The following is a 288,358-nucleotide window of genomic DNA, read 5'->3' as shown; positions in this document are numbered from 1 at the left end:
CCGTACCAGGTCGGGTTGACAGAGGATATAGAGAATATCCAAAGAAGAGCGCTGCGTTTCGTCATAGGGATATTTGGTAAGCGTGATAGCGTTACGAAGATGTTTAGCAAGCTCAAGTGGCAGACTCTGCAAGACAGGCGCTGTGCATCACGGTGTAGCTTGCTGTCCAGGTTTCGAGAGGGTGCGTTTCTGGTTGAGGTATCGAATATATTGCTTCCCCCTACTTATACCTCCCAAAGAGATCACGAATGTAAAATTAGAGAGATTCGAGCGCGCACGGAGGCTTTCCGGCAGTCGTTCTTCCAGCGTACGTGATGTCCTTAGGTTAGTTAGGTTTAAGTAGTTCCAAGTTTCTAAATTCTAGGGGACTGATGACCTCAGAAGTTAAGTTCCATAGTGCTCAGAGCCATTTGAACCAACTCACCCTGTATATAGGATGAACATTAATAAATCCGACAAACTGCAGAGACGGATTGCTGACTGAAAATGGGGGAAAAAAGGTCATGTGGTTGCCACGGTAGATGGCACTGACGAATGAAAGTTCCTCTGACCGCTTTCCGTGTATTCTTTGTGTGTTGCAAGCGGCATGATTGACGCAGCGTAATGTAAGCAGAAAAATGGTCCGTTTCATGTGGGGAACAATCCGAGATAGTGTTTGTGTATAACGAAGCAGATGGAAATGGTCGAGAGGCAGGACGTCTGTTCCAAAACAAGTACCCTGACAGACACCAACCACATCACACAACATTTCAAGCCCTTTTTGGACGTTTGTGTGATTGTGAATCATTTCAGACAGACGAACGTGCAGATAGGGGCGGACTGTACACCAAATTTGGAGGACAGGGTTCGACAGGACATTGAGACGAACCCTACTAAAATCTCCAGGCAAGTGGCCGACCAACATGTTGTAAGCCAAAGATCGATTATGTGTATCCTGTCTGACAGCCTCTACTATCCATATCATTTGCAGTGAGTGCAAGGATTATAAGCAGTAGATTTCCCTCTACGGGAACGATTTTGTCTATGGTTTTTGCACTAGTCCATCAAAACTATGGCATTTTTTCTCATCAGTCTTCTATACCGACGAAGCAACCTTTATTAGGTCATCATCAGTCTGCGTTATCGTCATCAGTGGGCTGCAGACACGGCGCGTGGTCCGAGGAACTTTGATTCTTCAGCGCCATCTACCGTGCCGGACGCATTACAGCAGATTATTTCATTTCTGCCGATTTTCAGCTTCCCATTGCCAGTTCAATCCGGCTACCTTCTTCAAATCGCTGTCCCATACGTCCGGTCGTCTTCTCGTTGATCTTTTTTGGTAAATTGGGCTCCAGCCTAGAACTTGTTTTGAGCATCAGCCATCTTTTCTTCGAGCTAGATGACCAGTGCACTGCCATTTCAAGGTATTCCATTGTGTCACTGACCTTTGTTGTCTGTCTGATACCAACCACTTTCTTTCTACGTTTATTTGTGTAGCCCAGCATTGGTCTTTGCATTCCTCTCTGGACTACTATTAGTTTCCTTACAATGAAATCTTTTAAAGTCCATGTCTCACAACCATATGTTATTACTGGCAGTATACATTGGTGAAAGACTGTTTTCTTCAGCTCGGTCGACACTTTGGACTTCAAAATTGAGGAGAATCTTCCACAAGCTTGCCATGCTAGAATATATGTTCATATGGAGACTAATGCCTATGCTGATCAAGCACCAGCTACAGCAACCTTGGCTGACCCGGAGTACAGCCTTGGCACACGACCTGCAGCTGCACCCGCTAACTCAGACCACCGCTTATAAGTCCTCTCAGAACAGTGCAGCTCCCTGGCTCTCGGCATACTGTCAATTCTTTCCACTCCAGACACACCTTAACAGAATGTGCTATAGGTAACGTCACTACCCTGAGCCAAAGATGCCCATGGTAACTCAAATGTGTCGACAATAGACAATAATAACTCAGTAATTCAACTATAGGTAGATGTTAGTTTGATTAACACGTAAATGCAAATTTTACAATATAACCGCCATAAATGGAACTCCAAGATCACCATCGAATGTTGGTTTTAAAGGTACTCCAATTTTTCCTATTGTTGCTCCTATTTAGTTACTTTAAGAAAAGTTGCAGGAAAGTGATGAAGACTTATTGTTATTTCTTTCTGGTTAGGTGGTGTATATATTTTATTGACTGCTGGTGATGACCAATCAGTTTTCCAGACAGGTGCCGTCCACTCGTCAATCATCTGATCGAGGGTGCTCCTGGAACGCCAGTTCCTCGCGCCATTAGAAGACTTCGCTGCACGCCACCGAGGCAACCTCAACCACTACCCACAACATCTGTCACCGTCTAGCATCAGCGCTGACAAGGTCGTCTGCACAGTACCGTGAGTAGCTATTTTTCATACTTTTGTTATATAAAATGATGAGTCATGTGCAGTTCATTTATTTAGTGATGAAATATACATGAATTCGTCACAATTAAGTATTCTTATAAGTACACTCCTGGAAACGGAAAAAAGAACACATTGACACCGGTGTGTCAGACCCACCATACTTGCTCCGGACACTGCGAGAGGGCTGTACAAGCAATGATCACACGCACGGCACAGCGGACACACCAGGAACCGCGGTGTTGGCCGTCGAATGGCGCTAGCTGCGCAGCATTTGTGCACCGCCGCCGTCAGTGTCAGCCAGTTTGCCGTGGCATACGGAGCTCCATCGCAGTCTTTAACACTGGTAGCATGCCGCGACAGCGTGGACGTGAACCGTATGTGCAGTTGATGCGTATAGTGGGCATGCGGGAGGCCGGGTGGACGTACCGCCGAATTGCTCAACACGTGGGGCGTGAGGTCTCCACAGTACATCGATGTTGTCGCCAGTGGTCGGCGGAAGGTGCACGTGCCCGTCGACCTGGGACCGGACCGCAGCGACGCACGAATGCACGCCAAGACCGTAGGATCCTACGCAGTGCCGTAGGGGACCTCACCGCTACTTCCCAGCAAATTAGGGACACTGTTGCTCCTGGGGTATCGGCGAGGACTATTCGCAACCGTCTCCATGAAGCTGGCCTACGGTCCCGCACACCGTTAGGCCGTCTTCCGCTCACGCCCCAAAATCGTGCAGCCCGCCTCCAGTGGTGTCGCGACAGGCGTGAATGGAGGGACGAATGGAGACGTGTCGTCTTCAGCGATGAGAGTCGCTTCTACGTTGGCGCCAATGATGGTCGTATGCGTGTTTGTCGCCGTGCAGGTGAGCGCCACAATCAGGACTGCATACGACCGAGGCACACAGGGCCAACACCCGGCATCATGGTGTGGGGAGCGATCTCCTACACTGGCCGTACACCTCTGGTGATCGTCGAGAGGACACTGAACAGTGCACGGTACATCTAAACCGTCATCGAACCCATCGTTCTACCATTCCTAGACCGGCAAGGGAACTTGCTGTTCCAACAGGACAATGCACGTCCGCATGTATCCTGTGCCACCCAACGTGCTCTAGAAGGTGTAAGTCAACTATCCTTGCCAGCAAGATCTCCGGATCTGTCCGCCATTGAGCATGTTTGGGACTGGATGAAGCGTCGTCTCACGCGGTCTGCAGGTCCAGCACGAACGCTGGTCCAACTGAGGCGCCAGGTGGAAATGGCATGGCAAGCCGTTCCACAGGACTACATCCAGCATCTCTACGATCGTCTCCATGGGAGAATAGCAGCCTGCATTGCTGCGAAAGGTGGATATACACTGTACTAGTGCCGACATTGTGCATGCTCTGTTGCCTGTGTCTATGTGCCTGTGGTTCTGTCAGTGTGATCATGTGATGTATCTGACCCCAGGAATGTGTCAATAAAATTTCCCCCTCCTGGGACAATGAATTCACGGTGTTCTTATTTCAATTTCCAGGAGTGTATATCTGATCTGTTTACAGACATTTCTGTCGGTGCTGTATGTTATGATTCAAAACAACATACCTCTGGAAACACAAAAACCACAATGTTTTGTAGAATCAGGTGTTAATTTTACACCGCGACGTTTCGAAGAAAATTACGCCATAAATTAGGTTTTTGAGAACGTGCTGAATGTTAATAAACAATACGAAGTAATTGTTTGTTCTAATTAAAATTATACGCAGACACACAGAACTATGCACTTGCATGATGAAATACCTACTTAGATGTCTTATGCAAACAATTAGTTGAACACAAAAGCCATTAAATGATAATTTCATAAAAGCAAGTTCAATGAGGATGTCAGTGCCTTACATAGATGATTATTTTACGAACACTGATTCTTTAACGAATACATGCCGCCCCTCTTCGATGAGTTTTCTCTTTCTAGTTCACCCTCGTGAACTTCCATGGATTAACAAAGGTTGGACGTCATATTTATACGTGTATGTTTTAAACTACCTTCCACGGGCAGTGCTTTATAGGTCATATACAATTCAGAAGAGACATCTTATAAGCGACAAATATTGTTATGTTAAGAATTTCTTTTACTCTCAGTTAGCATTAATCTCAAATCATCGTCATCTCAACAATTCATTCGCATAAAATATACTGATACAATTGTATGAATCAGCTTTGTTTCACCTGATGTCATCAAACTGAACTACGTTACTGCAAAATACGATGTCTCCATGGTTCTGCCTATACAGGGTTATTACAAATGATTGAAGCGATTTCACAGCTCTACAATAACTTTATTATTTGAGATATTTTCAGAATGCTTTGCACACAAATACAAAAACTGAAAGTTTTTTTAGGCATTCACAAATGTTCGATATGTGCCCCTTTAGTGATTTGGAAAACATCAAGCCGATAATCAAGTTACCCACACTCGGCGCAGCATGTCCCCATCAATGAGTTCGAAAGCATCGTTGATGCGCGCTCGCAGTTCTGGCACGTTTCTTGGTAGAGGAGGTTTAACCACTGAATCTTTCATATAACCCCACAAAAAGAAATCGCATGGGGTTAAGTTGGGAGAGCGTGGAGGCCATGACATGAATTGCTGATCATGATCTCCACCACGACCGATCCATCGGTTTTCCAATATCCTGTTTAAGAAATGCGGTGGAGCACCATCCTGTTGAAAGATGAAGTCGGCGCTGTCGGTCTCCAGTTGTGCCATGAGCCAATTTTCCAGCATGTCCAGATACACGTATCCTGTAACGTTTTTTTTCGCAGAAGAAAAAGGGGCCGTAAACTTTAAACCGTGAGATTGCACAAAACACATTAACTTTTGGTGAATTGAGAATTTGCTGCACGAATGCGTGAGGGTTCTCTACCACCCAGATTCACACATTGTGTCTGTTCACTTCACCATTAAGAAAAAATGTTGCTTCATCACTGAAAACAAGTTTCGCACTGAACGCATCCTCTTCCATGAGCTGTTGCAACCGCGCCGAAATTTCAAAGCGTTTGACTTTGTCATCGGGTATCAGGGCTTGCAGCAATTGTAAACGGTAAGGTTTCTGCTCTAGCCTTTTCCGTAAGATTTTCCAAACCGTCGGCTGTGGCACGTTTAGCTCCCTACTTGCTTTATTCGTCGATTTCCGCAGGCTAAGCGTGAAACTTGCCCGCACGCGTTCAACCGTTTCTTCGCTCACTGCAGGCCGACCCGTTGATTTCCCCTTACAGAGGCATCCAGAAGCTGTAAACTGCGCATACCATCGCCGAATGGAGTTAGCAGTTGGTGGATCTTTGTTGAACTTCGTCCTGAAGTGTCGTTGCACTGTTATGACTGACTGGTGTGAGTGCATTTCAAGCACGACATACGCTTTCTCGCCTCCTGTCGCCATTTTGTCTCACTGCGCTCTCGAGCGCTCTGGCGTCAGAAACCTGAAGTGCGGCTTCAGCCGAACAAAACTTTATGAGTTTTTCTACGTATCTGTAGTGTGTCGTGACCATATGTCAATGAATGGAGCTATAGTGAATTTATGAAATCGCTTCAATCATTTGTAATAGCACTGTACTTTTAATGTTAACAAACATCGCTCCAATTTTGTGGTCATAGTGTTTATCGATGTGATGATCATATTTTTTTCCCGAATGAAGATATTATTTATTGCTACCCATGTAATGTTTATGAAAATTTCGTCCTCGACCAAGTACACTGATTAACCACGACTAATGTTGGTCATTGACATGAATTTTGTAATGGGTACACTTGCACTCTGAGTTCACGGAATATCTTTTGGGACAGTATTCTGTAAAAAACATTTATCTTAACCTATATCCAATCAACAACACTTGCGTCCGTATATGAGATGTGGTTGAGATAACGCTTTCCTATTGCAACGATGAACAGAATAGCTCGGCGTGTTTCGTGTCTGATATCCCACCACTCCACCGTTATGGAGCCTCGAAGTGTGACACCGATAATATTTGTGCGATACATGAGTACATCGGGCAAACAATTAGTAGCAGCCCAGGAGACATGTAGTCACTGCTGTGTACCACCACCGCTAGTCTTGGTAATGGCCTCAATTCAGAGGGGAAGAGAGTCCAGAAGGTTTCTTCAGATAACCTATTTCCAGCTGCAGTCACTCATTGATGATTAGATCGCATAGAACTAACAAATTACGGGTATGTTGACTGTTACGGTTCACTGTTGTTCCGCATGGTCTGAGACATTTTGCTATAGAATTAGGATCGAGCAGTTTAGCGGGCCAAACGAGTTGTGATAGTGTGCCTGAGTATTCATCTGAGCAGGAAGGTATGAACGAAGCACATATCTTGTTGGAAGACAGGGTTGAACATGTTGAAGAAAAGGCAACACTTGGTCATCGGGACTGTTGAAATAAACATCCTGATTCATGTTCGCGGTTATATAAATGAGTGGTCTCCAGTCATTGTTCGAAAAACACCCCCCCCCCCCCCCCCCCCCCGTAGCTTTACAGAACCATCACAGCCTAAACTACTTTCTCCGTAATATGGGGCCGGGCCGCTGAAGAAGTGCAGCTTGACTTGGAACTGTGAGCAATGGCCTGCTTTGAGGTACTCCCTAGTTAATATCCATAGCATGGAGTTCCCTTCACAATACTCGCTCGGAAACTGATCGAGATGGATCTGTGTACACTGTCGGCAGCGTTTCCTGGCGGATGTGAAACGGATTGTCATGGACAAGGCGTGTCACTCGTCTCTGGTCTTTGTTTCGTAGGGCCTCAATATAATCACACAATGTTACATGTCTGTGAATGGTACCCCTGTCTTTCTTTGCAGACACACGGAACACAACACATTGATATACCAAGTCTGACAACTTCATTCACGGATGTTCATAGCTACATCCATACACAACTGTTCCTATGTGAATTTATTTCGCATCTCAATCTCGACCCATCTGAACAAACGACTGACACGCACACACCTCTTCAAGGTGAGCTCAGTAGAGCCTTGGACAGCCGCAACACCAGTGATGGCGTCAAACACGTAGATTTCAACTTTTCCTTGAGTAGTTGAAACGAAAAATGCCATGGACTTACACCACGTAAAATTTTTTTCTTTAACGTGTGCCAACAGACTCGCTTCGTCTTATTTACAATGCAAATTCAGTGTGTGTCCTGAAATATTACACTATTTTTTTGTTTTGGTTAGAAGTATAAGTTATCGTCTGCACATAAAAATGGTTCAAATGGCTCTGAGCACTATGGGACTCGACTGCTGTGGTCATCAGTCCCCTAGAACTTAGAACTACTTAAACCTAACTAACCTAAGGACATCACACACATTCATGCCCGAGGCAGGATTCGAACCTGCGACCGTAGCGATCGCACGGTTCCGGACTGCGCGCCTAGAACAGCGAGACTACCGCGGCCGGTGTCTGCACATATAAGTTACAGATTCAAAACAGTTCATTGCAGTTCTTATAATAAAATGAAAAGGCACTTACAGACCAACTTCTAATTCACTGTTTGTAAGATAAACAGTTTTCAACCATAATTAAATTTTGCTAGGAACATTTGAGTCTTATATGATTCTTGAGTTTCTCCCGTCGTATTTGATAATCAAAATATCCACAGGTGTACTACCGGTCTACAGTGTCCAACGGGCACAATATTTCGGCGATCATACATGTCGCCATCATCAGGTGAACTGACGGACTGAGCTCCTGTGAACGTGCCGGCAAATACGGCGGGAGAAACTCAAGAATCATATAAGACTCAAATGTTCCTAGCAAAATTTAATTATGGTTGAAAACTGTTTATCTTACAAACAGTGAATTAGAAGTTGGTCTGTAAGTGCCTTTTCATTTTATTATAAGAACTTCAATGAACGGCACGTTCACAGGAACTCAGTCCGTCAGTTCACCTGATGATGGCGACATGTATGATCGCCGAAATATTGTGCCCGTTGGACACTGTAGACCGGCAGTACACCAGTGGATATTTTGATTATTTGAATCTTATCTTTATCTACAACAATAATGGAAGCCAAAGAAATAGATTAAAATTTGTGTCATGGTGGGGACTTGAAACTATGTCTCTTTACTTACTTGTTAGGAATACTACCCATTACACCACTAGAGCAGTATAGTAACAGTGCTGCATGGACTACTTAAGTCGAATGCCCTCCCAAAAACAAGGTGAAATTCAGTTCAAGAAGGGGAAAATAAGTTGAAAGTGTGAATTATAGTTTGTGTTGGGAAGGGTACTGGTGTGTCTGTGTACTGTGCGATTGAACCGGGGACCTAGAAACGATGGAGAGGACTCGTCCCGCCGTAGCCCTCAGTGGTTCACAACCCCACAGCAGTCCACCTGCCTCACACCGAACCCAGGGGTATTGTGCCGTTAGGCCCCCAGCGGACCCCCTCGAGAACGTCTCATACCAGACGACTGTAACCCCAAATGTTTGCGTGGTAGAGTAATTATGGTGTACACGTTCGTGGAGACAGTGTGAGCGCAGCAATCGCCGACATAGTGTAACTGAGGCGGAATCAGAGGAACCAGCCCGCACTCGCCGAGGCAGAAGCCACCTTAAAAACCATCCACAGGCTGGCCGGCACACCGAACCTCGACACTAATCTGCCGGGCGGATTCGCGACGTCGACCGGCACGCCTTTCCGCTCGGGAAGCAGCGCGTTACACCGCGCGGCTAGCCAGTCGGGCTGAGGGTCCTGGACTTGGTGAGTCCACGTAGCACTGTGACCTATAGTGCTGTGATGGTATGATGGCGAGCATTCCTGCCCAGTACACAAGGAGATCTATGTTGAAGTCCTGGCTGTGGCACAAATTTTCATAATTTATTCAGCTTCCATCATTAGCATAGTTTTCAACCAGTTTGCCACATGAGAGAAAGGTGCCTGGCTACCCAACGACGAATTAGACGTTGCTTGCAGTGTGCAAATGTGGAAATGGTAACTAATACACTCCTGGAAATGGGAAAAAGAACACATTGACACCGGTGTGTCAGACCCACCATACTTGCTCCGGACACTGCGAGAGGCTGTACAAGCAATGATAACACGTACGGCACAGCGGACACTCCAGGAACCGCGGTGTTGGCCGTCGAATGGCGCTAGCTGCGCAGCATTTTTGCACCGCCGCCGTCAGTGTCAGCCAGTTTGCCGTGGCATACGGAGCTCCATCGCAGTCTTTAACACTGGTAGCATGCCGCGACAGCGTGGACGTGAACCCGTATGTGCAGTTGACGGACTTTGAGCGAGGGCGTATAGTGGGCATGCGGGAGGCCGGGTGGACGTACCGCCGAATTGCTCAACACGTGGGGCGTGAGGTCTCCACAGTACATCGATGTTGTCGCCAGTGGTCGGCGGAAGGTGCACGTGCCCGTCGACCTGGGACCGGACCGCAGCGACGCACGGATGCACGCCAAGACCGTAGGATTCTACGCAGTGCCGTAGGGGACCGCACCGCCACTTCCCAGCAAATTAGGGACACTGTTGCTCCTGGGGTATCGGCGAGGACCATTCGCAACCGTCTCCATGAAGCTGGGCTACGGTCCCGCACACCGTTAGGCCGTCTTCCGCTCACGCCCCAACATCGTACAGCCGGCCTCCAGTGGTGTCGCGACAGGCGTGAATGGAGGGACGAATGGAGACGTGTCGTCTTCAGCGATGAGAGTCGCTTCTGCCTTGGTGCCAGTGATGGTCGTATGCGTGTTTGGCGCCGTGCAGGTGAGCGCCACAATCAGGACTGCATACGACCGAGGCAGACAGGGCCAACACCCGGCAGCATGGTGTGGGGAGCGATCTCCTACACTGGCCGTACACCTCTGGTGATCGTCGAGGGGACACTGAATAGTGCACGGTACATCCAAACCGTCATCGAACCCATCGTTCTACCATTCCTAGACCGGCAAGGGAACTTGCTGTTCCAACAGGACAATGCACGTCCTCATGTATCCCGTGCCACCCAACGTGCTCTAGAAGGTGTAAGCGAACTACCCTGGCCAGCAAGATCTCCGGATCTGTCCCCCATTGAACATGTTTGGGACTGGATGAAGCGTCGTCTCACGCGGTCTGCACGTCCAGCACGAACGCTGGTCCAACTGAGGCGCCAGGTGGAAATGGCATGGCAAGCCGTTCCACAGGACTACATCCAGCATCTCTACGATCGTCTCCATGGGAGAATAGCAGCCTGCATTGCTGCGAAAGGTGGATATACACTGTACTAGTGCCGACATTGTGCATGCTCTGTTGCCTGTGTCTATGTGCCTGTGATTCTGTCAGTGTGATCATGTGATGTATCTGACCCCAAGAATGTGTCAATAAAGTTTCCCCTTCCTGGGACAATGAATTCACGGTGTTATTACTTCAATTTCCAGGAGTGTATATAGAAACAAAAAAATCGTGTAATATTTCAGGACACCCACTGAAGATCCTTTGTAAGTTCATCAAAAATCTTAACGTTTAGGAAGCATAAGGCGTTGTTCTCATAACTACTGCAATTTGAGTACAGCTGCTGAAAAAGCGGCCACCATAAGGAACGTGTTTTCCTTCTGTATTCATGAAATTTTGAAAAACAATTATTTATGCTCTGAAATTACCTTCAATCAGTAAATACAAAAATATGGCTCTGAGCACTATGGGACTTAACATCTGAGGTCATTAGTCCCCTAGAACTCAGAACTACTTAAACCTAACTAACCTAAGGACATCACACACATTCATGCCGGAGGCAGGATTCGAACCTGCGACCGTAGCGGTCGCGTGGTTCCAGACTGAAGCGACTAGAACCGCTCGGCACAACGGCCGGCAATCAGAAAGTACAGTTTTACATGATAACGCCATATGATTTGAATAGCGGTAGGGAGAGTAAACATAGATAAAATCTCAACAACGCCTACCAGATACGACAAACGGGAGATAATGAACGGATGCAAGGAAGGGCAGCTCGTAAGAGAATCATGAAAAACCCGAACTGACAGACCATTGAGGACAGACGTCAGCTAAACCGTGATAGCCTACTTTCAAAGTTTGAAGAACCAGTATTAAGTTGGACTCGCATTTGGGAGGACGACGGTTCAATCCCGCGTCCGGCCATCCTGATTCAGGTTTCCCGTGATTTCCCTATATCGCTCCAGGCAAATGCCTGGATGCTTCCTTTAAAAGGGCACGGCCGCCTTCCTTCCCCGTCCTTCCCTAATCCGATGAGACCGATGACCTCGCTGTCTGTTCTCCTTCCCCAAAACAACCCAACCCAGTATTAAGTGAAGAATGTAGTGAGATTCTTCAGACCGCTCGTCATTGCTTCCGTAGATACCAAGAAGAGAAGATTGGGCTAATTATAATATTCACCGAGGTGTTAATTTTATCGCGCTTCATATGGGCTTCGAAAGTGAGGAAACCGTAAGTACCCTCCACCGTGTATCCATGTACTTCACATCGCTTTTCTGAGTACGTGTGTGGATCTTAGCAGACACGCCCAGTGCTGTGTGTACGAGGAGTACATCGCCTAGGTTATGTACTTCGTAAACGCGATATGGTGTCTTTTCACGAGAACAGAATGGGAACGGTATTGTGTGTAGATTCCCAGACGATCGAGACGTCGGCTACGAACTGGATCCCTCGTCGACCGCAAGGCGCGTTCCATTGTGACTGGGTGGGCGTGTGAGCCGCGGTCAGTACAGTGAACGGAGAACCCTGCACGGCGCGTTCCAGTCGCGGCGTGCGACTCGAGTAGCAGGTGCCCGGCCGCCAAGGCCCCCTGCGGTCTGGCGTCGAGAAAGTGAGAGGCTGCCACCGCATCGTCTTGAGACAGCCGCGGCGCAGACCCTCCAGCCAATCCGGTCGAACACAGCTCAACAGATATTCAGGATCGTGGTTTTAGAGGTTTCTACGTTTATACCTCGTGGTCGCTAACCGCTTTTCGCGGAGAAAGTTGCAGAAATTTTAGACACTCTTAAAACGGTCCATAATGAGGTTCCACGCAGCAGTGGAGAGCGCACTGCAGACAGATTAAAATATGTGCGCTACCGGGACTCGAACCTGGGGCTTTTGCCTAGCGTAGGCAAGTGCTGTACCAACTGAGCTATCCATGTACGATCCATCCTCACACCTTCATTTCTCCTACCTTCCACAGTTCACAGACGTTCTCCTAGCACTCATCGGAGAAAGTACACTACTGGCCATTAAAATGCAGGTGATACTCGGGTATTCATTGGACAAATATATTATACTGGAACTGAACTGTGATAACATTTTCACGCAATTTGGGTGCGTAGATCCTGAGAAACCAGTACCCAGAACAACCACATCTAGCCGTAATAACGGCCTTGATACGCCTGGGCATTGAGTCAAACAGACTTTGGATGTACAGGTACAGCTGCCCATACAGCTTCAACACGATACCACAGTTCATCAAGAGTAGTGACTGGCGTATTGTGATGAGCCAGTTGCTCGCCCACCATTGACCAGACGTTTCCAGTTGGTAAGAGATCTGGAGAATGTGCTAGCCAGTGCAACAGTCGAAAATTTTCTGTATCCAGAAAGGCCCGTACAGGACCTGCTACATGCCGTCGTCCATTATCCTGCAGAATTGTAGCGTTTCGCCGGAAGGGGTGACCATGCGGTTCTAGGCGCTACCGCTACGGTCGCAGGTTCGAATCCTGCGCCCGCATCTCGTGGTCGTGCGGTAGCGTTCTCGCTTCCCACGCCCGGTTTCCCGGGTTCGATTCCCGGCGGGGTCAGAGATTTTCTCTGCCTTGTGATGGCTGGGTGTTGTGTGACGTCCTTAGGTTAATTAGGTTTAAGTAGCTCTAAGTTCTAGGGGACTGATGACCATAGATGTTAAGTCACATAGTGCTCAGAGCCATTTCAACTTTTTCGAATCCTGCCTCGGGCATGGCTGTCTGTGATGTCCTTAGTTAGGTTCTAGGTGACTGATGACCTCATAAGGTAAGTCACATAGTGCTGAGAGCCATTTGAACCATTTTTTGAAACGTTTTGCAGGAATCGAATGAAGGGTAGGGCCACGGGTCGTAACATATCTGAAATGTAACGTCCACTGTCCAAAGTGTCGTCAGTGCGAACAAGAGGTGACCGAGACGTGTGACCAGTGGCACCCCATACCATCACGCCGGCTTATACTCCAGTATGGCGATAACGAATACACGCTTCCAATGTGTGTTTACCGCCAGGTCGCCGAACACGGATGCGATCATCGTGATGCTGTAAACAGAAAATGGATTCATCCCAAAAAATGACGTTTTGCCATTTGTGCACCCAGGTTCGTCGTTGAGTACACCATCGCAGGCGTTCCTGTCTGTGATGCAGTATCAAGGGTAACCGCAGCTGTGATCTCCGAGCTGATAGTCCATGCTCCTGCAAACGTCGTCGAACTGTTCGTGGTTGTTGTCTTGCCAACATCCTCATCTGCTGACTGAGGGATCGAGACGTGGCTGTACGATCTGTGACAGCCATGCGGATAAGATGGCTGTCATCTCGACTTACAGCGATAAGAGGCCGTTGGGATCCAGCACGGCGTTCCATATTACCCTCCTGAACCCACCGATTCAATATTCTGCTAACAGTCATTGGATCCCGACCAACGCGAGCAGCAGTGTCACGATACTATAAATCGGAGTCGCTATAGGCTCCAATCCGACCTTCATCAAAGTCGGAAACGTGATGGTACGCATTTCTTCTCCTTGCACGAGGCATCAAAACAACGTTTCACCAGGCAACGCGGGTCAACTGCTGTTTGTGTATGAGAAATCGTTTTGAAACTCTCCTTATGTCAGCAGGTTGAAGGTGTCGCCACCGGCGCCAACGTTGTGTGAATGTTTTGAAAAGCTAGTCATTTGCGTATCACAGCATCTTCTGCCTGTCGGTTAAGTTTCGCGTCTGCTGCACGTCATCTTCGTGGTGTAGTAATTTTAATGGCCTGTAGTGTATAATCCGGATACAGGGCTAAGCAGTGCTTCTGGAATACGAGCGCTAGCCTGCAAGGTATGCAAGTGAGTGTCTGTGAACTTTGGAAGCTTGGAGAAGTGATGCTGTGGGAGGGGGTCGTGAGTCATGCTTGGAGACTTCAGTCTGTAGTGCACTTTTCCACACTAGGCAATAAAGCTGGTTCGTGTCCCCATTTGGCACACAGTTTTAATCTGCCAAGAAATGACACTCATAAAATAGTGTTTGAGGCACACGTCAAATTATTATTGCGGCAAAATACTAATGCATAAAAGCGGTAAGAAAACAAACAGACTTCTATCACTGTTTTATATAAGGCACGGTGCTTTTGGAATTTTGGTTCCCCACCTCCAGATTATTACACATCCGTTCTACATCTACATCTGCATACACACTCCGCAATCCACCATACGGTGCACGGTGGAGGGTACCTTGTACCATAACTAGCATCTTCTCTCCCTGTTCCACTCCAAAACAGAACGAGGGAAAAATGATTTCCTATATGCCTCTGTACTAGCCCTAATCTCTCTTATCTTATCTTTGTGGTCTTTCCGCGAAATGTAAGTTGGCGTCAGTAAAATTGTACTGCAGTCAGCCTCAAATGCTGGTTCTCAAAATGTCCTCAGTAGCGATTCAAGAAAAGAACGCCTCCTTTCCTCTAGAGACTCCCACCGAAGTTCCTGAAGCATTTCCGTAACACTCGCGTCATCATCAAACCTACCTGTAACAAATCTAGCAGCCCGCCTTTGAATTGCTTCTGTGTCCTCCCTCAATCCGACCTGAGAGGGATCCCAAACGCTCGAGCAGTACTCAAGAATAGGTCGTATTAGTGTTTTATAAGCAGTCTCCTTTACAGATGAACCACATCTTCCCAAAATTCTACCAATGAACCGAAGACGACTATCCGCCTTCCCCACAACTGCCATTACATGCTTGTCCCACTTCATATCGCTCTGCAATGTTACGCCCAATTATTTAATCTACTTGAGTGTGTCAAGCGCTACACTACTAATGGAGTATTCAAACATTACAGGATTCTTTTTCCTATTCATCTGCATTAATTTACATTTATGCATATTTAGAGTTAACTGCCATTCTGTACACCTATCACAAATCCTGTCCAAGTCATGTTGTATCCTCCTACAGTCACTCAACGACGAAACCTTCCCATACACCACAGCATCATCAGCAAACAGCTGCACATTGCTATCCACCCTATCCAAAAGATCATTTACGTAGATAGAAAACAACAGCGGACCTACCACACTTCCCTGGGGCACTCCAGTTGATACCCTCACCTCCGATGAACACTCACCATCGAGGACAACGTACTGTTTTCGATTACTTAAGAAGTCTTCGAGCCACTCACATACTTGGGAACAATCCCATATGCTCTCACCCTAGTTAGGAGTCTGCAGTGGGGCACCCAGACAAACGCTTTCCGGAAGTCAAAGAATATGGCATCCGTCTGATACCCTTCATCCATGGTTCGCAAGATATCATGTGACTGTTTGAAAAAAATTACCACTGTTCCTGTTACATGAAAATGGGCGTTTGACAAGGAGAATTACTGTTTGCAGTACACGTTGCACAGTTCTTAGGTACAATTTGTGTACCCATATTCAGAATACATACGTACACGCTTACTTTCTCAGTACAAGTGGAGATAAAATATTAAAACAATGTATTATATTGGAAGTAATATCTCTGTGTATATAAAAATGTAATGTCTCTCACAAAAAACTACAGATACACCACAGCACAGTACATACTTTGTACACTTGTCTACACTTAACAGCATCAGTGTTACCCTGTTTCAAGCAATGATGTAAGACTGCTATCAAGCACCTGAAGATGACACCGCCGTACTTGAAATGCACCCTGCAATTGCAAAACAATCAAGATTATTGTGTTTTTACGATGGTAAAAGGAACAAGAATCAACTGATTCTTACTGTCGTCTGTTTATCAATACATGTTTCAGTGGTATGCCACCATAATCAATGGATTTCTCTTTACTCCACTGTAAAACGTAAGTAAATGTCGGAAGAAAGTAAATGCAAGTTGATATTACGGTCATGATACTAAAAAAATGTTTTTAACAGCAATATGTATCTCAACAGCACATTTGTTAGTTCCTATTTCTGTCTGTGTGCGTAGTACAGCTCGTACTTTTACACAGTTTGTGATACGCAAATAATGAAATTTTAACAATGTTGTTCTTGCTACGAATCGAACATTTGATGCTAAGATGATTTTACTGGAGTTTCGGACAATTTTCTTGTTATTTTATGGTTATTTAACTTTCAGCTCCTATTAAGCTGTTACCCGTGATCCTGCCACGTTTATTACATTACTCATTTGTACTAAGGTTCTTACGGCTGCTTACTAAAAGTTTACAGAAATTCCTGCATTTCTCAGTGCCTAAATATTTTTCGCTCTTGCTTTCATTTACTTCTATTTTTGGAGAACAAACTTTTTCACGTTATTACTGATCTATAAAGTGTATTCAAAATAATCCCGCAGAAAACTTGCTGCAGCTTCATTTCTTATTCCACGGTATGTTTTCTTATGTTTCACAGTAGAATAATAGCATCCCTTTTAATGATAAACTTCGTCAGGACATTCCTCATGCTGTTTGAAAGCTGCTTTCCATTACAATATTTCAAACAGGGTACTGGCACCAACAGAAAACGTGGTTGGCTAACTAATGGGACAAGGATATCATGTAGAACTGAGAATTATATCAAAGCATTACGAATATTAATATTCGAGCTGCAGTAATTCACTACAAAGAGTACTGTGAAGTGTAGAAAAATGTCATTATCATGTGATATACAAATGAAACAGCGAATATTCTGAATTAAATGGAAACCATATGGTCGTGGTGAAGGAAGTGTCTGGTCAACAGTACAAGCTATAATGCCAGTACGTAGTGAAGACCTTTTTGTTAGCTGTAAGTTATATATATATATATATATATATATATATATATATATATATATATATATATATACAAGATCTAAAAATAACTTTTGGTGAGTGAATTAAATAAAAACTTAGTTTCTACAGTGATTCAAATAATTCTCTTCGAAATTAGCTTTCCAATACTTCTGTCCGAAATACACCTCTACGATACTGATAAGGGAGCGACTAAGTGAATAATTAAATCGATGAAGACTAAGGATTCTCATGAATATGATGAGATATGTAGCAAGATACTTAGGTACTGTGTTGCGTACGTCAGCCCAGTACTTAGCCACATATGTAATTTTTCCTTAGGAATGGTCAGTTTCCTCAACAATTAAAGTACTCAATTATAAAAAAGTAGAAAAGATTAATGTAGACAATTTTAGACCTATTATTACCCCCATCGGTGTTTGTAGAACTTGCTGGAAAGATTATTTATATAAGGGTAAGTGATAATTTCATTTCATACAATTTGCCGTTAAACACACAGGGAGAAAGGAAGAACAATTAGGGCTTAAAGTCCTATCGAGATGGAGATCATCAGAGGTGGAGTACAAGCTCGGAATGTTCCAAAGACGTGGAAGGAAATCGGTTGTGCCCTTTCAAAGGAACCATGCTGGCATTTGTCTGGAGCGACTTAGGGACATCGCAGGAAACCTGCATCTGGACTCCAGGAAGCGTATTTCAGCCGTCGTCCTCCGGAACGTGAGTCCAGTAGGTTAGCCACAGCGCCATCTTTCTTGGTGCTGTCAAACGTACAGTTCGGTATTAGAAGTGGTATCTCCGTGAGGCAGTCCACGGATTAAACAAATAACTGCGAACAGTAGGTGTCGTTTTTAGTTTAACTGAAGTTCGGGATTGTAGTGGTCACGAAATATTACTATACACGTTGGACAATTACGGAATAAGATCAGTAGCTGACGAATGGTTTCTGTCATGCTTCAACAATATGCAGATAATCGTCATTCTCAACAGTAATGAACCGAGCGAGGTGGCGTAGTGGTTAGACACTGGACTCGCATTCGGAAGAACGACGTCCGGCCATCCTGCTTTAGGTTTTCCTTGATTTCACTATATCACTCCAGGCAAATGCCGGGATGGTTCCTCTAAAAGGGCACGGCCGACTTCCTTCCCCATCCTCCCCTAATCCGATGAGACCGATGACCACGCTGTCTGGTCTCCTTCCCCAAGCAACCAACCAACATATCAACAGTAATGAAAACAACTATGAGGTGACATCTGACTGGAGCACAGTTGAGACAGAGAGGCCTCAGGGGTCCACTACTGTTCTTTATATAGAGACAGGTGACATGCCTTATAATATAATCGGTGTTTCTTAAATATTTCTATTTGCCGATGGCACAAGCTTGGTAGTGAAGGATGTTGAGTGCAACATAGGCAATGCATCAAGTAGTGCAGTTCAAGACATGACTTGTAGAAAATAAACTAATGCCAAATCACAATAAGACAAAGATTTACAGTTTCTAATACACAATTCAACTAAAACTGACGTTTTTATTACACAGAATGACTATATGATTAGTGAGTCTGAGCAGTACAAATTACTAGGTGTTCAAATACACGTTAAGCTGTGATGGAAAGCCCATGTTCACGAACTTTTCCAAAAACTGAATGCTGCTATAATTACCATTAGAACTGTATCTCCAGAAAGTTATAGTTCAACATGAAAATTAGTCCATATTGCTTATCTTCATTCCCTTTGAAACATGGCACGCCGGCCGAAGTGGCCCAGTGGTTCTAGGCACGCGACCGCTACTGTCGCATGTTCGAATCCTGCCTCGGGCATGGATGTGTGTGATGTCCTTTGGTTAATTAGGTTTAAGTAGTTGTACGTTCTAGGGGACTGGTGACATAAATGAAGTCCCATAGTGCTCAGAGCCATTTTTTGACAAATGGCACTTTATTCTGGAGTAACGCCTCGCATTCTTGCAGGGTATTTTTGGCTCAAAGTCTGGCAGTTCAGGCTATTTATTGTGTAAGTTCGCAAACCTCTTGTTGGTCCCGGTTCAGGAGTTTGGGAATTTAGAAAATTGCTCCCTCAAAATGTATTTTGTTCAATATCGTTTGTTACTAACAATGTGAAATTATTAACAAGAATTCACAGTCAATAAATACAAGGCAGATTCCAGTATGCACCTGTATGATAAGTGCACAAAGGAGTACAATAATCAGCACCAACCATTTTCAGTAAGCTACCACGAGAGTTAAAAGATCTTAGCAATAATCCTAGACTTTCAAGTCTATATTGAAGAATTTCATCATGGATGTATCCTATTCTGGCGGGAAGTTGGTGGAAAATAATTAAGCAAATTCCTGTGTTAAATTTTTTACAAGTAAGAACACCTGTCTTCAGCTAGTATCGCGATTTTATTAAAATGTACGATGCATTAGGATCCCTGGGGGCTCATCTTCAGGTGCTTTGACTGTCTACATCAACTTATGTTTCGTTTAATCCTGAGCACAGCAGAATAACATTCTTATATTACAAAATGCCGCATTAGGTAATATAAGTTTATAAAACCATGGTAAGTCGAAAAATAGCTTACTGTTTCTAGTAGTTGTGTGGTTCTGGACAAAGTTTATGTACAAACACTTATTTTCAATTAAACAGAACATTTGCAGCACTATTTTGACACAGAACATTTTCGAACACAATTCAAAATAAGTCCAAGAATTTCAACCATGAATATGCTGCATTTTTACAAATACACAAATATTATTTATAAGGTGTTACATTATTATTTACATAGAATACAAATAATTATGAATTTGGTAAAATTGACTGTAGTTTATCAACTGGCTCGATTATTGAATACTTGTTTCTGTAGGAAAAATAAGCCTTTAAGTATTGAAAGCTTTGCTGTTACAGATGTCATTTAGTCTGTGTCTGTTAAGGTACATGTGGTTAGCTATTGCATATTTCTCAAAGAGGTTAAGTGTAAAGGCACCACCGTGTTCCTTGTAATGTGTATGGAAAGTTCTTCCCGTTTTGCCTTCTTAAATGCAGGGCATCTGTTACACTGTAGTATATGTACTCCGCTTTGTTCTCTTATTGGAGTGTTTATGTTAACTATGCGACGTTAGTCGTGTCCTAGTTTGTTGTTTGTGCAGAATTAAATTTCAATATTGGTTTTTCTAAATATGTTAGCAAATTTTTGTGATGCCATGCCTAAATAGTTAATGCTTGTGCATATATGTGAGCTGTGCCCGATGTTTTTCCTGTAGGCCTTCTATAATTGATGTTGGGCTGTATTTTGTTTGATAGTTTGTCAATTGATATTTCAGAATATCGTTTATTTCCTGAAATTGTTTTAATGGTATAAACTTATTATCTTAGTGCTTTGACTTTTAATGGGAATGTATATGCCCTGTTCAGCATAGATCTAAATGAAGCATACTTGTGTGTGTTTGGATGGTGTAATGATTTATGTGTTGAGATATCAGTTTAATTTGGTTACCTGTTAATGTAAAAATTGCATAAAATGAAACAACAAGTTTGCTGTTATCAGTCACCGTTTTATTTATTTCCAAGACGCGTTTCAAAGGTTTAAACCTCCATCTTTGGGTGGATTTACATTAGTTAGTATGGCATTTGTGTGTGTGTTGTGTTACGATTTTTTGGAGGAACTTGTGGTACTGCCTAGTGGAGAAACAAGACACTATTTCAGAACATGGTATTGGATTTCTTCTGGCAAAAATTTAACTGATATCTAATGGTAAAAATAAAATAAGTAAAATAGAGTACCTCCAGTGGTCCGAGGTTTCTTTCGCTATCGTAACACTTCACATGTATACTGTCACATTTTTAAACAAATATGGCGTCTGGAATATGCTCGGTACAAGGTTCATATAGCAGAAGAGAATACATAATCGCAAAGTACAAACAATATACATCGTAACAATATTATTACAGAATAAATATTTAAAGGATTTGGAGGTGTTTTGAGGTGTCGAATATATGTGTATGTACCTCATGTGACATATAAATCCGATTTTGACAAGTTAAAACGGCTTAGCATTCATACTCCATAATACAGTCAGGTGAAATTGTAAAATGGCTTGAACTTCATACTTGTTAATAACAATCAGGTGAAATGTTACAGACTTTAAGTGCAATAATCATATTGGCTACTGCGGTAAAATTATACATAGATGAAAATATTTGATTGGGATTAATAGACAGATGTGAGAGGCTGGAGCAGAAGGAGCTGCCATGTTTTCTTTGAATCTAATCTCAAATTATCTGCCTGTCTGGCCTATGTAGAAGCAGTCACAGTCCAAAAATTTAATGTTGTACACATCTATGTGATGAGGTGGGTTTGGTGCACCGATGTTGTTGAGTAACATCTGTCCAATCTTGTTGTCCATTATAAAGGATATGCTTATGCCTTTTCTTTTGAAGACATTGGCTACCTGGTATGAAATGTAACGGTGACTGTTAACAGTAAACTTGTTGTTTCATTTTATGTCAACATTAATCACGGTAAAGCCTAACCTAAAATGTTCGCATTTAAAGTAAAAATTGCTTTCTTGTTGCTCATTAACAACTGGAGGTCAAAGAAATTTATGGAATGTTCTGACTATTTACGTTATTTTACTGTAGAGGGAATTGAATAATATGAGAAGTTCATCAACTTCACCTTTTGTGCCATCAAATAGGAGTAGAGTGTCATCCAAATATTTTTTGTAATAAACAATTCCTTCAGCAAGTTTACTTTTCCCTTAATTTTTTTCTAAGTGGTTGATGAATATGTCAGTCAAGAGGCTTGATTTGTTGTTACCAATAGCTAAGCCTAGTTTCTGCTGATAAACTGTATAGTTAAATGAGAAGTAGTTGTGGTACACATCGACCAATTCTGTATCTCTGATACGGTGGGTTTCTAGAGTTTGATAAGTTTTTTTATAATTACAAGTATCTTTGACGGGTAAATCGGTAAATAGCGTAATAATATCAAATGCAGCAATATAGATTCTCTCGGGATTTTTACATCTTTGATAAGTGTTGTTACCTCGTGTGAGTTTTTAATGAATAAGTGTTTTCAAAACAGTGAAATTCTTTGAGAATATTATATAATAGTTGGGAAACTCTGAATGCTGGCATATTTTTATAGGTAAAAATTGGTCTCAGTGGAGAAACACGATTGTGGACCTTCGCCTGTGGTCTGAGTTTAGTGGCAGTGAGGATCATTAATGCACAACTTTCGATTTGCTTATTAGACAATAGGAATTTACATTGGATAAGCATTTTCTCTAATTTTTACTGGAATCTGATCTATGGATCATGGTTCAATTCAGTAATGTTGTTTCCTGAGAAAAAATTAAGAGTTCTAGCAATGTAATCATTTTTGTAAAGAACACCAGTGGATGATAGGTTCCCGGAAATTGCGCCCGATAATATTGCAGAAACCGCACAATATTTCGGCGAGAGAACTGCCCGTCATCTTCAGGTGCTACTGTCGCGTCGTTGAGAAGCTCACCAATTTATATGTCGGCTTTCTAGAACAGCGCAAGCACCAGCGGGGCATAACGTCATCGAAGACCAATTGTAAACAGCGTCGAATACCAGAGCCCTCTGCAGGAGAAACGGGTCGCGGTCTGCGGAAGAGCGCCGCAGAAGAAACACTGCAATCAATGGATAAAATTGAAACTTGTGTTATATTGTTGAAAATGCTCAGGAGTTTTCCATCTTCATAGGATTCACGTAAATTTTATATCTGTTATTACTTTTTTTGATGTAATTTGATGTACTGACTCGTTCTATTGTGAGGGAGATTTGCTCTTCCGGTTGGTGCTATGGAGTTAGACGTGGAAAATGAAAGAAGTAAAACATCATAGAAATATCTATGGGTAGGGACAGAGAACAAGAAATACTGCATTGATCAATGAAGAATCAATAAAGAACATTTATTATTCAACCAAAAAGAACCACTATTAGATGTCAATGGCCCCACAATATTACCGTGTGATAAGGCGGACTTATTCTTCGCTCTGGCATGCAGGATCGTACAGCTTCGTAATATATCTTTAGTCAGTAATTGGGCCCACCTGCAGCAAGAGGAGAAGCCACATAGGCAGTCTGACGACCTCCAAAGAACCACAGTCCGTCTGCACTACAGTGATCGCAGCAGCTTCTCTTGAGTCAGCGGCAGAGAGAAACGGTCGACGGTGGTGATCGCAACTACAGCGCAGGACACAGAAGTTGTTCGACATTCTTGTAAGACGAGCCTCGCTTCTTCGTCCAGCATCTCAATGGACGGGTCTTTGTGTGGAGACTCCAAGGAGAATGAACGGTGTCTGATCGTTTTCAACATCACTTCACCTATTAAAAAATGTGCAGTGTTGCATGTCAAGTGGAGGCAAACAAAAAGGGCTAGGGGCCCATTTATAATCACCAGTTCAACTGTACGGCAAATAACGGCACCCATTGTGGAAGAGGCAACAAGGGATACGAAGAAATATTAGATGCACTTAGTGTGTATGTCTGTGGGCCTCATTCAGCATGCTGAATAGGGTATTCCAGCAATAACTGAGAGAAGATGGTGCAATTAGTTGCATGTTGTGGTGGACATTGCTACAAATGATGTCTGTCATCTGGGCTCCAAGGTCATACTTGGATCATTCCAGCGACTGGGGGAGGAAGTTGAGAATACAAGCCTTGATACGGAGTTGCAAGGAAGCTCATCGTCTGCAGCATTGTCCCAATAGCAGGTCGTGGGCCACTGGTACCGTGTCGAGTGAAAGGCTTGAACCTCAGACTTCGATGGTTGTGTGACAAGCTATTCTGTGACTTCCTAGACTTGCTCGATAATGTTGAGAAATGCAGGGCCCCTTAACTGGATCAGGTGTGCACTACTCAGCAGAGATTGCTACCTAGGTAGCTGTCTCCTTGTAGGGTGCACACAATGTGTTTTTTGTAGATTAGATGACTCTCCATCCCATTCATATAAGGATAGCTGTAAGGAACCAAGAAGAATCAGTTAAGAACCAAAGAAATGCGTTCCACAGTTTATTAAAATTCTGGTGGTTAACTGCCGAAGCATTCGGAACAAAGAGCCAGAGTTTCAATCGTTTCTGAACACCTATGACATATAACACATGGTTTGATACAGAAAGCTAGATAAAAGGTGAAGTTCATAGCAGTGAGAATTTCGCGTATGTCTCTGTGGGAAATAAAGATGGTGTCTTTGTCGCTGTAGACGAAAAACTCAAATCCACTGAAATAAACACTGAAGTTTGTTTGGACAAGACTGATTTCAGGGCTGGGCAGGAACCTGTAACTGGATCCTCCTGTCGACCACCAGACTCACGTCCTGGCTCTTTTAAGGTCGTTCACATCAAAAGGACCATCAGATGCTGGTTTTGACTGTGTCTATCAAACTATAAAGACAACGAAAACAAAGGAAATATTTGTTTGTTCAGAAAACCTAAACAAGCATTGCAAAAGCCTTAAATCTCAATGAGGAAGCAGGAAATTTTAATACATGACCTAACATGTAGAGGAACTGTGGCTCAAGTTAAAAAAATGATTTATCATTCTCTGGATAGATACGTGGCCAGTAGAACAGTTTGTGATGGGAGGGAGCCTCCGTGGTGGAACAGACGACTGTATAATATGTGTAGGTGTAAAACAAAACCTCGGTCTCCAGATAGAGAGATTATGTATAAACGCATTTGGCTGCCATGAGAGCGAGCAATGCGTAATGCCTTCCATTATTACCATATTATCAAATCATCTTTCACGAAACCCACAGAAATTCTGGCCATGTGTGAAGACTGTCAGTGACACCGAAGTTAGCATCCGGTTACTTGTGGATGAGACAAGAACTAGAATCGATGGTTACAGAGCAAAAGCTGAAGCTGTAAACTGTTTTTAGATGTTCTTCTACAAAGGAAAAAAAAGAGTATTGCATCAGTTTTATTCTAGTACCACTGAAAAGATGAGTGAGATGTTAGTCTCAGTGGCGTTGACAAACTTCTGACATCGCTAAAGCTGAACAAAGCTCCCAGATCCCATGCAATCCCTGTCAGATTCTATACTGTATTTGAGGCTACGATAACCCCCTTTTAACTGTAATGTGTCACAGATCCCTCAAACAGATAACTGTGCCCAGCAGTTGGAAGGAAGCACAGGTGACACCCCTCTACAAGGAGGATAGTGAAAGAGATCCAGAAAACTACCGTCTAAGATTCTTGACATTGACTTATTGTACATTCTTAGAACATATTCTGAACTCACACTGATACGTGTTACAAACCGGACACAATAGGAAGGACCAGGCCCCTTTCTTTTTTCTTTTATCACTCGTTTATTACATCAGAGAAATACGCACTTTATGACAAAATTTAATTACATGAAATATCACTCACAGTAAAGGTTAACATAAGCAGTGACAAAACTTAGTTCTCTTAAGGGTTGCTGCTGGCTACAAATTTTAAGGAGGCAATGTAAGGTTTACATCTATTTAGCTCAAACACGTAGCTAGTGATTGAATCACGACACAGACACCTTAAGAATTTCGGCAACAAATAAATAGCGTCAATGGTACTTACAGTAACCAACGAATCAACAGCCTTGCCATTGAATAAGTAGCAGGCCATTTGGAACGAATTAGCAACACCCAGCAGCTAGGGGAGTTAATACCAACAATCTTTAAATGTCTTGCTTCCCATTAAATAAACAAATGTACAGTAATTAAATGAATAACAAATCAAAAACACTACACTCTACTCAAACTCTTGAGTGGAAGCCAAGCCAAAATGAAGATTCCATTAAGTGGCTAACACTGAAGTCACACTAAAGCTCATCTCTGTGTTTCCAGACACACATGGGGCAAACTTATACAAGACAAGATTTTGAAGGGAGCACATCAGTAAAACCGGTAGTGGAGCTAACTCGTGCCACTGAAACTTAAGGTGCTAGACCGGGGCGCAAGGTGGTATACAATGAGGTTGCCTAAGTGCTATACTGCACTCCAAAATATTAATTCAAATGGCCAATTCAAAATTAAGTACACATAAACCAGCATTAATTAACGAGGAGTGACACCAGGTCGCTCGAAGGGATGACAACACTTAATTGGAAAGACAAATGCCGGAGGCGGCAGTAAGATCAAACACCTTCTCCGAGTTTTAACCAGGACTCACTTGCCGCTATACAAGTAAACATTTAACCAAGTACAAGGAAGGAACCCCAAAGAGAAAATTCAAATAAAACCCCCAAAAGATTATAAAGGACATGGGACCCCAACTATTTAAATTTAAAAGGATTAGCTCACCGCAAAGGCAGTGTAAACGCTAAGGCCACACTTAAGAGGCCACCAAAATTGCTCACAAAAGTCTTATACATTTGCTCCTTTTCTTTAAAACAAACACAAGGCTGCTTCTTAACTTCTGCTGGACGTCCAGTATAGCTCGGGTAGCATACACCATGCATCAACCAAAGCTAGGCTGTCGCAAGGCATGGCGAGCAAAATCAGAAGAGCCGACAGGCAGGCAGCCAAAACATATCCTCCATGCTGAACCGGCAGACCGCGTACAACCAACTCCACGTATACGTGGTTGCTTCCCAACTCGTACCTCGCGGCGTCTCAGCAGGTAGCCCCAGCAAACGTCAACTGCCACTCGCCCCGCGAATGCGGAACACAACAAGGCAAGCAAAGATAAAAAACATCGAAGGATCGATAATGGACATCCAAGAGACCGGCGCGCCAGTAACGAGAGCCACGGCTCACACACATTATGCGGTTTCTCGAACAGGATGACCTCCTCCATGTCAGCCAACATGGATTTGGAAAATATCAATCATGTGAAACCCCACACACATTTTTCTCACATAACATACTGAAAGCCTTGAATCGAGGCAGTCAGGTAGATGTAGTATTTCTCAGTTTACGAAAAGAATTTTACCCAGTGCCAAATTGACACTTATTATCAAAAGTACCATCGTATTGGATATCAGGCCAGCTGCGATAGCTTTGTCATTTCCTTCGTAAACGTCTTGTATTATGCACGGGTTGTCCAGGACGGGGCATACAAGTAGATGGCTCGGATCTTCTTCAGCCCCGCAGTAGCAAGAGGTGTCTGCGCTCGCTGGAATGATTCCCCATTTCTTCAGGTAGGTCTTGCATCGGGGACGCCCACTCTTATGCGGTTGAGGAAATTGGAAATTTGTGTTAAGATCTTATTGGAGACCAAACTGCTGTGGTCATCGGTCCTTAAGCTTACACACTACTTAATGTAACTTAAACTGACTTATGCTAAGGACAAAACACACACTCAGGCCAGAGGGAGGACTCGAACCTCCTACGGAGGGAGCCTCGCGAACCGCGACAAGGAGCCCAAGACTGCGCCGCTACCACGTGTGGCAGACGGTTGAGGGACCTCCATGCTGGGTACTGTAGGTCTGCGCCAGGAGCTGGTTCTTCTTTTGGTGAGACGTCTGCGGGCAGCGAGCTCTATCATGTTGCAAGACGAATTGCCTCTGGTGCTCCCTCCAGTGGCGCAATCCTAGCAAGGATACTCTTGTGGGATTTAAGGCGGGATCTTGCTGCATGATGACCATACAGATGCTGGCAGCGGCCATCCATCTGCTTTGTTCTCTCATTGTCTGCAGCAGTGGCCCATCGGATGTTGGGCGGGGCTATTCCAACAATGGGATACAATTCCCGCACTGGTGTTGGCGTCGTGCATCCTGAAATGATCCTTGCAGTATCTAAGACAGCAATATCGACTTGCTTAGTATGGGCTGAAGCGTTCCACGCAGGAGCAGCATTCTCAGCGGCTGATACGCAAAGCGCAACTGCAGAACTCCTTAGGAGGTGCGGGTTGGCTCCCCAGCTGCTGCCTGAGCCGTGGTAAAAATTGCTGTTTTGCAGAGCGCGCCACAGAACGTAGTGTGAAGCAGTCGCCCTCCGTTTCTGTCGGTGGCGCCGCTGTGGCAGTCGCAGAATTGGTGTCTCCCTCTGGTGGGATAGTGGAAAGGTTGCCTGTTCACGTGCATTTAAGCGGCGCTATGAGCTCGCCATTCGGTCAGTCTCTCGTCCCCAGCTTGCTAGTATGTCTCTCGTCCTTATTTGTTAGGCAGTTAGTGTCTGTTGTCGTTCGTAGTGCTAGCATGTCTCTCGTTCTGATCAACCTTTAAGGCTGGCACAATGAGTCTTTTCACTCCGCCAGTAAGAGAACTCAGCGAGTGGTCGCCCGGCCGGGGCTTAGTTCCTGCAGTTGCGTCTGCGCGTTAGGCCGCCAGTCTGCTCGAGTTTGTCAGGCAATGGTCATTGGCAGTTGGGTCGATCGGTTGGTCGGTCGTGCACTAAGACACAAGATGACTGGTCCGTCTTGAGCGTCGACGCATGTGAGGTCGCACGCCTTCCTGCGTCCGTTGAAGCGGCTGGCAGCGGACGGTTCGGGAGAGCGATTTGGGGGTGCTGCGCCAAGTCTTCTCGAGAAATCGCAGTTTATTAGAAGTTAAGTGATTCGTCATATGTTGTTTGATATACTCTTGTTAAATTCTACTTGTTTTCTTGGTGAGGTCACCAGCCGTTTTGCTTTGGGGTCGTCCCACCATTCTTCTCCGTTTGCACACCCGAGGGAAGGTGGTTGTTTATAAACTGTGTGGTCTGTTTTTCCCTTAAGCAGTAGGGGTGGGTTAGAGCAACCTGCGGTTCAGGTTGTTCGGTAATCTCCCTATCAATCTACCGTACGTTATTAGCTGCCTCTGTCATGTCTGTCGGATTTGGTGTGTTAACAAATTTATTGCTTGTAGTGTAACGGCCTAATACCTGAAATATGTTTTGATCTTTGGCAACTTTGATATTATTGCCTATGATCTTGAGTGCCGGTATCTGTGTACTGTAGAGCATCGTAACTATTGTTTGGCCAACCTTGTAGAATTTTATATAAGATTGCATTTCATGGGCTTTTATTTAAATGATCATTTTAGTACCTAAAGTTGCCACCCTTTCACCATATGACTTTTCTTAGAAGTTCAAATCAAGTTTCACCTTCGGTGGCAAGGTTAATATTTTAATTGTTAGTGTTTTGTACCATTTCCATGCTTCCTATGGGGAGGGGGGCAATGCATAGTTTGTGTGCTTGTGTAAATTGTTAAAACTCTTAGTTTAAAGTTATCTGGTGTGTTGCAGATTTGCACCAGTGTAGTCCTTCAGAAGCTGTTGTGAGCGGTCGTAACTACGGCCGTGTCGAAAGGGAGCTGCAAGGTTCTATGGCCGATAGCTCATACAGTCAAAACTTGTTTGTTTCTGCCTCTGAATAAATTATAACGTTCATATTTAGAGGACGCTTTCTTTTACAAAATGCTTTTAGGCTCTACTAAAGTGAATAAAATTCCTATTTGTTAAAAGAAATTTGGTTATGATTTCATCAATTACTTCCTGGCAACTACTTCCATGCTTATATAGTGTGATTAAATGTGTTAATGTTCTCGATAAATCGGTAGTAAATAAAATAAATTCTTAAGAATATTCCTTGAAAATAATTCACGGTTCACTGCCAATCAGTTTCTTAAGCATTCCATTGCGAGAAATGACTGTTTCGTTTAGACAGTGCTGCCTGTACGTTAGAGCCCTGTCCAGTGTGACACCTAGCTAAACTGGTGATGGGCCATGTTTCAGTTGCTATCTTCGCCATGTAATGTCCAGCTTTTGCTGCGCTTCCCTGTTTCGTAAGTGGAAGGCGCTCACTTGCAGGTGTGCCACAGGGAAGTGGGATGGGAGTTTCCTTTAACGCTGGAGGTAACTCAGGAAATGCGGAATGCAGATCAGATGGTGTAGGAAGTTAATTTTTGGGAGTTAAAGGCAAAGTAGATAAACTGCTAATAGACCTTTACACTCACGTTATCTGTATCTCTGAGCATCATTTACACAGTGAAGAAATACTAAAGCTTCCTTTGGAAGTGCGTACACCATCTCCGATTTCTATACAACGGTTTCATTGGAGATGGAAAGACTGACCATCTATATCACGTAATATCTCATTCAAGGGAGCTGACGTATCAAAACATTGTACAGAAAAGTATTTGTAGGTTGCGCAGTTTGTTTGTATATTAAAGGGAAAATCTTTTCGTTACAGGCCTCTGCACATCTTCCACTTCAGATTACTGGGTGTTCCTCTCCAGACGTAATGCTGTGCTACGATCGGTTCTTAAGGAAAAAGTGTCAGTTGACACTAAATAACGAAAAGTGTGAGGTCATCCACATCAGTGCTAAAAGAAACTCGTTAAACTTCGGTCACACGATAAATCAGTCTAATCTAAAAGCCGTAAACCCAACTAAATACCTACGTATTACAACTACGAACAACTTAAATTGCAAGGAACACATAGAAAATGTTGTGGGGAAGGCTACCCAAAGATTGCGTTTTATTGGCAGGACACTTACAAAATGTGTAGACTGCCTACACTACACTTGTCCATCCTCTTTTAGAATACTGCTGGACGGTGTGGGATCCTTACCAGATAGGACTGACGGAGTAAACCGAAAAAGTTCAAAGAAAGGCAGCACATTTTGTATTATCGCGAAATATGGGGGAGAGTGTCACAGAAAGGATACAGGATTTGGGATGGACATCATGAAGAGAAAGGCGTTTTTCGTTGCGACGGAATCTTCTAACGAAATTCCAATCACCAACATTCTCCTCCGAATGCGAAAATATTTTGTTGACACCGACTTACATAGGGAGGAACGATCACCAAGATAAAATAAGGGAAATCAGAGCTCGTACGGGAAGATATAGGTGTTCATTCTTTCCGCGCCCTATTCGAGATTGGAATAATAGAGACTTGTGAAGGTGGTTCGATGAACCCACTGCCAGGCACTTAAATATGATTTGCAGATTATCCATGTAGATTTAGATGTAAGGAAGTCATAAGGTTGATTTTCGAGATAAACTTCTGATACTTCCTTCACTTAAAACTTCCGGGCTGATAGGCCGTGGTCGATGTATAAAACTCTATCATGTCTTTTCGTCTTGGCAGTTCGCCGCTTTACCTCCGAGGAAGTCTCCTGCAGTCGGAGACGTAACGCCAGGGGAGAGTTTTATACTTCGACCACGGCCTATCAGCCCGGAAGTTTTAAGTGAAGACAATACCGGCTGTGAAAGCTTGCATTGTATGATTCTGATACTTCCTTCAGGGAAAAGAACGTTAATGCACTTTAAAAAAGTTGTTCGAATGGCTCTGAGCACTATGGGATTTAACTTCTGAGATCATCAGTCCCCTAGAGCTTAGAACTACTTAAACCTAACTAACCTAAGGACAGCACACACACCCATGCCCGAGGCAGGATTCGAGCCTGCTTCCGTAGCGGTCACGAGGTTCCAGACTCTAGCGCTTAGAACCGCTCGGCCACCTCGCCCGGCGTTAATGCACTTACTTCAGTCCTGGTACAAGAAGTCCAGTTTTCAACTAGAGATCGTGGAAACAGTAAAACGATCATAGACAATATTTTCGTAGACTGTGTTGCAGTTTATTTGCACAGTGTGAGAAAAATTAGTAACGGCCCGGCAGGACGTGTTGCATAAACAGTAATGCTGACAGAAATCAAGACACAGTCATATTCCCAAGTAGAAAACAAAATATTTAGAGATAAGGGTCCACTTGCAATGCAAACATTTAAAGTCAGCATCGAAGGGGTAACTTGGCTAAAAGGTTACGATACAGGCGTCTAAAGCCTCTACCACTTTCTTTAATTGGACTTTCCCATTAAAAATCACAGGCACGTATTCAGTAGTAATAAGCATCGACCTTGGATAACCAATGACATTAGAATACCATGTACAACGAAAATGGAGTTGTCATAATATTTGTGGTTATGAAGTTGTTGTTCTAACAGCGTCATTTAATAATTTAGTAATCACTTCTTACGAATAGTTGACAAGATAAATCAAAATTTTATTGTTACAGACACATGTGCAGATGTCTAAAGATTGTATTCCACGACAACTATTCACGTGCTGCTACAGGAAACGAGAAAATACGAAACTGGATCATTTATTATGTCATTAAAAATAAAGACTACCACGAGTATGATGAAATATGATGCACGATTATGAAGGACTGTGCATTATACATTAGATCCGTACATCGTCTGTAATGAACCTTTCGTGTGTCGTCAGTTACTTGACAGATTAAACAACTTCATAAAAGGGATGGAAGAGATAATGTAGGCAATTTCCGAAAAATATCTTCGCTTCCAGTGTCTTAAAAAGTATTTGAGAAAGCAATGTATAGGGGAATAGGGAGGCATTTTAATACACATAGTTTACTGTCAGTCTTCTACCTTGGGTCTAGAGAGAGAAAAGGCACAGAAAACGCTATTTATTCTTTTGTGTGTGGCACTAATAGGGCAAGACGATAGGTTGAGGACAATAGGTACGTTTTTCGACTTGTGTAGGCCATAATTTATCTTTCGCTGCTTGAGACAATTTACACGGAAAACTGTTTATCCTGTACGTACCCAACTTTTATAGAAATGGTGCTCAGGCTGTGCGTTGTAGGAACTGCGTTATTAGTAGGGTAAGTATCTTGAATGCATCAATCTGCAATACAGTTGCAGACAGTCAGCTTGAGTGTGGACAAGGTGAGCTGGGCTTTATTCGTACAGCTGTTTTAGCAATGAAACAGTGCTACTCGTCTTAGCCTGTATCGACGCATTAAAGGAATACGGAGAGGTCACCTTTCTGCAGCGCGATTGAAGAACACGAGTCGGAAGTTTGAATTGACTGGCGAATTAGGAATTTCTCCTGGGAGTGACTGACAGTCAATGGAGCCACAAATTGTTGGAGTTATACTTGCCGTCGCTGATAACGCTCGAAGCAATGTGCGGTCATCAAACAGAGCACGAGATGTGTCGTGACAGCTGAACGTTCCGTGGTCCACCTTTCGGAAAGTGCAGCGAACGGTGTTGTGAAACAGCATCCCTTGTACAGTTCCAGGCTGTCATAGATGCAGGTGGTCGTCACATTGAGCAACGTTTGTAGGCTGGAAAATAAACATGTTACGCAATTAACAAATGTTGCCCTGCCATGTAGTAATTATACTTTATTTGTGTCAGTGGCTTATGCATTATTTCTCTTCATTAAATCCCTACAAATGTTTACACAAAGTTTCACTGTCCGATCACTCGTTTTTCATACGGGGGGAGGGGACGACGACTCTGAAGTTTAATTACAACCAACCCGTACTTTTGCATGAGTGGGAATCTTATGGAATTTGGGATAAAGCTCAACAATGGTGTACCTCATATGTGGGAAACAGGTAGCAGAAGGTGGTCCTCCAATACTCACAAGTAAGGGAGAGCTTTGGATCTGACTGCGGTCACGCAATGCGTTGGAGGCCACAAAGCTATATTCTGGGTCCACTGCTTTCCTTGATATATATCAATGATCTGCCACTGACCATGACAGATGACACAAAAAATTTTCTCTTTACAGATGACACAAGAATTATTGTGCAGATTGTGGAACGTAATGCAAATGATCCGGCTAATAGGGTAGTCAGAGGGATCTGTTTGTGGCTTTCACAGAATAGGTTAATGCTTAAATGTACCAATACGCAGTTCAAAGAGTTTCCGCCAGAGAAATCGGGTAAAAGCGAAATTTTGTCCGTGGTCAGTCAGTCAGTCAGCAAAGGCGATCATTTTAAATTCTCAGAACAGAGGATAGCTCTAAGACTTTCGTGAAAGCATCACGTTCAAAACCATGTGCTATCTTCACTATATGAATGATCTTCACTCTCCCTGACACTGAAACAAAAAATTCTTGGCCAGTTTACCTTAACTCTGCTATCTCGTATGCTGGTACACTTTGGGGCAAATCGCTGCACTCACCACGGATATTACTATCCCAGAATTCGCGGTCTCACTGATCTGCGCTGTTGGTTGATGAAATTCGTGAAGGCGGATCTTCAGTTGTCTCAGAATTCTAACTCTGCGACCCCTGTGCGTGTATCTTCCATCATATTGTATATTGTTAACAATAACGTCTTTTTTGAGAAGAAACTGAAACCTTGTTGTGCAACTTCATATTTTCGCGGCACAAAGAATGATCCATAAAATTTCGGGCGTGCAGCCGCATAAATTCGACTTCTAATATTTCGGTCCACGGATTTAAAAGGACGGTGCAAGTGCTGGAGCGTCAGTCACTTGGCTCACTCTGAAGATGGCTGGACGGTATTCAGCCGAAATATTAGAAGAAGAACCCAAATTTATGCACGCCCGAAATTTTATGGATCAACTGAAACCTTAATTCAGTGGACACCAGGCGGAAAAACAATGTACTCTTGGATAACTCTTCTTTAAGTACTGTACATGAAGTGAAATGATCGAATGTCATAGTTGGCCGGGAGGCCCCATTCGGAGGTGTTCGGCCGCCGTATTGCAAGTCCTTTTTAGGTGACGCCACAACGGCGACTTCCGAGTCAATGATGATGAAAGACACACAACAGTCAGTCCCCTGCAGGTAATCGAACCCGGACCCCCTGCCTGGTAGGCGGTAACGATACCGCTACGCTATGGAGGCGGGCAATACTGAAAAGTATACACTATTCAGGAGATTTCATTTTCAACAGGCTTCCAGCAGAACGGAAAAAACGAGTGACAAACTCCAAGTATTTTAACACTAGTTGAAGGTTTCCTCGCGGCACACTTGTACTGTTGTATACGCGGTTGCCTGCTGTAGGTGATACCTTTTCTCTGTAATGTGCTATTTATTCCTGTACTCTCTTTTTTCGTGATTTATTAATTAATTAGGTTAGCGCCCTCTGCTTTGGTCTCGTAGGCTGTGTGATCTGCAGCGATTTTTTTTTTGTTTTTCTTTAGTGAAAGTTTTATGTTGTTCACAACGCCTTAAACTTTTCACACTGATTACGACAATAGAAGCATGGTCTTTCCCTAAAGCGCTTCTGACCAGAAGCGATTCTGGTTGCTAGAGTCCGAGGTTCTGTTAATTCTGCTTTCTGAGTTTTTGTGGTGATATTTCCATATAAACTTTCATCCACTAACACGTATTTCTTTATTTCCAACCGAGGAATCTAATACTAATGTTCATAGCTGTAGCTTTAAAACCCTGTAGTAGTTCTTTAATAACGATTTATTTAAAATACTTTCACCTACTATTTTACTCCTTTAGTGGTAGAATTTCCAAAGATGCTGAAAGACGTTTCATCCTTTTTTTTTTATTTCTGACTGAGGAACCAAATACCAGTTTTCGCAGTTCTAGCTTCAAAACTGTATGGTGCGAAAAGTGGCAATTGGCAGTAAACAAAGAAAATTGCGAGGTCATCCACATGGGTTCTAAAAGAAATCCCATAAATTTTGGGTATACGATAAATCGCACAAATCTAAGGGCTGTCAATTCTACTAAATACTTACGAATTACAATTACGAGCAACTTAAATTGGAAAGACCACATGGATAATATTGTGGGGAAGGCAAAACAAAGACTGCGCTCTGTTGGCAGACCACATAGAAGATGCGACAAACCCACTTAAGAGACCACCTACATTAAACTTGCCGTCCTCTGCTGCAATATTGCTGCGCGGTATGGGATCCTTACTAGGTAGGATTGACGGAGGACATCAAAAAAGTGCAAATAAGGGCAGCTCGTTTCGTTTTTTCGCGCAATAGGGGTGAGAGTGTCACTGATATGATACGCGAATTGGGGTGGCAGTCACTGAAACAAAGGCGGTTTTCTTTCCGGTGAGATATATTTACGAAATTTCAATGGCCAGCTTTCTCTTCTGAATGCCAAAATATTTTGTCGACAACCACCTACGTAGGGAGAATTGATCATCATAATAAAATAAGAGAAATCAGAGCTCGAAGGGAAAGATTTACGTGTTCCTTTTCCCCACGCGACATTCGAGAGTGGAATGGTAGAGAAGTAGTATGAAAATGGTCCGATGAACCCTCTGCCAGGAACTTAAGTGTGAATTGCAGAGCAACTATGTAAATATAGATAAATGTAGATTTGCCGTGTCTTAGCTCTGTTAACTGTAGTTGTTATGGAAAATACTGCGATCTGAGGTCCTACAAAATAAGTTTTCAATACTCATGGAAGACGTGCTGCAGTCAGGCCACCAATTCAAACGACAACTCAAGAACAGGAACTCGAACTGTCTAATGAACAGCTTGATTTTTCTGACGCCTCCAGCAGCTTTACAGTACCCGCAATAAGCAATGGTGGTCGTTTACCGTATTCAGTGGCTCTGCTCTGACTTACCATATCGATGTTGAAACCTCCTCCTCACGAATCATGTAAACAAGTCACATCCGCTCTGGCAGAAATTGAAACTATTAAGGCATGAAAATCTTGACCGAACGCTCCGAGCTGATAACGTAGACTCCTTCCACAGGACTTGCCGGACCCATGAGTACCGACAGACCGCCGTGTAGGAACCGATGTGAGGACGCCATCCTCCCGGCCCTTGTCAGTCTTCAAGGCCTGGAGCAGCTACTGCACAGTCGCGTCCCTCCTCAGTTGGTATCAGGAGGCTGACCACCCACGGAGATTACATTCCTGACAGTACCGGGAACTAAACCCGGGTCCTCCGTATGGCAGTCACTCGTGTTTACCACTTAGCTGTGGGATGTGGGCACGAAACTGATGCTCCAGTATTTATGTGCTTGTTGGATTCGTTGATTGAAATTTCAGCTTTTCTGTTTTATTTCTTGTTTTTCCTTTCACCAGTCTTACAACTGCCTTGATACTGGCCACGAAATCTTTTCCTATGCCAACCTCTTCATCTCAGAGTAGCACTTGCAAACTACGTCTCCAACTGTTTACTCGATGCATTCTAATCTCTGTCTACCTAGACAATTTTTAGCCTCTACAGCTCCCTCTAGTACCACGGAAGTTATTTCCTGATATCTTAACGGGTGTCCTGTCATCGTGTCCCTTCTTCTAGTCAGTGGTTCCCATGTACTCTTCTCCTCTCCGATTCTGCGGAGAACCTCCTCATTCCTTACCTTATCAGTCCACCTGATTTTCAACGTTCTTCTGTAGCACCACATCTCAAATGCTTCGATTCTCTTCTGTTCCTGTTTTCCCACAGTCAGTGTTTGACTACCATACAATGCTGTCCTCCAAACGTGCATTCGCAGAAATTTCTTCCTCAAATTAAGGTCTATTTTTGATACTAGTAGACTTGTCTTCTCCATGGATGCCCTTCTTGCAAGTGCTGGTCTGCTTTTTATGCCCTCCTTCCTCCGACCACCATGGGCTATACTTCTTCTACTTCGCGATCCTCAGTTCTGCTAACTTTTTCGCGAGTCTCATTTCTTCTACTGATCATTACTTCCTTCTTTCTTCAATTAACTTTCAATACGTATTCTGTACTCATTAGGATGGTCATTCCATTCAATAACTCCAGTAATTTTGGTCCAACTGCCTAGTGAGATATTCAGTACCGCAGTATCTATAGCCTCAGAGAACTTCAAGCGTACTTCTTCATTCCTTAGTCCGTATCCCACTTCTTTGAGCATTGATTCTTCCTGACCAGTTTCTTAAACTTCAGCCTTCTTTTTATCATTACTAAATTGTGGTCTGAGCCTTTAATCTATTCCTGGGTATCTGATTTCAGAGTCTTTTACTGACCATGATGTTATCTAAATGGAATTTTCCAGCATCTCTCGGCCTCCTGCTGTGATTCTTGAACACAGTATTCGCTATTACTAACTGATATTTAATGCAGAATTAAATTAGTCTTTGATCTCTCTCATTGCTAGTACGAAGCCCATATTCTCGCACAACTCTTTCTACTACTTCCTCCTCTATAATCGCATTCCAGTCTCCCCATGCTATTATAGATTTTCGTCTCCCTTTAAGTACTGAATTACGAATGCAGTATTGTCATATACTTTCTCTATCTCTTCATCTTCGACTTGCAACGTCGGCATGTATTCCTGAAATATTGTTGTTGGTGTTGGTTTGCTGTTGATTACGATGAGAACAACACCATCATTGAACTGTTCACAGTAATTCACTGTCTGCCTTACCTTCCTATACATAACGAATCCTATTCCCATTTTAACATTTTATGACTGTTGTTAATATTACTCTACACTTGTCTGACCAGAAATCACTCACTTCTTTCCATTTTACTTCATTGAACTCGAATATATCTGAATTGAGCTTCTGCATTTTACAGTTCAGATTTTTTAGTTTCCCTAGCAAATTCTAAATTCTGAAATTCTAATCCTGTAGAACGTTATCCTTTAGTTGGTTATTCAATCTTTTTCTCATGGTTCCGTAGCACTTGGCAGTTACCTCCCGGTAATCCTAATGGGAAACGACAGCGGAATATTTTTCCAGTGATGAAACTAACATGACACTTTTCCAATTATAGGCCATACGTCCTGTGGACACACAGCATGTGTCTTTAATGCAGTGGTTTCCTTGGTCTTCTGCATCCTCATGACGTTGATCATTGCTGATTCTTCCGCCTTTAAGGGCCAGTTTCTCAACCCAAGTACAAGAGAGTGTCCTGAATTTCTGCCCGCTCCTACGTCCTTCCTCACAAGAGCGTTAGCAGGAGACCGGGGACTTATTATACCGGAAGTCTTCGGCCACGATTACTTATGATTTTTACTCAAAATGTAAGCAGTGCCGAGGTTCGAACCTGAGACCAAGTACCGGTGGCGGATCGTGAGCATACATTCTGGGTGTTCACAAATTTTTAGATTCAGATAAACCTGAGAGTGAGAAATTAATAGCGTCTGCTGTATAACATGCGTACTACAAAGTTTATACAATACACCCACTGCCAATAATAATAGCGCCAGCAATAATAATAAGACGTATAACTTAACTGACAAAAGAAAGAATTGTTTTTCCAGAAAATGGGTTGTTTTGCACATAATGAAGTACAGTTTCGGGCAATAACCAAATAATGGGTAAGCTGTCGTAGCTCTCCATTTCACATTTTTGTGTAAGTGGGAGGTTTCGCGTTTCTCCATTTTTAGGACAAATGTACAAGATCCCTAACAGATGTATTAGTTCACGAATTTGCTTATGGGCTGAAAATCGGATATTCTTACGCAGAACCCACACAACAGCTTGCGCTAACTGTACACTTCCTCGTTAACTGTTCGCTTGTAGGCTTGTAGTCAAGCTTAATTGATTTCGTCACTCTCCCAAGCAAAGGATCTGAAGGCCCTAGTTCTTTTGCGGCTAACTTTTACTGGTAATTTACTTTTCTATTCCCAGAATGAGTTTTCACTCTGCAGCGGAGTGTGCGCTGACATGAAACTTCCTGGCAGAATAAAGCTGTGTGCCGGACCGACACTCGAACTCGGGACCGTTTCATTTCCTGGGAAAGTGCTCTACTGACTGAGCTACCCAAGCACCACTCACGACCCGACCTTACAGCTTTACTTTTCTGTTAGCATTAAAAACAGATTCAACATAGTTCATGTTCACACTGCACATGAAAGCCGGTTCCCGAACAGTAAACAATCAACTTCAACCACACAGTGCCAATGGTGAAAATGATCATGATGATGTGGTAACCAACATGGTCACTAGAGTACAAATGAAGCGCTGAAATCCATAAGGCCTAAAGCACACCGCCATTGATGGCACATTTAAATGCATATCTAAGAAACAGCCCAGATAAACCTGATTCAGCATAAGATCAACAGATTTTAGAAGCATGAATAAATGCTACAATCTCACAATCGACAGTGCTCTGCTTTAGGCCCTTATGCTTCTCAGCGACTCAAATGGATTACTGCATCATGAAATTGGTAACTCAATACACTATAACTCATTTGGAAATCCACAAACAGGTTTAGTGTCAGTACAACATTAACATATATTGACGTCCGATCTAATTTTACTGTAGTATATAGTGAGTAGATTAGAGTATCTAAGGAATTGCTATCGTCTAGCAGGATTTTTGCTGAGTGAGCGGGGATAGAAGATGGCCGCAGTGTGCTACCATCTGGTGGCAGTGACGTTAACTTCAGGAGCTAACTGTGCACATTGTGAACTGCGCAAATTGTGTATCATGTACTTATGTATTTGGCCCATAAAGCAATTACGTCACGAGAGTTGCGCATGCACAAAAGCTCCTTAAAGCGGGCGCTGCTGATGATCTGCTCGTTACCCTGATGCCAAGATTCACATAGTCTAGAGCAGCAGTAGTGTGATAGCTTTAAGTTCCATACATTTCAGATTGTAGCATCCATGTTACGCGTAACAGCACTAAAGATAAATAAACAATCCTCCAATCCTCTGTTATGCCAGTCCCACCTGGATATCCGCCCCTCCTCCCCCCTCCAGATCCTCTAGAATGCACTCCACCTCACCTTCTGTATATGCCTCCTGTTCCCCACGTGGATCCTCAATGAGCTGATTCCTTTACCCCATCCGCTCCTTTTCCTTGAATGTATCCGTCTCCTCTACACCTCCTGGCTGCCCTCATCCCTGGTTGCTCCTCTCAACCCCTGCCCTCTGTCGCGCCTTCACTGTTTTCTCTCCCCTATCCTCCACCTCACCCCCTCCCATCCTGTTTCTTCCCGGCCTACCCTCTCTCTGATTCCCTTCTCTCCCCCGAGTGCTTTTGCTATCCCCTCCACTGCCTTCCCCACTCCTTTCTGCGTCCGCCCTGCCCCCTTATTTCTATGTCATCTCCCTCCATCGGCTCCCTCTCCCCTTTTCTCACCTCCCCCCTTTATTCCCCTCAACAGTCCGGGTTCTCCCCCTCTTCCCCACCCCTATCAACCACCATGTCGCCTATATAGTGCTGTTTAAAGTGAATGCTCCGTTTTGTGCGTCCCCTGTCAGCGTTGCAAACAGCCGCCGTTCTGTTGCTAGTTGTTTATCTCGTGTGAACGGAAAGCAGACTTTCCCCTTGTTTTCTAATTGTGCCTATCTACTTAATGTGTGGCTTCATCGCCGGTCGTGGTGGCGATCGGTTCTAGGTGCTTCAGTCTGGAGCCGCGTGACCGCTACGGTCGCAGGATCGAATCCTGCCGAGGGCATGGGTGTGTGTGGTATCCTTAGGTTAGTTAGGTTTATGTAGTTCTAAGTTCTAGGGGACTCATGACCACAGATGTTAAGTCCCATAGTGCTCAGAGCCATTTGAACCATTTGTGGCTTCAACTGCATCGTCAACGTCTTCTTTTTATATTTTAAATTCCACAACTTCCCGCCATTTTACAGTTTTTTACAATGCCACCATTTTATCATCTGTTTTTATTGTTTGTTTATATTCTGATCATGTTTTTTAAACCTTTCTGTAGGCTGTAGAGCGGCCTATTACGATCCTGACATCCCGCCTCCCGTCCTCTCGGCGGGTGGGATCGAAAGGCAACAAAGAAAAAAAAACATAATAAATCCGCAGGGTGTTGAAAGTTACAGTGGTCACGTGTTCTTGTCCTCTTACACAGCAGCCGTCACTGCCGAGGACGTTCTGATTACTAGTGAAAGGCGCTACATCTACTTTATGACAGCTGATTTTTGGTATTTTCAGGACAGGAAAAAGCCATTTCCACAAATGAGAGTGGGAGAGTTCATGAAGACTGTTTGATGCATTTACGTGCTCAGCTGGAGAACACAACATAGCATGCCCATAGAATGTGCAGCTTATTGTCACCTTTTAGACTTTGGAAATGTCGAACCGTTGGCATGAGAGAGATGATGTTAAAATACAGAGGGGCCGCACTTACAACTACTTTAAGTACGGTGGCCACAGCACACTGGCGACGTGATGGACTCTGGACATTAGTGTGGCGTGGGAGTAACAGTAGGTTTGGGTCCGTCCACAAGAATTACTCCACGGGGAGATCGTGCGATTTTTCGACTAGCTCTGACGAATGGGTGGATTACAATATATGAAGTCAGAGTGGCACCACGAACCGCCGATAACACACTACTTCACGATGTCTCTAGTTGCCATTGCTATTTACCGTTGATACCACATCGCATAGAAGAGAGACCAGAGACTTTCGTTGTCTGTCAACTAAGCTTTTGGGGGGGGGGGGGGAGGGGAGGCGTTATATACTGTTACTGACTAATGAATCTCGCTTGCAGGCCGGAGTGGCCGAGCGGCTCTAGGCGCTACAGTCTGGAAGCGCACGACCGCTACGGTCGCAGTTTCGAATCCGGCCTCGGGCATGGATGTGTTTGATGTCCTTTGGTTAGTTAGGTTGAAGTAGTTTTACGTTCTAGGGCACTGATGACCTCAGCAGTTAAGTCCCATAATGCTGAGAGCCATTTGAAACATTTGAATCTCGCTTCTGTTTGAAATGGTCAGATCGACGTCATCATGTGTGTAGACGTCATGGGGAAAGATAACAGCAAACAGCGACTCTATGATACTTGAAATACTAGGCTACTACTGGATGTGACAACTGATTTGGCAATTGTTGAACGGATGACGAATGCTCAACGTAACAAGAATAGTAAAGCCTGTTGTCACAACCTTCATGAGCGGTTTACCAAACAGTATATTCCTACAAGATGATGCGAGACCCTGCACTGCTGTTGCTACCAGAAACGCCTTGAGCAAATTACAAATCCTTGACTGATTTGCCCAGTCCCTTGATCCATCAGCCATAGAGCATGTCTGCGGTGGCATGAGAAGACATATAGACTATTGGCTATTAAAATTGCTACACCGAGAACAAATGCGGATGATAAACGGGTATTCATTGGACAAATATATTATACTAGAACTGACATGTGATTACATTTTCACGCAATTTGGGTGCGTAGATCCTGAGAAATCAGTACCCAGAACAACCATCTCTCGCCGTAATAACGGCATTCATACGCCTGGGCATTGAGTCAAAGAGAGCTTGGATGGCGTGTACAGGTACAGCTGCCCATGCAGCTTCAACACGATACCACAGTTCATCGAGAGTAGTGACTGGCGTATTGTGACGAGCCAGTTTCTCAGCCACCATTGACCAGACGTTTTCAATTGGTGAGAGATCTGGAGAATGTGCTGGCCAGAGCAGCAGTCGAACATTTTCTGTATCCAAAAAGGCCCGTACAGGACCTGCAATATGCGGTCGTGCATCATCGTGCTGAAATGTAGGGTTTCGCAGGGATCGAATGAAGGGTAGAGCCACGGGTCGTAACACATCTGAAATGTAACGTCCACTCTTCAAAGTGCCGTCATTGCGAACAAGAGGTGACCGAGACGTGTTACCAATGGCACCCCATACCATCATGTTGAGTGATACGCAAGTATGGCGATGACGAATACACACTTCCAATGTTCGTTCACCGCGGTGTCGCCAAACATGGATGCGACCATCATGATGCTGTAAACAGAACCTGGACAAAATGACGTTTTACCATTCGTGCACCCAGGTTCGTCGTTGAGTATACCATCGCAGGCCCTTCTGTCTCTGATGCAGCGTCAAGGGTAACCGCAGCCATGGTCTCCGATCTGATAGTCCATGCAGCTGCAAACGTCGTCGAACCGTTCGTGCAGATGGTTGTTGTCTTGCAAACGTCCCCATCTGTAGAGACAGGGATCGAGACGTGGCTGCACAGTCCGTTACAGCCATGTGGATAAGATGCCTGTCATCTCGAGTGCTAGTGATACGAGGCCGTTGGGATCCAGCACGGCGTTCCGTATTACCCTCCTGAACCCACCGATTCCATATCCTGCTAACAATCATTGGATCGCGACCAACGCAAGCAGCAATGTCGCGATACGATAAGCCGCAATCACGATAAGCTACAAACGTGATGGTACGCATTTCTCCTCCTTACAAGAGGCAACGCCGGGCAACTGCTGTTGACAGATCCAGGGGAGGCGTAAAGAATTGCGTCGTGCAGTCATTAAGGGTACACGAGTGGGCCTTCACCTCCAAAGGCCGTATCGATGATGTTTCGTTGAATGGTTCGCACGCTGACACTTGCTGATGGCCCAGCATTGAAAAATGCAGCAATTTTCGGAAAGGTTGCACTTCTGTCACGTTGAACAATTCTCTTCAGTCGTTGCTGGTCCCGTTCTTGCATGATTTTTTCCGGCCGCAGCGATGCCGTAGATTTGATGTTTTACCGGATTCCTGATATTCACGGCACATTTGTGAAATAGTCGTAAAGGAAAATCCCCACATCATCACTACCTCGGAGATGCTGTCCCATAGGTCGTGCGCTGACTGTAACAGTACGTTCAAACTCACTTAGCCGGCCGCGGTGGTCTAGAGGTTCTGGGCGCTCAGTCCGGAACCGCGCGGCCGCTACGGTCGCAGGTTCGAATCCTGCCTCGGGCATGGATGTGTGTGATGTCCTTAGGTTAGTTAGGCTTAAGTAGTTCTAAGTTCTAAGGGACTGATGACCACAGATGTTAAGTCCCATGGTATTCAGAGCCATTTCAACTCACTTAAATATTGTGAACTGCGCCAGATACTTCTTGTCTTATACAGGATGTTACAAAAAGGTACGACCAACCTTTCAGGAAACATTCCTCACACACAAGGAAAGAAAATATGTTTTGTGGACATGTGTCCGGAAATGCTTACTTTCCATGTTAGAGCTCATTTGATTACTTCTCTTCAAATCACGTTAATCATGGAATGGAAACACACAGCAACATAACGTACCAGCGTGACTTCAAACACTTTGTTACAGGAAATGTTGAAAATGTCCTCCTTTAACGAGGATACATGCATCCACCCTCCGTCGCATGGAATCCATGATCCGCTGATGCAGCCCTGGTAAATGGCGTATCACAGCCGTCCACAATACGAGCACGAAGAGTCTCTACATTTGGTACCGGGGTTGCGTAGACAAGAGCTTTCAAATGCCCCCATAAGTGAAAGTCAAGAGGGTTGAGGTCAGAAGAGCGTGGAGGCCATGGAATTGGTCCGCCTCTACCAATCCATCGGTCACCGAGTCTGTTGTTGAGAAGCGTACGGACACTTCGACTGAAATGTGCAGCAGCTCCATTGTGCATGAACCACATGTTGTGTCGTACTTGTAAAGGCACATGTTCTTGCAGCACAGGTAGAGTATCCCGTATGAAATCATGATAACATGCCCCATTGAGCATAGCTGGAAGAACATGGGGCCCAATCAAGATATCACCAACAATGCCTGCCCAAACGTTCACAGAAAACCTGTGTTGATGACGTGATTGCACAATTGCGTGCTGATTCTCGTCAGCCCACACATGTAGATTGTGAAAATTTACAATTTGATCACGTTGGAATGAAGCCTCGTCCGTAAAGAGAACATTTGCACTGAAATGAGGATTGACACATTGTTGGATAAACCATTCGCCGAACTGTACCAGTGGAGGTCTATCAGCTGCTGATCTGCACACGCTGTACATGGCACGGAAACAACTGCTTCTCCCGTAGCACTCTCCATATAGTGACGTGGTCAACGTCACCTTGTACAGCAGCGACTTCTCTGACGCTAACATTAGGGTTATCGTCAACTGCACGAAGAATTGCGTCGTCCATTGCAGGTGTCCTCGTCATTCTGAGGGTTCCCCAGTCGCCAGTCATAGGTTGGAATGTCCTGTGCTCCCTAAGACGCCGATCAATTGCTTCGAACGTCTTCCTGTCGGGACACCTTCGCTCTGCAAATCTGTCTCGATACAAACGTACCGCGCCACGGCTGTTGCCCCGTGCTAATCCATACATCAAATGGGCAGCCGGACGCGGTGGTCTCGCGGTTCTAGGCGCGCAGTCCGGAGCCGTGCGACTGCTACGGTCGCAGGTTCGAATCCTGCCTCGGGCATGGATGTGTGTGATGTCCTTAAGTTAGTTAGGTTTAAGTAGTTTTAAGTTCTAGGGTACTAATGACCACAGCAGTTGAGTTCCATACTGCTCAGAACCATTTGAATCATTTGATTTTTCAAATGGGCATCTGCCAACTCCTCATTTGTAAACATTGCACTGACTGCAAAACCACGTTCGTGATTAACACTAACCTGTTGATGCTAAGCACTGATGTGCTTGATGCTAGTACCGTAGAACAATGAGTCGCATGTCAACACAAGCACCGAAGTCAACATTACCTTCCTTCAATTGGGCCAACTGGCTGTGAATCGAGGAAGTACAGTACATACTGACGAAACTAAAATACCTCTAACATGTCCACATAACATATTTTCTTTATTTGTGTGTGAGGAATGTTTCCTGAATGTTTGGCCGTATCTTTTTGTAACACCCTGTATATTCATATCGCCGCGACTTATTCTGCCTGTTTTCGTATCTCTGTATTTGAATAAGCATGCCTATACCGGTATATTTGGCGCTTCAGTGTAGAAAGATAGTTTAATGTTGAGCTGACAGAATATTCAGAAATTAGAAATGCTTATTATCTTCTGTATGACTGCTTCTCAGTTGTTGATTATTCAATTACAGCATGGTCTACTAACATGCTATAGTGTGCCCCGTTACCCTGATCTGTATTCTGCTTTCGAGTCTTCGAATTACTGTTGTACCCCCCCAAGGCACAACAAGATATACAAAATAATAAATATTTATCTGCGAAAGACGTTATAAGATCAAGGTTTCTACTAAACCAACAGAAAAACTGGATATTTTAAACTGAATAATAAATCTGATTTGGTAATGACGGTTGTGTATGAGTAGCTTATCTGAAGAAATGATGTTGTGGCAACGTACGCTTGTATACCGACTACGGCATGCCACACAGCCCAAAAGAAAATGTTTTATATCTGCTTGCTAAGCAGGTCAAAGTATTTCCTTCCACAGTATGTATTCTACCATGAACACGGCAGCGTCGTATTACCAATAAGTCGGGTTACATCAGCCTTGTTGCGTAAACTGAGCATGGCTGTATCCTAGAACACTAGCGGTTAGCTAACACAGAAATTTTACCTAGAAGTAGCCTCGTACCTACAAGCGCACGTAGCCTCTAGACGTCACATCCACCAGGCTCCACTAGCCGAGAGTAGTACTTCAGCATCTACGTCTATACTCTACCAATCACTGTCAAGTGCGTGGTGGAGTGTGCTTACCACTGTACTGCTTATTTTGGGTTCTTCCATTCTATTCGTGTACGGAGTGCAACAAGAATAATTGCTTAAAAGGTGGTGTCGTAGTACGGCACTAGATTATTCACTTGATGCTGGTTCTCGAATCCTGGCAAGCAGGCTTTCGCGGGGTAGACTCCAACCGTCTCTGCCATTTAAGCTATTTCAGCAATTTCTTGACGCTTTCCCGCCGTCAAACAAACTTGTAACCATTTGTTGTGCCCTTTTCGTAAATACATCCTTGGTAGTCCTACTTAGTATGTGTCCCATTTACTTGAACAATATTCATGGATGGGTCCCATGAGTGTTTTGCAACCAGTATCCTTCGTAGATTGGTTGCATTTCCTGAATAACCTACCAGTGAACCGAAGTCTGAAACCCGCTTTATCTACAGGTGAGTGTAACTGATACTGCCATTTAATTTCCCTAGAATTCGTTACACTCGTGTATCTGTATGACTTGACCAGTTCTATTCGCGAATGACTGATTCTATTCCCACAGGATATCAATTTTTTTGGGAAGTGTGCTGTTTTTCATTTATGTTCATTATAACGAAGTTGCCAATCGATGCAACACTTCCAAATCTGATCACGTTCCGACGGTCTTACATGTGCAGGAATTCAGCATAATTCCCGGAGAGACGCCAGGCATAACTTCTACATCTTTTGATGACTGTCCATCAAATACAAAATCCTGCATCTATTATACAAAGAAATTCTCATGCACTATACAAATTTCCTTAGATTCTCCGTATGATATCTTCTTCGTTAAGAAATGTTGGTGGGCTACTAAGCCAAGACATACCGTAGCTAACTGAATTCATCGATCCATAAACAGCATATTGAATTTCACATGACCAGCGATTCCGTAATCCATGCTCGATGGCCTGGAGGACGTCATTGTGTTTGACATACCTCACCATGTTTCGGATCAGAATGTTTTCCAAGAACTAATGAATGTCAAATATATCGGATATCAGTTTTGTGAATCACTTATTATACTTACCTTATAGAAGAAGGTGATACGTGTTTTCATCCATCTACTGCGCACTGTTTTTCGTTCGAGTCATCTCTTGTATATTAATGGTCCAGACGCATTAATGCGACCACCCCCCATGTTAGACATCAACGTGCAATAACCACTGACAGATAGCACGTGGCAGCACTAACAATGGAAGGTATATAAACTGTGTTTGGGGGGAGGGGGGGATGCAGCAAAACAGTGCAGAGTGATCTAGTCATCCTGGAAGGGACAATGGATCAACAAAAGTATGCATTATCCTTAGTGACCCACCCCTACATGCAATCTGTTTTGTCCATCGCCACGATGGCATCCACGAGCAGGACAGACCAAGATGTCAAACAGCTCACAGCGCATGTGCGTGGTTCGAAGAGCACCAGTACGAAAATAGTTCAAATGGCTTTAAGCACTATGGGACTCAGCATCTGAGGTCATCAGTCCCCTAGACTGAAACTACACTCCTGGAAATGGAAAAAAGAACACATTGACACCGGTGTGTCAGACCCATCATACTTGCTCCGGACACTGCGAGAGGGCTGTACAAGCAATGATCACACGAACGGCACAGCGGACACACCAGGAACCGCGGTGTTGGCCGTCGAATGGCGCTAGCTGCGCAGCATTTGTGCACCGCTGCCGTCAGTGTCAGCCAGTTTGCCGCGACAGCGTGGACGTGAACCGTATGTGCAGTTGACGGACTTTGAGCGAGGGCGTATAGTGGGCATGCGGGAGGCCGGGTGGACGTACCGCCGAATTGCTCAACACGTGGGGCGTGAGGTCTCCACAGTACATCGATGTTGTCGCCAGTGGTCGGCGGAAGGTGCATGTGCCCGTCGACCTGGGACCGGACCGCAGCGACGCACGGATGCACGCCAAGACCGTAGGATCCTACGCAGTGCCGTAGGGGACCGCACCGCCACTTCCCAGAAAATTAGGGACACTGTTGCTCCTGGGGTATCGGCGAGGACCATTCGCAACCGTCTCCATGAAGCTGGGCTACGGTCCCGCACACCGTTAGGCCGTCTTCCGCTCACGCCCCAACATCGTGCAGCCCGCCTCCAGTGGTGTCGCGACAGGCGTAAATGGAGGGACGAATGGAGACGTGTCGTCTTCAGCGATGAGAGTCGCTTCTGCCTTGGTGCCAATGATGGTCGTATGCGTGTTTGGCGCCGTGCAGGTGAGCGCCACAATCAGGACTGCATACGACCGAGGCAGACAGGGCCAACACCCGGCATCATGGTGTGGGGAGCGATCTCCTACACTGGCTGTACACGTCTGGTGATCGTCGAGGGGACACTGAATAGTGCACGGTACATCCAAACCGTCATCGAACCCATCGTTCTACCATTCCTAGACCGGCAAGGGAACTTGCTGTTCCAACAGGACAATGCACGTCCGCATGTATCCCGTGCCACCCAACGTGCTCTAGAAGGTGTAAGTCAACTACCCTGTCCAGCAAGATCTCCGGATCTGTCCCCCTTTGAGCATGTTTGGGACTGGATGAAGCGTCGTCTCACGCGGTCTGCACGTCCAGGACGAACGCTGGTCCAACTGAGGCGCCAGGTGGAAGTGGCATGGCTAGCCGTTCCACAGGACTACATCCAGCATCTCTACGATCGTCTCCATGGGAGAATAGCAGCCTGCATTGCTGCGAAAGGTGGATATACAGTGTACTAGTGCCGACATTGTGCATGCTCTCTTGCCTGTGTCTATGTGCCTATGGTTCTGTCAGTGTGATCATGTGATGTATCTGACCCCAGGAATGTGTCAATAAAGTTTCCTCTTCCTAGGACAATGAATTCACGGTGTTCTTTTTTCAATTTCCAGGAGTGTACTTAAACATAACTAACCTAAGGACATCACACACATCCATGCTCGAGGCAGGATTCGAATCTGCGACCGTAGCAGCCGGGTGGTTCCGGACTGAAGCGCCGGCACTCCAGGACGAGTTTACCGTACGCCCCTGGCCACAGAGTTCCCTGGATTGAAACCCAATCTATAATATTTAGTGCTACCTCAAAAATGGTTCAAATGGCTCTGAGCACTATGGGACTTAACAGGTCACCAGTGCCCTAGAACTCAGAACTAGTTAAGCCTAACTAACCTAAGGATATCACACACATCCATGCCCCAGGCAGGATTCGAACCTGCGACCGTAGCGGGTGCCACCTCGTTCTAACTGTTCTCACCATGGATCCTCAATCAAGAACCTGGCGCAGCTGGCCATGGTTCAACATCCCTGCCGGCACTTTCCAGAACGTCGCTAACCATTCCCGCAGTTCTGTTGTGCAGAGGCGCGCAGGGTAGCCGTGCGGTCTAAGGGCGCCTTGTCATGATTCGCGCGGCTGCCCCCGTCGGAGGTTCGAGTCCTTCCTCGAGCATGGGTGTGTGTGTTGTCCTTAACGAAAGTTAGTTTAATTAGTGTGTAAACCTAGGGACTGATGACCTCAGCAGCTTGGTCTCATAGAACCTTACCAATTTCCTGTTCTGCAGAAAGTGATTATTCATGCTTTTGACATAGGGTCACATTAATGTGACTGGACCGAGTATTAAGGGGACCACACCGTGGTTTAGGTCGAAAAAATCGATTTTCGGTTTTCATCTTATTTCAGTAGATTAAGTTTTTATTCAAGTACTCTGAAAAGGATTTTGCTGAAAAATTTTTTTTGCTGCATTTCGCATTACCAAAGATTCCGTAATCATGCTTTTCTGTCACCCACTTTTCTGCATATATTTTAAATCTTTATATCCCCTACATTGCACGTTAGGGACTTTTTTTTTTACTCCCGAGTGTGTTGGCTGAATGCAATAGACGGTACTCTTTTGTTTCTGCTGTTTGTAAACAACACGCTTTCAAACTCACGGTTAATTTTGTTCAAGTGTGGTTGCGAGTAGATGTTATAGAAAACTTGCAGTTATACTATAGGCAGGCAATTAGGAGAAATAAAGAAAATCTGTTGGCAATGAAGAGAGATGTTTGGGCCATATTCTTCCATTAAGTCCTCTACTAATAATAAGCCATGTCATGGATTGTGTCCATCAAGAGAAAATTCGTGGCGGAAATACAATAGGGCTCAGGCAACTGGAGAACGTTATTCTCAACAGCATTCTCTTCCTGCTGCTGTTATTACAGCAATTAAACCTATTTTCAGAGACTTGGCTCATATTGACCTGCGTGGGCAGACAAAGAACCCAAATGAATGTTACAACAACACAATTTGGAACCGCCTTTCTAAAACTGTATTTGTAGGCATGCATACTATGAGACTAGGAGTTCATGATACTGTTATTAGATTCAGTTGTGGTAATATTGGAAAGTGTTGGGTACTGAAATAGCTGGGAATTAATCCTGGTGAAAATATCATCACTGGGATGCAACATTGCGATAAAATGAGGATAGCTGATAGAGACATGTCTGCATCTAATATGGCCAAGAAAGCAAGACAAACATCCAGAAAGATGAAAATGAAGCTGGAAGACCTGCTTGAGGCCAAAGAAGGCTATGCGATTCTTCTTGTCTCCAGCTGTTGTGGCAAATTACATGTTTTCAATAGTTTTGTAGACTGTCTGTTTAGAACGGCGACGGTATCTTCTGTATGGCAGATGCCATACAGATGCCATACAGAAGATACCGTCGCTGTTCTAAACAAACAGTCTACAAAACTATTGAAAACATCGAATTTGCCACAACAGCTGGAGACAAGAAGAATCGCATACCAGTGAAGTCTGTCGCCGCTCAAGCATTGCTGGACGGTCCTTCTGTTTTTTGTGGTTTTCGTCTTAATTTTGGTCTAGATATTAATGATTCTTTTGGTCATGGTAACGGTTGGTTAACCGTAGCTATTGTACGTGGAGGTACAGGAGTACCAAATGATCCAGGACTTGAAAGTTTCGTAGACAGAGACATTATTGCCTTTCGCACCTACCATATGTCTGAAATGCTAATAAAGACTTTGGTAAATCTGCTTATATGTCCACTTCTGCCTTGTCGTTTTATACTCGTAACAGGAGAAAAATGTCTGTAAATGAGTCTGTATTCATTTGGGTAAAAGGTATGCAGCAGGACGGTTTTAATTAACTGTAAATAACAAATTACAAAATGTTTTTCTTTAAAGACAATTTCCTGCAAACTAAAATTTTCAGCACATATGTCCCATTATATCAGAAACTACCATATATAAATGAATGATATTTTCAGAGATTGTGCATAACATAAAAAGCCACCTCTGGTACTACATTCATTAATATTTCCACATTAGGAAGTTCACAAAAATATTATCTCCAAAAAAAACTTAATAGTTTTTGTTAATAAATTTAAAAATCTATTTCTTAAAAACTATATAAGGGATAAAATAGGTTTTAGTACAGTTGACTCTATCAGCATCATGTAACACGCAGTAAAAATATTAAGGTCCGGCATCAAATAGCTTTTTTCAGAAATAGGTCAAATATTTGTCTAAATTAGCATGGGTCAGATAGACAGGGTGTGGTCCCCTCAACACGCCTGGATGGCAGTGCGCATTAGTTAGTTGCTTCTGGGATTCAGGGAAGCGCTTGGGCCCCGGATCGAATCACCCTACAGATTTACGAGGACCCATAAACCTGCCAGCATGAATGTGATGGTACCCACGTTCCGCCTGTGTGGCACGCTCCAGAAACATTTCAGAAACATTCTCCGACTTTTGCATGTAAGAACATCACACATAGAGATTTGGGGCTCACAAACTGCATACAGTTTCAGGTACCTAAATTCGTCTTTTCCTGCGCCATCTTCCCTCCTTCATGAAAAATACACTGAGGTGACAAAAGCCATGAGATACCTTACAATATCGTGTCGGACCACATTTTCCCCGGTGTCGTGCAGCAGTTCGACGTAGAGTGGATTCAACAAGTCGTTGGATGTCCCCTGCAGGAATATTGAGCCATGCTGCCTCTACACCCATCAATACTGGCTGAAAGTGTTGCCGGTGCAGGATTTTGTGCAAGAACTGACCTCTCGACAGGATTAACGTCAGGCGATTCGCTCGAACTGTCCAAAACGTTCTTCAAACCAACCGCAAACAATTGTGGCCTCGTGACGTAGCACATTGTCATCCACAAAAATTCCATTATTGTGTTGAGAACATGATGTCCATGAACGACTATAATGGTGTGTGAGTAGCCGAACATAACCAGCACGCAGCCGATTCCGTATAACTCAGCTCAAAGCATTATTGAGCCACTAGCCGCTCGCACAGTGCCTTGCTGACCATTTGGTTCTATGGCTTCGTGGGACCTGCGCCACATCCGAGCCGTACCATCAGCTATTTTCGACTGAAATCTGGACTCATCGAGGCAGACCATTGTTTTCCAGTCGCCTAGGGACCAACCGATATGGCGGTGAGCCCGGGAGAGTAGCTGCAGGCGTAGTCGTGCTGTTAACTAGGACCCTCGCTTCGGTGGTCTGCTGCCATAGCACATTAACGCCAAATTTTGCAACAATGTCCTAACAGATACATTCGTCATACATCCCACATTGATATCTCTTATCAATGTTGCTTATCTAACAGCACTGACAACTCTACGCAAACGTGCTGTTAACTAGGACCCTCGCTTCGGTGGTCTGCTGCCATAGCACATTAACGCCAAATTTTGCAACAATGTCCTAACAGATACATTCGTCATACATCCCACATTGATATCTCTTATCAATGTTGCTTATCTAACAGCACTGACAACTCTACGCAAACGTGCTGTTAACTAGGACCCTCGCTTCGGTGGTCTGCTGCCATAGCACATTAACGCCAAATTTTGCAACAATGTCCTAACAGATACATTCGTCATACATCCCACATTGATATCTCTTATCAATGTTGCTTATCTAACAGCACTGACAACTCTACGCAAACGTGCTGTTAACTAGGACCCTCGCTTCGGTGGTCTGCTGCCATAGCACATTAACGCCAAATTTTGCAACAATGTCCTAACAGATACATTCGTCATACATCCCACATTGATATCTCTTATCAATGTTGCTTATCTAACAGCACTGACAACTCTACGCAAACGTGCTGTTAACTAGGACCCTCGCTTCGGTGGTCTGCTGCCATAGCACATTAACGCCAAATTTTGCAACAATGTCCTAACAGATACATTCGTCATACATCCCACATTGATATCTCTTATCAATGTTGCTTATCTAACAGCACTGACAACTCTACGCAAACGTGCTGTTAACTAGGACCCTCGCTTCGGTGGTCTGCTGCCATAGCACATTAACGCCAAATTTTGCAACAATGTCCTAACAGATACATTCGTCATACATCCCACATTGATATCTCTTATCAATGTTGCTTATCTAACAGCACTGACAACTCTACGCAAACGTGCTGTTAACTAGGACCCTCGCTTCGGTGGTCTGCTGCCATAGCACATTAACGCCAAATTTTGCAACAATGTCCTAACAGATACATTCGTCATACATCCCACATTGATATCTCTTATCAATGTTGCTTATCTAACAGCACTGACAACTCTACGCAAACGTGCTGTTAACTAGGACCCTCGCTTCGGTGGTCTGCTGCCATAGCACATTAACGCCAAATTTTGCAACAATGTCCTAACAGATACATTCGTCATACATCCCACATTGATATCTCTTATCAATGTTGCTTATCTAACAGCACTGACAACTCTACGCAAACGTGCTGTTAACTAGGACCCTCGCTTCGGTGGTCTGCTGCCATAGCACATTAACGCCAAATTTTGCAACAATGTCCTAACAGATACATTCGTCATACATCCCACATTGATATCTCTTATCAATGTTGCTTATCTAACAGCACTGACAACTCTACGCAAACGTGCTGTTAACTAGGACCCTCGCTTCGGTGGTCTGCTGCCATAGCACATTAACGCCAAATTTTGCAACAATGTCCTAACAGATACATTCGTCATACATCCCACATTGATATCTCTTATCAATGTTGCTTATCTAACAGCACTGACAACTCTACGCAAACGTGCTGTTAACTAGGACCCTCGCTTCGGTGGTCTGCTGCCATAGCACATTAACGCCAAATTTTGCAACAATGTCCTAACAGATACATTCGTCATACATCCCACATTGATATCTCTTATCAATGTTGCTTATCTAACAGCACTGACAACTCTACGCAAACGTGCTGTTAACTAGGACCCTCGCTTCGGTGGTCTGCTGCCATAGCACATTAACGCCAAATTTTGCAACAATGTCCTAACAGATACATTCGTCATACATCCCACATTGATATCTCTTATCAATGTTGCTTATCTAACAGCACTGACAACTCTACGCAAACGTGCTGTTAACTAGGACCCTCGCTTCGGTGGTCTGCTGCCATAGCACATTAACGCCAAATTTTGCAACAATGTCCTAACAGATACATTCGTCATACATCCCACATTGATACCTCTTATCAATGTTGCTTATCTAACAGCACTGACAACTCTACGCAAACGTGCTGTTAACTAGGACCCTCGCTTCGGTGGTCTGCTGCCATAGCACATTAACGCCAAATTTTGCTACAATGTCGTAACAGATACATTCGTCATACATCCCACATTGATATCTCTTATCAATGTTGCTTATCTAACATCACTGACAACTCTACGCAAACGTGCTGTTAACTAGGACCCTCGCTTCGGTGGTCTGCTGCCATAGCACATTAACGCCAAATTTTGCAACAATGTCCTAACAGATACATTCGTCATACATCCCACATTGATATCTCTTATCAATGTTGCTTATCTAACAGCACTGACAACTCTACGCAAACGTGCTGTTAACTAGGACCCTCGCTTCGGTAGTCTGCTGCCATAGCACATTAACGCCAAATTTTGCAACAATGTCCTAACAGATACATTCGTCATACATCCCACATTGATATCTCTTATCAATGTTGCTTATCTAACAGCACTGACAACTCTACGCAAACGTGCTGTTAACTAGGACCCTCGCTTCGGTGGTCTGCTGCCATAGCACATTAACGCCAAATTTTGCAACAATGTCCTAACAGATACATTCGTCATACATCCCACATTGATATCTCTTACCAATGTTGCTTATCTAACAGCACTGACAACTCTACGCAAACGTGCTGTTAACTAGGACCCTCGCTTCGGTGGTCTGCTGCCATAGCACATTAACGCCAAATTTTGCAACAATGTCCTAACAGATACATTCGTCATACATCCCACATTGATATCTCTTATCAATGTTGCTTATCTAACAGCACTGACAACTCTACGCAAACGTGCTGTTAACTAGGACCCTCGCTTCGGTGGTCTGCTGCCATAGCACATTAACGCCAAATTTTGCAACAATGTCCTAACAGATACATTCGTCATACATCCCACATTGATATCTCTTATCAATGTTGCTTATCTAACAGCACTGACAACTCTACGCAAACGTGCTGTTAACTAGGACCCTCGCTTCGGTGGTCTGCTGCCATAGCACATTAACGCCAAATTTTGCAACAATGTCCTAACAGATACATTCGTCATACATCCCACATTGATATCTCTTATCAATGTTGCTTATCTAACAGCACTGACAACTCTACGCAAACGTGCTGTTAACTAGGACCCTCGCTTCGGTGGTCTGCTGCCATAGCACATTAACGCCAAATTTTGCAACAATGTCCTAACAGATACATTCGTCATACATCCCACATTGATATCTCTTATCAATGTTGCTTATCTAACAGCACTGACAACTCTACGCAAACGTGCTGTTAACTAGGACCCTCGCTTCGGTGGTCTGCTGCCATAGCACATTAACGCCAAATTTTGCAACAATGTCCTAACAGATACATTCGTCATACATCCCACATTGATATCTCTTATCAATGTTGCATATCTAACAGCACTGACAACTCTACGCAAACGTGCTGTTAACTAGGACCCTCGCTTCGGTGGTCTGCTGCCATAGCGCATTAACGCCAAATTTTGCAACAATGTCCTAACAGATACATTCGTCATACATCCCACATTGATATCTCTTATCAATGACGCTTATCTAACAGCACTGACAACTCTACGCAAACGTGCTGTTAACTAGGACCCTCGCATCGGTGGTCTGCTGCCATAGCACATTAACGCCAAATTTTGCTACAATGTCCTAACAGATACATTCGTCATACACCCCACATTGATATCTCTTATCAATGTTGCTTATCTAACAGCACTGACAACTCTACGCAAACGTGCTGTTAACTAGGACCCTCACTTAGGTGGTCTGCTGCCATAGCACATTAACGCCAAATCTTGCAACAATGTCCTAACAGATACATTCGTCATACATCCCACATTGATATCTCTTATCAATGTTGCTTATCTAACAGCACTGACAACTCTACGCAAACGTGCTGTTAACTAGGACCCTCGCTTCGGTGGTCTGCTGCCATAGCACATTAACGCCAAATTTTGCAACAATGTCCTAACAGATACATTCGTCATACATCCCACATTGATATCTCTTATCAATGTTGCTTATCTAACAGCACTGACAACTCTACGCAAACGTGCTGTTAACTAGGACCCTCACTTCGGTGGTCTGCTGCCATAGCACATTAACGCTAAATTTTGCAACAATGTCCTAACAGATACATTTGTCATACATCCCACATTGATATCTCTTATCAATGTTGCTTATCTAACAGCACTGACAACTCTACGCAAACGTGCTGTTAACTAGGACCCTCGCTTCGGTGGTCTGCTGCCATAGCACATTAACGCCAAATTTTGCAACAATGTCCTAACAGATACATTCGTCATACATCCCACATTGATATCTCTTATCAATGTTGCTTATCTAACAGCACTGACAACTCTACGCAAACGTGCTGTTAACTAGGACCCTCGCTTCGGTGGTCTGCTGCCATAGCACATTAACGCCAAATTTTGCAACAATGTCCTAACAGATACATTCGTCATACATCCCACATTGATATCTCTTATCAATGTTGCTTATCTAACAGCACTGACAACTCTACGCAAACGTGCTGTTAACTAGGACCCTCGCTTCGGTGGTCTGCTGCCATACCACATTAACGCCAAATTTTGCAACAATGTCCTAACAGATACATTCGTCATACATCCTACATTGATATCTCGTATCAATGTTGCTTATCTAACAGCACTGACAACTCTACGCAAACGTGCTGTTAACTAGGACCCTCGTTTCGGTGGTCTGCTGCCATAGCACATTAACGCCAAATTTTGCAACAATGTCCTAACAGATACATTCGTCATACATCCCACATTGATATCTCTTATCAATGTTGCTTATCTAACAGCACTGACAACTCTACGCAAACGTGCTGTTAACTAGGACCCTCGCTTCGGTGGTCTGCTGCCATAGCACATTAACGCCAAATTTTGCAACAATGTCCTAACAGATACATTCGTCATACATCCCACATTGATATCTCTTATCAATGTTGCTTATCTAACAGCACTGACAACTCTACGCAAACGTGCTGTTAACTAGGACCCTCGCTTCGGTGGTCTGCTGCCATAGCACATTAACGCCAAATTTTGCAACAATGTCCTAACAGATACATTCGTCATACATCCCACATTGATATCTCTTATCAATGTTGCTTATCTAACAGCACTGACAACTCTACGCAAACGTGCTGTTAACTAGGACCCTCGCTTCGGTGGTCTGCTGCCATAGCACATTAACGCCAAATTTTGCAACAATGTCCTAACAGATACATTCGTCATACATCCCACATTGATATCTCTTATCAATGTTGCTTATCTAACAGCACTGACAACTCTACGCAAACGTGCTGTTAACTAGGACCCTCGCTTCGGTGGTCTGCTGCCATAGCACATTAACGCCAAATTTTGCAACAATGTCCTAACAGATACATTCGTCATACATCCTACATTGATATCTCGTATCAATGTTGCTTATCTAACAGCACTGACAACTCTACGCAAACGTGCTGTTAACTAGGACCCTCACTTCGGTGGTCTGCTGCCATAGCACATTAACGCCAAATTTTGCAACAATGTCCTAACAGATACATTCGTCATACATCCCACATTGATATCTCTTATCAATGTTGCTTATCTAACAGCACTGACAACTCTACGCAAACGTGCTGTTAACTAGGACCCTCGCTTCGGTGGTCTGCTGCCATAGCACATTAACGCCAAATTTTGCAACAATGTCCTAACAGATACATTCGTCATACAGCCCACATTGATATCTCTTATCAATGTTGCTTATCTAACAGCACTGACAACTCTACGCAAACGTGCTGTTAACTAGGACCCTCACTTCGGTGGTCTGCTGCCATAGCACATTAACGCCAAATTTTGCAACAATGTCCTAACAGATACATTCGTCATACATCCCACATTGATATCTCTTATCAATGTTGCTTATCTAACAGCACTGACAACTCTACGCAAACGTGCTGTTAACTAGGACCCTCGCTTCGGTGGTCTGCTGCCATAGCACATTAACGCCAAATTTTGCAACAATGTCCTAACAGATACATTCGTCATACATCCCACATTGATATCTCTTATCAATGTTGCTTATCTAACAGCACTGACAACTCTACGCAAACGTGCTGTTAACTAGGACCCTCGCTTCGGTGGTCTGCTGCCATAGCACATTAACGCCAAATTTTGCAACAATGTCCTAACAGATACATTCGTCATACATCCCACATTGATATCTCTTATCAATGTTGCTTATCTAACAGCACTGACAACTCTACGCAAACGTGCTGTTAACTAGGACCCTCGCTTCGGTGGTCTGCTGCCATAGCACATTAACGCCAAATTTTGCAACAATGTCCTAACAGATACATTCGTCATACATCCCACATTGATATCTCTTATCAATGTTGCTTATCTAACAGCACTGACAACTCTACGCAAACGTGCTGTTAACTAGGACCCTCGCTTCGGTGGTCTGCTGCCATAGCACATTAACGCCAAATTTTGCAACAATGTCCTAACAGATACATTCGTCATACATCCCACATTGATATCTCTTATCAATGTTGCTTATCTAACAGCACTGACAACTCTACGCAAACGCCACTGCCCTCGGCCGTTAAGTGAAGGCCGTCGGCCGTTGTGTAGTGCGTGTTCAGATGTAATTCCACAAATTTTGTATTTTCGGCACACTACTCAAGCTGTGTCTTTCGGAGTATTGAATTATCTAACAATTTCCGACATGGAATGTTCTATGCGTCAGCTCCAACCACCATTCCGCGTTCAAAACCTGTTAATGACCGTCGCTCAGCGGCGCAGGAAACCCTTTCACACGGATCGCCTGAGTGAAAAGGACAGCTCCGCCAATGCACTGTCCTTTCATACCTATACGCTGTACTACTGCCATATGTACACTACTGGCCATTAAAATTGCTACACCAAGAAGAAATACAGATGATAAACGGGTATTCATTGGACAAATATATTATACTGGAACTGACATGTGATTACATTTTCACGCAATTTGGGTGAATGGATCCTGAGAAATCAGTACCCAGAACAACCACCTCTGGCCGTAATAACGGCCTTGATACGCCTGGGCATTGAGTCAAACACAGCTTGGATGGCGTGTACAGGTACAGCTGCCCATGTAGCTTCAACACGATACCACAGTTCATCAAGAGTAGTGACTGCCGTACTGGGACGAGCCAGTTGCTCGGGAACCACTGACCAGACGTTTTTAATTGGTGAGAGATCTGGAGAATGTGATGGCCAGGGCAGCAGTCGGACATTATCTTTATCCAGAAAGGCCCGTACAGGACCTGCTGCATGCCGTCGTGCATCATCATGCTGAAATGTAAGTTTTCGCAGGGATCGAGTGAAGGGTAGAGCCACGGGTCGTAAAGATCTGAAACGTAAAGTGCACTCTTCAAAGTGCCGTCATTGCGAACAGGAGGTGACAGAGACGTGTAACCAATGGCACCCCATACCGTCACGTTGGGTGATACGCCAGTATGGCGATGACGAATACACACTTCGAATTCGCGAGTTCACCGCGATGTCGCCAAAAATGGATGCGACCATCATGATGCTGTAAACAGAACCTGGATTCATCCGAAAAAATGACGTTTTGCCATTCGTGCACCCAGGTTCGCCGCTGAGTACACCATCGCAGGCGCTCCTGTCTGTGATGCAGCGTCAAGGGTAACCGCAACCATGGTCTCCGAGCTGATAGTCCCTGCTGCTGCAAACGTCGTCTAACTGTTCGTGCAGATGGTTGTTGTCTTGCAAACGTCCCCATCTGTTGAGTCAGGGATCGAGACGTGGCAGCACGATCGGTTACAGCCATGTGGATAAGATGCCTGTCATCTCGACTGCTAGTGATACGAGGCCGTTGGAATCGAGCACGGCGTTCCGTGTTATCCTCCTGAACCCACCGATTCCATATTCTGCTAACAATTGTTGGATCTCGACCAACACGAGCAGCAATGTAGCGATAGGCTACAATCCGACCTTTATCAAAGTCTGAAGCCTGATGGTACGCATTTTACCTCCTTAGACGAGGCATCACAACAATGTTTCACCACGCAACGCCGGTCAACTGCTGTTTATGTATGAGAAATCGCTTGGAAAGTTTCCTCATGTAGCACGTTGTAGGTGTCGCCACCGGCGCCAACCTTGTGTGAATGAAAAGCTAATCGTTTGCATATCACAGCATCTTCTTCCTGTCGGTTAAATTTCGCGTCTGTAGCACGTCATCTTCGTGGTGTAGCAATTATAATGGCCAGTGGTGCATATGTGCATGTCACCATTACATGGCTTTTGCCACATCATTTTAGTGCGCTTGTCACGCAAAGTAATCGCCTCTGAATATCAAACTTCAGCGACGTGGCTCCAACTGTGTAGAGATGTATCCTGTTTGTCCATTATTTGGCACAGACTATCTGGTATTCTCTTCCGTTTCCTCTGATAGAACGGTTTTTCTGAGGTGCAAGCGAATGATAGTGAACAGCGGTGACTTGTCTGCTGTGGGTTGAATGCTCGTCCGCCTGCCTGCGCTCCCATTCGCCCCGGTGTAAAGCAGGCCCGAGGAGAGCGCGGGCGTACGCCGTGAAGGCTGCGGCACGCTTGTGCGGCCTCGTCGAAGCCCTAGAGCAGCGGGCTAGGGCAGCAGCGGCAGTCTGCCAGTCGGCGCTGTACACTCCAGCCATGGCGAAGCCGCGTCCGTCCGGGCGCCGCGCAGCCTTCCTGCTGGACTCCCAGGTAGGCACCCACACACGAAGACACCGCCTGGTAGTGGACAGCGGACTTCATTGCTTTGTTGCTGCTTAGTGCGTCGACAGGGGAGGGTTTCCACTAGACATGCAAGTGCGAGACGGCGTCCGAAACGTAAGTTAATGAGGACATCTGCCACTGTGTGTGTGTGTGTGTGTGTGTGTGTGTGTGTGTGTGTGTGTGCGCGCGTTGTAAGTAGGCTGTTTAGGTTTTCTTATTGGTAACGCCACATAGCGCTCTGTATGAAAAATCACTGGCTGTGCCGTGTGCAGTCTGTGGCTGGTTTGCATTGTTGTCTGCCATTGTAGTGTTGGGCAGCGGCAGCTGGATGCTAACAGCGGGTAGCGTTGCGCAGTTGGAGGTGAGCCGCCAGCAATGGTGGACGTGGGGAGAGAGATGGCGGAGTTTTGAAATTTGTAAGAATTGGTGTCATGAACTGCTATATATATTATGACTAGTGAGGTAAATACATTGTTTGTTCTCTATTAAAATCTTTCATTTGCTAACTATGCCTATCAGTAGTTAGTGCCTTCAGTAGTTTGAATCTTTTATTTAGCTGGCAGTAGTGGCGCTCGCTGTATTGCAGTAGCTTGAGTAACGAAGATTTTTGTGAGGTAAGTGATTTGTGAAACGTATAGCTTAATGCTAGTCAGGGCCATTCTTTCGTAGGGACTTTTGGAAGTCAGATTGCGTTGCGCTAAAAACTATTGTGTGTCAGTTTAAGACCAGTCGTGTAAAATTTTTCTAAGGGGACGTTTCATAGTGTGTGTGTGTGTGTGTGTGTGTGTTTGTGTTTGTTTGTGTGCATCAGGATGTGTTGTTGCTTTGGTCAGCCACAACAGGAATATAGCTGCCTTCCATATGCACTATGTGATCAAAAGTACCCGGACACCTGGCTCATAATGACTTACAACTTCGTGGCGCCCTCCGTCGGTAATGCTGGAATTCAGTACGGTGTTGGCCCAGCCTTAGCCTTGAAGACAGCTTCCATTCCTGCAGGCATACGTTCGATCAGGTGCTGGAAGGTTTCTTGGGGAATGGCAGCCCATTCTTCACAGATTGCTGCACTGAGGAGAGATATTGATGTCGGTCGCTTATGCCTGCCACGATGTCGCCGTTTAAAAACATACCAAAGGTATATATACTAAGAGCCGGCCGCGGTGGTCTCGCGGTTCTAGGCGCGCAGTCCGGAACCGTGGGACTGCTACGGTCGCAGGTTCGAATCCTGCCTCGGGCATGGATGTGTGTGATGTCCTTAGGTTAGTTAGGTTTAAGTAGTTCTAAGTTCTAGGGGACTAATGACCACAGCAGTTGAGTCCCATAGTGCTCAGAGCCATATATACTAAGATGGTATCTGTTCTTTCGGACAGGTTCGAAAGAACAGGTACCAAAAAAATGGTTCAAATGGCTCTGAGTACTATGGGACTCAACTGCTGTGGTCATCAGTCCACTAGAACTTAGAACTACTTAAACCTAACTAACCTAAGGACATCACACACATCCATGCCCGAGGCAGGATTCGAACCTGCGACCGTAGCAGTCGCACGGTTCCGGACTGCGCGCCTAGAAACGCGAGACCACCGCGGCCGGCAACAGATACCATCTTAGTATATATATTTATATATATATATATATATATATATATATATATATATATATATATATAGATATATAAGGCTCACCGGCCACTTGACCATCTTCTTCTTCTCTGCGAATGCACAAACAGTGGCCGAGCTCTTACGGGAATCGGCAACGCGCCGCGAGTAATGAGTATAATGGACGGGGGCACTACGAATGTAGTGCGGGACAATACGTTGAGAATGTGGGTTTCACGGGAGGCGTGCCAGAGATAAATCCCTGCAGTCGAGCTATCCTCTGTGTCCTCGGTGGCTCAGATGTATAGAGCGTCTGCCATGTAAGCAGGAGATCCCGGTTTCGAGTCCCGGTCGGGGCACACATTTTCATCTGTCCCCGTTGACGTATGCCACCGCCTGTAAGCAGGTAAGGGTGTTCATTTCATTGTAATTACACACCAAAGGTGTTCTATGGGATTCAGGTCAGGACTCTGTGCAGGCCAGTCCATTACAGGGATGTTATTGTCGTGTAACCACCCCGCCACAGGCCATGCATTACGAACAGGTTCTCGATCGTGTTCAAAGGTCGAATCGCCATCCCCGAATTGCTCGTCAACAGTGGGAAGCAAGAGGGAGCTTAGAACACCAAGGTAGGCCTGTGCTGTGGTAGTACCACGCAAACCAACAAGGGGTGCAAGCCCACTCCACGAAAAATACGTCCACACCATAACACCACCGCCTCCGAATTTTACTGTTAACACTACACACGCTGCCAGATGACGTTCATCGAGCATTCGCCAACCCACACCCTCCCATCGAATACCCAAATTGTGTACTGCGATTCGTCACTCCACACAACTTTTTGCTACTGTTCAATCGTCCAGTGTTTACGCGAAGCGTCGTTTGGCATTTACCGGCGTGATGTGTGGCTTATGAGCAGCCGCTCGAACATGAGATCAAAGTTTTCTCACCTCCCGCCTGTCATAGTACGTAGATCCTGAAGCAGTTTGGAATTCCCGTGTGGTGGTCTGGATAAATGTCTGCCTGTTACACATTACGACCCTCTTCAGCTGTCGGAGGTCTCTGTCAGTCAACAGACGAGGTTCGCCTGCACTCTTTTGTGCTATACATGTCCCTTCACGTTTCCACTTCACTATCACATCGGAAACAGTGGCCCTAGGGATGCTTAGCAGTGTGGAAATTTCACACACACAAGTGACCCGACCACATTCGAAGTCCGTGAGTTCCGGAGAGCGCCCCATTCTGCTCTCTCACGATGTCTAATGACTGCTGAGGTTTTTAGGAATGACGCAAGCAAGTACGAGTTTTCTACCCATAATGACACTTCACCGCCGACATATGGGGACAGCATAGCTACATCGGAAAGTTGTAAAACACCCATGCTATTCCAGTAGGATTTTATTTCCTTGCCGGCCGCGGTGGTCTCGCGGTTCTAGGTGCGCAGTCCGGAAACGTGCGACTGCTACGGTCGCAGGTTCGAATCCTGCCTCGGGCATGGATGTGTGTGATGTCCTTAGGTTAGTTAGGTTTAAGTAGTTCTAAGTTCTAGGTGACTGATGACCACAGCAGTTGAGTCCCGTAGTGCTCAGAGCCATTTGAACCATAATTTTTTTTATTTCCTTATTTTCCATTTTTACAATTTTGTATCGCATCTGCAGATTAACATGTAGCATTTATCGAATAAAGCTGTATTGTAGTACGCACAGAGTCGGGAGTAAAGTTTCAGTTCACACGCTGGCTGAAAGAGCCGATGGACCATATGACGTTGCCAGTGGACGGTTGTGTCAGGCGCTGTGGCTCGATACGAGAACGCCCATTACGTCAGCAGCGAGTTACGTAGGGGAAAGCACGGTTATTCTGGCGTGAAGCAGGTAATCTGCTAGCAAAAGTCCCTTTTTTCCAATATAGATATTCGGAGAAGTCTACATCTCATAATTATATTCTTACAACAATATTAAAACGCCATAAATCGATCATCGTAATAAACAAATGTTTAAGCTACCGAAAATGTGCGAACGGCTACGAAATACCACGAGTGTAAGTACAAGGTAGAGACTGCGCGCCACAGTAGCCAGTCGCCGATTGATGCTTTCTGATAAAGTTCCGTTACAATACCATTCTCTCAGGAAACTGTTAGTTTTCAGTCTATCATTATTAATCCTGTCGAGAATATCAGTGTGTGCTGTTTAGTAAACAAGTACATCATAGTGGCATCCTTTTTGAACGTTATTCCGAATAATATAGTCCCGTTTCGTCCCTTAGAATTACAGAAAGTAGAACTGAACTTTACAGAGAACTTGAGGGCGCTGATATTGTTTTTACGAGCGACTTAACCTTGCAGTAGTGGCGTGAATTTCTGCCCCGTTATTGATCGCATGCGTGTCACTTCTCACGCATCATTGTTTTGAATGTTATTTTAACAACTGTGAAACAAAACAAGATGTACACATCAATAATGATGTCGAATTCGGTTTATTACTCAACGTAACAGTGTACGCGCTATATGTGTTATAGTATCGTCACTTAACTCTAAAAAAACAAATGAAAGTTAACTTACTCTGCACTAAAAATGAATAATAAGAATAGTTTGGGAACCATACGCTGCAATACCTTTATATGAGCAGCAGTTATTCCAATATTTTCACAATTACTTTTTGACACTTATGTTATTTCTGTAGGCACTGTAGAAACCATTGGCAAAAACTTCCTTGAAATGATAAGAGCATGTCTACTTACCGTGCCTAACACAGAACTTCCTGGCTGGTACGCCCCGTGCTCTACCACACTTGAAAAACCTTCCTACTTTTCCGTTTTCTCTCTTGCGGCCTGTTTACTGTCTCCTGCGTGGAAGTCCACTCCTCATAATCTCCTTACGTAACTGTCGTGCTTAACATCTCTATTCTGTATAGAGCTTGATAAGTTTCCATATAATATTGGTTAGAAGAGTTGTTCGTTTATATTGAATTGATACCTAAAAACGAAATAACTTACCTATCGAAATAGAAACGGAATGGTAGCACCAGTGCTCGCATGGATGACAACTGTCAACCAGACCATAAAATGTCGATTAATTTTTTTTAAACTTCCTAACAATAGCCACTTTCAAACAACAATGTGAAATACTCCCCATGAAAGTGGGACTCGAAGGCATACAAATTCACGCCTGTTGAAAAGCCGTACGGGCGACAACATGACAACAAGAAAATCGCTGTGTGACACATTTCACCCGCGCGACTACTTAAGCGTTAAACTTGGAGTGCTTCTCCGCAAAACAGGTAGGAAGAATCTTACACGACGACTCACTTAGATAGTGTAAGGACACATTGTCTTAATCTCTGCCAAACTCGGATGTAAAACCACGCCAAGTTATACTGTACGCTTCTTATACCATCCTCTACGGACTCACTGTCTAAACGAAGACACTTCCGGAGCTTTAGTGCAAGTGGAGGATTCTTGCAAGGTGGATGAGAGGCCACGGCCAAGATCATGCGTTTAAAACGTCTAATTACCGTGTGTGTTGTGTGTAGTGGTACTAATGGGTACAGGTATATGAAATGGCACAAATGAAGAATAAGAAAATCTGTTGTCGCTACATATAATATTCGTCATTATCATCACCATTTAACAACTACTCCTCGATAAAGGGTCTTCCAGACTTTTGCAGGTATTGCTGTCTTTAGGGATATTCATCCACGACGTGTTTACTTGTTTCCTAACGCTATCTATTCATCCGCCAATATGTACTGTTTTCGAACTTTTTATCTTCTGCATCACAGTCCACCTAACCGCCACTCCTCTGCCTGCTTTTCCCACCTACCTTAGTTTCGATTTCATTGCACTCATAATTACGTCTTCCACATCAGTCTGTTCCTTAATCATTTTATTCACGCATGTGTCCAAGTAACTCCCAACATGCATCATTCACAACAGTCATTGTTACCAGTTGTGTCTTTTTGTAGCGAGACGTAGATAACTAATACGAGATAAGTTTCTCCTGTGTTTCAAAAGGAAAGTTTACAGTCAGTTATTGTTAGCAGTTGTGCCTTTTTGCAGGGAGGTGTATATGACTAATACTAAATCAGAAAGGATTTTGTATTAGTCGTCTACGCTTCGCTACAAAAAGGCATAACTGGTAATTTTGACTGTCTGTAAACTTTCCTTTTATAACAAATCAGAAACTTATCTTAAAACGCTACTTATCTCATCAAAAGCAATTCAGGTCATTTTTATTCCGTTTATTTATTTTTCTGTCCATCCAGTTATTCTCTTCAACCGTTACATCACTTGATTATTAACTTGTTTGACTTTATTTTGGAAAATTTACATTCGCAAGGTATTATTTTAGTCGTATTTTAAATGATTTTCAGCATTCACTATTACGTTTTCTTGTAGTCTAGCTGCAGTGGAGGTGAGTGAACTTTGAGATTCTAGACACCCTGACTGAGTCTAAAGGTATCTGCACTTTGACGTACATAGTGCAGTAACAGAACTCCAACTCAAACCTCGCTCGTAAGAACTGTTGGTACAGATTTAGTCGATGTCTAGCCAGAAGTTATGTCGAACTCCACGAATCCAAGACAAAGTTGTAACTCATGCTCACTGCTCTGTTCCGTAACTTCGTTCTGTATCTGTAACAGGCCCACTGTGGTGTATCAGCTTCTTAAGGCAGCTAGTTGATTTCCTTCATTACAAGCTGGTGTCTGGTGAAAACATTCGCCAGTTTCCTGTACATTACTAAAATCATCACCACAAAAATGTAAAAGATTTTAATCTGCAATGAAACAATCTAGCCTTACCGGTGAGTACAGAACTGTTCCATTTGCAATCACAGGACGATGCCAGTTTTAAAAAAGTACAAAATATATGACAATCATAATAATGTAGACTGAGATGTGCGTTCAATGTGGCTGAGAAAATGATGCAATGAGATTATGTAGGTCTTTACATATCACGACGACGGGAACTCCGTATCCCTTTCTGGCTATTCCACGTACAATCCCACGCAATAAATCGTTGTCATCAAACTTTTACTGTGCTGTCTACATCTTGCCTCACACTACAATTAATCTCTCTACTATGGAGGCCAGAAGACGTGTTTAAAAGGAGGAAAGTTATGGACTATATGTCCTTTCGCACCGACCAGTGTGGCCGAGCGGTTCTAGGCGCTCCAGTCTGAAACCGCGCGACCGCTACGGTCGCAGGTTCGAATCTTGCCTCGGGCATGGATGTGTGTGACGTCCTTAGGTTAGTTAGGTTTAGGTAGTTCTAAGTTCTAGGGGACTGATGACCTCAGAAGTTAAGTCCCATAGTGCTCAGAGCCATTTTTTTTGTCCTTTCACGCACAATAAACACCGCAGTTATCATCTCTGTGTTCTTTTTGCAATGAATTGAAAGTTACTTTTTGATTATGATTACACATGGACAAGAAAGTAGTTGCGTTGATACAAATCATGAGCTCTTGTGTACGAAATGCGATACAATACGGTACGTCATTTGAGATTCAAAGCAAATGTTGACTGCTAAGTATTTCAGAACTATGATCAGCATCTTGAGTATATCATCCAGATTTGTACTCGAACCATACACAGTTCAGTTAGGTAACTTTAATTCTCTCAACTTACCGAAGCTGAAACTTCACTTGTTTTGAATAGTAATGACCTGCCTCTACAAATTTTTGTATGCCTTTTAAACTAGTGATCGGAAACGGAGTTTCATTATGATGTTTAATCTAAGAATTACCTTGCTACATGCAGCACGTAGTCATGAAGTCTAGTAGAGAGATAAGAATGTGATTTGAAACTTCACCGTGGCAGATCATCTGAACAGCTCTCAACCTGCTTTCAGCTCTCGCAAGAAATTGTTTCAGTGTACCGACTACAGTCATTAACTTCCTCGGTTTTCTGATTGGGATTCGCACGTCGTACAACTTCGTAATAGAATACATCGTTTGTTGGTGATCGACATTTGTTACATTCTGATGTCCATAAATTTAAGTAGTTTAGAAACCATTTCTGTTGACGTTGCAGATCATTGGCTCTACTATAATAATCATTGACTCCAAGACTAATGAGTCAAATTTGGACACAGTTAGACCATATGGGTATCTCAGATTAACTGTGACTGAAGTATATTCTAGTACATTAACGTTTTCGTAATGTGGCCGTAAAAGCTGCTTCAAGCGGTTTGGCTGAGAGCTGCGAATACCCCACTTCGAAACCAACTCAAGCTAAATGTTCTCAGTGATATGCAATTCTGACACAAAAAATTTCAGGTTACTTGTTGTGCATAATTCGACGTCTGTGCTTGAGGACTAACGCGCTATTAGACTTCACGGACTGATTCTTGAATTCTAAAGACATGCAACAGATGTTTGTTCAGACATGAGCAAGGTTACATATCTACAAGACCATTACTCCCAGACTGTTCTCAACCACAATGATTTATAACGCACGTTCTGGTTCGCTGAAATTGCATTCATTATGCTCTATGTTTAAGGAAATTGTATTCTTCATCGCCCAAGTAACATGTTTCCAGAGAGACCTAGGCTGGTCAGCTTTCCAGCAGTGTGACAACTCAGGTATGAGTGAGCGCCACAATGTTTGAAGCTTCTCTCTCTCTCCATTGTAAGATACGTGTCACATAGGCACCTAGCGCGTTTATTTGTACCTTCAACAAATATTATAAAAGCCCCAGCCGCCTTTTTCTCACTGCATGTCACGGCTAATCTCTGGAACTAATGTAGGGATGTTGATACGGTTTTCACTAACAGGTTGATTCTAGAAGAATGTTTGTTACATCACTACATATTATAAGCAATTAGCCAGGCCGTAGAAACTTAGTGCTGCCCGTACGAATCCTGGGTGGATCTACACATATCAAAAAATGTTTTGCATCAACACGGTTCCGAGATTTCCGGAACCTGTACAGAAAATTGGAGTAGAGATCAACATAAACATCATTTCCGCCATTTTATTGGCCGTGAAAATCGCACATTTCATGTTGTACCAGTACACAGCGAGACTTCCAGAGGTGGTGGTCCAAATAGCTGTACACACCGGTACCTCTAATACCCAGTAGCATGTCCTCTTGCATTGATGGATGCCTCTATTCGTCGTGGCATACTATCCACGAGTTCATCAAGGCACTGTTGGTCCAGATTGTACAACTCCTCAACGGCGATTCGACGTAGATCCCTCAGAGTGATTGATGGGTCACGTCGTCATGAACAGCCCTTTTCAATCCATCCCAGGCATGTTCGATAAGATTTGTATCTGGAGAACACGCTGGCCACTCTAGCCGAGCGATGTCGTTATCCTGAAGGAAGCCATTCGCAAGACGTGCCGATGGGGGCGCGAATTGTCATCCATGAAGACGAATGCCTCTCCAATATGCTGCCGATATGACTGCACTATCGGTCGGAGGATGGCATTCAAGTATCGTACAGTCGTTTCGGCGCCTTTCATGACCACCAGTGGCGTACGTCGGCCCCACGGAACCTGCACCTTTCTGCACTCGCTGGACAGTGTGTCTAAGGCGTTCAGCCAAAGCGGTTGCCTCCAAAAACCTCTCCGACGATTGTCTGGTTGAAGCATATGCGACAGTCTACATCTACATCTACATCTACATGACTACTCTGCAATTCACATTTAAGTGCTTGGCAGAGGGTTCATCGAACCACAATCATACTATCTCTCTACTATTCCACTCCCGAACAGCGAGCGGGAAAAACGAACACCTAAACCTTTCTGTTCGAGCTCTGATTTCTCTTATTTTATTTTGATGATCATTCCTACCTATGTAGGTTGGGCTCAACAAAATATTTTCGCATTCGGAAGAGAAAGTTGGTGACTGAAATTTCGTAAAAAGATCTCGCCGCGACGAAAAACGTCTATGCTGTGTATCATATCTGCCACACTCTCTCCCCTATAACGTGATAATACAAAACGAACTGCCCTTTTTTGCACCCTTTCGATGTCCTCTGTCAATCCCACCTGTTAAGGATCCCACACCGCGCAGCAATATTCTAACAGAGGACGAACGAGTGTAGTGTAAGCTGTCTCTTTAGTGGACTTGTTGCATCTTCTAAGTGTCCTGCCAATGAAACGCAACCTTTGGCTCGCCTTCCCGACAATATTATCTATGTGGTCATTCCAACTGAAGTTGTTCGTAATTTTAACACCCAGGTACTTAGTTGAATTGACAGCCTTGAGAATTGTACTATTTATCGAGTAATCGTATTCCAACGGATTTCTTTTGGAACTCATGTGGATCATCTCACACTTTTCGTTATTTAGCGTCAACTGCCACCTGCTACACCATACAGCAATCTTTTCTAAATCGCTTTGCAACTGATACTGGTCTTCGGATGACCTTACTAGACGGTAAATTACAGCATCATCTGCTGCTCAGATTGTCACCCAGGTCATTTATATAGATCAGGAACAGTAGAGGTCCCAGGACGCTTCCCTGGGGAACACCTGATATCACTTCAGTTTTACTCGATGATTTGCCGTCTATTACTACGAACTGCGACCTTCCTGACAGAAAATCACGAATCCAGTCGCACAACTGAGACGATACCCCATAGCTCCGCAGCTTGATTAGAAGTCGCTTGTGAGGAACGGTGTCAAAAGCTTTCCGGAAATCTAGAAATACGGAATCAACTTGAGATCAACTGTCGATAGCGGCCATTACTTCGTGCGAATAAAGAGCTAGCTGCGTTGCACAAGAGCGATGTTTTCTGAAGCCATGCTGATTACGTGTCAATAGATAGTTCCCTTCGAGATGATTCATAATGTTTGAATACAGTATATGCTCCAAAACCCTACTGCAGACCGACGTCAATGATATAGGTCTGTAGTTAAATGGATTACTCCTACTACCCTTCTTGAACACTGGTGCGACCTGCGCAATTTTGCAATCTGTAGATCTGTAGATCTATCGGTGAGCGAGCGGTTGTATATGAGTGCTAAGTAGGGAGCTATAGTATCAGCGTAATCTGAAAGGAACCTAATCGGTATACAATCTGGACCTGAAGACTTGCCCGTATCAAGCGATTTGAGTTGCTTCGCAACCCCTAAGGTATCTACTTCTAAGAAACTCATGCTAGCAGATGTTCGTGTTTCAAATTCTGGAATATTACATTCGTCTTTCCTGGTGAAGGAATTTCGGAAAACTGCGTTCAATAACACCGCTTTAGCGGCACAGTCGTCGATAACAGTACCATCGGCACTGCGCAGCGAAGGTATTGACTGCGTCTTGCCGCTTGTGTACTTTACATACGACCAGAATTTCTTCGGATTTTCTACCAAATTTCGAGACAAAGTTTCGTTGTGGAACCTATTAAAGGCATCTCGCATCGAAGTACGTGCCAAATTTCGCGCGTCTGTAAATTTTAGCCCATCTTCGGGATTTCGCGTTCTTCTGAACTTCGCATGCTTTTTCCGTTGCCTCTGCAACAGCGTTCGGACCTTTTTTGTGTATCACGGGGGATCCGTTCCATCTCTTACCAATTTATGAGGTATGAATATCTCAATTGCTGTTGCTACTATATCTTTGAATTTGAGCCACATCTCGTCTACATTCGCATAGTCAGTTCGGAAGGAATGGAAGTTGTCTTTTAGGAAGGCTTCTAGTGGCACTTTATCCGCTTTTTTAAATAAAATTATTTTGCGTTTGTTTCTGATGGATTTGGAAGAAATGGTATTGAGCCTAGCTACAATGACCTTGTGATCACTAATCCCTGTATCAGTCATGATGCTCTCTATCAGCTCTGGATTGTTTGTGGCTAAGAGGTCAAGTGCGTTTCCGCAACCATTTACAATTCGCGTGGGTTCGTGGACTAACTGCTCGAAATAATTTTCGGAGAAAGCATTTAGGACAATCTCGGAAGACGTTTTCTGCCTACCACCGGTTTTGAACAAGTATTTTTGCCAACATACCGAGGGTAGGTTGAAGTCCCCACCAACTATAACCGTATGAGTGGGGTATTTATTTGTTACGAGACTCAAACTTTCTCTGAACTGTTCCGCAGCTGTATGATCGGAGTCTGGGGGTCGGTAGAAGGAGCCAGTTATTAACTTAATTCGGCTGTTAAGTATAACCTCCACCCATACCAATTCGCACGGAGTATCTACTTCGACTTCACTACAAGATAAACCACTACTGACAGACACAAACACTCCACCACCAATTCTGCCTAATGTATCTTTCCTGAACACTGTGTGAGACTTCGTAAAAATTTCTGCAGAACTTATTTCAGGCTTTAGCCAGCTTCCTGTACCTATAACGATATCAGCTTCTGTGCTTTCTATTAGCGCTTGAAGCTCAGGGACTTTTCCAGCGCAACTACAACAATTTACAACTATAATTCCGACTGTTCCTTGATCCAAGCACGTCCTGTAATTGCCAAGCACCCTTTGACATTGCAGCCCATCCCGCACTTTCCCGAGGCCTTCTAACCTAAAAAAAAACCGCCCAGTCCACGCCACACAGCCTCCGCTACCCGTGTAGCCGCCAGCTGAGTGTAGTGAACTCCTGATCTATTCAATCGGTGAAGAGAACATGATGCCAATCCTGAGCGGTCCATTCACAGTGTTGTTGGGCCCAACTGTACCGCGCTGCATGGTGTCGTGGTTGCAAAGATGGACTTCGCCATGGAGGTTGCGCATGATGCAACCTATTGCGCACAGATTGAGTCGTAACACAGCGTCCTGTGGCTGCACGAAAAGCATTATTCAGCATGGTTGGCGTTGCTGTTAGGGGTCCTCCAAGCCATAATCCGTAGGTATCTGTCATGTACTGCAGCAGTAGCCCTTGGGTGGCCTGAGCGAGGCATATCACCGACATTTCCTGTCTCTCTGTATATCCGCCATGTCCGAACAACATCGCTGTGGTTCACTCCGAGACGCCTGGACACTTTTGTTGTTGAGAGCCTTTCCTGGTACAAAGTAAGAATGCGGACGCGATAGAATCGCGGTATTGACAGTCTAGACATGGGTGAACTACAGACAACACGAGCCGTGTATCTCCTTCCTGGTGGAATGACTGGAACTGATCGGCCGTCGGACCCCCTCCATCTAATAGGTGCTGCTCATGCATGGTCGTTTACATCTTTGGGCGGGTTTGTAACATCTCTTAACAGTCAAAGGGACTATGTCTGTGATACAATATCCAGTCAATGTCTGTCTTGAGGAGTTCTGGGAACCGGGGTGATGCAAAACTTCTTTTGGTGTGTGTATATACAGATTGCCTGTCCTAAGAGCCGTCAGGGGCTTTTTCTCTGTTGTTTCGGCAGATATCTGCAACTTAGATTTTTCAATATGTAGCTGGTGTCATCCCAAACAAATCCTGCTAATCAGGTCTTTCATGTCACATCCAGTGTGGATGAAAGCGTCGGTTCCCATTACCAACAATATGACTTTTAAAGAGGTATTTTGTGTGACCATTTGTTAGAGCTTTCTCAGATTAGTCTAGTGCCATATTCGTGTTTTCGATATGTATTAACAGGGACGGTAAAACACGGAGACAATACTCCGGCAGCGACTAACTAGCGCCGCTGGAGGCTTGGCGGTGGCAGTCAACGCAAGCCAAGGCATTGCCGTCGCTGCGCTGTCTGTTCTATGTCCCTGTCAATACATATCGATAACACGTATATTACCCTGGACTAATTTGGAGACGCTGTATCAAATGGACACGTTAATTTCCCCTTTAAAAATAATTTTGATCATAGAATGAAGGCTTTCGCTGCAGGTGTAACAGGAGGGTGTCGTTTATCTTTTGCGTACCTTAAACATTCTTTTATTTTCGTGGTGGGTCTGAAAACAGACAGGTCGCACAAAATATGTGGACTAGCTCACTTAGATGATGAGATTGAACACCTCAGAGCGCCCTTCAAGATGAACGGGTATTCCAACAGAGAGATAGATCGTGCACTACGCTCTAGACTGACAACCAAGATGGATGAGGACCGACACCAACCCGAGGGGAAAGTGTTCTTACCATTTATCTGTAAGGTCACTGATCGCATTGGAAAAAAATTAAGCAAGTACGATGTGGAAACTGTTTTGAGACCCACCACGAAAATAGAAGAATGTTTGAGATCCGCAAAAGGTAAACGACATCCTCTAGCTACACCAGGTGTCTATAAAATTCCGTGCAGTTGTGGAAAGGTCTATATAGGTACAACAAAAAGAAGCGGCAACACACGTCTGACATATTGATATTGATAAATCCGCTGTAGCGGATCATGTGTTTCAGGAAGGTGATCATGAAATAAAGTTTAGTGAGACGACCGTCATAGGAAAGACGTCGCATTATTATGCGCGAATGTACAGAGAGGCCATTGAGATTGCCAAAACACTGGAGTAATTTTAATAGAAAAGAGGAAGGTATTAAGCTGGATAAGATATGGATGTCAACATTGCAGCAACAGCGTGACAATCGATTAATTTCAATTGAGAAAGTTGGCAATATCAGAGATCATAGCACAGCCGACATCACGTGATTGACAGCGGCGCCCCTGGATGGCTTATATTATGGCGAAACGTCAGGGGAGAGCTGTAAGTTCGCTGTGACTACAATGTAACTCGGCGATGGAAATGTTAACTTCACTTCTCTCCTGTGATCTTGCAATGGTAGTACGCATGGTAAGCGCTACTAGATTGTTTTAAAACCGATCTGAAGTTTAAAAGTTTTACTGTTGGAAGTATTAGAAATCGGACTGAAGTAAAATCATCTTTACCGTTTAGACAGATAACGGGATAGTTGATGTATGTCACAGAAAAATAACTCCTGTGATTGCTGATTTGTGATGGGAATTAGCCTTCGTAATACTTAATAGTCACGAACATAAAATAACACAGAAGGAAACTGATCGCCGACGTAAACTCAATTATTAGAGTTGAGTAGGCAACAGATAATCACGAAGAACTTACAATTGCGCCGTGTTGTCAGAAGCTATCGCAAAGTCAGAATTGCTGATGCTGACAGACGCAATTCCCTGAATGAAATATCGGTGTTTGTGCTCAGTGAAGGGAAAAATAATTACGAAGAACAATAAACTTTAATTCACCTTTAATTCTTCGTGTCGCATACATCATTTAATGGACATTTAAAGTGTATTTGTGGAATTAACTGATTCTTCAGATAATATAAAAGTGAAAAGTGTTTTAGTGACAATTGAACTGTAAACAGCAATACGTTTACACCGAAATACGACGCATTTTGACCATTGCTCAAGGGTATGTTATCTCTGTAATTACGCCGTGTAGTTGTTGAGTACGCGACGTAGTGAAGCCTTGGCGACCGAATAATAATTAACAACTCAATACCCTCGCAAAAAATCATGATGCGACATCGGCTTGGGTGATCGAATGATGATTCAAGACATTATAATTTCAAAGTTTGAATACCCATTCTCAAACCGGGCATAAGAACTACAGTCAGCAAGTTCGCTTGAACTGAAAAGTCTAACGCGAACACCCTAAGAAGTTTGGTTATCATTTCAGATCAAGGGAGTCATCACGTTATCGATTAGTGCAGTCGCTATACTTATAAGTGGAGAAGATCGATAAACATCGAACACCATTGCTTTGATTACAAGTAAGGGCGGCGCCCACATTGCGGCGTGCTGCTCCATCGAGACGTTGGTATCAGTTTTGAGAGAGAGTATCTGAAAAATAACCAAACCGCGCAAGGAGTTTGTTTTCATAACAGTTATAGATTGGCGTGGTCGTGATCGACGGACGCCGTTCCACGGCATCTCGACTGGGGGACAACCATCACCATCGAGCCGAGACAAAACTAGACGGCCCATCGTGCAATGGCAGTGAAGACAGATGCAGAAACGGCTAATGTCCATTTGACGGATTAACTGACGGCAATGGTGCTCGCTCTCAGCGATTGTACCGGGAGATATTTCGAGGCGAAGGTGCGCCGACAGCAAAACGTCTTAAGCCATTGATCGACGACTTAGGGAACATGAGGCGTTTGTTAATCGCGACCGTGGGAAGACACCGGTAGAGGAGACAGCAATTCTTCATGCAGTTGACGACAACACTAGTGTCAGTACAAGTAGCGTAGCTGCAAAACTAAATAATGAACACATGACTGTCTGGTGGGATGATGCGTGTACCAATGCCCGCGGAGGGTATATGGAACTGAACATCTCCTTTGAGAAGGAGTTGCGTGTGGTATGCTGGTGCATTCTCTTCGTGTGTGTTCCGCATGATTAATAAGTTGCAGAAAATGTGTTTTAAAATAGAAACAAAGCACTTCCAGACCCATGTTTATGTCTACATACGAGGAATGTGCCTTGCAATTTGTGCCGTACATCTTTATTAGGTCCTGCATATATCACCTATTTTTGTGCATTCTTTCGTGGCATACACTAGTGTCCAAAATTAAAGCAACAAACGGAAATGTTGCAATGTTGCCTTTATTCTGCCACAAAATAGTATAAACAGTTGATAGTAAAGTACACTACTGGCCATTAAAATTGCTACACCACGAAGATGACATGCTACAAACGCTAAATTTAACCGACAGGAAGAAAATGATGTGATATGCAAATGATTAGCTTTTCAGAGCATTCACACAAGGTTGGCACCGGTGGCGACACCCACTACGTGCTCACATGATGAAAGTTTCCAACCTATTTCTCATACACAAACGGCAGTTGACTGGTGTTGCCTAGTGAAACGTTGTTGTGATGCCTCGTGTAAGGAGGAGAAATGCGAACCATCACGTTTCAGACTTTGATAAACGTCGGATTGTAGCCTATCGCGATTGCAGTTTATCGTATCGCGACATTGCTGCTCGCGTTGGTCGATATCCAATAACTGTTAGTAGAATATGGAATCGGTGGGTCCTGCAGGGTACTACGGAACGCCGTGCTGGATCCCAACGGCCACGTATCACTAGCAGTCGAGATGACAGGCATCTTATCCGCATAGCTGTAACGGATCGTGCATCCACGTCTCGATCCCTCAGTCAACAGATGTGGAAGTTCAAAATGGTTCAAATGGCTCTGAGCGTTATCGGACTTTGGTCATCAGTCCCCTATAACTTAGAACTACTTAAACCTAACTAACCTAAAGACATCACACACATCGATGCCCGAGACAGGATTCGAACCTGCGACCGTAGCAGTCGCGCGGTTCCGGACTGAGCGCCTTAACCGCGAGACCACCGCGGCCGGCACACGTGAGGAAGTTTGCAAGACAACGACCATCTGCATGTTGCAGGTCCTGTACGGGCCTTTCTGGATACAGAAAATGTTCGACTGCTGCCCTTGCCAGCACGTTTTCCAGATCTCTCAGCAATTGAAAATGTCTGGTCATTGGTGGCCGAGCAACTGGCTCTTCACCATACGCCAGTCGCTAGTCTTGATGAGCTGTGGTGTCGTGTTGAAGCTGCATGGGCAGCTGTACCTGTACACGCCATCCAAGCTCTGTATCACTCAATGGCCAGGCGTATCAAGGCGGTTATTACGACCAGAGATGGTTGTTCTGGGTACTGATTTCTCAGGATCTATGCTCCCAAATTGCGTGAAAATGTAATCACATGTCAGTTCTAGGATAATATATTTGTCCAATGAATACCCGTTTATCATGTGCATTTCTTCTTAGTGTAGCAAATCTAATGGCAAGTAGTGTACATATGAGGAATGTGCCTTGCAATTTGTGCCGTACATTTTTGTTACGTCCTGTATGTATCACCTAATTTTGTGCATTCTTTCGTGACATACACTAGTGTCCAAAAGTAAAGCAACAAACGGAAATGTTGCTAGGATGGTTTTTATTTTGCCACAAAATAGATAGATGATAGTGAAGTAGAAACAATTACAGATTTGCACATACATCCCCACAACTGGTTAAAGTGCTCACTGTGGGGTGTAACCACCTCTGGTAGCAATAGAGGGCTGACAACTGTGAAGCATACTGTGAAAGATGCCATCCATGTCATATTGAGGCAATAACGCCCATTACTCCTGCAGAGCACCTCGCAGTCTTGGAGAGTGGTTGGCCGTTGTTGACGTGATGCAGCCCGTCTCCCTAGTGTGTCCCAGACATGCTCTATGGGATTCAAATCGGGAGAGCGAGCAGGCCACACCATGCGTGCAGTATGTTCCTACTCCTGAAGACTTTAAGCATTCGCACTCTATGTGGTCGAGAATTATCGTCCACCATTACGAAGCCTCGGCGTACAGTGATGGCTCTCGATATTCCACCATAACGTTGTCCATCAACATGAGGTAGCAAATATGAGGTAGCTTGAATGTCGAATCCGGTGAATTTGAAGACTAACTTGGAACTGGGCTATAAAGATTTAATGGCAGCAATGACTGAGCTGCAGACGACGACTGACTAACGTGGGCGCTGGATGACCACTGAACGCGGCTATGAACTGTAGACTGGCACGACTGCACTACTGTCTTGCTGCACATGAAGTGGCCTAGCAGCGAGCATAAGTACTGCGACTGGCTGTGTACTCTTTGGCTGACACAGCCGTTCTTCTGTACCGTTTATGGAGAGAATCGCATCCGGAGGATTAATCTCTCAGGCGGCGGTGTGTTCGTATGACTGACATCACAGACAGTACCTGGCCACAACCATACGTGAGATCCCAAGACCTCCTCACGCTACCTGACTGCAGTTAAACTTCTCCGAAGCACCTATACAGTGTCATGCAAAGGTGTTCGAGTTGTCAACACAATCCCTGCGCGCACCGTTAATGATCCCTCTCGATAGCTGTCTCTTACTACAGTATTCGGGTGTCGAAATCGTGTTCCACATTCCCTTCAGATGTGAATCCCTCGAGAATCGCCCTCCACACCAAATCGGCACTCATCTCTGGCCCTCTGCCCGGCTGTCCAGGTGGCATTTCGACCACTCTAGACGTTCGCTTCTTTGAAGACGCATGAGAGGCACGCATACGGGAGGTCTCCGACAATGAAGGCCATTCTCTCGAAGCTTTCTCTGCACCATTTGCCCCCATACAGCACGTCCATTGGATACTGCTAGGTCCAGATGCCAGTTGGTGTACAGTACTAAGAGGGGAGTTTGGGGTTGTTTATGGGAGGAGACCAGACAGCGAGGTGATCTGTCTCATAGGATTAGGGATGGACGGGGGAGGAAGTCGGCTGTGCCCTTTCAAAGGAACCATCGCGGTATTTGCATGGAGCGGTTTAGGGAAATCACGGAAAACCTAAAACAGGATGGCCGGACGCGGGATTGAACTGTCGTCCTCCCGAATGCGAGTCCAGTGTCCTAGCTACTGCGCTCGGTAGTACTTATACGTCGTGCCCTTATGGCCAAATAACGGTCCTGCCTTTCTGATGCCACACATGGTAGGCCCTGCCCTGGTCTTCAGGATACAGTTTCGGTCTCTATAACCTGTCGCCACATCCGAGAAACAATTCACAGCCACCAGGCCAAATGACTCTGCGACTGTCCTCCTTCCACTCTTCCTATGGCCCTGCACCGCGGAGTGTCTTCTCTGTGCCATACTGCACCGTCTGTGATTGTGTACACAGCGATTATGGATGTGGGACTATCCGTCAAGGACCACTCCGTTTGATAGGCGCCCTGACGTCATCGTTGGTGTGGTTTTCCGTTGATCGGAATGCCATCTTCCGTGCAGAACACGATCGTACAAACATCTGTTGACAGTTTGTATGATTATATTGTGAACTTGATACAGAACGGGGAAATCGCGGTTTATTGCTTTAATTTTGGACACCAGTGTGTATATATGACTGAATATAAGTACGAGGTGTTCAAAAAGTCTCTCTATGATTGTTAGCCGCGCGTGCCGTATGCCGCAGTGAATATACCGAAATGAAACTCAGTGAAATACAAGTTATTAACTTATTGAATATTCATTTTTACTTACACATTTTCACATTAAATGTTGAAAGTATCCCTCCTGTTGTTGAATACGCAATTAAATTCGCCTAATCATGTTTCGAAACACATTTCATCTGTAACGGAAGCAGTGAAAGTGGATATTGCAGTTTTCAATTCATCGATGGATTTTGGACAGTTTTTCATAGACAGTTGCTTTCGCTGCACCCCAGAAGAAAAAGTCAGGGGGTGTTAGGTCAGGCGATCGTGGAGGCCAAAGTCCCTGTGAAATTATGCGGTCACCAAAAACATCAGCAAGCAGTGACATTGAAACCCACGCTTATGCGCGGTTGCACCATCTTGTTGAAAATAACCTTTCAGTATTTCACTTAACACAAGTTCTCCTGTGAATGGGTACAGAATATCGCTGCAGTATCGTTGTGCGTTTATTGTTTCGTTGAAAAATATGGGACCCACAATCCGACGTCTAGAAATTGCAGCCCAAATTTCTGTTGGCTCAGAATGAAGTGGTTCGTCATGAATACACAATGGATTTGCAGTACTCCACATATGAGAATTTTGCGAGTTCATGTACTCAGATAAATGAAACAACGCCTCATCAGTGAAACACGTTTCATGAAGAATATCTCTTCCATTTTGTCAAACGAAATTTTTGAACCATTGGCAATAGAGCAGTCTCTTGCCATGATCAATATTTTTCAGTTTTTGCACGACTTTCATTTTGTATGGGAAAAGTTCAAATTTTTTCCTTACAGCTGTGTGGGCCGTTCCAACACTAACATCGATTTCCTGGGCGAGTTTTTTTTAGTAATTTGTTCGGAGTCATGGACATTTTATCGGAAATATCGAGTAGTTTATCCTCAGACAAAACGCTGAACCTGTACTCTGAAATGTGTAAATCAGATCTCGCACAGTATCGCGATGTGGGAATGCTGTCTCCGGGAAAACTGAATTAAATGTTTGACGAACTGTAACTGTGTATTTTTGAATACTTGTTCGACTAAAAACACACGTCCTTCAATGGTTGGCATTTTCACGGTGTAAAAACGAAACAAACGAACAAAGGAACTAAACTTAAACGTTCACTTCAACACGTAACGACACACACCAACTATACTACTGACCGCGGCTGAGATAAACGAAACAGTGGAATGTAGAGAAGAGTCCACTTGAAGGGAAGTAACTTAGGCGGGCGAACAATCATACGGCACGCGCTGCTAACAATCAAACTGCACTGCGGAGAGACTTTTTGAACACCCCGTGTAAGGGTGACGGTTACCCTAAAAAAGGCGCGAGCAGAGGCTTATAAGCAGTCATCGTTGCCGACCTCCATACACTGGGGTGAAGTCACTAGCACGTACTTCACAGTGGTTTGCTGAGTGCGAACGTATATGTCGGTGACACACGAGTTACCGCGCCTGTCTGAGTTAATCAGCTGATCGAGCCTGAAAAGCAGCGACGAGCTGATTGGGCAGTTGTGCCTGGGACAGGTGAGCTGAGGCCTTGGTAACCCGACCGCCACCTCCTCCTCGCTCTGATTCCCGGGGCTTCCGTCACCCCGTCCGCGGAACAACTCTCCCTATCGGTTACCCCGGTATTCCTCCATTGCTGCTGTGTCCCGCGCCCTGTCTCACATGCGGTTTCACTACACTACATCCACTATATGAGCTCACGTGTTCTTCTGGTTTAGCGACATCGTTCTGTTGTGGTGTCAATTACGCAATGGCCACACGGCATCCAGCAGAAATATTTTTAACATCGTCCGGGCTGAGTTCTTACAACAAAACAAGGAAAAAAACCATAGAAATACATGTCTGGATTAATTCGTAATTGTTGCTAGTGAAAGTATACAGGGTGTTACAAAAAGGTACGGCCAAACTTTCAGGAAACATTCCTCACTCACAAATAAAGAAATGATATTATGTGGACATGTCTCCGGAAGCGCTTAATTTCCATGTTAGAGCTCATTTTAGTTTCGTCAGTGTGCACTGTACTTCCTCGATTCACCGCCATGATTTCATACGGTATACTCTACCTGTGCTACTAGAATATGTGCCTTTACAAGTACGACACAACATGTGGTTCATGCACGATGGAGCTCCTGCACATTTCAGTCGAAGTGTTCGTACGCTTCTCGACAACAGATTCGGTGACTTAGGGATTGCTAGAGGCGGACCAATTCCATGGCCGCCACGCTGTCCTGACCTCAACCCTCTTGACTTTTATTTATGGGGGCATTTGAAAGCTCTTGTCTACGCAACCCCGGTACCAAATGTAGAGACTCTTCGAGTTCGTATTGTGGACGGCTGTGATACAATACGCCATTCTCCAGGGCTGCATCAGCGCATCAGGGATTCCATGCGACGGAGGGTGGATGCATATATCCTCGCTAACGGAGGACATTTTGAACATTTCCGGTAACAAAGTGTTTGATGTCACGCTGGTACGTTCTGTTGCTGTGTGTTTCCATTCCATGAAGAGAAGTAATAAAATGAGCTCTACATGGAAAGTAAGCGTTTCCGGACATGTCCAGATAACATATTTTCTTTCTTTGTGTGTGAGGAATGTTTCCTGAAAGTTTGGCCGTACCTCTTTTTAACAGTCTGTATATTCAACACGGAGCGACTTAAGGCCTGTATGTTTGTTTCAAAATGGGTCTGAGCACTATGGGACATAACTTCTGAGGTCATAAGTCCCCTATAACTTAGATGTACTTAAGCGTAACTAACTCAAGGACAGCACACACACACGCATGATAGAGGCAGAATTCGAACCAGCGACCGTAGCGGTTGCGCGGTTCCAGGCTGTAGCACTTAGAACCGCTCGGTCACACCGGCCGGCCTGTATGTTTCCACAAGGTCCTGAAGTGCTGTGAAACTAGGACTTCGAGAGAAACATCCGTAGGGTCACGTCTGCCAATCATTGTCTTTATCGTAATTAAAGTATTTGCTACGACCATTCCGCCTGCAGCACTTGTAAGGAAAGGAGAACCTCCCATAACAAATTGAGGCTAAGGACTAATACTCTTCTCTTTACTCAGTCCTGTATAATTAAATATCCCATGCGAGCGATTTAGTCTATTAACATATACACTCCTGGAAATGGAAAAAAGAACACATTGACACCGGTGTATCAGACCAACCATACTTGCTCCGGACACTGCGAGAGGGCTGTACAAGCAATGGTCACACGCACGGCACAGCGGACACACCACGAACCGCGGTGTTGGCCGTCGAATGGCGCTAGCTGCGCAGCATTTGTGCACCGCCGCCGTCGGTGTCAGCCAGTTTGCCGTGGCATACGGAGCTCCATCGCAGTCTTTAACACTGGTAGCATGCCGCGACAGCGTGGACGTGAACCGTATGTGCAGTTGACGGACTTTGAGCGAGGGCGTATAGTGGGCATGCGGGAGGCCGGGTGGACGTACCGCCGAATTGCTCAACACGTGGGGCGTGTGGTCTCCACAGTACATCGATGTTGTCGCCAGTGGTCGGCGGAAGGTGCACGTGCCCGTCGACCTGGGACCGGACCGCAGCGACGCACGGATGCACGCCAAGACCGTAGGATCCTACGCAGTGCCTTAGGGGACCGCACCGCCACTTCCCAGCAAATTAGGGACACTGTTGCTCCTGGGGTATCGGCGAGGACCATTCTCAACTGTCTCCATGAACCTGGGCTACGGTCCCGCACACCGTTAGGCCGTCTTCCGCTCACGCCCCAACATCGTGCAGCCCGCCTCCGGTGGTGTCGCGACAGGCGTGAATGGAGGGACGAATGGAGACGTGTCGTCTTTAGCGATGAGAGTCGCTTCTGCCTTGGTGCCAATGATGGTCGTATGCGTGTTTGGCGCCGTGCAGGTGAGCGCCACAATCAGGACTGCATACGACCGAGGCACACAGGGCCAACACCCGTCATCATGGTGTGGGGAGCGATCTCCTACACTGGCCGTACACCTCTGGTGATCGTCGAAGGGACACTGAATAGTGCACGGTACATTCAAACCGTCATGGAACCCATCGTTCTACCATTCCTAGACCGGCAAGGGAACTTGCTGTTCCAACAGGACAATGCACGTCCGCATGTATCCCGTGCCACCCAACGTGCTCTAGAAGGTGTAAGTCAACTACCCTGGCCAGCAAGATCTCCGGATCTGTCCCCCATTGAGCATGTTTGGGACTGGATGAAGCGTCGTCTCACGCGGTCTGCACGTCCCGCACGAACGCTGGTCCAACTGAGGCGCCAGGTGGAAATGGCATGGCAAGCCGTTCCACAGGACTACATCCAGCATCTCTACGATCGTCTCCATGGGAGAATAGCAGCCTGCATTGCTGCGAAAGGTGGATGTACACTGTACTAGTGCCGACATTGTGCATGCTCTGTTGCCTGTGTCTATGTGCCTGTGGTTCTGTCAGTGTGATCATGTGATGTATCTGACCCCAGGAATGTGTCAATAATGTTTCCCCTTCCTGGGACAATGAATTCACGGTGTTCTTATTTCAATTTCCAGGAGTGCACAAAACGTTATTGGCTGCAAGCTACACCCTTTTATCCTGATGGTAGCAACCATATTATTGTTTACGTACCACTGCCTCCATTCTCGCTATCCCGACATACGCATTTCAGCCCTTAATATCCACTCTCTGCAGATACTTTGATACTACTGTGCTTTGTGTCGCCCATATAGCATTTGAACACATGAATTCCACACTCACATCGCCTTCATCGTCAACATATTTTATGTTCAGACAGAATAACCTTTCTAGCCGCTGAGAAGCTCATCTGCAGAAATCAGCACGGTAGGAAACAGCGGTCATGCGAGACACAGCTGACCCTCTTTGTGCATGATATACAACACGCTCTAGATACTTGCTCCCAGGCTGATGCTATATTTCTCGACTTTCGAAAGGTGTTCGACTCAGTTCCGTACTTTCGCTTGTTCCAAAAAGTGCGCTCTTACGGTCTATCCGATGACATATGATGTTGGATAGAAAGTTTTCTAACAGATAGGGAGCAGTATGTCGTCCTGAACGGAGTGATTTCAACAGAAACAAGCGTAACTTCAGGTGTAGCCCAGTGCAGCGTAATAGGTCCGCTGCTTTTTACGATTTACATAAACGATCTGGTTGATGGTACTGACAGCGGCATTAGACTGTTTGCCGATGATGCTGTAGTCTACAGGAAGGTAGTATCACACGTAAGTTGTGAACAAATCAATGCGGATTTACAGTAAATAAATGTGTGCTGTAATGACTGGCAGTTATCTCTCAATATTAGTAAGTGTAACGTACTGCGTATAACAAGGCGAAAATCCCCATTAACGTACAAGTACACAAGAAATGCCCAGTCTTTGGAAGCGGTAACATCCGTTAAGTATCTGAGTGTGACTATTCAGAATGATACATGGAATGATCAGATTACACGAGTAACGGGTAAGGCGAACTCTAAATTGCAGTTTATTGGTAGAATCCTGAAGCGATGTAGTCCTTCAACAATGGAAATTGCTTACAATATTTTAGTTCGTCCGGTCTTGGTGTATTATTTGTCTGTATGGGACCATTACCACTTGAGTCTGATTCAAGAGATTGAGAAAGTCCATAGAACAGTGGCAAGATTCGTGACTGGCACATTCAGCCATCGCGATAGCGTTACAGATCTCATAGAAACTTGGAAGTGGGAACATTTTCAGATAGACGACGATCTAAATGGAAGGGGCTGCTCATTAAATTCCAATGTCAGATCTTAGCCGAGGATGTAGAGCATATATTATTACCACCAGCTTTTATATTGCGCAGTGATCACCGTTCAAAGATAAGGGAAATTAGAACTCGTACTGAGGCGTTCAGTGTTCAGACAGTCGTTTTTCCCTCTGCGATCCGTGAGGGGCGGGGGGGGGGGGGCGGTAATATGACTCTGGCTCGAATTGTGCCCTCCGCCACACACTGCTTGGTGGCTATCGGTGTATATATGTAGATGTAGATATAGAAGTGCATAGCTTATGTCTCATTCCACCCAAAATCCCTAATGTACAACAACGAACTTAATAAATACTTGGTGTGCTTAATTGTCATATTACTTTTCTCTGAATAAGGTGCATTTCTTACTCCTTTCAAGATCAAAACTAACTTAACGACACTATCGCAAGGTCGCCCTAATTTATGACCAACTGCCTTTTCTCGTCACATTCTAGCAATAATTCCAACTAGAGGAACATCACGTAACCAGAACCTACTTGTCATCGAGAAGCCTTCAAATTCAGTCGCAGGACTGCACGTATCACATTAATGTAGGACGATAGCTACATTTTACACGAATAAGTTATTCCATAGGCTCCCTGTAAGTAGGAGAATGCTGATGTTGATGGACCGGCTCCTTCGCTGGGCCAGCTCGATTTCTCTGTTGATACTGACAATAGGCGAGTATTACCGTTCATTAAGTGTTGACCTTGTTGCCAAAGACGCTCTATCTCAGTCGTGAGCTGTTCCACATAGACACATAACAACAGTATAAAAAGGTAGAATTTGCACGAAGTTCTTTTAACAGACAAGTACCGGCGACTTAGTCATCATACAGATGTTGTAATAGTTATAACATTTTTGCAGCGCTCATTGGAAAGTACGACAAGTTCGCACCATTTTGTTATACATTTACGTGCTGTGGACGGAGACTAGGTATTGTTTAGTAATGCAGTGATAGTTGCCTTGAGTAAGCCACCTCGAATGTTGTCATATCTTATGTCTAAGTAAGCCACTATGAACAAAATTTTAAGTAATGATTGTCATTTTCTAATAGTTTGTAAATGTTTTGATAATCAGTCACAAGTGTCTTTTTACCTTCTAAGACGACATTTCTACTTTTAGTCACCTTGGTTTCAAATAGATGTTATTCGGCTTCACGCTCTAAAAATACTCCTAAAAATAAAGAATTATTGACATTTATTTAGATGTGTATAATATTTAACAACTATTACACTATAGCCCATTCACGGAAACTCCCTGGCTCAAAGAAGGAAACCAGTTGCCTTGATTGGTCCAATAACAGATATTTTCACTTTTCAAAATTTTCTTGAACAGTGAATATTTATTACTTCTGTGTCTACTGTAGTGAAATACAATAGATAATGTTGAAGTTACGCTGAAAATTAAATATGGACCTTGCCGTTGGTGGGGAGGCTTGCGTGCCTCAACGATACAGATAGCCGTACCGTAGGTGCAACCACAACGGAGGGGTATCTGTTGAGAGGCCAGACAAACGTGTGGTTCCTGAAGAGGGGCAGCAGCCTTTTCAGTAGCTGCAGGGGCAACAGTCTGGATGATTGAATGATCTGGCCTTGTAACACTAACAAAATGGCCTTGCTGTTATGGTACTGAGAACGGCTGAAAGCAAGGGGAAACTACAGCCGTAATTTTTCCCGAGGGCATGCAGCTTTACTGTATGATTTAATGATGATGGCGTCCTTTTGGGTAAAATATTCCGGAGGTAAAATAGTCCCCCATTCGGATCTCCGGGCGGGGACTACTCAGGAGGACGTCGTTATCAGGAGAAAGAAAACTGGCGTTCTACGGATCGGAGCGTGGAATGTCAGATCCCTTAATCGGGCAGGTAGGTTAGAAAATTTAAAAAGGGAAATGGATAGGTTAAAGTTAGATATAGTGGGAATTAGCGACGTTCGGTGGCCGGAGGAACAAGACTTTTGGTCAGGTGAATACAGGGTTATAAACACAAAATCAAATAGGGGTAATGCAGGTGTAGGTTTAATAATGAATAAAAAATAGGAGTTCGTTTAAGCTACTACAAACAGCATAGTGAACGCATTATTGTGGCCAAGATAGACACAAAGCCCATGCCTACTACAGTAGTTCAAGTTTATATGCCAACTAGCTCTGCAGATGACGAAGAAATTGATGAAATATATGATGTGATAAAAGAAATTATTCAGGTAGTGAATGGATACGAAAATTTAATAGTCAGGGGTGATTGGAATTCGTCAGTAGGAAAAGGGAGAAAAGGAAACATAGTAGGTGAATATGGATTGGGGCTAAGAAATGAAAGAGGAAGCCGTCTGGTAGAATTTTGCGCAGAGCATAACTTAATCATAGCTAACACTTGGTTCAAGAATCATGAAAGAAAGTTGTATACATGGAAGGAGCCTGGAAATACTAAAAGGTATCAGATAGATAATATAATGTTAAGACAGAGATTTAGGAATCAGGTTTTAAATTGTAAGACATTTCCAGGGGCAGATGTGGACTCTGACCACAATCTATTGGTTATGAACTGTAGATTAAAACTGAAAAAAACTGCAAAAAGGTGGTAATTTAAGGAGATGGGACCTGGATAAACTGAAAGACCAGACGTTGTACAGAGTTTCAGGAAGAGCATAAGGGAACAAGTGACAAGAATGGGGGAAAGAAAAACAGTAGAAGAAGAATGAGTAGCTTTGAGGGATGAAGTAGTGAAGGCAGCAGAGGAACAAATAGGTAAAAAGACGAGGACTAGCAGAAACCCTTGGGTAACAGAAGAAATAATGAATTTAATTGACGAAAGGAGAAAATATAAAAATGCAATAAATGAAGCAGGCAAAAAGGAATAAAAACTTCTCAAAAATGAGATTGACGGGAAGTGCAAAATAACTAAGCAGGGATGGCTAGAGGACAAATGTAAGGATGTAGAGGCTTATCTCACTATGGGTAAAATAGATACTGTTACAGGAAAATTAAAGAGACCTTTGGAGAAAAGAGAACCACTTGCATGAATATCAAAAGCTCAGATGGAAACCCAGCTCTAACCAAAGAAGGGAAAGCAGGAAGGTGGAAGGAGTACATAGAGGGTCGATACAAGGGCGATGTACTTGAGGACAATAGTATGGAAATGGAAGAGGATGTAGATGAAGATGAAATGGGAGATACGATACTGCGTAAAGAGTTTGACAGAGCACTGAAAGACCTGAGTCGAAACAAGGCCCCTGGAGTAGACAACATTCCATTAGAACTGCTGACAGCCTTGGGAGAGCCAGACCTGACAAAAATCTATCATCTGGTGAGCAAAATGTATGAGACAGACGCTATACCCTCAGACTTCAAGAAGAATATAATAATTCCAATCCCAAAGAAAGCAGGTGTTGACACATGTGAAAATTACCGAACTATCAGTGTAATAAGTCACAGCTGCAAAATACTAACGCAAATTCTTTCCAGACGAATGGAAAAACTGGTAGAAGCCGACCTCGGGGAAGATCAGTTTGGATTTCGTAGAAATGTTGGAACACGTGAGGCAATACTGACGCTACGACTTATCTTAGAAGAAACATTAACGAAAGGCAAACCTACGTTTCTAGCTTTTGTAGACTTAGAGAAAGCTTTTGACAATGTTGATTCGAATACTCTCTTTCAAATTCTGAAGGTGGCAGGGGTAAAATACAGGGAGCGAAAGGCTATTTACAGATGGCAGTTGTAAGAGTCGAGGGGCATGAAAGGGAAGCAGTGGTTGGGAAGGGAGTGAGACAGGGTTGTAGCCTGTCCCCGATGTTATTCAATCTGTATATTGAGCAAGCAATAAAGGAAACAAAAGAAAAGTTCGGAGTAGGTATTAAAATCTATGGAGAAGAAATAAAAATTTTGAGGTTCGCCGATGACATTGTAATTCTGTCAGAGACAGCAAAGGGCTTTGAAGAGCAGCTGAACGGAATGGACAGTGTCTTAAAAGGAGGGTATAAGATGAACATCAACAAAAGCAAAACGAGGATAATGGAATGTAGTCGAAGTAAGTCGGGCGATGCTGAGGGAATTAGATTAGGAAATGAGACACTTAAAGTAGTAAAGGAATTTTGCTATTTAGGGAGCCAAAGAACTGATGATGGTCGAAGTAGAGAGGATATAAAATGTAGACTGGCAATGGAAAGGAAAGAGTTTCTGAAGAAGAAAAAGTTGTTAACATCAAGTATAGATTTAAGTGTCAGGAAGTCATTTCTGAAAGTATTTGTATCGAGTGTAGCCATGTATGGAAGTGAAACGTGGACGATAAATAGCTTGGAAAAGAAGAGAATAGAAGCTTTCGAAATGTGGTGCTACAGAAGAATGCTGAAGATTAGATGGGTAGATCACATAACTAATGAGGAGATATTGAATAGAATTGAGAAAAAGAGAAGCTTGTGGCACAACTTGACTAGAAGAAGGGATCAGTTGGTAGGACATGTTCTGAGACATCGAGGGATCGCCAAGTTAGTATTGAGGGCAGCGTGGAGGGTAAAAATCGTAGAGGGAGACCAAGAGATGAATACGCTAAGCAGATTCAGAAGGATGTAGGCTGCAGTAGGTACTGGGAGATGAAGAAGCTTGCACAGGATAGAGTAGCAAGGAGAGCTGCATCAAACCAGTCTCAGGACTGAAGACCACAACAACAACAAACAATATGTGAGAACTTTATTACACCTTTTCTTCAGATAGCCCATTGATAGCAATCGTAAACTAAAGATTGGTATCATTTATCCACATCCGAATGCGTCTGATACCCAATAACTTTCAGTAAATGCAATCTTCTTTCACTAGTTCCAATATTTCGCCAAACATTTCTTTAATCCTTCAAAAGTTCTACCCGATGCTTCGAAACAAGAAGATAAAATTTGGAAAACTGCTTGTGGTTAACTAAAACATTCTCTTTGGGACTGTTGTGACTCCATGAAGATCTAATCTTCTAATCAATGTTCGTACAGTGTACCAGACGAGCAGCTCCTGAATCGAAGTACTCGTCTCCGCACACACTGCTCTCCCACTTCCTTACGGCTATTAATACAGTCTTTGCCCACCTGTTCATCACTATTCTTTCACAGACTATGTTTTTTTGTCACATTATCGCTTCAACCTACACACATCTTGATTTCGCTCATATCTAGCAGTTTCCATTTGCTTTAATTTTCTCCTTTATATGTATGCTTATTTTCATTTCAGCTTTTAGTTCTGATTTAAAATTAGGCAACTACTGATACTTATTTTACATGTCGGTTCTTAGATAAAGTAGTTCACTTTTAACAATTCCCACCAAATTGTGCTGCAACATCTATATCATCACATTACAGTCAACAGTGTGAAACTTCCTGGCAGATTAAAACTGTGTGCCGGACCGAGACTCGAACTCGAGACCTTTGCCTTTCGCGGGCAAGTGCTTTACCAACTGAGCTATCCAAGCACGACTCACGCCCCGTCCTCACAGCTTTACTTCTGCCAGTACTTCGTCTCCTACCTTCCAAACTTTACAGAAGCTCTTCTGCGAACCTGCAGGACTAGCACTCCTGAAAGAAAGAATATTGCGGAGACATGGCTTATCCACAGCCTCGGGGATGTTTCCAGAATGAGATTTTCACTCTGCAGCGGAGTGTGCGCTGATATGAAACATCTCATTCTGGAAACATCCCCTAGGCTGTGGCTAAGCCATGTCTCCGCAATATCCTTTCTTTCAGGAGTGCTAGTCCTGCAGGTTCGCAGGAGAGCTTCTGTAAAGTTTGGAAAGGTAGGAGACGAGGTACTGGCAGAAGTAAAGCTGTCAGGACGGGGCTTGAGTCGTGCTTGGATAGCTCAGTTCGTAGAGCACTTGCCCGCGAAAGGCAAAGGTTCCGATTTCGAGTCTCGGTCTGGCACACAGTTTTAATCTGCCAGGAAGTTTCATATCAGTGCACACTCCGCTGCAGGGTGAAAATTTCATTCTGGGAAGAAACAATGTGTCGGATACGTTCCGCTGGCAATCCAACGTCTGCTTTAATGTGATCGTTGCTCTTATGCAATACAAAAACTTATGGTTTACTCTCAGGTGCTGACTGATAACCACGTCTTTTCCGTTTCCTCTGGCTTCAGTTCACAATGAACTTCGTTCATTGCGTAAGAAACGTTATCTACCAGAACTGGCGTACCCACGCCCAGGAATTCTACTTCTTGCCCTTCGTATTCCGTTACACCTCTCACAAATCGCTGCAGAGAATATATAATTAACTTTGAAACATTAGTGGCCGTCATGACCCAACTCTTCCGTCCGTGTCCAACCGTCTTTCTGTCTAAATTACTGTCAGCGTCCGTGTTTGTACACTCAGACCGACTGTATCAGCCTCACAGATCACAGCTCTCTTGCGCTCCCGTTTAAGATGGATTATAGACAGTCGACAATCGCAGCGTGTTTGTTTCCCTGCGGACTCGCACACAAGCTGTTTACCCTAAGTTCACTAGCATACAAACCTTTACGATTAGACTGATTTGCCTTCTACCAAAGAACATAAATTTTACTGACGCACTGTAGGCTAATAGACATATGAAAACTCAGTCCTCTGTAATAAAATATGGCACACGAGCGCTGTAATCTATTGACACATAAAAATGGCAATTATCGACAAGCATCAATATAATTGATGTTAATTGGTAGAAACTTTTGCCTTTGTCAGTCACCTAGACCTTAAATTATGTGAACACTTGCTGCACCATTTTGGAATAATTCTAGTGTCCGATTCCACTTGTCGGCTTTGAGTGATGACGTCATACCAGAGACAAAGACGCTACGTAGAGGCAAACTTCGAAAACATCGGCGCAGAAGCATGGAGGTAAAGAAAGAACGGAACTGGCACTGCACACTCACGCTGTACGTTGTATTGAAGCCAGATTGGGCGGGCCTGCCGCCGTCTTAAATAGTTCAAAACATTAGCAGACTCCTGTTTACGATTACTCCTCTTTCATTATTTCTGTCGTATGCAAGCAACAACTGATTTAAATACTAAACATTACGGTGGTTACCGTGCGAGTGCTACGGTCGCAGGTTCGAATCCTGCCTCGGGCATGGGTGTGTGTGATGTCCTTAGGTTAGTTAGATTTAAGTAGTTCTAAGTTCTAGGGGACTGATGACCACAGATGTTAAGTCCCATAGTACTCAGAGCCATTTGCTATTACGGTGGTTACATGAAAAAAGTAGTGTCAGGTAGGCAATTTCGAACGTTTCTCTGTTCTCGAACGTGTATTTTCTCCAGAAGTACGACACATTTGGCCTCGTTGACGTAACTTACTTTATGCTGATGTGTTTCGAATATCCAAGAAAAAAAGGAAGTGATTTGCAACGCACGCATTCGTAATCCATTTAATTCCAGGTTTACTGTATTTGTGTTGTTGTTGTTGTTGTGGTCTTCAGTCCAGAGACAGTCCTGCACGGTTCGCAGAAGAGCTTCTGTAAAGTTTGGAAGGTAGAAAGAACTCTCACTGACATTTGCTACGATGCACGTTGTCACTCAGTCACTAGAAAACGCTAACTGAAGTCAGCGGAAAATTGCAACAGGCACCTGTCTGGTAGACAGCGAGAAGGTCTGGCACCCAGAGAGCACTTCACAGGCCACACAGAAGACACGGTGGCGGAAACGGATTAGGCGCAGGTCTCTTGGGTACAGCTACGTATGTCGTAGTCAGGGGCTAAAGACAACAGATATCCGCTGTACCCGGGCCCTGCAAGATTCCAAGAATGTCAACAGACTTGAAGTTTTGAACTAAAATTGCAACATACGTACTGGGCAGATGCCTTGCTCATTATCCGCAGACGACCCGCGGATATCCGCGCCGGTCGTGATTTTATCCGCCAAGTAACAAACACCGCGGATATCCGCATCCGCGGACATATCCGCGGATATCCGCATCCACACAGACCTCTATGTATGGTCATCAGTCCCCTAGAACTTAGAACTACTTAAACCTAACTAACCTAAGGACATCACACAACACCCAGTCATCACGAGGCAGAGAAATTCCCTGACCCCGCCGGGAATCGAATCCAAAGTTCCAGTCTTTAGATTGCATCGGTTCAGTTGTCTTAGTGTAAGACTTGTCATTGTTCTTCTGGAATGTAGACCACCCTGATGCAATCTTCTATGCACTCCTCGGCCCGAGATATGAGTCCCTGTTGCATGGGAGCAGTCATTTCCAATATTTCTGGCAGTTGACGTTGGGCGCCTGCTAGCTGAGAGTTCAAAAATGTTCAAATGTGCGTGAATTCCTAAGGGACCAAACTGTTGAGATCATCGGTCCGTAGACGTACACAGTACTTAAACTAAGTTATGCTAAGAACAACACACAAACCCATGTGAAATTTCATGTTTTGGCGGCGCAAAGACTGTTCCATTAAGTTTCGGGTGTGCAGGCGCAAGAATTCTCCTTCTTCTAATATTTAGGCTGTATAACGTTCAGCGATCTTCAGAGTGAGCCGCAAGACTGCCGCTCTAGTGCTCGCTTCGTCCTTTTATACCCGTGTACCGCACAACTGTGCATGCGGCCAAATGCGCCAGAGAGGTTGGTCGGCGGCAGAGATGTGCACAATGCACTAGTTACATCTATGACCCCGCAGTCGATCTGTGTTGGCCTGTCGATATATCACTGTGGGCTGCACTATGATGACGTCTTTCTCAGTTTATTACAGGAAGAGCCGGATTCCATGATTTATCAAGGTTTAAACTACTATCTCTAGTAATTAAATTCGCCGTCAAGCGAATTTCAATTGCCTCCTTCACTATCAGGTCCCAAAAAGATGTAGCTGGCAAAATTTCGACGTTGTCATACAACACACTGTGACAGTGTCAACACAGTGCTCTGCGACTGCCGACTTGTTAGGTTGTAAAAGTCGTGTGTACCTCCGGGGTTCTGTACGTCTTTCTTGGACAATACGAGTTGATTGTCCAATGTAAGAAAGGTCACTTTCACATGGAATATTGTAAATTCCAGATTTTCGGAGAAGCAGGTCATCTTTGACGGAGCCCACGAGTGCAACTGTCATAGGTGAAGGACGAAAAATCACTTTTACTTTGTGTCTGCTAGGAATCCGTCCTATTCTTGATGACAGGCTACCCACATATGGCAGGAAAGCCATCGATCTAAAGGTTTCTTAGTCTTCTTCTGCTTTCTTTGTGGCCTCTTTCTGTTTTATTTTCAGTGCTTTCTGTATTTGCTGTGGGGAGTACCCATTGTCTTCAAACACTCTTTGTAAGTGGGAAAGTTCATCTTGCAGACTCATTGTGTGGGCAGGATTGTGGCAGCTATTTGCACGTAAATACAAATCAATGTGCGTCGGCTTCCGATACACTTCATGTCTCAAAGTGCCATCCTCTCTGCGCCGAATCAGAACATCCAAGAATTGCCATTCTTCGCTGTCTTGCGGCCACTCTGAAGATGGTTCAGTGTTATACAGCCGAAATATTAGAAGAAGAAGGAGAATTCTTGCGGCTGCACACCCGAAACTTAATCGAACACACACACCCATGACCGAGGTAGAACTCCAACCTCAGGCGGGAAGGACAGCGCAGTCTGTGACATGGCGCCCTAAACCACGAGGCCACTCCGCGCAGCAGATCTGAGTTGGAGGTAACGACCCTGTATTGGTGTTGTCATATGAAGACGACCACTTTGAGGTCTGTTGTCACACTTTAGAAACACCACTTTGAGTGACATGTAACCAGTCGCCAACATCTAGCTGTGTATGACCTACTGAACGTAGAGCCAGTATCCTGATTCCATCAAAGTGTTGTATGCCTCTACAAATGGCGTTTTACTGCAACGCTGAACACAAACTGAATGAAGGTGTTGCTGATACGGGACTGCTGGCAGTAGACTGGGAAGTGGGTACAATTCATACCAGTAGTAAACACCACCCACTGTATGGATTCTAACTGGATAATGCTTGAAATGCCTAGGTCAACGAGTCATCTAATGTTGTGAACTACATTTTACAATACTATACCAAATTTTTGTTGAGCAGTGTGGTTGTTTTACGCTGACAGCCCAGAACATTATGACCATTGCCTAATACCGTTTTGGCCCAATTGAAACGCAATACAGCACAGATTGTGCACAGATTCTACACATCATTGGTGGGTTCCAACAAGTATGTAGCAGCAGATGTCCACGCACATGTCATCCAATTATGGGCTGATCGGACGTCGACCTCCACATTCGGTGATGAGGAGTGGACCTTCAACAAATCGTCACCCACTCGTGGTTTCAACCACTTACCATAGACGTTCATGCCACTTGCATAGAAACGAATGCTTCGCCTTTTCTGAGGTACTCATTCCCATGCGGCATGCTGTACCCATTCTGGCTTAGCAAGGAGCTGCTTATGCCAGTGGATTTCCCCATTCGCTAGAACGGTTGACTATACATCTGTGCACCGGTTATATACTTTCATTACGGCGTAACATTCTCGCCCCCACAGAAGTCCACACGGCATGAGTTGGCCGATGCGCGGTGACCAGTTCTCGTTCAAAGCGCTGGGCGAGTTCATTAGTTTGTTCGGAAGGCGAGACCGACCGTGTCTGTTATCTTTCTCCCGGTTGGCGTGGCAGAATCGAGGTGCTCGTTTTGCAGTCTTTCTCAACGCTTTTATAGAAACTATTCGGTAAAAATTTCATTTTTGTTTTACTTGCAGCGGTATGTGGCAGCTTCATGAAGATGTGTCCATCATTTCGATAATGGTCATAGTTATTATGATATTTATGTGAAAGTAAGACGCTACGCGAAATCCGAAAAATTTTCAATGAAAAAGAGGGACCTCTTATCATTTTGCTTTTGATGCATATTACGTAATATGCTGCTGCATATGAAATTTAGCTAACACACTTAATTTCTCTTTAGACTATTCAGGAGGTCTCTATCAGTCACGGATCTCGAGAAAACTTATCTCACGTTGCACACTCATTTACGATCGCGACGCGCCAGCGATAAAGCCAGAATGAAAATATTCACTACATTCCTCATATGTCATAAACAGTTTGGGATATCGAAATGAGATTTTGGCAAATGATAACACACAAAGAGGAGAGCATTTTACCATATGGTTATTATATAAAATTTCGTTACCTAACTTGTTATTCCACTAACTACAAACTTTTTCGATGAAAGCATATCATTTTTAAAGTCAGTCGGCAGTTGACGAAAAGAGAAATGCTATGGGTTATAGAGCAAATCAGTGAAGACATTACACATTTACTTTGTACTGAGGACGTGCTGTTCTGTAAGATACTAATCTTACTTTTCCTCAGTTCCTATCGTGGTAAACTTAATAAACCATTATTGTAGAATTCTCTAGCAATTGCGTTTGCACAACATAGTTGTGAGTTTAGACAACTCCGCTGTGTTTTGGCAAAAGAAGCAAATTATAACGCAGCAACAAGGGAAATGTGTAGGTTTTACTCAAAATTCGCCACTCATAAAGCTTCTCTGAAAGTTACAATTGGTTAAGAAGTCAGGCGAAAATAAATCGCTGAATTTTCGGAGGGATTATTTTTAGGTACTAGTCAAAGCAGAGGTGACAGATTCTTTCTCGAGGGGTCGCAGTGTAAGCGTGGGCGTAGACGGGCCCTACTTAATATTTACAAAACATGCGGGTCTAGGCTTCAGCTGAGAGCAGCACATCAAGCACTCGCCATTTCCCTTACAGAGTCTGCCCGCAGTCCTCAGATACACTACTGGCCATTAAAATTGCTACACCAATAAGAAATGCAGATGATAAACGGGTATTCATTGGACAAATATATTATACCACAACTGTCATGTGATTGCATTTTCACGCAATTTGGGTGCATAGATCCTGAGAAATCAGTACCCAGAACAACCACCTTTGGACGTAATAACGGCCTCGATACGCCTGGGCATTGAGTCAAACATAGCTTGGATGGCGTGTACAGGCACAGCTGCCCATACAGCTTCAACACGATACCACAGTTCATCAAGAGTAGTGACTGGCGTATTGTGACGAGCCAGTTGCTCGGCCACAATTGACCAGACGTTTTCAATTGGTGACAGATCTGGAGAATGTGCTGGCTAGGGCAGCAGTCGAACATTTTTCTATCCAGAATGGCTCGTACAGGACCTGCAACATGCAGTCGTGTACTATACTGCTGAAATGTAGGGTTTCACAGGGGTCGTATGAAGGGTAGAGCTACGTGTAACACATCTGAAATGTAACGTCCACTGTTCAAAGTGCCGTCAATGCGACACGTGTAACCAATGGCACCCCATACCATCACGCCGGGTGATACGCCAGTATGGCGATGACGAATACACGCTTCCAATTTGCGTTCAGCGTGATGTCGCCAAACACGGATGCGACCATCATGATGCTGTAAACAGAACCTGAATTCATCCGAAAAAATGACGTGCACCCAGGTTCGACGTTGAGTACACCATCGCAGGCGCTCCTGTCTGTGATGCAGCGTCAAGGGTAACCGCAGCCACGGTCTCCGAGCTGAGAGTCCATGCTGCTGCAAACGTCGTCGAACTGTCCGTGCAGATGGTTGTTGTCTTGCAAACGTCCCCATCTGTTGACTCAGGGATCGAGACGTGGGTGGACGATCCGTTACAGCCATGCGGATAAGATGCCTGTCATCTCGACTGCTAGTGATGCGAGGCCGTTGGGATCCAGCACGGCGTTCCGTATTACCCTCCTGAACCCACCGATTCCATATTCTGCTAACAGTCACTGGATCTCGACCAACGCAATCAGCAATGTCGCGATACGATAAACCGCAATCACGATAGGCTACAATCCGACCTTTAGCAAAGTCGGAAGCGGGATGGTACGCATTTCTCCTCCTTACACGAGGCATCACAACAACGTTTCACCAGGCAACGCCGGTCACCCACTGTTTGTGTGTGAGAAATCGGTTGGAAACTTTGCTCATGTCAGCACGTTGTAGGTGTCGACACCGGTGACCACCTTCAGTGAATGCTCTGAAAAGCTAATCATTTGCATATCTCAGCATCTTCTTCCTGTCGGTTAAACTCCGCGTCTGTAGCACGTCATGTTCGTGGTGTAGCAATTTCAATCGCCAGTTGTGTATTAGCGCTCTCCCCATCCTTGCCCTCCTGTCTGCGCGGCTACCGACAATGGGATTTTGCGCATACACATGCATCCGGTGTCGCAGTGCCGAGTGATCATGCTCTGGCCGGTCAGTAAATGCTAGAGACTGTATCGCTGAGTTTTGTCCGCCGTGCCCTGTTGTGGCCGCCAGCTTGTACCACGGTGTGCCATGTCCCGTGTTGCAGTCGACACCGCTCGCCATGTCGCCGCTGAGTGGCCGCTCCCCTGGGGTGACGTTGACGTGGCGCGACGTCTCCGTGTACGCCGTCTCGCGGGGCGGCTTCTGGAGGCGCAGCCTCCACCACCGGCGCATCGTCAACGGCGGTGAGTACACAACCTCCACCGAGGTCACTGCTATTCAACAGTATCACGATCACACGGCACTAAACGCAACGCCTTGTTAACATCCCCATTCTTCTCTATCACCATCTTTATCACGTGTCTCACAGTCTCGCTCTTTTCCTTTCCCTGTTTGTTAAAATTCGCATCTATATGACCTGAAACTACCACACCCAGCTACATTTATTTAACAATTTAAATTTTTCCTGCAGCCTCTTTGTCCTGAACATTGAATGGAAAAAAATGCAGCCCGTTCCACACACACACACCTCCCCCCCCCCCTCCCCAACGACTATATTGAGTGACAGCAGAGTATAACATGTGCATGTCAGGTGTTGTTGGGTTGGGTTAGTGACTTATTTTGTCACGCCCATCGGCGATCAGATGACAGTCTGGAGGCATCCTCTACTTTTACTGTGCAGGCAGTAACTGTGTTGAGTTTAGACGTGTACGGTATTCGCAACAGTCATCCTTCTGTAGAGTCATGCCCCACGTGCTTCTGTTCAACAACCTCAGTCATTTCAAAGAGATAGCATTGCTTCCGGGATGCTGGGTGGACGTGCCGACAGATAGCCGCAAATGTTAGGCACAGTGGATCGGCTGTGTATTGTTGTTGCCTTCAATAGTGGTCTGTACAACATTCTCACACCTGTAGGTTCTGAACGTCCGCGTAATACAGACCCTCATCAAGGTCGGCGCATTGTGCAAGCAGCAGTGACTGACCGCACATCATCCAGGGAAGAAATCCGGACACATGTTGCACCGGCTGTTTCATCAGGGACAGCCGGAAATCGTCTGTTACAATCAGGATTGATATCAATTGTGCCTCTGGCCACTGACACCATGACATCGTGAATCATGCCTACACTAATATCTTAGAAAAGTCGACTGGAGAGTGGAATGGCGCTCTGTTATCTGCAGTGATGAGAGTAATGGACATACTCGTGTAATGCGTACGCCTGTTGAGCTTCCTATTCCAGGGTGGAAGCCCCAGCGGCGCACAGGTCCCATCACAGGCTACATGCGGTGTAAGTGTGCAGGTTTGGGGGGGGGGGGGGGACATTAACTAAAACTCCTCGTAACATTTAGAGTTCGTGCAGGGTAAATTAACCAGTATCCATGGCTTAAAATGTTACACCGTGCTACTGCCATTTTTCGATAGGAAGGCAATGGGCTTTTTCAGCAGGACAGTGAAAGTTCACATGCGGCTGCTGCGATGCAACGTGCACATCGTGGTGTACAACAACTGCCCAGGCCAGTAAGATTGTCAGATATCTCGTCAATTAAAGACGTGTGGCACATGATGGAACTTACTCCTTCTCCAAGGCCTGTAAGAACGACGCTAGAATGCTCGTCTGCATTGTCACCAGAGCGGAATGCGCTGTGTATTGACGTGACTGGGCAGCCGTTATTGTCTTCTGAATTTGGTATCATAGGCTACTTCAGTAATGAGCTACCTATCACATCACTTGCCAATGAAATGACCTTGTCCTTCTGGCACTGCATTTCCTCCTTTTGTCAATTAGTTGAAGTATTTCTTCTCTTACACAAGGTTTTTTTCGCAGTTATCTTCCTACTACCCATGTTTGTCACTGTCATTTCTGCGATTACCTTTTTTAGTGATGTCCATTTCCCTTCAACTGAACGGCCTCCTGTGGCAGTCTTTAGTATATACAGCCTCGTGAGAACTTCAAACTCATGCGATCATCCTCAGTACTTCAGTGTCTTACTTCTTCAACAATAATTTTTCTCGAAGATCCTCTCGAACTTCAGCTTATTCTTCCTCTTTACTCGTGATCTGAGTCTATATCTACTTCTGAGTACGCATTACGCTCTAATATCAGATTTGGGAATCTCTGTCTCATTTAACAGGAATCGTCCTGTTTCTCAGAATCTTGTCAAACTATATCTCCTCTTCTTTTGGTTTAGCTCTTACAAAGTGGAGTCTTTCAGGTCTCCAATTTCTACAACCGAGCCCACATTCTGCCATAACTCTGTCCTCTGTTCCTTCGTTTGTTACTACATCACAACCCCACATGATCATTATCATATCATCTCTCTTTATATACTGAATTACCCATCAAATACCCTCATCTCATGCTTGTGACGTCGACGTGTATACAGTGCGGGAAAAACTTAGTACACTTGGAAAGACGCCGCCGATTTTGATCTGATGACGGCGTAGGACACCTGGGTTATGGTGTCAACGTAGTTCGCCAGCGGATAGCATAATGGTATAGCTACCACAGTACCATTTGTATCTACCCTTTAATAGGGAATGCTCACAGCTAGAAGGCTCCGTGTGTGAAGGAAGCACTCGTCGTTTCTACAGTCAAATGAGCGACTTTAGGCGTGCTGTGTTAGTTATGCAGTGATGTTGGTATCAGTGGTTACATTAATATTCTCACACCCATAGATGAGGTTCTGGACTTTCACGCAGCACAGACGCCCGGCAGCATCGTCGTATTGTACGAGAAACAGTGGCAAATCATAGAGCTACCTAAGCACAGACCACCGGGTTTGTGAGCCCAGACGTGTGAACATGAACTATGGCGACTCCGTTACTAGCAGTGGGACTGTGGACACGCACACCTCTAGCCCGTCTTCCACTCAGGCCACAGAGTCGACATCCGTTGCTCGATTGGTGGCGTCAGTGGGTCACTTGGAAGATGAAATGGCGCGTCGTGGTCTTCAGCGATGAAGGCACATTCAGCCTGCGCGTACGACGTTCACCTTGTAAGCGCTGTCTCATACTGTGCACTCATCGAAGACACACTGGCTCCTCTCCAGACCTTATGGTGTCGGATGCGACAAGCTACAACTCTCATTAACGTTTGGCGTTTCTGGATGGGACGCTAACCAGAGCACGGTACATGAAGCGTGTTGTTAGACCCGTTCTTTTGCCCTTCTTGCAACACTACGAGATCAAAAGTATCCGGACACCCCCTAACACATACGTTCTTCATATTAGCTGCGTTGTGCTGCCACCTGCTGCCACGTAATACATATCGGCGACCTCAGTAGCCATTAGACATCGTGAGAGAGCAGAATGGCACCATCCGCGGAATTCACGGTCTTCGAACGTGGTCAGGTGATGGGTGTCACTTGTGTCATACGTCTGTACGCGAGATTTACACACTCCTAAACATCCCTAGGTCCACTGTTTACAATGTGATAGTGAAGTGGAAACGTGAAGAGACACGTACAGCACAAAAGCGTACAGGCCGACCTCGTCTGTCATACATAAATTCCAAACTGCATCTGCATCCACTGCAAGTACTATGACAGTTAGGTGGGCGGTGAGAAAAGTGAATTTCATGGTCGAGCGGGTGCTCATAAGCCACACATCGCGCCGGTAAATGCCAAACGACGCCTCGCTTGGTGTAAGGAGCGTAAACATCGGACGATTTAACAGTGGAAAAACGTTGCGTGACGAATCACGGTAAACAATGTGGCGATCCGATGGCAGGCTGTGTGTGTGTCGAATGCCCGGTGAACGTCGCCTGCCTGCGAGTGTAGTGCAAACAGTAAAATTAGAAGGCGGTAGTGTTACGGTGTGACCGTGTTTTTTATGGAGGGGGCTTGCACTCCTTGTTGTTTGCCGTGGCACTATCACAGCACAGGCCTACACTGATGTTTTAAGCACCTTCTTGCTTCCCACGGTTGAAGAGCAATTCGGGGATGGCGACTGCATCTTTCAGCACGATCGAACACCTCCTCATAATGCTTGGCCTGTGGCACAGTGGTTACATGACAATAACATCCCTGTAATGGACTGGCCTGCACAGAGTCCTGACATTAATCCTCTAGCACACCTTTGGGATGTTTCGGAACGCCGACTTCGTGCCAGGTCTCACCGGCCGACATCGTTACCTCTCCTCAGTGCGCCACTCCGTGAAGAATGGGCTACAATTCCCCACGAAACTTTCGAGCACCTGATTGAACGTATGCCTACGAGAGTGGAAGCTGTCATCAACTCTAAGGGTGGAGCAACACCATACTGAATTCAAGTATTACTGAGCTAGGGCGCCACGAACTTGTAAGTCATTTTCAGCGAAGTGTTCGGATACTTTTGATTACATAGTGTATTTTGTTCCATCAGGGTAATGCTCGCCGCACACAGCCTGTGAAACTCAACGTGCGGTGTCTCCCCTGGCTAATACGGTCTCGGGACTTGTCTCCATTCGACGACGTTTGGGATATGATGGAACGAGAAGTGACTTGTTCGGCATGTCAACCAATACCTCTCACAGTGCTATGTGAACAGGTCGAGCAGTTGTGGCGTAATGTATGACAGTACAGTGTTCGCCGTCTGTACGATAGACTGGATGCCAGAGTAAGTGCCTGCATGGACGCCCATGGAGGCTATACCACGTACTAATATGGGTGTTGCAGCATGGGCCAATACCTGGTACCTCAAAACCGCTTGTGCCATTTCTCTGTAAATGTAGTCATTTCATGTACTCTATATGCACTGTTGAAACATTAAACCTTGACTGAACTGGTAATCTCTAACAGAGTGCATTATTTATTTCATGGCGGTGTATACAAATTATTATTGTTGGTGTCTGTTTGCTATCGATTCTAACGAGAAGAAACCTATCACCGAACTGTTCACAGTAACTCGCTCTGGCCTTTCTTTGCTGTTAATAACAAATCATATTCCTGTTCTGCTATTGTAGATATTATCTTCTATTCGACTGACCAGAAATCCTTATTGTCCTTCGATTCCGTTAATCGACCCCCAGTATACCTAGCCTGAGAGCTTCAATTTCCCTTTTCAGACGTGGCTTCCTTACCACGTTGAAACTTTTGACATTGCGCGCTCCGACTAGTAGAATGTTATATTTGTTTTCGTTATTGAATTTGTTTCTCGTGGTTAGTCCCCTTGGCAATCACCCCTCAGAGATCCAAACGGGAAATAATCCCCAAGATTGTTTCGAATGGAGAGACAGTAATGACACTTCTCCAGTTGGCAGGTACGTCTCTTCTGGAAACACATTATTTATCATTAATGCAGTGGTTTCCAGTGCGTTCTGAATCCTCATCCCTTTGATCATTACTGATTCTTCCGTGTTAGAGTCATTTTCGTACCAGAATGGTCCTCCCTGAGGTTCTGACCGCTGTACCACCCTCTTAGACCAGGACAATGGCCAAATACGGGCGACTATTATACAAGAAGCCTTGGGTCGCCATTGCCGACGATTTTTATTCAAACTTAAAGCATATCCTGCGCATCCCCTAAGCTGTATTATAATCCGTCTCCTGTTTCTACTCTAATCTCCCGTCCAGTTAATCTACACATCCTCCCCCAAAGGACCTCCATTCTGTCCCCACATCTCTCCCTCCCATCATACACACTATCTGATCAAAAGATTCCGCACACGCCTATGTAATGCGGAAGTGACGACTAGATGTCATGATAGGCGGACCAGCCAGTATAAGAGGAGGCGGGAAGTATTGTGCTGTCGGTAGAGAAGGAGTAACAGTTGAAATGGTGGGCCACAGGAGCTCAGTGGCATCGAATGTGGTCTAGTCACTGGGTGACTGACACCTGCGTAACAAATCCATCAGGGGCATTTCAACACTTCCAAAGCTGCCCACGTCGACTGCTGGTGATGTCATCGTGAAGTGAAAACGCGAAGGGAAAAGAAAAACCACAGCTAAACCGAGACCAGGCAGACATGTACTGACAGACAGGTACCTTCGGCCATTACGGAGGATGGGCGTACGAAATCAGCGTAAGCAATCACTAGTGGTTTCTAAACTGCTACCAGCTGTCCAGCTAACACAGTGATTGTCCATAGAGAGTTATGAAGAAATAAGTGCAGTGATCGAATAGCTCCTCATAAGCCAGATATTTCTCCAGTTGAGCTGGTGTATAGCGTGAGCCACTGGACAGTGGTAGTCTGGAAACGAGTAATTTAGAGAGATGGATTACGCTATGTACCGTGCAAATTCGCTGGAAGGATTTGGTTTAACAATGCCTGAGAACGTTTGTAGCCTGAAGAGCAGTGCCAACAGTGGAGTGTGGAGGAACTGATGTAACTGTGTAGGGGGTGATTTTCATGCTTATTGCCCTTAAGAAAACAATAAATGCGAAAGCATATGAACACATTTTAGAACATAGTGTACAGCGTATGGTACAGTAAAACTTTGGATACGGTGATTGCTTATCACCATGACAGTTCTCTCTATCAAAAGCACCACGCACCATGTGATGATTTGTGGACATTAAAATTTCTGAAATGGACTGGAGTGTGCAGAGTCCCGACACCAACTCACCCTTTGGGGTGAGTCAGAACATCGCTCCAGACTCCAGCGTACATCATTACTTCCGTGGTTTCGGCTCTTGAGGAAGAATGGGCTGCCATTCCACTGCAGACAGACAACTCACTGAAAGTGTCCCTGGTAACATTCAAACCATCAAATGGGCCAAGGACGGGCTCAGCCTGTATTGATGTCCACCAATAGGTTCAAATGGCTCTGAGCACTATGGGACTGAACTGCTGAGGTTATCAGTCCCCTAGAACTTAGAACTACTTAAACCTAACTAACCTAAGGACTTCACACACATCCATGCTAGAGGCAGGATTCCAACCTGCGACCGTAGCGGTTGCGCGTTTCCACACTGTAGTGACCAGAACCACTCAGCCACTCCCACCAATAGGTGTCCTAATAGTGTTGATCATATAGCGCACAACACCCCTTCCATTTTCTGCGTATCTGGGTTCATTTCCTTTCTCTCCATAGCTAAATAAAAAATCTGCCTCCAAAAAGGCTCCGTACAGTACTGCTGCATTCTCTCAGGTACATGCGAGCTGTAACTTGTCTATAACGGTCATAGAAGGGTGTTGATGATTGCGAGAGACCACGCCGAGGGAGATCTTTGTTGTTTGGTGTCTCTCGATAGAGGCTGAACGTTTCAATGGCACCAATTCTGTGGGAAAATCTTTTTCGCGCAAAGTGATTGTCCACTCACGATCTGGGCTTGAAATGACGCTTAGAGGTGTGTTGACAAACTAATCGGTCAGTAGCGAACACCTGAGTGATGGCGTTCGACTTGAACGTAAGCCGGTTCATATACTGATACTGGATAAAATTTGCACATCAAATATTTGTCCATAAACGGGAGAAGTTGTGCAGAGTGATCGCATACAATTCTTGAACACGGGTCTTTGCACCAATGTCCTGGATTAAATTCCAAATTCTCTACAGTGTCACATGTTGCAGTGTGAAGTCCAGAGCCGAACGATAGAGAAGAGATGGCCGTGAGAAGACGTCAACCTCACTCGAGGACGACAACGTGAGTGCAGAGGCCCCTATGTGAAGAGGACATTAGAATCGGGCCCGACTAGTCGCGGCCGGTTGAATAGTAGCTTCAAGACTAGCGACTCGGATACAAGCGTCAGCCCTCGTTATTTCGCTTTTACACTCTATATAACGCGGGAATTGCTATAGTGAAGAGATGGCTTATTTTGTATGTCACCCTTTGCTTGCGACACATCTGTGTAATTGTCAAAGTATTGTCATTTACTTTTTTGTAATAAAACTCATTAATACGATTTTTGTTGAATATTTGTCTAGCGAACCTAATAACCAAGCTTCCTAGACCCCCACATATTTGACAAGGCTGGACTTAATATTTGATGAAGAGCACGGAGACGTAATATCACATGTGGTGGGACAAGTGAGAGGGTGTGACGCTGTTGACGGTGATCCATATGTCGAATGGGGTCGTTAAGATTGGCGGCCTCCTTACAGTTATTCGAGAAGTGTAGGCTATTTGCCATCACCTGGTTTCACCTTCTTTCTTTGCTTCATCCACAACGACACAATTCCATGAATACGCTATACATAAACATAACCCTTTTGTACATACTGTCCGCCTCCACAGCTGAGTGGAATGCCATGCGAGGGGCCTGGATTCGATTCCCGGTTCGGGTTGGAGATTTTCCCCGCTCAGGTCTGAGTATCTTCATCATCATTTCATCCTCATCCAGATGCAAGCCGCCTAAGTGGCGTCAAATAAAAGGACTGGCGCCAGTGAACCGGTCGACCCGATGGGAAGCCCTAGGCACACAGCTCTCACACATCCGCGAGGAAAGAGCCAAAGTGCGTTGAGGATCCACAGCGACAGGCGCCTCAAACCCTACATCTATACTTTCGACAGAATGCATAGCGCATACAATCCCAATTGGTCCATTCACGATTGCAGACACAGCGCCCTCTACTGGATAGCACATTGCAGGTTTACTTTCTGCTATGCGAACGGCTGTAAGTAGCAATCTCCTGTGATCAAAAAACTAATAAGCACCAGGTATCTAATCAGAAACTCACAAAATAAGTAAATTATGACGATAAACTTCTTTGAGCAATTTATTTTATCCAACAACTGCTGTGCTTGTAGTTGTTGGACTGTGCCCAGCTAAGCCTGACGGTGGCTCTGTGTGGTGTTCCAGTGACTGGAGTGGTGCGACCCGGCACCCTGGTGGCGATGCTTGGAGGCAGCGGGGCCGGTAAGACGACGCTTATGGCGGCGCTGGCTCACCGCTCACCAGGTGAGTGAGGCACGTCTTCACCAGCCTGAGCGGAACCACCTAGTCTGCTCTTGATTGTTAGTCTTTCATATTGCGTTTTTATCTCAGAGCATACTGCAGAACTCCTTGAATGAAAAAATAAATCGACCAACTTCGTGAAACAGTTGCTCATTTAAAGAAGAAGGCACTGTGTAGTTGAAGGATTTAGGCATGTGAGATCCAGAAAGAAGCAGATTGTGTAGCACAAAGACAGATTTACAAATCAGTTTGTTTCCTCTTTCGGAGCGTCTTGAGGCGAAACATATTCGCCACAGCATTTGTAGGGCAAAGGCTATAGCAGTTCCTAGTAATCTTAAGGGCTCACAGCATTGCTGAGTGTCATTTTTATGGCCAAAAATAAAGCGATAATGGTTAACAGCAGCCTGATGACCCAATCCTGACATTTTTCTGTTCTCTGTAGTGAAAAGAAACCATAAAAGCAACCTTTTCAAGAATGGACGAAAATGACTGTTTTAGGTGCTACGCGGATTAACTGTACAATTCGATGGAAACTCTGTTTAAAAGGTATTACCAGTTTCTGACTTATCTGAGTAATTAGTGAGTGAGACAAGCCACTGACAATTCATCGTGGCCTCTCTGATTACGTCGAATATACCCTCTCAGTGCTGTTTGTTTGGTATGTGACCAGCTAACTTACGGAATATTCTAGGATGCATCGTAAGAATATTTTTAAGCAGTTTCGTTTGTGGACTGACTGCATTTTCCCAGTATCGAACTGGTGAATCGAAGCCTCCCTTCTGCGTTACTTCCGCACTAATATCATTTATGGTTTTAATTGAAAGAATTAGAAATGTTATTCGACCAGGACCATTAGAAGTACGATTAGCCGCAAATATAATTGTTGGATATTTACTGCTAACATTGTTAGGAAATATAGGACCTTCAATAGCAATAAATTTTATTTCCTTATTAATCATTGGACAAATATTATTACTGCAACACGTGATCACTTTATTTCATATCGTCATAAATCGTTACACCCAGGTATTGCTGCCTTATTTCAATTACAAATCACTGATATAGTAGCCAGGTGATTTTATTTTTGTGTGTTTTGTGAAGTGTACAATTTTCATTTCTGTACATTCAAAGACTGCTTACTTTTCCTTTAAGGGCTTCTCCTCTCTTCGGCAGTTGCCCTATATTTCCGTTCACCAGCATTCATGGTCACTGCAGTCTTCCTTCTTCACATCTCTCTTCCTGTTCATTTCAATTACTCCCGCTCTCAGTGTTATTCTCGGCCCCTCGCACTTCCTCTTTCCCGGCTGCGATCATTCCAGGATTCCGTGTAACCACTGTTCTTGCTCCATTTACTATGCATGGCCACATCATTGAAGTACCATTTTCTGAATTAATTTCACGACTGCTTTCCCATATCAGTTGTCTACCTGAATTCCTAATTTCTTCCTGAGTTCCTCATTTCTTCTCCTCTCTCCTCTGGACATCCTTGTTACATCCATTTCTACTGTCTGTAATCTACTTCTCTTCTGCACCCTCACGTTTGTCCTTCTGCACCTAATGTTAGTATAAATGATAACTAACTGACAACCTCAGCTGCCGACAGGTGTTGTTGATATACCTCGATGTGGACAGCTGAAAATGTGTATCCCGACCGGGACTCGAATCCGGGATCTCCTGGTTACATGGCAGACGCTCTATCCATCTGAGTCAGCAACAGTAACTATTCTTTCGAGAACACGTTACTGTCTTCGTATAAATGTTTGTATACTTCCAACTACTGTTTGTAGAATACTCTTCTTTGTTTCTTTTGATAATGTCCAGTTTCACGTTAACTTCTCTTGCCTGCTGGATCCTGACTTCCACATCTGTATCACAGTTCCCCAACGTATGGATACTCGATCCTAAATATTTACAATGTTTTAACGGTTTAATATTTATTTCGGACGTACTATGTTCCTCTCACTACCAGATATTCTGCTTTGCTCATACTTTTCCTAAGCTAGCCCCCTTCAAACGCTTCCATTAATTTCTTTATCATACATTTAACATCCTTCCCCTCCCCTACTTTTTTCTATCAGTATTTGATCATGGGCAAATTATTATGAGCATATAGTTCCATAGAGGCAAATAATTCTTATACCTTCGCACGACTATTTCACCTTTCCAGTGTATAAAGCAGCACTCCGTCTTCAGGCGCAAGCGGCCCATCGGGACCATCCGACCGCCGTATCATCCTCAGATGAGGACGCGGATAGGAGGGGCTTGTGGTCATCACACCGCTCTCCCGGTCGTTATGATGGTTTTCTTTGACCGGAGCCGCTACTATTCGGTCGAGTAGCTCCTCAATCGGGATCACGAGGCTGAGTGCACCCCGAAAAATGGCAACAGCGCATGGGGGTCCGGGTGGTCACCCATCCAAGTGCTGGCCACGCCAGACAGCGCTTAAATTCGGTGATCTAACGACGGTGTATCTACTATGTCAAGGCCGTTGCCATTGTAGTGTATACTTCACATATATTTTAAATAGGGTCGGAAACGTACTGCAGTCCTTCTATGTCGTTTCGATGCATGCACTGCCTCACTCAACTTTCTCCCTACTTTGACAACTGCCTAACATTGCTAGTATATTCTACATCTTCATTTACATCTATTTTCCACAAGCCACCTTATTGTGTGTGGCGGAGTGTACATTGTATTCTAGAGTCAGTTCCCCTTTTCTTGTTCCATTCAATACCAAAGAACGTGTAACAAACCACGCTGCTCTTCTTCATATCTTTTCTATGTTCTCTATCAGTCCTGTCCGGAGCTGGTATTTTGCTGTGCTTCTACAACTATACACTTCATCGTTTCCGGTGATATTTTGACGTGTACAGAAACATACGCTATTTCTAAGTCTTCAAATACACAGACAAAAAAAAAAAACAACATCAAAAAACAGTTCAGCTACATTAATGAAAGTTGGTAGACATGTTTCTACACCTGAAAGACGATGTGAATCCAATTAGGCTATTGCGCCACTTGTTTAAGAGTGGCACTAGAAGCGGAACTATGGGAATGCGAATCAGGTTTGCTGTAAATTCAAGCTGTAAAGGTCGTGGCCGTTATTTACGTTTCAGATTGGATTTGGTGAGTTGACGCGTGTCAAGAATGCCTTTAGGCGACAAAGACGCCATTGCCATTAACTGACTAACTTTGAACGACGCCATGTAATAGGGCTACGAGAATATGGATGTTCCTTTTGCAGTACTGCGGAATGTAGCGAATGTACATGACTGCCGTCAGCGGTATTCACGAATTCACGAGAGTGTACGGCCGCAGGAAGACCGAACTCCGGACGACCACGTGCCACTACACTACAGGCCATTAAAACTGCTACACCAAGAAGAAATGCAGATGGTAAACAGGCATTCATTGGACAAGTATATTATACTAGAACTGACATGTGATTACATTTTCACGCTATTTTGCTGCGTAGATCCTGAGAAATCAGTACCCAGAACAACAACCTCTGGCCGTAATAAAGTCCTTGATACGCCTTGGCATTGAGTCAAACACAGGTACAGCTGCCCACGCAGCTTCAACACGATACCACAGTTCATCAAGAGTAGTGACTGGCATATTGTGACGAGCCAGTTGCTCGGTCACCATCCACCAGACGTTTTCAATTGGTGAGAGATCTGGAGAATGTGCTGCCCAGGGCAGCAGTCGAACATTTTTGTATCCAGAAAGGCCCATACAGGACCTGCAACATGCAGTCGTGCATTATCCTGCTGAAATGTAGGGTTTGGCAGTCATAGAATGAAGGGTAGATCCACCGGTCGTAACACATCTGAAATGTAACGTCTACTGTTCAAAGTGCCGTATATGCGAACAAGAGGTGACCGAGACGCGTAACCAATGGCACCCCATACCATCACGGTGGGTGTTACTCCAGTATGGCGATGACGAATACACGCTTCCAATGTGCGTTCACCACGATGTCGACAAACACGGATGCGACCATCATGATGCTCTAAACAGAACCTGGATTCATCCGAAAAAAAAAGACGTTTTGCCATTCGTGCACCCAGGTTCGTCTTTGAGTACACCATCGCAGGCGCTCCTGTCTTTGATGCAGCGTCAAGGGTAGGCGCAGCCATGGTGTCCGAGCTGATAGTCCGTGCTGGTGCAAACGTCGTCGAACTGTTAGTGCAGATGGTTGTTGTCTTGCAAACGTCCCCATCTGTTGACTCAGGGATCGAGACGTGGCTGCACGATTCGTTACAGCCATGCGGATAAGATGGCTGTCATCTCGACTGCTGATGATACGAGGCCGTCGGGATCGAGCAATGCGTTCCGTATTACCCTCCTGAACCCAGTGATTCCATATTCTGCTAACAATCATTGGATCTCGACCAACGTGTGCAGCAATGTCGCTATACGATAAACCGCAATCGCGATAGGCTACAATCCGACCTTTATCCAAGTCTCCTTCTTACACGAGGCATCACAAGAACGTTTCACCAGGCAACGCCGGTCAACTGCTGTTTGTGTATCAGAAATCGGTTGGAAACTTTGTTGTCTGCACGTTGTCGGTGTCGCCACCGGTGCCAACCTTGTGTGAATTCTCTGAAAAGCTCATCATTTGCATATCACAGCTTCTTCTTCCTGTCGGTTAAATGTATCGTCGGTAACACGTCATCTCCGTGGTGTAGCAATTTTAATGGCCAGTTGTACACTAAGAGGGAAGACGTCGTATTCTGCTTATGGCTCTGGCGCACCTCACTGCAGCTTCACCATCAGCTTCAGCACCAGTGGACACCATAGTGACACAATGAACTGTTAAAAGGCAGTTACTTCAACGACATTCCGATCCAGACGCCCTGTAGCATGCATTCCACTGATCCCGACCACTGCCATTTGCTACTTCAGTGGTGTCAAGTGACAGCTCATTGGCGGGCAGGGAGGAGGTCTCAACAGACCTCTTGTTGGAAGCTGGTCCTGCCTCGGTGGCAGTGATGGCCGTGTGTTGGTTGGAAGGAGGTCTGCAACCAACCTGTCTGCCTACTAGACACACCGAAACTATTCGAGGAGTTATGGTCTGGGGTGCCATTTCGTGCGACAGCAGAAACAGTTTTGTGATTATCCTATGCAACCTGACGGCACATTGGTAAGTCAGCCTGGTGATTCGACGTCTTGTGGTACCATTCACGAACACCATTCTAGAAGGTGTTTTCCAGCATGATGACGCTGCATTATCTACAGATTGTGGGCATGTTGAAGCGTGGATATAATTTCAAAGAATATTCTTAAAAATTAATTTTACGTACTAGCGATTCATCAAGAACATTAACAAATTTAATCACACTATGTGACCGTGGAAGTAGTTACCAGGGAGTAACTGATGAAATCAAATTCAAATTGCTTTTAACAAATGGAAATTTTATTCGTAAGAGCATTTTTTCTGAGCTTTCGGGCTAAGAACCTTGCCGCTCCCTTCTGACACGGCCGTAGTCACGACCGTTCACAACCTCTGAAAGACTACGCTGGTGCAAATCTGCAACACACCAGATTACCTAAAAGTAAAAGTTTTAACAATTCACACAAGCACGCAACCTATGCACCCCATAGCAGGGATGGAAGTTGTACAAAACACTAAAATTAAAATATTGCAACTTGATTTTAACTTCTAAGAAAGTCTTACGGTGGAAGGGTGGCAACTTTATATACTAAAATGACCATTTAAATAAAAGCCCGTGAAACGCAGTCTTACATAAAATTATACAAGGTTGGCCAAACATGCTCTACAGTAACTGCCTAACAAATGCGGACGAGAGACAGACGAGCAAGCTAGGGACAAGAGACTGACCAAGAAAACAAGCAGAATTTAACGAGAGTAATCACACAACATATAACCAATCACTTCTAATAAACGGCGATTTCTCGATAAGACTTGGCGAAGCGCCCCCAAATCGCCCTCCCGAACCGTCCGCTGCCAGCCGCTACAACGGACGCAGGAAGGCACGCCGATCTCCCGTCTCACGGCGTCGCAGCCCGCGCCGGCCAGACCGATGTCGTGGGTTGACTCCTGTTGCTCTCGTGTCGACCGCAAAGCTACTACCCCTCGCTATACGCCGCGGCCCTCTGGACCCACGTGGCGACTTCACATGCGCCACAGCTCACGGCGGACAAGTCATCTTGCGTCTCAATGCGCGACCGACCAACCGATCGATCCAACCGCAAATGACCATTGCCTGAGCAAACTCGAGCAGACTGGCGGCCTAACGCACGGACTCAGATGCAGGAAGTAAGCCCTGACCGGGCGACCACTCGCTGGGTTCTTTTACTGGCGGACTGGAAAGACACTCATTTTGCCGGCCATTTTTTACTCTTCTTCAGAATCGCTTTCCTTGCCATTGCCAGTCTACTTTTTATATCCTCTCTACTTCGACCATCATCAGTTATTTTGATCCCCAAATAGCAAAACTCCTTTACTACTTTAACTGTCTCATTTCCTAATATAATTCCCTCAGCATCACCCGACTTAATTCGACCTCATTCGATTATCCTCGTTTTGCTTTTGTTGATGTACATGTTATATCCTCCTTTCAAGACACTATCCATTCCGTTCAACTGCTCTTCCAAGTCCTTTGCTGTCTCTGACAGAATTACGATGTCATCGACGAACCTCAAAGTTTTTATTTCTTCTCCTTGGATTTTAATACCTACTCTGAATTTTTCTTTTGTTTCCTTCACTGCTTGCTCAATATACAGATTGAATAACATAGGGGAGAGGGTACAACCCTGTCTCACTCCATTCCCAACCACTGCCTCCCTTTCATGACCCTCAGCTCTAATAACTGCCATCTGGTTTCTGTACAAATTGTAAATAGCCTTTCGCTCCCTGTATTTTACTCCTGCCACCTTCAAAATTTGAAAGAGAGTATTCCAGTCGCGTTTCTGAAGAAGAGAAATTTGTTAACATGGAGTATAGATTTAAGTGTCACGAAGTCATTTCTGAAAGTATTTGTATGGAGTGTAGCCATGTATGGAAGTGAATCATGGACGATAAATAGTTTGGACAAGAATAGAATCGAAGCTTTCGAAATGGTGCTACAAAAGAATGCTGAAGATTAGATTGCTAGATGAGGAAGTATTGAATCGGATTGGGGTGAAGAGAAGTTTGTGGTTCAACTTGACGAGAAGAAGGGATCGGTTGGTAGGACAAGTTCTGAGGCATCAAGGGATCACCAATTTAGTATTGGAGGGCAGCGTGGAGGGTAAAAATCGTAGAGGGAGACCAAGAGATGACTACACTAAGCAGATGCAGAAGGATGTAGGTTGCAGTAGGTACTGGGAGATGAAGAAGCTTGCACAGGATAGAGTAGCATGGAGAGCTGCATCAAACCAGTCTCAGGACTGAAGACCACAACAACAAAGAGAGACATACTAGCACTCCGACCGACAGACAGACATTAAGTGGCTAACAAATGCGGACGAGAGGCTGACTCAGGCTGAACCCGAGTGACCACCTGGCGAGCTCATAGCGCCCCTTAAATGCACGTGAACAGGCAACCTTTCCCCTTTCCCACCAGAGGGAGAGAGCAAAGGTGCGATTGCCACAGCGGTGCCACCGCCAGAAACGGAAGGCGTCTGCTTCACACTACGCGCTGCGGCGCGCTCTTTCCCCTTTTTTACCACGGAGGAGGTATAAGTAGGGGGAAGCAATGTATTCGATATCTCATCCAGAAACGTACCCTCTCGAGACTTGGACAGCAAGCTCCACCGCGATGCAGAGCGCCTCTCTTGCACAGTCTGCCACTTGAGTTTGCTAAACATTTCCGTAACGCTATCACACTTACCAAATAACCCTGTGACGAAACGCGCCGCCCTTCTTTGGAAGATCTGTTACGGATCCCATACTGATGAGCAATACTCAAACATAAGTCGAACGAGTGTTTTGTAAGCCACCTCCTTTGTTGATGGACTACATTTTCTGAGGACTCTCCCAATGAATCTCAACCTGGCACCCGCCTTACCAACAGTTAATTTTATATGATCATTCCACTTCCAATCGTTCCGTACGCATACTCCCAGATATTTTACAGAAGTAAGTGCTACCAGTGTTTGTTCCGCTATCATGTAATCATACGATAAAGGATCCTTCTTTCTGTGTATTCGCAATACATTACATTTGTCTATGTTAAGGGTCAGTTGCCACTCCCTGCACCAAGTGCCTATCCGCTGTAGATGTTCGTGCATTTCGCTACAATTTTATAATGCTGTAACAGCATCATCCGCGAAAAGCCTCATGGAACTTCCGACACTATCTACTAGGTCATTTATATACATATTGTGAAAAGCAATGGTCCCATAACACTCCCCTGTGGCACGCCAGAGGTTAGTTTAATGTCTGTAGACGTCTCTCCATTGAGAACAACATGCTGTGCTCTGTTTGCTAAAAACTCTTCAATGCAGCCACACAGCTGGTCTACATCTATATCTACATGACTACTCTGCAATTCACATTTAAGTGCTTGGCAGAGGGTTCATCGAACCACAATCATACTATCTCTCTACTATTCCACTCCCGAACAGCGAGCGGGAAAAACGAACACCTAAACCTTTCTGTTCGAGCTCTGATTTCTCTTATTTTATTTTGATGATCATTCCTACCTATGTAGGTTGGGCTCAACAAAATATTTTCGCATTCGGAAGAGAAAGTTGGTGACTGAAATTTCGTAAAAAGGTCTCGCCGCGACGAAAAACGTCTATGCTGTAATGACTTCCATCCCAACTCGTGTATCATATCTGCCACACTCTCTCCCCCATAACGTGATAATACAAAACGAGCTGCCCTTTTTTGCACCATTTCGATGTCCTCCGTCAATCCCACCTGGTAAGGATCCCTCACCGCACAGCAATATTCTAACAGAGGACGAACGAGTGTAGTGTAAGCTGTCTCTTTAGTGGACTTGTTGCATCTTCTAAGTGTCCTGCCAATGAAACGCAACCTTTGGCTCGCCTTCCCCACAATATTATCTATGTGGTCCTTCCAACTGAAGTTGTTCGTAATTTTAACACCCAGGTACTTAGTTGAATTGACAGCGTTGAGAATTGTACTATTTATCGAGTAATCGAATTCCAACGGTTTTCTTTTGGAACTCATGTGGATCATCTCACACTTTTCGTTATTTAGCGTCAACTGCCACCTGACACACCATACAGCAATCTTTTCTAAATCGCTTTGCAACTGATACTGGTCTTCGGATGACCTTACTAGACGGTAAATTACAGCATCATCTGCGAACAATCTAAGAGAACTGCTCAGATTGTCACCCAGGTCATTTATATAGATCAGGAACAGCAGAGGTCCCAGGACGCTTCCCTGGGGAACACCTAATATCACTTCAGTTTTACTCGATGATTTGCCGTCTATTACTACAAATTGCGACCTTCCTGAGAGGAAATCACGAATCCAGTCGCACAACTGAGACGATACCCCATAGCTGCGCAGCTTGATTAGTAGTCGCTTGTGAGGAACGGTGTCAAAAGCTTTCCGGAAATCTAGAAATACGGAATCAACTTGAGATCAACTAAGGCCTAAAGATGGCGCATGGAAGAGCCTAAACTGGTAGCTAGACAGTAAATAAGATCATAATGACAGCTGTAGGGGCTTCATTTTCTTACATTACTGCTACTCCTGCCGACGATGTTTCCTTCTTACTAACAAATCCTGAGTCCCGTAACGGATTTCGTTTGCTACCCATGTGGCGGTAGTTTCGCCAATAAACTTCGATGTGCTGGCTAGTGAAATGGGTGTAGGAAGTGAAAGAGCAGTGCACGCACGTGTGTACATGGTTGGTTTGCCTGCAGCGGGTACGCTGGTGGACGGCGACATCCGCGTCAACGGCCAGCCGGTGGGTCCCGGCATGCGGCGGCTCAGCGGCTACATGCACCAGCACGAGCTGTTCGTCGGCAGCCTCACCGTGCGCGAGCACCTCACGCTCATGGTGAGCACCTGCTCCAGGCTTTGCGCATCTGCTCGGAATTCTCTCTCCACACTTTGCTAGCCAACAGTTCACCATAATATCGTTCTAGCTGCATGGCCACAACAGAGGTAAGTGGGGCTCTTTGAACTGACAGGGCGATAACATACGGTGTAAGGTGTCAGGCAGATCCGACACCTTCCACGAAAGCCCTGAAAATGATAGCAAATCCGGTAATATGTCACATAGTTCCGAATAAATCCTGACATTAAATTAACCAAAGTAATACGATCAACGAGTGAACAAATGGAATACCACAAACTAATACAAGAACGCCTAAATGCATGTCATACCTTCCCACCGTGAAACAGACGCAGTTCCGAGGGGAGAAACGAGAACAGAAGCCGAGAGCAGAGCCGTGTTAAGCTAGAAGGCCCTACGATAAGGGACGGACACCCACATTCCGGGCTGACCGCCAAGACCACCCCCAGCCCATGTTAAAAGATAGAGCCCTCCAGAAGAACAGTATAGATTTTACGATAACACACCAGCTGCAAGTTTTAGCGTGAGACTATACGCGTCTCTGTTACGTAGCAAACATGAAAAACATTTTCCAACCACGAAAAGTATAACGTTTCTCATTGGATAGACAGAATTTTTGTAGGCGGAGCTTAACATTGAGACCCTGATTGGTCGGTTGAAAACACAGCCAGATACCTTTTTCTTAAACCAATTTCGGTAAACAGTAGTAAGGATAAGTTCGAGAGAGTTGCTACCGAGATGGCGAGGTGTGTGGAGCTTCGCCGCCGCCGCCCCTGACACTGCCTAACGACCGACAAGGTAATGAACGCACGCGATGCCGCATAACAGCGCATAAAGCTTCCCTCAGAACTGCAGAAGTCTCATCTGTTACACCCCCTTTTTACGTAATACTAGTGTCGATCGTCAATTAAAGCTCATGGTATCCACATTTGCTACAACAAGTTAAAATCTGAAACGCGATGATTTTTCTGTTATATAATTATTGAGAAGCCACATCCGCCACTGTAATTTATGACGAGTTAAATAAGTAATTAAAGATAACAGAGGGTCACTGTAGACCATTTTTGATAGTTTTCTCTTTTATGAAACCTAATTTAAACCTAGATTATAGATGTGACATGGCATAGGTCATCCTTCAATCCACTATAGAACTTGGAAACCCATTCAGGGAATACTCGTTCACATTTTTGTTGAACGCAGTTGGTTTTTATCATCCTGTATTAACATATTTCCTTTTATCTACAGTACAATTTATAAACAATGTTTTGTGAGTAGAATAAAAACTCCAATGGTAAACTTAACTGTTTTTTCGACGTTATTTTAACAGCTAACTAAAGTAGGAAAGCCTTGAACCCCTCCCACTAAATTTAGTTAGTATTAAGATTCTTTTACAGGGAGTGAAGTGGAGCTGACGCTGAAATCGTTAAGTAATTGATTATATTATTGCTAGTCTCACTGAGCTCTTCTGAAATCTACATGTCATGTGTGGTCTGACGTCTCCTTACCAGCAACAGGTCCCAGATTCAAACTTGTCAATTCCCTAAAAAACACGCTCAGAGCGTCGTTGAGCGAAAGCGGTAGGGAGACACGACTCAGAACAAAGAGGCACCACGTAGAATGTTCGAAGGGGTATTCTCTCGGTAACGATTCCCTTAGTGTTCACGACAAAGACCAAGAACGGACCTTCAGTTTCGATGAATTCTCCTATGTGAGCGACCACAGCGAAGGTAGACACAGGGCTGGTCTCGGGTCATTAACACCCAGTCCGTTTTGGTCACGACAGTGTCCTAGAGCAGACTTCGAGACTCAGAAAAATTCTTTCAATGTGTGTCGTCGCTTATAAGGTACACTCAGGGCTAGTCCTTTAAGGTACTGGGCAACGAAAAATGTGGGAGTCAAGCTTACCTGATTCTTTTAGTGCTCACAGCAAAGCCTAAGAGCAGAACATGCGACATTTGCATCAAAAGCAGCCTGTAAACGAACCAGTTGCACGCAAGTCTTAACAGGATTCACCGGACATAATAATGGGAGGTACAGGAAAGGTGCAACCGTCTTTTTTCGTGACTCATTAGCTACGGCGAGTGAGAGAACTCGACACTACTACAACCGGACTACGGCAGTCTGTGAGCCTGGTGTGGGATTACCATAGAGTAACCTATGCGTAAAAGAAATTAAACATTGAACTTCTTTGTTCTGTTTGTATAGATGTATACCCAGGAATGTAAATAGTTATCGTTACTTGAATTACTTGTGATTGGTTCCCGACTTCTTACTAGAGTTTGTAACTGAAGAGTCGGACTCAGTCCTGTACTACTGATTTAGCTAACGCCACTGTCTTTGGAAATGCTCGAGTCGGTGATAGATTCTTCATTCCCTAGATCGACAAGACATACTTTTACTTCAGAACGTCTCGTAACATTTTACACTCTGATAACTACTATCACCTGACCGAACCGCTAACAATGCTTATTAAAATGTAGTAGTTCATTCTGACAAAAGTAAAGTCTCGGAAATTTTTGGAAAGCTCCTATGGGACCAACTGCTGAGGTCATCGGACTCTAGGCTTACACACTTCTTAATCTAAGTTAAAGTAACTTACGCACGCATACCTGGCGGAGGACTCGAATCTCCGACGGGAGGAGCCACGTGAACCGTGGCAAGGCGCCCGAGACCACGTGGCTACGCCGCGCGGCAGTAACGTCTTACACTATCCTTCCCTACGATAACTGCTCACAGTTCTTTCGCATAGAACTTTGAGACCGAAACTAAACTACGTGCTCCTTCACTGCAGTTATCATATTACTGATGGACATGTACATCAGCCATATCCGAAGATTGAGGTGAATATCGTCATATTATGAAGCAAAAGACAAAAACAGTCCACCTTTGTGTCGCCATTTGAAACATCCTTCCTCAATCTGGTAGCTTGCTCCTACCTGTATTCATAGTACCGGTAGTCTGTCCTGAGTAAACACGCGTTTGTAGCTGTGTAATGCACGGGAGTTCTAGCCTTTAAAGTACTGGAGGTTTACTGCTATTTGCTAAATGAGAGGCTCGTCTTGCCACACCTCTTGTTGCTCGGATTGACGGAATCGGGAGGTAGATCACAAGGAGTGATAAGTAGTGACTCAGATGAAGGCAGCCTAGAGCAACAGCTGAGCGTTCGTTACAATTATATTTCATATCGTGACCTATTAACACAACAGTTTCACTGGATGGTACTGTGCTTCTAGCTTGACGTACATACACTCACGCACGAGGTATACTGATAAGCCAGAACATTATGACCACCAACATAGTAGCCTGTATGTCCACCTTTGCCGCGGGTGGCAGCGGCGACGCGCCGTGGTCTGGATGCAGTGAGACCTCGGTAAGTCGCTGGATGGGGTTGGCACCACATCTGCACTCACAAGTCACCTGACTCCCGGGAAGGGATGATGAGCTGTGACGCTACGTTCAGTCACATCGCAGATGAGTTCGATCTGTTTCAGATCTGGCAAGCTGGCTGGCCAGCACATCAATTGGAGCTCCATCACACTCCTGACCAAATGACATAGGGCATTATCTAGTTGAAAAATGCCAGTCTAGAAACATGGTCGTCATGAAGTGGTGCACGTAGTCTGCGACCAGTGTACGATGTTTGTTGGCGGTAATGTTCCCTTGCACGAGCACCACTGGCACTATGAATGTCTGCGTGAATGTTTCCCAGAGCATAATGAAGCTGCCACCAACTTGTCTCCTTCACGCAGTACAGGCGTCAAGGAGCTGTTCCCCTAGAAGACGACTGATTCGGCATGATGAAGAAGGTATGCAGGTCCATCAAACCGCGCAACGCTCTGTTACTGCATCAACGTCCAGTTCAGATAGTGACGTGCCCATTCCAGTCCTAGTTGCCGATGTCGTGGTGTTAGCATTGGTACGTGCTTGGTTCGTCGGCTGCCGAGGCCTCTCCTTAGGACAGTTCGATGCACTGCGTGTTCAGACACACTTGAACTTTGCCCAGCACCGAGGTCTGATGTTAGTTCCGCCACAGTTCACCGCCTGTCCTGTTTTACCAGTCTCACCAGCCTACGACGTCCGACATATGTAATGAGGGGTGGCTGCCCAACTCTACGACACCTTGGTATCGCCACGTGTTGGAGATACCCATCACAGCACTTTTAGAACAGCTGACAAGCTGTGCAGTTTCCAAAACACTCGTTCCGAGCCTTCGGGCCATGAGAATCTGCCCACGGTCAATCTCAGACAGATCCAACACCGACTCGAAGGAAGGCCTCAGCGCTTGTTCGTGACGTCACGTCAGCTAGGCACGGCGAAAGCCAGGTCTGTTGCAGGCATACCCAGAATGGTGGTGTCTCCCTCTCTGACACAGGAAAATGTGAGACTGTAGGCGGTATTTGACCAACACACATGGTTCTGAGAGATTTCTGCAATCAATTAATTGTGCAATTCATTACACTTCTTAACAAATAGTGTACTTCTGAACATAAATTTCCACCTGTTTTAAGGATTGACCTAGAAAAACAACTTCATGGTCCTGCAGCAACAGAATTCGTGTTTCTTTACCTTATTTGTAAACCTGAGGAAGTTACGTTTGTACTGGGTTGCTTTTACAAGAAACTGTGAAAATATTGGTGCCCTTCCTTAGGTATCTTGGTTGACTATGGGGTGAGGTGCACTGAATGTGAAACGTCCCCTTTGAAAAATTTATACACGACTGTGCTTAATCTGACCCACAATATTTTTAGCGCAACGCAATCTGACTTTCAATAATCCCTACAAAAGAATGGCCCTGATTAACATTAACCTATACCTTTCACAAATCACTTACCTCACAAAAAATCTTCGTTACTCGAACTCCTGCAATACAGCGAGCACCACTACTGCCAGCTAAATAAAAGATTCTAACTACGGAAGGCACTAACTACTGATAGGTATAGTTAGCAAATGAAAGATTTTAATAGAGAACAAACAGTGTATTTACCTTAATAGTCAAAATATATATGATAGTTCATGACATCCAGTCTTACAAATTACAAAACTCCGCCATCTCTCTCCCCACGTCCACCACTGCTGGCGGCTCACCTCCAACTGCGCAACGCTACGGGCTGTTAGCATCCAGTTGCCGCAGCTCAACACTACAATGGCACACAACAATGCAAACTAAACACAGACTGCACACAGCACAGCCAGTGATTTTTCATACCGAGCGCTAAGCGGCGTTACCAATAAGAAAACCTAAACAGCCTACTTACATAGCCCCATGCTCCCCACAAAAAATTTTTAAAAATTGTTTTGGGCAGTGGCCAATAATGATTTGATAAAATTTTTCATAATTACTATAACAAAGATATCAAATACACACACTTATTGATACAATGTTGGTCAGAAGCTAAAATTTTCTCACAGTCCATAAAGACAGTCCTGATCGTTCATCACAGTAAAAATGCAGTGTTTTTTTTCAAAGTCTGAGCAATAAAAGAAATTGCACTTGGAAGTAGTGGATTTCTAAGCAGTCTTGAAGAAGTAGTGTTGTCCTTCCAACGAAAGACAGTGCTGACTCTTGACATGCAGACAGGTAATGGGCCACAGCAGAGTCAGTCGACATTGAAGACTATCGGTAGGTAGGTCATCACTGAGCAGACCCACTGTAGTCCTGGTAGAGATTACTATTGGTGGGCCACCAGAGGTGCAGACCCACTGTAGTCCTTGTACAAATAATGGTATTGGTGGGTTGTCAAAGGTGTAGACCCACTGTAGTCCTTGTAGAGATGGCCAGCAGCCATCTGTTTGACTGTGCAGGCGCACAGTCACCATTGAAGAGCCTTGCGGATAATATAGCAAGTCCATAACCACCACTTATGCACTCACAAAAATTGTTTTTGAAATCTCCTTACAACCAGCAATGCTGTTATCCAGTCCCTTACTGAATTATTAACACACGTGCAAACACTATCAGTCCCTACTTCTCACATATTGTCCATATACTATGACCAACAGAAATGTGTGCAGTGAAATGTAATTTACAAGTTACTTAATTTGATGAACTGGTGTCAGTTACAATTTTATAACATAAGAATGCAATAACAAAGGTACAAAATACATCTTTAAAGAACATAACAATACAGATAACATTTGCAGTAGTACAGGCTTTACAAAAGAATCGAAATAGCAAATACATCAGTGTTACAAAAATTACGACATAAGTACATACATAAAAGACCAGAATAACTTTTGAAACATCAACTTCACACATGAGCATTAGAACAAAACAGAATAAATAATGTGTAAACATCTTTACAAAGTAAATAACATGTTATTAACGCAAATTATATTTGAGGATAACAGTATTCCTCATCATAGTGAATGTAGCTTAGTATTAGAAGAGAAAAAATTCTATGAAACAGCACACAGAGACAGGAAGAAAACAAATACACAAGGGTACACAAACACATAGTGGGATAATGCAAGGAAAGGACAGGGTTTGTTTTACTGCAGTATTTTGCATAGCGATCTCCCTTAATTCATCATTATTCCCAAAAAGTCCTATCTAAACCTGCTTTCTGTATTCTGTTCACATCCTCTTTCAAAAATAGTTTTTCTCCACTGTACACTACTTTTTTTTGGCCAAACCATTTTCTTAAAGCTTCTCAATGCTTTTCTTCCAATTCATCATAGTTAGTTTCTTATATAGTCTACCCCTCTTAAGCTAACTTAAATCTACTGAGCTCAGATGCTAAACTAAGGGATGAGGCAATGCAGCAGCACAAAACAATTTACACAAACAGCAATGTTAAAAAAATGGAAATTGGCAAAAAAAGGCAGCAATATTACAACTAATATAAGGCAATGCGCAGCAAACAAGAAAAAATGAATCCGTAGTAAAACTGGCTTAACAGAGTAATACAAAGTCAAATTCAGTAACATTGTGCCTGGTAAACAGCAGCAGCAGCAAATGCAACAGCTTATAACTAAACATGACAAAGCTCAAGCAGAAAAAATGTTACACTAAAGACAACAATGCCGATAAGGAGAATGTCTATTCACATCTTAATGTCTATGCCATTAAAGTGGTGCACCACAAAAATTTATTGTAAAAAAATATTACCATGTATTTGAAAAGAAAATTATATATGCCGTTCCTGTTACTAGTCCCTTCTTATTGTTCTTTCCTTTCCAAGTGCTCCTTTTTTTAAGAATGTGGATCATAAAATTATTATTTAACAGATCTGTTGACAGAAAGTTTTCACATTAGCAAATGCATTTACTTTTATTTTATAAAATCAATGATGCAACACAGCTGGAAAACAGATATCAAATGAAATAAGCAACTATGGACAAAGCATAAAAATATCATTCAATAGTCATGTGACATTTCATAAGTTAGTAGAATTCTCTCAACTCTCGTAGAAAGACGTTTGTTATAATCAGGTGTCAGATGTAAGTATCTTTCTCAGTAATGAGCGTGTCGTATTTGCGGTGCTTTCTACAAAGGAATGTCAATAGAGAGGATAATGGCCTTTTTTTTTACCTGTGCCTCTGAAAGGCACACACTAATGTCTTTCTTTTGTCAGGTGGTTGTCGCGCATTACGTGCAGGTGGTCACTTAACTGTCTTAACGAAATATTTACGACACCAGTTTCCGCTACAGTGGCAGTCTCATGTAAAAAATTTCACAGGTCAAGAATTTGCGTTACACATCTGTAGAAACAAAATTCTATTAATATAACAGTGTCCAAAAATTTTTTGGCGGCCTTGTGATACATTCACGCGTATACACACATTTCATAACTCTTAAAGTACGATTCTTGGTTTCCAACATCCTTTTTCACAAACCAGAGTCCCTAACCACTATTCATTATTCCGTCCGCTATTACACATATGTATATTCGTCGACACTTCTTCAATATGTCATCATAACAGATACGTAGCATAACCAAATAACTCATATAGCATCAGCTTAAGCATACTTCAGCAGCATAATTCACATCGTCGATGTAATAATATCATAACATCTCAGTCAATTCTCAAAAACGTCGTAGCTTCCTCCAATAATTTCAAAACCTTAAAAAAATTTCTCTGCTCATGTCAAGTGTCATCTACCTCAAACGTACTTTAAAAATCATGATCCCATACCAAATACACCATTCAAAGCTCTCATAGTATCACAATGGTTCTGAAAAAGTATGAACAGTTCACAAAGTACAGACAAAATACAATTTCATAAGTGTGAAGTTATTCAACCGTGTAATTACGTAAACATCTGTCACTGAAGTAGTAAAATTAATATTTGTCTCTCTCAGTTAAATGATCAGATAGCTGTGTAATTCTGTGTTAGAGAAATATGGTACCGATGTGTAAAGTTGTATAAGCAAATAACATATTAGCTAGGGTTCCTTGTGCTTGCCAAACACATGGTACACAAAGTAAGCGTGTACCCCCATAAGGCAGGGGTCGCCATATGAAACGTCCCCTTTGAAAAATTTATACACGACTGTGCTTAATCTGACACACAATATTTTTAGCGCAACGCAATCTGACTTTCAATAATCCCTACAAAAGAATGGCCCTGACTAACATTAACCTATACCTTTCACAAATCACTTACCTCACAAAAAATCTTCGTTACTCGAACTACTGCAATACAGCGAGCACCACTACTGCCAGCTAAATAAAAGATTCTAACTACGGAAGGCACTAACTACTGATAGGTATAGTTAGCAAATGAAAGATTTTAATAGAGAACAAACAGTGTATTTACCTCAATAGTCAAAATATATATGATAGTTCATGACATCCAGTCTTACAAATTACAAAACTCCGCCATCTCTCTCCCCACGTCCACCACTGCTGGCGGCTCACCTCCAACTGCGCAACGCTACGGGCTGTTAGCATCCAGCTGCCGCAGCTCAACACTACAATGGCACACAACAATGAAAACTAAACACAGACTGCACACAGCACAGCCAGTGATTTTTCATACCGAGCGCTAAGCGGCGTTACCAATAAGAAAACCTAAACAGCCTACTTACAAATGTTAATGAAATATCTTGCGATTGTACATGTTGGAGGAGGGGGTGGGGGCAGAGGAAAAACTTTTATTATCTTATTTCTCCTTTCAGTTGACAGAGGTGAATATTTATCTTTTCTAATGCGCATATTTAAAAAAGTTGAAGCTCAGCAGTATTTTCGAGTATGAAGCCATTTTGCTTCCTGTTTAAAATTCCTTTCGTTGAAAACGACTGTTGGACATTTACACATATAAATTAGTTCCCATTTCCAGTGACGATGTCAAAGGAAAAATAATAAATAAATAAAAGAAACGAGTTTATTGTAAGGGGGTTGCGGTAAGTTTCGATAACAAAATGGATCAAGTAAATATAGTTTCTTGAATGTAAAATTTCCGAAGCTTCCACTGGGACAAAGCATCTTCTCATAGTGATGTACGTTTGTTTCGACAGGATACAGTAATAGAGAACTATGATCTTCATTTGTAGCTTTACGATAGTAAGAAAATCTATCATCTAAATAAAACTACAGAATCCAAAACAATACCGAACAGTTTGTCCGAAAATGAGAAATTTATAGTGATAAGAACGTCCAGGCGTTTCTGCGTGCAACAGACCTGGCGTTCGCCGTGCCTAGCTGACGTGACGTCACCAACAAGCGCCGAGGCCTTCCTGTGAGTCGGTGCTGATAGATCGCGCTCCTTTCCCATTCTACACGTGGACAGCACGCTCACTGACGCTATATGCACCTTGCGTGTGTCTGTCTCAGTCAATCCTCGCCTGCTGATGCTACTATCGTCTGGAAGTGGTTTATATCGACAGTACGTTGGTTGTCATAATGTTCTGACTGCTCAGTGTATATTTCCTTCATTAACTCAGACATTATGGAACTCAAACACATGTTTTGGACGATATGTCGTGGCAAAGAAGTGGTTTGTCATTTTATCTGTCGTTCCTCCTGTGTTTTGCTTTTGACAACAGCTTCATATTAAGCGTTGCACAGGTGCATCAGTGAGTGGCCACATCAAACAGACGAATCAGTGAGGCCCTGTTGTCTAGCTTTCCCTCGGCTGTCTGCACAGGCGCGGCTGAAGATGGACCGCCGGACGCACAGCAGCACCCGCGACCGGCAGCTGCAGCAGCTGCTGGCGCAGCTGGGGCTGGAGGACCGTGGTGACGCGCGCATCGACGGCGCCCTGTCCGGCGGCGAGCGGAAGAGGCTCGCCTTCGCGGCAGAGGTAAGGGCTGCCCGTTCTGTGCTCTGTGTGACTGACATAAACGTCTGTGCTAAACACCTTCAACATGCTAGTGCAACGACCTAACTCCTCTGAAATGCCCCGCTAAACCCGCAGGACAGGGCAGATAGAACAAATTGTGGAAAAGCGTTAAAATAAGGGGCTGTCACTTACACTCGAACATACAACTTTATTATTTGATCAAACATTACAAGAGCCCAAATTTTTTTTTAAACACACAGCTTTAATCTTTGGGACTTAATTACCGGCCACTTCAATTTAAAAACGACTGAAGACCAATGACTTCAAACGCAAACATAAACAATTTTAAAAGCAAGCCTTATCTTAAAACAGTTATTTTGTTAGGCTGAAGTAAACAAGTTAAGGCCGAACACTTAAATCTCCAAAACATTATTTTTTTTAAATACCAAAGTCCTTACGTGAAACAGTTCTTTAATTTAGGCTGAAGGCCTTAAGAACCAACAACTGAAACTCAGACTGGCTGAAGGCCGAAGACTTAAAAATTCAATAGGTTGAAGTAAACAAGTTAAATTCAAATTGGCTGAAGGCTGATGACTTAAAAAATTAAAAAAAAAATTAAAATGCCAAAGTGCTTACGTGAAATAGTACTTCAAGCTAGGCTGAAGGCCTTAAGAGGAAAACAACTCTAATTTAAAACACAAAACCGGCTAGAAGCCATACAAGTACGAACAATCAGAACAAATTAAAAAAAAAGTCGTACACACAAGAGCGCCCAGATGTTTGAGGGTCGGCCTGTAATTCAAACACTAACGCTCGCTTAGGTGAGACAGGCAGGCGGGCCAACCATTCACGATGCGACGACAACTCAACCGACCGACAGTCAGCGGACCCACCGACAAGATGACTTCCACTTCACCCGACCAGTGCACAACAGGGAACTCAACGGCACAACGTGGAAGATACTGGCGCCCACAAGCAATCATACACGCAGCTGTCAAAATACACACCGTGCTGGACAGCAACAACACGATGAGGCAACTACACTGCCTGACATTTACGTCAACGCCCAGGGCCGGTAACGAGAGCGGCCACAAGGCAGAAGATTCCGCTGTTGCACTTCAAATAACAAAATACAGTGAAACTCCACCGGAGGGTCGTTAGAATTTTCCAACTTGAAAACCACTTTGTTTCTCGCTGGAATTTCCAAACAGCAGACAACGACACAATGTTAACAGTCTTGACTTGCTGGTAGGTTAAATCAAAACTCAGCTTTCGTGTCCAGGGTCGGTGAGCCACTGAGCTCGTAGCAATGGGAACAGCGACACACTCTCCGACACCGCGTAGAGACCGCCAGCGGGCCCCGGCCAAATTACGCCCGGCGAGATTTCCTCACTGCTCCACGCCAACCGACCGATTACTCAGAGCCAGTACTCCGACAACATTTAAAATAACTTGTCAGTCAAAATCAGTCAAACTACACACAGTTTCACGAACACTTGCTGTGGTGTCACCGCCAGACACCACGCGTGCTAGGTGGTAGCCTTTAAATCGGGCGCGGTCCGGTAGTATACGTCGGACCTGCGTGTCGCCACTATCAGTGATTGCAGACCGAGCGCCGCCACACGGCAGGTCTAGAGAGACTTCCTAGCACTCGCCCCAGTTGTACAGCCGACTTTGCTAGCGATGGTTCACTGACTTCTACGCTCTCATTTGCCGAGACGATAGATAGCATATCCTTCAGCTACGTTATTTGCTACGAGCTAGCAAGGCGCCAGTATCCGTACTATTGATATTGTGAATCATGTATCATAAAGAGAGACGTTCTTCATTAAAGTTAAAGTTAAGTATTCCACCAGCTACGTCCATTTTTCTCAATTCTATTTCCCTTGTCATGTTCCAGACCTCACGTCGGCCTGCGTGAGCTAAAACGCGTGCATTTCGGCCTCCTTTAGTTATACGGGTTGGCTCTTCTGCCAACCACAACACTTGCACGAAGAACTAGAAAATACTAACGGCAGTGCCTGTACAATAACAAGGACGAATCACGGCACACACAACCAACCCATAAGCGATCGCCGGCCAAATACACGTCGTCCGACAAGACGACCGACCGACGACCAACCAGTCACCACTCCGATCATGTGTGTCGGCAACCGCCGGGCAAGTCATGGCGGTCCACGCCCCGAATGAACTTGTGCCGCGTGCTAACTCAAACACTGCTAGGTCCGAACTAACAACACACGACGACCGGGAAGTAACAGCAGTTCAGCAAAGATAATACGGAAGGGCCTATATCGATAAGAGCTGCTGCTGCCGCTCACGGGCAGGCAAGGCAGCAACTCAGTGACACCAGTAATTGAAAATTAGCATAACAAGGCGGCAGTACTGTAAAAACAAGATGTAAAATAAGAAATGGCACTAACACGATCCACGCACGGCTCAGCATCATCTTGTATCTCAAGAAATACGCCACTGATGTAGTAAATGAAAATCCGTAAAGCTGTATTTCGCCGCTATTCGGAAGGCTACATATGCACTCTGTAAACCACTGTCCAGCTGCTGTCTGTTAACTATTTTATTTGGCATGCAACGGCGCGGTTGTTTGTGGTTGGTCCCACAGAAACAATGCCATTCACGTTTCGGTAATTTCTTCTTCTGCAATCAGGTCCACAGTACAACCAGCAATATTACATGAGTCTAACGGGTGCAACAAATGTGTTTTCAGTATCAGGTTAGCTAAACGATCAACTGAAAGGTAGTTTACGAGTGAAAACTTTAATATATTGTCACTTGTTTGACAACAATACACTTCCAGTTCCGTGCTATCTTATAGTTTCCGCATTGACACGCAATAACATTCACTCATTATAGCCAGATTTTGGTGGTTAACCGAAACCGATAGCAAAAAGGTTACAAAACGGTTTATCACACAATTTCACCACAATGAATGTTCAGTTTGCGGTCACGGCTTATACATCACGGCACGCGTATTTTGGTTCTTCAACAGCCATAGTTTACAATTGAAATCGGAATTTCAAGTTTCCTGTTCTTCACACGTTTTCATTCACTTTGCGACACTCCTCGATCAAATTTATAATCACTGTTCCGCAAAATTTGCACATCAATTCAGATATCCGCGTTGAACACGTTCGAGCCTGAGCGCGGAACTGCACTTGGGCTTCACAGCTCAATTCTCTTCTCGTATTTTGATACGCGCGAGCGTACTGTTATCTTATTGGGTCATATACTTCGCAACAATCCAATATTAGTACTCAACCGTGCATCACGCGTCTTTTGTTTTTGATCAGTCATATTTTAATAGCTTTTATGAACGATTTATCAAAAGAATAAATTCATAAAATCGACGAGTATCAAAAAGGCAGCCTCTTAAATAACAAAATTATCATAAAATATTTCTTGTTTTCTCAGTCCATAAACTGGCTAGTTGATCTTTACAATTTACCCGGGTGTGGTTTACTCTGTCAGTACACAGTTCTCACGCTAACGTATACTCAGTTAGCAGACATAACAATACCCATTTATTTAATACTTCCATTCACATCATCATTGGCCGGCCGGTGTTTTAAAATTACCACACATCTCTAAATTTATCATTTAGATGAGAGAAAGTTACTTCAAAATTTAAACATTCATATACCATGGCACTTATGGCATCTTACACATTTAGTGAAATGAGTTAAAATTGCCGGCCGGAGTGGCCGCGCGGTTCTAGGCGCTACAGTCTGGAATCGCACGAACGCTACGGTCGCAGGTTCCAATCCTGCCTCGGACATGGATGTGTGTGATGTCCTTAGGTTAGTTAGGTTTAAGTAATTCTACGTTCTAGGGGACTGATGAACTCAGATGTTAAGTCCCTTAGTGGTTAGAGGCATTTCAACATCATCATTCACGCAAACAACTAAACAAATTAGCAATAATTAATGAAAGTCGCAATAATCACAACAAATACAGTTTCGTTTCCAAAATGTACAGTTTTAACTGCCTGATAATTTCGTAGTCCGTAAGATGCTGGCAACTCTCCGCCACGGTCGTAACTACTTGCAACTAGCTACTGGATCAGAACGCATCTGTCACGCCACAACCACGGCTCATTATATTTATTTGCTCGCTTCTGTTTCTTACGTAGGCGCGATGCAAGGCCCTAAGCTCATGCACATTTAAACATCGGTAGCATTCATATCCATTTAGGCACATTTCAGTATTCCTGCTCGTTGCACAAATCAAGGTAAATATGTATATTTCCAACCAATACTTTATGAAATTATTGGTACAATGGTAGAGGCAAGCTGGAAAAACACTGTGCTGAGTTGAGAAAGCTGTTCTTCTTTCCTGCTGATCCGTTGACAATGTTCCTTTTGCCGTCCTTTCCCCACAGCTGCTCTCTATAAGCAGGTTATTTGTACACCGTCCGCCCATAGGGACATCAGCTGGTTCTACAAAACACTCGTAGATCCCTGTCCCCCAGGTCTGGATTCTGTGGTTGCATTTGGCACTCAGTGTCACGTCTGCGCTCACCCCAGTCAAGACCATCGTCATTTCTTGGTACACCTGGCATCTGTAGAAGTAGTGAAGCAATGCTTCCTTCGATTCTTGAATATCAAACGCTTCTTTTCCGTCTGTATGCAGGCATCACCGCTTCATCAGTGACTGAAATAACGCTGCACTACGCTGGGACAACATAGGAAATCTGCAGTAGCCGAGTTGTGAATGTAATACCACTACTCGTGACTTATGATAAGATGAAAATTTTGACTTAGACTCCATGCTGTATTGTGGAAGGTACACTTCAGCAATGAGGTTCGCTAGGCTTCAGAGTACCATAAAACACAACACGCGCAAAAGTGATGGTCTCTATTTGTATCAAAATGGCTACCAGTAATACAGATACTGAGAGACGGTTTATAGTGAATCTTCTCACTTTTTATTACTCAGTTCGCTGTATACACTGAAGAGCCAAAGAAACTGGTACACCTGCCTAATATCGTGTAGGTCCCTCTCGAGGACGCAGGAGTGATGCAACACGAAGTGCCAAGGACTCGACTAATGTCTGAAGTAGTGCTGGAGGGAACTGACACCATGAATCCTGCAGGGCTGTCCATGAATCCCTAAGAGTACGTAGGGGTGGAGATCTCTTCTGAACAGCACGTTGCAAAGCATCTCAGATATGCTCAATAATGTTCATGGCTGGAGAATTTGGTGTCCAGCGCTGTTGATTAACCCCCGAAGAGTGTTCCTGAAGCCACTCTGTAGCAATTCTAGAAGGAATTGCCCACGTCCGTCAGAAAGCACAATGGACGTGAATGGATGCAGGTGATCAGACAGGATGCTTACGTACGTGTCACCTAACAGAGTGTCGTACCTGCACGTATCAGAGGTCCCATATAACTCCAACTACACACGCTCCACACCATTACAGAGCCGCCAACAGCTTGAACGGTCCACTGCAGACATGCAGGTTCCATCGATTCTTGAGGTTGTCTCTATACCAGTACACGTCCATCCGCTCGTACTTTGAAACGAGAGTCGTCTGACCAAGTAACATGTTTCCAGCCATTCGTAGTTGCCGGACCCAGGCGAGGAGTAAAACTTTGTGTCGTGCAGTCATCATCAGTAGACGAGTGGGTCTTAGGCTCCGAAAACCAATATCGATGATGTTTCGTTAAATGGTTCGCACGCTGACATTTGTTGACGGCCCAGCACTGAAAACTACAGGAATTTGCTGAAGGGTTGCACTTCTGTCACGTTGAACGATTCTCTTCACTCGTCGTTGGTTCCGTTCTTGCAGGATCTTTTTTCGGCCGCACCGATATCGGAGATTTCATCTTTTGCCGGATTCCTAATATTCAGAGTACACACGTAGAATGCTCGTACGGGAAAGTCCACACTTCCTCGGATATGCTGTGTCACATCACTCTTGCACCCGATATAGCACCACGTTCAAACTTAATTAAATCTTGATAACCTGCCATTGTAGCAGCAGTAACCGATCTAACAACTACGACAGATATACAGGGTGATTCAAAAAGAATACCACAACTTTAAAAATGTGTATTTACTGAAAGAAACATAATATAACCTTCTGTTATACATCATTAAAAAGAGTATTTAACAAGGTTTTTTTTCACTCAAAAACAAGTTCAGAGATGTTCAATATGGCCCCCTCCAAACACTCGAGCAATATCAACCCGATACTCCAACTCGTTCCACACTCTCTGCAGTATATCAGGCGTAACAGTTTGGATAGTTGCTGTTATTTCTCGTTTTAAATCATCAATGGTGACTGGGAGAGGTGGCCGAAACACCATATCCTTAACATACCCCCATAAGAAAAAATCGCAAGGGTTAAGATCAGAGCTACTTGGCAGCCAGTGATGAAGTGCTCCGTCACGGGCTGCCTGGCGGCCGATCCATCGCCTCGGGTAGTTGACGTTCAGGTAGTTACGGACAGATAAGTGCCAATGTGCTGGCGCTCCATCCTGCTGAAATATGAATTGTTGTGCTTCTTGTTCGAGCTGAGGGAACAGCCAATTCTCTAACATCTCCAGATACTGTAGTCCAGTTACAGTAGCACCTTCGAAGAAAAAGGGACCAAAAACTTTATTGGCTGAATTGGCACAGAAAACGTTCACCTTAGGCGAGTCACGTTCATACTGAGTTGTTTCCCGCGGATTCGCAGTGCCCCATATACAGACATTGTGACGGTTGACTTTCCCGTTAGTGTGGAAAGTTGCTTCATCACTAAACACAATCTTTGAAATGAAAGATTCATTTGTTTCCATTTGAGCAAGGATAAAATCACAGAAATCGATTCTTTTAATCTTATCAGCTGCAGACAGTGCTTGAACCAATTTCAGACGATAAGGTTTCATAACTAACCTTTTTCGTAGGACTCTCCATACAGTTGATTGTGGAATTTGCAGCTCTCTACTAGCTCTGAGAGTCGATTGTCCTGGGCTGCGAACAAATGCTTGCTGGATGCGTGCTACATTTTCATCACTCATTCTCGGCCGTCCAGAACTTTTCCCTTTGCACAAACACCCATTCTCTGTAAACTGTTTATACCAACGTTTAATACACCACCTATCAGGAGGTTTAACACCATACTTCGTTCGAAATGCACGCTGAACAACTGTCGTCGATTCACTTCTGCCGTACTCAATAACACAAAAAGCTTTCTGTTGAGCGGTCGCCATCTTAGCATCAACTGACGCTGACGCCTAGTCAACAGCGCCTCAAGCGAACAAATGTACAACTAAATGAAACTTTATAGCTCCCTTAATTCGCCGACAGATAGTGCTTAGCTCTGCCTTTTGTCGTTGCAGAGTTTTAAATTCCTAAAGTTGTATTCTATTTGAATCGCCCTGTATGTTACCTTATACAGGGTGTTACAAAAAGGTACGGCCGAAATTTCAGGAAACATTCCTCACACACAAATAAAGAAAAGATGTTATGTGGACATATGTGCGGAAACGCTTAATTTCCATGTTAGAGCTCATTTTAGTTTCGTCAGTATGTACTGTATTTCCTCGATTCACCGCCATGATTTCATGCGGGATACTCTACCTGTGCTGCTAGAACATATGCCTTTACAAGTACGACAGAACATGTGGTTCATGAACGATGGAGCTCCTGCACATTTCAGTCGAAGTGTTCGTACGCTTCTCAACAACAGAATCGGTGACCGATGGATTGGTAGAGGCGGACCAATTCCATGGACTCCACGCTGTCCTGACCTCAACCCTCTTGACTTTCATTTATGGGGACATTTGAAAGCTCTTGTCTAAGCAACCACGGTACCAAATGTAGAGACTCTTCGTGCTCGTATTGTGGTCGGTTGTGATACAATACGCCATTCTCCAGGGCTGCATCAGCACATCAAGGATTCCATGCGATGGATGGTGGATGCATGTATCCTCGCTAACGGAGGAAATTTTGAACATTTCCTGTAACAAAGTGTTTGAAGTCACGCTGGTACGCTCTGTTGCTGTATGTTTCCATTCCATGATTAACGTGATTTGAAGAGAAGTAATAAAAAGAGCTCTAACATGGAAAGTAAGCGTTTCTGGACACATGTCCACGTAACATGTTTTCTTTCTTTGTGTGTGAGGAATGTTTCCTGAAAGTTTGGCCGTACCTTTTTGTAACACGCTGAATAGGCGCTGCCAACCGCATCGCCGTTTTTCTATCTTTATATGTCTCTGTATTTGAATACTCATTCCTATACCAGTTTCTTTGGTGCACAGTGTACAAGACAGCCGATGTCAGCTACAGTATTCGACAAGTTTCATTGTGAATCAAGGTCATACTCCAGTTAATGGATATATCCAAGAAATTCTAAATCCTAGTACATGTGGAAGACTGACTGTAGTCTTTTATCTGCTGGATCTAGTTGTAACTAAAAGGCAGGCCGTCTGTTCTCTAAGTAGAACCACCGATTGACTGTTTAGGCGATTCCCTTTTGTCGGTCCGGGCCGTCCACATAAATACCTGGGGCGTAGAAAGATAGCGAGCGAAGCTCTACTTCCGTGTATTTGATTGTACTTTCGCCCATAAATATAGTAAACTGTTCCTGACGGCAATTTCGTGGCTCCATCGTCTCTGGGCTAAATTCTCGTGAATGTTGGCAAAACATGGTTGTTTCGTGTTGCGCTTATGGCTGTACTCGGCGTTTTGTCGGGGGAAATGGCATTACATTTCACGTGTGTTTCTATGATAGTGCAGATGCGTTTATTGAAATCTGCTGAAGTGTCTTTTATATGTTTTTTACTCTTGAAATAGAGTGAAGTGTTGAAAGTGATGCCTGTAAAGCCAGACTCATATTACATTTTGGAAAGTATCTATGATAATTCGGTTACGGAAGTAAGTGTAACTGTTTCTCGTTCCTACTCCAATTTTGGCGCCTATAGTTGACAAAATTCCCATATCCCATTTTCTTTTATAAGTGACTAGAGCTCAAAACGTGGCAAATTCTATGTTTAAAGTTTTGACACGAGCCCACTCTTACCGTTTAAAAGAATTTTAACAACATTTTGCTTTAACTGATTGTTTATGGTAATTTCGTCCCACTGCCCACCACAGTGGCATTCGATGTATTTGTTAGATTTTATAAATGGTACTGTGAACAAATCCAGGTCAAATGTAGTTCTGGCATAATTTTTCGCAAAAAAAGGTGATTTTTGTTGGAAGCGTTTGGCAGTCAATTGAGAAATGTGGGGAAAATACGATACATACGATGGCAGACCGCTGATTTGAAATCCCGCCACGTTTTGCCAACAGTCACGTGGTTTATGTTGGAGCCAAACCAGCCCTATAGCTTCTGCACAGCAAGGCCAATGTACTAGTATCTATGGTCGAAGGATTGCACCTTGAAAAGTGGGGTGGCAAAGGTGGTGCCCTCTGTAGGCCGGGCCGAAACATTGTATCGCTGCTTAACGTCTGTTTAGAAGGCAACCCAAATGTCACGGCTGTATCGCAGGCGGCTCTGAGCCCCGCGGGAATCAGCACTCCCTTGTTGACACATTTACATTGCACAAGAGAATTAACGCTTCAGATTTTCCAAAACCCCGCAAATGCCCACCATTGCGGTAAATAAGAAAGAAATGTGGCTCAAAGGAGCCTACAATCTCCTCTGTAATGGTGCAAAAGCGTGGTGCCCTCCGAAGTCACTGCTGGGCTCGACGACGCCTCATACACATGCGAGAAGATGGCCACAGCTCGGAAGTTCATGTGACCTTTAAGGTGGGTTAGTGACGTGACACTGGCACCAAATTGCATCACAATTCTGACCAATGCCACCGTAGACGTTTCAACCCTTCGTTTGACGCCTCTGCGATGGAGCTCACTACTGCGACACTAGCGTTTAAATTACGCGATTTTATTGTGAGTAATTGAGGAAAACATTCCAGACACACCGCAGCTCACAACCCATATGAAAATGCCTCAGGAAGTAGCATAATGTGCGTCAATGAAACCAGCCTTTCATTTGGGCGTTGGTTCTCACACATTTCGCAGTCGAAAACGAAAGTTCGCAATGCGATGAGCAAGGAAAGACGTTCTTGACAACCGATGACACTGCCGAAACCTTAGGACGTTTCAGCCTTCCTCTAATGAGGCTACTTCTTCACTGAACGTGGTCTTTCCCCTTTGGAGCGCAGTGCTACAGCAATTTTTGCTTTCATCTGCAGGGACCAGAGACAGTTTAAAAGAGACACTAGAGGCGGTGGTTTAAAAGTAATCGACGAAATTTCAGCGTGATCTGATGCAACAAAGAGTACTTGCACTTTTTAAGTCTTCCTGTATTCCATCCTCCTATGGTGTGATCATGGGGACGTACATTTGACTAGTCGCTCTAACGAAGTAGGCAAGTGTCAGCAATATTTCTCGTGGTCTTATCGTGACGTGTTTATCTTCTGCCGTTAGGTCAGACGATAGAAATGCCACTTGCACGCTTAGAGTAGCAAATTGACGGTGACCAACTTTAAACAGAACTTGTTATTATTTTAATAAATGTGTTTGAAAATTAATCAAGCATAAAAATTACTTAACTTGGTTCTGGGTGCTATTTACAATTGACAATCTGAAGTTCCTTTCGTATTGGTACGTTAATCTTATTCTCACATATATGTCTGATACTTGACAAAAGTGTCTATATATTTATCTTGATGGCTATGTACAGGAATATGGTAATCTTATTAGGCGCAGGCTGAAACTTGACTATATACTGGTACAGACAAATGTAGAACTCGTAAAGACTGGTGCAGACTGACTAATCGGAGGTCTGTACACTCGTTAAATGTAACCGTAGGCTTCCGCGGCCGTTGTCAATGCCAATAAAATTCTTCTGGGTTAGAGACCGCATTGTCATTTATAAAATTCCAACGTTTCGGCGTCTGTTGCAAGACGCCTTCCTCAGGGTGTGTTGCTAACTGCTGAATGCGCGCAAGTGTGGGTACATATATACTATTGGGTGTGAGGATGAGGAGGAAGGGTACTAGGAGTTCATTTTATTGGCGTTTGCATTGCGTCTTGTTATTGGCGGAAATAGGCGTTTTCCATTGGAGTTTCCTTTAGTGCCTGCCATTGGTGGAAATCGGCGAATAGGAGACTTAGCGGCGACTGCAGCGTAGCGTTGTTTACTAACTGCCTAGTATCGACTAGGCCGCGTCAGCGCTCTCTGTACCATCCTCCGCTGTGGCCTACCGCACACCTGTTCCTTTGCGCGAACTGTCCTTCCGCAAAGCTGTCACAAGTGAATGTCACAAGTGAATGTACCACCAGTCGCCAGGTGACGAAGTTCGACAAATTGCAACGGAAAACAAGACATGAAGGACAAGTTTTGGATACGCGACGAACAGTGGTGAACCTATCCAGCCACACCTTGAGCGATGCAGCCACAAAAGTTTTGGCGAAAGGGATGAACTATGCAATCGCACCAAAACTAGTACCGAAAGAAGACATTATCGAATCAGTGGAGGCCTCGGTACGCCATCTACCACAAGCAGAAGTAGAGAAGATCCGACAAGAAACAGTACGAGTCTTGGCTCACGCAAAGCCTCCGAAGCAAAACATCAGTAAAGAGGAACGTCATGCCATCAAGGAGCTGAAGAACAACTCTCAGATTGTGATAATACAGGCGGACAAGGGAAATGCCACCGTAGTGTTGGACACAGTAGGTTACGATAAGCGGATGGAGGATCTTTTGAAGGAACCCATTTACCATAAACTTAAGGGGGATCCGACGGTCAAGATAGTGAAATCGACGCAAGCGCTGCTGAAGCAAACCAGGATGAATTTTGACACGACCCGTAGACTCATTCCACAGGTGCCACAGGCACCAAGAATATATTGGGTACCAAAGATCCACAAAGAAGCCTTCCCTTTACGGCCTATAGTGAGTAGTATCAACTCGCCGACCTACAAATTAGCGAAAGAATTGTCTCCGAAGCTTAGACGTTTAGTGAGACATACAGATGCATACGTCAAGGACTCCACCCATTTTACAGCACTTTTGAAAGAGAAGCGGGTCTCTGATACGGATTTGATGGTCAGTTTTGACGTGAAATCTTTGTTCACGTATGTACCCGTGACGGACACCATGAACATCTTAGAGGAACGCATGGCACCTGACATCAGCGAGCTAGTGCTCCACTGTTTGACGACCACCTATTTTAGGTGGAAAGGGGATTTTTACGAGCAGACGGACGGTGTTGCTATGGGTTCCCCTCTTTCGCCAGCTGCAGCAGACATTTTTATGCAAGCATTCGAAGAAACAGCACTCCTGTCCGCGCCATTACGCCCGGAATGCTGGCTACGATACGTGGATGACACCTTTGTTATCTGGCCACACGGAGAAGAAGGGCTTCAGAACTTCCACGAACATCTTAACCAGCAGCACAGCAAAATTCATTTTACCATGGAGATTGAAACGAACGGGGTATTGCCTTTTCTCGACGTAGAAGTTTATCGTAAGCCAGACGGGAAGCTTGGACACAGAGTTTACAGGAAGCCCACCAACACGGACAAGTACCTGCATGCATCCTCCCACCACCATCCTATGCAAAAGAATTCGGCCCTACGAACTTTAACTAAAAGAGCCTACAGGATCAGCGATGAATACAACCTGCAAGCTGAACTGCAGAACCTCAGGACCATTTTTGGAGCTAATGGCTACGACATGAGGCTGATACGCAAAACCATGGCGCCGAAGGAGGAGGGCAACAGGGAAATACAGAACGAAGCACAGAACACCGCCGTGCTACCGTATGTACAAGGGGTTACTGAACGTCTGGGCAAAATTCTCCGTCGGGCAGGTATTAAGCCGATTTTTCGTAGCAACAACAAAATAAAAGACATTCTGGGCTCGACAAAAGATACAATTGACAGGTTTCATGCCGCCGGAGTTTATGAAATCGAGTGTGAATGTGGACTGGTGTATGTAGGTGAGACTGGGCGTCCAATAAGCACGAGGCTAACTGAACATGAGAGATATATCCGCCTCAAACAATATAGCAAATCAGCGGTGTCAGAACATCATGAGCAGTGCAGGATGAACATAGAATTTCGAGAGGCCCGAGTACTGGCGAAACAGCCGTTTAGTTTGAGGAGGAAGATTAGAGAGGCTATAGAAATAGCCAAGCGACCCGATAATATGAACAGAGAAGACGGGTACAGACTTCCAGCGTCTTGGCTGCCTGCTGTGACAGCTTTGCGGAAGGACAGCTCGCGCAAAGCAACAGGCGTGCGGTAGGCCACAGCGGAGGATGGTACACAGGGCGCTGACGCGGTCTAGTCGATACTAGGCAGTTAGTAAACAACGCTACGCTGCAGTCGCCGCTAAGTCTCCTATTCGCCAATTTCCACCAATGGCAGGCAGTAAAGGAAACTCCAATGGAAAACGCCTATTTCCGCCAATAACAAGACGCAATACAAACGCCAATAAAATGAACTCCTAGTACCCTTCCTCCTCATCCTCACATCCAATCACAACACTCTTCCATAGTATATATGTACCCACACTTGCGCTCAATCAGCAGTTAGCAACACACCCTGAGGAAGGCGTCTTGCAACAGACGCCGAAACGTTGGAATTTTATAAATGACAATGCGGTCTCTAACCCAGAAGAATTTTATTGACGTCTGTACACTCGTTATAATACCTCGCGCGTTCATGTATCACTGTGCGAGTGTGATCCGCGAGGAGAAAAGGATCTACGTTAGCAGCAATATCATTGGCTGCGTTACATATTAATACGCGGATCGGCGGAAGCAGAATTTGGTCCGTCTCTAAGACAGCGCCATCTCGTAGTGCGGAGACGGACGAGCGCTGCGCCTATGCTGTTGTGCTTAGCGGGGCGCGCTCTAGTGGGAAAGTTATGAACGCGCTGACTACGCGGAACTATGTACACAAAAAATATATACTTGAATAAATCGGCAAAGGATTTGTCTAAGATGCTTCCAGTTCGGCAACATCCTCAGCAACACTCACGCACCTTAACTGAGCCCATTACATATGTACATGTCTAAAACTTCGGCTTACTTCCAGTCTTGCGGCTGCTCCTGCGGCTGAGGTATTAGGCAACCACTTAGACACTCCTTCGATGAGGTTTGCTTACCATCAGGCGCTAGAGCTGTCGAGTTGCTGAAATGTTGTCGCAGTTTCCGACAGACGCAGTTTAACATGATCAAATAAGTTACACCGCTAGTACCGAGGGTATTGCCAAATTCGGGTTCTTAGAGGGACCCTTTGCCATTTTATTCGCGCGCATGTTAATGTTGCACTATACTGAGGTCACGTCGCAGGAGGGTTCAAAAATCGTAAGTACTCCTCAATGCTTCGAATGACGCTGAAATTCCGTCGAATTGTTTTGAACGGTTTCTGTTGGTTCTAGCTTGTACACGAGAGCAAAAACTGCGATCGTGCTGCACTCTAAAGGGGTGGGATCACGTTCATTTAGGATGCAGCGCCACAATGTCCGCCGGCTGCTGTGGACGAGCGGTTCTAGGCGCTTCAGTCCGGAACCCTGCTGCTGCTACGGTCCCAGGTTCGAATCCTGCCTCGGGCATGAGTGTGTGTAACGTCCTTAGGTTTAAGTAGTTCTAAGTCTAGGAGACTGATGGCCTCAGGTGTTAAGTGCCATAGTGCTTGGAGCCACTTGAACTGGACCACAATGTCCTTAGAGAAGGGAGTTGAAACTTGCGACGGTATCAGTAGTGTCAAGGGTAGCCAGGAACCACTTCCTCCTGTTCATCGCACTGTGAACTGTGCGCGCAGTGTGTGGGAATCAACGCCCAAAATGAAGGGGTTGTTTCATTGACGCCCTTTAAGCAGCCCCCTTACGCATTTTCGTATTGATTCCGAGCGGCGTTGAGTCTGGAATGTTTTCCTCGGCCAACCGTAAGATAACCGCGTTTCTGACCTCCACCGCAGAGGCGTCAGAATAAGGGGAAAAATGTCAGTAACAGGAGCTGTGACGACCTTCCCATCGTGTGAAGTCACCACTGTGGCTTTGGGCAGGTTTATGGTCTGGCGTGACTACAAGCTCCGAAAAGAAGATGGAGAACGCCATAGCAGAAAAGGCGGTGAAACGACATGGGCCAATGGTGTGCTGATTACGACCGCACCACAAGAGGAGCGCCTTGTAGCCGAAGAGAAAATAACTGACGCTCCTGCCAGCCTCGATAGCACAGTATCAGCTCAGCACCATACGGATACTAGCAGATCAGCACAGTATTAGCACAGTACTAGACCCGGCCTAGCGGAGAGCATTACGACAGCAGTGACGTGTTATCCATATTGGAACGTTATTTCTATTTTGAACTGCAATTTGCTTAACCTTAAATATAAAGGGAGTGGAAGGACTTGACCCATAGAGTGACCATTTCATTTCAACACATTTATTTGCGTCATATATAAATCATTAAGAAAATTACAATTATAAATCAGATAATTTCTTTAAGAAACGCCATTCAGGCAGACTTTACAAACTGCTTGTTATACACTCCTGGAAATTGAAATAAGAACACCGTGAATTCATTGTCCCAGGAAGGGGAAACTTTATTGACACATTCCTGGGGTCAGATACATCACATGATCACACTGACAGAACCACAGGCACATAGACACAGGCAACAGAGCATGCACAATGTCGGCACTAGTACAGTGTATATCCACCTTTCGCAGCAATGCAGGCTGCTATTCTCCCATGGAGACGATCGTAGAGATGCTGGATGTAGTCCTGTGGAACGGCTTGCCATGCCATTTCCACCTGGCGCCTCAGTTGGACCGCGTGAGACGACGCTTCATCAAGTCCCAAACATGCTCAATGGGGGACAGATCCGGAGATCTTGCTGACCAGGGTAGTTGACTTACACCTTCTAGAGCACGTTGGGTGGCACGGGATACATGCGGACGTGCATTGTCCTGTTGGAACAGCAAGTTCCCTTGCCGGTCTAGGAATGGTAGAACGATGGGTTCGATGACGGTTTGGATGTACCGTGCACTATTCAGTGTCCCCTCGACGATCACCAGAGGTGTACGGCCAGTGTAGGAGATCGCTCCCCACACCATGATGCCGGGTGTTGGCCCTGTGTGCCTCGGTCGTATGCAGTCCTGATTGTGGCGCTCACCTGCACGGCGCCAAACACGCATACGACCATCATTGGCACCAAGGCAGAAGTGACTCTCATCGCTGAAGACGACACGTCTCCATTCGTCCCTCCATTCACGCCTGTCGCGACACCACTGGAGGCGGGCTGCACGATGTTGGGGCGTGAGCGGAAGACGGCCTAACGGTGTGCGAGACCGTAGCCCAGCTTCATGGAGACGGTTGCGAATGGTCCTCGCCGATACCCAAGGAGCAACAGTGTCCCTAATTTGCTGGGAAGTGGCGGTGCGGTCCCCTACGGCACTGCGTAGGATCCTACGGTCTTGGCGTGCATCAGTGCGTCGCTGCGGTCCGGTCCCAGGTCGACGGGCACGTGCACCTTCCACCGACGACTGGCGACAACATCGATGTACTGTGGAGACCTCACGCCCCACGTGTTGAGCAATTCGGCGGTACGTCCACCCGGCCTCCCGCATGCCCACTATACGCCCTCGCTCAAAGTCCGTCAACTGCACATACGGTTCACGTCCACGCTGTCGCGGCATGCTACCAGTGTTAAAGACTGCGATGGAGCTCCGTATGCCACGGCAAACTGGCTGACACTGACGGCGGCGGTGCACAAATGCTGAGCAGCTAGCGCCATTCGACGGCCAACACCGCGGTTCCTGGTGTGTCCGCTGTGCCGTGCGTGTGATCATTGCTTGTACAGCCCTCTCGCAGTGTCAGGAGCAAGTATGGTGGGTCTGACACACCGGTGTCAATTTGTTCTTTTTTCCATTTCCAGGAGTGTATAAAACCACTAATGAATTAATCACTTTGAAAATATTTAAAAACCCGCCACTGAGGCCAGTTTTACAAACTGTTTGTTGTATGAAACCACAAGCGAATTAATCTCTTAGCAAACATTTAAAAAACCGCCACTGGCCAAGTAAATCGTTTAAAATAAACTTTACAACAAATAACCAGGAAATGAATTGTTGTTTCCACATAGATTAAAAACCGCCCCTCCCAGGCGAGATATTACCAAACAACTTTACAAAGTTATAGAAAGATTGATCAATAATAACCTAGTTATTTCCCCTTTAAAATTGACACACGCCACTAAGGCTGAATTGCACCGCAATTTTAGAAAAAGGTTTCGATTAAGACACATTCTTCTAGAAATCCCTCAAAATTCTTAAGACAAATATCTTCAACGTTTAACCCGGGCAACCTTGTAGAGCCACTACAAGTTTTAGAAAACTGCAGCTTGTACAATAACTGAGGTCCGAGATTGTGAGACCGTGACTTGGCCACGAACGGTGGAGGCTACTGAGTATTTATCTTCGAATTAAGATGTGGACTCCGTTTGTACTTCCACCCCGTTCAGAACACCGAAATCGGCACCGAAAAACACACGCGAGCTCAGGCGAAGTCCACCGCCCGTACGCCCGCTAATAATTTAATAGGGGAGGCTTTGCATTTTGGTGGCCCACTGCTTCCGCTCCCTGAAACATAAATCAGAAGCGACAACAGGGAAGGAAACAAATCTTTCTTCACCTTAATACTCAAACTTATACAGAAAACTACTTCGATAAAATTGACAATAATAAAACTGATTTCTTTCCTTTAAGCAGAACCACGTACACGAATGATGCAAACGGAACTGGCTCATTTAAACACAAGCCTCACATGGAGCACCTTATGTGGGCCTGTAAGGTACCACACGGCAATATTTAGACACGGAATATAGATCGTTCGGTAAGGCTGCGTACACGTATCAATGTTTCAGACACTTGCCACCTGAAGTAAGAACAATACTATTAAGGAGCGAAGCTCACACTTAATAAGAGGCATGAAATATCACATCACAGTCCTTTGCTGCCTCATGAGCAATCATCATTATATTTCGCTAATCGTTGGTGGGACTTGAATTACTTAACTTGATGCCAGCTGCTGGATAGATGTGGCGAGGGCACCAGACGTTGCTTAGTCCGAGAGTAACAGCGTGTTCCTTCACGGAAGCGAGCACATGCATAGCTTCACGAGGTTGCCATGAAGCCACAGCGCCGGCCCGCTGTTACTGACCCCAGTACGATGGAGCGCTAACTGCCGCCCGTACTCGGGCACACCGTGCTCGCCGTCGTCTCTCCAACGTCTCGCTAATACGCTCACTTCCGCGTGCCGTGGCCAACGTTGTTGCCCCTTTCCACTCCGTACTGCCCGCTATATCCTGAGCCGGCCCAGGCCCCAAAGACAAACTTATGCCAGAGGGAATCGATAGTGCCTAACCAACGATAGCACTGGCACCATTCCCGCCACGGCTCACATCTCAATCGCGTACGTGGACAGCAAAGGATTTTGGTTGTTTGAATGTCACCTATCGCCTGCGACACCGTTGTAAATTCAAAGCTAAATATTGCCAATCTTCATTTTTAATAAAAACTGTTGTTGTTGTTGCTGTCGTTGTTGTGGTGGTCGTCTTCAGTCCTGAGACTGGTTTGATGCAGCTCTCCATGCTACTCTATCCTGTGCAAGCTTCTTCGCCTCCCAGTACCTACTGCAGCCTACATCCTTCTGAATCTGCTTAGTGTATTCATCTCTTGGTCTCCCACTAAGATTTTTACCCTCCACGCTGCCCTCCAGTACTAAATTGATGATCCCTTGATGCCTCAGAACATGTCCTACCAACCGATCCCTTCTTCTAGTCAAGTTGTGCCACAAACTCCTCTTCTTCCCAGTTCTATTCAATACCTCCTCGTTAGTTATGTGATCAACCCATCTAATCTTTAGCATTCTTCTGTAGCACCACATTTCGAAAGCTTCTATTCTCTTCTTGTCCAAACTGTTTATTGTCAATGTTTCATTTCCATACATGGCTACACTCCACACAAATACTTTCAGAAACGACTTACTGACACTTAAATCAATACTCCATGTTAACAAAATTCTCTCCTTTAGAAACGCTTTCCTTGCCATTCCCAGTCTACATTTGATATCCCCTCTACTTCGACCATCATCAGTTATTTTGCTCCCCAAATAGCAAAACTCCATTACTACTTTAAGTGACTAAACTATTAATGTGATTTGCTCGAATTGTTGGGTAGCTATCCGAGAAAGCAGCATCCTTTAGGCACCCTGTAAGGGGCGAGTGGCCAGGACCCCACAGCTAGTGGTGCCAGTGTGACACATTTACTCACCTCGTGCCTCACGTGTACTTCTCAGGTGTGTCCTTTTTTCGCACGTGTCGACACCTTGCTATATGGAGCATCGTCGTTTCCTGGCATGATTTCAGGGGGCGCCGCACATTTGTACCATTACAGAGGAAGATTGTAGGCTCCTTTGAGTTCGTTTTTAAACTTATTCATCGCAATGGGAGACAGTTCCCGGGCTGCGAAAAACTGATTTTGTTGCGCAAGGCAAAATCATCTTCAGGGATTACCGGTTCGGCAAGGTTTGGAATCCCGTCCATAAGTACGAGGGTCACTTCAAAATAAATGCACACTATTTTTTAAAATCCATCTTTTATTCTGCATGTTTGAAAGTTTTGCAGTGTGTAGATACATCCTTTGGGAACAATATTTTCATTTCTCCACATAATTTCCATCCCTCACAACTGCCTTGCGCCATCTTGGAACCAGCGCCTATATACCCGCAAGGTAAAATTGTGGAACAACCTGTTACAGCCACTGTTTGGCAGTGTGCACAAGGGAGTCATCATGTTCAAACCTTGTTCCACGAAGTTTCCCAAAGAGATGATAGTCACATGGAGCCAGGTCAGGACTGTAAGGCGGGTGTTTCAGTGTTGTCCATGCGAGTTTTGTGATCGCTTCCACAGTTTTTTGACTGACTTGTGACCGTGCATTGTTGTGTAACAGCAAAACATGCTGATTTTGTCGATGTGATTGAACACGACTCAGTCGAGCTTCAAGTTTTTTCAGTGCCGTCACATATGCATCAGAAATTATGGTGGTTCCATTTGGCATGATGTCCACAAGCAAGAGTCTTTCGGAATCAAAAAACACCATAGCCATAACTTTTCCAGCAGAAGATGTGGTTTTGAATTTTTTTCTGGGGTGAATTTGCATAATGCGACTCCATTATGTGCCTCTTCGTCTCTGGTGAAAAATGATGGAGCCATGTTTCATGACCTGTCACAATTCTAAATGAAATTCATCTCCACCACTTTCGTACTGTTCCAAATGTTCGCTGCATGCCGTTTTTCATGTTTCTTTGTGAGCCAGTGTCAACATACTGGGAACCCACCTAGCACAAACATTAACGCCAACACTTTCAGTATTCTGCAAACACTTCTTTCCCCTATCCCAACGTAGCGTGACAATTCGTTCAGTGTGATGCGTCTGTCAGCAGTCACCAATTCGTTAGCTCTATGCACATTGTCTGGAATGTGTGCAGCACGAGGCCTGCAGCTGCGAGGACAATCCTCAATATCGCCGTGCCCGCTTTCATCACGTAACCTGCTTGCCCACCGACTAACTGTACTGCGATCAACAGCAGCATCTCCATACACCTTTTTCAACCTCTTGTGGATGTTTCCCACAGTCTGGTTTTCACAGCACAGGAATTCTATGACAACACGTTGCTTCTGACGAACGTCAAGTGTTGCAGCCATCTGGAAGACATACTGTGACGGCGCCACTCACGGGAACACGTTGAACTAACTTTGAAAACAAGCTTGAAGCAGGTAAATCTATACACTGTAAAACTTTCACACATGTAGAATGAAAACTGTAATTTTTACAAAAATACTGTGCATTTCTTTTGGAGTGACCCTCGTGACAAGGGTTGAGGGAAAAGCACAAGGTAACGTCCCTGTGGGCGGACCGTATACGGAAACCTCCATCTCGAGAGCAGCCCCTAACTTCTAGTGGGACACCCACAACAGAGCCACAGGAAAGCCAGTGGAGGGAGACAAAGGAGGTCAGATATAAAGCGGAACTTCAGTCAGTGTTAGCCCCGGAAAATAAGAGACGTTACATTGTTGACGTGATGACGTAACGCACAGTGGCTTATGCGCCCGCATCTCTTGGTCGTGCGGTAGCGTTCTCGGTTCCGACACCCGGGTTCGATTCCCGGCGGGGTCAGGTATTTTCTCTGCCTCGTGATGGCTGGGTGTTGTGTGATGACCTTAGGTTAGTTAGGTTTAAGTAGTTCTAAGTTGTAGGGGACTGATGACCATAGATGTTAAGTCCCATAGTGCTCAGAGCCATTTGAACCATTTTTTTTTTGGCTGAGGCGGTGTGTTGTGTCGCCGCGCAGCTGATGACAGACCCGCTGCTGCTGTTCTGCGACGAGCCGACCACCGGCCTGGACTCGTTCTCGGCGCAGAAGCTGGTGCACATGCTGCGCCAGATGGCCGACCAGGGCCGCACCGTGCTGTGCACCATCCACCAGCCGTCCAGCGAGGTGCTCGACCTCTTCCACGAGGTCATCCTGCTCGCCGACGGGCGCGTCGCCTTCGCGGGCGAGCTCTCTGCCGCGCTGTCCTTCTTCAGCAGGTAACGTAGAAAGAGACAGTTTTGAAACTAGGGCAGCTACAGCTAAAGTAACTATAAATAACTAGCTTAGCGTCCGCTGCTTCACTCCCACAGACCGTACGGTCTCCTCAGATTTTTGTTTGTTTGTTTTTGTTTAATCAAATTTTATGTTGGCCACAAACTGGGAGAGCTTCTAAACTTTTCACGCTGATTCAGGCCATAGAAGCATGGTCTTTTCTGAATGTACCTTTGACCAAAAAGCGATCCAGGGTTATATAATCGTGTTTTTCTTCCATCTTGTGGTGATATTTCCATAGAAACTTTCATACCCTGACACATGTATCTTAATATCTAAGCTAGAAATGAAATACTAATTTCCTTTTTTTTGCTTTCTTTCGCTACTGCCTTTATCCCGCATTTTGCGCAGGGTCGGCAGGGTGAAATACGGAATTGGGATGGTTAATTTTTAGGGGTTGCCGGATGCCCTTCCTGCCACCACCTCATTACCCCTGAGACGGAATTAGTGTACCTCAACTTTCTGCGTCTAGTGTAAATCGTGAAATAGTGTGAATGAGTTACAAATGTCTGCGAGTCGTGTAACTGAGGCGGGGACGTGGGGACCAGACCGGTATTCACCTAGTAGGATGTGGAAAACCGCCTAAAAACCGCATTCAGGCTGGCCGGCACACCGGCCCTCGCCGTTAACCCGCCGGGCGGAATCGATCCGGGGCCGGCGCGCCTACCCGAGTCCAGAAAGCACCGCGCTAGCGCTCTCGCCTATCCTGGCGGTGAAATACTAATTTCCATAGGTTTCGATTTAAAATTTTTCTAATACAACAAAAGTTTCATTCCCTTTTCACCTCCTTAGTGATTGAATTTCCTGAAACGGTGAAAGACGTACTTCTTTTAAAAAAAATTGCGCCTGAGAAACCAAACACCCAATTTTCGTAGCCCTAGCTTCAAGATAACCTTAAAAGCGGGGTATTTTCAAATAGCTTTTAATATCCATTTCACCCCCTTAGATCTGCAATTTCGAACAATCCTTTCTTGAACGATGCCTACAGTGTAAGCTCCACAGCCTTACCAAATTCCAACTTTCTATCTTCAGCGATTTTAAAACTTCCAGGCAGATTAAAACTGTGTGCTGGACCGACACTCGAACTCGGGACCTTTGCCTTTCGCAGGCAAGTGCTCTACCATCTGAGCTACCCAAGGACGACTCACGCCCCGTCCTCACAGCTTTACTTCTGCCAGTACCTCGTCTCCTACCTTCCAAACGTTAGCGATTTTGGCTGGACGAAGATGAGTCAGTGAATAAGTCTGGTCCTGATTCACCCCCATAGGGATTCGATTTACCAAAAAAAGTTAAACATGCATTTTCTCATCTGCAATAGAAGAGCCAAATACAAATTTTCAAAGCTTTAGCGTTAAAATGCTCGCAGTCTGGAATGTTTTCGTAGAACATATAACCTGAAACATATGACCCCCATTTCAACTCCTTAGGGTTATTTCCGAAAAAGTGAAATGAGTATATTTTATTTCTAACAGAGAATCAAAATACAAATATGCATAGATTTGGCTTCAAAAATGCTTGCATATTAAAATATTTCTATAAAAAATTTTATCCCCTGGGGATTGAATTTCCAAAAACAATGAAACAGTATTTTCTTTTCTCCGACCGAGAAGCAAAGTTAAGATTTTCATAGATTTAGCATTCCCGTCATAATGAACTATTAAAAAAAATGTTTCATCCCTTTTTTCACCACCTCATAAGTTGAATTCCTAAAAATATTGACCGAGTGAGGTTGCGCAGTGGTTAGCACACTGGACTCGCATTCGGGAGGACGACGGTTCACTCCCGTGTCCAGCCATCCTAATTTAGGTTTTCCGTGATTTTCCTAAATCGTTTCAGGCAAATGCCGGGATGGTTCCTTTGAAAGGGCACGGCCGATTTCCTTTCCAATCCTTCCCTAACCCGAGCTTGCGCTCCGTCTCTAATGACATCGTTGTCGACGGGACGTTAAACACTAGCCACCACCACCACCTAAAAATATTTAAACATGTATTTTTTATTTGTAACCGAGAGCTCAAATACAATTTCTCATAGTTGCAGCTTTAAAAATATCTTAGAATTTCTCTAATAAAGAATTAATTCCAAAAAAATATTGACCTTTTATTTTATCTCCATACCCGTAAAATCGCAAAAAATGCTCAACCACGTATTTCTTTGTTTCTGACCGAGAAACCGAATACCATTTTTTGTCGTGCTAGCTTCAAAATTGCCTTAATAGTGACGTATTTTCAAAAAAGATCTTCCGTCCCTTACTTTATACCCTTGGGATTGGACTTTCGAAAAATGCCTTATTAAACAATGCCTACGGTGTAAGACCAAAATCCCCTGCAAATTTCAAGTTTCCATCCTTATTAGTTTTGGCTCGGCAATGATGAGTGGGTGAGTGAGTCAGTCAGTCGGTACATCGCCTTTCAGAAATAATGACTGACTGACCCTGTCATACAGTGTAAGAGGTGTTTATAATTATGTGCTAAAATTATTAAAACGTAAAACTAAATGAAAAGTCAAATAGTCCGAAGTAGCCGTTCCTGTTGCAGGCGATTAGAGGCTCACACAACCCGTTTCGCAACTTCTAAGTAGCGTCTTCTCGTGTGTATCTGTACAGAAATGTTTATAAATTAATACTTTGACAATAGAGAAATGGAGTTATCCGAGATATCTTCAAACACTGAGTGAACAGACTTAAGCACGTTAGAAAAAATTATGCATCTAATTAGGAAACTAGGTGTGGATCACACACGTCCCACAAAGAACGAGTCTGTTCGTAAACAATAAATAAGATTTGTCAATTCTTAGCAAAAGATGATTACTTACAGTGCTATGTCATATTAAAAAGGTATAACGTCTCCAAAATTGTACACTAAAGACGGTGTGATTTTTTGAACTCATTAGTAAAATGTCTGAAGTGTACAATAATTACTTTTCATCAGAGAGTCTAAAGAATATAGCTACTATCTCTGATAAATGCAGTTTTATACAATAATGTCTTTTCTTGTTCTATAAAAGTTGCGATCGTAATAGCCTCTAAGCCTTCTATGTGTCTTACTTTTGTTCTCGCTGTTGTTGGGGAAGGAGTCATTTACGTTGAAAAGGTGCATATGTTGTAATTGTTAATATATGTATCAAATGAAATGTTAGCGTCGTTATTGTTAAGAGTAGCCTTCCGATCTCTGAAGTCAGTGTATTGAACCTTCAAACAATTCCTAGCCATTTGTAGCTGCAGCGCCGCCAGGAAACAGAACTTCACTTGTGTGCAACAATCAGCTGACATTACGCGGCAACTTCAAGTATTACAAAATATTTCATGTATTTTTCACAGCAGAAGCCACAAAGTAGTTTAAAGCATTTCATTTAATAATAAATTGCCTAACAAATAGTTTCTTTTGTTACAGTGTCATTATTTACAGTATTTTGGATCCAAGTTAGATATAGCAGCTTTGGCCTTGACTACGAACGAAAGAATCTTAGAGTATATAAATTGGTTAGGCGACTCTTATGATAAACGTGAACCCACTTCCAAAAAAGAAACGCAAAGCCAGTGTCTTATTCTCTTTGCACACTCTTATTTCATTGGCTTGGCTACGGACGTATGACCTCCATCATATGCAAGTCAACGTAATTCATAGGCAGGCTTGGTGTCCTAATATCAATTTTAGAGTATATAAGGGTTATTTGGAAACCGTGATAGCGTTACGGAGATGGTTTGCAAACTCAAGTGGCAGACTCTGCAAGAGAGGCGCTCTGCATCGCGGTGTAGCTTGCTCGCCAGGTTTCGAGAGGGTGCGTTTCTGGATGAGGCATCGAATATATTGCTTCCCCCTACTTATACCTACCGAGGAGATCACGAGTGTAAAATTAGAGAGATTAGAGCGCACACGGAGGCTTTCAGACAGTCGTTCTTCCCGCGAACCATACGCGACTGGAACAGGAAATGGAGGTAATGACAGTGGCATGTAAAGTGCCCTCCGGCACACACCGTTGGGTGGCTTGCAAAGTATAAATGTAGATGTAGATGTAGAATTAACGGACCCCTAATCAAGAATCAAATGAAATAAGTGCCAATATGAGACAGAAAGTGCCTGGCGCAGTTGTTAGATCGGTTAGTGCAGCTACAATGTAAGGTTATCACGATTTAAGTGAGTTTGAACGTGGTGTTACTTTTGGCGCACGAGCAATGGGACAGAGCATCTCCGAGGTAGCGATGAAGTGTGGATTTTCCCATCGACCATTTCACGACTGTATCGTGAATATCACGAATCAGGCAAAAAATCAAATCTCCGACATCGCTGGGGGCGGAAAAAGATCCTGCAAGAACGGAACAAACGACGACTGAAGAGAATCGTACAGCGTGACAGAAGTGCACCTCTTCCGCAAAGTGCTGCAGGTTTCAGCACTGGGCCATCCACAAGTGTCAGCGTGCGAACCATTCAATGAAACAACCAAAAGCCCACTCGTGTACCTAGGATGACTGCACGACACAAAGCTTTATGCCTCGCGTGGGCCCGTCAGCACCGGCAATGGAATGTTGATGACTGAGAACATGTTGCCCTTTTCGTACGAGTCTCGTTCCAAATTGTGTAGACTGGTTGAACTATCTGATCACCTGCATCCTTTCGTATCCATTGCGTATTCCAGCGGACTTGGACAATACCAGCATGACATTGCGACACTCCACACGTCCAGAATTGCTGCAGAATGGCTCCAGGAGCACACTTCTGAGTTTAAACACTTCCGCTGGTCGCCAAACTCCCCAGACATGAACATTATTCATCATATCTGAGATGCTTTGCAACTTGCTGTTCAGAATAAATCTTCACCCCCTCGTACTCTTAGGGATTTATGGACAGCCCTGCAGGGTTCATGGTATCATTTCCCTCCAGCACTACTTCAAACATGAGTGTAGTCCATGGCACGTCGTGTTGCGACACTTCTGCGAGCAAGCGAAGGCCCTATTCGATATTAGGCAGGTGTACCAGTTTCTTTGGCTCTTCAGTGTATAAATATATATAGATATATAAATATATTTATGTACAGGGTGAGTCAGGAGGAAAGGTACGTATTTTGACGAGTGATAGCATTACTGATTCTGAACAAAACATTTTATGTGGACGTATGTCCTACTCCGAATGGTTTCCGAGATAGAACACTTTGAATGTGCATTTCTATTATTGTCTGTATTATTCAATGTCATTGTTTACAACGTACCACAGTAATATAGAGGAAGATGAGAAGAACATTTTAACACAGAACGCTTGTCGTCTATCAAGTCGGAAAACTACCTCAGACTTGTACCAAAAGTACTTAAGCTACAACGCACGCGCGTGGAGCGAGCTTTACAATTGTCTCGCGATCTCTCCGCACAAACTGTTAGTCCTAGACAAAAAATGGTACCTTTTTTGTAGCAAATTTAATTTAGTTTAATTGTGTACTGATATGTTTCCGTTAGGGTGTTTGGTTTTCGAGTTATTAAGGAAAAACATACAAAAGTGATATTAAACGTGTTCTGTCTCGGAAACCAATCCCAACAGGGCATATGTCAATATGAAGTTTTTGTTCAGAATTACCAATACTATAGCGACTCAAAGCATGTACCTTTCCTCCTGACTTACCCTGTACATGTTGCATATGATCATGTATATGTACTAGTTACGACAAAATTTGTCATGCACGCTCAGACTACATTGAGAACAAAAATCGAAAATTGTGAATAAGTTAGCAGAGATGAGAGGGACGAAATATTTTACAGACAAACACGAATAAAATTAAATATGGGGGGGGGGGCTGTTACAGAATGCCGCAGAGTAGCAGTGGGCGCTGCTGGGCAAAGTTCTCAGCCTTTTTCAGTTGGTAAAACCATCATCAATGACGAATGTCCCTGCCTATAAAAGCTAAGGAATTCCCAGCTAAGGAATCAGATCCTTAACTAAAAAAAAAAAGAAAAAACAGTGCACCGCAGTCACTAAAAGGAAAAAGGTATGCCCCCATGTAACGTGGAACGACAACCAAAACCTGCACTAATCAGTATTAAAATCGCGAAATGTCATCACTTTACCAATTAAAATTTAAAATATGTTACTGTGCGCGTGTGTCAAGCAACGGGCAATGCCCCTCGTAAATGTTATTACGAAAAATAATGGGCCCTGGAGTGATTAAAGAATAAAAATGAAGTTAATGATGATAACATATAAAATTAATGTATACAAATAGACTGAAAAAATTGTTTTTAACGTGTTTTAGGGAACACCAATGGTGCAGAGGAAAATTACTGTGCTGAAGGTCAGACTTACGGAATCCGACACATTTATGTGTGTTTGGCACGAACATAACAGTAATCGTAGCGGCTGACACGCAAGCCACGAGGTGTCCACAGTGAATTGCCGTATCGTATCTAACGACTAACGTCCGGATGACTGAGACGGTTTACACTACTGGCCATTAAAATTGCTACACTAAGAAGAAATGCAGATGATAAACGAGTATCCATTGGACTAATATATTATACTAGAACTGACATGTGATTACATTTTCACGCAATTTGGGTGCATATATCTTGAGAAATCTGTACAAAGAACGACCACCACTGGCCATAATAACGGCCCTGATAAGCCTGGGCATTGAGTAAAACAGACCTTGGATAGAGTGTACAGGTACAGCTGGCCATGCATCTTCAACACGATAGCACAGTTCATCAAGAGTAGTGACTGGCATATTGTGACGAGCCAGTTAGTCGGCCACCACTGACCAGACGTTTTCAATTGGTGAGAGATCTGGAGAATGTGCTGGGCACGGCAGCAGTCGAACATTTCCTGGATCCATAAAGGCCCGTACAGGACCTGCAACACACTGTCGTGCGTTATCCTGCTGAAATGTAGGGTTTCTCAGGGATCGAATGAAGGGTAGAGCTACGGGTCGTAATACATCTGAAATGTAACGTCCACTGTTCAAAGTGCCGTCAGTGCGAACAAGAGGTGACCGAGACGTGTAACCAATGGCACCCCATACCATCACGCCCCGCGATACGCCAGTATGGCGATGACAAATGCACGCTTCCAATGTGCGTCCACCGCGATGTCGCCAAACACGGGTGCTATCATCATAATGCTGTAAACAGAACCCGGATTCATCCGAATAAATGAGGTTGTGCCATTCGTGCCCCTAGGTTCGGTGTTGAGTACACCATCTCAGGCGTTCCTGTCTGTGATGCAGCGTGAAGAGTAACCGCAGCCATGGTCACCGAGCTGATAGTCGATGCCGCTGCAAACGTCGTGGAACTGTTCGTGCATATGGTTGTTGTCTTTCTGGTTTCGTTTTATTAATTACTTACTTTCCTTTCAATTTATTCATAATTAAACGTAGTTTCTACATATTCTCCTTGCTAGTTATAAACTGCTATCTTTGTTAGAGCATTTTTTAGAAATTGAATTAAAAACAAACCATTATGTAGAGGATATTCCATGTATTAAGAGACCGTATTCTACAAACTCTAGGCAAGAGCGCAGGTTTTCAGCAAGCAGTAAATGAATGAATAAACAATAGCATGCTATTCTTTTGGCTTTTAAACTGCAACTGTTGTAAAGAACAAATAGGTGGCTGGACTCAAGAACATCTTTGCGGCCAGTACATTTCCATAACCGATTTATAATCTTTTGGTGATTTTTCCACTTCTTACAGTATACGTATTACTGCGAGATACATTGCTTGAGTCACCCTTGCTTTGCATGCCTCAATAGACACTCCACAGCAGACCACACTCGACCACAAACTAAACAGTGCCTATGTGCATGTTTCCACTTGTTACTCTCTAGTTTGGCAGAGATGAAAATCTCTTTCTACAGGACCAAATCACTGGCTTCTTGGGACATACCACACTAAACATGTTCGCCCACTTCATTTTTTCTCGTTACTTACGGACACTAAGTCGTTAGCCATCCCACTGAGTTAGTGGTGTAGTATCTGTGAGCCGGCCAGTCGTGTGAAATGGCCTTCAGAGAGCGATACGCTTCAGGTAAAGCGTGCGAACGCCTTTACTTAGGTTAATCCCTAGTCCACCTAGAAAATGAAATCTGATACAACTACGTAAGGTTCAGTAGTATGAGTACAAGAAGACAGGGTTCATAATTTATTTACTAAATCGGTATGCATACAACAGCATGTGTGCCTATTATGTTCTAAACAGCCACGCACAATGGCGGGATTTTCCGGTGCTTATTCCCCGGATTCTATTGGTGACAGAAAGATATGGTCAAGCGTTCCGGAAAGCTTTTGGGGTAGGGACCGTTTGTATAGCCAGTAGAAGGAACGTTTTACTGTCACTATCCTAATGTATAGGCTCAAAATATGAATACACTACTGCCCATTAAAATTGCTACACCACGAAGGTGATGTGTTACAGACGCAAAATTTAACCAACAGGAAGAAGATGCTGTGATAAGCAAATGATTAGCTTTTCACAGCATTCACACAATGTTGGCGCCGGTGGCGACACCAACAACGCGCTAACATGAGGAAAGTTTTCAACCGATTTCTCATACACAAACAGCAGTTGACCGGCGTTGCCTAGTGAACCGTTGTTGCGATGCCTCATGTTAGAACGAGAAATGCGTACCATCACGTTTCCGACTTTGATAAAGGTCCGATTGTAGCCTATTGCGATTGCGGTTTATGGTATCGCGACATTGCTGCTCGCGTTGGTCGAGATCCAATAACTGTTAGTAGAATATGAAATCGGTGGGCCCTGGAGGGTACTACGGAACGCCGTGCTGGATCCCAACGGCCTCGTGTCACTAGCAGTTCAGATGACCGGCATCTTATCCGCATGGCTGTAGCGGATCGTGCAGCCACGTCTCGATCCACAGATGGGGAAGGTAGCAAGACAACAACCATCTGCACGAACAGTTCGACGACGTTTGAGCAGCATGGACTATCAGCTCAGAGACCTTGGTGCGGTTATCCTTGACGCTGCATCACAGACAGCCTGCGATGGTGTACTCAACACCGAACCTGGGTGCACGAATTGCGAAACGTCATTCTTTAGGATGAATCCAGGTTCTGTTTACAGCATCATGATGGTCGCATCCGTGTTTGGCGACATCGCGGTGAACGCACATTGTATGCGCGTATTCTTCATCGCCATACTGCCGTATCATCTGGCGTGATGGTATGGGGTGCCACTGGTTACACGTCTCGGGTCACCTCTTGTTCGCATTGACGGCACTTTGAACAGTGGACGTTGCATTTCAGATGTGTTACGAACCGTGGCTCTACCCTTGATTCGATCCCTGCGAAACCGTACATTTCAGCAGGATAATGCACGACAGCATTTTGCACGTCCTGCACGGGCCTTTCTGGATACAGAAAATGTTCGACTGTAGCCCTGGCCAGCACATTCTGCAGATTTCTCACCAATTGAAAACGTCTGGTCAGTGGTGGCTCGTCACAATACGCCAGACACTACTCTCGATGAACTGTGTTATCGTGTTGAAGCTGCATGTGCAGCTGTACCTGTACATGCTATCCAAGCTCTGCTTGACCCAATGCCCAGGCGTGTGAAGACCGTTGTTACGGCCAAAGGTTGTCGCTCTGGGTACCGGTTTCTCAGGATATATTCACCCAAATAGGGTGCAAATGTAATCATATATCAGTTGTAGTATAATTTATTTGTCAAATCAATACCCGTTTATCACCTTCATTTCTTCTTGGTGTAGCTTTTTTAATGGCCAGTAGTGTGCTTCTGGTAGAGGAGCGAGATCTTTAGCATAACCTCACCAGGTGCAGTTGCCTTTCCACTGCGGAGCGCTTTAGCGCTTTTAGGTGATTTCCTGCTCGGCGACCGCTCACCCCGACACCTGCCGCTGACACCGCGCCGCTTGTTGCACGTGTTGCCGGGCAGCCAGGGGCTGGAGTGCCCGCCTCGCTACAACCCTGCAGACTTCTTGGTCTGCGCCGTGTCGGGCGGCCCCGGCCGGGACGATGCGGCTCGCCGCCTCTGCGACCAGTTCGCCGCCAGCGACGCCGCCGCCCAGCTGCTGGCCGACGTCCGCCTCGAGGAGCTGCCGCCGGGGCTCGCCCGCTCCAAGCCCTGCCTGCTGGTAAGCGCACCTGCTTCTCTCTCAGTTCACCGCTGTCAGCAATCAGACATCAAATGCTTGCCCGTTCACTGATATCGACTACTTTCGACTGAGTGTTAATAACCTCTGTTTCGAAATATGGAAAGTTTGATCTAATGTACGAGGAACGTAGTGAATTTCATGAGCTACCTATTTTTGTTAATACGCATATACTTTCACAACATAAGCAGCATACATCAACTCTAGAATTAATTTTCACTCTGCACCAGAATTTTTTCATTACTAACTTTTCTACAGAAGCGTGTATACAGTGTAAATGGCATGTTACTATAAACATACAGGGTGTCCAGAAACGGACGCCCTGATTTCAAAATTAAATATCTCGAAAACAAAGATCGATAGAGGAATGCAGTAACGGTATGTTTATTGTGAAAGCTGTAAGACGTTTATACAGCAGTTTGAAATAATATTTACAGAAGCTGCTAACAAAGGGCGCTGTACGCTGTACAGCTCATATCAGCATACATAAGTGAAATAATCGTATGAAAACAATCTTTGCAAACAATCACATCACAATGTTTTCAAAATGTTCACCATTGGCACTACAGAGGTGGTGCAAACGAAGAATGAAATTCGTCATCATATTTCGTAATGTCGCAACCGAAATGGATTCACATGCCACAGAGATCGCCGATTCAAGCTCGTCCAGCGTGTCGGGATGCTTCGGGTAGACCATGTCTTTCACTGTGCCCCACAAAAAAATGTCACAGGGAGTTAAATCCGGCGAATATGGAGGCCAATCCATGCCTGCACCAGTAAATTTGGGATATTCCAAAGCAATGACTTGATTCCCGAAGTATTCCTCAAGAAAGCGAAACACTTGTTCGGTCCGATGTGGTCGGGCTCCATCTGGCATAAACCATTCAGTACCTGGTCGATCCTCTAACACTTACTGTGTGGCGACAAATTGTTCCAAAATTGCAACGTAACGTGCACCAGTGACCGTTTCTTGAATGCAAAAAGGGCCAATAATCCTCTGCTGCACACTGTAGCCCACACAGTAACTTTACGAGAATACAGGGGTTCCGCTTCACACCAATATGGCTTTTCGGAACCCCAAAATCGCCAGTTATGCTTATTCAGGTATCCATTCAGGTGGAAGTGTGCTTCATCTGTAAACCAGATGCAGCCAACATCAAATCCTTCACTATCAATCATTGTGAGCATCTGATTAGCAAAGGCAGCCTTCTGTTGAAGAGCTCGTACGGGTATGGCCTGGTGCGTTTGAATTTTGAATGGAAACATGTGTAGGCTCTTTCTCAGTATTTTCTGCATGCTGGAACGCTTCAAACCAGTCTCAGATGCAGTTCTACGGACAGATGACATTGGATTTCGTAACCGAAGGCTTCCGCGGCCGTTGTCAATGTCATTGCTCATTCAGCAGTTAGCAACACACCCTGAGGAAGGCGTCTTGCAACAGACGCCGAAACGTTGGAATTTTATAAATGACAATGCGGTCTCTAACCCAGAAGAATTTTATTGACATTGGATTTCGCTTAATAATTCCAGAAACTGTCGCGATATTTTCAGGCGTAACTGCGGTTTGCTTGCGGCCAACATGCCCCACTAGATCATCAGTCACGCTGCCTGTTCGTTGAAATTTTGCGAAGAGCGCACGAATGGTTTTCGCATCGGGTCCTTTTGGAACATTAAATCGTGCTTGAAAACTTCGCCTTGTTGCCGTAGTACTCTCTTCTAACCTGTGGTACTCTAGCACCAGAAAAACGCGTTGTTCAATGCAGTACATGGTTTTAATCTCTTCCTTCGGTACGCTAACCCCCTTTCACGTTTCAATAGTGGAACTGATCGCTCTGGGCTTCGGATCACTATTTATACTAGGCATTACGTATGGTGATTACAGCGCCATCTGTTAGCAGCTTTTGTATCTATTATTTCAAACTGTTGTATAAACTTCTTACAGCTTTCACAATAAACATACCGTTTACTGCATTCCTCTATCGATCTTTGTTTTCGAGATATTTAATTTTGAAATCAGGGAGTCCTTTTCTGGACACCCTGTAGCTAGGTCTACTTTTAGTCTTCGGATCAATGCCGCAATGCCACGCCTTGTAGGCGATGACATCTCTATCGGCGAAAGACTCAAGTCTAGGAATGGAGGCGTTTTCACAACGAACGAAGGCTAGGGTAAACCAACCACTACCAGAATTTCCAGTAGCGACATCCAGATTAAAATTAACCGTGCAGCCACGGAAGAATATAGGTACATTTATTATAACTGCTTGGGCTGTTCCATTTACTCCAAGTTTATTCTCGAGGCTAATAATACGTTTGTACTATAATTACTAATAAAGTGTGATCCCTCACCTCTGTAACCGGGGAGCGTACATCGCGAATCGGGGTCTCAAGTATGCAACAGTTTGAAAAAATTCGAAAACGTAGTGCCGCACTGCCCGCTCAGCACCTAGCGAGTCGATGACGCAACCCGCCCGACTTGGTTAGGCGCCAGCCCGGCGCACAAAGGGACGTGTGCTCCTACTGAGACTACAGCACGCGTATGGGATAACTTCCTCTTGCTGCTGATATGAGATTTCTTGGCAAATTAAAACTGTATGCCAGACAGTGATTCGAACCCGAGACCTTTGCCTTTCGCGGGCAACTGCTCTACTATCTGAGCTACCCAAGCACAACTCACGCCCCGTCCTCACAGCTTTACTTCTGCCAGTACCAGGAGACGAGGTACTGGCTGAAGTAAAGCTGTGAGCACGGGGCGTGAGTTGTGCTTGTGTAGCTCACATGGTAGAGCACTTCTCCGCGAAAGGTAAAGGTCCCGAGTTCGAGTCTCGGTCCGACACACAGTTTTAATCTACCAGGAAGTTTTGCAATCTGCAGTGTATTACGTCATTTTTTTCAATCCAGTCTTCGTAAGTACAGTTCTGTAAGTCTAAAAACTCTCATGTGTGGAAATGAGCTATGACTGTCAAAACCCAAGCCACACTCGCTACAATTTCACAGCCGGTGACTTACATATTTGCGAGTCTGTGAAAGAACATGAAACATATTGGAACAGGGTGCATCATCCTTTTTCATGTTGCACGCAAGAACGACCCACGTGGGTCGTGGTGGCCAGCGCTGATAGTCTTTTTTTTCCTTCTTAACTGTTATTTCATCCCCTTGTCTCCATGTGGGCGATGGATGGGCTGCCAGCCTCACAATATCCCGCTCTTTAACCTAGAGCAGCAACAGAAAATGGATGAAGATTTTACAGATGGTACGAGGGTTGGAACTTAAATAGTGGCAACTATTTATTCACGACCGACGCAAAATAGTTACATGTTCGCACCTGTTACTGCCCGTCAAAGCAGTCACAGCGTTGTGTAGAACCCATTGCCAGCGACGTGGAAAGCGTAGTATTCCGTAAGCACAGCCTTTTCTGTTGATGGTGCGAATGAAGCGGTCTAAACTGAAGGTGATTCTCGTGTACGACTGTGATGGTGTTATCATAAGGCATTACATTCCTCCACTGCAGACCGTCAATGGACAGTATTACCGTTCGTTGTGGGAGCATCACCTGCGACCAGCTTTGCGAAAGAAGCGGAGACACTTTCTGCGCAACCCACACATCATTTTTCACGATATTTCGCGAGCTCATACAGTGCAAGCTGTGGCTGCTCTGTTCGGCAGATGGGACTGGAAAGTACTGCACCATCCACCATACTCCCCGGGGTTAAGTCCTTGTGACTTTGATTTGATTTCGAAGGTGAAGGAATCACTTCGTGGCACTCGCTTCAGAACTGTTCCAGAGATTCGACAGGCAGTAGACCGCTCCATTCGCACCATCAACAGAGCAGGCTCTGCTAACGGCATACCACGCCTTCCACATCGCTGGCATCGGGTTGTACACAACGCTGTTGATTAGTTTGAAGAACAGTAACAGGTGCAAGCATGTAACTCTTTTGTGTCGGTTGTGGTACCGAGAAAGGCTGCACCTTTATAGCACGTGGATCGCCTAGGTAGCAACAAACTGTACGCAACGTTTTATGAACTACCACACACGCTGTAACTTTCTAGTCCAGTGTCTGCGATAACGCTAATCACCAGTGCGAATGTCGGGTGTACTTTTCATAATAATAATCGCAAGCAGGAGGCCTACCTTGGAGCCCTCTCTGCAGATGGAGCTGGCCATGCAACAACGTCACCACAATGAATCTGTTGTTGCCTAAATTGTAGAACTAGTATCCTGAACAGTGCAAATCTTATCGATGTCCTGTAATACTGAAAAGACGCACAGTACAACAGGTACGGCTAGTAGTAAATACATTATCGTTACACAAGTCAAACTAGGCATCTCACATTACCGAACAAGAATTTGTGGTGGTGTATTGATGGCGAGCGATTCCACAAGTGGAACCATTACAGCATTCATTGTGTAATAATAACTGAATAAAATATGATAACTTGTTATGTTCGTTAGGCGACGAATTCATGGAGATGCAGCAACTAACATTATTGCTTTGTGCAGAGGCAGAGGTATATTTATAGTTGACATGACATCAAAGCACAAACACGCCGTACGTTTTATTTCCGTTCACAAATTCTCGAACAATGCTAGAAAAGACATGTGTGCACATCTGACCAGAAATACTTGCTGTCTTAGTTAATTAATAAGTTGGCGCAAATAGTGAAACGCAATTTTTTTCTGTAGAAAGACTGGGAATTGAGGAATTCAGTGAATAATTCAGATATTAATTTCAATGCTTAAAATTATTTTTATCTCGATCGTTTCACAGATGTTCGCAACGACAACATGTCCGTAATATTCAAAACATATAAATCACATACATTTATTGATTCTCTGCATTTCTGTTTCAGGTTGAAGACACGGAGATACTTGGAGAGACGTCGGAAAAGTTGTACGTATTCTTCACTTCGCTTCTTCATTAACATTCGTTTTTCTTGTGAAACGCCTTCCAGTTCTGCTACTATTGCCGTGCTAATTCTCTGGTGAGATTATGAGAAGATGTCCGTTCGTCCGTGACCCAGTTCCATGATCCACAATTCCACATCAACCTGTTCGGTACTTATTACATGGTTTCACGGTACTGCCAGAGGAATAGAAACACTCAAATCATCTCTCTTCACATAGATTTCCTAAAATGTTCAGTTTGTTATAATAGTGTATTTTTGAATTTATTTCTGTTCCGGTTGACACTATTGACTTACATTTTGCATGGATCTTTGACAATGTGCTCGAAAAAAATCGATAGTAAACCTAGAAAACTTATCCTTTTGTTGCTGCTACGTACCTATCGTTCTTTTATCTACATAGAGCTTCCCAATATTTCACTGGGTGGTTTTCGGACCACAGTTCTTTACATAAAAATTGGCCAGGCGCTAGTAGGACTCCCTCGCTGAGGGTTCCGTACAGACTTAATTACTTATATGAACAGTTCATCTATTCCGGGAATCGAAAATATCGACGATTTTTGCCTGTTATCGACACTGATACTGGAAAGATATCGGTCCCAGGGGAGAATGTTGTAATTTCGAGTCGCTTAATAAATGATAAAAGAAATATCCTATTCGTGTGATGTAATTACAAATGAACGATTTTATGATTTTTTCCCTTTTATTGCACTGTGAAACCTTTCTTCTTGTCAAATTTCATGATTCTACATCAAGGGGAAGTACCCCATAGGTTTTAATGGGTGTATCAAAATATGTGACATAAATGACCATTTATTTTAATTGTACTGACATATAAGCTTAACATTTTTACCAACAAACCAATATAGTCATGAGAATGTAACATAAATTTCAACTCGTTACTTTCATCTGTTACGGAGAAAATGGGTTATAACGGACGGATGGACAGACGGACAGTTAGAGAACAAAATACATTTTTTTGACGTGATACAATTACAAATTCAAAAGTTTCGAATTTTTTCATTTATTTTTACAGTGAAAGCTTGTTTCTTGGTACGTTTCATGACTGTAGGTCAACGGTAAGCACCCTTTAGATTTTGATGAGTATGTCTGCCAGTTTGCTATTATTTGAAGTAATTGGCTTTATCTTCTGATTGAATTGACTTGGTAGCTTCACAATTTACATCGCCAAGGGACCGTAGATCTTAATGTGTTACAAAAATATCAACTTGATATGTTTACCCGTTCCTCAAAGAAGGCTTTTGAGTAGTCGGGCACACAGACAGACAGACAGACAACAAAGTGATTTTATAAAAGTTCCATTTTTACCAATTTTGGTACAGAACCGTAGAAACATGGAATCTTTGACCTCCGTTAGTTGTGATACATTGCTCGTACACCAGCACAATGGATGTCGGCGTGCAGCTGACCTTGGAGAATGTAGACGGGTGCGTGAGTGAGTGTGGTTGTTGCAGCAAGGCGCCGTTCTTCACCACTTCGCTGCTGTGGCTGACGTGGCGCTACTTCCTGCACGCCATCAGGGACCCCACCGTGCAGAACCTGCGCATCCTGCAGAAGATCGTGAGTACCGCAGTCCACTGTTCACGCCATTGCGCTCCTGCACATATGCTCGCTGTACATCTCGTCCCAGAGAACATTTGCTTATTCTAGACAGCTAAACGTGGTAACACTGGATACCTCGACAACACATCCTACGTATGTACCGCTGATTGATGTTGGGCAAAGCACAGATTATTTCGGCAGTCGACCCTGTTGCCATCATCAGTTGGGTAGCCGATAAAGGAGTCAAGATCGGCTGACATGGAAATGTTATACCAAATGCTGTGTGAGCTGCTGTCGGGGATGACTTGGAGAGGACAAAAGATATGTCTGGGGCTGCCCCTGCAAATCCGCACCCTCCACTATACCTTCTATTAAGTTTTTCAGTAAAGGATCGTGTTGAAATATGACCCAACCGTTGGCTACCTTCATTTCATTGTGTTCATTATTAGAGATATTTTTATGTCATAGACTCACCGCATAACGTCATGCTTCCTTACTGGACCTCCATCTGCAACCATACTCCACAGCCACCTAACGGCGTGTGGCGGAGGCTACTTTGAGTACCTCTATCGGTTCTCCCTTCTATTCTAGTCTCGTATTGTTCGTGGAAAGAAAGATTGTCGGTATGCTTCTTTGTCGGCTCTAATCACTCTGACTTTATCCTGATGCTCTCTTCGCGAGATATACGTAGGAGGGAGCAATATGCTGCTTGACTCTTCGGTGAAGGTATGTTCTCGAAACTTTAACAAAAGCCCGTACCGAGCTACTGAGCGTCTCTCCTGCAGAGTCTTCCACTGGAGTTTATCTATCATCTCTGTAACGCTTTCGCGATTATTAAATGATTCCGTAACGAAGCGCGCTGCTCTCCGTTGGATCTTCTCTATCTCTTCTATCAACCCTATCTAGTACGGATCCCACACCGGCCAGCACTATTCAAGCAGTGGGCGAACAAGTGTACTGTAACATACTTCCTTTGTTTTCGGACTGCATTTCTTTAGGACTCTTCCAATGAATCTCAGTTTTGCGTCTGCTTTACCGACGATTAATTTTACAAGGTCGTTCCATTTTAAATCACTCCTACTGAATACTCCCAGATAATTTATGGAATTAACTGCTTCCAGTTGCTGACCTGCTATTTTGTAGCTAAATGATAAAGGATCTTTCTTTCTATGTACTGGCAGCACACTTGATTTGTCCACATTGACATTCAATTGCCATTCTCTTCACCATGCGTCCATTTACTGCAGACCCTCCTGCATTTCAGTACAATTTTCTATTGTTACAACTTCTCGATATGCTAGAGCATCATCCGCAAAAAGCCTCAGTGAACTTCCGATATTATCCATAAGGTCATTTACATTGTGAATAGCAACGGTCCTACGACACTCCCCTGGGGCACACCTGAAATCACTCTTACTTCGGAAGATTTCTCTCCATTGGGAATGACATTGCTGCGTTCTGTTATCTAGGAACTCTTCAATCCAATCACACAACTGGTCTGATAGTCCCTATGCTCTTACTTTGTTCATTAAACAACTGTGGGAAAATGTATCGAACGCGTTGCGGAACTCAAGAAACACGGCATCTACCTGGGAACCCGTGTGTATGGTCCTCTGAGTTTCGTGGACGAATAGCGCGAGCTGGGTTTCACATGGTCGTCTTTTTAGAAACCCATGCTGATTCGTAAAGAGTAGATTTCTAGTCTCCAGAAAAGTCATTATACTCGAACGTAATGCGTGTTCGAAAATTCTAGAACCGATCGACGTTAGAGGTATATGTCTATAGTTCTGCACATTTGTTCGACGTCCCTTCTTGAAAACGGGGACGACCTGTGCCTTTTCCAATCTTTTGGAACGCTACGCTCTTCCATAGACCTACGGTATACCGCTGCAACAGGGGGGGGGGGGGGGGAAAGTTCCTTCGTGTACTCTGTCATCTATTTCGATATCTACCATTTTGTCATCTGTGCGACAATCTAGAGAAGGAACTACAGTGCAGTCTTCTTCTTTGAAACAGATTTGGAAAAAGACATTTAGTATTTCGACCTTTAGTCTGTCATCCTCTGTTTCAGTACCATTATGGTCACTGAGTGTCTGCACATTATGTTTGGATCTACCTACCACTTTGACATAAGATCAAAATTTCTTAGGATTTGAATTCATTTGACCTTGAACTGTGTCCTGCAACATCATATATCAAAGGCATCTAAACTTTTCATTTCTGTCCATGTTTCAAAGCTCCTGTCACATATATAGCTCTTCATGAACCTTTTCCTGGTCTCAAGGTTCTTAGTTTTGATTGATAGTATCTGTTTCTGTTTACGGTACGTTCTTTTGTATTGTGTAATCATTTATTCCATATATTTATTACAGGTTCCCTCTTCATCCAATCGAATGCCAGGATAGCAAAATTTGTAGCTCACTCTTTGAAATCCAATCGTATTAGTGCAGTATTACAACACAGACACCACTGAGAGCCACGCTGTGCCCTTCGCTCGCAGGCGATCGCGGCCATGGCGGGCTTGTGCTACCTGGGCACAGAGGCGCGCACGCAGCTGGGTGTGCAGTCGGTGCAGGGCGCGCTCTTCATCGTGGTGGCCGAGAACACCTTCTCGCCCATGTACGCCGCGCTGGCCGCCATCCCGCAGGAGCTGCCGCTGCTCAGGAGGGAGTACCGCAGCGGCCTCTACTCGCCGCCCACCTACTACGTCGCCAGGCTGCTCGCCGCGGTAAGACGCTTGCCCACCGCTGTAAAACTACCGTAGGCTACCGTAGGCTATCACATGTGAGCGCAGGCAACGGCGGTTTTCCTAGTAGCTCGGATTACCTAAGATCGCACCCGCGTTACATGCATGTTACGAGTGTTGCATATGTATCAGGCATTACCTCGTAACGAGAGCTTTCTTTACACAGGATGAAGAAAAATTCGCGCACTCGGACTTCGGAGCGCGAATTCTCACATACTAGCAATGTGATACTGTCTGTCACAAAATTTCGTCCTGTACGTATTTCCGGCAGTAAATAGACGTTAAAGACTGACAATCTTGCAACACTGTAATCACATCCATGGTAGCTACCACTCTCAGCTTATGTAAGTAGTGCTGTGCAGTTGGTGCAATGGATAGCATTTTGGGTTCGCGTACAGGGGGTCGAGAGTTCGAGTCTGGGTTGAGGAGTATTTGTTTTTATTTCCTAATTGTAGTCTAAGTTGTGCGATATCTGGCGTCTTAATGGTCATACAGCACTTACAGTGGGTCTTCTACAAAACACTGAGAGTGCAGAGGATTTTCTTTGAGCAAAAATGTTCAAATGTGTGTGAAATCTTATGGTACTTAACTGCTAAGGTCACCAGTCCCTAAGCTTACACACTGCTTAACCTAAATTATCCTAAGGACAAACACACCCATGCCCAAGTAAGGACTCGAACATCCGCCGGGACCAGCCGCACAGTTCGTGACTGTAGCACCTTAGGCTGCTCAGCAAACCCCGTGCGGCCCTCTTTGACCACCTGCTCTGTAGATAACATATTCTCTTGTAAAAATCTTGTGGTCATTAATATGGAAATTATTGCTGCCACTGTTTCCAATTGTGTTACATCGGACCAGAAGTACTGCATGTAGTATATCTGACTAGTAGATTTTGAGTTATTTAACTGTACAGTCATTTTTACTTTCTCGAAATTGATATTGGTTTTGTAGTTATTCTGTCCTGCAGCAGGTCATCTGTTTCAGCTGTTATGTCAGGTGGCCACTTGTTGCGACTTCTACAATACTTGTTATGCCCGTTTGCTACTTGTCGCGACTTCTGCGTTAGTAGCAAACACAGTGGCTGCGCCAAAGACTGAGACGGCGTCGAGTTTTACAATTATTCATCGAGCTATATTTACAATTTCTTCCTCGTCGCTGCCCAGCCCTGCGGATCCTTCCGACTGGCTGCTGCTGTGTAGATTCTCCGACAATGCGCGCAACGCGCCCCACCAGTGCTCTTCTGACGTCAGGATGCTCTGTGGTTGAGATGAAGTCGTCGCCGCTCGGCGCCCCAGTACGGCACCCCCACGGAGTCGCATCGCCGTGAGGTCAGCTGCCGGCGCCTGCTGCACCGGCGGCTGGGAAGCCGTCAGTCGCGATGTCCGCCAGCTCCCGTCATGGACGGACCACGCGCCGTGTGGCCGGGTTGCCGTGAGTCCGGGCGTCAGTCCCCGGCGGCGCCTGTGACCAAGACCGCGCTGCAGCCAGTCGTGCTGGAAGTTCTCGCTGTAGTTAGTCAGCCACGGTGCCGACCGAACACTGGCCGACCTCCAGAGCTGAACTTGGTATCTCGCGGCGAACGGATGACTCTTGTGAGCTGGAACAGACTTCCGGAATCGTCACCCACGAAGATTGACTATTCGGACACGGACCACTTCCATCCTCATATCCGAACTGCTTCCTAATGGCTTCTGTCAGTTGCTGCCTGCGCTCCACTATTTATATCCAGCAGGAGGACGTTTTTTACCGTCGGTGGCAGCTTCTTGTTATTACTCGCGCAGTATATTGCAGCGTAACTTAGGTGCTGCCCTCACTTCGCTTATTCAGCTCTCTCCAGGCTTCGCTCGGCGCTCGGTCTGTGTGCGTCCTTGCTCAGCTAGTTGGTAGACTGCAGCTGTCAGCAAGGCTATCTGTGCTGTGCCTACTTCGCAATGCCGCGATCGCCGGCTGCCTCTGTTTTGCCATTCTCCACTGCGTGAAGCAAAGCTTACAACATGTGGCTGCAGCAGAGCTGTATTGCTGACTTTTCTGACCACGTTTTTTACTATGTTCATCGTTACAAGACACTGTACTATGTTGTCTGCCCCTGGTAGCTGAATGGTCTGCATGACGGGTGGGCACAGGCTAGATTCCCAGCTGGGCAGGGGCATTTTCTCCGCCCAAGGACAGGGTGTTGTGCTGTCCTCATCATCATCCTATCATATGCATCGACTGCAGGTCGCCAAAGCGGCGTCAAATTGAAAGACCGGCACCCGACGAACGGTCTGCCCAATGGGGGCCCCTAGCCATACGATTAAATAAATAACCGTACTTTGTAAATAATGTCGAATACGTGTGGCTTAAAAGACGGTGTATACTACAGTATTATGTGGCAGAATGAAACTCGCAATTAAAAATTAATACGCCTCGACCTAGAAACGAACATTCAATCTCATGTATATTGACCCAAAACTCAGTCCACTGCAACAACTGCACATCACAAATGTTGTATGCTGACGGAGACTGTTACCATATATGTGATTACAGTGTTGCCAGATGGACAATCTTTAACAGCCATTTACTGCTATAAATATGCACAAGACCGAATTTTGTGACAAACATTTTTTTTATTGGTCGTACGTGAGGAATCACGCTGCGAACTCCAAGTGCACGAATTTTTCTTCGCCCTGTGTATGCGATCAGTGTCTTACCGCATTCCCCATGGAAACCAGAATCGGTGCACCGTCTAGAAACTGAGTGGGAACATATAAATGGCCACATAAACTACGGAACATTTTTTTCCACACAATTACCCTTCTCTCTGTAACATAAAAATAAACAATATTTATAGCAACATTCAAGTTGTAGATGTTTAATCCGGATTTTGTTCGGCACTTATTGATTTGTAACTTGAATCAGAAGAATGTTGTAGTAGGAATAAGGAAAACAATACAGATTTCTCATGGTTCACTAGAAAACGCTGTTTTCTAAAAAGTAATAAAATAGGAGAACCCGAAATAGAAATGTATCAAACATCACGTCAAAACTTCGTCGAACTTACATAAAACATAACTCTGTTATTCACAAACAACTTTCACGTTTATCGATAGTAACAGGAAACTCTTACCTTTGATCATGATGAAGACTGTTCTACTAAGTACAAAATAACAACAATAATTTTATATTTTATATTTGTGCATATAAACTGTACTTGCATTAAAGGAAATTGCTTTGGTTGCATAAAAGCACAGAATTTATGCTATCAACTGATTTTTATTTCTTATAAAATACAGTTTATATTGTGTATGGATATGCAATACACAATGGAATAACAACGAATGATGTGCGGTTCTAATTGCGTGCAAAACACACACCCAAACGAAAAAACCTAGGGAAATCGCTGGATCCTAGTTTCTCCCTTACACATCCATTTACGTTTTGTCCTTACCAATGCCACCCGTACTGCCGGTAATCCTACGTTTTACTACGGTATATACCTATGTAGTGTATGAAAAAACCCAACTGTGATATTGGTGGAGTGCAACGCTACGATCGCCACTTTATGCTTAGCGTCTTCGTGGAGGGTCGCAGAAATTGTGGAAGTCTCGACAGCTTTTATTATAATTGGCTCAAAATCCCTGCTTCGCAGTCAAGGTAGTAATATCGTAAAACTGCTTCTGTCTACAGCTTCGTTGACGAGTTGCAAATGGTCCACCTTGGTGTACATCTTTATAAAGGAGTTTTCTCCTAGGATCGACTAAAATGTAATGCTTTTACTGTGCGATTGGAGACAATTCAATCAACCCATTGTACGTTATGGAAATGAGTATGATGAATCACTAGTTTACGTACTCTCTCTCTCTTTTACTACAGCTGTGTTCCAGTCTTGCTAACTGGGTAATAATATCTATATAGCTTTCTAAATTCCATTTTATCAACATTCATCAATCTGTAACCACTTACAATGAAACACCAGTATGCAGTTACTACTGGAGCCCCAATATTTTTCTTAGCAACCAATTGTGCTTCTCATTTAGCTCTTGTACTTCCATACATTTCAAGGAAGCATAGGAACATTTACGGACCACTTTGACTGATTTGACCAGATGGAAGCCATCCTGTGCTGACCAACAGATCTCTGTCGCTCCCGCAGCACATCCTTCTACGGCTTAGCAAGTCCTTGATACCTTCAATGTCGTTAAGCATTCTTCAAGTAAAATAATTCTTTTCTTGTAACACCTGCTTTCTTTTTATTGTAAATAATATGAACAATTACGCGTTACCTGTGTATACAATGACATTAAATTCAAAGCGATCTAAAATACTGCTAACACACTAACATCTGAAGTACCTGTTTGACCACTTAGGTAACACCTTACATTCTCTTGTTACTGACACACTGTCCATCAACAAGCTCTCCAATTTTGTCGACTTAAGCAATGCTTCAATGATAATGAATAAAGTGAGTTCCAAAATTAACTAAGGTTAGAATAATAAATTTGCAAAACAATTTAATTACATGATTGACGTCAGTAGCTACTTTTACGCCTTGCCCAGCTTTAAATGTTTTTGTAAGTTGTAAATGACATTGTCTTGATCAATATGGTCCCAAGAAAATAAACATATCGAATAATTAACTCATTTCATAGCATTTAACCAAAAGTCATAAATATTTCAGTTCAAAAATAAACGAAAAATTACAGTATGCTCTGTCCTTTCTTCTCGTCAGCATATACAATACAAAATCACAGTAAATGAACAGATGCCTATTAAAAAAATACATACTAATGAAATAATTACAGAGTGTCACTTGTTTGGATTGGTAGTCCCCTTTTCAAATGCGAGCGATAAGTACCTCTAGAAACGATGTAGAATATATAAAATGTCTACTCGACTGAGTTGCACATATTGGTTATGTAGTATTGTTCACTTCAAAGTCTTTTACCTTATTCAGTTCTTATGGATGCAATAAAAAAGGTCATGTTAATGATCTGGGAAAATTTAGCGACCTGTGTACTGGCTGGCTGAAGAACTCTGCTTTTGTGCATGGAGATCACACGTACTTACATCGTCTGCCATATTTTTTGACAAAAAATTCCAATCAGTCTTACGTTATTAAATATTGTTTAGTTATTTATGCTTAAGAACCTAACTAATACCCTGCAAATGACTGAAGCAGAAAATTGTGAAAGCTGCAGAAGACTGCCGTTCTTCTCTATAAGATGCCTACATAATGAAAACAATTCCTTCACTTATATAAGTTACGAATTTTACGATCTCCCCTGCAGTTTTTCCCTGCAAATGGTAACAGGAAACTTAGTACTCCAGCAGTGTTTCGTGTACTTTCATTCTATGTGTGCATATCCTGCAGGAAATTAAAGAGAATTTGCAACACAGTTCTAGAAATCCATTATTTGTCAGATTGTATAGGTAACAGTGTTTTTAGAACAGTCCTTTCGAACTGCAGATAATCACCCTGAAAACAATACATACGGGGTGACTTTTTTTGTCTTGAGGGAACGAAATATCTCAAAGAACAAATGGGACTAAAAAACCGAAAAATAAGTATTCAATATTTTTTTAAATGCTATCCAGTGATAGCAATACTGATCCCCTTCCACATTTCCAGGGGATGGGGCGGGGCACAGTTTTGAAATCTTAAATGGGAACATAGCATTTTTATTGTAGAATCGGATTCTACGGGGGAACAAGTGGATTACACTTTCTCCCTGACCGACGAACAAATAACACAGTTACGTTTCAAAACGGTAATATCTTCAGAAAAATACATTGCCAACAAAAAAGAAAAGCATGCGTTTTCATTAATTGTGAAAAAAGCTTGTGTGATGTGTGTCCTCTCACCTTTCACCAAGCCGGCCGGCGTGGCCGAACGGTTCTGGGCACTTAAGTCCGGAACCGCTCGTCTGCTACGGTCGCAGGTTCGAATCCTGCCTCGGACATGAATGTGTGTGATGTCTCTAGGTTAGTCAGGTTTAAGGAGTTCTAAGTTCTAGGGGACTGATGACCTCAGATGTTAAGTCCCATAGTGCTCAGAACCATTTGAAGCTTTCACCAACGATTTGCTTGTTTGTAAGAATTGTTTCACATGTTTGGCTCAAAACTATCGCTACTCACTTCGATGCTCTTATTTATCGGGACATGGAATGATTCGTACAACTGAGAAGTGCTTACGATGTAGTCCGCTGACGTAATAACATGATTCAGTAGTCAATATCGCTATTGCACTTTTTTCGATATCATTACCTGTTACCGGGATGCAGGTGTACAAAGTTACCGTACTTGTGAACGTAGTAGCCTGTCAGAGGCGTAAATATAGTTTTAAATAACCTAGTGAACACATGGTAAGAGTAATAGGGTCATCGTAAGAATTCTGAGGCCAACAAATTATGTTTTTCGCCTGCACTTTTTCAGTAATAAAAGTTTATGGCGCGCTGTCTCTGTATGACGGTCATATCACGCCTATACTAATATGCCAAACGTGGTTCTACGCCGACAAAAAAAGGGCTAAATTGGTCGTAACATGGCTGAAAAATAACTTAAAATGACAGCCAAAAATTATGTAAAACTGAAAAGACTGCAAAATCAATAAAATATTTCTTATAACATTTTTACTCTTTCAATTTCAAAGTACAAATCATATGCCGGACATTTTCTGTGAATTGTGATTGATGAGCAAAGGATCTAGAAAAATTTAAAGTAAATCATGTTGTATTAACCTTATATTATTAGTACTTATTTGTTGTTTACATGTGTCAAAGTACATAAATGTGTCGATGTATGTAAATAAACTGTTAGAACTTTACTTTCCTATAGAAATTCGTTTTATGTAAGCAGGAAAGAGGGGACTCATCGTAAAAATGCCCCTGTCGAAGTGAATATTTTCCTCTGTAAATGAGCCTGATAGAAAAGATGTGGAACCGGCTGCCTCAATCCTCATTACGCCTACCTCATCAGAAATTGAGGCATGATTTTTATTGCTTTTTTAGAGCTGAAAGATAGTAGCAAAGAGACAGTGGCGGTGGAAGAGAGAGGCAACAGTGAAAGCGAGAGAGAAAGAGAGAAAATAGGGTGGTGGTGATAGAAAGAAAGTGACGGTGAAAGAGAAATGAATGAAGACAATAACAGGAGTGGAAGACGGTGAGTGATAGTAGCAGTAAGAGAGACAGATAGATGGATGGAGATAGAAACGGTGGGTACAAGAGAGAAGACAGTGAAAATGAAAAATACAGAATATAGATGAGTGTGGACCATATAAGGAGGAGATGGGAGCGAATCCTTAACATGGACCCCTCTCCACCCCACAGACCACCGAACATTAATAAGTAGGTATTATAGATATTCGGCTTTTTTGTGCACCGAGAGGAGCATTTTGCTGCTTGCAATTTTATACTTCAGTATTACTTGCTTAGGTCATTTGTATTTTTCAATTCAGTTGTGGAATGTCTGAACAAACTATGTCAATTTTGTGATTCTTCAGTTTCTCCCGCCATATTTGTTGCTCGAACAGTCCACTGGTATACTGCCGGTTCATAGTGTCCAACGGGCACAATATTTCGGCGATGAGACATGGCGCCGGCGCGCGAAGACGAGGGCGTCGGAATCTGTCGTAGCATCGATGTGCTTGCTACGTCCGCCCTGGTCGCCAGTTCGTACTTCTTAGTTACATTCAATGCCGGGTCCCAAGCCTTGCTGAGATTGTAGCCGCAATCTCGGTTGGCGAGATCTTCCCCGGTGCGAATTTCGATAGCCTCCCTTATAACGCTGTCCCAATATTTAGAGTTCTGAGCCAGGATGTTGGTACGCTCATAATCCATCTAGTGTTTCTCGGACAAACAGTGCTCTGCTACCGCCGACTTACTTGGATATTTCAGTCGAGTGTGCCTTTGATGTTCTCGGAAACCATCTCCGATGGTGCGTATTGCCGGCCGCGGTGGTCTCGCGGTTCTAGGCGCGCAGTCCGGAACCGTGCGACTGCTACGGTCGCAGGTTCGAATCCTGCCTCGGGCATGGATGTGTGTGATGTCCTTAGGTTAGTTAGGTTTTAGTAGTTCTAAGTTCCAGGGGACTAATGACCACAGCAGTTGAGTCCCATAGTGCTCAGAGCCATTTGAACCATTTTTGGTGCGTATTGTTTGTCCGATATAAGTCTTCCCACACTCGCAGGGAATTTGGAATATGCCGGCCTTCCTCAAACCGAGGTCATCTTTCACACTTCCCAGTAATGCCCGTGTTTTATTGGGCGGGCAAAAGACGGTTTTAACTCGGTGTTTCTTAAATATACGGCCGATTTTCCCCGATAGTGCGCCATTGTACGGAATAAACGTAGTGGCTACCACTTCTTCCGTGACTTTTTCCGTCTCCACAGGTTGTGCTGTGGTGGTGGGACGGAGAGCACGTCTAATCTGCCATTCCGAGTATCCGGTTTTTCGGATCACGGTTTTGAGGTGTTCAAATTCCTGGGGCAGATTCTCTGTGTCCGAGATGCTGCGCGCCCTGTGTACCAGTGTTTTTAGTACTCCATTCCTCTGAGAAGGCTGGTGGCAGCTGCCTGCATGCAGGTACAGGTAGTGTGCGTTTTCTTCCTGTAACGGAAGAAACAAGTAGGTTTCCAATTGGATGACGCCAAGGCTTCCTCCACGAAGTACTCCGTGTACAAATTCGCGACCACCGTCGAGAGTGGGCTGCCCATTTCTACTCCATCCGTTTGCTGAAAGTGTTCCCCATGAAACAGCAAACACGTGGAGGTGAAGACATGCCTAAAGAGTTCGGTGATCTTCTCGTCAAATTTCTGCCCAATAAGCTCGACTGACTCTCGTAGGGGCACCCCGGTGAGTAGTGAAACCACGTTGAAGCTCACTAGGATATCAGTGTCTTTCAGTCTGAAGTCGTCGAGACGTTTGATGAAATCCACGGAATTACGGATATGGTGAGGGCATTTACCTACATGGGGCTAAGTAATTCAGCCAGATATTTTGCCAGCAAGTCTGTGGCTAAGACATGTCTCCGAAATATCTTTTCTTTCAGGAGTGCTAGTTCTGCAAGGTTCGTAGGAGAGCTTCTGTAAAGTCTGGAAGGTGAGAGACGAGATACTGGCAGAAGTAAAGCTGTGAGGACCGGGCGTCAGTCGTGCTTTGGTAGCTCAGTGGTGAAGCACTTGCCAGCGAAAGGCAAAGGTCCCGAGTTCGAGTCTCGGTCCGGCACACAGTTTTAATCTGGTAGCAATTTTTATCCTATGTAGAAGTCTAAACTCGGAACGGAATTAGAAATAATTTATTTTGTGTTATAATGACACTTGGTAGTCCCCATATTGTGGTTAGCGAACAAACATGATACGATGCCCTTTGTCTGGCGCATTCAGACAGCTGCAGTGCAACTACAGTGTAAGTAGAGATCACTGAGGGGAATTTTCTGGAAATAAAATTATTAATATGTCAGACATGTTAAGTACAGAAATATGAAGTAATTTATCTTATTTTATTTATTTCCCAAAAAATCGTCTTGTTCGTGTAGATCATTTTTATTTAAATTGTGACAAACTATAATTTTCAAACTGGCTTACAAATGGAAACAATATTGCAAGAACTGACACCTTAGGACGTCATCAATCTGTTGTCTGAGATTAATAACATAATCGATACAATCGCAGGCAGTATGTGTAATAATATAATTCGGCCTGGATTGAAGGAACTTTAAGAGTTTGGCGTCTAATTCGCTGTTGTCGACGAACTTGACGGATTAAAACTGTTTGCCAGACTGGTAGGTGGATCCGAGCCCCTGCCTTTCGTGGGGATCGCTCCGCTAAAAGGCCCATTCGAGTACACCTCGCGGTCTCACCAAGAGTTTGATTCAAATTTTTGCTGGTCTTCCTAAGTACAACGTTTCTAAAGTGAGTTTACTTCCTATATCTGGTCTGGCATATACTTTTAATCGACTTTACGGGTTATTTTCAAGTTCAGTTTATGTACTCCTTAGACACATTTATTTGTTAAACAATGCCGTTTCATTCTGAATGCCGTTCTGATTGCGATCATCACGATGCTGAAAACATAACCTGGATTCATCCAAAAAAATAACGTTTTGCCATTCGTGCACCCAGGTTCGTCATTGAGTACACCATCGCAGCCGCTCCTGTCTGTGATGAAGCGTCAAAGATAACCGCAGCCATGGTCTCCGAGCTGACAGTCTATGCTGCTGCAAACGTCGTCGAAGTGTTCGTGCAGATGGTTCTTGTCTTGCAAACGACCCCATCTGTTGACTCAAGGATGGAGACGTGGCTGCACGATCCGTTACAGCCACACGGATAAGATGCCTGTCATCTCGACTGCTAGTGATAGGAGGCCGTCGGGATCCAGCACGGCGTTCCGTATTACCCTCCTGAACGCACCGATTCCATATTCTCCTAATAGTCATTGGATCTCGACCAACGCGAGAAGCAATGTCGCGATACGATAACCCGCAATCGCGATAGGCTACAATCCGACCTTTATCAAAGTCGGAAACGTGATGGTACCCATTTCTGCTCCTTTCACGAGGCATCAGAACAACGTTTCACCAGGCAACGCCGGTCAACTGCAGTTTCTGTATGAGAAATCGGTTGGAAACTTTCCTCATGTCAGTACGTTGTAGGTGTCGCCAGCGGCGCCAACCTTGTGTGAATGCTCTGAGAAGCTAATCATTTGCATTTCACAGCATCTTCTTCCTGTCGGTTAAACTTCGCGTATGTAGAACGTCATCTTCGCGCTGCAGCGATTTTAATGGCCAGTAGTGTATTTTGTGTTTTGCTATATCTAGTAATGGTAATTTTGGTTGTAACACGTGATCTGTTGATTAACTGACTGGTTAGTACGGAGCTGTACTGCTTACCCCTTAGAATCTGTGTACCAGGAGAATGAGCGCACTCATACAATGAAGGCTTTCACGACCGGACGGTACTGTTGTTGATAATTCTTCCGGGTTATATGGCCGTGGCCCATGGAATTATTCTGTTCCTAACGTTTCGTCCTATACTACGTTGAACATCCTCAGAGGTATGGCTGGTCCTTCTGAGTCCTGCCGACTGACGAGTCGGGCGTCGGAGAGCGGCCAAAATACCGAGGGAAGTGGGCGTGGTCTAGCTTGCACATAGTAGCAGAGAGAAAACTAGTCAAAGATAAAATGTAACTATCGATAATAGTCCGTTATAGGTAAAAATCACTTATCGATTCTGTAAGAGGCCTTGTAATTAAGCGAGATACGGGCTGTGGCGTTACAGACTCGATAACTGGTTTTATCTATGACAGACTAATATCGATAGTTACATTTTATCTTTGACTAGTTTTCTCTCTGCTAATATATGCAAGCTGGACCACGCCCACTTTCCTCGGTATTTAGGCCTGTCTACGATACCCGACTCGGCAGTGGGCAGGACTCAGCAGGACCAGCCATACCTCTGAGGATGTCCAACGTAGTATTGGACGAAACGTTAGGAATAGAATAATTCCATGGACCACGGCCATATAACCCGGAAGAATTATCAAGAACAATGAGGGCCCTCCCTTAGAGGCACTCGTTACAGGCCAGACTACTACCTTTCCCCACAGATCTGTTTATGTTTGCGCAGCTGCCGGGCCTGCTGGTGGAGCCAGTTGTGTTCGTGCTGACCGCCTACTGGCTGGTGGGGCTGCGCGACTCGTGGCACGCCGTCACCATGACGCTGCTCGTCGTCACGCTGGCGCTCAACGTCTCCACCGCCTGCGGTGAGAGCCGTCCTCACTTTACTCCTCCAACTTGCGCTTTTTACATTCTCACTCATTTCTGTTTTTCACACATTCACGCTGTCAGGCATTTCTTCACTTACGTCTTGGGTTCGTTTGGTTCAAATGGTTCAAATGGCTCTCAGCACTATGGGACTCAACTTCTGAGATCATTAGTCCCGTAGAACTTAGAATTACTTGAACCTACCTAACCTAAGGACATCACACACATCCATGCCCGAGGCAGGATTCCAACCTGCGACCGTAGTAGTCGCGCGGTTCTGGACTGAGCGCCTAGAACCGCTAGACCACCGCGGCCGGCTGGGTTCGTTTCTTTATCTTCTCCAAGTGTATATCTGGCCAGTCAGTCCTCCAACATTTTACACGTTTGTCGATTTACATGGATGGCAAAGTAAGTTCTTGTTGTAACTTCACTTCGTCGACATTTATTGCATTAATATGTTATTTACAGTTAATCACGCTGTAACAGCATGCGTTCTCAGAAATGGTATGTTCACAAAGGAACATGTATGACATTGGAACAACCGAAATAAAATGTTCAAAAGTACCTATGTTCTGTATTTTAATTTAAAAAACCTAACTGTTAACAAGAGTCGTCTAAAATCGTGGGCCGTATGTTTGTGACTATTGCAGCGCCATCTGTCACAAGTGAAAAAAGTGGTACAACTAAAACATTCATATTTCCTTACGTACTAGTCGAAATGTAATAAAAAATGGGGGTTCCTATTTTAAAAAATGCAGTTGATATCCGTTTGACCTATGGCAGCGCCATCTAGTGGGCCAACCATAGCGCCATCTGGTTTTGCCCTTCAAGCTAGATAAGTTTGGTTCTTTGTAGTTTTTTTTTTCCTTTGATGCTTGTTACGTGAGATATTTGGCCTGGTCACGATCAGTGGACCACCCTGTATACGGAGGTGACGAAAGTCATAGGAGACCTGCTAATATCGTGTCGGACCTCCTTTTGCCGGGTGTAGTGCAGCAACTCGACGTGGCATGGAACCAACAAGTCGTTGAAGGTCCCCTGAAGGAGTATTTAGCCTCCCGTCCGCCACGCGGATCTTCTATGACCTCATTCCTTTCCCGCATCTGCTCTTATTCCTCGAACATATCCGCATACTCTACACCTCCTGCTGCCTTGATCCCCCTCACCCCCTGGTTGCTCCACTCCTCTCCCATCCCCGCCCCCTGCCACGTCTTCACTGTTGAGTCCCCCCTACCCTCCATCTCTACACCCTTCATCTCCTTTGGCTTCTCCCTCCTGGATGATGCCCTCTCTCCCTCTATGTATCCCTCCTATTAACTCTGATCCTCACCCCCCTCTCCTTTCCTCCATCCTTTTCTTGGTCTCCCTCTCTCCCCTTCCATCCTCTTTTTTCCCCGCCTACCCTCTCTCTGCCTCCCTTCTCTCCCCCGAGTCCTTTTGCATTTCCCTCCTCTGCCTTTTCCCATTCCCTCTCGTGTCAGGCCTGCCCCTCCCATCCCCCTTATGGGTCCTCTCCCTCCCTTGGTTCCCCCCCTCCTTTTCGTTTTTCCTCTCCTCCCTCCTTGTTTTCCCCCTCATGGGTCCCGGGACACCCGCCCCCCCCCCCCTTCTTCCCTAGTCTGTGTTGTGTCCTCTTTGTGCCGACATTTCACTGTAGTGTTTACAGTGAGTGTTCAGTGTTGTTTGTCTTTTCCGAAGAGTTGCGAACAGCCATCATACTGCCGCTGGGTGTGATTTTATATCTCTTGCTAACTGAAACCAGACTGTAACCTTGTGTTTTGATTGTCTGTCTACTATGTCACCTGTCTGCATCCTGTATATTTTTATTGTCTTTGGCAACCCTTTGCCTTATGTTTTAACTTTCTCCAACTTTCCGCCGTTCAGCAATTTAAGTTCTCCATTTTATCGACTGCTTTTATTGTTTCTTAACTTCTCCTTACATTTTAAAAAGTCTGTAGGCTACAGAGCAGCGTAATAAGCTGCTGCCAGCCCGCCCCCTTTGGGGAGAATCGAAATACAATAAAGGAAAAAAAATTAGATTCTACAGCCGCCCTTAAGTGTGAAAGTGTTGCCAGTGCGAGATTTTGTGCATGAATTGTTCCCTGTAGTATGTCCCACAAATTTCTGCTGGATTTCATGTCAGGCGATTGGGGTGGCCAAATCATTCGCTAGAACTGCCGAGACCGTTCTTCAAACCAGTCGTAGGCAGCTGCGCCCTGGTGACATGGCGCATTGTCATCAATAAAAATTTGATCGTTGTTTGGAGACGGGAAGTCCATGAGTGGTTGCAAATGATATCCAACCAGCCGAACATATTTCCAGTCAATAATTTGTTTAGTTGAAGCAGAGGATCCAATCCGTTTCATGTAAACACAGCTCACACCATTATGGAGGCAACACCAACTTGCACAGTACCTCCTTGACAACTTGGTTCCTTTGCTTCGTGGGGTTTGCGCCACACTTACCAACTGAAATCGGGACATGTCTGAACAGTCCACGATTATCCAGTCGTGTAGGGTCCAGCAGATATGATGTGGAGCCCAGGAAAGGCGCAGCAGGCGATGTCGTGCTGTTATCAGAGGCACTCGCGTCGGTTGTCTGCTGCCGTAGCCCACTAACGCCAAATTTCGTTGTACTGTGATAACGGACACAGTCGTCGTAGATCCCACATTGATTTCTGCTGTTATTTTACGCAGTGTTACTTGTCTGCTAGCTCTAACAACTCTACCCAGATGCCACCATTCTGGTATTCTGGGATCCCCCTTGACACTGTCGAGCTCGGAATACTAAATTCCGAAACTGAATGTACCATGCGTCTTGCTCCAACCAGCATTCTGTGTTAGAAGTCTGTTAATTCCCGTGGTGCGGCCTTAATCACGTCGAAAATATTTTGACATGAATCAGCTGAGTGCAAACTACTACGTCGCAGGTGCACTGCCCTTTTATACGTAGTGTAAGCGATACTACGGCCATCTGTATATGTGCATATCGCTAGCCCATGACTTCTGTTATTGAGCCGTGTGGTTCGATCAATGGTATTCCCGCCGCCGGTATGGGTCATCGTTTCGGTGGTGTGCGCAGAACACGCTGTGGCGCCACCTACCGGGGCCGATCGGGGAGAGAGCGGTAAGTTGTAGCAACTAGCGCCTAGCAGTAACGTAGTTTGCCAAGTCTGTCGGACAGTACAGGTGCCGTGCGAGGCAGCAGGAAGAGCACATGCAAAAGGCTCTGTTTACCTGCGTGGCGGCGCCGTTTGAACTATCGCCAGCGTGCAAGCAGTCACGTCACTGGGAAGCCGTTGGTGTATTTCCCTTGCTATTTGTGTTCTGGCACAGGGATCTGCGGCGGCTGGCTTTATCGAACACGCAAGACGTCTGTTGTAGATACCCACTAGTTCTGGGATTTTTCGTGCCTATTCGTGACTGTTGCTCCTCCCGTTTCAAGGTCCATGCCAGTATGTATTGTAAACAGCTTAGTGAGCGGGCGTCCGCTTCTGGGCGTAGTTTTTTCAATCCCAGGAGGTTGATCTGTCACATGAAATCTTATGTTTTACATCCTACACTGTAGGATGCCTGCCATTTAAGTAGGTTGTGTGCAAAAAATGTTCAAATGTGTGTGAAATCTTATGGGACTTAACTGCCAACGTCATCAGTCCCTAAGCTTACACAATACGTACCTAAATTATCCTAAGGACAAACACACACACACCCATACCCGAGGGGGAACTCGAACCTCCGCCGGGATCAGCCGCACAGTCGATGACTGCAGCGCCTTAGACCCCTCGGCTAATCGCTCGCGGCTCGGTTGTGAGCCATGGTATCTGATTTGCTGTTGCCTGTTCTCTGAATTACTTTGGTAACACCAACCACTGCAGTAACGAAAGACTACAGTTTCTCGTTAAAGTATAGTAAATTGTTCTTCAGCTTGATCACAGTTTTGAGTAAATAATTTTAACTCATTTCACTAAATCTGTATTATGCCACAAGTGCCGTGATTTATGAATGTTTCAATTTTGAAATAACTTGCTCTCATCTAAATGGTAAATTTAGAGATGTGTGGTAATTTTAAAAATGTGTTGATAGTTTTATTTGTTGAATCTTCCTGGCAGATTAAAACTGTGTGCCGGACCGATACTCGAACTCGGGACCTTTGCCTATCGCGGGCAAGTGCTCTACCAACTGAGCTACCCAAGCACGACACACGCCCCTTCCTCACAGCTCTACTTCTGCCAGTATCTCGTCTCCTACCTTCCAAACTTTTCGCAGGAGAACTTCTGTAAGATTTGGAAGGTAGGAGACGAGATACCGGCAGAAGTAGAGCTGTGAGGCAGGGGCGTGAGTCGTGCTTGGGTAGCTGAATTGCTAGAGATCTTGCCCGCGAATGGCAAAGGTCCCAAGTTCGAGTCTGGGTCCGGCACACAGTTTTAATCTGCCAGGAAGTTTCATGTCAGCGCACACTCCGCTGCAGAGTGAAAATCTCATTCTGGTTTTATTTGTTATTTGTCTTGTTTAAATGTGCCAAATAAATGTTCAGTGCAACTGTCGATGGTAATTGCCTGATGTGTCACTTGGTTCAGTCCTACCACCCCACATCCTATTGTGCTGTGCTGGAGTTGTTGTGTGAAAGGTTGAATTCCATTCTGTGCTGACACATCAGTTATCTCACTGTAAGCAGCTGCTATGATTTTTATACATCCACAACAGTTGCCGCTGATATGTCTGCGTGAGCTGGTGCGCTTGTCCAAAGAAACAATATCGGGCGCGGACACACGTCAATAAGACTACTGAAATAACTGCAAGTGTCTGTGACCACATCTCTGATTTACTCAGTAACACAAGTACTCGACATTCGTTGGGCAAATAGAAATAGCCTATGTCAGTGTCCCGTTCACAGTCTAAGAATTAGGTTAGCGTATACGTTCGTAACGAATTTCCATAGGCTTAATAAACACAACACATACATTTAGGAGAGACTTTAGTCATCAGTAATATAATCTCCTTCACTATTTACAAGTCTGCCAGCGCTGTGGTAACTTTTCTGTTCCGCGGCTGTACAAGACAGGTGCCTTTGAGGCGAAGAACTCGTCGAACCATGAAACGTCCTGGCAGATTAATACTGTGTGCCGCACCGAGACTCGAACTCGGGAACTTTGCCTTTAGCGGGGAAGTGCTCATGTCAGCTCACACTGCGCTGCAGAGTGAAAATGTTATTCTGGAAACATCCCCCAGGCTGTGGCTAAGCCATGTCTCCATTGTATCCTTTCTTTCAGGAGTGCTAGTTATGCAGGTTCGCAGGACAGCTTCTGTAAAGTTTGGAAGATAGGAGACGAGGTACCGGCAGTAGTAAAGCTGTGAGGACGGAGCGTGAGTCGTGCTTGGGTATCTTAGTTGGTAGAACACTTGCCCGCGAAAGGCAAAGGTCCAGAGTTCGAGTATCGGTGAGGCACACAGTTTTAATATGCCAGGAAGTTTCATATCAGCGCACACTCCGCTGCAGAGTGAAAATCTCATTCGTCGAACCATGTTCGGAATGAAACTTCTTTGGAGGTTGTTCGATTGATAGCGGGAACTATTGAAATCTGAGTGAATAAGATGGATACGTAGGGATTTCCCAACCCAACTCTTGTATAGTGTTTTTTTTTTTTTTTGTCAGTATAGGAGAATGCAGGCGGGCGTTGTCGCGGAGTAGCATCACTTCACAGTTTTCCTGGCCGTTCTTCTTGGACTGCGTTTGCAAGACGTCTCAGTTGTTGACAGTAAATGTCATCAGTGATGGTTACACCTCGGGAAAGCAATTCGTAGTACACCGCACCGTCGCTACTCAGCCCTATGCGTAACATTACCTTTTATGGATGGGTGCTGATCTTTGTAAAGATATTTTCGTTCTATCTAGGCTTAGCTTTTCCTTTATTTTCCTTATGTTAGCATACAGACACCATTTCTCGTCACCAGTAACGGTACAGAGCAGGAATCGTCAGTGTTGTTCGTGAGGCAATTGATGACAAGTAAGCAGAGATGCACATATGGCAACCTGATGATTTTTATAATTTTGACTTAGAGCATGCGGTACCTGTACGCCCACTATATGACCCTTCCCTATTGCAGCAAATGTCGCACAATGATGGGATGGTCACAGTTCATCACATTGGCCAGTTCTAGTGTTCACTGTCGTGGATCACTGTGGATTACTGCGCTTGAACGAACTTCAACGAACCTCGAAAGTTTTGCTATTCGTGAAGAGCCACTAAAGTCAAAACTACCCTATTTAAAATGAGAAAACCATTTTCTTTCCGTGCCCCACCATTGGCATTAATCCCATACACAACGGACATGTATCTGTGTGTCTCTGCTACTGTTAATCCTCTATTCCACACAAGCGGAAGTGGTTCGGTTTCTCGACTTGGCATTCCATTCTCTAGCGTCCGCAGTTCTATTCACTACCTCCAGATGACAAAATGATACATGCATACTTAAATAGCAACAATGAACTACAAAAAAATATAAATCGATAAATAAACCCATAGCAACCGGAATACTAATATACAAAACATAGACGCTACGAACTTATGCACTAACCTAATATACACTACTGGCCATTCAAATTGCTACACCACGACGAAGACGTGCTACACACGCGAAATTTCACCAACAGGAAGAAGATGCTGTGATATGCAAATGATTTGTTTCACAGCATGCACACAAGGTTGGCGCCGGTGGCGACACCTACAACGTGCTGACATCAGGAAAGTTTCCAATCGCTTTCTCATACACAAACAGCAGTTGACCGGCCTTGCCTTGTGAAACGTTGTTGTGATGCCTCACGTAAGGAGGAGAAATGCGTACCATCACGTTTCCGACTTTGATAAAGGTCGGATTGTAGCCTATCGCGATTGCGGTTTATCGTACAGCGACATTGCTGTTCGCGTTGGTCGAGATCCAATGACTATTAGCAGAATATGGAATCGGTGGGTTCAGGAGGGTGCCGTGCTTGATCGTAACGGCCTCTTATCACTAGCAGTCGAGATTACAGGCATCTTATGCGCACGGCTGTAACGGATCGTGCAGCCACGACTCGATCCCTGAGTCAACAGATGGGGACGTTTACAAGACAACAACCATCTGCACAAACAGTTCGACGACGTTTGCAGCAGCATGGGCTATCAGCTCGGAGACCGTGGCTGCGGCTACCCTTGACGCTGCATCACAAACAGGAGCGCCCGCGATGGTGTACTCAACGACGAACCTGGGTGCACGAAAGGCAAAATGTCATGTTTTCGGATGAAACCAGGTTCTGTTTATAGCATCATGATAGTCGCATCCGTGTTTGCCGACATCGCGGTGATCGCACATTGGATGCGTGTTTTCGTCATCGCGATACTGGCGTATCACCCGGCGTTATGGTATGAGGTGCCATTGGTTACACGTCTCCGTTACCCATTGTTGGCACTGACGCCACTTTGAACAGTAGACGTTACATTTCAGGTGCGTTACGACCCGAGGTTCTACCCTTCATTCGATCCCTGCGAAAACCTACATTTCAGTAGGATAATACACGACCGCATGTTGCATATCCTCTACGTACCTTTTTGGATACAGAAAATGTTCGACTGCTGTCCGGGCCAGCACATTCTCCATATGTCTCACCAACTGAAAGCGTCTCGTCAATGGTGGCCGAGCAACTGGCTCGTCACAATACGCCAGTCACTACTCGTAATGAACTGTGGTATCGTGTTGAAGCTTCATGGGCAGCTGTACCTGTACACGCCCTCCATGCTCTATTTGACTCAATGCCCAGGCGTATCAAGGCCGTTATTACGGTCAGAGGCGGTTGTTGTGGGTACTGATTTCTCACGAGCTATGCACCCACATTTCGTGAAAATGTAATCACATGTCAGTTCTAGTATAATATATCTGTCCAATAAATACCCGTTTATCACTTCAATTCTTCTTGGTGTAGCAATTTTATTGTCCAGTAGTGTACGTATCCGTGAATGTGAGAATATCCTTCGTGGCATAGACACTGTTCAGTGGTGATGTCTTACCTTTTTACGAAATTTCAGTCACCAACATTCTCTTCCGAATGCGAAAATATTTTGTTGAGCCCAACCTACATAGGTAGGAATGATCATCAAAATAAAATAAGAGAAATCAGAGCTCGAACAGAAAGGTTTAGGTGTTCGTTTTTCCCGCTCGCTGTTCGGGAGTGGAATAGTAGAGAGATAGTATGATTGTGGTTCGATGAACCCTCTGCCAAGCACTTAAATGTGAATTGCAGAGTAGTCATGTAGATGTAGATGTAGATGTAGATGTTGCCGCTTATCTGCTAATTTGCTGTCGGTCTCGCCGTTGGAGTGCGTGGCGATTCCATCAGCAGACTACCCGATGCTTCCTGATAGGTCAGCTGCGATGTACGAGCTCTATTCAACTGGAACTACCCGTTAAGGCACGGAAAGCGTCTTATATCGCGGTCTGCGCAGTGATATCAAACTGAACACTATTTGTTCCACGTGACTAGTGATGTACAACAGGTCCCATTGTGCTGGCGCCCTTGTCGTCCGCCGCTCTCAGTGTTAGCGGTCTCGCTCCGCCTGACGTGTAGGCTGCCCCGTGCAACCTGCGATGTTAGAGGGAAGTCTTGGGTGCAGTTGAGTTGTGGTCATGGGGTCTGTTTTCTTTTCTTTACTCATCTCTTTCTGAGGTACGCAAGAGAGAGTTGCCTAAGTACTGGATTTAGACTCGAAACTTTTCACAAAAATAGTGTTGCACGAATAAAGTGTTACAATTTACTTGTCCGTCCTGCCAAACCTGTTTTTCCTCCTATCTGTTCATATTTCAGAGAGCGTACTTCCACTACACTTACGAAAAATTGGCATTATTCACTTCGATATCATTTGGCTTGCAGTGCGCACACAATGGTATTCGCCAGCCAACTGGTGTGCAAGATTTCATTGCTCATCTTTTGAGAATTCCAGTGTGAACTGTACGAGTTCATAAATAAATACAAAACTATATTTTCCAGAATCAATCTACCGAAGACGCCTTTAGGATAAAAGCCGAACAGCGCCTGGAACTTAAATAAAATATTGTGTTACACCAATAAAAGGACGTTGGGAAGCAATAAAGCGAATACTTCAAAAAGTGTTGCACCGCCTGAACATTCAGCGAAAGTGTCTCACGGTCACTCATTCTCCCAAGCAGCCGGCCTCACATGAAATCCATTCCAAAAGGAGTAGCTACAGATGTCTCGGTCAGTAATTCATGACCACGTTGAGAGATGTTTGAATACGGAAAGATATCGGCCGACGTTTGCGAACAAATTATCCGGCAACAACATGGAACAGCAGATTACAGCCTTTTGAGCTTCGATGGCAGAACCTCCCTGTACAGTGTCTCGCTAAAGAGTGTCATTTTCTGATGAACGTGCGATATATCGTAGGTTACACAGAAACAGAGTGGTTTTCTGGTCTGAGGAAAATTTCCACCATGTGTAAGAGATGGAAAGGAGCATACTTGTGTTATGATATGAGCTAGGAAGTTCAGTTTTTTTTTCCGAAGACTATGGGAATGGAATCTCTTGCTTAAGGATGTTTCAAATGTGGCTGATATTTCATCAAGAAGCGAAAGAGTGACGAGTCATGGGTGGCTAGGGCAGGACGTAGCTCCTGCAGTCTTTGGACGTCTCACACTTTGAGTCACACGATTTCAGCAGGGGAAGGTGGATCGGTCACGAGTTTGGCTGGCAGCAAGTGGAGATGTCGTAGCCCCTCTTCGCTGTCAAGGGTAACCTGAGGGTAGTGGAGTATCTGGACAGAAACTTCGAAGCTTTGAGGGGTTATGTTATGTTACGTTATATTAACCGGGGACCTAGAAACGACGGAGAGGCTCCGTCCCCGCCGCAGCCGCAGTGATCCACAACCCCACAACGTCTATCGCAGTCCACATCACCCCTCCGCCGTCCCACACCGAACCCAGAGTTATTGTGCGGTTCGGCCCCCGGTGGACCCCCCAGGGAACGCCTCACACCAGACGAGCGTAACCCCCATGTTTGCGTGGTAGAGTAATGGTCGTGTACGCGTACGTGGAGAACTTGTTTGCGCAGCAATCGCCCACATAGTGCAGCAGAGGCGGAATAAGGGGAACCAGCCCACATTCGCCGAGGTAGATGGAAAATCGCCTAAAAACCATCCACTGGCCGGTTCACCGGACCTCGATGCAAATATGCCGTGCGGATTAGTGCAGCGGACTGGTGTTCCTTCCCACCCGGAAAGCAGTTTGAGGGGTTGGCCATCGAAGGCGATGATGCACGTGCTTTCGGCTGGTACCTGCTAACATAAACCCAAATGGGCATGGTTTCTGCCTGTAGAAACTTGTAGCGTGTCGTCGCCGGAACACACATCACACACTGGATGATCTCAGTACGGCCTTTGTGTATGATTGGGACACGACTGAGTAGTACGTTGTGAACAGTGTTCATAGAAGCATTCTACTATGTTACAATGCATGAGATCGAGAAACTAAGTAGTGAATGTTACCGAGTAGCAGGTTTTCACCTTCCAGATATTGAAATACGTGCCCTTTCAAACAGAGTATGTTTCTGTGTTGTAAGATCTGGCATCGGCATGGAAGGGAGACACAGCCATCTGTATTATTTCTTATAAACTGGAATGGTCTTGATCTGATTATAACTTAATTAAAACCATTGTTCCGGCGGTCTTTTGTTTCTGTTTCAAATTTCAAAATAAAGTCATTAATATACAATTTCGCACCTTATTCTCTCACTTGCTTCACTCTTTTGGTCACACACACACACACAACGCTCGCTACAAAACGTGTGTGTGTGTGTGTGTGTGTGTGTGTGTGTGTGTGTGTGTGTGTGTGTGTGTGTGTGTGTGTGTGTGTCGGGGGGGGGGGGGCAGGGAGGTGGGAGGGTGTAGGAAGTGAGAAGGGGGGGGGGAGTACACGGACTTATCGGACACCTTGTAGATTCCGTCTGAGTTCACACACACTTTCATTCATTGCTTTCGCTACTTAAAACATTTCTGTGAGGTAGTATCTTGAGGCTTCAGTGCAATTGCTAAGTTCTGCCTTATGGCAGTGTGCCAAATCTTGTCTGTAATACACTACCATTAGTTCTGACGTTTCTGATTTCACTTATCGCAGCTTGAAAGCATGGAAACAATTGCTCAAATGCCCCTGGGTTAATGGTTTCCTACCAGTGCGACGATCTGACACCTTATCTTGTCGATGTACGTGCTCTGTTATCAAATCTGCTGGATTTGATCGGACGATCTACTTGTAAGCTTTTTGTTAACACGAAGAGAAAGTAACGCATTGCTTTTGTGCTACTGCAGGCTGCTTCTTCGGTTCGGCTTTCGACTCGGTGTCTACAGCGATGGCGTATCTGGTGCCTTTCGACTACGTCCTCATGATCATGTCTGGGCTCTTCGTGAACCTCAGGTAACAAGAAACATCTCGACATGACTATTATGCATTTTTATTTGATAGCTACTTTTTTATTTCTGTTTAATTTGTCATTATGATGCAGCAGTGCACACAGCTTAACTCTGCACAGAATTCAGTTGATGAAGTTCTGATGACCTTTGGCTGTGTCTGCAACGTAGACCAGTATTCAACATCTACACGAGGAACTACATGACACTTAAAAGTCTCCATATACTTACACTTCAAAGGTTTTGTGTGACATAATGCTATACATTTTAAAAGTGTACATGCTCCCACGCAACAATGCATTTACACTCTGCTAATGTGACAGAACGAGATTGCAAGAAGAATGGTGTGAGGTTGCACAAAGCACACGGTTGTCGATTGCTGGCCATTAAAATTGCAACACTTGGAGGACAGCAAATAATGAAATTCAACCTACTGCGCGTATATAGCATAACAGGACGAATACATGAAGCAGTTTGTGCTGTACTGAGAATGCATGAAATATATTATTTTTGCGTAAAAGTTTTATTAGTGAAGTAGCTTAGCGCAAGCTGCTTCGCTCACGTAGTCTACATGGTCTGCACAGATTTTTTTGGTTTTACTTTAATCAAAATTTTATATTGTTAACAAATTGAAACACCTTCAAAACTTTTCACGCTAATTTAAGCCATAGAAGTATGGTCTTTCCCGAATGTACATTTGACCAAAAAGCGATTCTGGTTGAAGGAGTCCAAGATTTTTGTTAATCATGCCTTCTGCGTTCTTGTAGTGATATTTTCATAGGAACTTTCATTACCTCACACATATTTCTTTGCATCTAACCGAAAAGTGAAGTACAGTTTTTCATAGGTTTACTTTTTAAAATTTTTTAATAAAATGAAATATTTCATTAACAATTTTCACCAATTTTTCACGCTCTAAGGGGTTGAATTTCCAAAAACAGTGGAACACGTATTTTCTGATTTCTAACAGAGAAGCCAAATATAAATTTTCATATATTTAACTTTGAAAATGATTTCGTAATGAAATAATTTCATAAGTCTTTTCGTCCCTATTTCCCTCTCTTAGCGGACAGAATTTCCAAGAATACTGAAACAAGTTTCTTTTTATTTCTAACCAAGAAGTCAAATGACAAATTTCATAGATGTAGCCTTAAAAATGCCTTAGTAGTTCTCCAGTAATGAATTACTTTTAAAAAAATTCACCCGTATTTTTCTCCCTTAATGGTTGAATTTCCAAAAATGCTGAGAAACTCGTTTTTTTATTTCTGATTGAGAAACCAAATACCAATTTTCGTAGTTTGACAAAACTGCCATAATAGTGATATTCTTCGAAAAGACTTTTATCTCTTATTTTAACTCCTTTAGGAGTGGACTTTCGAACAATCATTTCTTAAACGGTACCTACAGTACGAGATCCACGCCCTCTCCAAAATTCAAGTTTCTGTCCTTAGCAGTTTCGACTGGGCGATGATGGGTCAGTGAACCAGTGTGGCCGTATTTCATCCCCCGTAGAAGGCGAATTTCCAAAAACAGTGGCACTCGCATTGTTTATTTCTAACTGAGAAAACAAATGAAAATTTTCATAGGTTTAAGATTCAAAACATGTTCATAATGAAACGTTTCATAAAACGTTTCGTCTCTTATTTCACCTACTTAGGGTTTGAATTTCCAAATACACACACAAACTTATTTTTTTATTTGTAGCCGAGATGTGAAATAGCAATTCTCACAGATGTAGCTTTGAAAATATTTGAGTAGTTCTTTAATAATAATTTATCGTCGAAAAATTTCACCAAATGTATCACCCCCAGAGGGGCTAAATTTCCAAAAATTCTCAAAAATGTATTTCTTAATTTCTGACTGAGAAACCAAATATCAATTTCCATACGTCTAGCTTCAAAACTGCCGTAATAGTGACATATTTTCTAAAACCTCTCATCCCCTATTTTACCCCACTTAGGGAAGGAAGTTCTAAAAATCCCTTATCAAACGACGCCTATATTACCAGATCAATAACCTCGCCAAATTTGAAGTTTCAATTCTTAGCAGTTTGAGATTTGCGATGATAAGTCAGCGAGTGAGTCAGTCAATCGGAACATGCATTTTGTATATACGTATAAAGAACATACAGCAGTTAACTGTCTTCTCAAACGCACCGCTTTAGAGACGTTCGACTAGTAATTACTTTTATGAAAGTCGTAATGAGGTTAGCTAATAGCTCCAAGAAATTCAAGCAACAGACCGTGCAATACTCTGCAGCAGAAGCGGCGCCCTCTATGAATCGGACCAGAACTCTAGGTGTGGTCTTGTCACAAACTCCTGCTCTGCAGGCAACCCCGCCGACTCTCCTGTAACGCATAGAGCCATTGTGGCCCGTGGCTGCAGCAATGCATAGCTGATTTTGAGGGATACCGAATGCGAAAGTTAATACAGAAAGTTGTCGCCTCTGACTGCAACAACAGCTATAATCAGGCTGGACACAGAGTCGAAGTTGCATGGGACGTACGGGTATCTCAATTCATGCTGCATCAACTCAGGGCCAAAGTTCAGTAGCCACTATCGTGTGAGCGCTTGACACTCTCTCGATACCCCGTGACTACTTGTTTTCATAGAGTGAGAGATTTATGGATCATGCTGTCCAAGGTAACAGTGCAGTGTTCTCTGTATCTAGATAGGTCAGGACAGCATGGTCACGATGCCGTCTTGCTTTCTTTGTTGAAAGATAACGTCAGGGAGACCTCAAAGACAGGACAGCGCTATCGGCCATAACAATTTCAATACTACGTTCGTTCGCCTCACAGGCGCGCATCGATCGACCGTATAGGCAATGCCCGTACGGGCGCAGCTTTTCCATTACCTGAAATCTGTTTTCTCGCACTCTACACGACTGCCGGCTGTAGAATAGCCGTACTTGTTCGCATTTTGTCTGCTAGGAGCGGCGGAGTCGTAGAACCATCAGACATCAGCTATCGGAACTGTGACGAAGAACAGAAAGGGCCTCATTCTAGCGCTCGAATGGCAATTTGAATTTGATGTATATTACCTCTACACGAAACATCAGGCAACCACCAATGAGATTTCTGTATGTTGAAAAGTAGGTCTTACAAGAACAATAAAGCCAAACATAATCATAATCTAACATGTACAAGACTATCTCAGTCAGCTTTACAGCTGCTACCCCTTTGCAAGAATAACAACGAATTCAAGGAAAATATTTCTTTCACAATTTTCTAATATCTACGTGGAATGGTTTTATTTTGTATAAGGATGTTACCAACCAAAATATATCTCTAGAATAATTTGTAAAAAAAAGTTATCATCAACCTGGCAGTTGCAGAAGGAGATATTCGATCATTTCAACCAACACAGGCAACCAGCCGAGGTAGAAATTTTGGTCGGTATTTTCCCACTAAGATACCACACACTGTCAACTAAGTACCGTAAAATTTGCACTCACAAAGCAAAGAAAAAGACTGGAAAGCTGGTAAGAAAAGAAAACAGATGGTGGTATAAAGTTTGCAGTGTTGGACTTCGTGTACCACAATGTTTTCAGGACTACCATTTGGAAGTAAATTATGTATAAATTACATTTAATCAATTTTTGTCATAAATATTTACTTATGAAGCTATTTTTTGTTTTTATTTCCACTTGAAATCCTTGTAGCCAAATGTAAAACTTTTTCCAGAGGGGAAGGTTTCCCTTGTTTCTGACAAATCTAACACATTGGTACTGATGCAAGCATACATATAAGCAAGTAAATTTCCTAATCTTTAAACTGTGGGGTGTAAAATGATATGTGTCTCTACGTTGCTTGGCTATGGTGCAATTACTCTGTAAATTTACTAGAAAACCTCAAGTTCACCTACGCAGTGAAGAGGAGTGACAACAATGTTGAATGTGTTATGATTTCACAAATGTAAACCGTGTTGTCCAAATTATCTGCTATTCGACCAGAGTTGATCGTGTTTTGCACTCATAGGCACCTCTAACAGTCACTCAATGTGCTAGGCGCGCATGACGTGAATGCAATCTACCATCGTTCGCTTTCCTTGGAGTCTACACCCACGGACACTCTACGCAGAACGAGGACTCCTCTGAAAAGACGTCGTGGCGTCACTTCTGTGTCCACTGTTGCCAGTGACGCACCTCTGTCGACGCGCATCTCTCAGCTGCTCCGTCAAGAGGAGCAGCAGCAATGGTCACCTAACAGATAGTCTGTCGTTCTCTAGACGTCGTCCTATTGTCCATGTGACACTTACTTTGCAGCAAACGTCCTCATTTCGTATCTCAAGAAACTTGAAATGACTGTACACACAGCCCAGGGAACAATATGTCTGTCCTTTCGAGCGCTAGACGTGTGGGCTGATTGATACCTTGCATGGAGCTGAGTGGTGCCTCCAGCAATCCATTGATTCCATATTTGAATCAAAGCCGTGGGATGCCAAAAAATTCCAGCAACAGTAGTGCAGAGTGACAAAACACACTCGTGGTTTTACAATCGTGTCGCTGTCGAATTCCGACCAGTGCTGGCAGGCGTTCGTTCTGTTTACAGGAAGAGTAAAATTATTTTCTCACGTATAACCAAAATTGAAGTGCAGTATCTGAATGAGACATAAATTTCGGAACTTTTTCTTCTTTAAACAATGTATTAGCGGCCTTCCATAACTAATGCGGCATATTTTTTTCTGAAAACAGGTTGGTTTTATTCACGATTCCAAAACACCATATCATTCGCCATTGTTTTGGATATCAAAGCCTGTTTTCCAACATAATCTCCGTTCAAAAAATGGCTCTGAGCACTATGGGACTTAACAGCGGAGGTCATCAGTACCCTAGAACTTAGAACTAATTAAACCTAACTAACCTAAGGACATCACACACATCCATGCCTGAGGCAGGATTCGAACCTGCGACCGTAGTGGTCGCGCGGTTCCAGACTGAAGCGCCTAGAACCGCTCGGTCACAGCGGCCCCATAATCTACGTTCAGTGCGATGGCCTAACGCGACCTTACTGGCAGCGTACCACTCCACTGGTCGACGTCGGAGCCAACGCCTTGCTCCATCAAAAACCTCCCCATCACCGACGCACTGCTTCCCATGTAGTGCATCCTCTGTTGGGCCAGGCAGATGGAAATCGAAAGGAGAGAGATCCAGGCTATAGGGTGGATGAGGAAGAACAGTCAAATCAAGTTTTGTGAGCTCCTTCCACATGCGCTGAGTTGTGTGAGGCCTTTTTTTGTCATGGAGAAGGCGAAACCCGTTTGAATTTTTCTGCTGGCGAATGCACTGAAGTTCTTTTTTCACAGCCTTACAGCCGGCAGGCACTAGGGAGATCGGAGAGGTTTGCACTATCTTGTTGCGATGTTGATAGCCGCATCGCCCAACGGCTTACCGTGCTTTTGTACAATGTCAGGCAGGTATATTCGACTACGCCCCTAACAAATTCCATATTTTTTGAACCGAAATTTGGCGGGAAATTTTTTTGTATTACTTATTGAGCGCTCCACGTAGATGGCATTACTCTTACTTACATAGTGCGGCTGTACAGCAATGCCAATGATTTGCGTATCCAAGTATATAGCACACGCCACGTCGATCTGATGTTTCTTACACGCCACCTTCATTAACACGTGACTGGCTGTGTCAAAATCACTCTAGTGCCGCCATTATTAATAGAATTGCTCCTCATTTATGCGGTTTCTCGTAATACACACATCTACATCCGCACTCTATAAACCACTATGAGGAGTATGACAAGCAGTGCTTCCCATTGCACCTATATTAAGGTTTCTCTTGTTCCTTTCGCGTATGGAGCCCGGTAAAAATTAATGTGATCTTGGCATTGCAATCAGCGCAAGAACGGTATGAAGAGAGTTTCATTCCTCACTGGAACTTGGAGTTTTATATTAGTTTTTCACGGAATAGTTTCCAACTATCTTCTCGTATCTGCCAGCTCTGGTTTCTTCTGCATTTTCATAACGCTATCTCGTGCATCAAAGAAATATGTGCGCATTGGTATTCCATGTATGCGTTCAATATCCCGTGTTAGTCATATTTGGTATGGTTCCAATATATTTGAGCAGTATGCTAGAATGGGTCCCACAAGTGTATCTTACGCAGTATCCCTTGTAGTTATAAAGTATCGCGGATCTACGATCTCTATACATAAGTCTGGAAATGTGTCCTGATTTCCTCGTCGTCGCCACACAGATCGAGAGGTAAGCTTGCGGTTATCGCATGGAGAACCATGCCACGGTGGTAAGCAAAAACGGCTTCAGTATCTATCCTGATATTGCCAATTTCCCTGAACGCGAACCTCAATTACTGAAGTTCCCCAGTAGATGGTCGGCAGCAGAAATCATCTTAGCAGTGTGTACTAACATGCTGAAAAACAGCTTGTGTTTGCACAAGATGGCGAAGGCTATTTGCATACACGTACGTGTCAGCTTCAACCTGTCTCACATAGCGGACTAGATCAGGTACTAAAGAAATACCCTCCAGCTGAAGACTGCAATTACTGTGAAAGAGCATGTTGTTGTTGTTGTGGTCTTCAATCCTGAGACTGGTTTGATGCAGCTCTTCTTGCTACTCTGTCCTGTGCAAGCTTCTTCATCTCCCAGTACCTGCTGCAGCCTACATCGTTCTGAATTGATTAGTGTATGTGCAAGCTTCTTCATCTCCCAGTACCTGCTGCAGCCTTCATCGTTCTGAATTGATTAATGTATTCATCTCTTGGTCTCCATCTACGATTTTTACCCTCCACGCTGCCCTCCAATACTAAACTGGTGATCCCTTGGTGCCTCAGAACATGTCCTACCAACCGATCCCTTCTTCTAGTCAATCGTCCATGTTTCACTTCCATACATGGCTACACTAAATAAAAACACTTTCAGAAACGACTTCCTGACATTTAAATCTATACTAGATGTTAACAAATTTTTCTTCTTCAGAAACGCTTTCCTTGCCATTTCCAGTCTACATTTTATATCCTCTCTACTTCGACCATCATCAGTTATTTTGCTACTTTAAGTGTCTCATTTCCTAATCTAATTCCCTCAGCATCACCCGATTTAATTCCAACACATTCCATTACCCTCGTTTTGATTTTGTTGATGTTTATCCTTATACCCTCCTTTCAAGACACAATCCATTCCGTTCAACTGCTCTTCCAAGCACTTTGCTGTGTCTGACAGAATTACAATGTCATCGGCGAACCTCAAAGTTTCTATTTCTTCTCCGTGGATTTTAATTCCTACTCTGAATTTTCTTTTATTTCCTTTATTGCTAGCTCAATATACAGATTGAATAGCATCGAGGAGAGACTACAAACCTGTCTCAATCCCTTCCCAAACAATGCTTCCCTTTCATGTCCCTCGACTGTTGTAACTGCCATCTGCTTTCAGTGCAAATTGTTTATGGCCTTTCGCTCCCTGTATTTCACCCCTACCACCTTCAGAACTTGAAAGAGAGTATTCCAATCAACATTGTCAAAAGCTTTCTCTAAATCTAAAAATGCTAGAAACGTAGGTTTGCCTTTCCTTAACCTTTCTTCTAAGATAAGTCGTAGGGTCAGAATTGCCTCACGTGTTCCAACATTTCTACGGAATCCAAACTGATCTTCTCCGAGGTCGGCATTCACCACTTTTTCCATTCGTCTGTAAAGAATTTGCGTTAGTATTTTGCAGCTGACACTTATTGAACTGATAGTCCGGTAATTTTCACATCTGTCAACACCTGCTTTCTTTGGGATTGGAATTATTGTATTCTTCTTGAAGCCTGAGGGTATTTCGCCTGTCTCATACATATTGCTCACCAGATGGTAGAGTTTTGTCAAGACTGGCTCTCCCAAGGCCGTCAGTAGTTCTAATGGAATGTTGTCCACTCCTGGGGCCTTGTTACGACTCAGGTCTTTCAGTGCTCTGTCAAACTCTTCACACAGTATCTTATCTCCTATTTCATCTTCATCTACAGCCTCTTCCATTTCCGTAATATTGTCCTGAAGTACATCGCTCTTGTGTAGACCCTCTATATACTCCTTCCACCTTTCTGCTTTCCCTTCTTTGCTTAAAACTGGGTTTCCATCTGAGCATGTATCAAGCAGGAACTTCCAGGACTCAATTAGAGCGAAAGAAAGTTTTGATTAAATTTCTAAGCCGATGCTGTGTCAGACAAAAGTGTAACTTTAGTAGACGAGGACCAGAGCTGACTTTATTAGCCACGATCATTAAACGAGAAAGAACCGCTATAATTCATTGCTCATTTATCCCAGTAACGGAATTGTGAAGTAACACGGCCTCGACAGGGAACAGAGGAATCATTGGTAATCGACAGGGGATCTCAAGTTGATTCCGTATTTCTAGATTTCCGGAAAGCTTTTGACACCGTTCCTCACAAGCGACTTCTAATCAAGCTGCGGGCCTATGGGGTATAGTCTCAGTTGTGCGACTGGATTCGTGATTTCCTGTCAGGAAGGTCGCAGTTCGTAGTAATAGACGGCAAATCATCGAGCAAAACTGAAGTGATATCAGGTGTTCCCCAGGGAAGCGTCCTGGGACCTCTGCTGTTCCTGATCTATATAAATAACCTGGGTGACAATCTGAGCAGTTCTCAGGTTGTTCGCAGATGATGCTGTAATTTACCGTCTAGTAAGGTCATCCGAAGACCAGTATCTGTTGCAAAGCGATTTAGAAAAGATTGCTGTATGGTGAGGCAGGTGGCAGTTGACGCTAAATAACGAAAAGTGTGAGGTGATCCACATGAGTTCCAAACGAAATCCGTTGGAATTCGATTACTCGATAAATAGTACAATTCTCAATGCTGTCAATTCAACTAAGTACCTGGGTGTTAAAATTACTAACAACTTCAGTTGGAAGGACCACATAGATAATATTGTCGGGAAGGCGAGCCAAAGGTTGCGTTTCATTGGCATGACACTTAGAAGATGCAACAAGTCCACTAAAGAGACAGCTTACACTACACTCGTTCGTTCTTTGTTAGAATATTGCTGCGCGGTGTGGGATCCTTACCAGGTGGGATTGACGGAGGACATCGAAAGGGTGCAAAAGAGGGCAGCTCGTTTTGTATTAGCACGTAATAGGGGAGAGAGTGTGGCAGATATGATACGCGAATTGGAATGGAAGTCACTACAGCAAAGACGTTTTTCGTCGCGGCGAGATCTATTTACGAAATGTCAGTCACCAACTTTCTCTTCCGAATGCACAGTTATTATGTTGAGCCCAACCTACATAGGTAGGAATGATCATCAAAATAAAATAAGAGAAATTAGAGCTCGAACAGCAAGGTTTAGGTGTTCGTTTTTCCCGCGCGCTGTTAGGGAGTGGAATGGTAGAGAGATAATATGATTGTGGTTCGATGAACCCTCTGCCAAGCACTTAAATGTGAATTGCAGAGTAGTCATGTAGATGTAGATGTAATCAGTGTAAAGTGAAGTGATGCGTGCAGATGCGTCGCTGTGTTACCTAGAGGCAACAAGGCCACACAGTAATTGAGCACACTCACAAAACAGTGAAGAATGCGCGCCTTGCTCGGATTAGTGCGTACAAAAAACGAAAAATGGAAAGAAGAATTAGAGACTATCGTATTGTCGACGTCGAGGTCATTAGAGATGAAGCGCAAGCTCGGTCTGGGATAGGATGGAGAAGGAAATCACCCCTGTCCTTTCAAAAACGCAATTTAGGGACAGTACGGCAAACATACTACTGAATGGAAATGTGTCACCTGTGTCCCCAGTGTGAATCTGCTCCAGAAACCATTTCGAAAGTTCTTACAGCTAACAAGTTTATTGGCGCAAGACAGTACACCACTGAGCTGTACATTTTGGGCCAACGACCAAATCAATATAAAATGTAATACAATCAGTACTTATGTATAATAGCTGCAATCGAAGTGTAGTAAAAGTATTAACAGTTGAAGTATTAGCAGATATTGTTAAAGTAGGATGTTCGAGGCGGTAATGGCACAACAGTGAATTAACTACGACTGTAGACTAGTTACAATAATGGTGAAGTTGCTAGTTGTAGATGTTCTTCCTGTGACGAGAACAACAATAGCAGATAAGAAAGCTAAATGGGAAGTCAGAAAAAAGAATGCACTACAATGAAAGTAGATGGTACTTCTTCTGTGACAGAGTGAAGGAATGAAATTACAATGAAATGAATACCCTTAGCTGCATACAGGCGTTGATATAAGTCAACGGGGACAGATGAAAATGTGTGCACCGACCGGGACTCGAACCCACGATCTCCTACTTACATGGCAGACGCTCTATCCATCTCAGCCACCGAGAACACATAGTGCGACTGCACGGACTTATCTCTGGCACGCCGCACGTGAGGCCCACATTCCCCACTTATTGTCCCGCACTATATTCCTAGTGCCCCAGACCCTCATACTCATAACTCGCGCCTTCCGATTCCCGTAAGAGTTCGGGCTCTGTTTGTGCATCCGCACAGAAGAAGATGGTATCTGTTCTTTCGGACATATCCGAAAGCCGCGAGTAATGAGTATGCTGGGCAGAGGCGCTATGATATAGTGCGGGACAATAAGTTGCGAATGTGGGTCTCACGGGATGCGTGCCAGAGATAAGTCCCTGCAGTCGCACTATCCTCTGTGTCCTCGGTGGCTCAGATGGATAGAGCGTCTGCCACGTAAGCAGGAGTTCCCACGATTGAGTCCCGGTCGGGGCACACATTTTGAACTGTCCCCGTTGACTTACATTGTAATTTCATTCTATCGAGCTGCATGGTCACCGATAGTATCTGTTCCTGCGGACATGTCCGAAACAACAGATACCGTCTTCATATATAGAATGTAGGAAGTCTGTTCTAGAAGACAGACGTTCACGTGTAAGTGACACGCCCGTTGTGCTGTGGTGTTCTCTGCCCGCAGCACGCTGCCCGTGGCGGTCGAGTGGATGCAGTACCTGTCCTGGCTCATGTACGCCAACGAGGCGCTCTCCGTCGTCCAGTGGGAAGGCGTCACCAACATCAGTAAGTTTTACTATGATTCCGCACACTTTAAGTGCCATAACCTATAACCTACAAATAATTGGTATAACTTCGATAGACTAACAAAAATTCCATTACTTCCTTTGCTGAACGAAATAAAACTTTTTTTGAATTGTGATTGATAGTCTACCATGACACACAACCATGTACAGGGTGGATCACCTAAAACGAGCCCCACAAATGTTACGAAAATTAAAAGTGCTATTAATGTGCTCTTTTCACAAAATGGATTGTTAGTCAGGGGCTCTTATGTCAATAAACGGATTGTAACAACACTCAGAAAGTGTATTTTTTTGTACAACCATGCACTTTCTAAAACAGAATTCTGCCTATTGACATTGTTGTTGTTGCTGTGGTCTTCAGTCTTGAGACTGGTTTGATGCAGCTCTCAATCTAGCCTATCCTGTGCAAGCTTCTTCATCTCCCAATACCTACTGCAACCTACAGCCTTCTGAATCTGTTTAGTGTACTCATCACTTGGTCTACCTCTACGATTTTTACCCTCCACTCTGCCCTCCAATACTAAATTGGTGATGCCTCATAAAGTGTCCTAGCAACCGATCCCTTCTTCTAGTCAAGTTGTCCACAAACTTCTCTTCTCCCCAATCCTATTCAATACCTCCTCATTAGTTATGTGATCTACCCATCTAATCTTCAGCAGTCTTCTGTAGAACCACATTTCGAAAGCTTCTATTCTCTTCTTGTCCAAACTATTTATCGTCCACGTTTCACTTCCATACATGGCTACACTCCATTCAAATACTGTCAGAAACGACTTCCTGACACTTGATCTATCTTCAATCTATACTCGATGTTAACAAATTTCTCTTCTTTAGAAACGATTTCTTGCCACTGCCAGTACACATTTTATATCCTCTCTATTTCGACCATCTTCAGTTATTTTGCTCCCCAAGTAACAAAACCCCTTTACTACTTTAAGTGCCTCATTTCCGTATCTAATTCCCTCAGCATCACCCGACTTAATTCGACTAGATTCTATTATCCTCGTTTTGCTTTTGTTGATGTTCATCTTATAGCCTCCTCTCAAGACACTATCCATTCCGTTCAACAGCTCTTCCAAGTCCTCTGCTGTCTCTGACAGAAGTACAATGTCATCGGCGAACCTCAAAGTTTTTATTTCTTCTCCATGGATTTTAATACCTACTCCTAATTTTTCTTTTTCTTTCTTCACTGCTTGCTCAATATACAGATTGAATAACATCGGGGAGAGGCTACAACCCTGTCTCACTTCTATTGATATTAACAAACTAAAAGTAAGGTAATGTAGAAAGTCTGTGGTGTTTGTTTCTGGATTCTAGTGCGAGTCGTTTAAGAGATATCGTACATTGAAAAGTTTCCACACCAACACTTGTACAGTACCTGTGGTACCACACATTGAAGATGTAAGACAGCCAGATCGGAAGGTGGTGGGCGTGAAAGAACCCTTAGGAAGATTTTAAGTAATGTGTCCTTTATTGGCCACTTGTGCCTTCTAAAGGGTCACAGAGTCAGGCCTAGGGAGGCGAGAGTAAGCCAGAGCGTAGTCAGGGGCGAACCGTAGTTCGCATAGTTACGGAAAAGCGGTGTCCGGGAAGTTAAAGTCAGTGGCGCCGCAGCACCGGGAAGGGCAGGAGATGTTGACTGCTACAGGGCGCGCGATCTTCATCACAAAGGCCCTGTGGCGAGCGGCTGGGTACATCCAATACGGCCACACAGATTCCTCCGCCCTGATTGGTCAGAAGTGGAGGTACCCGCGAGGGCAGCATGGAAATTTCCAGAACGTGGACTGGTCAGCGTCGCATAGATGGGGTTACTTCGTCAGCACATGAGGGAAGCATATGATCGACATGCTTGCTGACTTCCTGTTGCCAGACCGTGGGATGGAAAAATTACAGGCAGCCGACGCTGCCGGCTACGGCTTGAGAAGAAAGTGACTCTTGAAAGTGAATAAAAAGTAAAATGAAATCCCCTACTATGGGGCTACTATCTGACCCATCCTTACAAAGAACATCAAAAGTGCATACACTAGTTGTGTTGATTCTGACCAGTGACAAGACAATTGACCATCATACACTCCTGGAAATTGAAATAAGAACACCGTGAATTCATTGTCCCAGGAAGGGGAAACTTTATTGACACATTCCTGGGGTCAGATACATCACATGATCACACTGACAGAACCACAGGCACATAGACACAGGCAACAGAGCATGCACAATGTCGGCACTAGTACAGTGTATATCCACCTTTCGCAGCAATGCAGGCTGCTATTCTCCCATGCAGACGATCGTAGAGATGCTGGATGTAGTCCTGTGGAACGGCTTGCCATGCCATTTCCACCTGGCGCCTTAGTTGGACCAGCGTTCGTGTTGGACGTGCAGACCGCGTGAGACGACGCTTCATCCAGTCCCAAACATGCTCAATGGGGGACAGATCCGGAGATCTTGCTGGCCAGGGTAGTTGACTTACACCTTCTAGAACACGTTGGGTGGCACGGGATACATGTGGACGTGCATTGTCCTGTTGGAACAGCAAGTCCCCTTGCCGGTCTACGAATGGTAGAACGATGGGTTCGATGACGGTTTGGATGTACCGTGCACTATTCAGTGTCCCCTCGACGATCACCAGAGGTGTACGGCCAGTGTAGGAGATCGCTCCCCACACCATGATGTCGGGTGTTGGCCCTGTGTGCCTCGGTCGTATGCAGTCCTGATTGTGGCGCTCACCTGCACGGCGCCAAACACGCATACGACCATCATTGGCACCAAGGCAGAAGCGACTCTCATCGCTGAAGACGACACGTCTCCATTCGTCCCTCGATTCACGCCTGTCGCGACACCACTGGAGGCGGGCTGCACGATGTTGGGGCGTGAGCGGAAGACGGCCTAACGGTGTGCGGGACCGTAGCCCAGCTTCATGGAGACGGTTGCGAATGGTCTTCGCCGATACCCCAGGAGCAACAGTGTCCGTAATTTGCTGGGAAGTGGCGGTGCGGTCCCCTACGGCACTGCGTAGGATCCTACGGTCTTGGCGTGCATCCGTGCGTCGCTGCGGTCCGGTCCCAGGTCGACGGGCACGTGCACCTTCCACCGACCACTGGCGACAACATCGATGTACTGTGGAGACCTCACGCCCCACGTGTTGAGCAATTCGGCGGTACGTCCACCTGGCCTCCCGCATGCCCACTATACGCCCTCGCTCAAAGTCCGTCAGCTGCACATACGGTTCACGTCCACGCTGTCGCGGCATGCTACCAGTGTTAAAGACTGCGATGGAGCTCCGTATGCCACGGCAAACTGGATGACACTGACGGCGGCGGTGCACAAATGCTGCGCAGCTAGCGCCATTCGACGGCCAACACCGCGGTTCCTGGTGTGTCCGCTGTGCCGTGCGTGTGATCATTGCTTGTACAGCCATCTCGCAGTGTCCGGAGCAAGTATGGTGGGTCTGACACACCGGTATCAATGTGTTCTTTTTTCCATTTCCAGGAGTGTATGTTATGTTCAAAATGACCACCGCCAGCAGCAGCTTCCAGTCTGCACATGGGCTAGGATTTTAGCGGACATGTCGCAGCAGGCTGCAGTAACTCGTCGTTGCATATCATTGTATGTAGTTGGTATGTTCTTTTAGACAGAGTCTTTTAGCTTTCACCACAGAGAAAAGTCTACAGGCATCAGATGCGGTGAACGGGCCGGCCAAGTTACAGGTTCTCTGCATTCAGTCCATCGTTTTGGAAACAATTTGTGAAGACAAGCTACGGTACTTGTGGCACTGTGAGTCGGACAGCTATCATGTTGGTACTACAAGTTTTCCTGGTCTCCAGAGGAACGCCTTCTAGTATGCGTGGAAGATGGTACGTTAGGAGGCTGCAATACTTGTGCGCGTTCGGTGTTCCGTCTATGAAAAACGGGTCTATGAGTTGATTGTTCACCACTCCATGGCTCTGATGTTCCACCTGACGACGTCAACAGGCATTGTCAACAGACCAGTAGTGCATGTTTCGGCTGCTTACCTGGCTATGATTGGTAAATGTGGCTTCATGACTAAATGAGATACATGATACATCTGGAGTATCCTGTAGTAATGCCCAAGCACAAGAGTTACCGCGATTGTCATCATCAATGCAGCTCTTGATGGATAGAGATGACATAACGATAGAAATGGGACCTATGTCGATGGAGAATGCATAGACAGTTGCCAGACTCACGCCATTTTCTCGTGCGATTACGCGGGAGCTAAAGTGCGGATCAACAGTAACATCAGCAAGAACATTAATTTCCCCTTCTTCTGTCGTCACTTGTTTCCTTCTGTTACGTTGTATAGCTATTACACTACTACTTTCGCGTAAGTTGAAGAGGTTACCCGGGCGGGTGGCCGAGCGGTTCTAGGTGCTAGAGTCTGGAACCGCGTGACCGCTACGGTCGCAGGTTCGAATCCTGCCTCGGGCATGGATGTGTGTGAAGTCCTTAGGTTAGTTAGGTTTAAGTAGTTCTAAGTTCTAGGGGAGTGATGAACTCACAAGTTAAGTCCCATAGTGCTCAGAGCCATTTCAACCATTTTTTTTTTCTTTTTTCGAAGAGGTTGACAAATAACGGCCGAGATGGTTCGTTTGTATTGGGACATCTTGCCGCGTACACTGTACAAGAACGAACTGCATTCTTCCTACACTCCCATACACCACAAGCACGTCGGTTCTTCTTGCACTGGTAAATCCCATCGTCCACTCACGACCAACTGTTTGGACCGGCACAAGTAACTGACAAACAATTCGCAGCGCACCCAAGGAATACGAAAGCACACTGTAAGCAAACATAAAAACAACAGGTCAACGACTGTTATCACTTTTTCTGTTACAGCCTAGCAAATGTGTTATTGACTATCAAAGGAAATCTAGAATAAAAGGAAACGGGGTGGGCAAAAATACGGATGCACCAAAAACGTGGTACACATGCCGTGCCTAATTCGCTGCACGAAATCGACTGGTATTCAAAACCGCTTCAAGTTGTTTCGGAAAGGATAGCTACTGGTCCTAGACGGTTTTCAAGGGAATTTTATACCATTCTCCTAGAAAAATAGTGCCCACCTCTGGTAACGATAATGAAGGTAGACGGCAATCACGCACTCTGGTCTCCACACTTGACCAAAAGGGCTCAATAATATGGAGATCCGCTGACTGTGTGGAGAGCGCAGGCGTGCAATTAACCCTCGTACTCACAAACTCAGTCCTGCACGATTCGATCAGTATAAACAGGGACCCTGTCGCCGCTGGGGAACAAACATTGTACCATGCGATGGACCTCATCGGACAAAATTTTCGCGTAATCCTAGTTGCAATCCTGTCTCCAGAGCAACCGTGGCGCCAATGGAATACCATGACATGGCTGCCCAAATAATCGCCGAACACCCGCTCTGTTTCACTCCTGGGACTTAAACTCAGGCAGAAGTTGGAAACAGTGTGAAACACACTCATCCGATCAAATGAGATTCTTCCATTTCTTCGTGGCTTCGGTACAACGTTATGGCATTAGCGGCGCTGTTGAATGGTTTGGAATTCCAGCTCGCGCTGCAATTCCATCCTTACGGAGCTTCCTTCGTGTTGCTTTGGCTCTGACAGGATTCGTGACTACGACATGGAGTCCTGCAGTGACTTCTGCAGGTGTAATCCATTTATAATTTACTCACAATGACCTTGAATGATCTTCTGTCACCATCACACAAGACGCACTCTCGTCCACGTTGTAACTTAGCAGATGATATTTTCACGCTTATCCTGTATGCGGTATAAATCTCCGATACGGAGACTCTTGAAACATCAAATACTTCGACTTCCTTGGTTACGAAAGACCCACCATGCGAACACGGACGATTTGCCCAAGCTCTACGAGGGCTATTCGGAAAGTAAGGAGTGATAGGTTGCGAAATGGAAACGACAGTGAAAATCAAAACTGTTTTATTAACAACAGTTAGCTTCAACTTTCAGCTACTTATCTCCATAGTCGACGATTCGACTCAGACGTTTGTCGTAGCGTTGTACCGACTTTCCAATACCCTCGTTATAGAAGGCAGCCGCCAGTGGTTTCTGCCAGTTCTCTGCGCAGGCCTACAGCTCGTTGTCTGTGTCAAAATGTTGTCTTCATAGCCAGCGGTTCACGTGAGCATAGACGAAACTCCAGGTGAGACAATTACTGGCTGTATTGTGGGTAGTCAAACATTTCCAATTGAAAACGATGCAGGAGCATCTTCATTGCCTCTGCAGAACGCGGCTGAGAATTCTCTTGAAAAAGAAACCGCACGACACTTATGTATTGTGGGCTGCATAGCTTTAGGCGAAATTTCTCACCAGGCCCTCGTACTTGGTGGGACACGCTATTGTTCTAAGTATCTTTATGTGCTCCCTGTGTGCTCAGAACTAAAAAGAACGACGTAACGCAATCTACGGGCATACTAGAGACACTGCCCAACACACCTGCGCAAAACCCCATCGGATTTTCACTGTGGTTTCCATTTCGCGACCGATCGTTCCTTACTTTCCAAATAAGCCTTGCAATTCAGGTAGCACCGACATAATACACTCTAGGCTACGCATATCACTGTTCTGACCAGGAGTGTCTCTTAAAAGTGTTGAGGACATTGCACTTGTGATGTTCGTGGTCAATTAAAGAGCACCACATGAAACCTTGGTTAGCATCCGTATTTATATTCAGGCATGTATCTCTCGCTTAATTTCCTTATTTTTGTCCAACCCTTTTACTACAAGGTTAACTTTGTAGAATCTTGTGTTTATATAGGTACTTACATGTGAAAATTCTTGGAACTTGTTTGTTGCTTATAAAATGTTTGATGACTTAATTAAGGTCACGCAGTACATAATTGTAGAACGTGCATACTGGGACGGTGTGCCACACGCCAGATTAGTGTTCTGCTAGCTGCTGGTTTGAGGCAGAACGTTTTGTTAGTTTTACAAATATAAAAACATTTAAAACCTTTCGGCCTAACATTCACAACTGTTTCAACCAATGTCGTGTATAATCCGCTCACACTTAGATCAATCCATAAACTTTTCCAACTGTATCTGGTATCACTGGGAACCTCTTCTAAGAACAAAGATGTCCTTAAACTAGCGCAATCCACCCTCCTCTTAGGGCATGAAGCAAAATAAATGTCCCTTGCTGAATAGTAGACCGCTGCTCTTAATTACAAAAATATGACATCCATATTGTAGCGACGAGGAGCTACTCGACCGAATAGTAGTGGCTCAGGTCAAAGAAAACCATAGTAAAGGCCGGGAGAGCGGTGTTCTGACCACACACCCCTCCTCAACTGAGGATGACACTGCGGTCGGATAGTCCCGATGGGCCAGTTGTGGCCTGAAGACGGAGTGCATATTGTAACGACCTGTTGCGCAGTTAAATATGTTGTAGGTTCGCTTATCAGCGCTACTGTTGCTTTCACATAGTTTACTACTGCTCTCGCTTAGCATGTATCCTCTTCATGTCACCACAACCTCTGAATCCCACATCATGCCACAACCCACCTTACATTCATATCTAAACAACCTGCTGATATTCTTTCCTTCCTTCCTCCATCCATTCAACTACAGTTTTCAGCGACGACTCACGTCGTTATACGTGTCCAAACATTCTATATCTTCAACCATTACCTCCTTCATTATGTCATTCGTGCACTCGTTAAAGAACGTACTCGTCCTTCACTCGCTCTTTCCATCGGATCTTCAACAGTCACCTGTAACACAACATTTCAAAGGCTTATAATCGCTTCATTTTTCGATATTGAGCTCTTTTGCAGGGTGCACTTCAGCAACGTTCGCTACGCTCTGGAGCAGTAAAAGGCTAACACGGCTACTGAGTGACTGATCAGAGTTAACATTCATACTATTCATTGGGGAATCACTTGTATACAATCGTAATGTTGGTTTGGAACAGATGAGACGTCAGCTACAGTATTTGACATTCATCGCTCTGAATCAAACTTTATGTTCCAGTTGGTCAACAACTCCAAATAAGTTTTCGAGGTCCAGTGACGACGCGATGAACTGGTGGACGTACGGCAGCTGCCAAGAATAGTTGCTGGTTTGTGTCCATTGGCGCTCGACGTAATTAGAAGGCTCGGCTTCTGTTGAGGAGGCAGACCCTCTCCGTCTCACTCACCAGTCGACCATCTCTTGTCGGACTGTGAAGCCCACAGAGCGACTCTCTGTTTCCGACCACGTGACTGGTGTTGGGCGGCAAATGTGTAGCCCTCTGCAGACCAGACCGGAACTACGGCATTACCCATCCGTCGCTGCTGAGCACGCAACCAAATGACAGTACTGTCCTGCCTGGAGCCTCTGTGCTCCGAGTTATACAGCACGTTTCTGTCTTTTTATTGAGTGCTCATTTACCTTTTGCAGTTCTTGTCACTATATCTTTGTTACTTGTTATTGCAGATTCATCTCTAACATTTAACTGCCCATCAGTCCACCACCATCGCACAGTATACCTCACATTCTTACCTTTTTGTATATAATTAGTTATTACACACCCCACTTAATCCCCGTTCATCGCCCCTACGTCACTAGCGAATCGTACGTTGCTGATATTCTGCCCGTGCTAACAACTGGCACCCTGATACTTTCTTTATTTCTCTCACTGTCGCTTCCTTATACAAGGTAAATATCAGTGATGACGTGACAGTGAGCTGCCCTTTCCTGCGTCTGTTTTCGTGTTCTTGTACCCTTTCGTCTGTGCTGACTCATCAATTCTCCTTCCCAGTAACAAAACTGATCACACTTCGAACCCTGTTGTTCGTACCACACTCCCTAATTACATTATTTATATAATCGTTAATCTTCTATAGCTTCATAAAAAGCTGTATGTTGTATTCAGCTTATGCACGTCGCATCTGACATACACTAATGTGCAAAACATAAAGACGAAAGTAACTTCCGCGTGATGTTTGACCGCCAAATAACATACCTCGATGAAACTCGTACCATAAGTAGAAAAAACAGCTGCAGCACGGTGGACAAGGTAACTGAAAGAATTACGAAATAATGACACGAACAAGAATGACACTGAAGTCACCGCGAATCATGATGGTGCCCTGGAAACTACAAAAGGCGTGTCACGGTTCTTAATAGGCTGTATGACCAGAACGGTTGACCGTGCACGGTCAGCAATGCGCTCTAATGCAGGCTACAAGGTTGCTAAGGCGTTCTTGTGGTAGGCCGTTCCATTCCTCCACCATGGTGGTTGATAGCTGCGGGATGGTCATTTGTGGATACTGTGACGGTACAAAACCCCCGTTACTAGATGAATAGGTCTAGTATGCAAGGATTGCGCCGGCCGCGGTGGTGTCGCGGTTGTAGGCGCGCAGTCCGGAACCGTGAAACTGCTACGGTCGCAGGTTCGAATCCTGCCTCGGACATGGATGTGTGTGATGTCCTTAGGTTAGTTAGGTTTAAGTAGTTCTAAGTTCTATGGGACTGATGACCACAGCAGTTGAGTCCCATAGTGCTCAGAGCCATTTGAACAATTTTTTTTGCAAGGATTGCTTTGTGGAGAGCTAGCGCACGACATGGTGCGCCATTCACGGAAGCGCGTGGCGCGCGAGAGCGAGATTTGCAACGGTCGGTGGTATGCCTCCACCGCCAAGCGGCTACGCGGCCCGTTGCTTGGGGCATTCATTGTTTGGTTTTTCGCGCTTTACGATAAAACTACATAACTTACGGTGAAGAGCGATGCGGCAGTGAATTGTGGTCAGCAATATGCACTTTCTGAAAGATCGATCTTATATACTCCTGGAAATGGAAAAAAGAACACATTGACACCGGTGTGTCAGACCCACCATACTTGCTCCGGACACTGCGAGAGGGCTGTACAAGCAATGATCACACGCATGGCACAGCGGACACACCAGGAACCGCGGTGTTGGCCGTCGAACTGCGCTAGCTGCGCAGCATTTGTGCACCGCCGCCGTCAGTGTCAGCCAGTTTGCCGTGGCATACGGAGCTCCATCGCAGTCTTTAACACTGGTAGCATGCCGCGACAGCGTGGACGTGAACCGTATGTGCAGTTGATGGACTTTGAGCGAGGGCGTATAGTGGGCATGCGGGAGGCCGGGTGGACGTACCGCCGAATTCCTCAACACGTGGGGCGTGAGGTCTCCACAGTACATTGATGTTGTCGCCAGTGGTCGGCGGAAGGTGCACGTGCCCGTCGACGTGGGACCGGACCGCAGCGACGCACGGATGCACGCCAAGACCGTAGGATCCTACGCAGTGCCGTAGGGGACCGCACCGCCACTTCCCAGCAAATTACGGACACTGTTGCTCCTGGGGTATCGGCGAGGACCATTCGCAACCGTCTCCATGAAGCTGGGCTACGGTTCCGCACATCGTTAGGCCGTCTTCCGCTCACGCCCTAACATCGTCCAGCCCGCCTCCAGTGGTGTCGCGACAGGCGTGAATGGAGGGACCAATGGAGACGTGTCGTCTTCAGCGACGAGAGTCGCTTCTGCCTTGGTGCCAATGATGGTCGTATGCGTGTTTGGCGCCGTGCAGGTTAGCGCCACAATCAGGACTGCATACGACCGAGGCACACAGGGCCAACACCCGGCATCATGGTGTGGGGAGCGATCTTCTACACTGGCCATTCACCTCTGGTGATCGTCGAGGTGACACTGAATAGTGCACGGTACATCCAAACCGTCATCGAACCCATCGTTCTACCATTCCTAGACCGGGAAGGGAACTTGCTGTTCCAACAGAACAATGCACGTCCGCATGTATCCCGTGCCACCCAACGTGCTCTAGAAGGTGTAAGTCAACTACCCTGGCCAGCAAGATCTCCGGATCTGTCCCCCATTGAGCATGTTTGGGACTGGATGAAGCGTCGTCTCACGCGGTCTGCACGTCCAGCACGAACGCTGGTCCAACTGAGGCGCCAGGTGGAAATGGCATGGCAAGCCGTTCCACAGGACTACATCCAGCATCTCTACGATCGTCTCCATGGGAGAATAGCAGCCTGCATTGCTGCGAAAGGTGGATATACACTGTACTAGTGCCGACATTGTGCATGTTCTGTTGCCTGTGTCTATGTGCCTGTGGTTCTGTCAGTGTGATCATGTGATGTATCTGACCCCAGGAATGTGTCAATAAAGTTTCCACTTCCTGGGACAATGAACTCACGGTATTCTTATTTCAATTTCCAGGAGTGTAAGTCACGAAACGCAAAACTTTTAGTAACTTGAAAATTGTTTAATAACACGAATCCTGAAAGATTAATAAAAACAGTAAATAAATACTTACAGGGATGAGCGAGCACTCATTAAAAAACTCTCGTCATAGCGGATCGAGTGCCATAGTCATATGTTAATAAGGCCCTCCGTCTTCAGGCTACGAGTGGCCTACCGGCACCATCCGACCGCCGTGTCATCCTCAGGGGAGGATGCGGATAGGAGGGACTTGGGGTCAGCACACCGCCCTCCCGGTCGTTATGATGGTATTCTTGACCGAAGTCGGTACTATTCGGTCGAGTAACTCCTCAAGTGGCATCACGAGGCTGAGTGCACCCCGCAAAATGGCAACAGCGCATAGCAGCTGGGTGGTCACCTATCCAAGTGCCGGCCATTCCCAACAGCGCTTAACTTCGGTGATCTCACGGGAACCGGTTTATCCACTGCGGCAAGGCCGTTGCGTAGTCATATTTTAAGATTCATATATAATTAAGCTCGTCAAGAGCACTAAACAACGTTTGATGGGAAATTGTTTTTAAAATTCAATAGAAAATTCATGTCGTGAAGACCGGCACTATATAATATTTTTGGTGGCATCACACGTACTTTAAACTAGTTAAGTTATACTATACACTTAACTTGCATTAGTTTTCATTGTTTGCAAATTATTATTAACATTTATCGCCCATAATTAATTAATTATTATAGATATGAAGATTTTGAGCAGCGCAATGTGTAGATCGCTATATATTACGTCTGAAAACAATGTTATATGCGGGTCTATGTTAAAACTTTGCAGCACAGATGTCAACAAACAAATTTACGCTACATGGCGAAATTTTGCAAAAACTAAAACTTGATTTACGGGCGATAGAATAATCATAGAAATTAATGCAAAATAGTAAAAAAGATGTACTTTCTAGCGTGGTTCCGATGGTGTACTTATTTCTGTTGAAAGACGTATGTGTCAAAATTTGTAATCTTAACTGGTGAGATTGTTGCTTCGTAGCCAGGGGGGGGGGGGGGTAGAGGTTAGAGCCTATATAAGCGGGCGGCCATCTTGGCCAGGGGTCAGTCAGTGGTCAGTCGCTGGGGAGTTGGCCAGTGGGTGGAGAGCGAGCGCCATTTGTGGGTTGCCCATGTTGTCGGTTGGGTAAGAACTTTTTTTTGCGCCGATTTATTTCGACAGAGAGTATTATTTAATAGTTCGAGTGTGCAAGTATATATATGCTGAATTGGAAATTCTACGATTATTTTTGTGAGTAAGAATTACGAGGTATATAGCGGCGTAAGTGAACATGTGATGATCTATGATTTCGCTCCAAAACTGCTAGAACTAAGAGGAGAGTGGGACTTGTGGTTCTGTTCGAACAGATTGAGTAATTTTCGTTTATAGTAGCCTACATTATTGCTATTGGGGGCTCGGAGTTAAGTTATTATTAAAGTAAAACTGTAAACCGTCTCACCAGTGCTAATTTCATTGTGCGAAAGAAATGGACGACGCTAATAAATAGCAACAGAACTGTGTCATGAAAAAATGATTTTGCTATAATACTCGCCTAATTTTTGTTCCCTAGCATAGACTGCAGTCATGAATATTAATTAAAAAACTATAACTAATTGTTTATAAGCACTATGGGACTTAACTTCTGAGGTCATCAGTCCCCTAGTACTTAGAACTACTTGAGGTCATCAGTCCCCTAGAACTTAGAACTACTTAAACCTAACTAACCTTGCAACTGAACTCTGGCTCGTTTACTACCTATTTTTCACGTGGCTCATCTGCAAACGGGGTTGGTAGTAAACGGTTGCATTATTGAGTTAGATATTGGCTGGCTTTTGAAGAGCAGTGAATTGAACTATACACGTTCAGACTGAAACTTATTTATTCAAAAGAAACCCATTAACATAGTGGCCATGCATTTTTAAGCTCACAAATACTAATCGGTGCAATTCGTACACTGTTTGTGTCACACCCACACACGTTCACTTTGTTCCTTCGCATACACTGGCGTCCATGCTCGCCCTCGCGGCACTTTGCCGCTCCCAACTCGCCACCACAACGGCCAACCGCAAAACACCCCGATTTTCCCGCTCATATCCACAGTCCTGAGTCTGGTCACATGACACCGCAATAGTCAAAATAATCGCTAAACATGGCCACAATTCGTTTACAATATTTTATGATATTTAAATACTTAAATCTAAATACATTACATAATTTTACAAATTATCACCACACTTATATAATTCGTTGCAATTGTAAGAAAACCAAAACACTATGCAACGGAACTACAACGCACATCAAAACACAAAACAAGTATTTTCCGGTCTATTTTGCCCAGCATATTATCTTTGCTGCTGTGCTTTAAATTTTAAATTACTTGCAAGAGTTCCATATTATCCCATGTTACCTTACACCCTAAGGACATCACACACATCCATGCCGGAGGCAGGATTCGAACCTGCGACCGTAACAGTCGCGCGGTTCCAGACTATAGCGCCTAGAACCACACGTCCACACCGGCCGGCCTATAACTAAGGCGCGGGTGTGGAACAGTGTACTTATGTACCGAGGGTGAAAATCATCCCCTGAGACTTACGTGAGAGCCCAAATTCGCACCAACATTTTTTAACGAACATTTGTATATGCACATTCGTGTGAACTCTTCAACCACACTTTATTTACCGCGCTGTCGCAATATGAAGCATGTGAACATGCTGCAAAACTTCTCCTCAATGCATCCGACACGTGCTCGATGGTATTTACGTCGGAGGAACGGTCAGGCCATTCAGTTCGGCGAAGATCCTCTCGTTCCAAGAGGTCCTCAACCTACGCTGTTAGATGTGGTCGTAAATTGTCATCCAATGTCCGTCTCCTGAAAGACGAGTCTGAGGAGGGAGTACAGTGTCACAGTACCGTTGATTGGTGAGTGAACCGTGTTCAAAGATTTGGAAGTCAGTGTTCTCACGCAGTAATGTGGTTCCTCACACCATAACACTTGGTACACAAAAACGATAATGTTCGGTGATGAAACTTCCTGGCAGATTAAAACTGTGTGCCCGACCGAGACGCGAACTCGGGACCTTTGCCTTTCGCGGGCAAGTGCTCTACTATCTGAGCTACCGAAGCACTACTCACGCCCGGTCTCAGAGATTTACTTCTGCCAGTATCTCGTCTCCTACCTTCCAAACTTCACAGAAGCTCTCCTGCTCTTCTTTCAGGAGTGCTAGTTCTGCAAGGTTCGTAGGACAGCTTCTGTAAAGTTTGGAAGTTAGAAGACGAGATACTGGCAGAAGTAAAGCTCTGAGACCGGGCGTGAGTCGTGCTTCAGTAGCTCAAATAGTAGAGCACTTGCCCGCGAAAGGCAAAGGTCCCGAGTTCGCGTCTCGGTCGGGCACACAGTTTTAATCTGACAGGAAGTTTAATATCAGCGCACACTCCGCTGCAGAGTGAAAATCTCATTCTATGTTCGGTGATACTATACGTACCGTCCTAATGCACTCTGGAACATTGTCGAACAGCGTTTTATAGTCCCGGTGTCATGATACTGGAAGGTACAATGTTGCAAAGGCGTGCTGATCTCCAAAGCTTTGATCACGGTACACTCATCGGACAACGTTAGTGTGTACTCCCTCCCGATATGCGTCTTTACAAGGTTGAATTCAGCACTGACAGCACTTTTGTGGATGACAATGCCCGACCTCATCGAACAGCGCGGCTGGAGGAACTCTTGGAACCAGAGGGCATTCGCCGAATGTACTTGCCTTCCCGTTCCTCCGACTTAAATCGTATCGAGCACATGTGCGATGCTTGGCGCTAGCCAAGATCTGGCAGTTGTCATCCGCACTGATGGAGGAAAGGGGGCCTTCCACAAGAAGTCCTTACCAACCTTGTGGCCAGCGTGGGATCAATTTGCAGAGCGTGCATCACAGTCCGTGTTGGTCATACACCTTTTTAAAGGCGGTGTTCCGCCTCTTATAGTGTCCAGGAACTGTCATCAATCGCGTTGACATCACTTAATTCTTGTCTTCGACTAAAAGCGTCACACCTTTTCGTCTCATTGCGGATGTCTATCGTTTACCTGGTATATTATTCTGCAGCAGTTCTGTTTATGTACGGTCCAAGTTTCATCCAATTGTGTTTTGTGATACCGACACATCATGTCAGAATTACTGTCATCCTTAAGATTTGCACATCATTGTATACAGGGTGGTCCATTGATAGTGACCGGGCCAAATATCTCATGAAATAAGCATCAAACGAAAAAACTTAAAGAACGAAACTCTTATAGCTTGCAGGGGGAAACCAGGTGGTGCTATGGTCGTCATGCAATTTCTGGTGCATAGAAATAAGGTACGGGTGCAATCGATTTTGATGTAGCATTCTCAACACCGACGTTTTTGAGATTCCCGGTTCTCTCGCAATTTGCCTGCTACTGATGTGCGGATTAGCCGCGACAGCAGCTAAAACACCTACTTGGGCATCATCATTTGTTACCGGTCGTAGTTGACGTTTCACACGTGGCTGAACACTTCCTGTTCCCTGAAATAACGTAACTACCCGGCGAACGGTCCGGGCACTTGGGTGATGACGTCCAGGATACCGAGCAGCATAAATAGCACACGCCCGTCAACACGATATCGACCTTTTCCGCAATCGGTAAACGGTTCATTTTAACACGGGTAATGTATCACGAAGCAAATGCCGTCCGCACTGGCGGAATGTTACGTTTGTGACTCTTACAGCGCCAACTATCACAAAGCGAAAAAAGTGGTCCAACTAAAAGATTCATATTTCTTTAAGTACTAAACGAATATGTATCAAAAATTGGGGGTTCCTATATTTAAAAAACGCAGTTGATATCCGTTTGACCTATGGCAGAGCAATCTAGCAAGCCATCTGGTTTCCTCCTTCAAGCTAGACAAGTTTCGTTCTTTGTAGATTTTTTCGTTTGACGCTTATTTCGTTAGATATTTGGCCCAGTCACGATCAATGGTCCACCTTATATACGTGACAGCAATCCTACCCGCTAGAACCTAAGTAGTTGCTGTCATGAGATAACTGCCATACACACTGTAACTATACAGGTTTGTCCAATGGGCAATTTGGGATACACAATAGCCATTGCAAAACTATTTGGAATTACAGATTAGCAACTAATTACAACGTTCTATTACCAGTAATTTTACAGTACTTGTCTGGTGTATGAAGATCGTCCATGGCGGTGTAGAACAATGTTTACTTTCACTGATCAGTCTTTAAACACCTTTAGCATGTGACTTGTGTAATGTCCAGTAGGGCTCTTCTTGGTGGCAACTGTTGATGAGTCCTCAGAGAGTCCTGATACTATACGCGTCATGTATTCAGGTACTGTGTAACTGGACGTAATCGTGTCTCTTATTATACATAAGTTTTGGCGACGGATTCCACTCAGGGGCTATCTGTATGAAGTAAAGCAGAAGCCTAAAATTGGCATTTTGTGCGATTCCTCTCTGGAGTGTGGCTGTAACTATGTTGCACCTGAGTGGTAGGCAACACGGCGTTCTCCTATGCAGACCCTGCCCCAAATCTTCTGGAGGAGAGAGCACTTTACACATGCATAATCAATATTCAATAATTGTCATCACGATTAGCCATTTGGCAAATGCTGATCCATTTGACTCATTCTAGACATATCTGTGCATTATGATCTCCAGCTGCGTCGGTCTCTGCCGCTCCTGCCAGTTTTCTATTATAGTCCAACCATCTTACCCTAGCTCATCGCAATTATCTTTTCGTTGATATTCAGTAAATAACCATGACTATCTGCTACCCGTTCGTCAACTTACGCTTCACGTCCACCTCAGTTACATTTTCACTACACTTGTGATACTGTCTTCCACTTCAACCTAGTTCCTGTTGTTTCACTCCTTTTTGTTCGTGTCCCCTAGTAACTCACAAAAAGCATCTCTCTGTTTCTTGCTAAACAAATCTCAGTTTTTGAAATCTTTTCACTTTTAACTGAGTAGTACTTTCTCATCTATTGCAATATAACTGAGGAGTGACCAAGTGACAATTTAATACTATGTAGCTTACCAAACACACTTTATCTAATATTATTTCTTTTCCTGGCAATCCAGCCATTGTTTTTAAGTGCTCTAAATATAAAAAATCATCCACTAAATACATGAATTCACTGTTACTTTGTATGATTTTCTTTCAGATATTTTAGTGTTGATATCCAGGCCCACTTTTAAGCTTGTTCTATTCAGTTTTTCCATTCGTTGATGAGATTTATCTGCACTTGAGGAAAGTAGTACAGTACGAGCAGTAAAAGGAAATCAGTTTAAATGTCTTCCGTTCACATGTTCTCCTCCTACTTTTTCCCAGTTACGGATCTTAAAACTTCCTCTCTGACTAATGTCAAATGGAATTCTCTCCCCTGACGCTTGGTTCCATTCTAATCTTCTCATTATCCTGGTGAAGTCTGATGTATCTGAAACCACTGAATTCAACTATGGGTCTGATAATTTACTGTGAAGAAAGCTCGCTGTGTGCCTCGCTGTCTCAGTGTGTCTGTGTAGCGTGTGTAACTTATGCCAGAGGTCTCCTAAGAGACTTGTAATTACTCCAGCCAATGTGAACACGCTATCATCGGATTTTGCCAGTTTTTGCAGCTTTTTTAATCGAATTAGTTACATACAAATGTGAAACCCTATAAAGAATACTAAAAAAGTGAATAACAGAAATTAGATATTAACTGAAAAGGTAAGTAGAAACAAGACTGAACAAAAATGCCCAGATAACGATTGGTAAGTAATATGGATCAATAATAGTAAAGAGGTTCTACCGTTTAACGTAAAAGTGACGTGATACAACGCAGTAAACATGAAAGTACCGACCAACTCCAAACTTCAAGCCATCCACCTACCACATGTCTTAACAACTCTCCGCTTTTGAGCGTGACTACTCGCGCCTGTTCACGCTCTCACTCTTGAACACAGTAGTTGTGGCGTGGTGGACAGCGAGGGAGATGGGTGTGCGCCATGCTGTCGCGGCAACAGGGGGCAACAGCCAGCTGTCAAGCACGGAGGGCAGGGAGACGGGGGGGGGGGGGGGGCAGTTTGGACAGCGGTGCCATCCAACAGCAACAATGGCGAGTCGACATTTTGTAACACCGCACTTCAATCCGCAGTGCGAGAAATCATAATTTTACACAGAAAGACGATGCTCAGTCTATCATAATACTTTCAAGAAGTAATGTTTATATAGGTGCTACATGTCCTACCACGTCAGACAATACGGAAACGGAAAATGTGCAAGACCTGAGTGTGTACTAGACATTGCAAAACTTAAAAGGAGGCTCTCCGATGAAGAGGAAGAAAATTCAAGTGATCGTTCAAATGGCTCTGAGCACTAAGGGACTTAACTTCTGTGGTCATCAGTCCACTAGAACTTAGAACTACGTAAACCTAACTAACCTAAGGACATCACACACATCCATGCCCGAGGCTGAACTCGAACCTGCGACCGTAGCGGTAGCGCGGTTCCAGTTTGTAGCGTCTAGAACCGCTCAGCCACCCCGGCACGCAAAATTCAATTGAGCCTACCGTGTTGATGATCTACAGAAGTGCACTACTTTTAGTAAATGCCTTGCACTCTTTCACGAATGGTGATTTCAGAAGGGAATACTTCGTAGTTGCTGCTGAACATTTAAGCTCACTTCAGTAGGGGGCGTTATCAAACAAGACAATCATGTGTCCCACACAGGTTATGGCAGACGATGCTCGGAGACAGCCTGCTATATCACTGTCAGGATTTTGTTGCATATTGTTTAGTGCTTTCTAAGAGTGTACATCACATGGATGTGAATTCTTAGCAGCGCTGCCGAAAGTGCAGAAAATGTAGGTATCTGATGAAATTTATTAGCTCATTTGTCTACAAACGGAGCGCTGGTCATGTTCTGAAATATATCACTGGTCGTAGCGCAACTTCATGGGAAAGCCTCCCAGTTCTGAATTCGTGTTGTTCTATCGCTTGAAGTAACTACAGTGCAGCAAAAAATATAGAAACAGTCTACATACAGCCAAGCGTTTGCCTCAGGATCGATTACCCCGTTTACACAAGTCTCCACACGATTGCCCAGACAATTCCCTGTGCCGATGGATGTAGTACAATGCCCGCCGACCAGCGGCCAGCTCACGGAGAACGTTTGCTGTGAACCACTAGCCTGGTATATTCGCCGCTGTGCACGTCATGTAATATAACAGATACAGAAGAACACAGATGTCTGTCCACAAGTGCGAAGGAAATATGGAAGATTATTAAACAAAAGTTAGCGGTCTTAAAAATCAGCAAGTAAGAGGATGTGTCAAACGAAAACCTTAAATATTTTTAATTATTATTTATTGTCCAGAAGTGGTACAAAGCTGTACCGCTTTTCAACATAATCTCTCCCACGCTCAATGCAAGTCCTCCAGCGCTTACAAAGTGCATAAATTCCTTTAGAAAAAAATTCTTTTGGTAGTCCGCGCAACCACTCGTGCACCGCGTGGCGTACCTCTTCATCAGAACGGAACTTCTTTCTCCCATTGCATATTTGAGTGGTCCAAACATATGGAAATCACTTGGGGCAAGTTCTGATGAGTATGGTGGATGAGTAAGACACTCAAAATACAGGTCTGTGATTGTTGCAACTGATGTACGGGCAGTGTGGGGCCTTGCATTGTTATGTTACAAAAGGACACCTGCTGACAGCAATCCACATCGCTTTGATTTGATTGCAGACGGCAGATGATTTTTTTAGGAGATCTGTGTATGATTCAGTGGTGACAGTGGTCCCTCTAGGCATGTAATGCTCCAAAATGACGCCTTTTTCGCCCCAAAAGAGAGTCAGCATAACCTTCCCTGCCATTCCTCGCTCTCTTCGTTTCCAGTTTGTGGAATTGAACACAGGTTCCGTCCACAGTAACGATTTTTGCAAGGAAGCCATCACCTTCTCGTTCAAAGCGCCGAAGAAGTTCTTCACAGGCATCAACACGTCGTTCTCTCATTTCAGGAGTCAGCTGCCGTGACACCCATTTAGCAGACACTTTGTGAAACTCGAGCACATCATGCACAATGTGATGTGCTGACCCATGTCTAATCTGTAAACATGGTGCAATGTCATTCAGTGTCACTGGATGGTTTTCCTTCACTATGGCTTCAACTGCTGCATTGTTCTGTGGAGTCACAACTCGTTGTGCCTGACATAGACGAGGACCACCTTCCACAGAAGTCACACCATTTGCGAACATCCTACTCCACTGATAGACTTACTGCTGTGACAAACATGCATTACCGTACTGAACCTTCATTCGTCGATGAATTTCAATAGGTTTCACACCTTCACTACGCAAGAACCAAATAACAGAACGCTGTTCTTTCCTGGTGCAAGTCGCAAGTGGGGCAGCCATCTTTAAACTGATACAGCGACGGCATGTGTGCATCTGCACTATGCTGCCACCTACAGGCCATTCTGCAAGCTGTTTGTAGCTCGTTTACCAACTTACAGGGTAACGGCGCGAAATTTCGATTTGTTATTACAAATTTAAGGTTTTTATTTGACTCACCCTCGTAGTATCACGACAGTGAAAGACTATATCCATATACAAAACTGAGTGCTGTGAATCGACACTAAGGATACACATCTAACGTAGACTGTAACAGGAACTTCGTCAATTTTTAAACATCCAATTTTCATACATTTATTGTCAATTTCAACTTTACATGGGAAATGGAATCAGGCGCTCATTACAAAATGACGAGAGAAGACGCAGATTATTTCCTATTTAAAGATACAGAAACAAAAATGTAATTTCTTTACAGAAGAGTTCATTCATTTCTTTTTACTCGAATATTTTTTTTTAAAACTGATGTTTTATCAATAAGAATGCCGAAGAAAATGAGGAAGGATCGTGAAAGGTAAACTGAATAAGTGAAAGAGGTGCAGTTGGTTAGCTTACTCCACCTGCACTTCAGCAGCCGTGAAGAACGCCAGGGCTGTGAGTTCGAGCCTCACCTGCGCCAAACTTTTATTTCTTGACACGCGAACTGAGAAAGCATTGGCCGATGGTAAAAAATTAAGTGCTAGAAAATATTTACGAACACGGATGACAAGTTCCTGCACGGTCAGAAATCACGATGGCTTGTAGGTCTCTCTACAATTTGGTTGAGTAAACCACTTCAAAGATCGGCAAGGGAGTAACACTTCGAATGAGTCTTCGCCTACTGAGGTACTGTAGTATTCAAGCAAACCTTCGGCTTGATGAAACCTTCAACTCCCAAAGATTATAAGCTTCGAAATTAAGTATTTCAAACTGTACGACAATATACAGTTTACTAGGAGATAGAACAGGCCGTAACCGGAAGGTGACTAGAGTAAAGTACTGGGCGATTGTTACATCGTTCAATGACTGAACAATGGGGACATCAGGTTTTGCTATCTAGCCAAAAATCTCGCAGCTATTTTGTAAGATTAATCGTAATGACGTCTAACGAGACATTTTACTTTCATATTACGCATTCATATGTCAATATGGCTGAATGCTGACCATTTACAAGTTCATTTGTTAATATTACTTTTAAACTACGGATGTGAGTTAGAAATTACTATCGACCATCTTTTACGAAAAAAAAGAAATAGTTCTACGAAATAAAAATGGTACAAATGGCTCTGAGCACTACGGGACTTAATATCTGCGGTCATCAGTCCCATAGAACTTAGAACTACTTAAACCTAACTAAGCTAAGAACATCACACACATCCATGCCCGAGGCAGGATTCGAACCTGCGACCGTAGCGGTTGCGCCGTTCCAGACTGAAGCGCCTAGAACCGCTCAGCCACTCCGGCCATCTCTACGGAATAAAAGGAGCTGACAAAGAGAAGCCTTTTCAGTTTGTTTTCAAACTGAATTTTACATTCAGTCAGACATTTTATATGATTGGGTAAGTGGTGACAAATTCTGGTGAATGCACTGCACTGTACATCTCTTTTTGTGCTAAAGAGAGCCTTAATGTAGAGTAATGAATGGCGTTTCTTGCTGATAATGTAATTATGTACATCACATATCACATTTGCTTTTGAAGTGTAGTGTGCTGTTTACGAGGAACTTCATGAGGGAATACACCGTGGAGCAGTAGCCAAACTACCAAACTCAAACAGATATCTACAAAATTATCGTTGGTGAACATTACATATTATTCGTAGAGCATTTCGTGGATAATGAAACATAAGTTACCCCTATAATTATTGTATATGCTGTTACTGAGTGAAAATACGCGAAATATATTCACTCACTGATTTTATTTTAGGAGATCGAAAATGTGTTTTTCCCGTTTAAATTGTCATCAATATCGACATCTACGTATTAGAATTTGCCACCCTAGATATTGTCGACACAATATACGTCACATTGATAGTGAGTGCAGTACCGGTATAGATGTGCAGAAGTGAATATATTGTGCCTTCTCGAAGCAGGGTAAGACTATTTGCAGATAACAATGCAATAACGCTTTTAAGAACACTACTTACCGCTCCTTCTGTTGACGTATGCATGTTAGCCTTGATAGTGATATGAAAAAATGGGTAATTCTGCTTGTTGTATGATAGATGGAAGATCGTTTACATACACGTACGAGAAAAAATAGTGGACAACACTGAACTTTGTGGAAATCCTCATATGATTTCCATCCATCCAGAAGAATCTCTCCTGCTAATAGTGGAAGACTTGTGAAGTACATATTTCTGCATTGTCTTGAATACATATGACATTAGCCGTTTGCTGGCCACCCCAAAATTTTTTGAAACTTCAATTTACCTAGGAAAATATTGTTATTCACACCGTCAAATGTCTTATGTTGGTAGCAAAAAATACCAACCAGTGCTATTTTCTAATTAAAAAATTTCCAAAAGTGATGAGTGAAAGCGTTGAGTAGCAATAGAGCAACCCTTCTGAAATTCAAACTGTGATGCAAACACACTCAGCACCTGATGACACGTGTAGTGCTGATCTTGGGCGCTGCCAACAGCCTGCGCCGGATCGCCGGACGGTGTGCCCTGCCTGAGCTCGGGCCGTGAGGTGCTGGACAAGTACAACTTCTCGGCGGACCGCCTCTCCAGCGACCTGGCGTGCATGGCAGGGCTGTGGGGCGGCTTCCACCTGCTGGCCATCGTCTGCCTCTGGGTGCGCGTCCGATCCAACTGACCGCCGTGCTGAGCCACTGGCGGAGAAACGGACTGCCTACGACGGTCAGTGATGTACTGTTAGACTGTCGGTATGTAATAGAGATCTTGTTCACATAAAACGTAGATATCAAAAAATGTAAATATCATATCGTATTTTTGGTTCGGGTATCCCATGGGGGAGGGTCAAAGCGGATCTGAACATCATAGCCTGTAGTATTTACCACTATTTTGGAACTCTTTAACACAAAATGTGTAATCGATACTGAAATGAAACTTTAACATAACAATTGTGACCTCTATGCGAAACAAAATTAAAATCTGTGGAATACATACTGGATTCATAATTTATTTTTATCTTACGCACTGAATTACATGCAATTTTTATTTTAGGAGCACTGTAATTTAACATTATTCAAAACAAATTTTATTATTTTGATTATTAACTTGTCGAAATAGTAAGAGAGGGACATTTACGAATTTGTTGTTTTGTGTATTTAAAAAAAAATGTTGTTTAAAAGTCAGTTTTTCCTCCCAATAATTTAAGATCATACGACATTTTTCAGCTTAAAATATTTAATACACTGTTGAATAATGTGGTTCACTGTGTAGGCAAGCACTACATTATAAGGTTACATTCCATTCAGAAGGCTGCTGCAATCAGCGACTGTTACATTGACTTGTAAATAATAAATTGCAACCATCAGTCGTCCTTTTTAACTTTCTTATTGGCAGATCTAGATTTCAGCTAGAAACTAGCCATTCTCAATGCACTATCATTTCTGATCAATGCATGTAATGCCTGTTGATCTGCCAATAAAAAAAGTTGAAAAGGGTGACTGACAGCTGAAACCTATTACTTACAAGTACACTACATAATTATTAATTCAAAATTTTGTTTTTGTAGCTTTAATACTGTATGGGATAATGATACCTAAGTACGCAAAAATGTTCATTACGAAAAACTGAAAGTAAAGACTTGCATGTTATTTGTTTCTCAATGATTTATCAAAACATTCCAACACCATAATCTTTTTGGTTCTTTCATCTTCGTTTTCTTCCTTTTCTTGGTCATTCTGGCCTACTTTGTTTTACTTTCAACAGTTTTTTCAGTTTCAGCGATATGTTGCCTGTCCACTCATGGAAGCACACTTTTCATGTTGTTCCCAGTTTTGATGCCTAGTCTGCTCATGGTCTGTAATCGGCTTGTTACTCCACCATTGTAACATACTGTGGCACCCATCACACCAATCTGAAAAAACTAGCTTGCCAACAAAAAAAGTGTTTCACAAGTCTAAACTCAAGTCATTTAATCGACATAAAAGTTTTCTGGGTTTGGTACCGTGTCATAATGTAAAAACTACTGCTGCTATAGAAAAGACAACGTTTCGGTCACGATTGCAGCGGCCTTCTTCTGGGTCTAGAAGAAGGCCGCTGCAATCGTGGTCGAAACGTTGCCAAATAGCATGCCCGTTATTCTGCTGAATTTTTCAGTATCTACAGCATAATGAAACTGGAGAGAGGATTGGAACAAGGTACTTTTATTTTATTTTCATATTCGGTGGTCTCCATTAGCTAGCCATGTTGGCGTTCCTTTTCCCGCGTTGACCTTTGAACATGGAAGCATGGGCCGGCAGTTTGAATGACTTGGAGAAGCCAAAGTGGTCCTTCTTATTTCTTTAAGGTCAGTACCACCATTCGACTGTTTTTTATTGGCACTGTTACATTCACACGAGCATGATTTCGGCTGCAAAGTGCCATTATCAAGTGTATTAAGTGTTATACAGTGCCTAAGATGCCAAACTGTCATATTTAAAATACACTATTAGACACATTGTCTAAGGGTCAGTATTTCTGGTAAAGAAATTTCTGGTACCAGAAATACTGACCCTTAGACAATGTGTCTAATAGTGCATTTTAAATACGACAGTATGCCATCTTAGGTACTAAACAACACTTAATACACTTTATAATGGCACTTTGAAGCTGTAATCATGATCGTATAAATGTAACACTGCCAATAAAAAACAGTCTAATGTTTGTACTAACATTAAAGAAATATGACTGTGGCCCCACATTATGAAAAAATTATTAGTCCTGAGACGTTTACTTTTCCCGGCGAATTGAATGCTCAAATAATTTATGGGGTTGCTTGCGGGTGACGTCGTCGACTGCAAGGAGGAATCAATGTGCAAGGGAATTTACTACCTCGGTTCACACACACAAGTAACCGCAAAGTCAACACACAACCAAAGATAACCAACATCAGAAGTATCGATAGTGACTATTAATCAACATGCGAGGTAGCACTAATTCTGACTCTCTGTTTTTTGATGAGAGACAGAGCCGGATTCCAAGCAGCATTTAGACAAAATCCACCATCTCTGTGTATAACGTTGCTTGATACTTTGATTCCAACAGCTTCCTTAATGACACTATCCCAATAGCTGGACGAGCAAACCAGAATCTCCGTGTTGTTGTATTCCATAGGATGACCGGTGTCAACGCAATGTTCCAATAGCGGATTTGCTCGGCTGTTGTAAGCGTGTGTGACACTTATGTTCTATAGCCCCGCCTTCCACAGTCCTGATTGTCTGACCAATATATGACATGCCACAACTGCAAGGAATACGATAGACACCAGCCTTACGCAAACCAAGATCATCTTTTACGGACGCCAACAGGGAGGTAATCTTAGAAGGTGGTCGAAAAACACATTTCACATCATATTTCCGCAAAATACGGCCAGTCCTGTTGGAAACTCTTCCTGCCTAAGCCAAAAAGGCAGTAGACTTAGGTGCCACTTCGTTGCTGTCGTCACTCACACATTGGTGCCTCTCGCTGTAACCATTCTGATGAAAGGTGACTTCGAGATGTGCTAGCTCAGCTGCCAAACTTTCAGGGTCTGAGGTAACGTGGGGCTCTGTGAACCAAGGTACGAGGTACTCCTTCACGCTGAGCTGGATGGTGACAACTATCAGATCGCAGATACTAGTCACTGTGAGCAGGCTTCCTATAAACAGAATGTCCCAACGTACCATCAGTCTTCCTTCTGACCAACACATCAAGAAAGGGAAGGCATCCATTCTTTCCACCTCCATAGTGAATATTCGGGTAGACTGAATTCAGGAATAGTGTCATTATGGAAGCTGTTGAAATCAAACTATCAAGCAACTTTAAAAACAGAGATGGTGGATTTTGTCTAAATGCCGTTTGGAATCCATCTCTGTCTCTCATCAAAAAACAGAGGAACAGAATTAGGGCTACCTCACCTGTTGATTATTAGTCACTATCGATATTTCTGATGTTGGTTAACTTTGGTTGTGTGTTGAATTTGCGGTTACTTGTTCTGTGTGTAGTATCTTCCTTCTTCCTCCTCTGTGAACCGAGCTATTAAATTCCCTTGCACATTGCTTCCTCCTTGCAGTTGTGCCTTGAGAATGACAGGCTGTGCTCCTGTCGAAATATCGGCAGTGATCGACCTCACCCGGCAGCAAACCCGTAAATTATGTGAACATTATTAGTCCTTCTTATTCTTCTAAGGAATAGTACCAACCTAAAACTCAGTTTCTTCTGCACGTTTGGCTCTGTAAAGAGGCCTCCCTCACTAACTTCTAGCCAATCACGAGTCACTCCGTCAAGCCAGGAATGTCTGCTTGAAGATCTACATCTACATCTACATCCATACTCCGCAAGCCACCTGACGGTGTGTAGCGGAGGGTACCCTGAGTACCTCTATCGGTTCTGCCTTCTATTCAAGTCTCGTATTGTACGTGGAAAGAATGATTGTCGGTATGCTTCTGTGTGGGCTCTAATCTCTCTGATTTTATCCTCATGGTCTCTTCACGAGATATACGTAGGAGGGAGCAATATACTGCTTGACTCTTCGGTGAAGGTATGTCCTCGAAACTTTAACAAAAGCTACTGAGCGTCTCACCTGCAGAGTCTTCCACTGGAGTTTATCTATCATCTCCGTAACGCTTTCGCGATTACTAAATGATCCTGTAACGAAGCGCGCTGCTCTCCGTTGGATCTTCTCTATTTCTTCTATCAACCCTGTCTGGTACGGATCCCACACTGCTGAGCAGTATTCAAGCAGTGGGCGAGCAAGCGTACTGTAACCTACTTCCTTTGTTTTCGGATTGCATTTCCTTAGGATTCTTCCAATGAATCTCAGTCTGGCATCTGCTTTACCAACGAACAACTTTATATGATCATTCCATTTTAAATCACTCCTAAGGCCTACTCCCAGATAATTTATGGAATTAACTGCTAGCAGTTGCTGACCTGCTATTTTGTAGCTAAATGATAAGGGATCTATCTTTCTGTGTATTCGCAGCGCATTACACTTGTGTACATTGAGATTCAATTGCCATTCCCTGCACCATACGTCAATTCGCTGCAGATCCTCTTGCATTTCAGTACAATTTTCCATTGTTATAACCTCTCGATACACCACAGCATCATCTGCAAAAAGCCTCAGTGAACTTTCGATGTCATCCACAAGGTCATTTATATTGTGAATAGCAACGGTCCTACGACACTCCCCTGCGGCACACCTGAAATCACTCTTACTTCGGAAGATTTCTCTCCATTGAGAATGACATGCTGCGTTCTGTTATCTAGAAACTCTTCAATCCGATCACACAATTGGTCTGATAGTCCATATGCTCTTACTTTGTTCATTAAACGACTGTGGGGAACTGTATCGAACGTCTTGCGGAATTCAAGAAACACGGCATCTACCTGGGAACCCGTGTCTATGGCCCTCTGAGTCTCGTGGACGAATAGCGCGAGCTGGGTTTCACACAACTGTCTATTTCGAAACTCATGCTGATTCCTGCAGAGTAGATTTCTAGTCTCCAGAAAAGTCATTATACTCGAACATAATACGTGTTGGAAAATTCTACAACTGATCGACGTTAGAGATATAGGTCTATAGTTCTGCACATCTGTTCGACGTCCCTTCTTGAAAACAGGAGGCCGCCTTAATGACTTGCATCCACAAGTAGCTCGTAGTAGCTAGTTCGGCGACGGAACCGTATCCCCTGATTGGCCGGCGAAACGTGCGCCAATTCCCACCCCACAAGGCCCGGCTTCGCTGGAGCAACGGGCGGTAGGCGGTTAGCAGTCGTGTGGAGTCGGTGGCGACATCCAGAACAAGACGGTTGCAAGCTGGTAAGCATGCGTGCTCTTGCTGGGTTCAGAAGTGGATTGAGTAGCGAATACGTATTAAAGTGTTAGGTTATCTTCAATTTCGGGAGAATGTGCGCCTAATTGCTTTGATTTCCTCCTCATTTCGCTATTTTGTTTTTGGACTTGGCGCCAGAGCCTTGTGGGTTGCAGTCACCACGTTCGTTATAATTCAACCCGCGCTGTAACCACTTCGCCTTCAGCGAATGTCTTTCCTTCTCCAATACCCCGTGATATTAGTGAACATTTCGTAACAGGCTTATGTGTGTCAGGTTTGCCCTTCTTTGTCGTCCACATAGCGAGTAGTACTGCACACGATATCCGAACTGAACCAGAACTAGCATGGGCCGCGTTTCTTGTTATTCATATTCGTAAATCTGAGTGTTGCAGAATGAATCTTATGAATTTTATTGGTTTACACCCGGGAGGTCGCTTTCATAACTTGCATCTACAAGTAGTTCGTAGTTTGCCTTTTGAGTATATTTACGTATTAGCTATTGAATCCCGTCTCTTACCTTTCACTAATTATTGGAGTAAAGAATTTACTGGATGGTTGGCTCCCACCTTTCCTGGTCCATTTCGAACGCTAATAATAATGTCGTCTGACTAGGGCCTTCCGTCAGGTAAACCGATCGCCACTTCGGCGACTTGCGCGTCGATGGGGATGAGATGATAATGATTAGGACAACGCAACACCAAGTCCCTGAACGTAGAAATTCTCCGACCCAGCCGGGAATCGAACCTGGGCCCTTAGGAGGGACAGTCAGTCGCGCTGACCACGCAGCTACCGGGGGTGGACCATTTCCAACACTAGTATTGTGTGTGATTGGGGAATTTAGGCCACATCCCCCTATGGCCCCCAGTTTTGTGTTAACGTCCATAGGTATGTATTTCACAATAATTATACATCGTTTGTACAAGTGTAATTTCGATTTATAATAAATTGTTGTACTTTTAATCCGGCTTTCAATGAAAAGTGTTAACCCTATTTATAGAGATATCAAGGAAATGCAAGGCCCCCTACTGAAAATGCTTCTCTTAAAATGATAAAATTAATTATAAATCCAATGAGTAGTTTTTGTTTGATCGCGGTGGATATTTTTTATGTAGTCAGATATATAATCCTTGCGCCAGGCCCCATCCTTTCTGATGGGCCGACGACACTTGTATGTTGTGATCTGTATGAAATTAAACCCCAGTCCTCCCTTCTAGATAAGGGAAAGTCACACTGATAGGGCAGTTGCGAGTAAAATCCACGTTATTTGGTGAAAAAGGAGGTCCTCCCATTCCCGATCCCTTTTAATGGGCAAGGAATCTCATTTAGGCTCCTACGAGGGGACTGGCCTTTTTTATGTATACACTACTGGCCATTAAAACTGCTACACCAAGCAGAAATGCAGATGATAAACGGATATTCATTGGAGAAATGTATTATACTAAAACTAACTTGTGATTAGATTTTCACGCAATTTGGGTGCATAGATACTGAAAAATCAGTACCCAGAACAACCACCTCTGGCCATAATAACGGCCTGGGCATTGAGTCAAACAGAGCTTGGATGGCGTGTACAGCTACAGCTGCCCGTGCAGCTTCAACACGATACCACACTTCATCAAAAGTAGTGACTGGCGTATTGTAACTAGCAAGTTGCTCGGCCACCATTGACCAGAGAGATCTGCAAAATGTGCTGGCCAGGGCAGCATTCGAACATTTTCTGTATCCAGATAGGCCCGTACAGGACCTGCAACATGCGGTCGTCCATTATCCTGCTGAAATGTTTCGCGGGGATGTAATGGAGGGTAGAGCCACGGGTAGTAACATATCTGAAATATAACGTCTACTGTGCAATGTGCCGTCAGTGAGAACAAGAGGTGACCGAGACGTGTAACCGATGGCACCCCATACCATCACTCCGGGTGATACGCCAGTACAGCGATGACGAATACACGCTTCCAAAGTGCGTTCGCCGCGATGTCGCCAAACAAGGATGCGACCCTCATGTTGCTGTGAACAGAACCTGATAGTCCATGCTGATGTAAACGTCGTCGAACTGTTCGTGCAGATGGTTGTTGCCTTGCAAACGTCTCCATCTGTTGACTCAGGGATCGAGACGTGGCTGCACGATCCATTACAGCCATGCGGGTAAGATGCCTGTCATCTCGACTGCTAGTGATACGAGGTCGTTGGGATCCAGCACGGCGTTCCGTATTACCCTCCTGAACCCACCGATTCCATATTCTGCTAACAGACATATCTCGACCAACGCGAGCAGCAATGTCGCGACAGGATAAACCGCAATTGCAATAGGCTACAATCCGACCTTTGTCAAAGTCGGAAACATGATGGCACGCATTTCTCCTCCGTACACGAGGCATCACAACAACGTTTCACCAGGCCACGCCGGTCAACTGCTGTTTGCGTATGAGAAATCGGTTGGAAACTTTGCTCATGTCAGCACGTTGTAGGTGTCTTCACCGGCGCCCACCTTGTGTGAATGCTCTGAAAAGCTAATCATTTGCATATCACAGCATCTTCTTCCTGTCGGTTAAATTTCACATCTGTAGCACGTTATCTTCGCGGTGTAGCAATTATAATGGCCTTTAGTGTACTTTTCACTCACTTAGTAGGGTGATCATGTTCGACGATGACGAACATTCTTTCAGACGGTGAGAGGCGCGAACACGTGATGCGCCCAGGAAGATGTCAAACATCGTTTTGATGGTCCAGCAGTTACGTTATCGGGCGTTCTGACATCCAAAAATGTGAACACGGTACATTCTCCGGTCATCGCTATTGCAACACTGTACTTCTTGGCCATGAGCCTTTTCCCAGGGATGCATTCTGCCTGACTTAATTTTCACGGATGACAATGCGCATGTGTAGCGAACAGAGGAGTAGCTCCTGGGGAGGGAGGATGATGAACTAAAGGACTGGCCTGCTCATTCCTCCGAATTAAATCACGTGTGGGATGCGCTGAAGAGACGAATTGCAGCACGTTCACGTTCACGTTCACGTTCACCACCGTTCAACAGCTGACGACCGCACTGGTGGAGGAATGCAACGGCCCACCACGCGATCTCCGTGTCAGTATTGTCGCCAGCACGGGTCACGTTCCAGAGCATTGACTATCGTCTGACAGGATCACACACCGTATTAAAAACCACGTCCTGCCCTGTGTAATGTCCTGGGGACCGTCACAAATCGCGGTGACTTCAGCGTAATTAATCTCTCTCAGTAAAAGTGTCATTTCTGTTCGACTCATTGCCTATTTTCTGCTGTTATATTCTGTGCCATATTGTGGCGGTTCTTTCTACGTACTGTCCAAATTTCATAGAAGTAGGTAATTTGGCAGTGACGCATCGTGCGAAATTTCCTTTTGTTCTTAGCTTTTGCACCTTAGTGTATTACACATGAGTATTTTACAACAATTTGTAGCTGTCTGGGTGAACCATCAATTAGGGTGGTTCACAAACAACAACTCAAGCACACATGTTATTCCACAAACGTAATCTTGGTAGTAGGGGCCAGGAAGTGCTCGTGAAATAACGAGAACTACTGCTAAAGGTACCCTTTTATTTTAAAGACTTTCTCAATAATAAATTCGTACGTCTGGCATTTATATATATATATATATATATATATATATATATATATATATATATACTCCTGGAAATTGAAATAAGAACACCGTGAATTCACTGTCCCAGGAAGTGGAAACTTTATTGACACATTCCTGGGGTCAGATACATCACATGATCACACTGACAGAACCACAGGCACATAGACACAGGCAACAGAGCATGCACAATGTCGGCACTAGTACAATGTATATCCACCTTCGCAGCAATGCAGGCTGCTATTCTCCCATGGAGACGATCGTAGAGATGCTGGATGTAGTCCTGTGGAACGGCTTGCCATGCCATTTCCACCTGGCGCCTCAGTTGGACCAGCGTTCGTGCTGGACGTGCAGACCGCGTGAGACGACACTTCATCCAGTCCCAAACATGCTCAATGGGGGACAGATCCTGAGATCTTGCTGGCCAGGGTAGTTGACTTACACCTTCTAGAGCACGTTGGGTGGCACGGGATACATGCGGACGTGCATTGTCCTGTTGGAACAGCAAGTTCCCTTGCCGGTCTAGGAATGGTAGAACATTGGGTTCGATGACGGTTTGGATGTACCGTGCACTATTCAGTGTCCCCTCGACAATCACCAGAGGTGTACGGCCAGTGTAGGAGATCGCTCCCCACACCATGATGCCGGGTGTTGGCCCTGTGTGCCTCGGTCGTATGCAGTCCTGATTGTGGCGCTCACCTGCACGGCGCCAAACACGCATACGACCATCATTGGCACCAAGGCAGAAGCGACTCTCATCGCTGAAGACGACACGTCTCCATTCGTCCCTCCATTCACGCCTGTCGCGACACCACTGGAGGCGGGCTGCACGATGTTGGGGCGTGAGCGGAAGACGGCCTAACGGTGTGCGGGACCGTAGCCCAGCTTCATGGAGACGGTTGCGAATGGTCCTCGCCGATACCCCAGGAGCAACAGTGTCCGTAATTTGCTGGGAAGTGGCGGTGCGGTCCCCTACGGCACTGCGTAGGATCCTACGGTCTTGGCGTGCATCCGTGCGTCGCTGCGGTCCGGTCACGTGCACCTTCCGCCGACCACTGGCGACAACATCGATGTACTGTGGAGACCTCACGCCCCACGTGTTGAGCAATTCGGCGGTACGTCCACCCGGCCTCCCGCATGCACACTATACGCCCTCGCTCAAAGTCCGTCAACTGCACATACGGTTCACGTACACGCTGTCGCGGCATGCTACCAGTGTTATAGACTGCGATGGAGCTCCGTATGCCACGGCAAACTGGCTGACACTGACGGCGGCTGTGCACAAATGCTGCGCAGCTAGCGCCATTCGACGGTCAACACCGCGGTTCCTGGTGTGTCCGCTGTGCCGTGCGTGTGATCATTGCTTGTACAGCCCTCTCGCAGTGTCCGGAGCAAGTATGGTGGGTCTGACACACCGGTGTCAATGTGTTCTTTTTTCCATTTCCAGATGTGTATTTCTTTATGAAAAGGAGATTGCAAGGTATGCCGTTAACAACTTCCCAATAACAAGATTTTAAACTTGACAAATATACAGGGTGGTCAAAAAGTCAGTATACATTTGAAAAGTTAATAGACTATGGAATAATGTAGATAGAGAGGTAAAAACTGACACACTTGCTTGGAATGACATAGGGGTTTATTAGAACCAAACAAAATCAAAAAAGTATTGCTAGACGCGTGAAAGACATCTTGCGCCGCTTTCGTCATGCTTGGCCTCCCAGGTCCCCAGACCTCAGTCCGTGCGATTATTGGCTTTGGGGTTACCTGAAGTCGCAAGTGTGTCTCTATGGATGCCGAAAGACAACATCCGACGCCAATGCCTCACCATACCTCCGGACATTCTTTACAGTGCTTCCACAACATTATTCCTCGACTACAGCTATTGTTGAGGAATGATGGTGGACTATATTGAGCATTTCCTGTAAAGAACATCATCTTTGCTTTGTCTTACTTTGTTATGCTAATTATTGCTATTCTGACCAGATGAAGCGCCATCTGTCGGACATTTTTTGAACGTTCGTATTTTTTGGTTCTAATAAAATCCCGTGTCATTCCAAGCATGTGTGTGAATTTGCACCTCTCTATCTACATTATTCCGTGATTTATTCAGTTTTCAAATTTTAATCACTCGGTCTATAAGACAATAAATTGAAAACTCTTTTCAATAGCTGCCAAATTTTTTATGAGAACAATTCCTTAAGAAAAAAAGAAAACTTTATGTAGCTAGTTTCTACTAAATTTAGAATAGTTGTTGTCTCTTGCCAATTAAATAACTTATATTACACATGTCAGTTGTTACAAGATAAATGTGAATAAGCCAGCACAGAGACCTTCACATTAAAGGCAGTCCCCCCAAAAAATGTTTCCTTAGCGCGGTGTGGGAGTGACACGTCTAATGAGGCCCAGATCACAGTGGTCTGAATAGTTATTGGTCGTCTAGAGGGCCACAGCGTACCAGCCCCAAAACTTACATTACAAGCCACCATCTCCCCGAGTTACCGAAAAGAAGAAGATGTAGCAAGGGTGGTCCCTGTACAGGCACTGAACCACAGAGACACACGTCACCGACCCTAAATCATCCAATCAAGGTGTGAATCAAACGGTCCGACCAAGAAGCAATTACCACATTCCCACGGACAGGCAAACGAAAACTGTGGTGGGAAGACCTCAACAAAACCACTGGTGAAGAAACTCATACACATCACTAGAACTTGAAAAAACCCTTTTGTATATATAACTAACTTTGTTACATAAAAACAGTACTCAACTTCTCACAATCCACCCCAGCGCCGGGAACACGTTGCTCTTCCTTATGCTCGTCAGAGGCAACCGCTGCCAATGGTTTCAACGGCCGATAAGAAGACATATGGCCCCACGCGCTGATCTGCACCACGGCTTCTAAGCTTCATAAGCTACGTACATGCGGGTAAGGCGGACTTAGCCCCTGACAGCGAAGAGGTCGGCCAAAGCACGTGGCGAGCAAGTTGACGACCACGAACAACAGGGCCCCGCTCGCGCCACCACCCCTCTCGGTCACGGCTCAGTACGTACTCCTCGATCGTCACGCGACCGTACACTTGCTCCACCTCCCTCCAGGTGGCTGTAGCGATCCAAACAGCGTGCCAAACCGAAAGCGCCACCGCAAATACTAGAAGCGAGATGGAGCTCGACTCCATCGAAGCAGGAGAGTGTGTGATGTCCTGGAGGAGCAGTATCCAAAGACCACTGGCATGGGCTGCGATTGGCCCCCGTACTGTCCGGATCTGAACACATTGTCAGTCTTTTGTGTGGGGTTATATTAGAGACAAAGTGTACAGCGATAGCCCCAAAACCATTGCTGAGCTCCAGTGATAACATATTAGACCTTCTGGTGACAATCAGACCCGAACTATTTGAAACAAAGCAGAACAGGGAATCAGCGATGATAAAGCGATTACAGCATCGGTGATTTCAGCCTAAAAACATAAATCTTAAAAAAGGTAGAAAGCTTTTTCTGTTCAGCAGAAGTGACAAAAAGCTGATTACAGAGTACCTGACGGCTCAACACAAAAGTTTTGTCTCAAGTACAGACAGTATTGATGATCAGAGGACAAAGTTCAAAACCATCGTACAATATGCATTAGGTGAGTATGTGCCAAGCAAGATCGTAAGACATGGAAAAGACGCACCGTGGTACAACAACCAAGTTAGAAAGCTGCTAAGAAAGCAAAGGGAACTTCGCAGCAAACGTAAACATAGCCAAAGCCTTGCAGACAAAAAAAAAAAAAAAAAAAAAAAAAAAAAAAAAAAAAAAAATTACACGAAGCGAAATGTAGTGTGAGGAGGGCTGTGCGAGAGGTGTTCAACGAATTCGAATGTAAAGTTCTGTGTACTGACTTGGCAGAAAATCCTAAGAAATTTTGGTCTTATGTCAAAACGGTAGGTGGATCAAAACAAAATATCCAGGCACACTGTACCCAAAATGGTACTGAAACAGAGGATGACAGACTAAAAGCCGAAATACTAAACGTCTTTTTCCAAAGTTGTTTCACAGCGGAAGACTGCACTGTAGTTCCTTCTCTAGATTGACGCACAGATGACACAGAGTACCCGAAGGAACCTACCCCCCTTCTAGCAGCGGTGTTCAGTAGGTCTCTAGAAGAGCGTAGCGTTCCAAAAGATTGGAAAAGGGCACAGGTTATCTCCGTTTTCAAGAAGGGACGTCGAACAGAGGTGGCGAACTATAGACCTATACCTCTGACGCCGATCGGTTGTAGAATTTTCGAACACTTATTTAGTTCATTGTGTTCGAGTATAATGGCTTTTCTTTACACTAGAAATCTGCTCTGTAAGAATCAGCATGGGTTTCGAAAAGGACGATCGCGTGAAACCCACGAGACAAAGAGGGCCACAGACACAGGTTACCAGGTACATGCCGTGTTTCTTGACTTTCTCAAGGCGTTTGATACAGTTCCCCACTGCCGTTTAATGAACAAAGTAAGACCATATGGACTATAAAACCAATTGTGCGGTTGAATTGAAGAGTTCCTAGATAACAGAACGCAGCATGTCATTCTCACTGCAGGGAAGTCTTCCGAAGTAAGAGTGATTTCATGTATGCCGCAGGAGAGTGTCGTAGGACCGTTGCTATTCACAATATATATAAATGACCTTGTGGATAACATCAGAGTTTCACTGAGGCTATTTACGGCTGATGGTGTTGTATATCGAGAGGTTGTAACAATGGAAAATTGTACTGAAATGCAGGAGGATCTGCAAAAAATTGACGCATGATGCAAGGAATGGCAACTGAGTCTCAATGTAGAGAAGTATAATGCGCTGGGAGTACATACGAAGAAAACTCCTTTATCATTTAGCTACAATATAGCAGGTCAGCAACTGGAAGCAGTTAATTCTATAAATTATCTGGGACTAGGCATTAGGAGTGATCTAAAATGGAATAACCATATAAAATTAATCGTCGGCAAAGCAAATGCCAGGCTGAGATTCACTGGAAGAATCCTAAGGAAATACAGTCTAGAAACAAAGGAAGTAGCTTACAGTACACTTGTTCGCTCACTGCTTGAATAGTGTGGGATCCTTACCAGATAGAAGAGATAGAGAAGATCGTTACAGGATCATTTGGTAATCGCGAAAGCGTTACGGAGATGATAGATAGACTCCAGTTGAAGACGTTGCAAGAGAGACGCTCAGTAGTTCGGTACGAGCTTTTGTTGAACTTTCGAGAACATACCTTCACCGAAGAGTCAAGCAGTATATTGCTCCCTCCTACGTATATCTCGCGAAGAGACCATGAGGATAAAATCAAAGAGATTAGAGCCCACACAGAGGCATACCGACAATCATTCTTTCCACGAACAATACGAGACTGTAATAGAAGGGAGAACGGATAGAGGTACTCAAGGCACTCTCCGCCACACACCGTCAAATGGCTTGCGAGTATGGATGTAGATATAGATGTAGTAACCAACTTACGTTTTTTTGATATAGTTGAATAGTTGTTACCCTGGACGTGGCTAGCGTCGGTCGGTAAGCGACCTTATCTATGTTGGGCCGCTTAGTGTTTCTGGATGAAGATAACACGTTAAATGTTGAAAATGGCGCGAAAGTTATAGCCCTTAACGTCGGAATAATTTCCGTGCATATGTCAATAAAATTGCGTGAGAGAACAATTAGAAGATAAAAAAGTAAAATGTAACCAATAGTCAATAGTACATTACACATGTCACAAGTCCTACAAATAGTCCGTGTTTGTGCAACAATTTCACTCCTACGCTCATGTTCGCAGGTTCACACGCGCCGTTCCCGCTTCGCCTCTCGTGGTTGCCACACTGATCGCAGTTGGGGTCTGCCACGCAGAAGACAGCGTCTGGAACCGCCGTCATCGACTACAGACTGTGACATATGTGCCAAATTCTACGACAGGGGCATCTCGAGCTGTGGTCCGAGTACTCATCCAACAGAGAGGGATCTTTCCTTTATTGTTGCCATGCTTGCAGACAATGGTTGCTCTGAGCTGTAATACCACAGGCACCCATCGATAAAAGGAGTTTTAGTATATACACGCTTGTGAGGTACTACGAGACATTACAAATTTGATCTCTCTATTAACTCCTTTTCATACTTGTTTAAACATGAACTATTTTAGCAAAATGCAACAGATACGACTGCGGCGTAACGTATTAAGCTACACAACTCTGACATATCTGCTTCATGCTGATGAAATAAGTGTTAGACTTTTACAGAGAAAAGAGACTGTTATTTATTGCCACTAACGAGTAAGTTATATGGAGACTTCCGTCTCATACAGCGCCTCTTATTTATTGCCACTAACAAGTAAGTTGTAAGGAGATTTTCGTCTCATACAGCGCTAAAGAAATTTGTAGGAAATGATTTGGAGAAAGTGTGAGCCTAATGATTCATTATATTTTCATGTGTAAATTTATGACGCAATTGTAATATAAAATAAATTAAATCTGGTCCAGGTATCAGTTGATACCACTTTCAAACCCACCGAAGTGCAATACACAATTAATTAAGCATCTGTCTTGGAGAAGAATTTCATCGTTAAAAGAGATCCGAACTACCAGACGGGGGCTCATCTGACACGCTGCAAGAAGAGAAAACCAGTTTTTAGACTGACATCTCCTAGATAATGTGTTGTCATACAATATAAATTGCTCAGTGACTGTGAGATCATTATTCACAGTTTCAACTGCTCCCGAAATTAATTTTGTTGAGATATATGCAGTACATATGAGCGCTCAAAGGAACTCATTAAAATTCGGTTACACGATAAATCAGTCTAATCTAAAAGCCTTAAATTCAACTAAATACCTAGGTATTACAATTACGAACAACTTAAATTGGAAGGAACACATAGAAAATGTTATCAGGAAGGCTAACCAAAGACTGCGTTTTATTGACAAGACACTTAGAAAATGTAACAGACCTACTAAGGAGACTGCCTACACTACACTTGTCCGTTCTCTTTTAGAATACTGCTGACCGGTGCGGCATCCTTACCAGATACGACTGACGGAGTACATCGAAAAAGTTCAAAGAAAGGCAGCACGTTTTGTATTATCGCGAAGTATGGCAGAGCTTGTCAAAGAAATGATACAGGATTTGGGCTGGACATCATTAAAACAAATGCGTTTTTCGTTGTCACGGAATCTTGACACGAAATTCCAATCACCAACTGTCTCCTCGCAATGCGGAAATATTTTGTTGACACCGACCTACATAGGTATGAACGATAACCAAGATCAGTTTCTTTCCACACGCTATATGAGATTGGAATAATAGAGAATTTTGAAGGTAGTTTGATGATGAACCCTCTGTCAGGCACTTAAAGGTGATTTGCAGAGTATCCATGTAGACGTAGATGTAGGGAGAGAATATAAGAGAAGAATTTGAAAGATTTAACAAGTAGTTAGTTTCCTCAAAACAAGTGAAATCAACAGCTAGCAATTTGTGAAAAGTAGTAGATGTTTTGAGCTGCTTCATTTACTATCACAATGTATTCCAGACTTCCAAAATTTCACAGTCCAGTTGTAGCTTCTGCATCACGATATAAATCTGCCATTAAATTGTAATTGATTCCAAAGGCATTTTTCCTGCAGCGTCAAAGATCCAAAAGTAAATTTGAACTATAGTGTTTGGAATCAGCTGCAGATTTTTTTCTTGTTTGCATTTTATGTAAATACCTGTATCGAATACAACAAATTCCGATTTTTGTACAACTTGTACATTGTATAAAAGGCATCGGCTACTTAGTTGCTGACTTTCAAGTAGTACCTACTTTTTTCGTAAATTTCAGTATTTTGTACACTGCAATAATCATTTAAAGTAATCGTATGGGCGCCCCTGGTGTAGATTATTGTTATTAACTAAAACCTAGCAAGAAATGAAATTCACACTGTACGTTTAAGACATTAACACAGAGCTCAAATCAATTTGGTTATACTGCATACAAACCACTATCATAAATCATCGTTGCACAGCAGAAAAGAGCACCCTAAGGGCCTTCAAACCACAACGTGTAGTAGAACGACCAGGGACATATGTGAGTATAAAAACATCATCTTACGCTGCTCATAGAGTTTGTTCGATTCTTTTGGTATTGTTGTGACAGACATCAAAAATCTAAAGAAACATGAAGCTGCCTCCATGTTGTAACAAGTTGCGTAATGATGGGAGTTATTCCAATTACATTACTATAACCAACGTGACACTACATTCACGCTTACGAGGAGTCGTACTAGAGACGCTATTTGTTAATGTGCAGCACGGTCTTTCACACAGATGACACCGGCGACGCATCATATATAGGACTCCATGAAACAAGGCAGCAATCCTGAGTCATGAGCGCCCAACAACGGGTGTGGTCGGTGCGGGAACCTACCTCCCTCCAATGCGTTCAAGAAGCTTCTGCGTGATCCTTCCTGCATGTTGCGACTCTATTCAATGTTCATTTGTAGTACACACAAACAGTGTGAAACCAAGAAAGACGTATTTTTGTGTTAATTGGTTTTCTAGTGAATATGTGTTCTAGAAGCTATGCCAGCGTCTATTATGATCATAGATTACATTAATGTAATTTTTGAACTATGGACAGAATGAGCAATGTGATTACATTACTTTTTGTTGAAAGAAAGAACTACTGTTTGCAAGTGTAGAGACAGTATTACAATGTCTCGTCGCTACTAGTTACGAAACAGTCTTATTTACTTTTATAATATAGTTGTTTTATACTGTGGTGATGCTGTATCTTTCTATTCTAAAATGAACGAAACGTATCTTTAGAAATTGCGGTCTTTTTTATATATTAAGTAAAGCAACAGTTTCATAGAGAGCATGAACGAACTCTTAAAAAGAAAGGGACTGCATGTTTTAAACTTTTGAATATAACCAGACGATTCATAATCCCACTGTTTTAATTATTTCCAACACTATCTGCAATTTCTATTACAAAAGAAAAATCGCAAGTTCTAGTCAGATAAATATTCCTCAATCATTTTTCTTTTTACTGTACACATTAGAGGACTACCCTTACATCTTTAATTTTAAGCAAAACTGTTCTCTATTACATTAACTAATAAGTGACTCCATGACATGAGTAACATATTTAGTACCACACGTATGGGAATTAATGATGGTACCAACAGTATTTTTAAACGTTTTATGTACTTCTTCTTTCACACTTTTATTTATTAAAAACCATGTCATTTCAAACTTTTTAGCCTTTCAAACAGCATCAGTGACCTGTAAGTAATATGTATGAGTAACACAGTATTATTTTCTGTTACCTCCATCTCTACAGCTATTTATATGTTTCGCAAGCCATTTATTGTGAATGCTTCATGCAAACATTACCAGTTTTCTGTACTATTCATCACACGTATGGTGCGACAGAAAAAGGGTTGTTTGCTAGCTTTGTACGCACACTTACCCCTTGCTTCCCTTTCATGGCCCTCGACTCTTATAACTGCCATCTGGTTTCTGTACAAATTGCAAATAGCCTTTTAGTCCCTGTATTTTACTCCTGCCACCTTCAGAATTTGAAAGAGAGTATTCCAATCAACATTGTCAAAAGATTTCTCTAAGTCTACAAATGTTAGAAAGGTAGGTTTGTCATTCCTTAATTTTTCTCCTAAGATAAGTTGTAGGGTCAGTATTGCCTCACGTGTTCCAGCTTTTCTACGGAATCCAAACTGATCTTCCCCGAGGTCGGCTTCTATCATTTCTTCCATTCGTCTCTAAGGAATTCGCGTTAGTATTTTGCAGCTGTGACTTATTAAACTGATAGTTCGGTAATTTTCACATCTGTCAACACTTGCTTTCTTTGGGGTTGGAATTATTATCTTCTTCTTGAAGTCTGAGGGTATTTCGCCTGCCTCATATATCTTACTCACTAGAAGGTAGAGTTTTGTCACGACTGGCTCTCCCAAGGCTGTCAGTAGTTATAATGGAATGTTGTCTACTCGGGGGGCCTTGTTTCGACTCATGTCAGTCAGTGCTCTGTAAAACATTTCACGCACTATCATATCTCCCATTTCATTTTCATCTACATCCTCTTCCATTTCCATAATATTGTCCTCAAGTACATCGCCTTTGTGTAGACCCTCTATAAATACTCCTTCCACCTTTCTGCTTTTCCTTCTTTGCTTAGAACTGGGTTTCCATCAAAGTTCTTGATATTCATGCAAGTGGTTATACTTTCTCCAAAGGTCTCTTTAATTTTCCTGTGGGCAATATCTACCTTACCCCTAGTGAGATAAGCCTCTACATCCTTACATTTGCCCTATAGCCATCCCTGCTTAGCCATTTTGCAGTTCCTGTCGATATCATTTCTGAGACGTTTGTATTCCTTTTTGCCTGCTTAATTTACTGCATTTTTATATTTTCTCCTTTCATCAATTAAATTCAGTATTTTTTCTTTTACCCAAGAGTTTCTACTACGCCTCGTCTTTTTACCTATTTGACCCTCTACTGCCTTCACTATTTCATCCTTCTAAGCCACCCATTCTTCTTCTAGTGTATGTCTTTCTCCCATTCCTATCAATTGTTCCCTTATGCTCTTCCTTAAATTCTGTGCAACCTTTGGTTCTTACAGTTTATCCAGGTCCCATCTCCATAAAATCCCACCTTTTTGCAGTTTCTTCAGTTTTAATCTACAGTTCAGAACCAACAGATTGTGGTCAGAGTCCACATCTACCCCTGGAAATGTCTTGCAATTTAAACCCTGGTTCCTAAATCTCTGTCTTACCGTTATATAATCTATCTGATACCTTTTAGTATCTCCAGGATTCTTCCATGTATACAACCTTCTTTCATGATTCTTGAACCAAGTGTTTCCTATGATTAAGTTATGGTTCAAAATGGTTCAAATGGCTCTGAGCACTATGAGACTTAACTTCTGAGGTCATCAGTCCGCTAGAACGTAGAACTACATAAACCTAACTAACCTAAGGACATCACACACATCCACTCCCGAGGCAAGAATCGAACCTGCGACCATAGCTGCCACGCGGTTCCAGACTGTAGCACCTCGAACCGCTCGGCCACCCCGTCCGGCAATTAAGATGTGCTCAGCGCAAAATTCTACCAGGTGGCTTCCTCTTCCGTTTCTTACCCCCAATCCATATTCACCTACTATGTTTCCTTCTCTCCCTTTTACTACTCTCGAATTCCAGTGACCCATGGCTATTAAATTTTCGTCTCTCTTCACTATCTGAATAAGTTCTTTTATCTCATCATAGATTTCATCAATTTCTTCGTCATCTGCAAAGCTAGTTGGCATATAAACTTGTACTACCGCAGTAGGCTTGGGCTTCACGTCTATCTTGGCCACAATAATGCGTTCACTATGCTGTTTGTAGTAGTTTACCCGTACTCCTAATTTTTTATTCATTATTAAACCTACTCCAGCATTACCCCTATTTGATTTTGTATTTATAGCGCTGTATTCACCTGACCAAATGTCTTGTTCCTCGTGCCACAGAACTTCACTAATTCCCGCTATATCTAACTTTAACCTATCCATTTCCCTTTTTAAATTTTCTAATCTGCCGGCCCGATTAAGGGATCTGACATTCCACGCTCGATCTGTAGAATGTCAGTTTTCTTTCTCCTGATAACGACGTCCTTTTGAGCAGTCCCCGCCCTGTGATCCGAATGGGGGACTATTTTACCTCCGGAATATTTTACTCAAGAGGACGCCATCATCATTTAATCATACAATAAAGCTGTATACCGTCAGGAAAAATTACAGCTGTAGTTTCTTCTTGCTTTCAGCGCGTTCGCAGTACCAGAACAGCAAGGCCATTTTGGTTAGTGTTACAAGGCCAGATCAGTCAATCATCCAGACTGTTGCCGCTGCAACTACTGAAAAGGTTGCTGCCCCTCTTCAGGAACCACACGTCACACGTTTCTGGCCTCTCAGCAGATACCCTTTTGTTGTGTTTGCATCTACGGTACGGCTATCTGGATCGTTGAGGCACACAAGCCTCCCCACCAACGGCAAGGTCCATGGTTCATGGGGCATGATAGCATTCACGAAATGTTCTTCTATGTCCTGTTAGATAACGGTTAACAATAGCATTTGTCTCCACTTCACTGACACGCAGTGTTGTCGACAATTCATTGATAGTCAGCAGTTGCTAAGAGAACACTGCATTTGATATTATGCTCTTTAATACAGTTTATAATTTTACCCTCAAATATTACGGCGTAAAGTCAAGCGCCGTCCAGCCAGTCGGGAACGAGAGACTAGAGAGGGCTGTGAAGAAGACATCAGCCAATTATACGCTGACCGACCCCGCTCCAGGACGACAACACGACAACAGCAGCCCCTATGTGAAGGGAACATAAGCGCCGCGCCGGAATGGCCTTGGTTCAGAATGGTTAAAATGGCTCTAAGCACTATGGGACTTAACATCTGTGGTCATCAGTCCCCTAGAACGTAGAACTACTTAAACTAACTAACCTAAGGATATCACACACATCCATGCCCGAGGCAGGATTCGAACATGCGACCGTAGCAGCAGCGTGGTTCCGGACTGAAGCGCCTAGAACCGTTCGATCACAGCGGCCGGCTAATGGCCTTGGCCCAGTTCTACGAGAAGCTTCAAGACTAGCGAATAGGACAGAAGCGTCAACACTCGTAATTTTGCTACTACATTATATGTAGCTCAAACTTGGAATGTTATTCGGAGACAGTTTAGTTTTGTCTGTCGCTCGTTGCTTGCGACACATCTGTTTAACACAAAGTTAAGTATTGTCATTTACTGTTTGTAATAAAACAAATTAATATGGTTTGTTTGAATTGTTGTCTAGCGACCCGAGAAAGCAGACGTCCTAGACGCCCCATATTTGACGACTAGGTAGGATTCAACATCAGTAATTACCGCTACCCTGCTGAAATGAAAAAAAAAGCTGTACAACAAACACTGCAACATCAGAACAGCAGTAGGAAATCAGATAAATCGTTTTTTACTCTCTACCATGCACTTGACTGATTTGCAGAGTATGAATGTAGATGCATATGTTTCTCCATTAAATTTCTACTAGCTTCGGTTTATGCTCGATGTCGATTTGTGCTATGTGATCGAGGCAGGCCCTTAAGACATTAGAATGTCAAGTTTTCTTCTAGGTGGCAAATGAAAATCTGATGATTTACTGAAAATTTGAAAACTGAATCAATTTTCTTTACGGTGTAAAGAATTAGTTTCTGCTACTAAAACCAATTTTATCAATCAAAATCTTCCTTGTATGTCATGCTAGTTTTCACAGCAACATAGTTTTACATAAAATCAGTTAATGTATCAGTTTAGACAGTAAAAGACACCAATAAAGACTCCTGCACAATACCTGTCGAAATGGAAGCACATGCGTTTTGGATTACAACCCAAATCCGGCTCCGCAGCCGCATTTGAGGAAACACAACTCCGATTCCGTGGAAAGAAGAGTCGACTTGCAAAACTACTGGCTTGGAAGGGCCAAAATGCAATAAACATCTGTCATTAAGCAAGGCATTTTTTAGTTTCTGAAATGCGTCATGACAGTCTGTAACCCACAGAAAAGATGCATGCAATGCAATGTAGCCGCGATCTGAGCGGCATTCGATATCAACCGAATGTAGTATCTCATTTTGCCTAGAACTGACTGCAGTTCAGACACGTTGTCACGTTGGGAGGAACAGGTAGGTGACGAATTGCAAACAAACGAGACTGGAAGGGGTACACACCCTGACTCTTTATCATATGACCCAAGTACTGTAGTTCAGTTTGAAAAAAAGTCACTTTTCAGACGAACTCAGCTCCTGACAACATTAGAAAAAGAATACGCAAAATTAGCAATGTGTTCCTTTGCTCTACGATCTGAGACAATATCGTGAAGGTAGTTTGTAGAAAATGACGCTTTCGCTGTCAGCTGTTCCAAGTAACGTGGAAAAATGGTGGGTGAGGGAACACTGCCGAAGGGCAAACGCAAAAACTTTAACAGTGCTAGGAGTGTATTTACTACAAACACTTTCTGTGATTCTTCATCCAATGGAATTTCCAACTAGGCATCACGCAAATCTGTCTTAGAAAAGTAGTGTCCTGCAAAAAGCTTATCCATGAGTTCCTGAGGACGAGGTAACTGTAGGTTTGAAGTCAACAAAAATGCGAATACGACCAGAAGGATTAGGCAACATAACTAGAGGTCTTTCCCATTGACTAGCCTGAATGGGAGCAATTACACCATTACATTGCACTTCTTACAATTCACTGCCTACTTTGTCTCGTTAAGTAATTGGAACCGGGCGGGACAGGAAAAATGTAGCTGTGCATTGTCTTTCAATGTACCAAGCGCCATAAAGTTATTAGCTTTTCCCATCCCTTCTGAAAATAGTTCAGGAAATTCTTTAGGTCTTGTGGTGCAAAATCAGATACTGGAAGTGCAATGTCTTGGATGCTAAGGCCAAACAAATCAAAGGCATCTAAACCAAATAAGTTCTCACTGTCTCCTGATTTCAACACAGTGAAATCCTCTGTCCTGTTGTGAAATTTTCAAATCGCAGGCAAACTGCACTGACCAAGCACTGAAACTTCTTGTCCGTTCGTGGTGCGACTGAAGTTAGTGAGACAACGGTGTCTAACTGAAAGATCAAACGACGGCCAGCATTTCGTAATGAGACAAATAGTTCGTTCGAACGTCATTGCACAGCATTAGGGCAACAAGGAGGCACAACTTTAAGCTTACTTTTGTCAGGACCTGTTGTAGGATTCAGCCGGCCGAAGTGGCCGAGCGGTTCTCTGCGCTCCAGTCTGGAACCGCGCGACAGCTACGGTCGCAGGTTCGAATCCTGCCTCGGGCATGGATGTGTGTGATGTACTTAGGTTAATAAGGTTTATAGTAGTTCTAAGTTCTAGGGGACTGATGACCTCAGATGTTAAGTCCCATAGTGCTCGGAGCCATTTGAACCATTTTGAACTTGTTCGCGACCGCCCCAAGCAGCCACATTAAGAGTGTACACAGCTGCGCGGACACCCAGGTAGCTTCGTAAACAGGCCTGCGAATTAGCGAACTCTTGCCCTAGATGTTTTGCTCGCCGTAAAGGACAAGATTGCCCACCACGTAAAGCAACGTGTTACTTGTATGGAAAGAAAGGCTATGTCCGAGCAGTTCCACTGCAACGGCACAAAACCGCTAATTTTGTCAGCTCCCAGAAAAAAATAGGCTATATGGCACATGTAGTTAAGGCAATGTTTTCAAAACCTACAACAAATGGTTGAAATGTCTCTAAACAGTATGGGACTTAACATCTGAGGTCATCAGTCACCTAGAACTTAGACCTACTTAAATCTAACTAACCTAAGGACATCTCACACATCCATGCCAAGGCAGGATTCGAACCTGTTACCGTAGCGGTCGCGCGATTCCAGACTGGAGCGCATAGAACCGCTCGGCCACTTCGGCCGGCTGAATCCTACAACAGGTCCTGACAAAAGTAAGCTTAAAGTTGTGCCTCCTTGTTGCCCTAATGCTGTGCAATGACGTTCGAACGAACTATTTGTCTCATTACGAAATGCAGGCCGTCGTTTGATGTTTCAGTTAGACACCGTTGTCTCACTAACTTCAGGCGCACCACGAACGGACAAGAAGTTTCAGTGCTTGGTCAATGTAGTTTGCCTGCCATGCCCGAGGCAGGATTCGAACCTGCAACCCCAGCGATCGCGCGGTTCCAGACTGAAGCCCCTAGAAACGCTCGGCCACAGCGGCCGACAGTTTTTCTATTAATCTGAACACTGGGGACGTCTCAATTGAAGGGAAATATTGTAGCTTTACAGTACCTTTAACGCGATGAACTTGTCAATGTGCTTGGAACTGAGTTAGGTATTCGAGCCATTACTCCTCTGTTTCTTTAAATTCCCGGAACTTTGGTATACTGGTCATCGTCACTTGTTGGGTGGTTGGGTGGTCAGTTGTGGTTCTACGGCCAACACAGCTTGTGCAGCCAGTAGTTGTTGTACCGTTTTCGGTAGGATAGCAGTTTGTTGGTTCTGAAACTGACAAAGTTGTGTTAGATCCATCACGTTGGCCGTCTGCGACTAAGGCGCGGGGGCAAGGGGTGGAGGGTGCGGGGAATTCATGGTTTACACAAATACGTTATAACGAGAAGCAAGCAAAACGTGTGAAGAGAGAAACTACATTAGTTCTGCAGCTCGCCTTTTGGAATACATACAAGACCATAACAGCAAATTAGCAATTAGAAACGAACAGCTTTGCAAACTAAAACACAAGGGAAACAAACAAAATCTTCAGCCAAGTTGATTAACTTCGATTGCCACTGAGTTATCCTCTTCGCCTGTGTAATGTCCTTGTAGCCACTGTTGAGTTTTGTACCATAAGGAAGCATGGGAGAGGATGTTGTATGGGTGGCCGATATCCTCTTTCTCCGCACAAATGAACATGTGGATTAATATGGTTCTTTATTTACATGACTTGGATACTTTAATAGAGTCCATATGCTCTGGTACAAGCTCGTGAGTAATAGTCCTCTTGCAGACAATATCGCTACTCTCGCTATTACAAACTATAGGGTCACTGCTAGTTCCACTGTTCTGGGCGCTATCGTAGTCTGTTACTAAGCAAGGCCGCACTGTGAGTGAATGACATAAGCCAAACTAGAATGAGTCACTGAGTCAGGCCTCTCTCGTGATAGGAGCGATACATCCAGCACCTACAATCGATCTTCGTGCTACATCTTTGCCGTGCGGCGTGCTAGTGACAGCTTATGCAAGCACACTTGTTACAATTTGTTCTCGAAATATCACACACTCATTTGCAATACCTATCTGGAGCGATATTTCCACACATCGCAGCTCACTGTTTACATACACTGGAGAATGGGGGCATGTTACTTGGACATCGCAGTGGAGGACTATTCTTCAAAACGGACTTGGAGGGCAGATACGGGGAGTGTGGTCGCAGCTTCTTCGTGCAGATGACATTTAATCTGCGATGACAGCAGTTACCTCTTGGGCTGGATCCTGTGATGTCTCCATCAATCAGCCGCTGTAGTGGTGTTGCTCAACTGGATAGGAATCAGACTGGTACAAGCGACATGGTACCATGAGGACAATGTTACACAATGGGATACCTCCTTCTGCTCGTCTGGTTAATGGTTCCATCACGTACGGAATGGACAGATACTGACTTGTGATATCTGTCCAAATTAACGGACGCCGTCATCTACAAAAACATTTGTGTGGTACCGCATAGGACTCGCAGTCAGAGAAGATGTTTTCAGCAGAGAGTTTCATCTTGGGGCATGCTTATTTACAGCGACCCTCTCCTCTCGTAATTCGCTGCATGGCACTTCTGTTTCGTAAATGGTTGAGTGCCGACGGCAAGTGCTCTGAAACACTAGGTAGCAGTGAGCTGCTTAACAGGACACCCGTTTTCACGCCTCCTAGTGACGTAGGTTAAACGCCGCTGAGCGTTTCATTAACAGACCGACGTCAGGCTGGAGAAGGGGCGCGGGGGGGGGGGGGGGGGGGGGGGAGGGGGATGTTAGCGGTCTGCCCGCCTTCAGGGTCACCCGGCCTCGCTCGCGCTTGGAGTACACAGCTGTTCTCAGCAGGTTGTCCATTACGTCAGAGTGACTCGGTGGCGTGTCTGCTTACGTTTCGCCGCCTTTCCGCTGGGTGCCGCAGCCTTCGTTCGTGGCCGTCCCTTAGTAACCAGCGGGCTCCCGCGTTCCACAACTACATCGGATACCAACTTATCCTCCTTGGTAGGGAGGAAAGAAAGGCGACCCTTGCTCCTATCGCATTCCGTCTCGTGCGCTGTCTTGGCGTCACTCTTTCAGCAAAATTCAGCTTTAAGAGTGTACTTACAAACTAATATACTGTTTCACAACTTCGTTCCTCAATCAAAGCTTTACAAAACAGGGCTCCCAATCCTACGTCCTACTATGAAAAATTTACAGTGATCATCAAACAATCGAAAGTTACATTTAAATCAAAATATATGAGGGCGTGCTGAAAAGTAATGTCTCCGAATTTTTTTTCTGTTCTCAACATCGTTTGAAGAGTTACATGTCATGCATATTAGTAAATCAACTTTCCCACTTCGCTGATGCAAGTTAGAACACTATGGTGGCAGGGAGGGGGGTTCGAAAGTTCGAAATTCTAGCGTGTAACAGATGGCTGCATCATACGGAGGGATATCTGTTGAGATGTGAGAGGCCAGACATACGTGTAGTTCCTGAAGAGGGGCAGCAGGCTTTTCAGTAGTTGCAGGGGCAACAGTCCGGATTATTAACTGATCTGGCCTTGTAACATCAACCAAAACGGCCTTGCTGAGCTGTTACTGTGAATGGCTGAAAAAAGGGGGAAACTATAGCTGGAACCTTTAGTGTATGTTATCTCTACTGTACGGTTAAGTTCCGATGGCTTCCTCTTGGGTAAAATATTCCGGAGGTAAAGTAGGCCCCAATTCAAATCTCTGGGGCGGACTGCTCACGAGGATTTCGTCATCGAGAGAAAAATACTGGCGTTCTACGGATCGGATCGTGGAATTTTAGATCCCTTAATCGGGCAGGTAGGTTAGAAGTGAGAAACACTCAGGAAATAGAAAACAGGAATACATCGAACGGCCTGTCCTTTAGCATAACAATGCCAAACCAGACACGAGAGCTGCGGCATCTGCAACAATCTGACACCTTAGCTTCACTGCCATCGATCATCCTCCATACAGGTACGACTTGGCCGACTTTATTTTGATAGCAATGAAGCGGTGTAAGCAACAAGTCAAAACATTCTACAGTTACGGTATCAACCAACTGGTCTCTCGTTGGCAGAAATGTTTTCATATGCAGTGTGACTTGATGACATGGAGAATAAAGACATAGAATGTTAACAAGGTCTGTTTTATTTTAAAAAGCTGAAAGAAATCTCACATAAAAAATTCGGAAATATTAATTTTTAACATGCCCTCGTACGGTCGCAAACGAGAGAAAAATGATCTGAATAACTGCCAACAGAAGTAACACACAGTGGGTTCGGTACAAACTTAATTGTGTATATAGACAGTTCACCCATCCCAGGAATTGAGAATTTCGGCGATTTTTGCCTGTTAACGATATCAATAGATATCAAAATATGTGACATAAGCGGGCGTATCTTTCGATTGTATTGACGTAGAAGCTTAGATTTTTTGCACCACCAAAGGACCGCGTACTTTAGTATGTGATATAAATTTCAACTAGATACATCTAACAGTTACTGAGATAAAGTTGTCTTAACAGAAGGACGGCCTGACATGCTGATAACATTAGAAAATAATTTTTATTTCGTTTGATATATTTACAACATAACAGTTACCGCATATTTTCCCTTTACTTCACTGGAAAGCGTGGCTTCTTGCAAATTTCATGATTCTAGGACAACAGGATATACCGTATAGTTTTGATGAGTAAGTTTCTGAGTGTCAAAATTTTTTATATCAGTGGCTGTTTCTTGATTGCTCTGACTTGGAATCTTAACGTTGTGAGACCGCCAAGAGACCATACGCTTTAGTGACAAAGATATAAGCTACATATGTCCAACCGTTCCTGATAAAGAGGCGTCTTAACACAGGGACAGTTGGACAATAAATGAGAAAAAACAAAAAAATTCGTTTAATGTAATTACAAATAAACAACTTTAGGAATTTTTCCGATACTTGTACAGTAAAACCTCGCTTCCCTCTAGGTTTCATGGTCCTAGGTCAACAACAATTACCTTATAGGTTTAAAGATTATAAAGAATCCGCCTTGATTGCAAATAGAAACCGGATGTTGACCTACGTTTCGGCGTGGATAACCACGCCTTCTTCGGAACACACTAAAACTACAAACTGCCTAAAGAGGCAAGGTCCAACATTAATACAGAACGCCCAAAAGGGCAAAAGACTCGCATAAAATGTAAAATAAACGGTACGTGTGTACCATGTCAATACCTGTGCTTAGCTCAAACGTCAGAAGCGTGTTTCCTCACGTGCAGGTATTGATGAGTGTGTTTGCGAGTGTCAAATTGTGCGACATAAATGGCCTTAACTTTTGATTCCATTGGCGTAGAAGCTTAGGTTTTCTACATCATCAAGAACTTATCAACCTTAGTGTGTGACATAAGTTTCAAACTGATACGTCTACCCGTTGTGAATAGTCGGAAAGACAGACAGACATGTTACAAGTATAAAAGAAAAGAAAATAAAATATTTAGCTTTACAGCTTCTGACCTATCAATAAGCTGTTAAAAATATTCGCAAACACTCATCATTCTGAAACTTCCTGTCATATTAAAACTGCATGCCGGGCCGAGCCTCGAACTCGGGACTTTTGCCTTTGGTGGACAAGTGCTTCATCAAGTTGGTAGAGCGCTTGCCCGCGAAAGGCGAAGGTCCCAACTTCGAGTCTCGGTCCGGCACACAGTTTTAAAATGACAGGAAGTTTCCTATCAGCGCACACTCCGCTGCAAAGTGAAAAGTCTCATTCTAGACTCAACATTCTTTCACTCATAATCCATTACACCATTCATACATACATGGCTAGGAAGGGAACAGAATACGATAAACATCACGTTGAGTTAGCATAAATAAATCCACACTCCAACACTCCACAGTAACATCACATTTAATCTAGCATGGTTACAAGTATATGCATACTACCTCACTCTACACACATGAAACAAATAACATCCCATGACTACGCACTACCAAAAGTCACTGCCAAAATACACCACTTCCTGTTAGGCTATGGCGCGCCCTAACACTGCTTGCTACACCACTTCATACAGCGGTCGCCGATTGTTGACACAAAAATAATGTCACTTCATCACGTGTGCAGTACTCACCTATTTCTCTGCAACGTCAATGTCATCATGAATATACAACATTGCATTTATCACAGTTCCTTAAACAATTTAGATAGCATTTGTAGCGTCTCTTACTTACTTAATAAATGTAATCTCCTTCAAATACATGAAACAATCCCCCAAATTATTAGCACTCGATGTAAAAACTGGAAATAACACGTATACACACATCACTATCCTAAAAATAAAAATAAAACACAAAATCATAAATCACTTTAAATCATTACTTTAGAAGTTTATCCTTTCCAGGTGGCACCCGTACATCACGCTTCCTTTATCACAACTCATCATCCACTTCTTTATCTTTACTCTGTGCAAGGTTCACGCTAAGCACGTCTTCCTCCTCTAAACCTCTCTTCCACATGCTTCAAGAATTTAATGCGATGTCAGTCATTTAATGAATTGTCCCAAAACACTTTCTGGAAGCTGAAATATGTTACAAGCTCTCAGTTCTTGAAAAGTACATCACCTTTCACTAAATAATATTGGCGTGATGCTGCTTGGTCACCATCACACAGTTTCTGTTTTACTTCTCTTTTACTTCTCTCAACACTAGACCTTTAACTTGCTCATGAGCAATTTGCCTCAGTGAGAATATCGCATAATTTTTAATTAAAAACAACGTGCATTGCAATTTATTCTTTCATTGACAACATGTTTCACCTTCATGGGACATCTTCACATTGTCTCTAGGGATGACAAAATGAACAGATATTACGATGTGTGCATGAGGAATTGATAATGAATTTAACATTTTCCTTTTAAAAAATGTTAAAAACCATAAAATGGCTCTGTAGTAGATTGATGCACACGTCTAATTAGATGAACCGACAGACACCTAGTCAAAAACCATTAATATGGTATAATATAACGATGGAATAGAATGTTAAATAAATGAACAAACTGAACGAAACATACCTTAATAGCTGTCGTACCAGCAGGTCATAATGGTGCAGTAGTAGAACCATACTCGCAAAGACGTGAACACATTTGAATACAATACACAGGGATGCCAACTTAACTTTGTGGTATGAGTGGCAAGTGGGCACACATGACAGCAGTGGAATGAGGCTTGCATACGCGACAGCAGAGGTCTCATATAGGTGGCACTCAGAGTAGTTATACGACAGTCAGCAAATTTAATGCTTACAAAAAGCACAAAAAATGGCTGAGTCGGCGTAAGTTTAATTTTACATAGTTTTAAAGTGCTACGTTCTTCAAGTATAACCAGCTCATTCTCGCTCTAACTCCCTTCAGAACATCGTGGCAACCAGTTTTTTGGTGTATAACAATTCATACATAGCTGATTCTTGCTTCCTAGGGTGTACAAATGAGCTTATATCCCATGAGATATTTTTGCCGACTGATGTGGTGTTCAGTGATGTGTATGTACCTTTGTCTTTCCAGCAGACAGAAAAAAATTTTTGGATATGGCTTCTCTACAGTAACGGTTACAGAGCAGCAGGAATAAAGGAGAACCAACAAGTTGCAAAAAGTGGTCATTTTCAAATAACGTTGACCACGGTTTTGCAGAAGAACAGACAAAATGTCGGCATGTAGCTACTAACATGGTCTGTTATTGTAAGTGATTATTTATACTCGTGTGTCAATCCATTGATTATAAGAGCCTTAATTTTTACATGTGGGCTATAGACCATTGCCGATAAATTTCATGTGGAGACAGCTTTTACTGACTCAATTACTAATGTGAAGTTGTTTGCTCTTCTGAAGAAGACGGGCTTAGATCCCTCGAAACCGCTATCAAGAATATTTGAAAACCACCATTTTTTGCAACTGCTTGACTGTCCTTTATCCCTACAGAAAAAACTTTCTGAATGCCCAAACAACGGCAAGTCCCTTACGTTTGGTCACAGAATAGTTCCACTCACATTGGGAGCAATGTGTTTCATAAAGAAGATCATACTTCATGACTGTAGGTCACTAGTTGCACCTTCCTGGATCAAAACTGCATTCCTCTTTCTGAACTGCCCGTCATTAGACATAATATGTTACTTAGATCTGGATCTGGTAGAATTAATGTATTGATCAAAGCATCTGTAATGATTCCAAATCTCTTCATGCATTTCCAACACACTCCCGTAGTTCATTTTTCGCTGTTAAATTACAAAATCGGGACTTAGACGAAATAATAAAATTTACAAACCTATAAATACCCTCAGTTGTTTTTCACTATTGGGAACTGGATATTCGTTTGTTGCCAGTATCTTTTCCATAAATATCTGCATACTGTTCATTGAGGTAACATGACCTAAACACATCATACTTCACCTATAATATTGCGATTTTTTAAAAATTTACTGTGCCACTGGCCTGTTCAAATACTGTCAGTAGGCCCCATCACATCATTGTGGCCTGCCCACGAATTTTCAGCATTATAACGTAATCCTTTCCTTCAAGTCATTAAGAAGAGTAGTGTTCAGTGCTCTAATAAATGCAGCAGGCAGATATATTTAGATTAGAGGGAAGGCACCTGAGTTAATAGCATGTGCAATAGCATAAAAATGCAATATACAAGTAACACTTGGTATGCAGTACAATGTAAAATACATGTGTATTTCATAACATTTTTTCAACAGATTTTCCAAACTCTCAGGCTAATCCGGCTTGGGCAAGATGATTGTATTAACCCGCCTTGAATCTGATACCATTTTCACAGTGTTGTCCTTCTTTGGGACTACTAGATGTGAGCTGTTATATAAAGTGACTACTCTTCCAATAATACCTCACATTAACATATCTAGGGCCTCGTTTTCCACCTTACCTTTGTATGCTAAAAGGAGGGGATAAGGCTTAATAAAAATTTTTGTCTGCTTCGGTAAGACATTTCAGACAACTCATTTCAGACTCTCCTCTTACAACAGAATATTAAAACATTACTCTCTCAATAATCCCTTTAACATTCATCTATGATTCTTTTCCTTCCAAGTCAGGAAACTAGAAAATCGATGCCCAAAGCCCAATGGCACAACCATCAAATTTGCTTCTAACCTGAAAATAAATACTGAATGAGTCTCTTCATCCTACTTATGTTGAACATCGCTATTTTAACTCTGACCTCTCTTAATGGAAAAACTGAAGAAGTATCTACTTCATCACACCTCTAGAATACTTTTTCAGTCATAATAGAAAAGGGACTGCCAGTGTCGAAAACCCGTGTTACACCACTGGATTCACAGACACCGATATTACTAGACTAACTGCCAGAACTTTTGTTAAATGGCTTGGACTAAAAGCACTTTCCTTATGTTATGACAAAATTAATATCACACTCTGGCTCTGCTTTCACTTCGTCTATCTGTGCCTCTTTGCCACTGATGCTCGTCGCTGATGGGTGCTGTCCTGATCTCTGGTGGATTGTATCATCACACATTGCCAAGCCACAAATCTGTTACCGCTTCTTGCTTGAAGTGTTTGTTTGCTTTCAAACTCACAATTCTACCTCTTCCAATTTCGCCCATCCTGGTTATCCTGATGACGACTTCCCCCACACTCATAACTCTTGTAATGGTGGACATTCCACCCATTCTGTAAGTACATCTGGTGCAGTCCACCAAAATTATTTTTTGCACACCTTCTCTTGTACCAATTGCACCTGATTCTACACTACTGGGCATTAAAATTGCTACACCAAGAAGAAATGCAGACGATAAACGGGTATTCATTGGACAAATATATTATGCTAGAACTGACATGTGATTACATTTTCACGCAGTTTGGGTGCATAGATCCTGAGAAATCAGCACCCAGAACAACCACCTCTGGCTATAATAACGGCGCCGATACGCCTGGGCATTGAGACAACAGAGTTTGCATGAGGTGTACAAGTGCAGCTGCCCATGCAGCTTCAACACGATACCACAGTTCATCAAGAGTAGAGACTGTGAAACGTCCCCTTAGAAAAATTATACAAGACTGGTCTATGTGAAACGGCCTCTTTGAACAATTATACACGACTGTGCTTAAACTGACACACAATAGTTTTTAGCGCAACGCAATCTGACTTTCAAAAATCCCTACAAAAGAATGGCCCTGACTAACATTAACCTATACGTTTCACAAATCACTTACCTCACAAAAATCTTCGTTACTCAAGCTACTGCAATACAGCGAGCACCACTACTGCCAGCTAAATAAAAGATTCAAACTACTGAAGGCACTAACTACTGACAGGCATAGTTAGCAAATGAAAGATTTTAATACAGAACAGACAATGTATTTACCTTAATATTCATAATATATAAATCAGTTCGTGACACCAAATCTTACAAATTTCAAAACTCCGCCATCTCTCTACCCACGTCCACCACTGCTGGCGGCTCACCTCCAACTGCGCAACGCTACGCGCTGTTAGCATCCAGCTGCCGCTGCCCACCACTACAATGGCAGACAACAATGCAAACTAGCCACAGACTGCGCACAGCACAGCCAGTGATTTTTCATACAGAGTGCTATGTGGCGTTACCAATAAGAAAACCTAAACAGCTTACCTACATAGCCCCCATGCTCCCCACAAAAATATTTACAAATTGTTTTTGGCAGTGGCCAATACAGATTTGAAAAATTTTTTCATAATTACAATGACAAAGAAATGAAATGCACACACTTACCGATACAATGTTGGTCAAAAGCTAAAATTTTCTCACAGTCCATATAGACAGTCATGATCATTCATCAAAGTAAAATTGCAGTGTTTTTCTCAAAGTCTGAGTAGTAAAAGAAAATGCACACGGAAGTAGTGGATTTCCATGCAGTCTTGAAGAAGTAGTGTTGTCCTTCCAACGGAAAGACAGTGCTGACTCTTGACATGCAGACAGGTAATGGGCCACAACAGAGCAAACCCACAGCAGAGTCAGTCGAAGTTTTAAAGAATGTTGTTAGGTAGGTCGTCACAGAGTAGACCCATTGTAGTCCTGGTAGAGATTGCGGTATTGGTGGGCCACCAGAGGTGCAGACCCACTGCAGTCCTTGTAGAAATAATGGTATTGGTGGGTCATCAAAGGTGTAGACCCACTGTAGTCCTTGTAGAGATGGCCAGCAGCCATCTGTTTGACTGTGCAGGCGCACAATCACCATTGAAGAGTCTTGCGGATAACATAGCAAGTCCATAACCCACGACTTGTTCACTCACAAAGTTTTTGGAATTGTCCTTAGAACCAGCAATGCTGTTAACCAGTCCCTTGCTGAATTATCAACACACTTGCAAACACTATCAGTCCCTACTTCTCACATATTGTCCATATACTATGACCAACAGAAACGTGTGCAGCGAAATGTAATTTACAAGTTACTTAATTTGATGAACAGGTGTCAATTGCAATTTTATAACATGAGAATACAATAACAAAGGTGCAAAGTATATCATTAAAGAACATAACAATACAGATAACATTTGTAGTAGTACAGGCTTTACAAAAGAATCGAAATAGCAAATACATCAGTGTTACAAAAATTACGACATAAGTACATACATAAAAGATCAGAATAACTTTTGAAACATCAACTTCACACATGAGCATTAGAACAGAACAGAATAAATAATGTGTAAACACCTTTACGAAGTAAATAACATATTATTAATGCAAATTATATTTGAGGATAACAGTATTCCTCATCATAGTGAAAGTAGCTTAGTATTAGAAAAATTCTGCAACATAAGTCTTATCAGATAAACATATAAAGACAGGAAGAACATAAATACACAAGGGTACACAAACACATAGTGGGATAATACAAGGAAAGGACAGGGTTTGTTTTACTGCAGTATTTTGCAAACAAAATTTTCTTTACTTCTCGGAGATCTCCCTTCGTTCTTCATTATTTCCAAAAAGTCCTATCTATACCTTCTTTCTGTACTTTTCTCATATAACCTCTCAGTGCATTTCTTCAAATTCATCGCAACTCATTCTCTTATATAGGTTACCCCCTCTTAAGCTAACTTAAATCTACTGAGCTCAGATGCTTAACTAAGGGACGAGGCAATGCAGCAGCACAAAACAATTTACACAAACAGCAATGTTAAAAAATCGAAATTGGCAAAAAAAGGCAGCAATATTACAACTAATATAAGGATATGCGCAGCAAACAAGAAAAATAAATCAGTAATAAAATTGGCTTAACCTAGTAATACAAAGTGACATTCAGTAGCACTATGAATGGCAAACAGCTGCAGCAAATGCTATAACTTATACCTAAACATGACGAAGCTCAAGCAGAAAAAATGTTACACTAAAGACCACAATGCAGATAAGGACAATGTCTATTCACATCTTAATGTCTATGCAATAAAAGTGGTGCACCACAAAAATTTATTGTAGAAAAATATTACCATGTACTTGAAAAGACAATTCTGTATGCAATTTCTGTGAAGGGAAATGTCTTTTTGTGCTACTTCGTTTTTTTAAGTACATCATAAAGTTATTATTTACTGGATCTGTAGGCATAAAATATTTATATTAGTACATCGATAAAATTTATTTTAACCAATGCTTCAGTGCAGTTAGAAACTAGATATTAAACAAAATGAGTAAATAAATGCATAAAGCAAGCCACATGGCATTTCTCTCAACTAGCAGGACAATAGCCATGAAATGTTTCTCGTCGTTTCATTAGGCATTTTAGTAAATATCATAAATTAAGAGCTCTACAGTGTAATCATATGTCTTTCTACAAAGAAATGTCAATAGCGAGCATAACGGCCTCTTTTTTTTTTTTACCTGTGCCTCTGAAAGGCACACACTAATGGCTTTTTTCCCAGCGACTGTCGCACAGCTGGGTGCCCACGACGCACTACGTGCAAGTGGTCACTTACCTTTCTTACTGGAAAAAATTACGACAGCAGTTTCCGCTACAGTGACAGTCTCATATAAAAATATTTCACAGGTCAAGAATTTGCGTTACAAATCTGTAGAAACAAAATCCTTTAAATATAATAGTGTCCAAAAAATTTTCATCGGCATTGTAATACATTCACGCATTTACATACATTTCATGACTCTTAAAGTGCGATTCTTGGTTTCCAACAACGTTTTTCATAAACCAGAGTCCCTAACCACTACTCATTATTCCTTACCTTATTCGCCGACACTTCTTCAATATTTAATCATAACAGATGCATAGAATAATCAAATAACTCATATAGCATCAACTTATTGATCATAAACATACCGCAACAGCATAATACACATAGTCATCGTAATAATATCATAACACCTCAGTCAAGTCTCAAAATCGTCATAGCTTGCTCCAATAATTTCAAAACCTAAAAAAAATTCTCTGCTCATGTCAAAAGTGTCATCTGCCTCAAACGTACTTTAAAAATCATGATCACATACCAATTACGTGATTCAAAGCTCTCATAGTATCACAATGGTTCCGAAAAAATATGAACAGTTCACAAAGTACAGAAAAAATACAATTTCGTAAGTGTGAAATTATCCAACTGTGTAATTACGTAAACATCTGTCACTGATGTAGTATAATAAATGTTTGCTTCTCTCAGTTAAATGATCAGATAGCTGTGTAATTTATGTGTTAGATAAATATGGTACCGATGTGTAGAGTTGTATAAGCAAATACCATATTAGCTAGGGCTCCTTGTGCTTGCCAAACACATGGTACACAAAGTAAGCTTGTACCCCCCTGAGGATTAATGTAATTATACCCTCAGGTGTTACAGATTACAGCAATGGAATGAAATGTATCACAAAAAACTTTCTTTTTAATTCAACAATATTGATAAATAAATGGTTTAAGTACCAAATTAATCACTCAAATGCGTGCCCTGTAGTGCTAAATGTGCGTTTTGCTGTAAGATAATTCTGTGGAACTGCCGTAGTTATCGTCCTCTGTAAGCAAAGTTCTGCTGAAGTCAATGTACTTACCTCATCATAAACGAAGGTGAAATGCTTTCCGTATAGATATCGTAGTTATTACGTACCTTACCGTGATCAAGAAAATACTATAAAGTAACGTATTGTTGTGCTACGATAAAGGCTGTCTCATTATAGCTATACCACAAAAGTTACTACTAAAACATGTTTTACTTTCCAGAATAATACAGAAAAACTGTGCAGATATAAAACAAACACCGCAAAAGCAACATTGTAAATTGTCACTCATTAGTAGCGTCGTGGTAAAATCGTGTGGCTATCAGAGAAACCAAATGCTAAGTCATCTTTAATCTCACCGAATGTACTTCAAATAAAGAATGTATTTTCAAGTAACCAAAATGTTGCATTAAAATCGCATTAGCAGTACTGGCAAATGTTCGAAGTATGTGAGCCTCATAGTCGTTACGTAATCGTGCAAGTAACAAGCAAGAATGTTCACACATAATAACACTGTGTCGTCTGTTCACAATAACAATGCATTCATAATTTCTGTTTAAATAAGTTCTCATGGTTCTTGACTGGATATTTAACTTCAAATATTGTTGCATATTAACAGATTCTAAGTCTGACAAATTGTACTAGTAGCGTGAAGTGAAAAATTTTATGGCAAAGACAAAGTTAAAAAGCAATTATATTTCAATAAACGGTTTTACGTTTGAAATGTGGTACAATCTTTTACTCTTCATAGTACTCAGAGTTTCAGCTTGAAGGCAATTATCATGTGGTTACGTCAGTAAGGAGCACTGGAATTTTGCTCAAGGTTAGCTTATGTTATTTTTCTCTGAGCCAGCCGGCGCACGCGGCTGCCTGCGGTGCGAGTCATTGTCTGTCCCTTTGTTGGCGCGCTCCGTTATTGGGATTAGGAGACCTAACTTCTACAAATTCACCTTGCCGAGAGGGCCCTGCTCTGTTTGAATCCCGCCAGTTCAGATGCAATTCAGGTCTGTCGTTACGATCATATCGTCTGTCGTCATGTCGGTAATTTCTGTAATTAATTTCTTGTCGGTCACGTGGTGGAGAATTTCTCTCTGAATCGTAACTGCGCGCTGGACCGTTGCGTCTAAAGTTATTCTGTCTCCCTTGATGGTAATTATTTTGGTTCCCATATTGTCTGTTTCTCTGATTGTCTCTGTGATAGTCATTACCGCGGAGAGGTGACCTTTCCCTGTAATTATTACTACTCTGCCAAATGGTTGTCATACGGGTGGTGTCTGTTTTGGTCACGATTTGTATTGTGAGAATAGCCTTGTCGTGTCCAGTTATTATTTCTTTCATAGCGGAATTGCGACGGATGTGACCTGAAATTGTTGTGTTCCTGTTTTCGCGTTCCGCGATTGTCAGTGTCAATTTCTAATTCTTGTAAGAGTCCCTGAAAAGCTTCAATGTCGTCTTTGCAACGGCCTGCCAAAATAATATGCCGTAAATGTTCAGGCAATTTGATTAAGCAAATGCGGATGAGTTCTGACGGGCTGTATGGGTTTGACAGGTACTGATTCTTGTGCAACATGTCTTCAAAATATTTCACAAGACTGGAAAATTCAGATTGTTCGAAATGTTTCATCATCACGATGCCATATTTTACTCGGTCTTGTGTGGCTTGGGACCAATATGCTGAGAGGAAGGCATGGTAAAATTCTCCTTCACTGTGGCAATCGTGAATGACCGATCGCATTCTTACAGCTGGTTCATTCTCTAAGTAGCCACACATAAATTCTAATTTGTGCTCTAGTGACCAGTTGGGAGGAAAACAATGAGAGAATTGATGGAGCCACGCTTGTGGATGAATGTCGTTGCCAGAATTCTTAAATGTTTTGAATTTACGTGTAGTAATGAACAGCTTATAGTCAAAATCATCGTGTCGGCGGGTCGCATATCGGTCATTGTTACGTCGTTTCGGCGGTTCCATCTCAAAATTCGGTGTACTTTGCCAATTTCTTTCATAATTTCCGAAGTGCTCTGTGTTATTATTTTGTGGCTGTTCCGTATTTCTATGTCCCTCTTCCCGTATTGGAGCGCAAGTGTCCTCTGAAATACATAATTCTTGTATTACCTGTGTCAACTGATCTTGTACTTCCCGGATTTCTCTTTGGTGTTGCGTATTAATTTGATTCTCATTTTGTTTGAATTTCCTAATTTGTTCGAACTCTTCTGTGTCATTAAAGACTACCGGTTTTGTGTCATTCAGATTATCATCTACCTTCGTAGATAAATTAGTGAACTGATCCGAAAGTTCGGCTACTTTCTCCGATAGTGAACACATTTCCTCAGTGTGTTTTTCTGAACCAAGTTTTAGAGTGTCCATTTGTGTTGAAATCGAATCTACTGTGTCCTTTAAATTTTCCTGAGTTCTTGTAAGTTGCGTAACCGAATCGGTGGATGCAACTGAGTCCATTTTAGCTTGCAAGGTGTCGTGATTTTCACGAACAATAGTTTGCAATTCTTTTATGGCTTTTTCGTGATTCTGTAAAGTATTTTCATGCCGCGAAAAAATAGTTTGGAAATGCTCACAAATTTGTGTTTTTACGTCATTACAGACTTTTGACATTTCGATTCGATTTTATGTAATTCAGTAGTTAAATCTTCACGTGTTTGTTCAAGCATATATTCCACTGTGTCTAACTTTTGAAGCTTTTGCTGTGTTTGTCTCTGATTTTGTTCCATTGTGTCTAACGTTTGAAGCTTTTGCTGTGTTTGTCTCTGATTTTGTTCCATTTGTTGCATTAATTGCAATAATAGTGTATTAGTGTCTGGAATCTGTTTTTCTATGCTTTTTGGCAGTGCATTTTCACCGGCAACATTTACATTTTGACAGACAGAAAATGTGTCTTGACTCATTTGAGAAAACGGTGAGGACCCGTAACCTAAGTCTACAGTATTTGCAATATTGTGTTCTGTCATTTCGGATTCCTGAGGCGAGCTGTTGCCGACTGATCGATCGATAATTGTTCCCTGTTCACTACTTGTTTCATTGTCTACACCATTATTTGCCGCCCGCTCCGTTTCCCTATGCACAATTACCAAATTACTACTTCGAATGTCTGTTAATTCACTACACAGTGGTGCTGATATGCGACGCTCGTCGTCACTATTATTTCTCAGTTTACTTTGGAGCCTAGTTTTACGTTTTTCACACGCCATTATTGTCACAATATTTCACACGATAACACATAAAAGCACAATTTGAAGAGTAAAAATAAGAGAACAAATTAACATAGCACTGAAAATAATATCTAGTTAATTGCAAGTGTAGCTGCGAAATACTTGGTGCAAATCTACATGCATGCCACAACTGTTTTACTGTACAACAATGAAAGACTGCAACTACAAAGGAAATTCTCTCTATGATTACGCGCTAGCAATAAACAAAGGCTACACTAACTACACAAACTACAAGAAAAAATCAGAAGATTCCAGTGAGGTATCCTTGGCTAAGGGTCGACATATGAAACGTCCCCTTAGAAAAATTTATACACGACTGTGCTTAAACTGACACACAATAGTTTTTAGCGCAACGCAATCTGACTTTCAAAAATCCCTACGAAAGAATGGCCCTGACTAACATTAACCTATACGTTTCACAAATCACTTACCTCACAAAAATCTTCGTTACTCAAGCTACTGCAATACAGCGAGCACCACTACTGCCAGCTAAATAAAATATTCAAACTACTGAAGGCACTAACTACTGACAGGCATAGTTAGCAAATGAAAGATTTTAATACAGAACAGACAATGTATTTACCTTAATATTCATAATATATAAATCAGTTCGTGACACCAATTCTTACAAATTTCAAAACTCCGGCATCTCTCTACCCACGTCCACCACTGCTGGCGGCTCACCTCCAACTGCGCAACGCTACGCGCTGTTAGCATCCAGCTGCCGCTGCCCAACACTACAATGGCAGACAACAATGCAAACTAGCCACAGACTGCGCACAGCACAGCCAGTGATTTTTCATACAGAGTGCTATGTGGCGTTACCAATAAGAAAACCTAAACAGCTTACCTACAACTGGCGTATTGTAATGAGCCAGTTGCTCGGCCACCATTGACCAGACGTTTTCAATTGGTGAACGATCTGGAGAATGTGCTGGCCAGGGCAGCAGCTGAACATTTTCTGTATCCAGAAAGGCCCGTACAGGACCTGCAACATGTGTTCGCGCTTTATCCTGCTGAAATGTAGGGTTTCGCAGGGATCGAATGAAGGATAGAGCCACGGGTCGTAACACATCTGAAATGTAACGTCCACTGCAAAGTGCCGTTAGTGCGAACAAGAGGTGAGCGAGACATGTAACCAATGGCACCCCAGACCATCACAGCAGGTGATACGCCAGTATGGCGATGACGAATACACACTTCCAATGTGCGTTCACCGCGATGTCGCCAAACACGGATGCGACCATCACTATGCTGTATACAGAACCGGGATTCATCCGAATAAATGACGTTTTGCTGTTCATGCACACAGGTTCGTCGTTGAGTGCACCATTGAAGGCGCTCCTGTCTGTGATGCAGTGTCAAGGGTAACCGCAGCCATGGTCTACGAGCTGACAGTCCATGGTGCTGCAAACGTTGTCGAACTGTTCGTGCAGATGGTTGTTGTCTTGCAAACGTCCCCATCTGTTGACTCAGGGAACGAGACGTGGCTGCACGATCCGTTACAGCCATGCGTATAAGATGCCTGTCATCCCGACTGCTAGTGATACAAGGCCGTTGGGATCCAGCACGGCGTTCCGTATTACCCTCCTGAACCCACCGATTCCATATTCTGCTAACAGTCATTGGATCTCGACCAATGCGAGCAGCAATGTCGCGATACGATAAACCGCAATCGCGATAGGCTACAATCCGACCTTTATCAAAGTCGGATGGTACGCATTTCTCCTCCTTACACGAGGCACCACAACAACGTTTCACCACGCAACGCCGGTCAACTGCTGTTTGTGTATGAGAAATCGGTTGGAAACTTTCCATATGGCAGCACATTGTAGGTGTCGCCACCGTCGCCAACCATGTGTGAGTGCCCCGAAAAGCTAATCATTTGCATATCACAGCATCTTCTTCCTATCGGTTAAATTTCGCGTGTGTAGCACGCCATTTTCGTGGTGTAGCAATTTTAATGGCCAGTAGTGTATGTGTGTTCTGTTCATACTATTTCAAGTTGTGTTCGTATATTTTATTCGTATTCTATCGTATCTTCGGGCAGTTTTAGTGACTCTCATTCTACTTACTCGTAGATTTTGGAGAATGTGGTGTCTTGCTCTATTCGTAATTCGTCTCTTATGCAGATAATGAGAGCTCGAAACGGATCTTCCTGATTATCTTGCATCTCCTTCGTTTTCTTCCTTAAATCCTCATTCCGTTTCCTCATGTCAGTGTTTACTTCGTAAGCATGTTGTTTAATTTCATATTGTTTTCTCATTTCCCCAGTTAAATTTCCTTTTTGTTTCGTTATCACGCTTCTGAAATTCTGTAAACAAGTCATGATTGATTCTTGACCCATGACTTAACCCATTTGTGGTTCATTATCATGCTGTTGTGAATTATTTTATCCTGAATTCATGATTTCAGGTCTGTTAGTACCATCACGATGCTTCGCGTGTGCTTCTACGTTGTTGTTTCACGGACGTTCAGTGTCCCAGTTTCGCTCCCTCCAGTCACAGCACTTCGTCCGCAAGACAAAGATACCATTCCTTGTCTGTCATGTGCTGTTTCAGTTACCACCTGGACAGTCTGTAATGAGTGTAAGTTATGTCACACCTGAGTTTCTCCCGGCATAACCAATGTTGAAATAACTTATGGCAATGCAGACGTCGTTGACAATGCCGGAAAGATAACGCTACTTTTCTGCCTAATGCAGGAAGGAAGTTCAACAAGACTGGCTGTTTCGTGTAAGACGGGTGTCTATCGTATTCCTTGCAGTCGTTGCATGCCGTATATTCGTCAGACTATCAGGACCGAGAAGGACCGGTATACTGAGCGTAAACATCACGAACGCTTACAACAGCCAAGCAAATCGACTTTAGCACAAGGCTGTTGTGACCATGTATACTATGGTATATAGCAACACGGAGATACTGGCATGCAATTACAGCTACTGGGGTTATTAAGGCAGCAGTTGAGATTAAATTAGCAAGTAACCTTGTAAATGCTGTGACTACCTCTCATCGTTTTCTCACATACATTTATGACCTAGAAATGACCTCTATAGCTAATCACACAGCGAAATTGTTTAATTTCATATCTCATTTCCCCAGTTATCACGCTTCTGAAGTTCTGATATCTGTAACTGATATTAGTTTGAGTGTGAAAAATGAAAGGACATTCCAAGTCATTTGTAAAATCATTGTATAATTTTAACTCTAAATATGTCTTATCATAGCTATATTGTAGATAATAGACAGTGTGGAATGGTGTATGTAAATGCTTTCTGCCAAACAAGTTCCTAACAAACTTGTCTTTGGAATATAATACTTTTTACAATAAATCTTATAGCTAGAGTATATTTGTTAGAGTTATTTCCTCTCTCTCTCTCTCTCTCTCTCTCTCTCTCTCTCTCTCTCTCTTCTCTCTCTCCCTGTCAGCCATTCTAAATGCTCTTAAGTACATAATGTGTTTCTCACATGTATCTCTCTCTCTCTCTCTCTCTGTGTGTGTGTGTGTGTGTGTGTGTGTGTGTGTGTGTGTGTGTGTGTGAACACACGGCATTAACACAGTTCCAAGGTTCAAGTGAACATTATGTAATTTTGTTAACATGGCACCATTTTACACAGTTCCAGTTAGGGTAAGTATTTTTTCGATGTGGAACTATAGCATGTTTTTGAACCTGGTGTCATTTTTAAGCATTTCTAATAAATACAGGGCGTATATACAACCACTTCGGTTGTAAAATTTATTTGTCAAATTGACCATGGTTTCGACTGCACTAGGACTAAGTTCATCAGAATAAAAAGTTACATGAAATACCTAAAAATATAATGACATAGCTTGAGATAAAATACACTTAATAGAATTACTTCCGTAAATTACGTACAAGCAGAGTGTACTTACATGTAATCACACCATGTTTAAAAATGATCTGAGCAAAAGCACTTTTTATTCTGATAAAGGTATTCCTAGTGCAGTCAAAACCGTGGTCAATTTGACAAAGATTTTGCACAACCAAAGTGGTTGTATATACACTCCTGGAAATGGAAAAAAGAACACATTGACAGCGGTGTGTCAGACCCACCATGCTTGCTCCGGACACTGAGAGAGGGCTGTACAAGCAATGATCACACGCACGGCACAGCGGACACACCAGGAACCGCGGTGTTGGCCGTCGAATGGCGCTAGCTGCGCAGAATTTGTGCACCGCCTCCGTCAGTGTCAGCCAGTTTGCCGTGGCATACGGAGCTCCATCGCAGTCTTTAACACTGGTAGCATGCCCCGACAGCGTAGACGTGAACCGTATGTGCAGTTGACGGACTTTAAGCGAGGGCGTATAGTGGGCATGCGGGAGGCCGGGTGGACGTACCGCCGAATTGCTCAACACGTGGGGCGTGAGGTCTCCACAGTACATCGATGTTGTCGCCAGTCGTCGGCGGAAGGTGCACGTGCCCGTCGACCTGGGACCGGACCGCAGAGACGCACGGATGCACGCCAAGACCGTAGGACCCTACGCAGTGCCGTAGGGGACCGCACCGCCACTTCCCAGCAAATTAGGGACACTGTTGCTCCTGGGGCATCGGCGAGGACCATTCGCAACCGTCTCCATGAAGCTGGGCTACGGTCCCGCACACCGTTAGGCCGTCTTCCGCTCACGCCCCAACATCGTGCAGCCCGCCGCCAGTGGTGTCGCGACAGGCGTGAATGGAGGGACGAATGGAGACGTGTCGTCTTCAGCGATGAGAGTCGCTTCTGCCTTGGTGCCAATGATGGTCGTATGCGTGTTTGGCGCCGTGCAGGTGAGCCCCACAATCCGGACTGCATACGACCGAGGCACACAGGGCCAACAACCAGCATCATGGTGTGGGGAGCGATCTCCTACACTGGCCGTACACCTCTGGTGATCGTCGAGGGGACACCGAATAGTGCACGGTACATCCAAACCGTCATCGAACCCATCGTTCTACCATTCCTAGACCGGCAAGGGAACTTGCTGTTCCAGCAGGACAATGCACGTCCGCATGTATCCCGTGCCACCCAACGTGCTCTAGAAGGTGTAAGTCAACTACCCTGGCCAGCAAGATCTCCGGATCTGTCCCCCATTGAGCGTGTTTGGGACTGGATGAAGCGTCGTCTCACGCGGTCTGCGCGTCCAGCACGAACGCTGGTCCAACTGAGGCGCCAGGTGGAAATGGCATGGCAAGCCGTTCCACAGGACTACATCCAGCATCTCTACGATCGTCTCCATGTGAGAATAGCAGCCTGCATTGCTGCGAAAGGTGGATATACACTGTACTAGTGCCGACATTGTGCATGCTCTGTTGCCTGTGTCTATGTGCCTGTGGTTCTGTCAGTATGATCATGTGATTTATCTGACCCCAGGAATATGTCAGTAACGTTTCCCCTTCCTGGGACAATGAATTCACGGTGTTCTTATTTCAATTTCCAGGAGTGTACATCCTGTAATTAAATATAGCACAGCTGCTGGATCACAGACAGTAAAAATGTTTAAAATTGCACTACTAATAGCTGACTGTTTCATTTTTACGTCTACCTGTGATTGGGTGGAGGGGAGGGGGCATAATCATGTAATGCATTCCAAGTCATTATCCCTGCGTCTGATTTTTTTTACATTACAATTAAATTCTTTTTCACTACATTGTGGAACACAGTCATAACGTACTCTTTGAATGAAATTGCTGCCATTAGACGGTAATTTTTTTATTATTCATTTATTTCACACTCACGAGATGTTCCGTTCATAGCCACTGTCATGTGGAGAGGTGAGACAGTCGCCAAATAACTGGCAAGTCTGAATATTACGTTGTCGTTGGCACACTACAACAGACATATGACCACATACACGTTGGAATGTTCCACCGACAATGTGTGATTCCGATATGTCAGATATGTAATGAGTATTTCACTTTTGTATATGATGATGGCTTTAAAGCCGAAACCGCGATAGTGCGAAATACATGTATAATAAAGTTCTTGCAGCCAAATGGAAACACTTCCATTAAAATATGATATTTTTAACATTTTATCTATGTGTGTCAAATCGACCCACGAGGGACGGGGGTGTTGGCTGAGAGCGAAGGGAGATGAGGGGTATGATGACGTAATGTGTTCAGGGTTATTGTCCTTGCACCTAGCGTTTTTCATCTTATAATTGAAACGATTTTGGCTAGGTGCGTTAGGACGTACAGAGCCATGTTACTAACTGGCATCATTTATCCGACGGCGACAACCAAGGCTGCGAGAAAGCGGGTACTCTGGCGCCTGGGAGAGTTGACTCCACGGAAGCGCCGCACTCATGACTCTGAAGAGGAAGTCCTTCGTCTCGCTGAAGAGAACCCGACGACGACCGTGCCGTGGTCTTCTCTATGGTCCACAGGGCAGAGCATATTGCTTCTGCAGGGATCGCACCGTGAAGCGGCAGGCTTGAAAGTGATCTGATTGTTATTTGTTTTACATCATAATGGTAAATTTCCGGAAGTGGGTTTCTTATCAAAACTTCTTTTTGTTGTAAGTCCCCCCAACAACACACAGAAGCTCGTAATAAGAACACCCGCTAAAGGAGAAAACAACATAGATGAATTTGCAACTCAGCTCACGTTTATGTAGCCCTGCCTTTGTAGTTAAACTCTGGTCACCGCGGAAGGAAACAAGATTAGGGCGTAAAGCCTATGGCATTTGAGATGGAGCATGAGTTCGGATGGGGGAAATTTGTCGCAGTCTTTCCAAAGAAGACCATTCTGGTGTTCCTCTTAAGCGACTTAGCGAAACCACAGTAAACGTAAATCAGGATGGCCGCAGTGAGTATGAACCGCCACCCTCCCAGACACGAATACACTGGTCTAACCACTATGTTATTTCGATCAACGTCTCCAGATAGCGGGCTCCGTTTCGATTCTCGGCCGGCTCGAAGATCTTTTCACTCAGGGAATGGGCGTTCGTGTTGTTCTCATCATTTCATCTCGTTTTCATCGACGTTCAAGTCTCCCAAGTTGCTTCAAAAAGGAAGAGTTGCAGCATACGGCCGAACAAACCCAGACAGTGTCTCCCACCATTTTACGAAAACGTCATCCCGGAACTCGGTGATGTTGGAAGATAGGGGCAACAGAAAGTAGACTTTCTATATTTCGAGTATTTACAGACCGAATTTAACTATTTAAAATGCTGTTAAAATCTGTTCATTTGAGGTATAATCTCTTGACAAAGGGCAAGTATTACAGTTTGAAACTAACGGCGCGCAAATACTCAGATTTTATTCATCCAGTATTTGAGAATTAAAACTTAGCGACTTCCAACAAAATTTGCTCATAATTTCAGAGTTGTTACGAAAGTTTTCCTCGCTGATATCCACCTCAAAATGATGAGATGAAAATAAAATAATTTATTGCTTTACTACATTTTCACTGTTCATGCACTCGAACTTTACATCACGCATCATGTTTTAATTTACTACTTCCATACTACCAACATTATTCGCAAAACATTTTTCAGACAGTAACCACATAGACCACTGCATGTTCCTTCAAAATTATATCATTGTACCATTCAGAGTCCAGAACTTATTACTTCATAAACATTTGGATGCGTGAAAGACCAGACTTTGCTTAACATGTCACGCAATTAAATTTCAACAATTGGTATTACGTTTTAATTCAGTACTTCTTTATTAATAGCTTTACTAAGAAGGCCTTTAGCCTACAGAACCTACCAACATCGCTTTACACATGTGCAAAATTACGTAATTCTACGACCCATATTACAGAAGACAGGGTGACATAAACATTGAGATGCGTGAAAAATTAACTTTTGCTTAAAATGGAGCGCGAACTATTCAGCTTACATTCATCCCGTGTTTAATAATGAGAGCACTTATCAACTTACAGTAAACTATAAGCATAATCGCAAATTTTTGCTAACCTTTCCTTGCTTACAAGCTTGAAATCAAATATTTAACTCATTAGCTCTTTTCTAAAGTGATCAGATGTGAATTCGATTCGGGGTCATTTCATCTGCTTCGTTCAGTTTGATTGACGCGGGAACTGTGTTGAAGTCCGGTCCCAGCACTACTGTAATATGAAAATAAAATCCAAAAGCGTCTGGCTGTTGAGCTGCGATTTATGTTTCCTAGTGACATTTGAGATTTGTTTACTGTTTACTTTGCAGCTTTGTGAGGCAGACGAAACACGGTGTTCCCCTCGGTGGAGCCGCAACATGAGGCAGTGTTAATCAGCCCTCTGTTCATTGTTTGCAGCCTCAGTAGATGCAGATAGCGTGGTTTAAACTGATAAGCACTCATCAGCGTGGGACAGGTGTGACATCACGAGCGAGAAGCAGGAGCTTCTCACTGAACAGCGATAGTGATGCTAAAAATAATGATGCTAAAACACTTGACTCTGACGTAACTTCTCAAAAGTGAAATGACACGCGACATGTTTGGTGATGACAATAGACCATGATGTCAGAACGGGGTCAGCTGGCACAACCCGAATGCGGTAGATCCTAATCGATGATTACTCGATACCTTCCACTCCCTACATGTCGATGCAGCTAACTACATTCTATTCAAAATTATCTTAGAATTGACTCTTTCACAGACGTACTTGGGGAAGTGGACTAAAGTTGCCACATTTAGCGCGAGACCAAACACATAGTCTTACGCGGCGTACAACTCGCTTAAACATACAAAATATTCCGTTTACGAAGATGGAATTGACATCCGTATTTTTTTGTTTCAGATCTATTTATGGCGACAAAATTATAAGACGATTTACAGAATGTTTACATAAATGTATTTCCTGATGTTTTTAGCAAATGCTCGATAATGGAGAACCTCTTATGGCATTGAAATTGGGTATACATATTTGCGCACGAAATCTTAAGAATGCATCATATTTTCAAATCCACTGACACAGCGTACTTTGACTTAAATGCTGTAGATTACTCTGAGGTCTGGGGTAGAGAACTTAGCGCTTATCACCTGGGTTCCAATGCGAGAAATAGATCGGTAGGTCAAATTACTGTTACTGCTTTTTCCGTGGGTACCAGAAATGTCCATAGTGAGAGGCTAGGGCATGGGGAACTGTAAATGGAAACGTGCGACTGTCTCGAAACAAACCTGCTGCCTCAAGGGTGACAATTTTCTGAGTACAGGGTGTCGCCTTCAGCCACGTAATCATAAACGTAGGGAAGTATAGCATCGTCAGGAAATGAAGCTCTTTCGATGATACTGTTACCCATTTTATATATTTAGAAAAGGGTTTTGACAGAGTTCAGTGGAACAAGCTGATAGATATTTTGAAGAGGAAAGGAGTAGATTGGAAAGAGAGATGACTGATACAGAATTTACATTTACACCAGAAAGTAAGGATAAGGATTGGCAATGAAATGTTAGAAGGAAGCAGCATTGGATGAGGTGTTAGACAAAGTTGTTGCCTTTCCCCGCTGTTGTTTAACGTATACCTTGAAGAGATTATTTCGAAAAGCTTAGATGGAAAAAGAGGAATATGTATTGGTGGAAAGAGAATAGACTGTAAAAGATTTGCTGATGACATGGTATTAGTGGCAGAAAACGAGCGGACAGTGAATAACATGCTGAAAGATCTAAATGAAGCTTGTGCGGAATGTGGGATGCAAATACACACAGCAAAAACAAAGAGTATGATCATTACAAGATGCAGATTGTCCAATATTAAAATAGGAAAATCTACCATTAGCCAAGTAAGTGCATTTAAATATCTTTAAGCACAATACCTGAAGACTTGAGATGTCACCAGGAGGTGAAAACTCAAATTGCCTTAACGAAGGAGGCAGTCAACAGAAGGAGTAGACTCTTATGTGGCAAATTAGATAAAGGACGAAGGAAAAGGCTAGGCAAATGTTTTGCCTGGAGTGTGATACTATATGGGGCAGAAACATGGACGCTAAGACAAGAGGATTGAAAAAGGTTAGAAGCATTTGAGATGTGGATGTGGAGGAGAATGGAGAGAATAAGCTCGATGGAAAGAGTGAGTAATGAAAGAGAATTGGAAAGGGTTAGTGAGAGAAGATGTATGCTGAAGGTTGTAAGAGAAAGGAAAAAGAACTGGTTGGGACATTCATTGAGAAGAGAATGTTTGCTAGCAGATGCTTTGGAAGGATTGGTTTGTGGGAGAAGACTGAGAGGAAGAAGGAGATACAAGAAGATAGATGACATAAACGGAAGAGGAAATTATGCAGACCTGAAGAGGATGGTAGAAGACCGGACAGCCTGCACAACTACATTGTGAAAATCTGCCTTTTGGCAGAACACTGATGATGATGATGATGATGATAAAGCCTGTTTCCCAGGGTTTCTAGCTAAAACTATTTGCTAACTTAACATTTGTTAACGAACATTTCCATAGAGTCTTCACAAGCGTTTCCATTTACAATTAAAGCTGTAGCAATTCTTTCACTAACTCTGCTATAGTATGGACACCATAAAGTGGCAGTCGGCCACGGACGTAAGGAGACGAGAACTTGTACATCTCGAGGGGACGGTGTTGTCAATGTTCCAACAACGGACTTTCCGACCCATGACATAACATGGAGTTTTTGACCACAAATATTTTGGGTTTTTCGACCGTCAAAGAAAGCCACAACATGGGATGAGGCTGTGGTCGGAAATGGAATGTTACAAATGTGGTTGATCAGAAGTGCCATGGTGTCTCTGGTACTTACAAAAGGGTCGGGAAGGGCAAAGAGCCATGAGGATAGGTTAGGTGTGGGGGGAAAGGCCACGCCTTCGCAGGTCTGACAGCCTGGCCTTCTTGGAGGGCTTCGTATCACTGCAAGTGCGCGGATTTCCACGTGTCATTTTTAAGTAGTGTGTGTCTGCAAAGCATATCACAAGAGGTCAGCCTTGAACTACCACATTTACTGCACTGCTAATTTGCGCAAGCAGCTGCGCAGTAGCTGCTACACAACGCAGCCTTATTATGATTGTGCGTTGCTCGTTGTTTTATTTTCTTATTTTCCAATAAGTGAAAAGACTAATCCGATTCCACCATGTAATTTGAGTTCGTCTCTCACAACAACAGAAAGGATAGGCGATCCCTATGAGCCGCCATATGCTGGAAAACTAGACTTGTGAGTTCCGGCAGCTCCTAACGATTCAGTAGGGCACGTTGATGTCATTTCATTAGCACAGCGTTGTAAACTGTTTTCCTGCTTTTCTTTTATTCCTACACTTTCAGGGAAGGACTTTGAGAATGTTAGCACATTTCTGCAAAATATGCTTGATGTCAGCCTATCTTTTTTTTGGCCCGACGCGTTTCAGCGAAATGATGTGCGTCCATAATGATCTGGAAGGAAAACTGAGTTGACATCAAGGTTATTAGAGACGGAGCACAAGCCCGGGTTGTCTGAAGGATGGAGAAGGAAATCGGCCGCGCCTGGTACGATTTAGAAAAATTACGGGTAACTTAAATCGGGATGGCCCAACGGGGGTTTGAGAAGACGCAAGAAAATATGTTGAAATGCAATAAAACTGTACACTGAAACTGCAGAAGAAACTGGTATAGGCATGCTTATTCAAATACAAGATATGTAAACAGGCAGAATACGGTGCTCCTATGTAAAGCGACAAGTGTCTGGGGCAGTTATTAAATCGGTTACTGCTGCTACAATTTAAGTGAGTCTGAACGTCATCTTATAGTCGGCGTACGAAGGACGGGACAGAGCACCTCCGAGTTAGCGATCAAGTGCGGATTTTCCCGTACGACCATTTCACAAGTGTACCGTGAATATCAGGTAGCCGCTAAAACACCAAATCTCCGACATCGTTGCGGCCGGAAATACATTCTGCAAGAATGTGACCAACAACGACTGAAGAGAATCGTTTAACGTGACAGAAGTGCAAGCCTTCCTCAAATTGCTAAAGATTTAAATGATTGGCCATCAACAAGTGTCAGCGAGCGAACCATTCAAGGAAACATCATTGATATGGACTTTCGGAGCCGAAGGCCCACAGGTGTGCCCTTGACGACTGCATGATACAAAGCTTTATGCTTCGCCTGGGCCCGTTAACACCGACATTGGACTGTTGATGACTGGAAACACGTTAACTGATCGGACGAGTCTCGTTTCAAATTGTATCGAGCGGATGGATGTGTACGGGTATAGAGACAACCTCATGAATCCATAGACCCTGGATATCAGCAGTTTACTGTTCAAGCTGATGGAGGCACTATAATCGTGTGGGGTGTGTGTAGTTGGAGTGATATGGTACCCCTGATAGTCTAGATACGACTCTGACAGATGCCACGTGCGTAAGCACCCTTCCTGGTCGCCTGCATCCATTCATGTCCATTCTGCATTCCGACAGACTTGGGAAATGCCGGCACAACATTGACACACCACACACGTCTAGAATTGCTACAGAATGGCTTCAGGAACACCTTCTGATTTTAAACAGTTCCCATGCCCACCAAACACCCTAGATATGAACATTACTGAGCATATCTGGGATGTCTTGAAACGTGGTGTTCAGAAGAGATGTCCACCCCCTCGTACTGCTACGGATTTATGAAGAGCCCTGCAGGATTCATGGTGTCAGTTCCCTCCAGCACTACTTCAGACATTAGTCGAGTCCATGCCACGTCGTGTTGCGGTACTTCTGCGTGCTCGCGGAGACCCTACACGATATTAGGCGGATATCTCAGTTTCTTTGACCCTTCAGTGTATTTGATTATCTGCAAAATATTGGCACTTTTGATGTGTTGGCCAACGGGTTATCCGGTAATTACTCCAAAAAAAAGTATGAGCTTTTATAGTGATAAGGTACGTTTCCTCAGCAGACAGGGGACGATTTTGAAGGTTTTGTAGACTGTATACGATGTTTTTCGTGACGTACCTACACGTGGGGTGAGATAAAGGTAGCAACAACGCACTTCTCGGAGTGGGAGAGGCGACGGCTTTAGGCGAATGTGTCAGGGAATACACCCAGAAATTGGTGGAGGAGTAAATTTATCGTCTTTACAATCCGTCATGCATCTCAAGATGCTCAGATAGGAGGCTAATTATCGTGCATTATCGTCTTTTCGTGGCAATGACTAAGGTCCATCCCATGTTACAACATTTGTTCTCCAAAGGTAATGCTGTTCCCAGAACTGGTTACTTGAGTACAAGAATAAATTTTCTCATCTCCTGTGTACACCATAGTCACAAGTTCTCAATGTAATGGAAACTTTGGGGAGAATCGTGCGTGAACGCTATTCACCAAAGTCATCAAAACGTCCCACTATTTTGCAGCAATAATGGTATAAGAAGCCCTCGAAAACTAGACAGTACCTCTATTTACACAATCCGAGACGACTTGTACGTTCTTTTGACTGCCAGTGGTTTTCCTACACTCTCTTAGGTACGGTTATGTATTGTGCTTTTAGTGTATTCATATTGTTGTCCATCCCCTGTACTTCTGAATACAAGTCTCTTACTATGAAGTTCAAACATCTCTGTATGCGTGGACAACTAGTTACATTAATGTTGCTCTTGCTCCTGTCTCGTTGGCTGATATGCGCACGTAATATCCACTTGACCGGTGTCACAAGCGAAAGGTGTGATTTTCCCTCCATCAGTGTGTCGCAACCCAACACGTTTCAAACCTGAATAGAGCCAGTGGCATCCGAGAGAGTCAGTGGTGTCCGAGAGAGTACTGAAGCATCGAGGTACAGCAAAATTACACGGCATTTAAAACAGGAAAATATTCGTATAGTAATTCATCGAATCAACTAGCCTGCTTTAAGGAGCACCAAATGAAAGCCACTGGACGTGGATAAGAAGACTGTACCATGGCCGGGACTCGAACCCAGTTTTCTTTGTCACTAGGCATATGCACTAACCACTATGTCATGCTGGCACAGTGGCATTGCGCTGCTGCACGGTAGGGCCCGATGACCTCAGCACTTTGGTCCCACAGGAACTTCGGACAAATTTCCAAAATCAACTGCACGGCCTACCGTAGTACCCCGCCAAATTCATATTCTTGTTTCACAAACCGCCTAGCATCCAGGGCACGTTGGTCCATCGATTAGTCGTAAGATTTTGGAACACATGGGTTTTGAACATTTTTGAACACATTCTAAGTCGATTTCCGAACCAAACATTAGTTGAGTTTTGAATGTGTGCGTAGTGTACGCGACGTCTCTGCCAAGAAGATCCCCATCACATCTAGTGTAAGTAGGCTGTTTAGGTTTTCTTATTGGTAACGCCACGTAGCGCTCTGTATGAAAATCACTGGCTGTGCTGTGTGCAGTCTGTGGCTGGTTTGAATTGTTGTCTGCCATTGTAGTGTTGGGCAGCTGGATGTTAACAACGCGTAGCGTTGCGCAGTTGGAGGTGAGCCGCCAGGAGTGGTGGATGTGGAGAGAGAAATGGCGGAGTTTTGAAATTTGTAAGACTGGATGTCATGAACTGCTGTATATATTATGACTTTTGATGACTATTAAGGTAAATACATTGTTTGTTTGTTCTCTATTAAAATCTTTCATTTGCTAACTATGCCTATCAGTAGTTACTGCCTTCCGTAGTTTGAATCTTTTGTTTAGCTGGCTATAGTGGCGCTCCCTGTATTGCAGTACTTCGAGTAACCAAGATTTTTGTGAGGGAAGTGATTTGTGAAACGTATAGGTTAATGTTAGTCAGGGTCATTCTTTGTAGCGATTACTGAAAGTCAGATTGCGTTGCGCTAAAAATATTGTGTGTCAGTTTAAGCACAGTCATGTATAATTGTTCAGAGGGGACGTTTCACTAGGAATAAAAAACTTTCCGGCAGACAAAAAGGGTCGGAGTTATACGAGTTGGGCCGAATAAACGCGAAATGGTGAATGCCAATTGCTGTTTGTTTATGTGGTTCATTGGGAGTACGAATGATCAGCGTCCTTATATTGACTAGTGAAATCCAGACTACCAGAGTGGAAATAAACGACTAACAGGAATAACAGGTAAGAAAGATTACATATTTATCTTCTCGGTGTATCCTAGAAAATGAAATTTTGACAGAAAATTCTTCCTAGATCGCTACACTACCAAGGGCCAGCTGTGCAGTCGGCTCTTAGCAGCCGCTTTAGGTCACGCAAAAGAGAAAGTTACAAACTAATAGTCAATAAAGAATGGATATTTTCTGAAGAGTTCTTATTCTCCGTGTCACAAATAATCCCACCCAGCATTAATTCTGAGTTTTCTTTTAAGGAGCTAGGATGTCATACAGGCGGCTGGGAGCAGGAGAGCCACCACGGGACGTTTTAATTTCCACTGACCTGTTGTTGACCTGTTGTTGACTTCCACTACAAAATATCCGCGTTTGAATTCAACAGAGCGAAATATAGTAATCTGAGATAGAAGAACGCTGTGTGAAGAGTCGTGGCACTGCACTTTGGCACACTTACGACCACATAACATGTCTTACATTCCCTCTAACATGTACGTTTTATATATCAAACTCTTCAGAAAAATGTGCACTACAAAAGATGCTGAAGAATCTATTTTTATTTTTGACGTCTTATATCAAACGCTTGGGGGGGGGGGGGGGGGGGGGGGCACTATCAAGGTTTTGCCCTGGTTCGGAATATCGTAGATACGGAGCTGACGCCTCCTTCCTTAATCCAAGTTCCCATTCATGCCTGAACCCACTTGATATTCCGCCTAAACTCATCCTAACTGTATGAGTAATGAAATATAATGCAGCTGAGTGATAATGTTTACCATCACTGAACTGTGACTGCAATGCTCTCAGCGGAATTAGCTTAGCACATAGAATATAACGCGTCACGCTAGCATAAATGAAGCAAATACATCTTATAAATACATGTGTTTTCTATGTAATTAGCCTGTGTGTTCACTAGATAGCGTATGCAAACTCTATTAACTACATACATCGCTGTATAGTTCCCCAGGGAAGCGTGCTGGGACCTCTACTGTTCCTGATCTATATAAATGACCTGGGTGACAATCTGAGCAGTTCTCTTAGACTGTTCGCAGATGATGCTGTAATTTACCGTCTAGTAAGGTCATCCGAAGACCAGTATCAGCTGCAAAGCGATTTAGAAAAGACTGCTGTATGGTGTGTCAGGTGGCAGTTGACGCTAAATAACGAAAAGTGTGAGATGATCCACATGAGTTACAAAAGAAATCCGTTGGAATTCGATTACTCGATAAATAGTACAATTCTCAAGGCTGTCAATTCAACTAAGTACCTGGGTGTTAAAATTACGAACAACTTAAGTTGGAAGGACCACATAGATAATATTGTCGGGAAGGCGAGCCAAAGGTTGCGCTTCATTGGCAGGACACTTAGAAGATGCAACAAGTCCACTAAAGAGACAGCTTACACTACACTCGTTCGTCCTCTGTTAGAATATTGCTGCGCGGTGTGGGATCCTTACCAGGTGGGATTGACGGAGGACATCGAAAGGGTGCAAAAAAGGGCAGCTCGTTTTGTATTATCACGTTATAGGGGAGAGAGTGTGGCAGATATGATACACGAGTTGGGATGGAAGTCATTACTGCATAGACGTTTTTCGTCGCGGCGAGACCTTTTTACGAAATTTCAGTCACCAACTTTCTCTTCTGAATGCGAAAATATTTTGTTGAGCCCAACCTACATAGGTAGGAATGATCATCAAAATAAAATAAGAGAAATCAGAGCTCGAACAGAAAGGTTTAGGTGTTCGTTTTTCCCGCTCGCTGTTCGGGAGTGGAATAGTAGAGAGATAGTATGATTGTGGTTCGATGAACCCTCTGCCAAGCACTTAAATGTGAATTGCAGAGTAGTCATGTAGATGTAGATGTAGTATACACAGACCATAACAGTCTACACACTATTGGTGGACCTTCTTTAACTCCTGAAAGGGTACAGATCATCAACCCTACCAGGTTCGGGATACAGAAGCAGATAACTGCCAGGATATAGTCAGCCTGGCTATTACATATGAATGTAGTGGTGTCGCAACAAATTAGCAATCTGGTCAGTGATCGCCGGTTGCTTGGCTGAAGGATCTTTGTAGGAAGCATGGCACACGATATTAAGGGGACACCTCCAGTTTGTGTTGATATCGACAGATGACAGCGGGTCATTCTTCAAAAAAATTAACGTAGTCTTTTAGTACCTGCTCCAGTTCAGCTTACTGTGAAGCATGGAGGCAATCGGATTCAAGCACTTTCCCACGGATGACGGACGGTACATTTGCACTCTGAGAATCTTCGCATTGCTGATGCATTTGATAGGATCATTTCTCCTAATTTGTGATAGAACATGATTTTTAATGAATTTTGATTTGGGGCTAACTGCTGTCACAATCTTATATGTGCTCATAGGGTATATCTTGTTGCTCACAGAATCTTTTACACAGATCCACTGATACGGCACTTAGTTGCACTTAGGTATCAGTAACTATCAGCAGAGGTAATCCGTTAATCGTGGTTTTATTTGAGGACTTAAAACAGTATTCTGCGAGATTACCACATTCGTTGTGCCCCTGGCACAACTCATCCCACGCGTCGGTGCCGTCATTGTATCCAATCATATGCGTTATGTCATGCTGCACGAACCTGCTGTTATCTGGGACTGCCCCAGCGGGGCACTTTCCGGTTTCGCATATACTGACGGAAAAGAATAGCAGCATAAAAAAATCATTAATGTAGAGTAATGAGTTTTTGGGAATACATACGTCGAGGTAAAATACTTAAGTGATTAACACTGAGAGATCACAGGTTAATGTAAACACGAAATAGGCCATTGCAAATGTGAAATACTGTTACCTGAGTAACCGGTGTAACCGCCACACTGTCGAATGCAAGCAGGCATGCACTGTGTTCATCATGTGTCGGACGTCAATTTGCGGGATGGAGATTCATGTCTGTTACATCTGGGCGATCAGTACAGGGACGGTTAATGCTGTTTGCGAATGACGCTGGAGACGTCGTCCGATGATGTCCCATATATGCTCGACTGAAGACGGATTTAACGATCGAGCAGTACAAGGGAACATGTGGAACCTCTGTAGAGCATATTGGGGTACAACAGCTGTATCTTGGAAAACACCCCCATTCCCCTGGAGTGCTGTTCATGAATGGCAGCACAACAGTTCGAATCACCATACTGACGTACAAGATAGCAGCCAGGATGCGTGGGATAGCGACGAGGGTAATTTTTGAGGACATTTTTCGAGGAGAATCAGCGGTTTTGCTAAAAGTACTTTAAAACTGACTTGCAAACGGCTCACGAGCATTAGGCGTTCGTGGAGTTACAGCAGCCGCTTCAACCATAGGCAGCACCTACCATGATGATGCGAAGGCCTTAGGATGGTTATCTACATCTACATTTAAATCCATACTCTGCAAGCCACCTGACGGTGTGTGGCGGAGGATACTTCGAGTACCTCTATCGGTTCTCACTTCTATTCCAGTCTCGTATTGTTCGTGGAAAGAAAGATTGTCGGTATGCCTCTGTGTGAGCTCTAATCTCTCTGATTTTATCCTCATGGTCTCTTCGCGAGATATACGTAGGAGAGAGCAATATACTGCTTGACTCCTCGGTGAATTTATGTTCTCGAATCTTCAACAAAAGCCCGTACCGAGATACTGAGCGTCTCTCCTGCAGAGTCTTCCATTGGACATTGTCTATCATCTCCGTAACGCTTTCTCGATTACTAAATGATCCTGTAACGAAGCGCGTTGCTCTCCGTTAGATCTTCTATATCTCTTCTATCAACCATATCTGGTACGGGTCCCGCACCGGTGGGCAGTATTCAAGCAGTGGGCGAACAAGTGTACTGTAACCTACTTCGTTTGTTTTCGGACCGCGTTTCCTTAGGATTCTTCCAATGA

General features: G+C 44.0%; 1 protein-coding gene across 1 annotated transcript; it reads left to right on the top strand.

Moving 5' to 3' along the window:
* Window positions 1-100,987: 100,987 nt before the first annotated feature.
* LOC126355290 (protein scarlet-like) lies at window positions 100,988-243,540 on the top strand. The gene is made up of 15 exons (XM_050005579.1): window positions 100,988-101,029; window positions 101,127-101,265; window positions 109,743-109,841; window positions 119,694-119,830; window positions 129,939-130,094; window positions 151,456-151,694; window positions 161,636-161,834; window positions 166,704-166,744; window positions 168,233-168,338; window positions 170,821-171,048; window positions 182,666-182,801; window positions 194,153-194,258; window positions 205,161-205,261; window positions 228,568-228,787; window positions 243,320-243,540. The coding sequence occupies exons 1-14, from the start codon at window positions 100,988-100,990 to the stop codon at window positions 228,741-228,743; spliced, it is 1,905 nt and encodes a 634-aa protein (XP_049861536.1). The 3' UTR covers window positions 228,744-228,787; window positions 243,320-243,540.
* The last annotated feature ends 44,818 nt before the right edge of the window (window positions 243,541-288,358 follow it).

Source organism: Schistocerca gregaria, chromosome 3, assembly GCF_023897955.1.
Source record: "Schistocerca gregaria isolate iqSchGreg1 chromosome 3, iqSchGreg1.2, whole genome shotgun sequence".
Taxonomy (NCBI): domain Eukaryota; kingdom Metazoa; phylum Arthropoda; class Insecta; order Orthoptera; family Acrididae; genus Schistocerca; species Schistocerca gregaria.
This window is presented reverse-complemented; position numbering and strand designations above follow the sequence as displayed.

Bases quoted from the DNA above. Each gene is read 5' to 3' on its own strand.
- LOC126355290 (XM_050005579.1), top strand. From the start codon at position 100,988: ATGCATCCGGTGTCGCAGTGCCGAGTGATCATGCTCTGGCCG. The intron at 101,030-101,126 runs GTCAGTAAATGC...CCCGTGTTGCAG, and splicing joins GAGTGATCATGCTCTGGCCG to TCGACACCGCTCGCCATGTC. The intron at 101,266-109,742 runs GTGAGTACACAA...GTGGTGTTCCAG, and splicing joins CCGGCGCATCGTCAACGGCG to TGACTGGAGTGGTGCGACCC.